The sequence below is a fragment of the Acomys russatus genome, chromosome 13, assembly GCF_903995435.1.
Source record: "Acomys russatus chromosome 13, mAcoRus1.1, whole genome shotgun sequence".
Lineage (NCBI taxonomy): Eukaryota > Metazoa > Chordata > Mammalia > Rodentia > Muridae > Acomys > Acomys russatus.
In genome coordinates this window covers 760,573-984,178 of record NC_067149.1, presented here as the reverse complement: position 1 = coordinate 984,178, position 223,606 = coordinate 760,573, and the positions used below count along the sequence as shown (strand labels likewise).

The window sequence follows — 223,606 nt, the reverse complement described above, 5'->3', positions numbered from 1 at the left end:
AGCTGAGTGTGACACCAGAGGCACGGAGGTCTGAGTGGGATAGACGAAGGGACCCACCCCTCCTTAAACAGCGGGCAGGTGTTGCATCGTCAAAACATCGTTAAAACTGACAGTCTCTTCCACAGTTGCAGCCGATGCGGTTTCACAGGTCTGCCTGTGACTTGGCAACCTTTCTATTCCTGTGACAAAACACCATAACAAAGGCAACTTTGTCAAAGGAAGTGTTTCATCGGACTTACATGCTGGAGGAATACAGCCCATTATGGCAGAGCAAAGTCATGGTGGCCGGACAACTGAGGCCTCATATGTGAAAGCAGGATGCAGAAAGCACACTGGCAATGGCACACGTCTTTTGAAACTTCACAGCTTGCTTCCACCCCTGCAACACACCTCCTCCAACAGCATCACACCTAATCCTTCCTGAACAGTTCTACCACCTGAGGACCAAGTTCGCTGCTGTGAAGCATCCATTGATACAGAGACTGCCAAAGACCAGAGGGCTTCTTCCTTACTGTGATTTCTCTTGATGGGTGTGGCTGGGAATATGGAACAGGGTCTCATGTACAGCAGGCTGGTCTAGAAGTTGCTACATAGCTGAACTTGTTCGTGAGCTCCAGATTTTCCTGCCTCCACTTCCCAAGTGCTAGTTAGTATTAGAGGAAGGTGCCACTCACTGGCCTTAACCACAATTTCTACCCTGCAGAGGGAAAAAAATGTTTATAATACTGTCATATTCAATTTGGTTTAAACTTGCTAGGAATCCTTACATGCATGATACTAGTATGTAATTTTATTGCCTGCGTCAGGTTACTAAATTGATGCTTACCATATAGTCTGCGTTTCAACATATTCCTCCTGCTTTCTGGAAGCCATTACAGACAGTTAGCACAGTTCCCCCCCCCCCCCCCCTTAAACATTTGGTATACTTCACTAGTCAGATTTTCTGTTGCTGTGATAAATACCATGACCAAAAGCAACCTGGGGAGCAAGGGATTTATCTCAACTTAAAGGCTCATTGAGGGGAGCCAAGGTAAGCATTCTAGGCAGGAACCCAGAGGCAGGAATGGAAGCAAGGATGGAGGGCCACCGCTCACCAGCTCAGGCTCAGCTACCTTTCTTATACAGAGCTGCAGCTCAGTCAAAAATCCCTCCCACCCCAGCTTTAGGACTCATTAAGAGCTCCATCAGCCATGCAGCCCTTCACCCTTGCCTTCTGCCTTTACCTACTACCAGGTTATAACCATTGGTCCTCTGGCCATCGCTGACACTGTCCTCTGTTCATCCTCACTGGCCTCCCACAGCCCTCACAAACAAACCGGGCATGAGATTACCTGTCCGTTTTTTGTTGTTGTTGTTTTTTGTTTTTTGGTATTCTACCCCTAAGCAGAGAGACCGCCTGCCTCCTCACAGATGAGCCCCCAGAAGATGGTCTTGATCGCCCCCTTTGATCCGTGTCTTGATTCTAGACATCGTGGAGAATGTTCCAAGAAATGGATATTGTGACTAGCTGGCCTCAGGACCAGCCACCAGGCCACCAGGAGGCAGCATGGCACAAAGGAGCCTGGGTGTGGGTTTGGATTCTGCATCTAAATACCAGGTAATCTCTAGCTTTGCCTCTCTAACCCCCTCGTCTGTGAAGTTTGGATAACAGCATCTATGCTATTGGATTTTGTAGGAAGCAAAGGAGAGAGACTGTAATACAAAGCTTGGCTTGTAGAGGAAGGCAGCAGCCTTTCTACCTGGTGCTGTGTCTGCTGAGCCTGACTATACTCCCCAGGGACTCGAGCTGGGGCAATTTGACCTTTGAAGACTTTCTGTGTTCCCAGAAGAAAGTATTTGATTATGTGTGTGGATATAATTGGTCACACACGTATTCACACTCTCCCGGCCCGCTAAAGGAAGAAAGTCAAAGCAGATGTGCACGTGTGTGTGCACCGTATGCCTATGTACAGACGCATGGCTATATTAAAGATTTTTAGGGTAATCAATCACTTAAATTTGATGCAGATAGTTATCTTCTATTGGTTTTTTCACCCATTCTCAGGTTTTAAACAAACCCTCACTTTTACCACTGTAGCTATGATTACCTCAAATCAACATATGTCTTACAGGGCTTTACCCGGCAAGGCTCTTCAACATCGGGGAGGCACATACAGAAATGCACTGAGGAGGAGGAGGAGGAGGAGGAGGAGGAGGAGGAGGAAGAAGGAAGAGGCTAGGCTCAGCTTCAACTGCCTATGGGGTTTATATTCGGCTGTAATTATTCCTGTAACTGTTTCTTAAAAGATTGTCCAGTGCAGAGCAGTTATCCCTGAAACTATTTACACACAAATAACACAAATGGAAATAAAATGGACTCAACAGGTTGTATTTGCACGCACACATACATATACGTGTATTTCATGCATACATACTGTGTGTATGTGTGTGTGTGTAACAATACTAATCAAAGCAAAAGGAGCCATCAACTTGGAAATGGGGGGACATGGAACGGGCTTCAAGGAGGGTAGCTGGGAGGGGCTGAATGGAGGAAAGGGAGGGGGAAATTGATGCAGTTCTGTTTCCATTTTTTAAGTGAAAGAATGTTTTTAAGAGTGGGCGGGGGAGGGCTGGAGAGACAGCTCAGTGGTTAAGAGCGCTGCTTGCTCTTCCAAAGGTCCTGAGTTCAATTCCCAGCAACCACATGGTGGCTCACAACCATCTGTAATGTGATATGGCGCCCGCTTCTGGCTTGCAGGAGTACATGCAAGCAGAGCACTGTATACATAATAATAAATAAATCTTTTTTTAAAAAGTGTGTGTATGTGTTTGTGTACATGAGTGCAGTGTCTGCAGAGGCCATAAAAGGACCAAATTTCCTTGTGGGACCTGCTTTCCTGTTGGGATGGGAGGGTATCCTGGGACTCCGGAGCCCTGGAACTGCACAGCTCTGAGATTGGAAGGTATCCCAAGGGCACCCTGAGACGCAGGAGCCCGGGAGCCACACAGCTCTGAGCAGCGGCCTCCTCAGAAGAGGTGTTGCTGTTCCCGGGGGAGGGTGTGCCCAGCTCAGCTCAGGAGCCTCAGTCCCACCCCGCTTTTGTTCTTTCCTTTCTTGGTTGCTTCTTGCCTTCTTCTGATGAGAGAGTCACAGCAGCAGTAGAGGTTTATTGGAGGGACAAATCCAGGAGAGGGGGCATGAACCCAGGTGTGGCTGCCTGGCTCCCAGGAGAAGACAGCAGAGAACTGAGCAGACTCAGCCTTTGTATAGGATGTTTTAGGGGGTGGAGCTTTCTAGGACAGAGATTTCCCAAGTGAGATTTGGTGGGAGTTCAAGTCCTGAGCTTGGGGAGCTTAGGAATTAGTAGTTTTCTGTTCAGACTTTTCACCTAAAATTAGCATAAGTTGAGAGCGGTGACACTGAGGGGCTGGAGATGATGGCCTTTGTGGCAGTTGGGGCTGAAACTGGCGTTATGGCAGTTGGAGCAATGTGGGGGGAGGGGCCTCAAGGAGTTTACACCGACTTGAATTCTAAGCTAAACAAAATAACTTTCCTAAGCTAAATTATGAACTTATACTAAGGGGTCAGATTCCTGGTCCTGGTTTCTGGTCTCTGATTGACAACGCCAAATCGTGTACAGCGCCCTGCTTTGGGGCACTGGCTAGTGTATGTATGCATTGTTGTTGTCTCTGAGCTCACAGGCTAGTTCCAGACGGACACGCCTCCCTCCTGCTGAGTGCCCAGTCAGCAGCAGCCTTAGCTGAGGCCTCTGATCTCTGATCCCCAGGCTGTGGAGATTCAGCCTCAGCGGCTCTGGAGTCCTGAGGTGTTGCTGTCCGGAGCGGTAGAAAGACCAGCAGCACAGTCTGAGGATAGGAAGGAGTACCCCTCTCACGGGCGTGGCACTCGGGGGAAGCTAAAGAACTGAAGAGGGGGCACCCAGGGCAAGACGTAGGGGGAGTCTAGTGGCCCAACCTTGCTGCTGGAGATCCCCGGGCCGGAGGCCTGGACACTTGGTTGCAAAGGGGGTCCCAAAAGAATACAGAGTTTACAAAGGGACTGCACTGCGGTTCGGGAGGCTTTCCCTGCGGCTTGAGTGTACAGCCAGCACCCCTGGAGCTGGAGTTGCAGGGGCTGCAAGCTATTAGATTTGGATGCTGGGAGGGAACCTACCTATCATTCTCTGCAAGAGCAGAACGCTCTCTCAGCCCCTAAGCCATCTCTCCATCTCATTCCTGAACTTTTGCCTTTGCTAGGGTCTACTGTCTAGTCCCGCTCAACTACACCTGATCTCATCTGTCTTCTTGCTAGCTTCGTTTTCACAGACTGGCTTCCTCCTGGGGGGAGAGGACCTGCTAACGGAAAGTTCCAGCTTTACATCGATAAGATGTACAACCAGAGAGACAGAGTGCTCTTTTCCAAGTTCTGATGAAGAAGATCCCACAGAAAAGTTCTAGCCAGTGTTGTGGAACTCTGTCCTCTGGGCATTACGTGGTTGTCCAGAGCAGCTGTGCTTGCCCCACAGGAGACCCTCCCAAGATTGGGCCAAGGATATTGATGGCTCATAAGGTGATACATGAGGTCTAACCCCTCACTCAGGCTATATAAGAGGGAGGCTCTTCTTTGGTGGTATGGCTATCTGCAAGTTACCCACACCCCTGCACGTGACTTCTCACCCGTGCTCCCATAACCCCAGTTACACTTACTCATTAAGCTACGCTTGGTTGGTATGATTTCTTGGCTCTACTGTTGGTGCTCTATCTGCATTAATAGTGGCTGTCAGATCCTGGCTCCTCGGGAAAACTAATGCAACAGCCACACCTTGCTCCTGTATCCATCCCTGGCTGGAAGGGCATGCTCTGGGAGCTGATGTCCCACTGGGGTATCACAGAAGCAAGTGAAGAGATTGAGAATACAAATAATGACCATGTAGAACCATATTAAACTTTACTGTAAAGGAAATATGTAAGTCAGCAAAAATAACTAGTGAGTAAGTCAGTGGTTTTATAAAAATCTGTTTATACGATACCAGGAATATGTTGTTTTTCCCTAATAAGAACAATCTGCTTGCATTTTCCTTGTTTTCTTTTGGAGTGTGACCCTGTCTGGCAATGCCTTTTGATAATATAAACAAACTGGATCCAGTTATTTTCCAGAAAATTGCTGTGGTTTTACAGCTTAATGCATGTTTATGATGTGAACAATTATAGGACACCCAGAATTTAGGTCACCTCTCTTGTCTGCTTGATAGTACACAGCGATTCCTTCATTAAATGACCACAAGTGCCTATAATTGCTGATGCTGATATCTGTTGGCATGGACACATAGCTCACTGGCACAGTGTTTGTCTACAATGCATTCAAGCCCGAGCACAGAGTTGACTAGACTTAAAACTGATAGAACAGTCAGGAAATTTACTAGTGACACTTTTGGGTTTTGTTTTTGTTTTTGGTATTTCAAGACAGAGTTTCTCTGTGTAGGCTTGGCTATCTTGGACTCGATTTGTAGACCAGGCTGGCCTTGAACTCACAGAGATCTGCCTTCCTCTGCCCCCCTGAGTGCTGGGATTAAAGGCGTGTGCCACCACCACCCAGTCTTAGTGACACTTTCAAGGGGAGAAGTCTGATATCCTAGGATCTGTCTTGACTTTTATAATTTCTTGGGATAAGATCAAGACCCAAGACCAAGCAGAGGTAGGGTGGGTACTCAGTTCACTCACGTGGTGGTAGGGTGGGAAAAGAAGTGCAAATGTGTCCAAAACTGTGGGTGTAAATGCTTTGAAAGAGAGGACACAGTAGACTGAGGCTCCTGAAGGACAGAGGAGCTATTCACAGAGCTGGGAGACAACAGGTGAAAAACCCTGGGACAAAGAGTTTCAATCCAGACACAGGATAAATGCTGAAATTTGTTGTACTATTGAGGTAAGCAAGCATAGGAAATAGTTTAGCAATCTGAGACTCTACTTTGGGCTATAAGTGCATTCTCTCTTCTAAAAATAATGTCCTCGGCAACCTGAGCCCCTTACCTGTGTGTCCTACACACACACACACACACACACACATACACACACAGAGGCAGGCACGCACACTACTCTGAAAATGTTCCTAGGATCCTGTTAGCAGCATAGAGCTCATATCTACATCAAGGTGAACATGAATACCACTTTGAACAATGAAATGGTTTCTCCTACCCCTTAATGACCATCACACTTTAACAGTTTCTACTCAGTCACACCCTGATAATGTCCAGGTGGAAGAATGGCAAGATTGATCTGGCCTGAATTGGGTTTTGGTACATGCTCAGTAAGGCAAATTGTGTCCTTAAAGTGACACAATTTAGAGACAATTGTTTTGTTTGGTTTTGTTTCTTGAGACAGGATCTCTCTGTGTAATTGCTGTGTAATGTAATGTATAATTTCGGCATATGTGTGATTAAATTTGGATGCATTGTAGGAAGGGACATACGTAGTACAGAAATGATTAAATTTGGATGCATTGTAGGAAGGGACATACGTAGTACAGAAATGATTTTATAACTAAATTAAACGAAAATACTTCAAACTTGGTTACAATCACCTCATGCCCCCACCACCCACCTTGCTGTGGGATTACAGGCATGTGCCACTGTGTCCCTTTATGAAAGGAGTATTTGGGGGCTGGAGAGATGGCTCAGCAGTTAAAAGCACTGACTGCTTTTCCAGAGGCCCTGAGTTCAATTCCCAGCAACCACATAGAGGCTCACAACCATCTATAACGTGACCTAATTAATGTGTACTGTATACATAATAAATAAATAAATCTTCTTTAAAAAGGAGTACTTGATAACAACCAACACTGAACACAGGTGTGGGGAGGAGGAAGGTCCCACACTCTAAAAGCTGTCTCAAGACAGCGACACTCCTGGCCAGTTGGTAACCTGGCTCCTGGCTGTACTCACCTGTGCTGCTGGCCTGTCCATGCTCTTTGCCTTGTAGAGGGTTGCCAGGACAAACAGCAAGAGAGCAGGTGCTGCCTGGAGCCCATCAGAGGCACCATAAGACTGAAGGGAGAAGCTGCCCCTGGGGAAGCTGGTTAACCAGGATCACTCAAACCCCTAAAAGGGCGGCAGGCAAGTGAGGTATGATTCTGCCAAATGCCAGGGAGGCGAGCCCCAGGTTAATCTTGTATTCTGGGATTCTCCAGAATAAAAGAACCAAGACTGTGTGTATTTACATGTGTACAGTGTATATTACTCTAGTCATGTATAATTGAATATACATTATATACACATACAAACACTCATATTATGGTTCATGTAGTTTCTTATTTATTGATTGATTGATTTATTATGTATAGTGTTCTGCTTGCACACCAGAAGAGGGCACCAGATCTCATTATAGACGGTTGTGGGCCACCATGTGGTTGCTGGGGATTGAACTCAGGACTTCTGGAAGAGCAGGCAGTGCTATTAACCACTGAGCCATCTCTCCAGCCTCCATGTAATTTGTTTTAAGCCAAGAAATGACACTTTTGCTGTCTACAAGCTGAAGAACCAGGAAATCTGTGGTATATGATTCAGTACAAGACCAAAAGCATGAGAGCCAAGTAACTCACAGTGTAAGTCCAACTGACTAAGAACTCAGGGTAGGAAAGAGCAGAGCTTAGTGTGGGTCCTGTGGTCCTGAGACCCAGGAGAAGATAAACATCCCAGATTAAGAAGACAAGTCACATGTGGTGGCGCATGCTCTTAGTCCCAGCACTTGGGAGGCAGAGGCAGTGATCATTGTGAGTTAGAGGCCAGGATGGTCTACAAAGTGAGTCCAGGACAGTCACAGAGAAATCCTGTCTCAAAAAGAAAAAAGACAACCCACTCATTTGAGCATTCAATAGATTTCCCACCCATGTGGGTGACACAGATCTTTTTGACTTAGTCTACTGATTAAGATGCTAAGCTTTCTCAGAAATCCCAGACATGCCTCAAGAGTATATTTTATTTGCTACCCAGGGATACATGAGTCCATCCACTTGACACATAAACATAGGTATCCGAAGACTCAAGATTGGGCTAAACGCTTCAAGAAGTAGGGACACAGAGCAAGCACTTCTGGCCACTCAGGGAATTCCACCTCTCCTTCCCACGCAGGCTGACACAACTGTGAACGCAGACTCCAGCCCCACCCTCTGCACAGTCACAGCCAAACTGTACATGCTCTCGAGAAGCGTCTCTCTCAAACTAGCACATGTGGATCTACAAGCGGACTGCACTCAACAGTTTGCAATGTTGAGTCACTGGGATAGGTGGAGGTTTTTCCTTCTTTTTAAATCCTTTTCTTCTTTATTTCTTCTTAAATATTTTCAAAAGACTTTTTTATGCTTTTATTTTATTTATTTTGTGGGTGGGTATGTAAACGCCACGGCACACATATGGAAGTCATAAAACAACTTGTGGGAGTTGGTTCTCTCCTTCCACCATGAGGATTGAACTTGGGTCATCAGCCTTAGGAGCTGGCATCTTTACCTAGAGAGCTATCTTACTGAGTTATTAATATTGTATTTTAAATTTCATTTTTAGTATATAAGCTGATGGGTTTCATTATGACATTTTCATACATGCATGTCATTGTATTTTGCTCATATTTGCTTCCCCCGCTATTATTTCTCATCCCACCTCTCCTCCACCAGTCCTTTTTGGAAAGTATACCTCGTGTCCTGCCTTGAGACCTGGCACTCTAGGCCCCAGAGAAAGTTTTTTGACCACAAAGTGGCCAGAGGCTTCTTGGGAGACTCCCCTGACTTGCCATGACCTTTCCTTATAAGAGTTTACAGGCTGGGGTGGCCTGAGCCTCTTTTTAAAATCCTGTCATTGCTGGATTTTTAGGCTCTTTTCCAACTTGGTAAAACTTGTGATGGCTGAGCGTGTTGGTGCACGCCTTTAATCCCAGCACTCAGGAGGCAGAGGCAAGTGGATCTATGTGAGTTTGAGGCCAGCCTGGTCTACAAAGTGAGTCTAGGACAGCCAAGGCTACACAGAGAAACCCTGTCTTGAAAAACAAAAAACAAAAACAAACAAACAAACAAACAAAAAACAAAAAGAAGAAGAAGAAGAAGAAGAAGAAGAAGAAGAAGAAGAAGAAAGAAGTAAAGCAGGGCAGGGTCATTCATGCCTTTAATCCCAGCACTCAGGAGGCAGAGGCAGGTGGATCATTCAAGGCCAGCCTTGTCTACAAAGCAAGTCCAGGACAGCCAAGGCTAACACAGAGAGACCCTATCTCAAAGAAGAAGAAGGAGGAGGAGGAGGAGAGGAGGAGGAGAAGGAGAAGGAGAAGAAGAGAAGAAGAAGAGAAGAAGGAGAAGAAGAAGAAGAAGAAGAAGAAGAAGAAGAAGAAGAAGAAGAAGAAGAAGAAGAAGAAGAAGAAGAGGGAGGAGAAGGAGAAGAAGAAGGAGAAGAAGAAAGAGGTAGCAATTTATTTGGGCTTATGGTTCGGAAAGTGGGGAGGCATGGCAGCCAGTATTAGGCAAAGCACACATAACAGGAAGCTGAGAGCTCACATCCTCAACTGCAAGGGCAAAACAGATAGAAGAAGCAGAGGGCAGGTGCCCTGAAAGTGGCTTTTAATCACAAAGCTGTCTCCTCTGCTGTCCCTTGTGACGTAACATTTTCTAACAAGGATGCCACCAACTGATGACCAAATATTCAAAGGCCAGAGCCTATGAGGGACATTTCTGTTTTGTTTTTCTTTCTTGTTTTGTTTTTTGAAACAGGATTCAAACTCACAGAGAGCTGTCTCTATCTCCCTGAGTGCTGGGATTACAGGTATGCACTACTGCACCCAATTGAGGGACATTTTTCAATGAAGCCACAACACGATGAGACTGATGAGTTCAAGGTCATCTGGAGGGCCAACATTTGGCTTGAATCAGTTTGTATGGATCCACACCTTCTTGACTGGCATGGATGCAATGTGTGTGTGACACGTTGACCTTCTAGGTAGGGTCTCTCTCATGTACCTCAGTCTGGCCTCAAACTTGCTATGCATGTGAGGATAAACTTGAGCTTCCAATCCTCCTGCCTGTGCCTGCTAAGTGCCGGGGTTACAGGTGGGAATTCCATCATACCCAGTTGATGAGGGATGAGGACCAAGCTCAGGGTCTTTGCATGCTAGGCTTGGACTTTGCTAGCCAAGCTATGCCCCAGCCCTCTGTGATAATCTGATGGCCAGCAGCTGGGGGCATGTGGCTGTCAGCAGCCAGTCTTTACTTTGCAAGCAAGCACTAAAGACAATAGGCAAATCAGCACTTCTGGGGTTAGGGCTGGTTACCTCGCAGCGGTGTCTAGCTGCGGTTTAGAGCAAGAGGTGGTGACAAGAGAGAAGGGACAACTAGTTAGTTTGCTGCTAAAACGAGGTCAAAGCTAGACAGTTACAGCCAATACCAGGAGAGCAACAAGAGACAGGCAATTCCTCCTTCCTGTCTCCCAAGTGTCCAGCTGCGCGGCAGCAGGTGTTTTATGGTCTAGGGACAAACGAGGCTTGGAGGAGGCACTGGGAAGGAAAGCTGTCCTGCTCTAAGAGCAACATTTAATGCGTGGACCTCATGAAACTGAAAAGCTTATTATGAAAGTGTGGCTGATGGCACCATTATTTGTACAAAGTGGCAGGCTGCAGAATGAGGAAAGATTTTTTTTAAAACCAAGTATATATCTAAAAAGCTAAAAACAAAACAAAACCCTGGACATCAGGAAAGCAAATAACCCAATTTAAAAATGGGATACAGGCCAGGTGTCGTGGTACATGCCTGTAACCCCAGCATTCAGAGAGGCAGAGACAGGCAGATTGCTGTGAGTTTGAGGTCAGCTTGGTCTACAAAGTGAGCTCCAACATGGCCAAGGTCCAGGCTGAGGGGATGGAGGAGGAGATGGAGGTGGAGGAGGAGGTGGGGGAGGTGGAGGAGGTGGAGGGGGAGAAGGGGCTGCAGGGGGAGGAGGGGGAGGGGAAGGTGGAAGAGGAGGTGGAGGCTTCCAGTCTGGGGGCAGCTAGGGTTGAGGTGGTGGCTGGGGAGGCAAAAGAGGAAACCAGTCAGGGAAGAATGTGATGGTGAAACTACATTGGCATGAAGACGTCTTTAACTGTCTCAGAAAGGATGCTCTTGTCACAAAGAATCTGGTCCCTGGAGAATCTGTGTATGGAGAGGAGAGAGTCTCTATTTCAGAGGGAGATGACAAAATTGAATACCGAGCCTGGAACCCCTTCCGCTCCAAGCTGGCAGCAGCAATCCTTGGTGGAGTGGACAGGACCCACATCAAGCCGGGGCCCAAGGTGCTCTCAACCTTGGTGCAGCCTCAGGCATCACCGTCTGCCATGTCTCTGCTATTGTCAGCCCTTATGATCCGGTCTATGCAGATGAGTTCACCCACCGCTCTGGCCGTGACCTCATCAACTTGGCCAAGAAGAGGACCAACATTATTCCTGTGATGGAAGATGCTCGGCACCCACACGAGTACTGCATGCTTATCGCAATGGTGGATGCGATCTTTGCCGATGCAGGCCAGCTAGACCAAACCCGGACTGTGTCCCTGAACGCTCACACCTTCCTGCTGCATGGAGGACACTTTGTGATTTTCATTAAGGCCAACTGCACTGACTCCTCAGCCTCCGCAGAAGCTGTGTTTGCATCTGACAAGGAGAAGATGCAGCAGGAGAATGTGACGCCCAGGAACAGTTGGCATTAGAACACTATGAGGGCGACCACGCTGTAGTTGTGGGTGGGTACAGGCCACCTCCCAGGGCGAAGAACTGAAACTTGGAGCTGTCTAGAATTGAAGAAAAAATGTGTGTTGCTACTGTTACACATGTGGTTCTTATTTTTCTATTAAAAGACACATCTGTGTCCCAGGGGGTGGGGTGGGGAGGAGAACTGTTCAATGTCCTTAGTCATCAGGGAAATGCAAATCAAAAGTAGTCTTATATTTGATCTTACCCAATCAGAATGGCCATGATCAATAAAACAAATGATAGTTCACACTGGCAAGGATGTGGAGTAAAAGAAACATTCATCTATTGCTGGTGGGAGCATGAAGTTGTACAGCCACTAAGGAAATTAGTATAGCAGATTTTCAGGAAGGTGAAAATAGATCTACCTCAAGACTGGGAGTTCGAGGCCAGCCTGGTCTACATAGTTAGTCCAGGACCGCCAAGATAACATAGAGAAACCCTGTCTCAAAAAAAGCAAAAAATAAAATAAAAAATATTTATGATTATTTTAAATTTGAGGTCTTACTACGTTGTCCAAGCTGGCTTCAAATGCACAATAGACCTTCCTGTCTTACTCAGCCTTTAATCCCAGCACTCGGGAGGCAGAGGCAGGCAGATCGCTGTGAGTTTGGAATACTGGAATTACAGGCATGAGCCTTATGCTCAGCAGTCTCCAACTTTGTCTGCACAGTATGTCTGTGGGTGCACCTGTTGTGGAGCTGAGGGTGCGTGTGTGTTCATATGGAGGCCTGAGTGTCTTCCTTGATCACTCTCCACCTAGTCATCAGGGCAGGGTCCCTGGAGCACACCGACATAGCTTTCAGTCCCTGAATCCACCCTTCAAAATCTGGGATGGCAGGCAGGCCTCCATGGCCACCCAGCATTTACATGGGCATCCACACTTAGGTCCTCACACTTGCACAGCAAGATATAGTGTAAGAATTATCTTGAGAGAGATCTGGAGAAGACTCAGCTGCCCTGCCCCCCTTGGCGTACAGCCACACATTTGTCACAGTACAGGGGCTCTAAAGTCAAAGTGTTGTAGAGCTATGTTTCCTCTGGAGGCTTCAGGAGAGATTGTCTTCTTTTTCTCCTACCTTCTAGAGGCTGCCTAAATTCCTTCAACCTGTCTCTCTGTCTGTCTCTGTCCACTGTGTGTGTGTGTGTGTGTGCGTGTGTGTGTGTGTTTGATGTGTGCCTCTCTTTAACCTCATATCTTCTGAATTTCTTCCGCTTCTGAATAAGGACCTTGTAATTATATCAGAATAATCTTATCTCAAAATCCTTAAAACCATGCCCACAAAGCCCCTTTATGTATGATGATATATGTCCACAGGTTCTGTAGAGATCTCTGGTTTTTTTTCTGTCTTCCACAGCCTCTATATAGATTAGCCTGATACTCATTATAATGTGTTTAGGTTTAACATATAACACTTAATAAAGACCAATTATTCTGATGAGATATAGTTCTTTTTTTTTTAACTTTTTAAAAGATTTATTTACTTATTATGTATACAGTGCTCTGTTTGCATGTACTCCTGCAAGCCAGAAGAGGGCGCCATATCACATTACAGATGGTTATGAGCCACCCTGTGGTTGCTGGGAATTGAACTCAGGACCTTTGGAAGAGCAGGCGGCACCCTTAACCACTGAGCCATCTCTCCAGCCCCTGATGAGATATATTTCAAAGGACCATTTAGTAAGTTAGACTGCTGCAGTAAAGCAGGTTTCCCAAGGGTTGTGGATATAGCTCAGTGGTAGAGTACCTCCTGGCATGCTCAAGTCCCTGAACTTGATTCTTAATGGTGCAAAGAAAGAAAGAAAGGAAGGAAGAAAGGAAGGAAGGAAGCAAAGAAGAAAAAAAGAAAGAAAGAAAGAGAATTGCCCAGATGTCTAGCATTCAAAATTGAGCCAACACTCAATCCAATGATAAATAGATCCCTCAAAAAAGTCAGTGTTTTAGTTTTGTTTTGTTATGGGGTCTGCTCAGATCCAATATAACTCAAACACTAAGTCAATACAGATAACAAAAGTTTGCTTTAATCAAGCCACTACTGACCAATCAGGGCTGCAGAACAAACTCAGGAGCTGAACTTTGACCTCGAGCCAGAATGTTTCAGAGCTTTTAAGCTTGAAAACCACAAACATATCTGCCAAGTTACAGTTACATTTTGTTTTCCCACCAATCAGGATTTAGGGATAAGGGCTTTCCTTATATGGTTCATCTATGTCAATAGATAAAATGTTACAGGCCAACCAATCAAATCCATTTGTTCTTTCCTGGTCAGTAATAGTCATTATGTTTGGGGAACAAAAGATGAATAAAAGATGAATAAAGGCGCAGGCCTTTAATCCCAGCACTTGGGAGGCAGAATAACAGAAGTTTGTTAGCTATTGGGGAGTCCCTCAGCTCCTGTAGGGCCTGGGAACTTGAACTTAGTTTCACCCTTTGATTAAAAGGTAATCTGAAAACAAAATGGCAGTACTTAGGACAAGTTTCTTTCACTTGTTCCAAATAGTTTGTGTTGTTATGATAAAAATACCCCAAGAAAAGCAAATTTATTTGGCTTATTCCAGGCTATGGCAATTTTGAGGTACACACAAAATGTATACCCTTAAGTAGATCACTCTGTCCCCTGAGATTTTCCCACACATCATTGGGCCTCATTCTATTTACTCCCTGCATATGGTGGTTTGTTTTGATTGTCAGCTTGAGGAAATATAGGATCAATTGAAAATGGAGTCACAGCAAGGAACTGTCTAAAAAGTTATCTGGTTATACCTGTGAAGGATTCCAGGTCCATCCTTGTGGTGAGAGTCAAGGCAAGAACCCGAAGCAGCTAGTCACGCACACAGTCAGAAGCAAAGAAAGAATTAATGAATACCTGCCACTATTGCTCACCTTACTTTATCCATTCTTTTTTGTTTGTTTGTTTGTTTTGTTTGTTTTTTGAGACAGGGTCTCTCTGTGTAGCCTTGGCTGTCCTAGACTCACTTTGTAGACCAGGTTAGCCTCAAACTCACAGAGATCTGCCTGCTTCTGCCTCCCAAGTGCTAGGATTCAAGGAGTGTGCCACCACGCCTGGCACTTTTCCATGTTTTTACAGCCTAAGAGTCAAACCTAAGGAATGGAGTCACACACAATATCACAGGTCTTATTCTACCTCAATTAATGTAATCAAGACAATCCTGCACAAGGAATTATGCTATTATTTACCTAAAATACATGTAATTTAACGTATAAACATGCATGTATAATTTTAATAATTTTAATGAGCTTTTCTCATCTAGGTTGATGATGTTCCCTCTGAGAGCCAAAGATCACCTAACGAAACCCCAATACCAGACAGGAGAAGCTCTCCTTTGAGTTGTTGGCCAGGGCTGTCTAAGAGACTCACAACACATATAGCCTATTGTTGTGGCCCTTGGTTGCCGCCCCCCCCCAGGTGGAAGGTAGGTTCTTCTTGATGAAGACACCATACACTTAAGAAACAGGTGCAGAGACCCCTGAACTGGAACTGACCTGAATGCTCCCTCCCTGAGGACTAGCTTTCGTGGTACCAGAAGGACCATATAAGGTTCCAAAGGAGGAAGGCAACCAACAATCCTACCCAGTTATGATACCTATGAACCATGTCAACCACCAGCAGGGCATGATCACCCTAAGGGTGCAGTAGTTGCATGTATACCATTGCAGTAACCACAGTCCTCCTAACTGGACTTAAGATCTGCTCACGAGAGGAAAACTATGTCTGGTATTGGAAACCTAGCTAACTCTTTAGGGCTAGCAAATTCATGGCAGAATATCTACAGCCACTAATTTACTAAACCAGCATAATACCTAACAATAATCTACAAACAGTTCTCTTTGTAACCAAAGATAAGTATAATATTCACCACTTGTCAAGAAAATTTATCAGCCGGGCGTGGTGGTGCACACCTTTAATCCCAGCACTCGGGAGGCAGAGGCAGGTTGATCACTGTGAGTTCGAGGCCAGCCTAGTCTACAGAGAGAGTCCAGGACAGCCAAGATAACGTAGAGAAACCCTGTCTTGAAAAGAAAGAAAGAAAGAAAGAAAGAAAGAAAGAAAGAAAGAAAGAAAATTTATCTTTGTAACAGACAGAAACTACTACAGAAAACTAGAACCAATCAAAATGGAAAGTTGTGGAGCACAGTCCCAATGGATACACCTACAAAATACTTCCACACCTAAGGCTCAGGGAATATTGTGGAAAGATTGTGAGAGCTAGAGGATCATGGAATTTGCTGTGAGATTGTTTATCTAGTAACATCGGAATCAGCTGGGCGTGGTGGCACACACCTTTAATCCCAGCACTCGGGAGGCAGAGGCAGAGGCAGGTGGATCTCTGTGAGTTTAAGGCCAGCCTGGTTTATAAGGTAAGTCTAGGTCAGCCAAGGCTACACAGAGAAACCCTGTCTCAGAAAAAAAAAAAAAAACCAAAAACAAACAAATAAGTAACATCAGAATCTATCCTCATAAAGTGTCGGAACATGAACGGAACAAGGGTGACACTAATTGTCCTACCAAAATGGAAAAGTCCATGAGGCCTCAACCCTATACAAAGAACTACAGACAGCGGAGAAGATTTGGGAGCAGGAGAGGTGGTCTTCCCCAGGGAAGAGCACAACAATTGGTTCTTGAGTACCAAACAGTCAGCTCCGAAAACATATATGCAAGTAACATTACATAGACCCAACAGATTATATTAATACATATGCATATACATACATGTGATAACAATTAGTCAAAAAAAGAGGCCAGGAATTTGAAAGAGAGTGAAGAGTGGTATATGGGAAGGTTTGGTGGGAGAAAAGAGGGGGTAAATAAAATAAATGTTATTATATTGTAATCTCAAAAATAAATGTTAAAAATTGCCTACAGAAGAAACAAAAGAAATCATCAAAGGGAAAAAAAAATCAATAGATAAAAATAAAAAAGAGGTTGAGCATGGTAGCATAGGCCTTAACTGAGCTATAATCCCAGCTTCTTTATTTTTTGAACATCTCATTCCCTCAAGCACTAGAAATAGAAAGTTAGGTGGATCTGAAGATTGACCTTTCTACATAGAAAGTTCCAGGCTAGTCAGGGCTACATAGTGTGACCCTGTCCCATAAGCAAATAAACAAAATGTTACTGGGCAGATGGCACAAAGGTTAAAAGCACTGGTTGGCATTTCAGAGGCTCTGGGTTCAATTCCCAGCACCCATATGGTGGCTAAGAACTATCTACAAACTCGGTTCTAAGGGATTCGGTGTCTCTTCTGTCCTTCTCTGACAAAGTATACATGCAATGCATAGATATATATTCAGACAAAGCACTCATAGTATTAAATAAAAGTAAATCGTCAAAGGAAGAAGCAGCTGGGGTTATAGCTCAGTTAGGAGGAATGCTTGTCCAGCATGTGAGAGGCCCTGGGTTAATGCATTGACTAGGCATGGTGTTGTATGCCTGAATTTCCAGCATGTGGAAGGTGGAGTAAGGTCATCCTCAGCTGCAGAAAGTCTGAGACCAGCCTGTGCTACATGAGACCCCATCTTTAAAAAAAAAAAAAAAAAAAAAGGAAAGAGAAATGAAAAGAAAAAGAAGTATCTTTCCTTAGCAGGTATGCAATAAAACATGTGGCCGGCTGTGGTGGCGCACGACTTTAACCCCAGCACTTGGGAGGCAGAGGCAGGCGGATCGCTGTGAGTTCAAGGCCAGTGACAGCCAGGGCTACACAGAGAAATCCTGTCTCAAAAAACCAAAACCAAAACCAAAAAACCAAACCAAACAAACCAACCAACCAAACAAACAAAAAAACATGCGACCGAAAATATAAACTACTTTTGTATATGTATTATTAAGTAATGATGTCAAATATAGTACTTTTTCTCAAAGTGCTTTGGTAATCTGTTGGTACATCCTTTTATGTATTTTTCCATTTTTTGTTGTTAACTTTTTAGACAGATCACAAGTAATTCTTACCAAATCTGAGCTCCTATACACACGAGGCTAGTCTTGCATTCCTGATTCTTCTGCATCCATTTTCCAAGTGCTAAGAGTACTATGTAAAAGAAACATCATACCTAATTCCTTTTATTTATCTTATTTACTCATTTTCCAATTGAAATACACTTACATTATTTCCACTTTTCTTTCCACATCCACTGAATGTGACTTCTACAATGCTGACGACTAAAATGAAAGATATCGCCATTTTTTCCAGTTCATATCTGTTAGATGTTTTCCCAGGATACACACACACACACACACACACACACACACACACACACACACACACACACACCTTGGTTTCTAGGATGCTCATAAAAGTTCAGCTCATGAACATTCAATTTACTTTTCATATTTCTAGTTTTCTAAGCAGTTCTCTCAAGCAGGAATGATACGGAAAATAAGAGAAGGTAATACGGGAAAGACTATTATCAAAATGAATTACATATGAAAATATCCAAATTAAGTCCAATATTTTATTGTTGTTGTTATTGTTGCTTTTTTGTCTTGTTTTGTTTTTTTGAGAAAGGATTTCTCTGTATAACAGTCCTGGTTGTCCTGGACTTGCTTTGTAAACCAGGCTGGCCTCGAAATTACAGAGATCCACCTGCCTCTGCCTCCCCAGTACTGGGATTAAAGGCATGTGCCACCATGCCTGGCTTACAATGATTATTTTAATAGCAACAAACATGATTGTTTTCAAATAACTCTACTAAATAAAATAATTCTCAATCTGTGATGGCTATTCTCAGTTGTCAACTTGACTGTATCTGGAATGAAATACAATGCAGAACTGGAGGGCACACCTGTGACAGAACTGGAGGGCGCACCTGTGAATTAGAGCTCGAGAAAGGAAGACAGTATGCCTTTGATCTGTATCTTGCGGCTGGAAGACGCAGGTGTTTGATCCAGATCTCAAGGCACACCTTTAACCTGGGCCATACCTTCTGCTGGAGACCTATGTGAGGACAAAGGAAGGAGGAAGGGGTTGTTCTTTCTTTCTCTGCTTCCACTCCTATCCATTGGAGCCTACTTCTTTGGGATTCCAGCTTATTCAGAAAAACAAGCTAAAATACCCAGCCTTGTGGGATTGAGCAACAACTAGATTCTTAAGACTTTCCATTCATAGCTGGCCATTGTTGGATTAGTTGGGCTGTATCCTGTAAGTCATTCCAACAAACACACACACACACATATGTGTGTGTGTATGTATATATATATATATATATACATTCCATTATTTCTCTAGATAACCCTAACACATCATCTATGTTTGTAAGTATAGCTGTGTCACAGTTTCTTCTGCTACTGTTATTTTTTTGTTCAGATTTGGTAATAGGACTTTTTAAGTTCATAAAGTACACTGGATATCTTTCCAAATATTTTAAGTTCTGGAGACATGAATAAAATTAAAATGTTTCTTGTGTTTTAGTAGAATTTATTCCTCAGCAATTACCTTTCAAAGTAAGAGTTAGTAATGTGACTGAAATCCTCCACATCCTTTCTTTTTTAAAATTTAAGGTGCCTATTTCTGAGATAGATTTATAGTATTCACTGTGATTAAAGTTGTCAAATTTTTCTTGTAGTTTAGTACTATTAACTTAGTTCATATTTTGTTAGAATAGTTCAATAATAATTATTTTACATATAGACCCAATCCTTTGTTAATATAACATTCTCTTTTTATGCTTTTACTTTCAATTAGTCATACACAAATAACAATTTGGCAAATGACATACTATATATACAAGTGATCCCCTAAGTTTTTCCTCAGTGATATGGTGGTCATGATAGTTTCTGTAAGCATACTATGTTATCACTGTGATGAAATCATCTAACAATATTTTCTCAGAATATATTTCTCTTGTTAAATCATACTGTATAGCTGGGCAGTGCTGGCACACGCCTTTAATCCCAGCACTTGTGAGGCAGAGGCAGGTGGATCACTGTGATTTCAAGGCCAGCCTGGTCTACAAAGTGAGTCTAGGACAGCCAAGGCTACACAGAGAAACCCTGTCTCGGAAAAAAAAAAGCCATACACAAATAATATTGTACAGAGATGCTAACGTAGTCTTATATTACAGTATTGTAGAAATTTTACCCAATATTTTCAAGCTGCTTATGCTGCAATTTTCTTGTGTAAAAATTTATTTTTTAATACTAAATAACTTTTCATGTTTATGAATAAATTTAAGCCATTCATATTTATTGTAAATACAAATGGATTTATTCCTGTCATTTTATTTTTACCATACTTTCTTCTTTCTTTTGTTTTTTCTTGTTCCCATTTTTGCTTTTTGTTGAGGTGGACATGTTTCTTCATTCCATTTCCCACCTCTTAATGGTCCGAATATCATAAATCCAACTGTTAATTCTTCAGCATTAAGTTTTAACATTCTAATCTCATGTATTCAGACCAAATACATTTCAAAATGAGCATCTGGCACTGATTTTATTGCACATTCATTCCCTAATACATTAAAAAAAAAAAACTTTTCCTGATTTCTCATTTTTGCATTTGTAAAACGGTAAACTTCCACTCAGTTTATATTATGGATTAAATGTGATGATAGGTCAAGCACCAGGCTTCATAAAGAAGTCTTCAGTTATTCATTCCGTTTCTTCATTCAATCAAGGATACTTTGGTCCAAACCACGTAATCATCTTTTTTCTCCTTTGTCCTTCAAAGTCTCCTCCTCTTCCACTATCACTTTGATCATCATCAACTCCATCTACTTTAATCTCTTTGTTGGTCTCAGAACATCTTCTATCTACTTTACGTTAAAAAGAAAAACACATCCCAGATAATACTCAGTAGACTGTTGGCCTCTAGATCTAATGAACTTCATTTTCCAGTAGACCCATGCCTTTCTTCACGGATCCTTCAAAATGGCGGACCTAGACATTCATGCTCAGCACCACGTGCGCCTGCGCCTCCAGCGGCCATTTCACCCATGAGCCAATGCTCCCGAGCCCGCCCCTCCCGGCGCATGCGCAGCAGCTCCCCGAGCCTAGTCGCTCCTCCCCCTAGCTGCGTACGCCTGAAACCGCACGTCCCAGTGCCGTCCCTCCCCCGCAGGCTGTGTACCGCCCCCGCCCCTCTCCCGTGAGATTCCTCCGCCGAGTGGAAGGCCGGTCTTCGGTCGACAACCTGCGCGCGTGGAGCGCGACCCAATGGGCGCTCTTGGCCCTGGGTCTCCCCATCCGGTCTTAGCTGTGAGCCCACGCGATTTTTCTGCCTGGCCTCCAGGTCGATGACCGATTCGGCGGGACTTTTTTGCGTAGCGCGAGGCAACAAATAGAAGAATGGCGCTGCGGCGGAGGGATCCTCGGGCTGCGATCTGCGCGCTCTGAAGGGGGTCGGCTTCGAGTCGGTGGGTGGGGGGGGCGGGGTGGGAGGAGGCAGCCGAGGAATTGTTTTTTTTTTCCTCGCCCCGCCCTTCTCCGCTTTACCAATAGAAACGGACAGTTTCCTCGGCTGCCCCGCCCAGCCCCCGCTGTTCGTCCAATGGGCGGTGGCAGCGGCTCCGAGGGGGCGGGCCCGGGAGGCTGTGCGTGTCTTGTGAGAGAGAGCTCTTGAAACCAAGTCAGAGCTGGAGTCGGCTGGGCGGCCGGCCTCTCTCGCGGCCGTCGCGGGTGACTCAGGGAGGCGGGAGGCGGGGTAAGCGCGCCACGGGCCTCGGCTCGGGGAGACCGCGGGAGAGAGAAGGGTGCGTGCGGGCAGCCGCCGAGGCGCCCCGGTTCGCGGCGCAGGCCGGGCGGCGGGGGGGGGGGTGCGCCCGAGCCGGGGGGCCCGGAAGCGGGAGGCGGGGGCGCGGCAAGTGGCGAGTCCGCGGCGGCTCCGAGGCCGCCCGGGCCGGGGGCCGGCCGCCGGGACGGGCCTTCGCCACCCGGGGAGTCCTTTCTTTGCCGGGGTGAAGGGACGGACACTTAGGAGGGAGCGCTGGCGCTGCCGCGCAGTCCTCCCTTCCCTCCTTTGGCGTCCAGGTTTGAAAGGTTTGGAAAAAGCGAAAGTTGTTGGGGCGACGGGGTCACGCGGCGCTCGAGCCGGTGTTTGCGGCGGCGGAGGGAGGGGGGGGGGGGAGGCGCGGGTGGCAGCTCGGGGTGCGGGGTCTACCTGCGGGGGTGTCATTCCACCGGTCCCAGTCGGCGCTTCGTCTCTTCGGGCCGCCTCCGACCTCGGCCGCCCCCCATCGCATTTTTTTGTTTTTGTGCTTTTTGAAGGGAGGAGCCCTTCCTGCTGGCGTGGAAACCATGGTGCTCACGCTCGGAGAAAGTTGGCCAGTACTGGTGGGGAAGCGATTCCTCAGTCTGTCCGCAGCCGAAGGCAGCGACGGCGGCCACGACAGCTGGGACTTGGAGCGCGTTGCAGAGTGGCCCTGGCTGTCGGGGACCATTCGAGCTGTTTCTCACACTGACGTTACCAAGAAAGATCTGAAGGTAAGAAGAAAAAAAATAATCCAAAAACAAAACACAAAAAAACCGTCTCCTGGGGCTGGGCAATCAGAGGGTTTTCTGTTACCTTGGTAACACAACAGTCAATCTCCCCTCCCTCCCTTTTCTGAAATGGGCCACTAGAAAGTTGGTATGTGATCTGAAGGTGCAAGAAATCTAGACCTTGAAAGTCTTTGAAATGATGTGTAGTGTCAAGGTGTGTTTGGCTCCAGGAGCCTAAGATTAATAATGGGTTTAGGATTGTTCAGACATGCTTCATTAATGCAGGCTGTGGGTCCCACTGGGACTGTCTGATTATGCCCCCAATGAGAAGAGTATTGTTTATTAGTAATAGGTTAGAGAAGTGGATGATGTTTGGAATCATTATCAAGGGCTAGCTTGAAAATGCTATCAAGATGATTTGAGGTGTGGGTGTTCCTCTTTATTTCTTCACTCAACTTTCTAAACTTTACAACATGAAAATGTATGAATGTAGGGGGAGGAGCTTAGTTGCGTTTGGTTTGTTAGGGGTGGTGAGTGTGGTTAGTGAGGCAGGAGTGGGTTCCTGTTTGTCAGCTGGCCTGAGTTGGTGTGGCTATGACCATATATGGAGGCCTTGGGTGGAGCTGTCCCATACAAGGTGTTTGGGAGCTGGTGTGGCCAGTGAATGTATGTGTTATGAATGACACTGAAACCTTTTCAGTTAGATCTTTTGAAAGGAATGAATTTTCTTTCATACAAGTCTTCGTGTGAAAAGATAGTCTGGAAACAACCAGTGAGGAAGCCATTGTGCCAACAAAGACTCCTTGTGCAAAAACATCTGGGGGCCAAAAAAAAAAAAAAGATTTGTAACAAAGGCTCCAAAGTGGCAATAACTTAGAGGAAGTCTGTTAGGACAGAAACTGTTTCTACCCTGAGCAATGCACATGCTCTGGAGTCTTTACTTCATTATGCTTTTTGCCCTTTTCTTGAAAACTACTCAAAGAAGGCAAGGTTTAGCCACTGTCAGTTAAACGTTGAAGCGCTTCCTTGAGCCCTGGCTTGACAGTGTATGCCTACACCATCGTGAGTCTTCAAAGCATCATTGCAAAAGCATATTTAAGTGGTTATGTGTCTCAGAGGTCCACCATGTACCTTGTGCTCATGTTGCCAAGGAAGTGTGACCGTTTACGCTGCAAGCATCATGATGGTCACGAATGCACTCTTTTTGGTCCTTAGAGCAGGGCTTAGACTGTTCAGTCCTGTTTGGTCCCATGTTGCAGATGAAGATGCCGTGCCTAGGGAAGAAAGAGTTGTACCAGCCATCGGCACCATCCTCAGGAGTGGCAACCAGAGCGTTATCCTGCAGAGGCTTCTCCCTTGGCTGTCGTGCAGCCTGCTCAGGGTGGTGCCACAGTGTTGCTGCTGCTGCTGTGTAGTGTGTGAAGTGTCACTTTTCTCCTCTACTCTGCCAAGTCAGGTTTTAGAGATAGTGATTGTGTGTGTGTTTGCTTTAGGCTAATAACCTACATAAAACAAGCTTTGTGTACCAGATTTGATTCATCGTTGCTGTGTTTTTTCCACCTGCCAACTTAAAAAAAAGTATAGTACTTTATCTGATGGGAGCAGTACTAAACTTTCTAGCACTTAGTTCTTGGGAAGTTGATAGGAGACTACGTACTAACTTCCCTATGGCTCAGGTCCTGCTGGATGAGGCGTGCAGTGTAGAAGGCCCTTAACATGTATTATTTTCACACACACACCCAGCCTTTGAAAGGAGCTTCACTTTCATACAAGGCTGTGGTCCAGGCTGCCATAATTAGCTACTAACTGATGATGGGTGGACGTGAATCCGTGTTGGCAGTATGTCTTCTGGGACTTGAGTTCAAGAAAATTGTTAGGATTGACTTTGCCGTACTGAGAAACTTTTTACAATCCAGTCCTTCTGGAAGGTGCACATTTTCTAGTTGAGTAGCAAAAGTAGTTAAGTTTATAGGGCATGTTGTATTTAACAAAAATGTGTCTTAAAACTCTAGAACAAGTTAGGCATGGTGGCGCATGCCTTTAATCCCAGCACTCAGGAGGCAGAGGCAGGCAGATCGCTGTGAGTTCGAGGCCAGCCTGGTCTACAAAGTGAGTCAAGGACAGCCAAGGCTACACAGAGAAACCCTGTCTTGAAAAACAAACAAATAAAAAAACAAAAACAAAACAACAACCAAAAAAAAACCCAAAAAACTAAAACAAAACTCTAGAACAAGGTTGTACTTAATGATACTAAAGCAAGAACCAAATACTTTAGATCATGATTACATCTGGGCTTAGGGATAATGAGAGTTTGAGGAAGTGTCTCTTGGCGATGGGTAACTGGGCTAAATACAAGTGAGTTTCAATTTGTATGCAACTGTCCATTTACTGTTAGTGCAAATACTAGCCTTTCTAGACTTGCAGTTGGAAGAAGGATAATAAGAAGACAGCTCAACATCATTTCATCTAGAAAAAGACTTTGTGGCAAAGAGATTGTAAAGGTTAGAAGAGCAATATATGTAGTAGTAGATTGTGAAGAAGTTAAGGTGAAGACATTGGTAAAGTAGGTAGGAGGACATTGTTAAATGGTTATTATGTGGCAAGTGCCATTTTGAACCCTTCTGAGATTTAAACAAGTTCAATCACTTGCTCACTCTTCTCCCCAGACCTCAGTGGGCTGTAATATTGAGGTAGAACAGGGATAAGGTACTTTATCTCTCCTGCTTCTTTATATCTAACACCTGGGGACTTTGCTTGGCTGTTAGTGTGTTCAAATACTTGGATCAGTAAATGAAGGACTTAGGAGATCATTCCTTTCTTATGGGGAAGCAGAAATAACTTACTGATGAAGCTGTAGCCATTTCCTAGTTTTAAGGACTTGTTTTACCCTGCTGTTTGTAGTCAAGGGCATGTTGGGAATGCCCTCTGCCCTCACATAGCCTTTGCAGGTCTTTTTGTTTTGTTTTGTTTTCTTCAAGATAGTTTCTCTGTATAGCCTTGGCTGTCCTGGACTCACTTTGTAGACTAGGTGGCCTCAAATTTACAGAGATCTGCCTGCCTCTGTTTCCCAAGTGCTAGGATTACAGGCATGTGCCACCATGCCCAACTTCCTTTGTAGGTCTTTAGCTTCCTTTACATACACTTTCTTGAGTTTTCTGCTCCTTTCTTTGGCTATCTTTAGCAATTAAGTAGTGTATACCATTTCTTATTGTCAGCATTTGGGTGCTCTCTGTCCGTTCATACCACTAGAACTGGAAGATTTTGAATTCCACTGCCAGTGAAGCTATGTAAAATTAGAAACTCATGGCACAGAGCAATAAACTGGTCACCTCTTACAATTGAATATTAAGTTGTAGGATCTCTGAGTAGCCTTCCACACACACATATATGCACACACACTGCATTAAATTTGTGGAGTGGTGAAACTGCTAGCGCTTTGTGCATTGTAGAGCTACACATGGAGTCTCTGTATCATCAAAACTACACTAACCATGCCATTCTCTGTGTTCCTGCTCTGAACACGGAAACATTTTCTTGGCATTTCCAATGGTTTTATAATTAAATACTCAGGTGAGATGAGGTTAAATCAAAATTGATAGGTTTGTAGAATAGCTTGATTAGATATAACATAGCTCCATGTAGCATAAAGATTTCTCTGTTGGGAGAAAATTAGCTTGAAATATTTGGAACTATGCAAAATCTGATCAAGATAGCTTATAAATACTCTTAGTAAAAGAAAAGCAAATTTGGGTAGTACAGGCCGTGAGCCATAGTTAAGCATAAATAGCATCTCTTTGTATGCCCATGGAAAGAACACAATAGAAACAAGGTGGATTGATGAGCTCATACGCTGTGTGAGTTACTTTAGTCATCTTTGAATATGAATACCTTCTAATAGAAATATTGGCAGCACATCTTGAGAGGAGCACCCTTAACTTGAGACAGGACTCAACGTACTAAACTTGCGACTGAGGGAGGTGTTGAGCTCCTGATCCCCTTGCTTTTCTAGCACTGTGCTTGGTCTAACTGGGACCCTCAGGCGTGCTGTGCACACGCCCACCACTGAGCTGAAACCCTAGCTTCTAAAAGACAAACGTGGTTTTGATAGGAAACTAAAAAATGTTGAGAGAAAGCCCCAGGATAGCTATAAATGCAGCCCAACAAAAAATTATAAAATATTAGAGGGTATTTTTGTTGTTGTTGCTTTTTTTTTTTTTTTTAAATCACGACTGTGTGCTTTGGGTAGTAGAAGCTCCTAGACGGTGTCACTCTGCAGCAGCAAATGTTGGACAGTTTTCAGTAGCTAAGTTTTTTTTTCTTACTCTTTTTTTTTTTCCTAAGTACCTCAAATTTGAGAGAGTTGTTGTCTGATTTGAATTAGGTTATCTAAAGCTTCACATAGTAAATGGATAATAACTGTGGTTATTAGTTAAGGATCTTAAAGGAAACCCTTCGCCTGTTTCTTGTGAGTATAGATAGATGCTATAGTCATGTGGAAGACACAGTCTAACAATGAGACTTAGCATGGAGCCTTAAACTGGGCTCGGTGGAATATAACTTTAATTCCAATATTTGGGAGGCAAAGGCAGGCAAGTCTCTTGAGTTTAAGGCTAGCCTGGTGCATACAATTGATTTTTAGGCCAGCTAGGCCTATAGTAAGACCCTGTCCCCCGAAACAAAAATGCTCTGTCAGAAATACTTATATATTATTTTTAAATCTAAATTCAGTGAGATGTATGTTAATATTTTCATTTTGAAGCTAGTAAAATAAGATTCATAGGATTAAATTTAGAATTTATTGAATTTTTAACCAGTGTATTTCTTTTTCTTTTGAGTATATGATATGTTATATACATATGTGGTAGATACCAGGGGTGGATGTTGAGTGCCTTGCTTATCACTTTCCCCCTTACTTCTCTCCGAGCCTGGAACTTGCTGACTAAAGACTGTCTGCCAGCAAACCTCCAGATCCTCCTGTCTCTTCCCCCAGCACTGGAATGACAGGCACATGCTGCTGTGCTCAGCTTTTTGTGGATGCTGGGAATATAAAATCAGGTCCTCATGCTGTACATCAGATTCCTGAGTCCTCTGTTATTATACATGGTACAAAATAATGGGGTCGTTAACTAGGGTTCAGGTTAGTTGGTTTCCTTTCATTCTTACATTGATTTTGTTCATGTAAAATCATCTAAGAAAGCTTTATCAGAGCTAGGAGTCAAGCCTAGATCTTTACTTCTGTACTTTATGGTTATCTCTGCTGTTCCATATTTCTGATACATAGAAAAAACAAAAACAAAAAAACCTGTCACTGAAAGTTGGCTTAACCGTAAGACTGATGTGAACAGAGTCTTCAGCTAGGAGACTAGAGAACATGGCAGTCGTTGAACATGAAGTTGGTGTTAAAAGTTGTGTGCCACTGTTTGGGTGCTGGGAACTGCATCCAAGCCCTCTAAGAACAGCAAGTCCTCTTAGTGTTGAATAGACTAGCAAAGCCTTAGGATTGGAGTTAGCAGTATGAGTTGGAAATTCAATTGCCTTCTATCTAGTAGACATGAGAAACAAGATAGCCCAATTCAGAGAGAAATTGTTGATTTATTCATTTTAATAATTTGGTTAGTGATTAGAAATTGTGTTCCAGTGATACATGATGGTAAGCAAAAGCAGACACAGACTTCGACCTGCTAATTTATATCTTAGTCTTCCACAAATAGCCAACTGTGCATGAGTTAGGAACAGAAGGTGCACATGCTCTCATTCTCTCCGCCACAGCAGGTGCTGACTTTGGTAAGGAAAGCTTCTTCAAAGACAATATTCTCCAGCTTCTAGCACATCAGTGGAAGCAAATCAACTAGTAATCTCACCTTTGAGGAGTAAGAGTCATGAGTAGATTCCATAGATAAAGATTAATTAATCCTTGAAATTCAAGAGACTGGTTTGTAGGAGGAAGAATTTTAAATAGAAATAATTGCTGGGTATCATGGCAAACAGCTTTAATCCCAGTACTCAGGAGGCAGAGGCAGGGGGATCTCTGTAAGTTCGATGCCAGCCTGGTCTAGAAAAGGGAGTCCAGGACGGCCAAGACTACACAGAGAAGCCCTGTCCTGAAAAACAAACAACAACAACAACAAAAAATTGATCTTCTCCATTGCATATTACATTATTTTATTGAGATCTGTTAAAGAAGATTAAAGATCTAAATGAAATAAATGCCTTGGAGAAATAAAGGGTGTTGTTAACACATTTTTAATAACCTTTTAAGATTTTATGAACAATTCACGACTCAAGGGTTACCAGTAGACCTACTTTGGGACTGTAGGATTTGTTTTTGGTTTGCTTGTATGTTTTTGTTTTGTCTTAATATCTTTTGATATTTTGAGACAGGGTTTCTCTGTGTAGCTTTGGCTGTCCTGGAGTTACTTTGTAGACCAGGCTGGCCTTGAATTTACAAGCCAGTCTCTGCCTCCCAGTGCTGGGATTAAAGGCACACTCCACCACACCTGGTCATGTCTTAATATCACAAATTGTAGTAGTAGTTTCAGCCTTAAGAATCTCAGATGTGAGCCGGGTGAAACTGATGGGCTGTAGATGTAGCTCATAAATAGAACACTTGCCTAAGTTCTTCCTTAGCACTGGAAAACACACAGGACAACAACAAACCTTTAGAGATACTTATTTCTCTATGAGTAAATGAAATAGTTTTCGGCTTCTAACTCTCAGGCTAGTTTCTGGGTTGATTGAAAGGGATGTTGACTAGTTCTGATCCTGGGAACTAGAGGTGGTAGTGGAAGAATCCTCTTAACCCACTTCTAACACTGACCGAATTACAATGCAGTGTGGTAAGTGTTGCTTTTGGGTTTCAAATTCCTTCTAGCTTCCCAAGATCACAGTCTAATTAGCATATGTAAAACCCTTCTAGTTGGGGTTTCTTTGAGTTCTGGCCTTTTCAGAGGTCATTTTGAGGGCACTGACCCTAAGTGCTCTGGACTTCTGAATCCCATAGTAGTTCTGGAGTCAAAGTTTGGACCTTGTATGATTATCTTTAATATATTAGGCCATGGAGAGAGCAGACCTGGTATTCAAGTAGGACAATAAAAAGCCTAGAACTTAAGTTTGCTCTGTTGTGTTTAGGTGTGTGTGGAGTTTGATGGGGAGTCTTGGAGGAAGAGAAGATGGATCGATGTCTACAGCCTTCTGAGAAGAGCATTCTTAGTAGAGCATAACCTGGTTCTGGCAGAACGAAAATCGTCTGACCTTCCTGAGCGAGTTACTCAGTGGCCTGCAATAGTAAGTAACATTTGCTTTTCATTGAGCTGACAAGTAGAGAGGATTTACTCCATTTTGGATGAAACAAGGGAACTGTAAGGTTCCTTTGATACAATAGTGTCGCGTGTGTGATAAGTTAGAGCCCTCAGGATTGTCTGCCTACCCTGGGAGGAGCGCGGTGGCTCTGGCAGGCCCCATGGCTTTGCAGGGCCTTATTTTCTTCAGTTAGAAATCTAGATGGAGGTAATGTCAGGGTCACAAGTTAGAAAGTAACAGACTGACATGCACACAGAACTATGCTTTGTTCAGATGGTCAGCGTTTGAAGAAAGTTGGGAGTTGACTGCGTGTGGCAAGGACGTTCTAACGGGCAGAACTGGCTGGACTCAGTGGACGTGAGGTGGAAGTGGAGTGGAAAGAGGGAACTCAGAATATTTTGGAGGTTTTTGTTTTGTTTTGTTTTTCGAGGCAGGGTTTTTTCTGTTTTAGCCCTGGCTATTCAGGAACTCACTCTGTAAGACCAGGTTGGCCTCGAACTCACAGAGATATGCCTGTCTCTGTCTCCCATGTGCTAGGAATAAAAGCGTGCACCACCATCACCCGGTAATATGTTGGAGCTTTAAAGATTTTGTAAACCCCTATAGGATTGTGCTTTACCCACATTGTAATTATAGAGCAGAAGTCATCTGTGAATGTAGACAGGACAGGACAGACTTTATGGGACACAAGCTTTTCAAAGGAACCTTACAGTTCCCTTGTTTCATCCAAAATGGAGTAAATCCTCTCTACTTGTCAGCTCAATGAAAAGCAAGCTTGAAGGAGGAAGAGTCAGGTGTGGAGTAGTTCGAGAAGCTGGGAGACAGATGGAAAACTGCCAAATGTGTAGGGTGCTAGCAAAAGTTCAGATTTTGTCTCTAAGTGAAAAGTCACTGGATGTTTGAGCAATATAGGGCTGTGATTGTATTTTACCCTTTAGATATTTTTTCCAGCTGTTAAGAATTTTCTAAAAACATACTTTGTCTCAGAAAAACACGTATACGTTTTTTTCCACATAAATTTTTGGGAAATCATGGATCTGTAGACCCGTGAGTTAATAACTTCCAAATGTATATCTGGTTTAAATTACTGGGTTTAAATATTGTAATCTGGTGGTAGCACAAATATTAGGAAATCCTTGCAGTAAATAAAAACTTAATGCTTTGCCACTTTCTTCATGTGTGGAAAATTGCCAGTTCTGATGTTGATAGCAGTTACAATGACTGAACAGTTTTTTTGTTTTGTTTGTCTTTAGATGTACAAATCTCTGCTAGACAAAGCAGGCTTGGGATCTATAACTTCTGTTCGCTTCCTTGGAGACCAACAAAGTGTATTTGTTTCTAAAGAGCTCTTGAAGCCTATACAGGTAATCCACAGGGGCAGCATTTAACATACATGTACAAGTTATCTCACTGTGAGACATAAAGGACTCATAGTCATTGCCCTTGTGCAGATGCCTAATAGGGAAAAAACTTAACAAAAGGTCGTTCATTCATTCTTTCTTTCTTTCTTTCTTTTTTTTTTTTTTTTTTGTGTGTGTGTGTGTGTGTGGATTTTTCGAGACAGGCCTTGGCTGGACTCCTTTGTAGACCAGGCTGTCCTCAAACTCACAGAGATCCACCTGTCTCTGCCTCCCGAGTGCTGGGATTAAAGGAGTGCACCACCACCGCCTGGCTCCAAAGTTTCTTGTATACATTTCTTAATGTTAGCCTGTGGCTTTGTATGCTTTTGGAATTAAAAAGACAAAGTATTACATTGATATGTTGTGTGGTATGGAAAAAGGAAGGTGATATGAATGATTTTTCAAAAGTTACTGTTTATATAGGTATACATATTGTAATCCTTACTCATGAGTCTTACTTCTGAGTTTGCCTGCTTGCTCACATAGTTGCTCCTTGTTGTTCGTGGCCCTGTGCAGTCCTGCACAGAGCAGCAGTTTCTTATGCCAGTTCTAGCTGAAGTCACACAGGGTACAGGGCAATGTCTTCTGCATTCATTGTGTAGCTTAGTGATGCTTTCCCCCTGCTCCATTTTCCCCTTCTTTGCTTCTTTTCTTTGTTTCTTCCTCCTTTTCTTTTTTTTTTTTAAATTTCATTATCTTAACATTTAAGCCCCTAAATGTTACAGTGCTGCCTGGTGCAAGAAAGTGTTGAAGAGTACAGTAGATACTAAGGTTGTTTAGCCATGAGGTTCAAGATCATTGGATCAGCAATATATACTAAATACGACATATGTCTTTTTTTTGTTTTGTTTTACGAGGCAGGCTTTCTCTGTGTAGCCTTAGCTGTCCTGGACTCGCTTTGTAGACCAGGCTGTCCTCAAACTCACAGCGATCTGCCTGCCTCTGCCTCCAGAGTGCTGGGATTGAAGGTGTGCGCCACCACGCCCGGTAAGACCTATGTCTTGACAGACAGACATATGAGATAAAATTGTTGCATGTTGATGAGTTCATGAAAATGTGACTTTAGAGGTTCATAAAGCCCCTGCATTTCTCTTCATAGCAGTTGTTCATGTTCCCTAGTTCAGTGTTCTTAGCAATTTGGCAGTCAGTTCTCATTATCAACAGCAGTCACAGTGCGTGTCCAATCAGTTTGGAAAACTCTTCAGATCTTTTTTTTACAATGATTAAGCTCTTGGATCTTGCCCATAGGTGATTGTTAAGAATTTGTTAGAACGCAGGGACCACTACTTTAGGAATAAATAGTCCTGGCTTCATAATAACATTCACCTTTTAGATAGCATTTTACTAAGCTTTACTAATTTCTCTTTTCCACTTCTGCTTTGTGCTTCAGGGTCTCTTTGTTTCTGTGAATTCATTAAATGTACTTGCCAACAGGCAGTTTGGCATCAGTGGTCAACAGGATTTCTAGGCCTGTATCAGAAAGCCTAGAGCACTGGTTTTCTCTCTACTTGCATCTCACCTTCCATGTCCTGGAAAGCGAGACTGAAAATGAATATACTGTGTAGTGTTTTAAGTATTGGAACAGGAGCATGCTTGTTCCTGAGTTGGTTTCAGATGCAGATGCCTGTGTATGCTAGGGAGGATCAAGGACTCTTTCCTGCTATAAATGAAGAGTGACTTGCCCGTGAGTAAGGATCGGGATTTTCAGTGATACGGATGTTTTTCTTTCTAAGTCATAAGAGTAGTCTTTACTGGGTGTTGCTTTCAGAATTTACATCTTTCATATATATGTCCTGGCTTTTCATTGGAAGTAGAATTCTTAGTTCTGTTTCTTAAGACTGAAAAATCCAGACTGAAGTTTTTATTGTTCTTAGGAAAAATGCACTGTGGGTTGTTATCAATGTGCATGTAACTACGTGTTACTATCAACATATAATTAATTGAAGGGGCTATTACGTGTATTTGTTACTTTTTGTTGAAAAGTGCTCAAAGTTTATTTCTTTAGGGCATCATCTTGTAGCTAGGCATTTCTCTGTAAAATGACATGTTGGAGGATGTGATCACACAGAAATTGGATGAAACTCTTGGTCTGCCTTGACGTGGAATGTGATTGTCTGTGAGTAAGAAAAGGATATAGAACCAGCTGACAGGTTTGTTGGGCCCTAAAGCCCTCCTAGGTGGACTAGAGTTAGTCAGCCTGGTTGGAGAGCCCTATGCAGCTATCTTTGTTAATACATTGTTTCACTTTGTAGTAAAAAATGGAGAATCATCTTAATTATAATAGCAATAAATACATAAGTAAAAACAACCGTATCTGAGTATTTAGGGATTGACTTTGAGTATATATGGAGCTTCTAGGTTTTATCTGCTACTTGGCCAAAGAAATGCATTTTTTTCTAGCATGGCCCGTTACTCTGAGACCAGTTGTTTTTAGTGGGAGAAATGAACGAGCTGTTCTTGCCTACCAAGTCACAGAGAAAAGCCTGAAGGCCTGCTTCTGGAGGGCTCTGAGTTTAGCACTTTTTTCTTCACCCTGTTAGAAGTTAGGTTTGGCAAGTTACTCCTATTGACAGTTTCTATATAAATTTATCATGACTGGGTATGCACATAAAACCAGGGAACTATGGAATAGTGCCAAGAATGGAGCTACTGCCAAGAACGGAGTGTCTCAAAAGAAGCTTCCCCTGGAGTCCTAGGCTATTCATCGAGAATTTCTGTTTATTCCTCTACCTTTTATAACAAGAAAAGTGCATTTTGAATACTAGTTAGGTTAAATGAGTTTATGTGAATTAAGTTTAAAAACAATTATTTTGATGAACTGACAGTGTGCATCTGTCTCATATTTTCTGGGTTTTCCCCATCCACAGAGTTTGGGATATAGAACATTTTTTATTTGGGTTGGTCAGTTTGATTTGTATATTATTCTCATAACTAAATTATGTCATGTTGACTTCTAGTATATCTTTTAAAAATGGATTATTTTTATCTGTGTATGCCATGTGCATGGGTGTCCTTGGAGACCTGTAGAGGGCATTGGATCTCCCTGGAGCTGGAGCTAACTTGGGTGCTCTGGATGAGCAGCAAGTGCTTTTAACCCCTGAGCCACCTCTACAGTCAAGCCATAGGTCATCTAATGCTCCTAACTTGGGTGGTGTAACTTTAGTTTGCTGAGGACTTATGACTGTTTAGTGGTTTGTGACTTTCTGACCTCTTCAGTTCACTGGATTTGGCAGTGGTTTAGTAAAGTCAAATGGTTAGTAAATGCTCTATAACTAATCTGATTAAACCACTCTTAACTGTAATAAACAACTCTTCCGGTCTTTGACTTTACAGGACGTAAACAGTCTTCGCCTTTCTCTTACTGATAATCAAACAGTCAGTAAAGAATTCCAAGCCTTGATTGTAAAACATCTGGATGAAAGCCATCTTTTACAAGGTGTGTAGATGACCTGCTGGGTCAGTTCATGAGTTAGCCAGTGATGGGCCTATAAGAAGTTAGGGTTTACATTTTTCACTTACTCTTTATTGAAAGAAACTTTTGGGTTTTTTTTTTGTTTTTTGTTTTTTTTTTTTTGTGTGTGTGTGTGTGTGTGTGTGTGGGTGGGTGGGTGGTTTGTTTTTTTTTTATGTTGTAGATTGGAAATTTCTTTTTATTTTAAAAATTATTGGTTTGTTGCTTGCTTGCTTTTTTTTTTTTTTTTTTTTGGTTTTTCGGTTTTTTGAGACAGGGTTTCTCTGGGTAGCGTTGGCTGTCCTAGACTGGCTTTGTAGACCAGTCTGGCCTCGAACTCCCAGCAATCCGCCTGCCTCTGCCTCCTGAGTGCTGGGATTAAAGGTGTGAGTCACCATGCTTGGCCTTTTTTGGTTTTTCAAGACAGGGTTTCTCTGGGTAGCTTTGGCTGTCCTAGACTGGCTTTGTAGACCAAGTTGGCCTCGAACACAGTGATCCACCTGCCTCTGCCTCCCGAGTGCTGGGATTAAAGGCCAACAGATTTATTATGCTAAATTTCCTGGAACTGTGAGAGCTCAGAGGTGGTACTTAAAAAACCCGGCTATATTTTGAGATAAAGATTTGTTGTGTTTGGAATTTTTGCTATATGAAGTTGGTAAGACTTTATTTGAGAGCCAGGCAGTGCATGCTTTTGAGCACTTGGGAGGCAAGGCAGGCAGAGCACTGAGTTTGTGAGGTCTGCATAGGGAGTTCCAGGACAGCCAGGGCTACATAGAGAAATCTTTTCTCAAAACTGCTTAAAAATTTTGGGGGGGGGGGTTTAGTTTTTTGAGACAGGGTTTCTCTGTGTAGTCTTGGCTGTCTTGGACTCATTTTGTAGATTAGGCTGGCTTCGAACTCACAAAGATCTGCCTGCCTTTGCCTCCCTGAGTGCTGCGATTATAGGCGGGTATTACTGCATCTGGCCAGCTTCAAAACCATTTTTTTTTTAAAAAGCCATTATTTGGGAATCTTTTCCTTTCTATTTGCTGTTAATCTAGTTTCTCAGTCAGCTTCATAGCCAAACACTTTTGCTTTAGTTGTTGTTTGTTTGTTTGTTTTGTTTTTTGGAGCCTTAGCAGTTCTCTCAGTGGTTCCTGTATTAGGTTATTCTAAAACTACAGAGGATAGAGAGTTCAGTTTTGATGAATTGTTTGGTACTTCTTGGTCCCATAGAATATGGTAGGGTAAATATATTGCTAAGAGAGAATCAATTTCTTTCTTTCTTTTTTAAGGTGACAAGAACCTTGTTGGTTCAGAAGTAAAAATTTATAGTTTGGATCCATCTACTCAGTGGTTTTCAGCAACTGTTGTAAATGGAAACCCAACATCAAAAACTCTTCAAGTCAACTGTGAGGAGGTAAAAACAATAATAACTGATGCCATCTTACAGGGCAGGATACTGTATAGAGCAGCTATGATCTTGATGCCAAGCCCTTTTTAAATAAAATGTTAGAATTAGAAATAAAAGGCATTGCAATTGTGAAAAGTTATTTGTATGGTGTCCAGTTGCTTTGTTAGTTGGTTTTAATTTTCAGGTATTATTCTCAACATTAAAAAAATTCCCAGTATCATTTGTTTTATTTTTAAGATTCCAGCGCTGAAAATTGTTGACCCAGCACTGATTCATGTGGAAGTTATACATGATAACTTTGTGACATGTGGTAAGACACATTTATTAAACCTTTCTTCTCCTTCATCTCTTTCTTCTCACATTAAGGGAAAGAAGGAAGCCTATTTACCTGCTATTCTGTATTGTAGGCAATTCTACAAGAATCGGAGCTGCAAAACGCAAGTCTTCTGAAAATAACGGAAGTTTGGTTTCTAAGCAAGCAAAATCTTGCTCTGAGGTAACTGTTTTATTTTTGTCACTGTGAGAGTTTAACATTGCGTGACTGGTCTCTAATAGTGACATAGCAATTGGTTCAATTCTTCTCTCCTGTCTTGTCTGCTGTTGTTTAAGTTCCAGATCTTGGCCATAATTTCTATACTCGAGCAGATGGAGATAATATAAGTTCTGGTTCACTAATTTGGGGCTTTAAAAGGTTTTTTTCTTTCTTTCTTTCTTTTTTTTTTTTTTTTTTTTTTTTTTTTAGTTATTTGGTTAAAATTCTCAGTATGTGACAATTCTACCATTAGAAGTGATTCTGAAGGAAATTGAACTTTATAGTTAAATTAGAAACCTGCCTGGCTTGAGAGGAAGGGAAGAACCTTAGGATTGTGAGAAGGTTTTGAAATAGGACCCATAGCCTCATGATAATGCTAACTTGCATTGGTTATTTGTGAATAAGTGTATGGATGTATTACCTTTTGGAATAAATGACTGATTAATTTTTGGCTTAGAAAAAAAGGAACTGACTTTTGTGAGTGCTATGTGACTTCAGGTGATAGATTACTTCTCTTCTGAAATACTATTTTGGGCTGTTTATCATTTTGTCATTATGACCTGTTACAGGACGAATACATTTGACAGTTTAGGGATCCATATGCATGTTGTTACATGAGTGATTTCCCATTATGTAGCACATATGCATCTGTGTTGGGATTAGGATGTTCTGGGTTAGAGTTTAGAATTCTAAAATTGATTAGAATGATACCAAGCAGACTGCTTACGGCATTTAAGCAGGTCCCTCGAACATTAGGGGAGTAAGGCAAGGAAAAATAGCACGGAGTGAGTTAGTGGATGGTCTAGCTAGCCTTGTGGATCAAGGGCAGAGTAGACAACAGGATCAGTAGAACCAAAGCAAGTATTGTGCTACAGAAGCTCAAGAGACTGTGGTCGGGAGTTTGATGGCATTTCCTGCACCCTTTGCCTATGTTTACACAAGAACTTTTGACACTTCACCTAAGGGTTTCTGAATCAAGATGATGAAAACCTTTCTCTTCCTTGCAAATGTCTATCTAGGCTTAAACCTTCCTAGTGGGGGCTCAGATTATTCAGGAAAGAATGAAGAGGTCATTGTAGAAATCAGTTAGGAATTAATATTATTTCTCTTCATTTAATTTTAAAAATACCCATCCAGGAAACCAGAAAGATGGTGCCCTAGCTTTCTGGAGGACAAGAGAAAGGAAACACCTTCAGAGGCAGAAGGGATGCTTTCGTTTAGTGTTGACTATGTGGTGTGATTTGGGAGGAAGTGGCAGTGGAAACACAGCACTGGTTAGGTTGATGGCGTTAGCTACTGTAAATGGTCGTGAAGTGAGGCAGTAGCCTTAGAAGATAGCATTATTTGGCTTGGTGGAAGACTAGGTGTTCGGGCTGAGGAAGTAGAATAGTTGATACAGTGAGTGAACTGAGTAATTTGAATGTTGCACCATGGAACTCAGCAGTTCGAGTTTACCAAGCTCAAGTGGCTGGGCCTGGTGGCGCACGCCTTTAATCCCAGCACTTCGGAGGCAGAGGCTGGTGGATCCCTCTGAGTTGGAGGCCAGCCTGGTCTACAAAGTGAGTCTACAAAGTGAGTCCAGGGCAACCAAGGCTACACAGAGAAACTCTGTCTCGAAAAACAAACAAACAGAAGAAAAACCAAAGCTTAAGTGATGTGGTCAGGTGGTAATGTGTAGTAATGTGTAGTTTCTTAGTATAGGCTGTGTCTTAGCTGGTTAGAGATCCTTATTCTAGAAGGAAATGGATAATAAGTCTTTCAGGAAGAAGTACTAAGGGATGATACAGAAAAAAATGATTGCAGTGCATCTTAGGATTAAGCGCAGAGAGGACCTTGCCAAGTAATTCAGTGTTAGAAGCTACGTAACAGTGGGTAGAATTATAACCGGTCAGATTCTGATTTTGGGAGGAATTGTTAACAGTTTGTTATGGAAGTATATAAAGGCCATAGAGAATGCATAGGGAGTGCATCAGCTTAAATAGTTAGAAGTGTGATGAAAATGAGAATTGCAGTTGGGGAAGGGGTCAGGGAATGGTATACCTTGTTTGGACACTGGAAAACATCCTGATAGGCTGACAGAATTGGCATCGTGGAGACCTCCTGGGGGTGTCAGTTCTTCAGAGTATGGAAAAAATAGTTAAACCTGGTACACAGATATGTCTAAGAGGCACACGTAAGATGTGCTGATACATAGTGATCCTCTGCCCCACTCCCTCTGGTAGGGAAAGAAGCAAGACTTAATGTCTGTACCGTCTCTTCATTCTTAGTAAGTTTGTGTGCTCTTGAACTGATGGTTGGGCACAGTAGAAACTTTAAAATTTAAGCCCTAACTCTGGTCTGGAGATAGTTTATTAACCTCTACATGGAAAAATGAGAAATGACATTCCATAAATAAAGTATTAGTTTTCACCAGGCACTTTTGTAGTCCCAGTTACTTAGAAGTCTGAGGCAGGGAGATCACTTGAGCTTGGATTGTAGAATGATATGCTCATTGGATGTCTGCATTAGGTTTGTCATCAATATGGGTGACCTAATGGGAGCAGGAGACTAATAGAAAAATAAAGGACATTGAAAATACAGATTTTTAGCTGGGCGTGGTGGTGCACGCCTTTAATCAATCCCAGCACTCGAGAGGCAGAGGCTGGTGGATTGCTGTGAGTTCCAGGCCAGCCTGGTCTACAAAGTGACTACAGGACAGCCAAGGCTACACAGAGAAACCCTGTCTCGAAAAGAGAGAAAGAGAAAGAAAGAAAGTATAGATTTTTACCTGAGTATTAGAAGCTTTAGGAGTCTGACGCCATTACTTTTAATGTTTATGATTAGTCAAGAAAAGTATAGTGAAGCAAAGAGAGAAAGCCATTCATCTGGCTTTTATGGTATCACTGAGGCCTGGTGTAGAATGTCTCTTTTGAAACTAAAAGATCACTCTCTCGTATCCTCCTTGATTCCTGGAGAATATTTTCCCATATCAGTATTCTTTTATATTCTGGATGATTTTATGATTGAGAAAGTTTTGGAAACCCTGGCCTGACCTAGATTTTAGGAGAACTGAAGAAGGAAGGCAGGTACTATAAATGTAAGTGACAGGTGAGTACAGTAACACACTTGGCACCATTCCCCCATACTTGCACTTCCCAAATGCACTGCACTGGCACAGGTTTACTTTCAGGGTAGTCTTTGGAGGACAGGAGTTTGGGTAGGTGAGACATTTGGCTGTAGTGTGGTTAAGAGAAACATGTTTGCCAGTGACATCTGGCTCCTTGAAGGTCTTCTCTGCCTAGCAGACTATTCCTCAGAGTTATGACACTGCTTGGTTAACTTGGAACAGTCTGCTGAGGAGTGTGAGCCAGCAGTGACCTTTTTAGAGTACTGCCGTACACTCAATTATATTATCTCCGTCTGCTGGCAGGGAGGAACTATTGCCATGACTGGTATAGAAGACCTTCAGGGAAAACTCTTCAGGTAAGAAGAAACTTTGACCTTTGTCAAGTCAGAGGCCAGTGCAGAAGTGTGTGCGTGAAGATGGGTTTGGGATCAGGAGTCCTGCTCCTGTTGAGTTGAGTCTTAGGCAGGGTATGGAGAGGTATTCTTCAGTTTCTTAAAGAAAAAGCACTGTCGGTTACTGCTGACTCTGATACAGGGTGACATAAGTGAGAACACTTGCACAAGATTTTATTGTTGTAAGAGAGTTTCTCTATCAGATTGATTTGCCTGTGTGCCAAGCACTGTAGTAAATGCTACCTTCACTGTATAAATAGGGACAGTAGCTAAGAGGTGCCAAAAACTTGATTACAAACCAAGGCTGGACATCAGAATCCAGTGATTTTAATCCACTGTGCTACTGTTGTTACTCTTCCCCCAAATCTTTTCCTTTTTGTGCTGAATCATCGTTATAAAAACAGCAGATTCCTTCTTTTTTCCCTCACTCTGTTTCTCCTTCCAATGAATACTACCTTAATACTATGTGGCAGATGCTGATCTACTGTGGTGAGCATTACTACTACCTGTCTTTAAAGTCACTTCTAACACTTAGCGATCGCTACTTAAGACTACGAACTGCTACTGTGCCTGTCATGTGCACACCATTCCACCGGTGTAACTGATCCTTGCTTTCTGTCTGGCCTGATGAGTTCAGATGGGATCAAGGAGTGGACCTATGCCCCAAGTGTACATTGTGAGGATGCTGGCGGCAGCTAAGTGAAAGAGCCGGGCACACGCCTTTAATCCCAGCACTCGCTAGGCAGAGGCAGGCAGATCTCTGTGAGTTCGAGGCCAGCCTGGTCTACAAAGAGAGTCCAGGACAGCCAGGGCTACACAGAGAAACCCTGTCTCAAAAAAACAAAACAAAACAAAACGAGACTTTACAGGTGCTGTGGGAATGGAAGAAAATGGGGTTGTAATAGAACTAAGGAATGACTGCTAGGACACTTATTTTGCAGTGAGTAATCTGAAGTTCTGAGGAATAGCACTTTAGCCAGTTTATAGGTAAGAAAATAGAACCAGCCAGCTACCAACAACTTAAGGCAGAAGAGATACAAGTACAAAGCCCAGACTAGAAAAGGCTTAGGATGAAGAGCAGCCAGTCCAGTTGAAATACTGTGGGCAGGCAGCAGAGTTGAGTGAGATGGGGGTGATAGTTGGCAGAAGACTGGACTGTACGTTGTTCTTGTGGGCAGTGTGGAGGTAGTCGTCCTTAATGTCTCAGAACTCTGGGTCTGTGGTGGGTACAGGCATCAGGATTACACTTAGCAAGAATGGAGGGCAGTCAGGCTAACCTGGGAGAAATGCGGTAGTGTATCACGGAAATGGAAACATTCAGTGGATACTTTGAAAATGGAGGCATGATTAATTGATTTATTGATTGGCTGTGGGAAATGGGGATGATAGAGGGTTTCTTGAATTAAGATTGATGGATATTGTACAGAGTAAAACTATCAAACTGTCCTATAGTTTACAACCTGAAGTTTGAAGTACGTTGGTTTTGGAGTATAATTTAAGGAGAAGTATTTGTACATCAGCTCTAGATGTATCAAAAAAAAATGAACCTTGAATAAGCATTTGTAATGAATTGATAATCAGCTTTTGGAGACTGCTGATTTAATGAGGGATTATCAAAGAACTGTATTACACCTTTTAGAAATAAACCCAACTTATTTCTTCATTTGAGAGAGTAGGAGACAAACCCGAGATACAAAGTTGAGTTGACAAAAAGAATGTCAGAAATAATCAGATAGTTTAGTACTTAAACATTATTTGAAACAATGTCAGAACTTTGATAATTAAAATTTTCTTAATTTGGTTTCTTAAGTTTTTATTCTGTGTTAGAAAGTGTTTTCAAGGCTGCCAGAGTCAATGAGGAAATGATTTGTCAGTAGACAGCATGGTTATTAGATGACCCTTTTTAGGTTTGGATTTGGTAAAATACAGAGGTTGTGGTAATATGACATAATTGGGAAAGGCACAGGACTGATGGACAGATGAAGAGTCTAGTAAAAATGGGTGGACTGACTGTGTAGCCATACAAAAGTTGTTTGGATTTTATGTTTTTTTTTTCCTCATGGTAGGAAATTTTATTTCTGTGGCTAATATAAATATGTGGATCCAGTATTTTTATTTTTGCAAAAGTAAAATTATGTGGAAAGGGAAGGGGGAGAGATGTCCCAGATTTTTCCCATAGGCCAGTCATGATTTAATATTTTTTCCAGCTTGGGGTGACCTTTGTGACTTGATGAGCCACATAAGAACAAGAACTGTGTCCTCAATCTTTATTGCATTGCCAAGTCTTATCGTGGTACCCAGTAGGTTCCATTGCCTACAAGAGTCCTATGTGGTCTGGTCTCCTGCCAATCTACGCAGTAAGTGCGTGGCGGGCACTCAAGTCATGTCCCGATGATTGCATGTGAAGCAGCTACCATTGAAGCTGTCACTTAAAAGTTCACCTCTATCCATTGCATTACTAAAGCAATTGCCACATCTCTCTTCCTCATACAGCGCCAGAGTTCTGGAAAAGATCAGCTTGTAATCTTACAGGATCACTTAAATTTTGTGAAAAATGAAGTGATTTATTTACAGCTATCAGATAGAGTCCTTGGTGTTTGATTTATCTCTTGTTTATTCTGCTGGTCTTTATTTTGCAATGGTATCGTGCTTGCTTACTTGCTTAGTATTAAAGGAAATTACCTTTAATTTCATTAACATATCATCATTTCCCACTAGGGACTTTTTATTTAATGTCTCTTGGTTTGGTATCTTTTAGGCCTCCCCCAGTGTGGGTCCTGTACAGTCTGTGCCCACCGCAGTGTTTAAGGAGATCCTGCTTGGTTGTACTGCAGCCACTCCATCTAGCAAGGACCCAAGACAGCAAAACACTCCCCAGGCAGCCAACTCTCCACCTAACATTGGAGCAAAACTTCCTCAAGGGTGAGTAGTGTTTTGTTCGGGGTATTCAGTCACAGAAGTAAATTATTTTATTCATGTTTAACATTTCTGTCTCTGGTTTTCCAGTGGTGTTTTCATACAGGCTCCTCAGGAGAGATTGATAAGGGCCTTCAGAGGTGGAAGTATTAAAGGCACCCAGAACAGACATAGGGTTGGTTAAAATAGGTGTCTACTTCAGAGAAAAAGGGAGCAAGTTGGTTGTATGTGAGAGACTCAGGTCAGTGGGGGTGTGGAGAGGGTGGCATGGCTGCAGTGAGGTTTAGCCTAACATGCACTGGACCCCAGTTATAGGTCAAAACACGGCTGTGGAGGAGAGTCTGAGAGTACATACCTGGAAGCAGTAGCTGTGCCTGTCAGCTCACAGGTGAAGGTAACAGTGTGACATTTAGATTTTGAAAGTCGATGGAGGGAAGGGTCTCTGGTGAGGGAGTGCTGGCTTGTATGTGCAGGTGATACAGACTTGAAGATATAGGTCAGAGAGACTTTAATGTAGAAAAGTAAGTTTGGAAGACAACTCTAAAAACTGAAGAGACTGGCAGAACACATTGGTTCACTAGGAGAAAAGTGGGTGGCGGCCTGGGATGGAGCTTGGGGAATAGTGACTGTAGCTATCAAATGCAGCAGTGTTGGCATGTGGACAGGTGGACAAGTGTACACGCACACAAAGATTCACATATATGTGCTAACATGCATGCAGATGCATGGAGGGTGGCACAGTAGGAAGTTTAGTGCTATCTAAACAAAGATTTCTAATGTAAATGAGAACTACTTCTCCAGGATTTCATCCTGGATTAGAAACAACAAAAATAAAATAAAATAAAAGTAAAAGTAAAATTAAAAAAATAAAAGCTTTGTGGTTGGCAAGCAAAGAACTCTAGTATGAGTTCCCTAGTAAGAAAGAAGTAGTGGGAGAGGCCAGGAGAGGTGGCACAGCCATTAGGAGCACTTGTTCTTGTAGAAGTCCTGGGCTCAATTCCCAGCACCCACATGGTGGTTCAGAACCATCCATAACTCCAGTGCCAAGGGATTCATTGCCCTCCAGCCTTCAAAAGCACCAAGAACACAGATGGTGCACACACATACATTCAGGCAGCACACACATAAAATCAATAAATCTAGCAAAAACAATAACATTGAATAAATGAATGGAAATTCAAGGAATTAGCTTGTCCTATTTGCTTTGTGTCCTGGCCACTCATGGTGGCTTGTTGCTCATGGCACAGCAAGTGTTTCATGCTGCTGGTGGTTTGTAGTATTAAATTTATGTTTCATATTTGAAGGGACTTCTAATGTTTCTGATATACATATAAACTTTAAAGCTTTTATTTTGGTACACCTGCCTGCCGTGAGATTGAGTTTTCAGGTTTGGTAAGCAAGAATTCTTTTTTCTCCTTAAAATTTAAATAAAATTTGTTTTGTTATGTAAGAGTCTTTAACACAGGATTTTCTGAGATAGAAAAGAGATTAGGTAATTGGCCTTGTGTAGACTTCTAATTTGACACGTTAAAAACTGCTTTATGAATTTCCTGGTTCCGCATGATACTGTTTGTTTTGAGGGAAAGCTAAGGTTCATTATGCTGTAAGAAGTGGGTTGAGCACGCAAGGAGTGTGTAGATGGGCTTTTTCCTGAGTGTGTAAGGTACTTCTTCAGAGCCATGAATGCATGGGTCTCAATTCACAGAAACCTTTCAAAATTTTCTATTTTAACAATTTCCCTTTTTCTTTCATGCTGGTTGCCATAGCAGCAAACTGAATTGTTGTAGTGTGATAAGAGATAAGAGAGGCTTGGTGCTACTTTTCCCTACTGTGTTTTTCAGATGTCATAAGCAGAGTTTACCAGAAGAACATTCTTCCTGTCTAAACACAGAACCCGACGTCCTGAGAACAAAATCGGATGTCTGCAAAGCAGGATTGCTCTCCTCACAGTCTGCTCAGGTTGGAGCTGGAGACTTGAAAACCCTGAGGGAGCCCAGAGGCAGCTGTGTCCAGCCTAAAACACACACTGACCAGGACAGCAGGCTGCAGTCTGCTCCACAGCCGGTCGCTGGCCTGCCAAAGGAGTGCTTGCCTGCAAAGAATTCTTCTAAGGCAGAACTGGACACTGCCACTACTCCTGAACTGCAGAAGCATCTAGAACACGCAGTTTCCACATCTGATGATCTTTCAGATAAGCCAGAAGTGAAAGCAGGTGTCAGTAGCCTTAATAGTTGTGCAGAAAAGAAGGTCGAACCTTCAAATTTAGGTTGCCAGTCACAGAAATTAAAGGAAACTTCAGTAAAAGTAGATAATGAAACCTGTTGTACAAGAAGCAGTAATAAAACCCAGACTCGTAAGTGTTTCAAAATCTTAATTGGTAAATGATATTTTTCTTCCCTTTTGATAAAAATATGAGAATGACTGTAGAAACGAGTTCATAGAAGCCATGTTGTACAAATGAATTCTTTTCACCCTGTGGGTTAGTATACATTTCTATTAACATTTTAATGCATGTAAGGATTCTATACATGCATTTACCTTGTGACTTAAAGTGGGTCAGATGATTCCTAATTTTTGATTTTTTTTTTTTTAAAGCAAAAAGGATTACTTTTGTCCTCAGACTGTTGCTGACTTTGTAGCATCCAGGTTGGGTGGTAGCTATGGGGCTTTGTGCTCACACGGGTAGTTCATGTGTGTTGGGGGAGTCTCAGACGGTGATGGAAACACTGAGCACAGTTGTTAAGGGTAGATCTTGATATGCTTAGTTTTCAAACTAAGTGTTCTTGGTGCAGAGAAGATGGTATACCATGGTTCACACTAACAAGTTGAACATTCCTAATCCAGAAGCTCTTAACTATTTGAGCCACCAACAAGATACCACAAGCAGAAAATCCCACTCCTGAGCTCAAGTGATGGCGTTGTAGTCACAGTGCAGGCACACACAACACACGTGAATTGTCTTTGTTTTTCGGTCCCATCCCCAAGGTATCTCAGTTAAGTATGTGCAGTAGTCCAAGTCCCAAACCAGCCGATTGACAGTACTTCTGCTCTCAAACATTGGGGAATGGATTACTCACGTAATGCTGTCACTCCATTCTAATTAGGGCAGTAAGCAGAAGGGCTGTTATCAGGATTACAAGACTGAATAAAATTTTGCATAAAATAAATAAAATAAAAGTTTGCATAAAATTAATTGCATGAAATTCATACTTTTTCTTAGGAGTTATGTAACTCCAAAGAGAAAGTGAATATTCATAACCATATATATGTTCTATTTATTCTTTTTGAGTCATCAGTCCTCACAGCCAGTTTTTGAAGCAAGTCATTTTAGTTTCTGTGAAGAGCCAGTGAAAATCCTAGCTGAGTAAACACATGACAGTACCTGAATGAGCTCTGGAGCCCAGCGTCACCTCACTGCTGTGCGGCTGCCCCTTGTCTGGACTGGCATGTGCTGCCACTCGGATCTCTGGGCTGTGCCCGCTACAGTTGCCGGTGGATACAGAAAGACTCTGGAAAAGGATTGTTTCCTTGCTCCACTTAGGGGCTAAACAAAGCAAAAGCCACCTAGAATCAAGTACCTGCCTTTCTGTTCAGTTTGACACCTCAGAAATGGGCTTTGGCACTTTTCTCTGGGCTGTGGCCTGAGAGATTACTCTCCTTACTGAGCTTCATTTGGACAGATTAATTGCTAATCTGTAGCTACTTCCTCTTTTAAGCCAGCTTATATAAAATCACTTTGGACTTCACCTATCTGTAATATGTGGAAGCCTGGTCCAGATGTCAAACAATGGTGCTTTCAATATCTTGAGTAATTAAAATTATATCACTGTGCTACTATGTTTCCATCACTCTTAATAAAAATGTTCACTGGGTGGAGGGCTGACAGCCTTGTTCAGCATTTTATAGTGTGCTTTTGTTTTGGGTTTATTTTTGTCTTAAGAACCCACCCACTCCAATTCCATTTGAACACCTAGGCAAGATCTGTACTGCGAGATACTCCCTTGGGCTCTTGGTTATGGACAACTCCCTCCTGCACTGTTCGAGTGGACACAGGAATTGAATCTCTTCGCTGTGACATCTCTACTTTCTCTCTCTCCCTCTAGAATCTACATTAATATTTCCTTTATAAATCTCTTACCAATTTACCACTTAAGACATAGAACCTGAGTTAGCGTCTTAGTTTTAGCCAGTGCTCTCAATTCTAAAAGGAGGCAAGTGTAAGGAGTGTCGAGAGAGGTAAATGGTGCCTTTGGAAGGCATTTGAAAAACAGCTCTTATTTTGTAGACCCAACAGGAGAACAATTGGGTTTTTACTTAGAATAGCTTCTGCTAAGGGTGTTTTAAGAAAAATACCTTAAGCCAGTTTCTTTTTGAGCATGAAAACCACCAGGGGTGCCATTTTCAGAGGCAGGCATAGCCCACTCAGGCAACGCCTGTGCTGAGTGTGACTTGGAAGAGCTCTTCTAGCGCTGGGAGGACACAGACACACTCACCTGCATTTTCAAGTCTGACTATTGAATTTGGTGGCTTAGGTTGCCAACTGGGGATTTTCTTTCTTTTTCTTTCTTTCTAAACAAAGGGAGCAAAATTTTACAGGTTGTTGCTTTTTCTTTTCTTGGGCTATTCTGTAGAGATTTTAGCTGAACTGAAAATGGAAAGAAGTGTCCTTTCTTTGGGAATGTTGACTTTCTCTCTCTTTCTCTCTTTTTTTTTTTTTTCTTAAATTAGAATTCAGTCAAATGTTGTAGTTGTATTCAGAAACTTGAGGTTTCATTTCCTTTCTCTTACTTTCCCAGCCCTAGCCCGGAAGTCAGTTTTGACAGACCCAGATAAGCTCAAGAAGCTTCAGCAGAGCGGAGAGCCCTTTGTTCAGGATGACTCCTGCATTAACATCTCCTGCATTAACATTGTGGCGCAGCTGCCCAAGTGTCGAGAGTGTCGCTTAGACAGCCTTCGGAAGGATAAGGAGCCGCAGAAGGACTCGCCGGTCTTTTGCCGCTTCTTTCACTTCAGGAGGTGAGGTATTTGTGAGGAAAGACTGAGGTAATCTGGGCTCTGTTTGCATACTTTTTCTTCTATGGACAGGCCATCTAGAATATACAAACTGTGTTTTTACTATGTGTTTGGCAATCTAGACCTTTCTGTATTTTATTCTTTGTGTGTGTGTGTGTGTGTGTGTGTGTGTGTGTGTGTGTGTGTGTGTGTGTGTTTTCAAGACAGGGTTTCTCTGTATAGTCTTGACTGTCCTGGAGTCACTTCGTAGACCAAGCTGGCTTATGTGGTGCTGGGAATAGAATCCAGTACAAACTAAACAAGCACTCTATGAACTGAGCTAAATCCCCATCCCCAATTATCTCCCCCCACCCTCAAAAAAGAGAAAAAAAACTCAAAACATGTTAAAAGTACAAACTTAGCCGGGCATGGTGACACATTATAACTCCAGGACTGGGAGGCAGAGGCAGGTGGATCTCTTGAGTTGGAGGCCAGCCTGGTCTACAAAGGGAGTCCAGGACAGCCAAGGCTACACAAAGAAACCCTGTCATGAAAAACAAAACAATAACAAAGTACAAACTTGGCCCTGAGTGCGGTGACACATCGAGACATCAGGGAGGTGAGGCAGGTTGATTTCCGAGTTTGAGGTCTACAGAGGCAATCCAGGACAGCCAATGCTACACAGAAAAACCCTGTCTCAAAAAAAGAAAAAAACAACAAACTTTTCAGATAATTATAGAAAAATATTGAAGTTTCTGGAAAATCACAGGTAACTTCTCTTCATAATGCATTTTAAGTGTTTGGTCAGAAAGTTTGACTGGGCACAGCAAGTTGGTGTGTTGCATAGACTGTTTGGAGTAGTCAGCAGAGCGTAAAGAGTGTCCTGGTCATGTCCATCATGTTCTGCAAATACTTCCTGTATTATATGTATTAGAACTATAAGGGCAGTTTGTCTGAGTTTGCCACACGTCTAACTCTACTCTGAAGGGATGTCTAGCAGTGCCATTGCCGGGCCAGGTGTATGTTAAAGCTGTTCTGCCAAAGGGCCCTGCAGGAAGGTGCGCTGGTGCCCATGCCCACTGCAAGGCCAGGCATGCCTCTGTGCTCCTCTGCTGGCCTGCAGAGGCATGCCTATAATTTCTTGTTTTCATTCATTCAGATGTGTTCACATTATGTAATTTGTTGACTTTTCTCCTTGTATGTTACCTCTGTTTTGTTCCACTCCTATTTAAATTTAATTAATTACTAGGTAGTGCTCCAGGGAGATAAAGTAGACACGTTCACTGTTTACTTTGATGAACCTAGAGTGACCAGAAGAAATGAGTCATTAATAAACTGATGTAAAAAGTAAACAAAAAGAAATAAAATTGCTGTTGCTTTTCCTAAGCCAGTATGTTAATGATTAAAAATAGTTCATAGTATTTCACTAGAATGGCACAAGCTTTATTACAGAAATGTCCAAAAATCAATTGCCCTAGAGTATAGATCAGTATCTGTTTATGATTTAAGTCTTAAATGTCTTCTTAGCCTTCACTCTTACTCTACCAGTACTATCTTACCTTTCCCATTATCATTTAGTCACTGTATAAGCATATGAATTTATGGTGACCTTTTCATACATGTGAAATATACTCTGTTTATTTCCTGATTAGTCCTTCAAATCCCCCTTCTTTAGTCCCTCCCACTTCACAAAGAGTCCCTCCTCTTTGATGTCTTTTTCTTTTTCAAATTTAGGGCGAGAAAACTTGGTGATGCAGTTCATTGTGCTATCTCTAATTTATTCAAATCCTTTTGTCCAGAATGAAGCAACTTTGTTTTCTGTTTTGTTGAGACAGGAATGAATGGTGTTGTGGGTATAAATGAAGGTTAGATAGTATAGCCTCTCAGGTACTGTGTGGGTAGCTAGCTTTCATTATAAGCAAGTGGTGCTTTTGTCTCCTCTTATTGTCTTTGGCTTTTGTTTTATTTTGGTTGTTTTTTGAGACAGGGTTTCTCTGTGTAGTCTTGGCTGTACTGGACTTGCTTTGTAGACCAGGCCAGCCTCGAACTCACAGTGATCCACCAGCCTTTATCTCCCGAGTGCTGGGATTAAAGGGGTGCACCACCATGCCCGGCCTGTGTCTTTGTCTTTTAATGTAGTTTAAAATACAATTTTAAATGTAAGTTGAAAATTATTGCTGAGCTGGATTAATATACAGGTCTTTTAGATACTAAAATATTAGGAGTGCATTCTGAGAGCATGTTCAGCCTTCAAGTCTGTTTCTTAGGTTCTGAATTCTATCTTAACATTTCCTTTTGAAAATCTTAGGAGTTCCCACTGTAATGTGCCTCCAGAGTACCTATGGACAGCAGACACCCTCAAATCTGCAAGGTCCTCAAATCTAATCAGATACCTTTTACCTTTCAGTGGTTGTTGGTTAACTTTTTATTTGTTACTGTCTTTGCTATTAAACTCCAATTTTAGTAGGTGGAGATTATCTCTGGAGACTACGTGATAACTTGGTTTGAGTACAGAATAGACATCTCTCTCATATGCCCTAATAGCTAGCTTGCCTTTTTAAGAGAGAAACCGTGATTAATGTTTTGGTTTGTTTTACTTATTTTTTTAAATCTTTCCCAAGTCACTAGCAAGTAATTGGCTGCCATTAGCCATGGGGGAGAATGGAAAACCAGGAAGGACTTTGTTAGTTGAAATAGTATTTAAGTGGTAATTAGAAGTTACAAATCAGTTTTGTGAGCCAGGTGGTGGTGGCCCATGCCTTTAATCCCAGAACTCGGGAGGCAGAGGCAGGCAGATTGCTGTGAGTTTGAGGACAGCCAAGGCTACACCGAGAAACTCTGTCTCAAGAAACAAAAACAAAACAAAAATCAATTTCGTTTGTTTTCCCACTTTTAGGTTACAGTTCAACAAACATGGTGTGTTGCGGGTAGAAGGCTTCTTAACACCAAACAAGTACGACAGTGAAGCAATTGGCTTGTGGCTGCCTTTGACCAAAAATGTTGTGGGGACTGATTTGGACACAGCAAAGTACATCCTGGCCAACATTGGAGACCACTTCTGTCAAATGGTGATTTCTGAGAAGGAAGCTATGTCAACTATTGAGCCACACAGTAAGAGCATCTCTTAGGGGGTAGGATGTTTGAGTCCAACTTGATTTTTGTTTCTCTGTGATACCTAAGTTCCAGTTGAACGGATTTTATTTTCATCAGAAGCCTAGGTGGATGGTATAATGAATTTGCCATCCTCCTTTTATGGCAGGAGTCTTCTGAGCTGTTCTCACTGTGGAGTTTGTTGTGGCACAGTTCAAAGCAGTAGTAGCATTCCTTTTTGTTCTGAAAGGTCAATGTGAGGCGTTAGTGGCATCTGCACAGCTTCACCGGATGTGTTGTCTCACCAGAAGGGGATGAGACCTCAGGTTGGTTACAACAGAAGATTCTTAATTCCCAGTACATTTTAAAGACAGGAAGAGTGGATCAGTATACCCTAAGTCTCCGGAGTCTTACTCTACAGGGCTAGGTCCTAGGCCTGAGAGTAGAGCCAGCTCAGATTGAGTCAGTTCTTCCACATGCTGGTTTGGAGGGACAGCTGCAGCTGTGTAAGGCTGTGCTCCACTCTTGAGGAGCACTCCGTCACTAACAGGAAGCCTAGTAAGCTTAGTGACATAGGAACTGGACCATAACTTTGTCTTGTCTCAAGGTAGGGTGTCTATAAGAATATACTTTTCTCCCTGTCTACATGCTCTGGAGAAATGAGATAATCAAGCCAGAAGCACCATGGGACTCCTGCCATATTTCCTTCAGTCATTTTATTTTCCCCAAGTGACTGAAAGACAGCAGTGATGTCTTTCCATTCTTTTAGTGTCTTTATCATTTTGGATTTTGAATAACCAAATATATTTGGATGGCAGCGTCTGTATCAGTCTTAAGGATTTTGATTGTACTTGCCAAACACTGTTGATAGTTGTGGATCCTGTTATTTTTTTCTCGGGACTTGAAAAGTTTTATTGTATGTCTATGAATGGTTTTTCCTACATACATGCAAGTGTACTACATACATGCAAGTGTACTACATACATGCCTGGTGCTCATGGAGGCCAGAACACATCAGCCCTGGGACTCTATTACAGATGGTTGCAGGCCTTGCCGCTGTGTGCTGCTGGGAACAAGGTTCTCCGCAAAAGCAGAAAGTACTGTTTTGTTTGTTTGTTTGTTTGTTTGTTTGGCTGGAGAGACGGCTGTGGATGCTGGGAACTGAACTCTTATATTTTTGAATGTGAGCCTAGCCGTTAATGGCCAAACCATCGCCCTAGCCTACAGAAAGTACTCTTAACTGAGGAGGATAAGCCATTCTCCAGACCTAGGTCTTAGATTTAAGCAATAGAATCAGATGTGTGTCTGGGATCAAGAGCTCCTGGGGCTGCTGGAGTTACTTTGAAGGGAGGAACAACTTTAGAATTACGCTTTTTTATCTGCATGTTCAAAAGTTGGAGGTCTATTAAACTTTTCCTCTGTGTAGGATAAGTGATGCAGACTTCCCATGTATACTGATGGGTTTCTCTTAACATTCTTACATTGCTGTTACTGCAGTCTACATCTGACTGCAGTGCCTAGATAGACTCCTGTCTGAAATGTATTAGTTGCTTCCCTCCTGATTTATCAAACCCGCTTTAGATTCTGAGTAAGTGATAATGTTTTGTTTGATTTTTTTGTTTGTTTTTGCTTGTTGCTTTTTGTGTTTTGTTTTCCTGGAAAGAAAAAAAAATATATATATAGGGAGTTGTCTTTTCAAGTGTATAATTAAGGAATTCTCTTGTGAACACCTACATGTAGTAGACCTTTCTTTCTTGGTTTTGTGATTATCTTTACTCCTGTTTCTCATGTAACAACCTGGCTGCATTGGAGAAGGAAATGAAGTACCATGAGTGATAATGGAAGCCCCACCCTACAGGAAGGCGTAGCCAGCCCCTAACCCCAGTTCTCACAGACCTCCTTCTCTAGTAAATAGCGGCTAGGAGGTCTAAATATTTTCTCACAAAATAGTCAATCCAAACAAACCAGGACAAAGCTCACAAGACCTTATAAAATGTCTCAAGCTCTTGGTACTGTGCCTGGCTTGCTTCTTTCTCAGTAGTTGGAATGGGTCAATGTAAACTGAAATGTCATTTCGGATGTGTTCAGGTTAAAGAATTAATTCACCACAGACTGAGTTACGAAAAATACATGTCTCTGTAGAAAATTCAAGAATGCAGCTGAATTTGGTTCAGCAACATTGGGCCCCCTGCCATTCAGACCAATGTTCGCCCTTGTTCCTACCCCTGGAAGCTTTCTGATATTTGATGTGGCCACCTTATTAGATACTCGCTCTTTGGTGGTGGAGGTGGGAGTTGTTCCAGTTGGTGTGTGCTCCTGAAACCCCTTCCTCCAGTCAATCTGGTCTTGGCTCCTGGAATGGAAAATGTGGCTTTGTAGAGTCCTGGGTTGTTTCTTTTCTGCTGGGTATTTGGGTAGTGTGGGTTAGTCCTGTGTACCATTTTTGGCCCTGGCACCATCAAGTTTCTAACTGACAAGTGAAGGAAATGGCCTTGGTATACTGTGCCTCACAGTAACTTCATATGCTGCTCCCTTCCGGATTTTTCAGTGGGTTTTCAGTCTTTGTGAATTGAGGGCGTCTGTGAATAATGCTGATTATTGGTTTGTAATTTGATACATTTTCTCCTCTTGGAGAAAGCATAGCCATACAGCCATGAGATTCTAAAAGAATTTGTGAGGTTGGAACTGTGGAATACCTGTGGCTGAGTTCCAGCTCTATACCTGCTGCTTAAGCACAATGTAGCTTCTTCTAACAGGAAGAGCAATGTCTGAATATGTCCAAGTGCAAATAGGCCTGAGTGGGTGACGCCAGCATACTTGGACAGGCATGCTGGCGAATTCAGGAGAGCTTTATGGGGCAGGAGCATCTGTGGTGAAGTTGAACAGACCAGTTGGGAACTCTAGACACAGGGAGGTCTTATACCCCCACCTATGTTTGGTTTCAGAAACCTTCTACCTCAGGACTAAATGGCTTATTGATTTTTGCAGGGCAGGTTGCTTGGAAGCGAGCTGTCAAGGGAGTTAGAGAAATGTGTGATGTGTGTGACACAACCATTTTCAACCTTCACTGGGTGTGCCCTCGGTGTGGGTTTGGAGTGTGTGTGGATTGCTACCGGATGAAGAGGAAGAATTGCCAACAGGGTGAGTGAGAACTGATTTGAGTCTCCTCCAGCCCCTGATACACTGGATTTAAGTCTTTGGTTGGTTTGTGGTTGATGGTTTCTAGAGCACTGGGGCTTTGACGTTCATGGAAAGCAGTCACCATAAGTCCATTGTTTGCAGGTGCTGCCTACAAGACTTTCTCTTGGATAAGGTGTGTGAAGAGTCAGATACATGAACCTGAGAACCTGATGCCCACACAGATTATCCCTGGCAAAGGTATTGCCTGTGGGGCTGGGACCTCCCCCTCCTCCTCCCACAACATGTCTTGGTTAACTCACAAGGGCTCTAGTTTGGTTTTACTTTATGTATTCTGATTACCTGGTGACTCTTAGTATTGTCCTAAAAACACTCAAGAGACGTGTTAAATAATGTCCCTGTACTTTTTAAGCTCCCTGGGACAGCTTTGTAGAAGGAAATAAAGTGTGCATTTGGAAGGTGGGACAAAAAGGGATGAGATATGAAACATGACGCTGAGAAAAGCGTTGCTGTGGGAAAGTCGCCGTCTGCTCTGTTGAGAAGGTGACTGGTGCCTGTCTTCAGCACTTCTCTGTCCTCTGTTTCAGCCCTCTACGATGTTGGAGACATTGTGCATTCTGTTAGAGCAAAATGGGGTATAAAGGCCAATTGTCCCTGCTCCAACAGGCAGTTCAAGCTCTTCTCAAAGCCAGCCTTAAAGGAAGACCTGAAACAGGTATTGCTGCTAATGCTCACTTCAGCAACCCCTTTTCACTCTTCACGTTACTTTGTGTACTTTATCTGTGACTTCTTACGTTTTACAGTTTTGTTTCTTAAAAGCAAAAACAGAAAGCTTAAATTCTTAAATTTCTGTATTTTACCTATAAAATATCAGAGGAGTTCAAGGAATTCTTGAAAATGAGCCCTTCTGAGCTGGGTGTGGTGGCGCACGCCTTTAATCCCAGCAAAGGCAGGCGGATCATTGTGGTCCGCAAAGCTAGTCCAGGTAAGCCAGGGCTTCACAGAGAAACCCTGTCTCGAAAAACAAAACAAGAGAGGGGGAGGGAGGGAGAGAGAAACATGAAAATAAATGAGCCCTTCTATGCCCAATACTTGGTTCCCACACACCTCTTCCTGGTGGGTTCCTTCCCATCACACCCATTCCTAACCTCCTGTCCGCCTCGTCCAGTAGCCATTAGCCTACATTGTGTGCAGGAATCCAACTCTTGGGGGTTTTGTTTTTTAGTTTTTCAAGACAGGGTTTCTCTATATAGCTTTGGCTGTCTTGGACTGCCTTTGTAAACCAGGCTGGCCTCGAACCCACAGGAGATACTTCTGCTTCTGTCTCCCCAAGTGCTGGGATTATAGGCGTGAGCCCCAAACCCGGCCTCTTGTGAATTTTCTAAAGCTGTAGCATGGGCTTAGGCAAGTTGTGGTAAACTGGGCTGGCTTCAAACTCAGAGATCACTTGACCTGCCTCTCTAGTGCCAGGATGAAAGGCCTGGTGAACTTGAATCAATCATTTTAAAGCCACTTGGTAGATGGGGCCATAGGGCTATATGCAAGCCTGGCTGGTGAGTGAGGACAATACCAAAGTATTTGTTACCATATCTTGTGTTTTCACTAGTAATACTTGAAAGCTAAAAATGAAAATCTCTGTCTTGTTCTTGTTGTTGTGTGTATTACCAGAGGACTATTGCAGTTATGGTAGCTGGGTCAGCTAGGTATTTCCTACTGGCAGGCTGTGAGGGAAGAAGGTTTAAGAAAAGGAAAATGTCAGTCTTCAGCTTATACCTAATTCTCCTTTTACACTTGTAGACATCCTTATCTGGAGAAAAAACAACTCTCGGGACCATGCTGCAGCAGAGTTCCCCCGGGTTGGAGCCAGCAGCTGTGGGTGGGGAGGTAGCCTGCAAGCCAGCCAGCAGTGTGAGGCCTGCCTGTCCAGCTAACACATCACCATTAAACTGGCTGGCCGACCTTACCAGTGGGAATGTCAACAAGGAAAATAAGGGTAAGTGTTCCCACCTTCGTGAGTACTTGAGCCATTTCCAGAAAGACTTAGCAGCTAAAATTGCTGTGTGAGTAGGACTAGGAATGCGGCAAGATGGGGAAGTGTCCCCTGCTGCCATCCAAGTACTTGGCACCAGTAAGCCTGCTGAAGTGCAGCTCCCAAGACGGGAGCTTGGCCTCCTCATAGAGCTTAGGCGGAGCTGAAACCATGTTTAGCAGAACGGTGTGGTGCTGAGACTTCATTAGTACTGTTTACAGCGCACATGCATAGTAGATCCCTTCCTGCCCTACCAGTCCTGTTTCTACTTTCTTTAAATGACTTTTTGTTCTGTGTCCTACAGAGTTTAACTAGGATCATCTATATAATCGTTGGTTTGGAACTAGTTGTTAGAAATCTGCGGGCTCTCCGGTGGGTGCTCCACTGAGTACTGTGCCTCACTCTCTTGCAGAATCTTTTAGTTCACCAGTGAGTGCCAGTGCCCTTTGAACCCATAGCTAATTGTTGTGTGGGCTGTACCAGTACTAGTAGCAGGCATAGGCTGTGTGGTGCTTAGACTGCATTTCGTAGGCCTCTTTGGTATTTTCTGGTTCTATATTCCTTGTGCTCCCTCTTCCTTATGTGTTCCTGAGCCTGGAGTCAGGCTTACTGCAGTGTCGTTCACTTCCTGCTGTCCTGCCTGTCCTCAGTGTGTGCTCTCTCTTCTTGCGTCCTGTGTTAGAACAGCTGGACTTTGGGATCAGATAAAGTTAGACAAGAATTTAGGTCATTTTGCTTTCTTAAAAGAGAAAAATTGCAAGTTAATTCTTTCATGCAGACATCTTAGGTTTTGTTTTGAATCACTTAATCTGTTCGTGGGAGGCAGACTTAGGTGGATCTCTGTGAGTTTGAAGCCAGCCTGGTCTGCAGAGTTGAGTTCTAGGATAGTCAGGGCTACACGGAGAAACCTTGTCTGGAAAAAACAAACTAAGTCAGGTGTGGTGGTGCACGCCTGTAGTCCCAGCACCTGGGAGGCAGAGGCAGGTGGATCTCTCTGAGTTTGAGGTCAGCCAGGTCTACAGAGTAAGTCCAGGACATCTAAGGCTACAGAAACCCTGCCTTGAAAATCCAAAATAGTTGATCCTTTATCAGCCTCCTAAGTAGCAAGGACACAGGTGGACATCACTAACTACACTTGGTTTGATTTTTTTTTTTTTTTTTTCTTTGTTTCTTTTTGATTTTTCGAGACAGGGTTTCTCTGTGTAGCCTTGTGTGACCTGGACTCGCTTTGTAGACCAGGCTGGCCTGGAACTCATAGCGATGTGATCTGCCTGCCTCTGCCTCCCGAGTGCTGGGATTTAAAGGCGTGTGCCACCATGCCCGACCAAGGTGAAATTGTTTTAAGAGATTCCTTCTGACCCAACCTGCAGGGTTCGACTAAAACTCGGGAGGAAGGTCACCTGTTGAGAAATGCAAGACACAAAGAAGGAGAGCAAGTCTGATTGATGAAACTCTCAAACTTCATTAGTCAGGCAGCAGCTTTTATAATTCAGAAGGCAGGGAAGCATATTGCTATAGCAATCCACCTGCAGGCTTTTCTCAAAACACAGGGAATTCCAGGCAGGGTCATAATGTCCTGCCACACAGGGTATCTGGCTCCCTCTTTGTCTAGTCTAACTGCTAAACCATAACAAGGTCCATCTCTGTCTGTCTTTAGTCTAACTGCTGACCCACAGCAGGGTCAGCTAGTTTCTGGTGAAAGGCAAGCTCTGGGAAAGACAGAGACTTAAAGGTGCAGACTTGGACAAGATGGCTGAACATTGGCCATATGGCCTTTTGTCCCCAACATCTTCTGTACTTGGGAGTAAGATGATGGTTCTTATTTGTTTTAAGCATTCTAGAAGAGGCCTGACCAGTGTGAAAGGCCATACACAATAAAAAGTAAAACAAAACAAAACAAACCATTTTTGGTGTTACAGAGATGTCTCAGGGGTTCAGAGTGATTGCTGCTTTTCCAGAGGACCTGGGTTCCATTCCTCCCATTCATGTGGCAATTCACAACTCTTGTAATTTTAGTTTTAGTGGGTCTTACACCCTCTTCGGCCCTCCATGGACAGGCAGAACACCCATATCCATAAAATTTAAAATAAAAGAACCGCCATACCATTTTCTGGTTTCACCTGAGTATTTGATACTGAGAATTCTTAATCTAACACACTGTTAGTGGTTTTTCTTGTAGATTTTGTTGATTTTAGGAGAGGAAAGCCATACCATGAAGTCATTCTGCTCGTAGAAACTAACAAGGCATTTGCCTCGAATGTACATCTGAATGTTTTGATTTTGATTTAGAGAAACAGCCGACTATGCCAACTTTAAAGAATGAAATCAAATGCCTTCCACCACTGCCCCCTCTGAGCAAGTCCAGCACGGCCCTCCACACTTTCAATAGCACAATTTTGACACCTGTAAGCAACAATAATTCTGGTTTCCTTCGAAATCTCTTGAATTCCTCCACAGGAAAGGTATGTGCTTGTTTTATTGTTTGTTCTTTATGAAGTAGAGAGGATGACATGAACCATGTGTGCTCATGTGTGTTCATAGGGATGGGCACTTTACTTTGTTTTTCCGGTTTCCACTTTCTGAAACCCAGGTGGGTGACTTGAGGACTTTGCTTTGGTTCTCTGGTTTGGTCTCTTGTAGATAGGTGATGTGTGCTTATTGTACCACAATAGAGAGTTTTTAAAAACAGTAGAGAATGACATATTTAAGATTTGTGTTCTTTATCAAATTCAGACAGAAAGTGGACTGAAAAACACACCCAAAATCCTTGATGACATCTTTGCCTCTTTGGTGCAAAGCAAGACTTCTTCTGATTTATCCAAGAGGCCTCAAGGACTGACAATCAAGCCCAGTATTCTTGGCTTTGACACTCCTCATTACTGGTTGTGTGATAACCGCCTACTGTGTTTGCAAGATCCCAACAATAAGAGCAATTGGAATGTGTTTCGGGAGTGTTGGAAACAAGGGCAGGTAATACAGGCTCTGCTCCTCTCTGCTCTTTGGCAGACTTCTGGCAGTCCCATTTCTTTTTTTTTCACTTTCCCTCCTTGCTGGTGGCTATTTTCTATCTTCCTCCCTGTTTTTGTATTTGTTTGGGGTGGATGTAATTAGGACTGGGTGTGGCTGTGTCTTAATTGGTATAAACTGACTCAACTGCTTTCTTTCCCATACAGAATTTGAGTGCTTTGAGGCAGCTATGTCTTGGGGTTTGATGAGAGAGATAGGCCTGAGTTATCCTGTGTGATCAGCCTCAACAGAGCAAGTGAATGTGACTAAGACACTGGGATTTGAGGGATTTGACAAAATGCAGTTTTAAAAAAAAATCACATCCCACTTTCATGGATTAAAACCTGTGCTGGGGGCTGGTGAGATGACTAGTGGCTAAGAACACTTGCTGCTCTTGGCAGAGGACCTGTGTTGGTCCCCATGTTTGGCTTGCAACTGTCTGTATCTCCATTTCTAGTATATCTGACACTATCTTCTAGCCTCCAAGTGCACCTGAACACAAATGGCAAGACATGAACATAGGCACACAGGTATACACATAAATAAAAACAAATATTATTTTTAAAAAGACAGAAAAACCCCTGTGCTCTGAGGGCAGTTCTGCATGGGTCACAGCCATATGGTGTCTTCTTGAAGTCTGTGTCATCCCCTATGGTACCTGCTGTTGGAGGCAGCACTGTTGGCCCTTCAGTTGTGCTTGGTCATTCACAGTGTTCATGTCCTTACGAGTAACACTTGTTAGCATCTGTGTCATTTTTATAAATCACTAGCCTGGTGCTGTGCCTTGGAGGGCATCAGCAGATGAGTAAGGAGGGTATAGCCACTGTGGAGGCTCAGGGAAACTGTCATGTCGTGAGCTGGGAGTGAGGGCCAGCTGCTTGAAGAAGGACCAGTCTGCTAGTGGTCAGTCTTATATCTCCTCCTCCTTTCTTTAGCCAGTGATGGTGTCGGGAGTGCATCATAAATTAAACACTGAACTCTGGAAACCCGAATCCTTCAGGAAAGAGTTTGGTGAGCAGGAAGTGGATTTAGTCAATTGTAGGACCAATGAAATCATCACAGGAGCCACAGTAGGAGACTTCTGGGATGGATTTGAAGATGTTCCAAGTATGTATTACAGATTACTCAAGGGTTTGAGGCTGTGTAAAGAGGGGAGCAGGAGCCTAACAATTTAAGACTTCAAAATTAGCTGTGCCCTTTCTCTCTCTCTCTCTCTCTCTCTCTCTCTCTCTCTCTCTCTCTCTCTCTCTCTCTCTCTCTCTCTCCTCTCTCTCTCTCTCTCTCTCTCTCTCCCTCCCTCCCTCCCTCCCTCCCCCTCCCTCCCTCCCTCCCTCTCCCTCTCTCAGCAACGTTTCTGATTTGAGCTGACATACTGGGCTGCTGCTGGTATTGCTCCTATTATGAGAGGGTAGTTGTCACAACCCTTGACATGCGTAGTCCAGAAGACAGGGCATAGAGAAGGGGCCACTGATGCTTCTTCTTTTGAAGAAGAACCTGGGCAGAGCGGGAGGTGGTCTCAGCTTCTTTCTGAACAAAGCAAGTCGTTTGTTTCATACTAACCTTAGAAGATTGGGTTTGAGCCCCTGAACGATTGATGCTGAGAGGAAGGGTGTAGTTGGGGTAGCGCCGGACTTTAACAACACTGTGAAAAAGGCAAAGTCTTGGGGACAAGTTTTATATGTTTAAAGACAGGAACCAAATAGATCATAACTAACAGTCTTTATCTTTTGTCTCCAAGGTACAGCTTTATTTCTTGATGCCATAAAAATAAGAGCTGGCAAGCCAAGCAGAGTGGCATATGCCTGTAATACCAGTACTTGGGGAGGCAGAGGCAGGTGGATCTCTTTGAGTTCGAGGCCAGCCTGGTCTGCAGAGTGAGCCCAGGACAGCCAAGGCTACACAGAGAAACCTGTCTTGGGGGTGGGGGGTGGAGCTGGCAACTGGAAGCAAAGAGATTGCAAAGTTGTGTTTCTATGCCAAGTGGATTTATTTAATTATGAAAACTTTTAGAAAAAATACTTCATTTGTATTATGGTATTAGCTAACTTTTGTATGTGTGTGAATTATGAATAACAATTCTTTCATTCTGGTTAATCTCCAGACCGTTTGAAAAATGAAAAAGAGAAAGAACCAATGGTGTTGAAACTTAAGGACTGGCCACCAGGAGAGGACTTTAGAGATATGATGCCTTCAAGGTACGCTTTCAGGAGAGGACTTTAGAGATATGATGCCTTCAAGGTACGCTTTCAGGTGTGGGTTGAGCTAATTCTGCCCTTCACTTGGACAGTACAAAGTCTCTCAGGTAACTAGAAAGTTTTTAAGGAAGGAAAAGACAGCTTCATGGTTTTATTGGTTCTGATGTTTTTACATTATGTCTGTACCCTTAGGAGATGTGTATATTTCTTAATGTAATGGACAAGGTCTGGCTAATGAATGGTCTGCACATTGAATGTGGAAGTGCCCTGCCCTGGAGATGTGCAGACTGGTTTTCAGGCAGTTCTGGGATCAGACACACCAGAGTGAAGTGTCATCCCTGAGTCTAGTTGCCCTCAGCAAGTATGTCTCAGCGCTGTCGCCTGACACATTCCAGATCATTTGGACACAGCTGTGTGGCACAGGGCACAGCTTGAGATACGAAGGCTAGCCATCTGTGTCTCTGAGTCTCAGATTTGCTCTTTTATGCATAGAAGGAACAAAAGAAATCCTAGAGTTACTAGAGTAGAAAAGCAAGCTTGCTTTGCAAAAATTGTTTTCTTGTTGTAGATTTGATGATCTGATGGCCAACATTCCACTGCCAGAGTACACCAGGCGAGATGGCAAACTGAACCTGGCCTCTAGACTGCCAAACTATTTTGTCCGACCAGACCTGGGCCCCAAGATGTACAATGCTTATGGTAAGGAAATGTCTGATTGATAAAACAAAGGGGGCCTGCCTTTGTTCTTGCACAGTTCTCTGTTTCTTGTTGATATGTGTAGGTATTTTCTTTCCATAGCAGTTTTAAGGCAGATTGCAGTTTTATGTTTTGTCTTGTAAACCTAACTATAATTGCAGAAGCTTTACATTGTGTGGTCATTTCAGTTTGGGTGGATATCTAGGTCAGTTTTGTTAGCATTTTCAATATTTGTATTTAAGATTTACTACTTGCCAGGCATGGTGGCTTACACCTTTAATCCTAGCACTCGGGGAGGTAGAAGCAGGTGAACCTTTTTGAGTTTGAGGCCAGCCTGATATATAGAGTTTCCAGAACAGCCAGGGCTATTACACAGAGAAACCCTGTCTCAGGGGGGAAAAAAAAGCATAAATGCAATGTTTCCCACTGACATTACACAGTATGTGTGTGCTCTGCAGAAGCTGTGACACTATAGAAAAAAAGAAATGAGTTTCTGAGGTTCAGGATCAGTTTCTGGCTTGTTAGTAGCAGATAGGGCTGTTCCTCCTAAACACCAAGAGGTGGCAGCATCTGCAAATGTTTTTCTTGGGAAAAAAAGTTGTCCTTAATCCCAGCACTTGGGAGGCAGTGGCAGGCAGATCAGGCCAGCCTGGTCCACAGAATGAGTTTCAGGATAGCCAAGGCCACACAGAGAAAACCCTCCTTGAAAAACACGGAAAAAACTTCTGGGATCCTGATGAGTTGATGATTTTGGGGTGGGGGTTGTTGTGTGACCCTGCTTCCATCTGAATTGAGGTTTCCTCAATTTAGAGTCTGTTGTTTCAGCATAGTAACGTATGGCTGGAATTGGGTGGCTGGAGTAGGGATCAGTTTGCCTTGTTTTGTTGCAGTGTGCTAGTTACAATAGCCCACAGTCCCAGCTACTGTTTTCTCTGGGTGCTCTTCTTCCCAGCTTCACCCCTACCCCAGTCTCTTGTCCTTAACCATAATTTTTGGGGTCTATGTTTATCATTATCTTACAATTTTATTAATACATTTTTGGAGGGCTAGAGAGATGGCTCAGTGGTTAGGAGTGGTGTCGCTCTTCCAGAGGACATGGACTAGTTCCCAGCACCTCTGTCAGCAGCTCTAGAGGATCTCATAACCCCTGACCTCTTTGGGTACATGCACACAAACCCAAAACATAAAATATTTCTTATATAGTATTTTTTTGTTTATAGCCTTCTCTTAAACTTCATGTTAATCAGAATCTGACTTTTAAAATACCCTTTCATGTGGTCATACTTAACTCTTTCATTCATCTTATTTTTGGCATGTTAATTGCGTTTTAAACCCACATTTTATACTTTCTACTGGAGAAATACCTGTTAACCTCATGGAAACTTAAGTGCAGAGGCTCATATGCTCACCATCCAGTGTAAACTTGTTAGCTGTTTATTATGATTGCTTCATTGTATCTTCCCCTTTTAAAGCACATCTTAAATTCCATGATTTGAACCAAATATCCAGGGCTTTACCTTGGGCTGGTATTTCAGCAAGGTGAGAACAAAGTAAAGTGTAGCTGAGTTCTAGTGTCCTAGGTTGGCACATAAAACTACCATCCCTCAGGGTTAGCCTCCCTCAGATAGCAGCCACCAGCAAGCCAGAGACAAAATCTGTCTCCAGACAGTACTGCCCCTTTTCAGAGGCTGCCAGGCCTGTGCCTGCTATGCTTAGTCTCCTGCCTAGTACAAGAGACTGCTGGTGTCAGTAGTGGCAGGTTGGCCACTGAACAAGGGGAGCCTTCTCCTGTGGATAAACTGTACATTGGAAGGGACTCCATGCACTGGACAGTGTTCCCTCCTGCTGAGTGGAGCTGCCTGGGGTTATAGTGTGTGGAAGCACCTACCAGTGGACTCCTTGAGTGACCTTGGCTGATGTCTTTTATCCCTAAGCCTTCATTGGTTATGAAGCCAAAGCTTGAACCATAGCTGCTTCTGAAAACATCCTTTGGTACACATAGGCATCTTATTTTTGCAGGATTGATTACTCCAGAAGATCGGAAATACGGGACCACAAATCTTCACTTAGACGTATCTGACGCAGCTAATGTCATGGTTTATGTGGGAATTCCCAAAGGACAGTGTGAGCAGGAAGAAGGTAGGGCCTGAAACATGGAAGCTGGGCTCACTGTCTGAGCCAGGGTCTGCACTTCACACTCACTTCCTCTTTTTCTAGAAGTCCTTAGAACCATCCAAGATGGAGATTCTGATGAACTTACAATCAAGCGATTTATTGAAGGAAAAGAGAAACCAGGAGCCCTCTGGCATATATATGCTGCTAAAGACACAGAGAAGATAAGAGAATTCCTTAAAAAGGTGTGCTGCTTACCCTGTGCCATGTGAGGAGAACATAAGAATAGCAGTACTATAAATCACCACATGGCGCAAACCCTCTATCAGTTCAGTGGTTGCTAAGAAACAAAGATTCTAAAAAGGGAGGCCTTGTCTTCAGTTTTGTTTTTATTATAATGCACTTGGAGATTTTGCCTTCAGTTGAGTTTGATCATCATTTTTGCACTTTTTAAAATACTGCCTTGAAAACGTGAGCATTTCATTAGTTCATGTATCAGTCCTTGGCCCTAAGTTCTCATGTTCTGAGTAACAAGTTTGTTCTCACGTGGTGAGAGACCCCGCTTGTCATTTAGGGGAGCAGGAGCTGGAAGGACTCCCTTTTCTCTGTAGTTGCAGGACATTATGTGGAGGTTCTCACTACGGGCAAGATAGAGCTGCAGTCTCTTTAAACTTGCTCAGTGTTAAGGCCGCTGGTTACAACCCAGGCAGGTTTGACTGACATTCTTTAGTCATACCTGAGTCACAGGATTCCTAGCCCATTTGTTGTTGAATTTGACCTAAAATCTTGTCCCAGAAAGCATACAGAGTATAGGAAATGCTAGCAGGCAGGCCAGGTTTTGTGATTCCCTCGAACCTTTCTGGCTAATGTGCCTGAGTGCTATTTCTGTCAGTGGGAACATAACTTGAAGCGGGTCTGATGTTTACTGGCTGATTGTGTTTTGAGAAGGGAAATTGGTTTTGGCATTTGCTAAGTCACATGCTATTTTTAATGTATTGTAGGTATCAGAAGAACAGGGTCAAGAAAACCCTGCAGACCACGATCCTATTCATGATCAGAGTTGGTATTTAGACCGATCACTAAGAAAGCGCCTTTATCAAGAGTATGGAGTTCAAGGCTGGGCTATTGTACAATTTCTTGGGGATGTGGTATTTATCCCAGCAGGAGCTCCACATCAGGTCAGAACCAGTTACTAATTCCTGTTGATTGCCTTTCTGCTGTGGCCTTGTTACAGAGGTGGCTTGTTTTCCAGGTTCATAACTTATACAGCTGTATCAAAGTGGCTGAAGACTTTGTGTCTCCAGAGCATGTTAAACATTGCTTCTGGCTTACTCAGGAGTTCCGTCATCTGTCACAGACTCATACCAACCATGAAGACAAATTGCAGGTAAAAATAGCACCAGTTCCTGGCATTTACTGCCTATGGTTTCATGACCCAGTAGTGACCTTATAAAGAGGGCTAATGTATTTGGCCATGTCACAGTTGGAATAGTGAACTAGCTTTTTTTTCTAGTCCTGCCGTGCACTTGAGTGGCAAAGCTACAAACCCAGAGAAAGCCTCACACCCTGTTCTTATTGCTTAGGCATGAAAGTCTTTAGTGCAGAAATGGATAGATTTTTGGTCCCTGGCTTTCTTAGCTTGCAGCCAGGGGCCTGGAACACAGTGCCTGGCCGTTAGTGCTGCAGCGCTTTTGTCATGTGATGGAGCAGGACCGAGTGAACTGAACATTGGGATCAGAGGGAGTGTTGTTTCCAGAGACTTCGGGTATATGTTCACACTGCAGCCCCAGCTTCTCTAGTCCAGAGAAGTGCTACACACAAAGATCAGAACGCAAACCAAACTAGCAGTGAGCCAAGGCATGCTGCTCCAAGTTTGAAAATTACAGTAGTTGTTAAAGTCTGACAGAACACCGTGTACTCACCTTGGCTAGAACCAGTAAGGGAAGTGCTTTGTAAGTTCTCCAGAGAAGGCGTGTGTGTGACACACTGGTCTCCAGGAGCTAGAGGCCGTTGCATTAACATGTTGAGTATTGACGTAAATTCTGAGAGAAAGTTGATGTGTGTGGTTAAGTTGTTACTGAGGGATTTAATGACGCAGTCATGTCTTCCTTTACTTTAGGTGAAGAATGTTATCTACCATGCAGTGAAAGATGCAGTAGCTATGCTGAAAGCCAGCGAGTGCAGTTTGGGCAAACCGTGACTCCTCTCTGCACACTGGAGACGAATTATTGGCAGCTGATCAAACTCTTCAGGCAGGATTCCTGTGGACTTTGAGATTTCATGTTACCTCATCTTCTTTTTTAAAGTACACCCGACTTGTGAGGGTACTGTCTCTAATGTATATTTCTAGTGTTGATAGACACTGAGTGTGTATATGTAGTAATTATTTACAGACCACGCATCCTTATACTGTGACTTCACCTAGTGCAGATCTTCTACCAAACTGAAGACCTGTTGGCTCTGAAACAATACTTGCAGTTATTCCCCAGCTGTTGGTTTGGACAGCTCATTCAAATGGGTTTTTAACTACTAGGGATCACTGCAAAGTTGAATTGGATTTTATTTTATTTTAAGTCCGTCGGAGCACCCTCCCCCACCCACTAGGGTCCAGAAGAGCAGTGGAGGAAGTGACAGCTAATGGTGCAGTTCTAAATGTACTTCCTAGGACTGGCATTATATAGCAGAATTAACTACTGTATAATTCTTGGGGTTAACCATCTTTAGCTAATGGAATTTTAATTTAAATGAAGCTTTGCTAATTTTAAGTGGTAAGCATTTTGCATTAAAATATTCATAAAATATTTTGGCTTGGTTCACAGGCTTTCATTCTTTTAGAAAACGTAAGCTAAAAATACTGGTACAAGAACCTTTCTTAAAAGCAAAGAAACTAGATAGTCGTTCATTTCATTTTGACCAACCGAAACCCAAATGGTGACTGGTAACTGCTTCTGAACAGTAAGAGGCTAAAATACATTCTGTCTTCATGGTCCTGTGTGTACACTGTCGGAAGGGTTCGGGCAATCGCACCTAAAGTCCTCATCTCAGAAGGGGCAGCACTGGTAAGGAAGGTCCCTTTCTGTGGTCCTCCCCTGGGCTGCTGTACTGTAGAAGGAATGTGTTCATTCATGCTCGGCAGACAAGGCTGTGTTAACCTGTGGGCTGAGTGGAAGGTGAGTGATGAATTTCTAAGCCTATAGGCAACGTTTTCTGAGGATTCTTAAAAGCTCCTGTATAGATGTGGGTCTAGAATGTCCGCTGTTGCCCGAGTAGTCGTGTGGGGACGCCACCTTCAAGACCATTACTCAGAGCTGACTATTTTTAATAACAAAGAGCTACGAAAGGCAAGAACTTTCATATCCTCATACACACCTGAATAGTTGTAAGAGATTATCAGAATGACCAAGTTTGGGAAAAGGCTGCATATAACTTTAAAGTGAAGCAGTGTGGTTGCAGTTAGAAATTCTATGTGAGAGGCATGGAGACAGCATGGTGGTTACATAAAGGTGCTTCTCAGAACCCATGTTAGAGTAGGAGGGAAGCCAGCTCCACACACGCTGTATAAATTAAAACAGTAACAACAAACTTCTGTGAGCCAGATCACTGGGGAAAGATAACTAATACGGAAGACACAGAAGAATGTGTAGTGACAGAACCTGTTGATGTTGGCAAAAACCTGGACATGGCAGTCTGTATCTGTGGCCCCAAGTTCACTGACATACTCATGACAAAAAGTAATTGTACAAACTAGATATATGAAATTCTCCAAATAGACGAACAGAAAGCACTTGTGCTCGCAGAAGACCCACAGAGCTGCTGGCAGCTGCGCAGCAACACATTTCTTTCAGCCCCCACAGGCGTCTGCGTGCACACACAGAGAAAACACTCAGCACATAAAATAATTTTTAAAAACTTTTTAAGCAAAGTTTTTAAATTTAAAAACAAAGAGGTAAGAGACTGATTGAAGAAGATACTCAATAATTACGTGGCTCTCACACATAAAGGAACATGTACTTTACACAAAATAAATGTAACCTAAAAATCTTAACGGTTCCCAATGATGCCCCAAAGTTACAAAAGTAGTAGCCATTCTGTAGAAACCATGTCTCAAATGCTATTAACATATGACAGAAGGCATCTTAAAAAAATAAAAACAGTGAAAGGTATCTTCAACTGATACATAAAAGTGCAACTCACGAAGAATACGATTCAGTTAAAATAGTATTTAGAATTTATAACATAAATTAGCCAGGTTCTCCACAGAAATAGAACAGAATGTATCAACTAAAGGGAGATTTATCATCAACAATGGCTGTTTTGAATTGTGACAGAAAGACTGGGAATCTAGTATATTTTCATCCACAAGGCTGGGTGCCTCTGTAGTCACGAGCTGGAACTGGAGTCTAGAGAATTCCTGGAGAATTGCTGGTCTCCAGTTTCCATTGAGATCCCAAAGAAGTTGGATGTAATACTGACCTCAGCAAGAGTGACGCCACATACTCAAAGAGCAAAGCCACTTTCTATATCCTTTTCATTTGGGCTGCCACCAGAAGGTATGACTCAGATTTAGGGGTGAGCCTTCCTGTTTCAAGTAATCTTAATTAAGGAAATCCCTCACAGGCCAGTCCAGCAACTTAGGTTTTAGTTGACATCAGCTGTAGCAAGATTATCTATCACAGACGTATGAGAAGGCTAATTTTGTCAAACTTACAATAATAATAATAATAATAATAATAATAATAATAATAATAATAATAATAATAATACAATAATGAGTATTTAAAATAATGAGAGGATAATGCTGGGTGCAATGGGGCACGCTTTTGATCCCAGCACGTTGAGGAGGCAGGTGGATCTCTGTAAATTCAAGGGCAGCCTGGCCTACATAGTTCCAGGACAGCCAGAGCTACACCGTGAGACCCTGCCTTGGAAAATTAAAAAAATAAACTAAAATAAATGTGTTCTTTGCAAAGATGAAAATCGTTTTAAATCTCTGAAGACTTTAAACCATGAGGCTGAGAGATGCTGGGGACAGTCTGGTAGTCAAGCTTGCCCTGGGAGAGGCCCTGGGCTCCCCAGTTCAGGAGCCTGCAGTACAGTTGCTGTGTGTGGGTTTTCCTTCTGGCCAACCCATTACAGTGGCTCAGGACAGGGACTTGCTGGTGTGGATGAAAATGGAGCCACTGATGCAGAAATCTAAAGACTCAGAAGCCACAGAACTGTGGCAGACTAAGGTCTCTGAACTGAGACTGCTTGTAGAACACAGCTGAAAATTAGAATCCATACAGGCCTAAACCCTTTTACTTAGTTTTGTAGAAATGTTTACAGAAATCACCCAGAAAGATAAAGTCATCCTATCCCCCCACCATCCAAGTGCTGGGATTAAATGTGAGCCATCATACCTATTCATCTTCTATTGGCAGATGCTGTATTCTCCAAGTGGGTACTTTATAAAGGAAACGATTATTTAGCTCAGTTTTGAGGACTGATGCCATGGATGCCTGGTAAAGGTTTCAATGGGAGATGGCAGCCATGACAGTAGTGTGTGGAAGAAGGGGAGAATAGTGAGAAAGACATTAACAAAGCAGACAGACTTCTCAAAAGCTCCACGGATTTGATCTCAAGTCTCACACAAAAAGTATAAAAAGGAAATAAGTTAATACTACTGAGTACGCGCGCGCCCACCCACACAGACACAAACGCACACACGTCCTAGGTGAGAATATAGACAAGTTCAAATGCAACAAGATGTTAAAAATGGGACAAAAGGAGCCACGTGCAGTGGCGCACGCCTGTAATCCGAGCACTCACAAGGTAGAGGCAGGCAGATCTCTGAGTTCGAGACAGGTTAGTGGGGAGAGGGGGGCCCTGAGATCTTTTTAAACTTTCCTGCTGATTAGGGTTGTTGGGTTTGGGTTCCTTGGGACAAGTCCAATTTTCCTAGTCAGGATATCTTCTACTTCTCATCAAACCGTAAAAGCAACCAGCCGCTGCCACTGCTGCCTTGGGAACAGGCCTCCCGTCTCTGGGTTCTGGCACTTACTCCCTTGCTGCTATCTGTAGCTGGCAAAAATCATGCCTCTGCTAGTGCACAAGACAATCATAGTTAATGGCGATGGACAAACTGAAACAGCCCCAGATCCCACACCTGGGTTTAAAACAAAAAAGGTGTGGTGGCGCACGCCTTTAATCCCAGCACTCGGGAGGCAGAGGCAAGTGGATCACTGTGAGTTTGAGGCCAGCCTGGTCTACAAAGTGAGTCCAGGACAGCCAGGACTACACAGAGAAACTGTGTCTCAAAAAAACCAACCAAACAAAACATAACTGGGTTGGTTCTTTTTGTCTTTTGTTGTTGTTGTTGTTGTTTTTAAACAAAGCTCTCACTACAAGTGGGTAAAGGTACTTGCACCAAACGTGACAACCTCAATTCAATTCTTGGCACCCATTGGTGGGGTGGAGAGAGCCAAGTCCTGCAAGCTATCCACTGACTTTCATACATACCCACACATACACAAAATAAATGTTAAACTCCAAAATCAGAACCGTGTAACAGTGTTTGCTGCTTTGAACAAAAGTATACAAGTAAGTGGCAATACATGTAGTATTGTGCAGTGAACACTATTTCTTTTTCATCACTCCATACAGAAGCTCTGTACCCCAGTCTTGAGACATAGTCTCTCCATGTACCTCTGGCTGTCATGGAACTTGCTAGGCAGATTGCAGTGGCCTTGGACTGAGGTGCACCTCTGGAGTGCTGCGGCTAAAAGTGTGTGCGTCTGGCCCAGTCCTGTACAGGCTGGTACTTTCCTCCCTTTCCTTCCCCTCTGCTCAAGTTACTTGTCATTTCAGCCCGAGAACCAGACATTTCTTACACAGGACATGCAGAAGCACAAACCTATAGCTTTTTTCCAGGAAATGTTTAGCTTCTCCTTTATTCTGAAAGGACTTACTGAACAGGTTTTTTTTCACTCCTCTTTTTTTTTTTTTTTTTTAAATTTTAAACACCCCAAAAATGTTACCCTACTGTCTCCTGGCCTCAGTGGTCTGATCAGAAAATATGTGTAAATCTTACTGAACATCCCTTATCCTAAGTCATTTCTCTTTGGGTTTAAAGATTCTTTTTTCTTCGGCGGCTTCTGCCACATGCCCCAGTGTTAGTCCCTCAGAGTTTGGCCTGCTGTTGTGGGAGCTTTTGGAATAGCACCCCAACACCAGTGAAGAGCAGATGACATGTCACCAGTGGACCGATGCAGGGACAGCTACTGAAAGGCCACAGTGCCAAATCCTCTTTAAATCACCAGCTTTTGCTCTAAAACCACAAGGTGGGGTGGGCAAGCAAGCAAGAGTTGTCAGGTTGTTAAGGGCAATGACCCATTGGGCTATTTCTCCAGGTCAGTTTGCTCTAGGTAGCAAGAGAAGCCATGCTTGGCAAGAAGCAGAACAAGCTGTGCTGTAAGCAAATCGCTAAATATACCAGCATGTCAGTATCTGATAATTGGTCTTTTCTACCCTACTCTTTCAACACCGTGACTCTGCTTCCGGAATGAGCTTTTTCTCACTTGGGAAGGTTTCTGGCATTCTCTCCAAATACTGTCTCTGTTGAAGCTGCCATCCGTAATGCTGAGCTCAACAGGCTCACACTCTTAAGACTTGTCTTCATTGTCTTTTATGCAAATACGTGCGAACAGAAAACAAGATAGTAAGTTTTTGAAGTCTTTTTCATCTGCCTGTGTGACAGATAGAGGAGGCACCTCTGGCATGAGACACAGGCTGGGGCAGAGGTCAGGGAAGGTCATGACTACCTGCTTAGGGTGAACAGCACTTTGGGCTGGAGAGCGGATGCTTCGCAGTATACGTTAGAAAGTGAGTGGGCTGGGGGTATACAGTGGTAACTCAAGTGCCCTTGGATGAAATAATTTTATCAGACACCAGTGGGTCCTGATGGGATGGCAGAAAAGCCATCTACTTTAAGCTATACCTAGTTTAAGCACCTGGGATAGAGGGACAGGTTGCAGATATGAACTCTTTCTGGCAATGCCACCTAAGCATATGAGAGAAAAAGGAATGGATGGCAGACAGCTAAAAGTGCTCTGCATAGTGTGGAAACAGGGATGTGCAAACATGACCTGTTCACTGAGTGCTTGAGAGAGTCTGTCAATGTCCTCTACCTGGCTAAAGTTTGATTGTGAGCATACATACCAAAGTGGCCACGGATATGGGCAGGCTACCGCTAGTGTCTCTGTAACAAACTCACTACAAAGCATTGTGGCATCACTGCAACACGTCAGTTCTTCCCAATAGAATCTGTAGATTCAATCCAATCCTAGTAAAAACTAGCAAATTGATTTTTGAATCTCAGTAAATTAATTCTAAAGTTTATATGAGGAGGCAAGAAACCCAGAATGACCAGCACAACTTAAAAGAATACCAGGCATTGTGGTGCATACCTTTAATCCCAGCATTCTAGAAGCCTAGAAGAAAATGGGCTTCTTTCAATTTGGGCCAGCCTGGTTTACACAAATTGTAGGCCAGAGGGCTACATGGTGAGACCCTATCTCAAACAAGTCAAAGGGTGATGTGACCTAGAATTACTGTAATGCTGCTTTTGTCATCAAGACACTTGTTTTCTTTTGTGGCGCTGGGAACTAGATCCATGCTCCACTGCTCCACTGAGCCACACCACCAGAATTTGGTTAGCTGACTGGCTTGTTTGAGTCAAGGTCAATTATGTAGCCCAGGCTATCCTTCTGTCTTTGCCTCCCAAGTGCCAGGGTGGTCTGTGTCTGATCTTACAGTGGAAGAACACACCACAGAACAGGGAGCCCAGAAGTAGATCCACTCAATACAGTTGATTGGTTTGGGCAACAAACAACTACAGCATGTGTTATGTATATCATTTGAGACCACACACAAGACAAAACCAATCCAAAGGAGGAAGGACACTTCTCAGCCCGCTCTGAGCGTGGGGCTGGGGCTGCCTTTCCCTTTCATTCCTCCTATGCTCCCAACAACAGCAGGCAGATCTTCCACCGTGGTACTTCTCTCTAGAAACGGCCAGTGGTGTCTCTCAATCCAAGTAGATAGGATAACCATCATATATGTGTGTATGTACACACACACACACACACACATATATAAAGAGAAAACAAAACTTGCAATGCAGACTTTAACATCCTTCATAAAAATTAACTCATACTGGATTATAGACTTCAATATAAAACACAACATAGGGCCAGTAAGTTGGTGCAATGAAAACCAGGCTTACCTCCAAGCCTGACCACCTGAGTCCAATACCTGGACCCCACATGGTGGAAAGAGATCCAACTCCTGCAGGCCGTCTCTGACCTCCAAGTGCACACATCCCAGAACAATAAACCCATGGAACTAAAACAGGACACATTACCAGGTAACTTAATTTTAAATGACCCTAGATTGGTGCCATCACGAGTGTGTGTGTGTGTGTGTGTGTGTGTGTGTGTGTGTGTGTGTGTGTGTGTGTTTTCATATACATGTGTGTATTTGTGTGTGTTGGTGTTTGAGCACTGAACCAAGCACCTGTGCATTCCAAGCCAGTACTCTACAACTGAGCTACATTTATAGGAGTGATTTTCTTTTTAAACACCAAAGGCATAATATACAAAATAATTGAGAAGCAGGGTTTTATTAACAGTAAAAAACTTCAGCTTTGAGAAACTGAACAATGAGAGAACAGACCAGAGAATAGGATAAAATCTGATAGATGACTGGTCCAAAATACGTAAGAGGACCTTAAAATTGAATAATCAGAAAACAAACAATCCAGTTGATAAAATGAAGAGACACCAACAATGAAGAAATACAGGTGGCAAGCTGGGCGGGGTGGTAGAGCAGAGGTCATGAGTTCAAGGCCACTATTTCAACATTTTCAAACAAGATACAGAGAAAGGCAAGTATAAAAACAGATGCCCAGCACACTTCACAGGGATTACAGATTGGGACAAGGTACCAACACAACAGAAATCCCTCATCACAAATGCTGCCCAGGACACGCAACGGCAGAAATCTCCCTCCTGGGAAGTGGACAGGATGTGCTCTGCAGGGCTGGCTTAGCCTCTTTCAGTACAGATGTGTGCTGACCACATGATCCCGTGGCTGTGCTCCCTGGTATCCGTAGGCACAGCTAGAAAATAGAATGCTGCTCAAGAGCCGAAAAGTCACGTCATGAGCCCACAGAGGAAACGGAAATGCCTGTCACTACATGAGGGAAGACACACTGAGAGGCTGGAAAAGCAAAGCCCACTGAGACAGGAAGCAGGCCAGCAGGCCAGCGATGCCAAGGGATTAGAGAGGAAGGGATGAACAGCACACAGGGTTGTTTGGGGTAGCAAAGCCATTCTTTACCACAATGACGGTGGGCACAGGCCACTGTACAGCGAATCTCATCTGTGGACTGTGGGACCATGCATAGCCTTTCAAACTGTCACACCCAGGGCTAGGTGGGTTATTTCTCAATGCATCTAAAGCACGCCCCAGTGCGCATGTTTCAGTGTATAACCCTAACCTCTCATGGGTCAGCTCCTGGTGTTCACGGTTAGCGCTGTGTCCCTGTCTTCAAGACACTTAGCTCCACGCAGCGATGACGTGTGAAGAGTCCTGATCCCAGAGCTGTCTGCTCTGCATGACGCTTACAGTGAGGAAGGAGGACTGACAGCTGAAGAGCTACCCATGTACACACCAGTGCGCGATACAGTCGCCCAGCCAACACGTGCATTACAACACCTGCTGGGTAAACAGATGGCAAAACGCACAGGAGCGGCCCCCACACCCCGTTTGTGCCGACCAGGAGCAGCAGCAGCTCCTGCGCAGAAGGCACTTCTGCTGAGCTCCCACGTCCGGATGCTCAGAGATGGTACTTCCTCTTTCCAGGGCCAATACTGAGTCGATCTGGGAGATCAAAACCTCGAGTTCATTGCATGTCACATTTACAATGAGATCAAGAGCTAAAGCAGAAGTTTATTGACATCCACTTATATAGTATTTTATACATACACACCAGCACAGAGTCCTCAGCAGTCCATCTGCTCTTCTCAGATTGTTTCATGAGAGAATGGGTTTCTTTGCCCTCCCCCGTGGAAGACACTTCTGCTACTTACGCTCTTAAAAATAATGCATTGGATCACCCCACCTTCATAAAAACAATCCTTAAATCCTCTGCAGACAGTGAAGATATCCTAGCATAGACCCCTCTCCAAAATGTAATGCTTCACAACAGAGGTGTAGTGCAAGAGATACAGGAAACGGTGACTCCCCAGAGGCTGTGCCCATACCTAAGGGAGGACACCAGAGAGCTGAGACCCCCCCACTGGGTGGCCCTAGCTTCGGAGTGTGGCCAGCCGGGACTGCATGGCCTCCAGGTCTTCTTCATCCTCATCTTCCTCTCCCTCTTCTGAGGCAGCCATCGCTCCTGCAGGTTCAGGCTCAGGAAGGGCGTCGGTTACTTTACTGGGCGCTTTGCCCAAGGCTCCTGAAGGGAGAGCGAACAGCTTAAAACCCGCTATGTGGCCCCTGCTTTTCCAGCCTCTTGTCACTGCTGCACCAAGGCAGTGTAGCTGTGGTCCAGGGAGACCGGCTTAATCAACACGACACATCTCAGCTGAGAGAGAGAACAGCGGGTGACCCTCCTCCTGCCTCAGACTTCCAAGTAGCTAGTACCTCAGAAGTAATACCAATTCTATGCCCCAAAATCATAAAAGTTTTAATTTCTAGAATATTGGGCATAGTGGTGCATACTTGAGTCCACATGCTTGGGGGCAGAAGTGTCATTCTAACTCAGGATTTTGGGGCCATCTAGGGCAAAATAGACCCCCATCTCAAAAAAAATTTTTTTTAAAGTCATAATTTTGAAGTTCCTAAGTACTACTGGAAATCTAGTATTTATTTTCTCTGAATAAAGTTTAAATGTTGAACCCAGACTAGGTGGCACAGGCCTATAATCTCAGCTAACTGGGAAGCTGAGACAGGAGGACAGAAATCAAGGTTTATCCAGGCTAGAGAGAGTTCAAGGCCAGCATGAGCAACTTAATGTACCCCTTCCTCAAAATAAAGGCCAGGCATATAGCTCAGCAGTAGAGCGTTTGTTTCATATGTTTGAGGCCCCAGGCTCAATCCCCGGTGCCACAGAAAACAAAGCCAAACAACCACATTGTTAGCCAGGAGTGGGGGTGCACACCTGCGGTGCAGTACTAGCCAGCCTGTGAGGACTGCCTCCAAAGGAAGCAAGAAGAATATTTCAGGTCACTGCGGACTATAAAGCTAGATACTTCAAACACCAAAAGGTTGCAAATAAGTAAATAAACAGGAAAACCTAAACTACTTCCAAATTTTCATAAAATATTTTCTCAAATACCTTTTCTCCCAACAATTTAAAACAAATAATAATTAAATTCCACCTTTTTATAAGCAAAAAAACTCAGAAAACTCCAAAATTAAAAATAAAAGTTATAAAGTGCTCAGAAATATCTATTCTTATTAATACCTACATTTAATAAAGACATGTTTTACACTGCAGTCAGGTCTATATTAACTCAAATTCCTAACAGCTGTTTTCTTTTTTCTTCTTTTTTTAAAAAAATATTTTATTTAGTTTTTAATCTATGTACATTGGTATAAAAGTGTCAGATCTTGGAGTTACAGACAGTTGTGAGCTGCCAGGTGGGTGCTGGGAATTGAACCCGGGTCCTTTGGAAGAGCAGGCAGTGCTCTTAACCACTGAGCCATCTCTCCAGCCCCCTAACAGCTGTTTTCATTGTAAAAATTTCATTGTAAAAATCCTTCGTTTCTTGAAAACTGGTTATACAGCATTACTGTACTTTTTCCTCAAGAAATATTTTGCACACTCCAAATGCAGACATAGCCATTGCTGGCTGACTGTGGGAGGAAAAGGGGTAGGGTGAGGTGGGGTGGGGTGGAGGGCTCTCCTGGTCATACCTGCTGTGATTTCAAAGAGGATTCTGTCGATCTCCATTTCTGCTGCTTCTTCCATTTCTTCCTGATCATCCATGCTTTCAAATGTGTCCTCCAACATCTCCTCTATGATTCCAGCCTAACCAGAGAACAGAATGTCACCTCCCTCAATGGCACATTCGTTCCCACCAACACCCCTAGACAACACCCAGACAAAGTTCTAGTATCTCTGAGCTTAGTCCATCTTTCCCAGGTGACAAATGAGGCAGGTAGCTGGATGATAGCCTCTTTGCAGTCAAGATCCAAAAGGAAAGAGCGCTCTAAATCCGCAGGAGGATTGGAGAGTGCAGCCGCTGTGGCAGCTCCTGCACAACGCTGACTACACAGCAGTTCCCGGGGACCCCTAACCAGGGCAAGCAACTGCCCTAAGACTGCAAATACGACCTGAAATACAGGATGAAACCTGGCTGGAGCCATGAGCAGGGACGGAATCCAGCTACTGCTCAAAACCATCCCTGCATGTCAGGTCACAGCTGCAGGAGTAAGGTTAATCTGGGGTGGGTGGGTGGGTATTGAGTGTCAAATCAATCACCAACCCTTGATGGCCTCCGCTTAAGGGAAGCCCAGGGTTTCTGACCTACAAAGCAAAGCCAGTCACTTTACTGGCAGCCTGGCAGTAAGCTCTCTTTTTTAGAAAGTGCAAGGAGCTAGGGTGATGGCTCAGTTGTAAAATGACACAGAACTTGAGGACCTTTTCAAATCCCTAGAGACAGGATTGACAGCCCACATCTGTACCCAGCACCTGGGGAGGGAGGGTGCTGCAGCAGCAGCAGGGTGACCTCTGAAGCTAACTGGCTAACCAACCTTACCAGACTGACAAGCTTCAAGTTCAGTGAGATTCTGTCTCAAAAAAGGAAGACACCCGACCTCAACCTCCGCTTCCACACACACATCCATACAAATGTGTGTGTGTCACCATGCAACAGTGCTCATCCATGCACACACACAACTTTTAAAAAGAAAATAGCAAGGGACCATTATGAGGCACAAACAAATGGCTCTCCGATGCCCTGCAATTGTACTGTTTACCAGTGTCCCTAACTCTGGGTGAGGCCATTCGGTGTCTGTTAGCACAGCAAGGTCAGAAAAGCACCCTCTCCTATCAGAAAGGGGCCCCAAACAAGCAACCAGAGAAGGAAACCCTAGTAGCCTTGCAAAACAGAGAGGCACAGCTCCTTCTCTGCACAGCCCGAACAGGGAGCTGTGATGGCTCTGGCCCCTACTGCTGTCCCAGCAAAACACCCACTTCCCAGTCTTTGTGCTTCTGGTCCCCTGAGATGACTCTCCATGACATGGATCTGGCTAGTACCCAGCCCAGTTTTAGCTGGCTGGAGGAGGTGACTTCGATGCTGGAGTCTACTGTGCGATAAACAGCAATTCGGAAGCTGCAGCTTGAGGACTGAGTGTAGCCTGGGCTGCACAGCAAGTTTTAGGACAGCCTCAGCAACTACAGTCAAATTCTGACTAAAACAAAACAAAACCCCACAGACTAAGCAAAACCAAAACTCAACCAAAAAAGAGGATCAGAAAATAGTTGTTAATTGGTTAAGAGAACTTAGCAGAATCCAAACTGTAAGAGCCCTTCTCATTGTGGAGAGAGAAGTTAGCAGTCAGCAGCCATTCGTCACATTCCTGGCCTCAGCCAGGGGACAAAGGCAATGCCTAAGTCCCTGCTCTGCCAGAGCTGGGTCACCATGGGCAGCCTCAATATGCACCTAGCATGTATCACTACTAGCATTAGTCCCTAGGACCACAATGTACAAGCTTCCTCCAAACCAAACTTTCAGTGCTCACAAACCATCGTGGAAAAGAGTTCAGAGGTTCGTTTTGTTTTAATAAACTCATTGCCTCCTATCTTGGTGGCCTAACTTCAGATCACTCCATCACTGCCCCCTGCACGCACAGCGACCTCTAGCCTGGGAGCTGAGGACACACCCTCCTGACCTAGTCCCTGCTAACTGCTACGGCTCAGACATCTTCTTTCTACAGGCCAGGCCCTGAGCTTTTATTTTTTCCTGTCTGTTCTTCAGTTCCTCCATGGCCCTCTGCCTGCCCGCAGTGGCCACAATGTTCACAGAAACATCCCAGGTGGTATGAAGAGACCCACACTCAGGAATTTGAGTTGTATACTCTTGGTTGTCAAAGCACAGGTCTCAAGTACGAAACAGCACTCCTACAAGATGCCAGCTCAGATGATGAGGGCAGACACACCTGGGCTCCAGTTCCAGACTTGCTTATATGGTAAAAGACCCTGCCTGGGTTGCCTGGCAGCTTCAAGACTCAATGCCCTGTGTAAAACAGCTACTCCAACAGAGCACCTGGAGGTCAATATAGGCCAGAATGTCTATTACTTGTGGCTCAGTAACAATGCCCTCCACTCATCCCCGCCCTGTCTGGAGGCCCGTAGTCTAGTTCCCGCCACACCCTTCTCCTGAGCATGGCAGGCAGCTACTACTTTCCGTTTGGTTCTCAGATTCTCCCTTTTGTACTTAAAAAAAAAAAAAAAAAAAAAAGCCATCAGCCTGCAAGCCAGATGTGGGGCTCCCAAACAAAGAATCTGGCCCATTGTTGCCTGTCTCAATGCTGTCTAGGGCTGCGTTCACACTGACAGTGGGGAGTGGCTACAAGAATGAACACAAAGCATAACACAACGTGTTAGCCAACACTGTAGAAAATGTAATCACCTTCCTTGCCAGCTCCACCAATACCCTCGTGACAGACCGTGAAGTTAATGTTTCTGTGTCTTCCCTCCGGCTGGAACCCACAGAACCCAACACTGGATGTTCCCAGTCTGGAGATCTAGGCGTGTTTGTGCTTCCTCTCAACACTTACAGTCCCACCAGCCTCTGCTGTGCTGTGCACAAAAGTGGTTTCAATCAGATAACATCTGCTCCTCTTCTCAAACACTTCTCTACACACACACACACACACACACACACTCACTGAGGGCCTCACTGGTCTGGAAAGAAAGCAGAACCAGCCCAGTCACCTTCATCATCTCTTTGGACAGCTCCCGCATGGTGGCCTGGATTTCTGGGATCTTCACAAGACTCTGCATAGCCTTCATCACTTCTGTGCTCTTCTGCAGGGAACCAGCTACTCTTAGGACCGCTGAAAAGGAAAGGTCGCGTCACCAGGACTGTCCAGACGCAGAGTGTAGAATGAGAGCGTCCGGCTCAGGGCTCTCGCAGGGAGGTGGCCTGTCAAACTTACTACCTTTACGATATATTACTGTCTTAGACGTCATGTTTTGAAACTGGACAGTTTTATGTCATCTTGATACAAGCTAGTCACCTGAGAGGAGGGAATCTCAGTTAAGAAAATGCCTCAGCTGGGTGGTGGTGGCGTACACCTTTGATCCCAGAACTCAGGAGGCAGAGGCAGGCAGATCTCTTGTGAATTCAAGGCCAGTCTCGTCTATAAAGCCAGTTCCAGGACAGCCAGGGCTACACAGAGAAATCCTGTCTCGGGTGAGGGGCTATATGAAAGCCTGAAGGACACTTTCTTCATTAGTGATTGATGAGAGAGAGCCCAGCCCATTGTGGGTGATGCCATCCGTAGGCTGGTGGCCCTAGGTTCTATAAGAAAACAGGCTAAGCAAGCCAAGCTGGGAAGCGAGCTAGTAAGCAGCACCCCTCCACAGCTTCTCCACTAGCTGCTGCCTCCAGGTTCCTGCCCTGCTTGAATTCCTGTCCTGACTTCCTTATATGGTGAACTATGATGTGGAATCCTAAGCCGAATAAATCCCCCCCCCCCCCCCCCGACTTGCTTTTGGCCGTAGCAACAGAACCCCAACAGCAACAGAAACCCAACGTGAGACACTGGCTATTACGGGGTGAACTCTGAGCATCCACACCAATGGGCCACTGTGGAGAGTGGCCTGAAGGGCCGCAGCTGACCATCAGGGAGGGAGACTTAGTATGACACTGGGAACAAGTCACAAATGAAAGGCAGGACCACCCTGGGAAACAGAAGGTTCCAGCTGCCCAAGCACAGTCTCCCAGCCACCGGAAGGTGGACTGTGTCTGCTCTGTGAGGAGCCTATTGCTGCTGGTCCTCGGAAAAGTGAGGTGAACAGAGGTAGAGTAAGTTATGTGGGTCAACACTGGGCGACAGCTCCTTGCTAGGGAAAAGCCTTCTGTGATCTAACACTGTGCACATCTTCTTTCCAAGAAACTGTCATAGAAACAAATGACCATTTCCCTCTCTGTGTCCATTGTTAACACATCAAGTAGCAAGTGAGCATCCCTGCCAGTGTGTTATGGAATCTCATGGAATTTAAAGTTCCTAGAACCACTCACTTACTAGATAGAAAGCAAGCTGTTCACCGACACTGACACACTTCCTGTACTGCAGTATCTCGTTAAGCCAGGAGGCACTGAAAATTTAACTTTGGCAGAATCCAGACCCTAGGAAGCTTTCTTATCTAACAGAAAATAGGAGTGAGCAGGAAGACGCGTGTCTGACACACCCTGGGCAGCGGGTGACTTTCCTAGATAGGGACACGTGCTAGTGCAGGGCACTTCATGTCTCCCCCGCTGGGAGAGAAACGGCTAATGCTCATCTACGACAAGCAGCATAGGACGGATGCGGGTGGCTGACACAAGGCACAGAGCACCTGTGCAGTAACAGGCTATGAAAAGACAGGTATCAGGGACACTGAAGCCGCTGTGCAGACGGTGCAGCAGGTGAGAGCACTGCTACACAAGCCCGAGCATCTGAATTCAAATTCCCAGATCCCGCGTAGGAGTGGAGCACACCTGTAACTCGTGCTGTTGGGTGGAGACAGAGGACACCTGGGCTTGGTGGCCACCAGCCTAGCTCCAGGGTCAGAGAGCATACCGGCTAGTTTGTGTCAATGTAACACAAACTAGAGTCAACTGACAGGAAGAAGCCCTCAGTTGAGGAAATGCTTTCATGGACTCCAGCCGTAGGCATTTTCTCAATTACTGACCAGTGGGGTAGGGCACAGCCCATTGTGGGTGGAGCCATGCCTGGGCTGGTGGTCCTGGCTTCTATAAGAAAGTAGGCTGACAGAAGTCAGGGGAAGCAGGCCAGTAAGCAGCACCCCTCCATGGCTTCTCCAGGACAGTGCTATTTGAGTTCCTGGCCTGACTTCCTTCACTGAGCATTGTAGGAGTGTGGAAGTGTAAGCTAACTAAACCCTTTCCTCCCCAGCTTGCTTTTGGTCACAGTGTTTTGTTGCAGCAATAGAAACTCCAAGACAAGAGACCCTGTTTCAAAGGAATAGGTGAGATGTGACAGAGCAGGACACCCAACCTCCTCCTCTGGCCACTGCTCACCCACAGGTGTGCGCACCTGTACACATGTGCACATACACTCACATATATACCCAAATACACACCCGCAAGTGTGCGCACCTGTACACATGTGCACGTACGCTCACATATATACCCAAATACACAACCACAGGTGTGCGCACTTGTACACATACGCTCACATATATACCCAAATACACACCCACAGGTGTGCGCACCTGTACACATGTGCACGCACGCTCACATATATACCCAAATACACACCCACAGGTGTGCGCACCTGTACACATGTGCACGTACGCTCACATATATATCCAAATACACAAAAATAAAGAAAATGCCAAAGTTATCATTGATTATTGTTCAAATGCACACAAAGGGAAAAAGTAAAAGGTGAACCGTGTGGCTCTGTGAGTTATAAAACATGGTGTCTTTATGGCTGCAATTTACTTTGCAGCGTGGAGTTCAGCAGCACTTACACCCATGACTGTTGGTGTTGAAATGTAAGGAAGTAGAAGATGTCGCTGAGCTGGTTCAGGCAATGGGGGCTGGGTGAGGTGATGGGACCTCAGTGAGTGTCATGGGCTGCACAGGCGGGCACTGCTGGCCTCACAATGCACATTAGTTCTCAGGGTCAGTTAGTGTAACAGGAGCAGGCCTGGCCCCTGAGCCTCTCCATGGAACTTTCCTGACATGTGCTGCTTTTAGGAAGCCACTCACCATGAGGCCTTCCCAGAGGCCAAAATGATGGAAGTTTCCAAACACCTCACCTGCAAGCAACATGAACCACTTTATGAAGTGCCCACCTCAGATATTTTGTTACAGAAATAGAAAATGGACTAAGACATGTATAAAAATAATGTGACTAAGGCCACAGAACCTGAGGCTACATGGGTTTGCCATCAAGCCTTAATGGCCTGAGACTCACACATGATCAAGGGAAAGCACTAAGTCCTATGAGTTCTCCTCTGACCTCCACATGTGTGCAATGACACATGCGTACGCATGTATATACAAACTATTTTTTAAATTAGAATGAATAGAAACACTGAATAATTTTTTTGAGAAAGTTGTAATTACGTGGTTATAAGGAAAAGAAGAAAGTTAATGTAGCAGGGAGGGAAAAAATAAGAGATGAGCTTAGAAATAAAACCTAAAAGGGCAACTTCAAAACCACAGTAGACTGGAAAAGGTGCTTTCTTCATTTGTGTTTAATTATGTTGATGTGTGTGTGCGTGCATGTGAGTGATGGTGTCTGGCATCTGTGGAGGCCGGAAGAGAGTATCAGATCTCCTGCCACTTGCCACCTTGGAGAACACTCAGTTTCATTTTTATTTAGAGCAGACTCTGGCTTGTTCTTGATGTGCACACTGCACAGCATGCAGCAGCTAGCAGTCCATGTTCCAAACCCAGCACTCTGGAGCACAGGCAGAGCACGCGGGAGTCTGAGGCAAGCCTGGCTTATACAACAAGTTCCAGGCCACTACCTGCCATGTCTCTCAGGGGAGCTGGGGTTTTGTTGTAGTGCTAGGATGGAACTGAGAGCCTTGACTGTGCCAGACAGGCAGCAATAATGATTTACATCTCCAGTCCAGAGCACTTGTGTAGAAGGAGGCAGGTCTCTCCTTCCAGTGGCTCTGAGGATGAGCTCAGGGCACCAAGCTTGTGCAGCACGCACTGTTGGCTCGTGAACAGCTGGGAGCACTGAGACACAAGCTATTGGAAGTTCATACCAGCACCTCTGCATGGTCTTGAAACCCAGGAGACAGTAGGTTCCTAGACACATTTATGACCTACCAAGAAGATTCAATCAGTAATGAAGTGTCTTTCACTACAGAAACCCAAGGACTAGGCAGTTTAACTCCTAAATTCTACTAAAGAGTTAGGTGAGTGAACTGTTTAAAGTTCCATAAAATTAAAGTGACTAAGTCCGAACACATTTTATAAGGCTAGCATTATCCAGATAACACAGTCAGGCTAGGGCACTACACAAAAATGGTAAGCTTATCTCACTAGTGAGCAGAAATACAAGATTTCTCAACAAATACTGTAAATCAAAGTCAAGCATACATGAGCTAGAGGAGAAGAGAGGAAAAAGTAAGGCGAGGTGATTATTAATGAAGTCCCTCACCCTGATCAAGTGGAATTTGTCCTTGGGACGCAAAGATAGTTCAATATATACAAAATAATATGACACCATCGTAGTAAAACAGATGGTAAAAGCAGACTTACGTCAGTGGATGAAGAAGAGCACACCCTTCCACAGTAAGAAACAAAGCAAACAAAAACATGGAAGAGATTCAGTAGAGGGGACACATCTCTAATAAAGGTCCTGTATGGCAAACCTGGTGGAAAAGGAGAGGGCAGGCAGGGAGGTAAGTCAACACTAGAGCTTCGCGATGCCAGGCAAGGGCTCTGCTCCTGAGCTATAGCTCCAGCACAGTAAGTACTTCCTTTGAGGGGTTTTGGTTTTGCTTTGTTTTTACTCATAGACTGGGTCTTACTATATAGCTCACACTGGCCCAGAACTCACTCTCCACGGAGGGTAATCCTCCTGTCTTAGCCCCCAGGCGCTAGGGCTATAAGCATGAGCCCCACGCCCGTTTACTACTCTTCAGCACAGTACTGAGATCCTAGCCATGCATCTACTCAAGGGAGAAAAAGAAATGCATCCCAACAGGAAACGAAGAAATGAAATTTCTGTACACCGATGTCATCATCTTAAAAAAAAAAAAAAGATTTATTATTTATACAGCATTCTGCCTGCATGTACGCCTACAGGTCTAAGAGGGCACCAGACCTCATTATAGACAATCGTGAGTCACCATGTGCTTGCTGGGAATTGAACTCAGGACCTTTGGAAGAACAGCCAGTGCTCTCAACCTCTGAGCCATCTCTCCAGCCCCCTGATGTCATGACCTTATGCTGAGAAATTATTAACTTAAAAAAAAAAAAACTATTAGAATTAATGAATTCAGTAAACTTGCTGGATAAAAGAAAAATCATATAAAAATCAGTAGCAGCTCTTTGTCTTTGCTTCCTGTCTTTCAGCCAGTATTTTATTTCACCTAACGCTCATAGCAACAGGGCCAAGTATCCAAGGATGAAAACCTCCAGAATTGTGACTTAACATATACATCTTAGTAAAACAATGTTGTTTCTACATAAATAATGAACCACCCAGAACAGAGCCAGGCTACAAAGGAAGACTGTCTTGTTAGGGCTACTGTTGCTGTGATGAAACACCATGACCAGAGGCGACCTGCTGAGGAGAAGGTTTGCTTGGGTTACATATCCTGAGTCACAGTCCGCTTAGGGAAGCCAACACAGGAGCTCAGGCAGGGCAGGAACCTGAGGGAGAAGCTGGCAGACAAGCTGTGGAGGAATAGTGTTTACTGGCTGATCCTCATGGCTCGGGATGCTTTCTCATGGAGCACAGGAGCACCAGTCCAGGGACAGAACCGACCGTGGCCTGGGCCCTTCTCCATTAATCACTAATTAAGAAAATGCCTCACAGGCTTGCCCAGTCTTATGAAGGCATTTTCTTAATTGAGATTCCCTCCTCTTAGATGACATTACCTTGAGTCAAGTTTGCCAGGAGCTATGCAGGGTTGGCAAAAGCAGGCAGGCGAGCTTCCCGGAGGCAGCTACCGTGTCTTTGCATGACCTACACTGGGTGTATCCTGAGTAAAGGCAAGGCGCTTGGAAACTTGCCCCAGAACAGCGTCCTGCTGCTGCTGTGCTTCTTTCTGTGCTGTCTCTCTCAAATCTCTGACATGGCGTGGAGAGGCCGCACTACCTACGCATGACATGATCACAGATACTACCTGCTCTGGCTGAGCAAGCCTCCTGCAGAGTTAATACAAGGATGTGTCTTCTTGAAACGATATTGTTTAGACAAATTAATGGTTCCACAATTCCTGATAATGATTTTGTAGGACTTCTGATTTGATTCAAGAATTCCAAGCACCCCTCTGCAGCACAAGGAAGCTGTGAACCTCCAGATGCCAAGTACATAAATCACACTAGAGAGAGGGACAGACAGGCCTGTGATAGATTTATGGTTTAACATTAGCAATTCACCCTGAGTTAAATCCACAGGTGGTACCACAAGTCCTGGTATGCACCATAAAGATAATTATTAATTAGTGCTTTAAACTCTTAATGAACCCAGGCATAATGGGCAGCTATGAAATATCTAATTAAATACAAATCTTGATGGCAGAATATATAAATTGTTTCATTTTAACTCTCTATACCTTGTAAACCTTTGTCATTGTGAACTTACTCTGAACCTATGTAGGAGACACATAGGTAAGAAATGTTTAGTTTTAACAGAAAAACATGTAATCTATAATCCTGCTTTGTAACAAATTTTATGATAATTGCTTTTATGGCTATGAAAGTAATTCTGCTTCTGACGTAAAAACTTTATCTCAAGATGGTATAAATAAAGGCTAAAAACAAAAATAAATGCTGGATGTTAGAGGTTGAAGCTGTTCAGCTTTTCCATCCAGCCAGTTGTATATATGTCTGCATGTTTGTCTGACTGTCTGTACGTATGTAGGGTGGATCTACTCCATCCAGATGTGTATATATGTATACATCTGTATTCTAACTGTTAAGTTGCCCATATGTATGTATGTATTCATATCTGCAGGTCTGCATGGATGCGCATGTGTGATGGGGATCCCTCGTCTTGTTTGTTGAATGAATGTACACATGTGAATGGACGAGGATCTTCTTTTTCCTTTCTCCTTCCCACTGGCGTAAAGGAGTTAATAACCCGGAGCCCAAGCCAGCCAACTTCTTTGAAGTAAAAGAGCTAAGGACTTTTCCTTTGGCCTGACCTGCTCTTGTAGCTGTCCAGTGAGAGATTAGCTCGAGAAAGCAGCCCTGGCCCAGGGAGCAAGTGACCATAAATGCTTAGTTCAAGGTTCAAGCCCTGCTCTCTCTTTCCCATCGCTTAACAGAGGTTACGAGACTTGTTTCAGAATTTCTCACCAGTTGCAAAGTACTGGTCTCTAAAGAGTTAAACTGCCTGCTTGCTACTTGCTCTCACCTAAGTCCACCCACCTCAGTTTCTCCCCTGGACCTGTCTGTCAAAGCTGGACTTTGATACAAATTGACTCAAACAATAAGAAAAACACGATAAAATGGTATAAAGGTTCTTAAAAAAAAACCCTAAGAGCATGTGACCTGGTAACCCACTCCCAGGTATATATTAAAATAAGTGAAATGAGAATGTCAAAACAAACAAACAAACAAAAAACAAAATAAAAAAAACCAACCCTGAAATTCCCATGTTCACTGCAGCCTTACAATAATCAAGACACAGAAACCAATTTACATGCTCATCAAAAAATGAATGTATAAAGAAATTACAAACTTGTCTGGTTTGAATCTGAACCCCCACTGCCAGCACCTATCTGCTTGGCTCAGTCTGAAATGCTCGATGCCCAGTAGCGGCACCATTTGCAGTTACCTGGAAACTGTGAGAAGTGAGGCCTGCCTGATGGGAGTGGTGACTAAGAGAGGTCCTCTGCAGGCCAGGTCCAGCCCTGGCTTCTGTCTCGCGCTCTGAAACCTTTCTATTTTGATGTGCTTTGCTTTGTCCTCCCTGCCTTCATGAACTGAAGTCTCATAGAGTCAACATAAACCTGCCACCCAAAGAGCGGGCATCCTGGTGGGAGTGGCACCAAGCTAACCACAGCACAGCCGAACACTACACACACTCAGCCTCAGGGAGAACACGGATGGAGAACACAACACCCAGTGCAATACAGCGGACACCGGAAACATGACACACACGCCATCTACATGTACATGCTGATAAGGTGGAAGCACAGAAGTAGAGAACAGTGGTTCCATCTAAAGGTTTACAGAAGACGCCAGGGAGGAGGGACTTTGAAGGGGATAAATGGAGAGCTGCTGACCAAGGGTAGCAAGTGTCACAGTCAGGAGGAATCACTTTTGAAATGTACTGCACAGTAGGGTAACAATAATAAATAATAACATGTATTTCAAAGTAACATAGAGTGGGGCTAGAGGCCCAGCTCAGTGGCAGAGGGCCTGCTCAGCACAGCATGGGATTCAATCTTCAAAGCTGTAACAATGTTAAAAAGCCAGGCAAGAGGGATGAAGAAGATGCTAACTGGCCTAGCAGATCAAAACTACACTCTATCCTGGAAATATGTGTAACTATGGTCTGCAATCAGAAAATAAATAAATGCATGCCAAGTACATGGGAAAGTATTTTGTTTGAGGCTCTGGACTCACACACATATGCGTGTGTGTGTGTGTGTGTGTATGTGTGTATGTGTGTATGTGTAAAATAAAATAATGTTAGACTAAAATCAAAATCCTGCAGCATGGTGTTCTAAAAGGAATGATGGTGAAGAAGGGGCTGTGGCCCCCACAGGTAAGATTCTGCCAGGAATGTAGAAGCATGCTGCATTTCAGAGAAGACAAAGAACTACACTGCAAAATGTGCTGACAGAACTGTGACTACCACAGGAAACAGACAACAGCTGCATCTATTTCAAAACCACACAGGAGATAGAGAAGCTCAGCTCCCAGGACAGCCCATGCCAGAAGTGCAGGCGCAATGACACAGCCATCTTCCACTCAGTCCTCTCCCCAAGGCCAAGGAGACCATGAGCATGTAGCATATATGTTTTATCCTATGATGTCACGCCAGTTGAACAGAGAGTCCCCATCCTCCTCTCCTGTAACAACTGCCAGGTTCTGTATACAGAAAATGTGGGGAGTCAGCTCTGGTGCCCTCTTCTGGCATGCAGGCACACATACAGGCAGAACCCTGTATAAATAATAAATATTTTTTTTAAAAGGGAGAGAATGTGGGGCTGATGGCAAAACAAGGTATGAACCTTTCACTTTATATATTTGTTATATTTTTAAATAATAAAGCCATACTCTAGGTACCTAGATATGTGCAACTGTCCTCTAACCTTTGTTAGGAGGTACATTTAAAACTCATGCATTATAACCTATGTCAGAGCTTTCTCCATTTTAAAAGATGAACATTATTTTGAATGCCCGTGGTATATGTCTTCAAGTATGTGCACTGTTTATGCCCTGAATACAGGAAGAAGTCAGAAGACACTGGGTTTTGTCTCAATTGCTATTCACTGTATTTTTTTGACACAAGGTCTCTCACTGAGCATGAATCTTGCTGTTTTGGTCAGGTTGGCTGGCCAGAGAGCTCCTGGGATCTCTCTAACACCTTCCACCCTATGCTAGGGTGACAGGAATGAGTGGCCGTGGTCAGCTATTTGATGGGTGCTGGGAATTCAAGCTCGTGTCCTCTTGTTTGTACAGCAAGCACTTTTACCCACTGAGCCATCTCCCCAGCCCCAAGGCTGAATAATATTTTAACATGTGCATAAAACATTATTTATCTCTCCATCTACCAATGGGCACTTACACTGCCTCCACCCCTTGGCTATTAGGAATCACTAGTGCACGATCTGTTTGTGCCCCTGCTTCCAATTCTCCAGGATACACCAGAAGCAGGATTGCCAGATCATATGCTAATTCCACTCCTGCCCCACCTTTGAACCTCTTCCTTAACTCTTGCCTCTAATCAAAACATGCTCATCACCGTCTTTTTCTGCAAGCAGCTGCTGTCAGAAAGCTGTTGCTTGCCACGTATCTGATCATGACAATATATTAATAGCTGGCAAGGTTTAGCATCCCCCACCTGGGGACAGCTACATGTAACAGGAGACCATCTTACGGTCAGTCACATCTTCAGAGCAGTCACAGGCTGGGGCCACAGCTGCCTGACAGTGCTGGGGAGCCCTGACAGTGCTGGGGAACCCTGGTTACACTCCTTCCTTGTTTCTACTCCTAGAATGGAGACTCCCCGCTGCTCCCTCCTTGGGCTTGATCTTGTTAACTTCAGCTGTATCAAATCTCCAACATACAACACTCCAGCACAGTCACTGATGTCAAGGAGCTAGGCTGGTCAGTTCCAAGGGGTACCTTTCTGTCATGGAGGCATGGTTTTCTCCTGAGCTCTGTGTCCCTCATTAGCGGCTCTGTGGGGCTCCAAAGCCCCCTCCCGCTGGTGTACCCCTCACTAAGGCTTTTCACTCTGCATCAGCATTCATTCTTCCACTTGCACACTGATTCAGATCCTTCCATTTAATTTCCTCAAAGGCCCTAAGGCCTCTATCTTTGGCATCACCCTCCTACGGTCTGTGCATTCTCCATACCTGCAAAATAAGAACTGACTTCAACCTTCCTTTCCAGCCCTACTTTCCAACTTTCTCCCTAGTGCACTCCTGTCAAACTGTCTTCCTGAACCCAGCCTGAACTACTGCAGCTGTCTGCGCAGTTACTCCTTCCACTCATACACCCCACCTCTTACCTCCCACGGCCCTTTATCTGCTCTGTCACCACAGCACGCTTCACTCTGAGCTGGTCTTTAACACCTGGTCTCCTAACAGCTGCAAGAACAATATTCTGCATTCACTGCCCATCCTTTCCAGACACCTCTGCTTCGTATCCCTAACCCCTGGGTCCTCCTTCAGTGTTGCAAGCATCCTGCTCTCTCACCCAGGCCTTACACATACAGTCTTCTCAGTTTGGAGGCACCCACTACAACATGATAACCTGATTCCATCCCTGGGATCCGCATGACAGAACTGACTCCCAAAAGTTGTCTTCTGACCTTCACCTGTGTGTTGTGGCACGTATGTTTCCCCAATACATGCACAGTAAGTAAATACATAAAAAAGTAAATGTAGTACTACTTTTTGCTGTTGTTTAAGGAAAGAGGACTGAACAGAGGCTCAGCAGTTAAGAGCACTTGCTGCTCTTGAAGAGGACATAGATTTGGTCCCTTCAGCTACACAGCAGCTCACAAATGTCTTAACTCTAGTTCCAGTGCATCAGATACCCTCCTCTGGCCTCCATGGCATGAGGCATGTGGTGCACACACAACACACAGGCAGGCAAAACACTCATGCATATAATAAATCTTTCTTTCAAAAAAAGGAAAGGAAAGGAAGGAATATAGGAAGAAAGAATGAATTTTGCTTTCCAGTCCATCTGCATGGAAAGACCAGGTAGGGACACTCATGAAGCCGACCCTTAACCAGCCCAAGCCACTCTCCTGCTCTGCTGTCCACTTGTTTGTTTGTTTGTTTGTGACAGGGTCTCTCTATGTAGTCCTGTCTGTCCTGGGACTCTATGAAACCAGGCTGACCTCAAATTCACAGAGATCTTCCTGCCTCTGCTTCCTAAGTGCTGGGATTAAAGGGCTGCACCACCACAGATCTGAATATAATTATCTTCAAAAATAAAAATAAAAAGATGAAAGAAAATTAAAAGATCAGTCTGAAAATTCCAATAACTAAAATCACTTGCTTTCAGAAGCAAAGACAATAAAAAGGAAACATACAAAAAAAATTGAAAGGTTCAAGTTCCCAAATGGAAATAAGCACCCAGGAACAGCTACGGAACTCCTCCCCTGAGAACCCGTGGAGAACAGACGCAATGGTGTCTTAGGTTGCCAGAGGGAATGCAGGAACTAGGCAAGGACACGGTCAAGCAAACCAGCAGGAACGACATATACCTAGTAATCTGTCAGGCTATTTACAACATCTAATTTTGCAGAACCTTACATTTTACCATAATAGAGAACTGAAAAGTACACAATTCAGAAAGACTCAACACACTGTACTCTTTAGAGCAAGTGAAACTCCTCTGTCCAGCCCCTCAGCTGGAGCACCTTTTCTGATATTCTGACCCACTTATACTTCTTTACACACTTGCACAAGCACATACTTGATTTACGCTCAGAGTACACTGCACACCCACTGCCCACAGCCTTGCTTTCTTGTGAAAATGGCACCCCTAGCGTCCTCCTGTTGGCCGAGTGCCACATCAAGGTGGAACATGCCATAATTTATCACTTCAATTCCTCACTGAAGAAAAACAAAATGCTTTCTGTTCCCTGTTAGCAACGTCTTTCCAGTGCTGGCTTTAAATATATGCATTTTACTGAGTAAATTTTTCTGTTTACAAATATGTATAATTACAAAATGAATGCAAAACAAATGAAACATCAAAAAAGTTAAAAACCAAACAAGTTTACATTAATGACAAAAACTTTACATAATGCTCACTGAAACTGTTACTTAAAATGTGGTGATACTGTGGACAAACATTTAAGAGTCATGTGTCTACACAAGGTGTTGTATGTCAGACAACACTTTTTCTCTATTAACACTAATGATATCTCAATTTGGATCCCTTATCTAACAGATGTCTGGGAAACTATATTCTGCCTTTGAATCTCCTTTAGGAATCTATACTTTATCTACAGATTCTTGCACTCAATGGGTCTACTTGGCAAAGCCATCTACACAGTGTCTCAGCCTTATTTTTTCTTTCTAATTGTTGCTGTTTTAAAAGAGGATCTTACTATGTAGCCCTAGCTGTCCTGGAACTGGCTATGTAGACCAGGTAGCCTCCAACTCACTGGCATCCACCTGCCTCTGCCTCTGAAGTGCGGAAACTAAAGGTCTGCATCATCATGCCTGGCCTGGACGTTACTCTTTCCACATTACACTGCCATGGTTAAATTTGGTACCAAGTCAGAAATGCAAATAAGGAAGTTAAAAATCTCATGAAAGTAAATGATTGTAAAATGACCCATGGACACATATGTCATGTTTATAAGCAATAATGAAAGATGACTTAAAATTTTGTTAATTCTTAAGGAAAAATCCAAGAAAAAGAATATATTCTTTTACTCCTTTGGAAAATTTACCAGAATGTAAACGGCTGGCCTTGCTGGGAGTGGTAGCGCAGACCTTTGATCCCAGCACTGGAAAGCAGAGGCAGGTGGAGCTCTGTGAGTGCAAGGCCAGCCTGGTCTACACAGTGAGTTCTGGAATAGCCAGAGCTACATTTTGAAACTCAAAAGCAGCAACAAAAGAATGAAAGAAAGAAAACAAAATGGTTGACCGTGAATTCACTAACGTCTTTACCTCCCAACTTCTGAGATTTACAGGCACTGTGCCAACATGCCAACTAACAATTCCTATAAACAAATACTTTGGTGCTTGAGAATATGCTTCAATATTAAAAGAAATATTCAAATTCTGATATGGTCAAAATGACTTTCAAATTTTTTGAATCAATTATTAATTACACAGAAATGAGTAAACACAAATTTCAAGTGATCTTTTGTCAGTTTTGATTTGGCAAGTCATGTTCCATATGAGTCTACTTTAGGGTTGCTATACCTTTAAAAAATGTATTTATTTTGTGTAGGGAAATGTGGGGGAGGCAAGCATGCCTGGTGTGTGTTGGATGATGGAGGAGTGTGGGCCCTTGTCTGTAGGCGAAGGAGATAGGTGAGTGTACCCACCCTCCCTACACCCTTACTCCCCCACCCCCCACTGGCAACAACCCTCAGGCCCCAAATGTGTTAAAAGGCTAGTTCCTTGCAGGGACACTTCCAAAGCAGACCCTAAACCACACAAAAGGTGTCTCATTGAAGAAATAAGTATCAAAGCTGCCCTGGAGACAAACCCTGGGAGGTGTCCTGGTCCTGTGTCACAGACATATATGCAGGCAAAACACTCATACACATAAAGAAAACCCAAATAAATAAATATTTTGAAACTATATAAAGAAGTCTGTAAAAAGTGAACTAATAAAGGATTCTGCTACATGTTTAATATTAACTACATACTACAGAGAAATAGTCACTAGCATCTGAACCTGCTTGTGCGTGTGCTCTTCACAGATGTTACATGACCAGGCACTCTTTTATAACCCATGGGTTAGATAGGCAAGGTATCCAGTTCTATTGGAGGACACAATGTGTGCATTAGAAATACACGTATGAGGGCTACAGAGATGGCTCAGTGGTTAAGAGCACTGTCTGTTCTTCCAGAGGATCTGGGTTCAATTCCCAGCAACCACATGGCAGCTTACAACCATCTGTAACTCCAGTTCCAGGGAATACCACACCCTCATACAGACATGCATGCAGGCAATACAGCAATGCAGATGAAATAAAAACTAAAAAAACAAAACAAAACATGAATGTTGGGTATGGTGTCCCATGCTTTTAATTCCAGCATTCAGGAAACAGAGGCAAATGGATCTTTGTGAGTTCTAGGCCAATAGTGCTACATATTGAGACTCAAAAATGTTAAGCAAACAAACAAGCAAGGAATAGGGATATAGCTCACTGGTATAGCACTTGCCTAACCAGTATAAGGTTCAATGTTCAATTCCTAGCACTGTTTAAAAAATTAAAAATAACCAAACAAGTTAATTTCATTAGAAATTACTTAGAAGAGTTATAAGGAAACTGGGCTTGGCAGCACAAACTTTTAATCCCAGCACTTGACAGGCAGATCTCTGTGAGTTTGAAGCCAGTTTGGTCTATAAAGAGAGTTCTAGGACAGCCAGGGGGTGCGCATAGAAACCCTGTCTTGAGGGAAAAAGAGAAGAAGAGTTGTAAGAAAAAAATTTTTTTGTTTTGTTTTGTTTTTTGAGACAGGGTTTCTCTGTATAGCCTTGGCTGTCCTGGACTCACTTTGTAGACCAGGTTGGCCTCGAACTCACAGTGATCCACCTGCTTCTGCCTCCCGAGTGCTGGGATTAACTGTGCGCTGCCACGCCCAGCTAGTAATAAGGAAATTTATGGCATGGTCATGTGTTGTTGAGAGAAGCTTTAGAAAAGGCTTTAAAACCAGCCTCAGTGGCGCACACCTGTAATCCCAGAACTTGGGAGGCACAGGCAGGAGGATCGCTGTGAGTTCGAGGCCAGCCTGGTCTACAAAGCGAGTCCAGCACAGCCAAGGCTACACAGAGAAACCCTGTCTCAAAAATCCAAACAAAAACAAACAAACAAAAAAAAGAAAGGAAGGAAGGAAGGAAGGAAGGAAAGGCTTTACTATGTGCCTCACTGAGACCTGTAGGACAAGGACCAATCCCTTCAAGAGAAGGGCACTTAGATAAGAGAAGGGCACTTAGGTAAGAACAAGCTAGTCCCGTCCCAGGGACAGAAAGAGCAGGTACAGATGGATGCAGAGAAGAACGGAGATGAGGGAAGAGTATACAGGTCTCCAAGATCAAACAAAACCTGAACTTTAAAGCCATAGTATTTAAATAGAATACTCAAGCAAATGAAGAACATTTAAGCGTCAGTTGGAGTATGGACTACAGCTGAACATACACATTCAATTGTTCTAACTTCTAAAAGAAGATTCCTAGCCAGGCGGTGGTGGTGCATGCCTTTAATCCCAGCACTTGGCACACAGAGGTAGGTGGATCTCTGTGAGTTCAAGTCCAGCCTGGTCTACAACAGTCCAGGACAGGCAAGGCTACACACAGAGAAACCCTGTCTTGAAAAACAAAACAAAGCAAAACAAAGCAAAACAAAAACAAAACAAACAAACAAAAAAACCAACAAGATTTTTATGTAGATTCATTATTTCAAGACCCTTGCCAAAAACGTAAGAAAATAATAGTAACAATTATATTTTACATTTATAGAGTACCCTAGTTAGGACAATGTAAGGAAACCAGTGTTGACAGTAACAATGACAGCAGCATTACTGGGGTACATAAGGTACCTGGGCCTTACCCAGCTGGTTCTTCATGCCCATGAGCACAGAGTTCATGTGTGCTTTGGATGCATAGAGCTTGCTCACAGCCTTCCTTGACCTGATCATCTCCTTGGCCAGAACCACACAGACTTCCTTTTGGCCCTTCTTGGCTGCATCTTTCACAGACCGTTTTACTTTCTCTTCTTCTCTTTGGATATCTAAATTTAGAACAGAATATCAATACTTGCTGCTCAATCTTGAGACCACAGTTCAGAACCCAGGATCCACAGCAGGGGGCTCACATTGCCTCTAACTCCAGCTGCAAGGAATCTGAAACCTTCTGGCTGCTTTGGCCACCCACATACATGTATGCAAACACACACACACACACACACACACACACACACACACACATGGGAAAATTAGGTTTGGTAGCACTCAAACTATTTTTATTATATTCTAAATGTATCTGTAAGTAGAAAATTATCAGAGGATATAAATTAAGTAAAAATACTATAAGGTATCTATTATTTCCTGAAAGGAGACTAACACAGTTTGACAATAAACAGAAATATAATCCTATTGTACTTGAGAATCTTTAAGAACCTTCTGTGAGCCTACTCTGACACTGCTTGGTACCCATTTACACTAAGGAGCTTAACATCCCAGGGCTTATTCTGACAGTCAGTATGCAGCTTTCTTACAAGTATGAGAGTACAATCTCTGAACAGTTGTTGAAAACCTACAAGTTAAGGGAAAACCTGAGCACGTTAACGCATCGTATCAACATCAACTAGAGTTTAGACATGTCTATTATTATAAGCTTTATAACCAGTAAAAACTTTTGGATTTGAAAAGCTGTGGCAAAATATGCAAAACACAATTTATCATCTTAGCCATTCATAATTCTACAACTAAACAGTGCTCTGGCCCAGCAGGGTGTTCTCCCACGACAGGGTCTTGAGAGGGAGGATCAGGAGGTCAGAATACAAAGACAGAAGATCAGGAAGTACTGCACAAGCTATGTCTTACGCCAACCAAGCTTATTAAAAGTATAGCATCTTATATACTATTTTAAGGGGAGAAATGAAAAAGAATCAGCAGAAATTATAATACAATGGACTAAGTCGGTAAGAAGCTAATCAAACAGTGTTGCATAGAGGGAACATGGGTATCTCAAGAACACTAAAAACTGAGCACACAATGGCTTGGAAAAGATAACCACAGCCGCTTGATGTGGGAAGAGTTGGTTTCTTAGGATCTGAAACCAAAGCTCCCTCAAGTGCCCCCACACTGTGGGTGTTCTCCCTCCAGCAGGCCTCCTCTGACAGACTGGCTCAACAAACTTAAGGCTGGGTGAGGACATGTTATACAGGTGCGGGCCAATCAACCACCCTCCTTCTTCAAAGTAACCAACTCTAAATTAGGGGAGGGAAACTCTTGAGAGACTTCAAAAACTCCAACCCTTGAGAAGAAACGGGATTTTTTGGCTTCCTAAATGCCACCTCAGCTTTGCAGAAGGTCTTTCTCCGTGTGTCTGTCTGCTGCTCTCTGCAGTGTTTGTAATTCCTCCACTGCTACCTGTCACACTCCAGATTTCTTCTGCATTTTAATTCTTTAACTGGCAGAGAAAATGAACATGATTGAGATCCCTAGATTGTAAGGATACTCGACTTCATTTTGGGAGAGGAAGTACCACAAGAATACCTAGTTTTGTATTGGGAAAAGGTTGGAAAAAGAGATTTCTACACTGGGCACCACACAGTGGCAACTTACTGTCATAACACTATGAAGACTTGAAGGACATTCAAGTCATTTTCAGGGTTTAAGTATAGTGGTACACACCTGTAATCCCAGCACTCACAAGCCAGAGGTAGAAGAATCATGATTCTTAATCAGCTTGGGCTAACTTACCCCCAAAAAAGTTGTCTGGAAAAATCCAGGTGTAGTTGTTTTGTATGTTGTGAAAATTAGAAAGGGTGTGTGAAGGACCCCTACATTCTCCATCTTCAGACTGTCCTGAAACCCTGGGGTCAAGAAGCACCATTTTCATTTCTGTTTCCTAAGATTGTTAACAAACACAAAGAGAGAAACAGGAAATCTTATATTCTAAGGTAAGTCTCACATGGCCAGTAGGTAGTCATTTCAAGATGGTATTGAATTTGACCTCTTAGTATTGTATTAAGTACTTTTACATACTGTTTACAAGGTTTAATGAGAGAATACTTTGTGTATAATATGAATGTATTTCCTGTCAATTAAAAAACCTATGGCCAATGGAATAGGTAGAATAGGTGAGACATCAGCAGGCACAAAGGATGCTGGGATAGAGTCAGGTGCAGAAGATTAGTGAGGAGGACAAACATGGTACCCGAGCACAGGTAACCAGCCACATGGCAGAATGTGGATTAGTATAAATGGGTTGTTTTAAGTTATGAGCTAGTCAAAGAAATATGGCCTAGGTATGTGTAAATAATATTTTGAGTCTCACGAGTCTTTGTTCTGGGAGTTTGGGGCTGGGAGGAAAAAAAAACACTACAACAATCTTTGGCTTTGAGTTAAAGATATGATGGCTTACCAAATGAGTCAGAAAGTCTTCTACACATTTTTGTAAGTTCAAGAACTAGTATTAGCACTTCCTTGAATATTTAGTAGAATTCATCAGTGAAGCCATTAGATTATTTTCTGGTTGAAAGATTCTTTGATCACTGATTCAATGATCAAAGTTGACTGAGACTTGATTTAGGGGAACATGTAGTCTATCTGGAGAATGTTCCATGCACACCTGAAGAAAATGAACATTCTGCTGTTGCTGGCAATTCTGTATATGTCTAAATAAATATAACTGGTCTCTTCCAAACACTGAAGTCTCCAATTATTATTGAAATCCTACTAATTCCTTCTATTCTTTTTTCCTTTTATACTTTAAGGATATATAGTTAGATGGAAAATGTATATGATGAGGTAGAAATTATATTAGAACTTTTATTAACATAATATGCTCTTTGTCTGAGGAAGCTTTTGTTTTAAAGTTTGGTTTACCTGACACTGGTACAGTTACATCCATTCTCTTGGTTAACACTGTGATGCAGTATATTTTTCTATTCTTTCACTCTCCATCTATTTGTGTATTTGGATTTAAAGTGAGTTTCCTATAGGCAACATACAGTTAAAGTGTGATCTTTAACACATTCTGACAATCTCTTTTGATTAGAGTTTAGCCCAGTTATATTTAAAGATAAATTAAATTCAACACCCAGCCTACCTCAAAGAGGATGATGAGCATCAAAGAACCTCCTTATGGAGATGGCTTCAAATGTGACAAACCAGCCACTGGGCAAAATGTCCTCATTTCTACCACAGACAGAATTCTGCCTAAAAATGGGCAAGCTTGGATGCAAGCAGAGTCGATGGCCAAACTCTGCCAAGACAGGGTAAGCAAGTCCTCAATAGCTCCTGCCTCACAAATATGTCTGTCAGATATATTGGGCTAGAAGGCTGAAGAAGATGCTTCAACATAATAGAGAGTTTTGAGTGATTATTCAGGTAGAAAACTGTCTCTGTCATCATTCCATTTGGAAAGCTACTAACCTGCACTCCCGGCATACTCAGGTAATCAAATTTATTCCTTCCCAAGTCTCTGATGGAGTTGAAGACCAGGTAGCTTAGTTTTACAATGAAGCTTAGTTGTTTAGGGGTTAAGATGTTTTTAGGCCTAGATAGATGGTTTAAGTTGATAATGACAAGATGTGATGGAGATTAATTTACATTCAGAATTTTAAATGCACCAAGATAGGAAAGATGTTCTCTTCAAGGCTGTCAAATACAAATAGCCAAAACACTAAGAATGCAACATTTATATAATTCCTGATTGTGTCATGGTTCTTCTTGCTATAGGTAGTTTATTGTATATATGTTTTTAATAATATAAATGTATATGTAAAAATAAAAGTGTTTAATTAAAAAATAAAAATTAATTAATTAAATCAAGGCATTGGATTCATGCCTATAATACCAACCCTCTGGAGGCAGAAGTCAGATAGGCAAGCATACAGAAAATTTAGCAAGCTGAGTCTCTACTTTGCTTGGGCTATGCACATACACATCCCTCTCCTAACAAAGCACCTAGCAACCTAGGACCCTTATCTGCATCAAGCTGCACAAACACCTGGTTCCAAACAGTGGCGTCTCACCTCCTTAGCAAGCTTTAGTAACTCTGCTTCTGTGAACAGCTTCCATTCAAATATGTTCCAGAATCTCGCTGGCACTGAAGGCATGGTCCAGAACTAGTTTTGGGTGCAAGAATAGTAAGACAAACTGCCTACTAAGTGAACTTTTAGGATAAAATTTCATGCCTATGTATGTTCGGTATGAATATAATTAAAGATCAGCTGCATCACAGGCTAAATATGATACCATTGAACTATTTGTGCTAATATCATATATTTCTGCATGTTACATGCCACAATGCATTATTATAAACAGTTTTAACAGAAATAATGAAAGGAAAAAAGCATTGATTATTTGTATAATACTATATTAAAAATGCTTTATTCTTTGTGTATATCTAGGTTTGTATTTAGCATGATATTCCTTTTGTCCACAATTTTTTTCTTTTCTTTTTTTTTTTTTTTTAAGATTTATGTATTTATTATGCAATGTTCTGCCTGCATATATGTCTGCGCACCAAAAGAAGGAACCAGATCTCATTACAGATGTTTGTGAGCCACCATGTGGCTGCTAGGAATTGAACTCAGGACCTCTAGAAGAACAGCCAGTGCTCTTAACCTCTGGGCCACTTCTCCAAGTCTGACCCACACTTTCTAAGGATTTATTTATATTTACATATATGTGTGCTTGCCTACTGAGTTTATGTGCATGTGCAGGTACTTGTGGAGGAGAGAACAGCACATCAGATCCTGGAGTTAGTGTTATTGCCCAATGTAGATGCTGAGACCCTGTCTCGGGTCCTGTGGGAGCAGTAAGTGCTGTTAGTCTCGGAGCCATTTCTCTAGCCCCAGCCTAGTTTCTTTAGCATTTCTTACTCTGGCAAGAGGGTCAGCTTTTACTCAAAAATATTTAACTTCCTTTTTATCTTTATTTTTGCATGCTATTCTCTCTGGATAGAGATTGATTGATTGATTGATTGATTGGTTGGTTGATTTTGTATTTTCAAAACAGGGGCTTCTTTGTGCAACCCCCACTGTGCTGAAACATGTGCTGTGACCTGGCTGGCCTTGAACTCAGAAACCTGCCTGCTCTGCCTTCCAAGTGCTGGGATTAAGATGGTCCTTCACAACCACCATCCAGCTTAAATATAGAAATTCAGGATAAAACTTTCTCTTCTACCATAATAAACATGTTCTGATTTACATTATTTCTGGTAACGTTTAATCATTCTTATTGTCTTCTATGTTTATTTATGTAACGCTGTTACAGACTGAACCCAGAGCCTCACACACTTCAGGCAGGTGCTCTACCACTGTTTCCTATAACCAATGTGCCTCTTTTTAGGCTGTCTCTCCTATGCCTCAGTAAACTAAACATGCTGTGGCTCAAGGATGTTTTCTCTAATTGATTCAGCTTTGGGTTATTTATTTATAACCTTACTGAAAATAGTGAGCTACAATTTCACCTGATCTCTTGACTCTTCTGATACTCAAAATTATACATATCAGACCACTTAACATCACTTAACACCACTTAACAGTAGCTCTGTTGGTTTTGTTGTCTTTTTTTATTTTTCTAGTAATATAGTTTGTGCTATTATCTTCAATTTCTTCAATCTTACTTTTTATAGTGTCTAATCTGTTGTTGTATCCATTTTGTGAAGTTTTGCTTTATCATAGGGAGTTTTATTTTCTTTTTGCTTATGGCTTTAAAAACATTTTTTAAAGTTTTTCTCTTGGAATACTCTATTTTTATTTTTATTTTTACATCAGAGTAGGAGCTTTCCCTCCCTCTTCTCCACCTAGTAGTCCCTCTTTCTCTTCCCCAATGCCCCCTCGCTTTCTTCTCAGAGGAGAGACATCCCGTGGATGCCAATCTTCCTTGGCATATCAAGTACGACTGGGTACAACTTCTTCTATTAAGGTAGCCAGTTAGGGGAAGTCCAGTTAGGGTAAAGGAATCCAAAGGCAGGCAACAAAATCAGAGACAGGTGCTGCTCCGGCTGTTAGAGGTCCCACAAGAGGACCAAGCTCTACATGTGTGAGAGGCCTAGATCCATCCCATAAGTGCTGATTGGTGGTTCAGTCTCTATGAGCCCCTATGGGTCCAGGCTTGTAGGTTTTCTTGTAGTGTCCTTGACCTCTCTGGCTCTTTCAATCCTTCCTCTCCCTCTTCCATAAGATAACCCTGAGTGCCACCTAATATTTAGATGCGGTCTCTGGGTGTTTTCATGAGCTGCTGGGTGAAGCCACTCAGATGACTCATGTTAATCTCCTGTCTGTAAGTATAGTGGAATATTATTAATAGTACTCAGAAGTGGGCTCTCTCTGATGGCATGTGACTCAAGGTGGGCCAGTCATTGGTTGGCTGGGTTGAAGGTTTTGTGTGTGGGTTAGTGTCCTCCTCTCCCCACTGAAAGTCCCAACTGGATACAAGAGCCACTTCAGGCTCCATATCCCCTGCTGCTAGTAGTCTCAGCAAGGGTCACTGTTGGGGGCCATGCAGGAGGAACAGGAAAACCCTAGAACTCGAATACAGACCGCTAGTTAGCAAACCCATGATGAGTGTGTCTTGGCGAGGCATAACCCTGAGAACTGCGTGTCCTGAGGACTTCATGCTGTTATGGAGCATAGATGCTTGTTACCCTTGCAGTCCTTATAATCCCAGCCCCTCACTGGGCAGTATCACTGGCATACTCAATAACAATGCTTGATCTCTTTCAGGCATTGCTGCTGGAGCAAATTAATGATTCAATCACCACCCTTGAAAAGCATCTGCAGAAGTAGATCCCTAACAATGACCCTTAGAAATAATTTGGAAAAACAGATTGTTCAAGGTTACGTAAAGATGTTTTTGCTACTGGTTCTGAAGCAGAAAATCTTAGGGAACAATCTGAAGTTAAGAAAAAGTACACTCAGGCTGGAGAGATGGCTCGGAGGTTAAAAACACTGTCTGCTCTTCCAGAGGTCCTGAGTTCAATTCCCAGCAACCAGATGGTGGCTCACAACCATCTATAATGAGATCTGGTGCCCTCTTCTGGCAGGCAAGCACACATGCAGGCAGAAGAGTGTATATATAATAAATTAATAAATCTTAAAAAAAGGAAAAAAGAAAAAAGAAAAGAAAAAGTACACTTAATAGTAAAGCTTGGGACCTTTTGAGGTTGGTGACCAAAGACAATACATCACAACTAGCTGACGTGACTCTCTCACTGAAGCTGAACTTCAAAGTGACAATTTGTTATACTTATTTTTGCCTTCAGCTTCCTGATGATTTAATAGAAATTATTAATAAGTAGATGAACACTTTTAGGATTTAAAGTAAAAATGGATGATTATTTTATATAGAAATTTAGATTTGTGCTTCTTTTAAGATCTTTATTAGATTACTTTTTAAGATCATTGATTATTTCTTTGGAACTGCAAATTGTGGCCTGCCAGTTATGAAAAGCTGGCTTATACTCTGTTAATATATAAATAGTTGCTTAGTTACAAATGTGTGTGGGTTCTTGGAAATAACTTGTTTTTCACATTTGTTTCTCACCCATAATATGTAAAACATTTGATCATGTGAAAGTATTGAGGAACATGTTTTTTTTTTTACTTATACTTATTGTAATTATTCACTTAAAAAAAATAGAATGTAACCATATAGTGATTTTTGTACTGCTTGAAAGATCTTGGGGGGGTATATAAGCTGTGAGAGAAATAAGAAAGTTGTTAGAACTCTCTCTTCAGAGTTTGTTCCATCCACCAAAGTATGTATAATAGCTGGTTGGGTTGGAACTCACACTTTGGATTCCATCCACCAAGGGGTGGGTGGGTGGGTGGGTGGGTGGGTGTGTGTGTGTGTGTGTGTGTGTGTGTGTGTGTGTGTGTGTGTGTTGTGTGTGTGTGTGTGTGTGTGTAAAGTAAGAGAAACCTGAAAGAAGAAGCTTGTTGGAAGATACCTGCTGGAATCTGTCTTACTTCATCAAGTGGGGTGTGTGTGTGTGCACGCGTGCGCATGTGTGTGTCTCTGGTTTTTGTCTCTCCTTCTTTCTCTTTCTTTTTTAGGTGCTTAGCTACTCTCAATGGAAGCCCCTGCTAGGAGCCATCAGCCCTAGTCCCAGCTTGCCACACCAGTGGAAGCCATATCAGTTCCAGCTTGGAAGGTGCCCTCAGAGAAAGTCTGCAGGGTCACCAGCAGCCACAGGACCCATGCCTTGCCTTAGTTTCCCCAGTTGATGTTGAAGCTGGACTTAATTATTCCTCAATATTCTGGTGCCCGAACAGCAGGTCCTTGATATTCTGGCACCTGAACAGCAGTTCCTCAATAGGTCACCACCATAGACTCAGGGAACCCCCCAACTTCCATTCTCACTCCCACCCCTCCTGCTCCCCCTTTCCCCACCCCACTCTCGTTACCCTCCCCCACCTCCTCTCCCATGCTGTTCCCTTCCTCCGTCTACTTTAGATGTCTACTTTCTGAGTAGGATTCTAGTAGTCTCCCTTGGGCCTCCTTGCTACTTAGATTCTTTGAGTCTGTGTATTGTAGTGTGGTTATCCCGTATTATGTGGCTAATATCCACTTACAAGTGAGGACATATGTTGTCTTAATGGGTTTGGGTTACCTCATTCATGATGTTATTTTCTAGTTCCATCCAAATTTATCTAGCCTGCAAATTTCAAGATTTCCTTGTTTTTAATAGCTGAGTACCACAATTTCTTTATCCAGTCTTCAGTTGAGGGGCATCTAGGTTGTTTCCAGATTCTAGCTATTATGAATAAAACTGCTATGAACATAGTTGAGCAAGAGTCCTTCTGGCACCATAAAACATCTTTTGGATATCTGCCCAGCAGTGGTATAGCTGGGTCTTTAGGTACACTATCCCTAATTTTCTGAGAACCGGCCAGGTTGATTTACAAAGTGATTGTACAAGTCTGCACTCCCACCAGCAATGGAGGAGTGTTCCCCTTGCTCTACATCTTCACCAGCATGTGTTGTCACTTGAGTTTTTGATGTTAGCCATTCTGACAGGTATAAAATGGAAATTCAGATTATTTTGATTTGCATTTCCCTGATGACTAAGGATGTTAAACATTTCTTTAAGTGCTTCTCGGCTTAGAGATTTCTCAGTTTGAGAATTCTCGCTTTAGCTCTGTATCCCACTTTTTAATTGGGATATTTGGTTTGTTGGTGCTTAATTTCTTTTGTTGTTGTTGTTTTGTTTTGTTTTGTTTTTCAAAACAGGGTTTCTCTGTATAGTAGCTCTGGCTGTCCTGGACTGGCTTTGTAGGCCAGGAAGGTCTCCAACTCACAGAGATCTGCCTACCTCTGCCTCCCAAGTGCTGGGATTAAAGGCGAGCACCACTACACCTGGCAAAGTGTTTAATTTCTTGAGTCCTTTATATATTTTGGTTATTACCCTCTGTCAGATGTAGGGCTGGTGAGGATCTTTTCCCATTCTGTAGGCTACCATTTTGTCCTACTGACAGTGTCCTTTGCCTTACAGAGGCTTTTCAGTTTCCTAAGGTCCCACTTATTGGTTGTTGATGTTACTGCCTGAGCTACTGGTGTTCTGTTCAGGAAGCTGTCTCCTGTGTCAATGTCCATTTGCTCTTCTATTAGATTTAATGTATCTGGTTTTAAATTGGCATCTTTGATCCACGTGGATTTTAGTTTTGTGCAGGTTAATAAATATGGATCTATTTGCATTCTTCTACATGTAGACCAGCTTAGACCAGTTAGACCAGCACCATTTGTTGAAGATGCTCTCTTTTCCCCATTGTATGGTTTTGGCTTCTTTGTAAAAAAAAAAAAAAAAAAAAATCAGGTGTCCGTAGGTGTGTGGATTTATTTCTGGGTCTTTGATTTGATTCCACTGATCAACCTGTATATTTTGATGTCAATGCCATGCAGTTTTTATTACTATTGCTTTACTATGCAGCTTTAAAATCAGGGATGATGATAACTCTAAAAGTTCTTTTATTGTACAGGGGATTGTTTTAGATATCCTGAGTTTTTTCCCCCATAGGAAGTTGAGAATTGCTTTTTCCGGGTCTATTAAGAATTATGTTAATATTCTGATGTGACTTGCACTAAATCTGTAGATTGGTTTGGGAAGATGGCCATTTTTACTATGTTAATTCTAGTGATCCATGAGCATGGGAAATCTTTTCGTCTTCTGGTATCTTCTTCGGTTTCTTTATTTATAAACTTGAAGTTCTTACCATACATGTCTTTCACTTGCTTGGTTAGAATTAAACCAAGATATTTTCTATTATTTGTAGCTATTGTGAAGGGTGTTGTTTCCCTAATTTTCTTCTCAGACCATTTATTGTTTGCATAAAGAAGAGCTACTGATTTTTTTAAAGTTAATTTTGTATCTAGTCACTTACTTACCTGAAGATGTTTATCAGCCATACGAGGCATGGTGGAATTTTAGGGGTCACTTCTGTATACCATCATATCATCTGCAAATAGTGATACTTTGACTTCTTCCTTGATCTCTTTGTCTTTTGCTCTCGCCAGAACTTCAAGTACCATACTGAAGAGATAAGGAGACAGTGGGCAGCCTTGTCTTTGTTTTGATTTCAGTGGAATTGCTTTAAGTTTCTCCCATTTAATTTGATGTTGGCTATAGGCTTGCTGTATATTGCCTTTATTGTATTTAGGTATGTGCTTTATATCCCCAATCTCTCCAAAACTTTTAATATGAAGGGGCATTGGATTTTGTTAAAAGCTTTTTCAGCATCTAATGAGATGATCATGTGATTTTTTTTCCCCTTCAGTTTGTTTATATGGTGGATTACATGGATGGATTTTTGTATGCTGAAACATCCCTGCATCCCTGGGATGAAGCATATTTGATCATGGTGGATGCTTTTGATGTCTTCTTAGATTGGATTTTTGAGTATTTTATTGAGTATTTTTGCACCAATGTTCATAAAGGAAATTGGTCTGTAATTCTTTCTTTGTTGAGTCTTTGTGTGGTCTAGGTATCAGGGTGACTGTGGCCTCAAAGAATGAGTTTGGCAATGTTCTTTCTGTTTCTATATTGTAGAATAGTTTGAGTACTATTGGTATTAGCTCTTTGTTGAAAGGCAGGTAGAATTCTGTTCTAAAACCATCTGACCCTGGGCTTATATTTGTTGTTGTTGTGGCTGCTGTTGGCAGCCTTTTAATGACTGCTTCTATTTCATTAGAGTTTATACAAACTATTTAAATTGTTTACCTGATCTTGATTTAACTTTGGTAAGTGGTATCTATCAAGAAAATCAGCCGTTTCCTTTAGATTTCTCCAATTTTGTGGAATATAGGCTTTTGAAGTAAGACCTAATGACTCTTTGGATTTCCTCAGTTTCTGAAGTTATGTCCCCCTTTTTATTTCTGATTTTGTTAATTTGGATATTCTTGCTCTTCCTTTTAGTTAATTTGACTAAGGGTTTGTCTATCTTGTTAATTTTCTCAAAGAACTAGCTCTTGGTTTCATAGATTCTTTGTATTGTTTTCTTTGTTTCTAATTCATTGATTTCAGCTTTGACTACTGACTTTCAGTTTGACTATTTCCTGCCATCTACTCCTCTTGTGTATGTTTGCTTCTTTTTGCTCTAGAGTGTCAGGTATGCTCTTAAATTGCTAGTATAACAACTCTCCAGTTTCTTTTTCAAAGCACTTAGTGCTATGAACTTTCCTCTTAGCTCTGCCTTCATTGTGTCCCATAAGTTTGGGCATATTGTGCATTCATTTTCCTTGAATTCTAAAAAGTCTTTAATTTATTTCTTCCTTGAGGATAGAGTTGTTCAGCTCCCGTGAGTTTGTAGGATTCCTGTTGTCTCTGTTGTTGTTGAAGTGCAGCTTTAATCTATGATGGTCTGATTAAGATATAGGGAGTTATTTCATTTTTCATGTATCTGTTGAGATTTGCTTTGAGTCTGAGTATATGGTCAGTTTTGGAGAAGGTCCCCTGAGGTGCTGAGAAGAAGGTATATTCTTTTGTGTTTGGGTGAAATGTTCTGTAAATATGTTAGGTCCATCTGCACATGATCCCCTTTTTTTGATTTTACTGGTGTGAAGTTATTTATTTCCTGTGTTTTCTTGGGTGTAGATGTAATCTCTTTATGTTAAGAGTTTTCCTTCTAGTATCCTCTATAGGACTGGATGTGGAAAGATAATGCTTAAATTCGGTTTTGTCATGGAATATCTTTTCTTCATCTATGTTGATTGACAGTTTTGCAGGATATAGTAGTCTAGGCTGGCATCTGTGGTCTCTTAGAGAGAGACATTTGCCCAGGCTCTTCTGGCTTTTAAAGTCACTGTGAGAAGTCTAGCCTAATAGGTCTGCCTTTATATGTTATTTGGACTTCTCTTGAAGCTTTTATTCCTTCTTTGTTCTACACATTTAATGTTTTGATTATTTTTTGGTCTAATCATTTGGCGTTTTGTAAGCTTTCTGTACATTTATAATCATCTCTTTCTATAGAGTAGGGAAATTTTTCTTGATATTTTCTGGGCCTTTGAGTTAGGAATCTCCTTCCTCTATTCCTATTAATCTTATGTTCTAAATTCTTCAACATATTTTTTATCCCTCTTTTTGCTTAACTGCTCTTTTGGTTGTTTTGTTTTGGGGTTTTGTTGTTGTTTTTATTGTTGCTGTTGTTGGGGGCATTGTTTTTTGTTTGGATTTTTAAAAAAATTTCTACTGTCCAATTTATTTTACACTTGTGGGCCATTTTCCTACTTCCCTGCAGTGGCCTTTTCACTTACCACTAAGAATGCCTCCTTGTTAGGTGTCATAACTTTGTAGTTTTTTAAAGAGCATTAAGCTTTATTTTGACTAGCAGCTAAGTCACTTGAGGATCAACTTTAAAACCTGTTCATAAGCTTTCCCCATAAATATCCCTTTATTCTACCCTTAGTACTAAATGTGGCCCTTCTCCAGTCTGTATTGAGTGTCCAAGATTTTAACAAAATGTCTTTACTGTGCTTGCAAAATTAAACCATCTCCAAACCCTTTTTAGCTTTGGGAACTGTTGAGCTGAAAATTTCCTGGTACTTGTTCTGTTCCCATTAATTATTCTTTGTCAGTCTCAGCAGATATCACTCTAAGTAAGCACATATCAGTATTCAGCCACAGACTCAGGCCCTGTGGAGATATCTGGAGTTCCTTCCCCAGTACATTCCTCTTCTCTTCCTCATCCTGATCTCCAAGTCTTCAATTCAGTAAGACCATCATGGTTTTTTTTTTTTTTTTCTTCTTTCTGGAATCCTTTCAATGTGCCACATTCAATAAAGTATCTCAAGCAGAAAAAGAGGGCTATGAGGGTTCTCTTTGCTTCTTCTGTCAGTGCAGTGTGGAAAGCAGTTGTTTCATATTGACTTGTCCAAACTTTCATTTACAATTAAGTAGAAGTGTAAGAACAAAATCAGCTATCACAGCTGGGAGTAGATTCTCATCTCTAGTGCTCTTTTTAAAGTTGTGGTACTGTAATCCTGGGATACTTTCCTGGTATTAATATTTTCTACTTGTGAAGGTGTTTTTTAAAAAATATCCTTGCTAGGTGTGGTGGCACATGCCTTTAATCCCAGCACTTGGGAGGCAGAGGCATGTGGAGCTCAAGTTCGAGGCCAGCTTGGTCTACAAAGAGAGTTCCAGGACAGCCAGGGCTATTATACAGAGAAACCCTGTCATAAAAAGTAAAACAGACCAAAAAAAAAAAAAAAAAAAAAAAAATCCTTCAAGGAGGAAGAGGATGGTTGAACCCCTATCATGTAATAGTAGAGATAAAGGACTATTAGAGGCTAAAGGTGTAAGGAAGGATAGGGAAGGACAGGAAAGAAGCAGAGTGCAGGTGATTAGCCAAAACTAAGGCTACAAAAACCCTTGTGGAAGCTCACTGCTTTGTAAGCTAACTAAATATTAATTCTTAAGGAGTTTAAATTCAGATAGCCCGCATGGATGGACAATACTTCTCCCAGAAGATATGGGATTAGTAAATAAAAATCTCAGTGCCTGGCTTGCTTGTAGCAACAGGGATACCTCAGAAGCACTATAACTAACACGGGCTATTGCCATTGCCTTTTCGCTGTCCAGCAGAACTAAATAGTAAGTCTCTACTGCTGAGGCAGGACGTATTTTTGCTACAAGACATAGAAGAATCAGGCTAGCAGTGACCTGAAAACGTCTTCTCCTTTGGCTAGTTTCACAGTTCTGGAAAGTGCTATACAAGCCCCAATAGGGTAGGAAGGAAGCCATCAATATTACTATTCAGCAGTAAATCCTGCATACTACAATACTGACCTGCCAAGCAAGACATATTCATTCACTAGTTTAATAATGGCACAGATACTGGAGTAACTAATAGCTTTTTGGTTGGATTTGACATCTGCATAAGAAGGAATTCATCTCTGATACTTTAAACCTGGGCAAATAACTATAGCTTAGGATGTCTAGGCTCTACAGGGTAACCTACTACTGACGGCTTGCTAAATAGCTATGTTAATAGATTACTGCTGCCCTCTACCTTGTAATTGGGACTCAAAACTGGTCAAAGTGCTAAGAATAAATGACTCTTAAGTGCTCAGCCCTAAATGGGACAGCTATAGCAACATCCTAGCCAAAGCTTAGGGAGCATCTGAGAAAAAGGGGTGGGAAGAGGGTAAGCATGTGGAGGAGTGCCGTGACATGGTCTCTTCTGGACGTGACACAGCACTGCACACATGAACTCACTACAGCTATGATACCCACACAACACCAGACCAACAAACCAACCAACGTTTCAACAAACAGCACTAACTGGACTCCACGGATTACAGGGGAGAGGGTTGTGGGTATGAATATGAAGTGGGAGAAGAGACCATGGATTGCCTGAGGGGAATGGGAGTGTAACCTGGGCTTGGATGTAATCAAGATGCATTGCTTATATGTATAAAATTGACAAAAATGAATAATTATATACTAAAAAACTTAGTTTCAGCACTACCATTTCTTGGCCACTCACCTTAATTTCAAATGAAACAAACAAAAAAAATAGTAACTTTTATTTAGAAATACATTGTTCCCGATTAAAATTATATTAAAGCATGCAGACAGTAGTAATAAAGGGATTGCATTGTTTTCTTATGCACAACTTATTTAATTAAAACTCCATAAAAGCTGGGCGTGGTCGCACACACCTTTAATCCCAACACTTGAGAGGCAGAGGCAGGCGGATCACTGTGAGTTCGAGGCCAGCCTGGTCTACAGAGTGAGTCCAGGACAGCCAAGGCTACACAGAGAAACCCTGTCTCGAAAAACAAACAAGCAAAAAAACCCAACTCCATAAAAGAGTTTTGTTTGCAAGCACCAAGAGCTTTTGCTCTTACAATTTAGTCTGTTTTAACTATTATCCTTTTTGTGCTGAGTATAAAATTAGAAAACAAAATAATATAAACATCTATACATAATTATTATGGGAATAAACTGTCTTTTAAAGTATAGGTAAGTTTACTTTGATGCACTGAAATGAAATATAGCATTAGAGTATAGAATAGAAAACATAAAGTAGCAATTTACCTCTTATTTGCCTGTCAACAACTCTCATTTCCTTCCTGATCTTCAATGACCATTCATTGACCTATGGACAATTTTAAATAGGGAATTATCAGAGAAGCAAGCACTCCCAGTCAATTTTGTACATTCTTACAAATTCTATTAATTCTGCATTGAATTTAGACACATTTTTTTTTTTTTAATTTTTAAGAAAGACCTTTAGAGACTTGGTTTGTTTGGTTGGTTTGGTTTTTCAAGACAGGGTTTCTCTGTGTCACCCTGGCTGTCCTAGAACTCACTCTGTAGTCTAGGCTGGCCTCAAAGTCACAGAGATTCACCTGCCTGTGCCTCCCTAATGTTGGGATTAAAGGTGTGCACCACCACGGCCCGGAACTAGGGCCACTTTTTTTTTGAACCAACTCTTTTATTCATAGTACACAGGAACTCCAAACTGTTTAAAACAGGGAGGAAAAACATTTCATAGAAGGCTCTTTGCATATACTAGTGCTTTTCACATGGTGTGTGGGCAAAGACAAAGAACATCAGAAGATTTTCATCTATTACACATAATTATTTTAAAAACTACTCTGCCTGTGGTGAGAACTTATCTTTATATGTGTTACTTTTCTTCCTATCTGGTTAAAATCTCCGAGGCACTCAATATAGCCAACTGGAGACACCGGTGTAGATAACTCTTCTAGCACATTCTCATGCAAGTGAACTCTTTTCCTATTTTTTTTTCCCAAAAGTACTGAAGAAACACCTGAAGTGACATCTGATGGGTCATTAAAAGTAAAATTTATATTAAATTTCTGTATGATTTTTGGCACATGAGTCAGAAACACTGACATTCCTACTTCAATTCCCTCCCATTACCAACTACTTAATGAAAAGTTTTTCAGGACTTAGGTCTAATTTTAAAATTCTATTTTAATTCTACAGGAATAGGATACTAAACCCTATAATGTTCATCCACAGGTACACGAACTAAACTGCATTTAAAATTCCTATCATTAGAAGGTGTAGTTCCATTACATTTCAAGTTTAACATTTACCAAAATCTGCAAAGTATTTACAAAAACAATCCCACTGAAAAAAAGTTCCAATATTAAAGGCCAGACATGACTTATAACCCCAAAGCAGGGGTACAGAATCTCCGATGTTCACTGGCCAAGCCAACCTAGCCAAAATGTGAGCTTCATGTTTAATGATTTTTCAGGTTTAGTCTCAAGAGAATAAGGCACAAAGTGGTAGTACAGGATCCCTGATATCTTCTTCCCGCAAATGTACAGGCACGGCATCTACTTACTCACACATACAAACAAAAAACACAAAACTATAAGGTAATACAAATTTTAAATAATCAGGCTGGATTTATGTGCACGCTAAATAAAATTCATATAATATACAACTAATTATGTTAAAATATATAATTGATCGTGAAATTTGTTGTCAATCCTTAAAACCTTTTCATCACCTTGGAAAACAGTACACATCTTAAATAATCCTGTAGCTCCCCATCCACCAATAATTTGCTTTCTGTCTTTACAGAACTTGTTAATTTTAAATATTTACTATAATGTGTGACCTCTGGTTCCAGATTCTTTCATTTCATAGCATGTATTCAAGGTTCACCGGTGCAGTGGCATGTATGAGTATGCCATCTTTTTTATGTCTTTCTTTCATCCTATCATGCATATACCACAGATTTGTTTCTCTCTTTATCTGTTGATGGCCACTTGAGTTTGCCACTACCTTCGGCTATTGCTAATATTTATGTGTAAATTTTAAAAAGACCTATTTAAGTCATATGGTGGTGGCACATGCCTTTAATCCCATCACTTGGGAGGCAGAGTCAGGTGGATCTCTGTGAGTTTAGAGGCTAGCCTGGTCTACAGAGGGAGTTCCAGGACAGCCAGGGCTACACAGAGAAACTCAGCCTTTTGGGGGGTGGGGGGAATTCAGTCTTAAAAAAAGAAAACAGCGCCAGGTGTGGTGGCACTCGCCTTTAATCCTAGCACTGGGGAGGCAGAGGCAGGCGGGCTGCTGTGAGTTCAAGGCCAGTCTGGTCTACAAAACGAGTCTAGGACAGCCAAGCCTACACAGAGAAACCTTGTCTCGAAAAACCAAACCAAACCAAACAATTCAACAGCACTGGGGCAGCTCAAGTGACACTTAGCATATTCCTTTAGGGTTAAGAGACACAATCCAAGATCAGGAGCTCAATAGAATGCATCAAACAAGTTTCATAACTGTAATGAATGATACAGTAGAGAAAATTCAAAACATAAAAAGAAATTTCAACAAGTATTTACTTAAGTTGCAACAGTATTTTAAAAACACGTCAAGCACACATACAGGCAGAACATTGTATACATAATAAAGAAATCTTTTTTAAAAACCAAATCAAAGGTGAAATCAATAAGTGAAAGAGAATGTAAGGAATTCAGTAATAAAGTCTTAAAATCAATTTGTAAGTTAGACTATGCTGTGAAAACCATAAGGGACCTACAGAAAGTTTCCGACCAATAAGATAAGTGCTTTATTCAAATTTATTCACTAAGTCTATTATATGCCGGACACAAATGAAGTGAAGGGAACTGAAACCAGCAAGGCATCACCTACAACCAGTGCTGAGACAAATGACATGCAGAAACCAACTGTTCAAATCCCTGTCCCACCAATCCCTGGAGCTAACTCCTGGTGGACTGAAAACACAAGTGTGAAATGAAACCTTGTTACACCAGTGATAACTGTTAGACTAGAGATGCAGCTCAGGGGTAGAAGGCTTGCCTGGCTACGGGGGGGGGGGGGTGTCTCGCTAGCATCACCCCCCATTCCTCCCAGGAGCCTATCCTGTTGTAGGTCTCCAGCTTGTCTCAGATGCCCTGCCCATGGTTTCTCTTCTCTCAGCAAGCCCCCCAGAACACACCTTCTTGATCAAGAATAAAGTTTGCCTTGTCCAGACACAGCAAGCTGCAGCTAGAGTGGTAGTCTGTTGTTTCCACTGAGAACATATTCTTTTTTTTTTTAAGAACATATTCTTAACATCGTGATCCAGTACGAAGTTCACACTTTCCTTGTGAGACACTCTGACTAAAATTGTTTAACTTGGATTTCATCAAGCTTACATCCAACTTCCACTTCGCAGAAAATGACACAGAGGAAAAAGTAAGCACAAGACGTGGTCAGACCATGCAGAACGCTGAGCAGCCAACTCTAAAGTCTTTACTTTTACAACTTTTATTCTTTAAGGCAGGAATTAAAATTTTAAAACGAATGTATGATCATGTCTCAGAAACTCTACAACATCCAGACTACTTCTTAAAATCTTTGTTTTCTGAGTCGCTGTCCAATCTGGCCTCTAACTCTTGCCTTCAGGAATATTCCTTCCCAAGCCACCCAAATAGTTGGACTACGAGCACACCCCGCTGCACCTCTTAAAACTTTTCTTTTTTTTTTTTTTAATATATTTATTTATTATTATGCATACAGTGCTGAAAAGGGCATCAGATCACATTATAGATGGTTGTGAGCCACCATGCGGTTGCTGGGAATTGAACTCATAACCTCTGGAAGAGCAGTCAGTGCTCTTAACCACTGAGCCATCTCTCCAGCCCCCTAAAACTTTTCTTATAAAGGGCATTCATCGATTTTACTTGGCATCATAGATACCCATTTTGTGATATATTATACTCCCCCCCCCCTTTTTTTTCGAGGCAGGGTTTCTTTGTATAGCCTTGGCTATCCTGGAGTCACTTTGCAGACCAGGCTGGTCTCGAACTCTGGAGATCCACCTGCCTCTGCACCCGCCCAAGTGCTGGGATTAAAGGTGTGTTCCACCAGGCCCGACTTGTATAATCTTCTTGATGATAAAACAAAACAACAACAACAACAACAAAAAACTATTGCTGGGGTATGGATTTAGCTTTGTCATCTATAAATTGAGATATACAGAAAAGGGTCTGGTGAGTATTTAAATTTATGCCTGGTATATGCATTAGTTGTATAACACTTTCATTATTTTAAATGATAAATGTGATTGCTAAGCATGCAATATCAATTACTCTTCTAGTAGAGTAACCACCCAAGAAACAGAACAGCAGAAAATGGCACTGCTAACGAGTGAGACTGGCCTGACAGCTACACTTCGGTGACTGAACTAAAGGAGTTGAGGGATAAGTCTGAGTGCTGTAGAAACAGAGCTTCTCAAACATTAGGGAACATACTAACCACTGGGGATAGTCGTAATTTAGAATCTGATTCAGTAGGTACAGAACGGGACCCCACAAGTCAACATGTTTGGATGCTTGCACTGCTATTGGGCTGCTGGCAGTCTGTGCAACAAGGCTGCTGCGTAGAGAGCGCACCTCCACCACCACTATTAGCTCAAACTTTACAACTTTTTATTTGTTTCTTTGTCTGACACAGGGTTTCTCTGTGTAGCCTTGGCTGAGACTTTACATCTTTTAATGGTCAATTTTCTGCAGTAGCACTCTTCTTACGCGACAGGTGAGAAGGCGGCTCGGACAAGTCTGGAGGTCACAGAGCCGACATATATTAAAGTAATACTCAAGTTATTCCCAGAATAACACAATGTATAGGCAGATCTAGGAATGCGGAGCAGGATCAGAACTACTGTCGGTAGCAATCAGCTTCTGGAATAAACAGAAGTCGGGCTTCCCTGCACTGAGCGGTGACCGAGAAAGGTACCTGCCTGGCAGGTGCCTGTACCTTCTGGGGTTCCTGACCCCGCTCAACGCGCACACCCTTCCGGTCTGGGGCAAGTCCCCTGGGTGGTCTGCAGACCGGCGTAGGGGCGGGGACTGCGTGAGAGAAAGGTTCCGGGCGGCCGGTACCACCGCGCACAGGGGAGAGTGGCTTCTCCAGGCCGGCTGTGTCGCGCCTCAGAGCCTTGGGGACGAGGCCGAGGCGCCCTTACCCGGGCCTACGCACCCTGGCCGGGCGCCAAGCGAGGGTGCGCTCGTCCCCACAGCCCGATCCTAAACTCTTCCCTCGGCCCCTCCGCAAGTGGAAGGCCCCGGAAATGGGGACCAGCCCGAGAGCGCAGGCAAGCCGTCCCCACCTCCGCTGCCCAGCGCGTAGCTTCCCCGGTTGCTGACCTACCAGCTCTTTGGGAGGTTTCTCCTGGGTTTTTCCGAACAGCCCCATCATGGACCGAACTCCTCTTACCCCTTCCGACTTTCCCGTTCCCTGCGCCCAGGCAGGTCGCGGGCAGCCGCCTGGGCGGGGCTGAGAGGAAGGGAATCTAGACGCCCTGAATAGGGCGCGGCGGCAGCAGAGGTTGTACGCATGCGCGCTGCGCAGGCGCAGAGTTGAGCAGGGTGGGGTTCTACAGTCCCGGTGACACCATTGCGCATGTTAGGTACGGTTATGTGAAGTGTAGCAGTGACTATATTTATTGACGATACCTGAAACCTGTCAGTTATCCCAGAAATGTGTGTCTCCACGTTGTCACGTTTATTTACAACCACTTCCCAGATGTTGGTGGGTGGCTTCCTCTTTGTGTCCTGGAGGCACCTCACAGACTGCAAACCTACCCTCTTAGCACCTACTCAGAAAGTTGACCTTCGTCTTCTTTCCCCTTTTTAGGAAGTCTTAAAAGTTCTAGCAGAGATCCTATGCGGAAGTCTTAAGAGAAGAGTGCATAGACATCACAGATTATAACACTCGTTTCACTTCTAAGATTAACGTTAAGCAGACCTGCAGGACTCAGAGTTGAAGCTAACTTCTAAAGCGAAGGTAACAAAAGACCTCCATTCTGCCCCTATCAAATTAATGGACTCAGACAAGGAACTGTGCAATGGAACTTGGGCCCCCTGGAAGAGCAGGAAGCGCTCCTAACTGATGAGCCACTTGCCTAAAAAAAAAAAAAAAACATTGTTCTCTAAGAGAACAGAGGCAACTTGGGGCCAAGATCTATTTCCTTTGTGAAGGGACCAGTTAGTGTATCTTATAGTTAAATCTACATACTTTCTAACTTTCGTATCATAGCTTTCTATAAATTGTAATATGACCACTGCCAACGTGGGAAGGAAAACAGACACTTCCCATTTTGCCAAACTATTGATATGTCCACTTTTTCTTTACCATTAAAAAATTTTTTTTATTTTTTATTTTTTTATTTTTTTGGTTTGAGGATTTCTTTCCCCCTCAACCCCCCAGGCAGGGTCTCTCTGTGTAGCCTTGGCTGTCCATGACTTGCTTTGTAGAGCAGGCTGGCCTCGAACTCACAGCGATCTACCTGCCTCTGCCTCCCAAGTGTTGGGATTAAAGGCGTGCGCCACCACACACGGCTTCTTTGAGGATTTCTTACATGAATATAATGCTTTGTTCAAACTTATTCCTCCAGCTCCTTCCTTGGCCTTTACTGATTTTTGTCTCCCAATTTCTTTTAAAATACAAAAGAACTAAGCTGTCAGGTTTATGGGCCCAACTGCAATCCACTTTCTCCATTTTAATTTTCACTTCCACAGTGATGGACATCAGATACCAACACAAAGTCTTTTGTGCCCAGCTGTGCTACCCCTTCAGGTAGATGTGGAGTTCTTTCTGGGCCTTGGCCTTGCTTGTGTTGTGTCAGTGGTCCCTTGGTTTGTTCTGAACTACTTGGATACTCTGCCATTCTGGTTTCAGAGCACTTGTTGTTTTGTTTGTTTGTTTGTTTTGTTTTTGTTTTTTTCGTGACAGGGTTCCTCTGTGTAGCCTTGGCTGTCCTGGACTCACTTCATAGACCAAGCTGGCCTCGAACTCACAGCGATCCACCTGCCTCTGCCTCCCGAGTGCTGGGATTAAAGACGTGTGCCACCACGCCTGGCAGAGCACTTGTTTATTTGCTAGCGATTTGGCCTTTTCCTCCTGCCACTCCTCCAACAACTAATTCTACTTGCTTATAGCAAACCTGCCTCTTTTAATATACAAAGTCTATCAGTGCTGCTCACAAAGTCACTGAAGAAAGAGGTACTTGTTCCCTCTAGCCAACAAGGGGATGGGCCAGATGCATCTCCCCAGCACATGCAGTAGCCTCAAAGAGAAGCCTAGAACAACGAGTTCCAACTCTGATTAAAGGGACCATATCAGCTCATCTGAGAGGACACACGCAGGGATGACTACAGTGTCTACAGCCCCTCGTGTTCCAATAAATCTACAGAGAAATCTGAGGCACGATGAAAAGAACTGACCTTGGGGTGAGACCCACCTGAGCTATTCTCACAATCTGTACAGAAATCTCATAAAAAAAAATTCAGGCCAGTCCAATTAGCATAAAGGATTATAATTTTCAGAAAAGAAAAAATATACTAAAATGAGAAGTGGAAATTCAAAGAAAGGAACTATTTGGGTAAAAGCTGACATTTGGTACTCTGGTGGGGGGGTTGTTTACATTCGATTGTTACATTAATTTAAAGCAATTGTTTTAAAAGTTGAATGAGAGAACATATGATAGTCTCTCCTGATTTCTTTTCACTCTAAGCTGGAAGTCCTAGGCAATAGAACTAAATACAGGCAGACAGGCTACACTAAGGAAAATCTAAAAGCATCCACAAAAGGAAATGATGAGATGCTAAATGTAAGAGATTCATAGCAGAAGTCTGGGAAACTGTCAAAATTGTAGCGCTAGTAAAGGACAAGAAATTAATGAGAAAAAAATTATACAATGTGTCAAACCTTAAAACTGCTTTCACAATTTTCTCATTATTCGGTATAATTGAAATGTTTAAGTCTGGTTTCTAAACTGGAAAAAAAGTACTTTAAATCTTATCCCCAAAATTTTTATTTTTAGTCCATTAAATTTTTTATGTTTATTTAGTGTGGTGGTGGTGGTGGTGTGTGTGTGTGTGTGTGTGTGTGTGTGTGTGTGTGTGTGTGTGTGTGTGTGAGCGCGCACTCGCGCGCATACTCATGGGCTAGCTCTTCACTTTGTTGTTTCCTTTATTGTGAAGAATCTCTTTCCATTGTATGCAAGTCATTTGCCAACAGTTACACTGTTCTGTGTCTCCTTTAGTTCTTTACATGTTTTCATCAATGTCAATATTTATAACTCTATGATTCTATAGAAAAATAAATAATAACTTAATTATTTCCCTGCTGTATGCCATTATTTCCATTTTTACATGACTAAATACTGTTAAAAATGTAGAGACTGCTGAAATTTAAAAATGTACTACATTTTCTTTGAGGGCTTCAATATGGGATCACCATTACAGGTTTTTTTTTGGGAATAGAGGTAGCCTGAACATGTGCATTGCACTATTTTGAACTTCTATAACTAGTGCTTGGGATGCCTTCTTCCCTGAATTCTTGCTAACAATGAATAGAATCAATGTTTTTTAATCTGGGGCTGGAGGGATGGCTCAGCAGTTCAGAGCACTGGCTGCTCTTCTAGAGGACCCAGGTTTTATTCCCAGCACCCCCATGGTGGTCCCAGGGGATCTGATGCCCTCTCCTGGCCTCCGGGATACCAAGCATGTATGTGTGCACAGAATAGATACAAGCAAAACACCCATTCAATAAAATAAAAATAAATAAAGCCTCAAAAAGCATTTCAAGATTTGCTGATCCATGAACATAACTATTATCTTGTCTCTTTATATTTTTAAATCAGTATATGTGCATTTTACAGAACAATGAGCTTCAGTGTGATTTTCTCATGTGAATAGACCACAAGAGTTGTTCCTGTTCTCCCGCCCCCCCCCCCACCACCTTGTCCTTTCTTGTCTTCTCTGCCTCAAATGCTTCCTTTCCAACTGAAAGGACTCTGGCTGATCAAAAAGCTGGACAGCCTGTAGGTAGGTGAGACTTCTGTTCCCAGTCCTGGGGTCTTAGGTAGGGACCACAAGAGGGAAGGAGAGAAGAGAGAGAGAGGAGGTCACCATGAGGAACTGACCTGATGGAGCAGAAACGGCGCAGACAGGATAAACACGGCTGGGAGACAGTAAGACCAGCGTAGATAGAGAACTAGTGAAAATGCACACCTGCCCAGTTATTGAGCTTGGAATTTATTAATAAATGTAATAAGTCAATGGAAAGATATAAATGAGGGGATAACAAGTGAGATGTAATCTGAATAAATTATTTTTAAAAATTTTAATTAATAAGTCTCTGTCATTTATTTGGGAGCTACAGCATGTGATTAGAAAGGACACCCCCCCAAATATAAATTTTTACCATGAAGGCAAGTTCCTTTACCTACTGAGAGATCTCATTAGCCCAGAAAGTCTTGTTCTTTTGAAACAGGGTGTCTCTTTGTAACCCTGGCTGACCTGGCACTTGTTATGTACACCAGGCTGACCTGGCACTTGTTATGTACACCAGGCTGACCTGGCACTTGTTATGTGTACCAGGCTGACCTGGCACCTGTTATGTACACCAGGCTGACCTGGCACCTGTTATGTACACCAGGCTGGCCTGGCACTTGTTATGTACACCAGGCTGGCCTCCAACTCACAGAGTTCTGCCTGCCTCTCCCTCCCTAGTGCTTGAATTAAAGATGTGCACCACCACACCTATTTAAAGAAAAAATATAGCACTTTCTTCTTTTTTTCAAGAATAAGCCATTTTCTAAAATAAATAAATAAATAACCATAAGTCAATAATGTTCCAAGCAGGATATCAACTCATATGCACCAGGCATTCCTATGGGTTTCAGGAAAATGACAATGAACTCCCTGCAAATCCTCATATAACCTAGTGAGAAAAAGTAGTAAACAGCCACAACAAACAGAATGTATGACATTCTAGACTTAAAAACAAAAAACAACAACAACAACAACAAAAACCAATAAGAACCATAAGGACGTGGAAAGTGGGGCCACCAAGATGATGCAGTGGGCACTTGCTGCCAAGTCTCATGACCTGAGTTCAATCCCCAGGATCCATATGCCGGGAGAAACCCTATTACTGCAAGTTGTCCTCTGACCTCCACACCTACATTATAATGCATGTGCGTGTGAGAGTATACACACACTAAATGTAAATAAAGAGGAAACAAAGGAAATCAGTGACTGTCTCCTGAGCAATTGGTATACAGGCTGAGACCTACTGCCTACGCTAGCTGAGAGATGAAGGGTGTCCCAGCCAGAGGAACAGCCTTGCAACTTTCTGACATTTCAGATGCTAAAGCCATGTTTCTGTTGGTCATCAAGAGCAGAGAGGGCAGAAGAAGGCTGAATTTAGTACTTGGCTCTCTATGGAATGGAGAGACCGCAAGACCAGTGGAGCCAGGAGCACAGCAGCACAGATGCTCACTGACAACTGGAAGGAGACCTCGCAGCTTCCTTCTTGGGGTCTTGGGGTCCCCCCCTTGATAATGCATACTCTCCTCTCAGTCCCTGCTATTGGCTCCATTCCTAGCTATGGCTGTGGCTGTAGTCTGTCCAGCTTACATGCACTTCCGGAAGCATGCCAGGTGTCCTTCCTACTAAGGCTCAGCCATCTAAGGGGGCAGGAAGAACTTAAGTGAGCAGACATCCGAGCTCTTTCCTCCCGCCAAACACAGCACGAGCTCAGCGGGCTCTCACTCCTCCGCCATATGCTCCTGCAGACACTCAGTCACAGGCCTTTGCAAAGGCTTTCTATGCACTTCCCTCTTGTTCCCTGTAAATATTATAAATATATAAGTACCTCGGGTTCAAGGCATACATCTAGGCTTATGCTTTTCACCCTTCTCTGAGTTTGACATGAAAATGGAGAAAATACAAAGTAACAAGAATCATTTTCCCTTCGCTTTCTCAGCTTGGCTTTACTCCTTTTGTAAGACATTCATCTTAGGAGCCTCTTGGCCACGGTCTCCCTGTTTATGACGTAGACTGTTAAACGAAATGTTTGGACAAGAAACCTCAGTCCGCTGGGCGTGGTGGCGCACACCTTTAATCCCAGCACTCGGGAGGCAGAGGCAGGTGGATTGCTGTGAGTTTGAGCCCAGCCTGGTCTACAAAGTGAGTCTAGGGCAGCCAACGCTACACAGAGAAACCCTGTCTCAAAAAACCAAAAAGAAGAAGAAGAAGAAAACAAAAACAAAAACAAAAACAAAACAAAAAAACCCACAGTCCAACTGCTAGTAGGAATTTTTGGGTAATAAAAACCAAAATATACCTTGGATTTCCTTCTAATGTATGTTAAATATAACCCAATTTCAGGAAATAGAATTTTCTTAGATGACATATAATAATGTTGAAGTGGATTTATTTTTGTTCATTTTTTTACATTTACGTGTGTGTGTGTGTGTGTGTGTGTGTGTGTGTGTGTGTGTGTGCACATAGGACGCAGGGAGCCTGTACCATGGCATGTATGTACAGGTCAGATACCAACTCTCAGGAGTCAGTTCTTCCACATGTAGATGCTGGGGATGAGCATAGTCTTGGCAGAAGCATCTTTATTCCTGAGCATCTTGCCGGGTCCAGGATTATCTTGATTTCTGACCAGTTTTCAGGTCTAAAGGCTGTGTCTCAAGAGACCTGGACTCATTTCCTGAGCATTTTCAGCCTCCTACCACCAATATCATAAGGACCATTTAGATAATTATTTTTAATGTCCTTTTTATTAGTGTAAAAAGAAATAGATGTTAATACAGCATTTTCAAACTCAATTTGTTTTTGTTGTTTTTCTTTTCCATTTCCGTCCTTCCCTTATGCCCTCAGCAGCCCGGCGTCATTATCTATTTTATTGATGGACATACTTGACTGAGTGCATTTCCTCGCTAATGTGAATAAAGCAGTAATAACTATGGGTGTGCAAGTTGAGTCTTTTGGGCATATTCCCAGGAGGGCTTAGCTAGGTCATATGCTACTTCTATTTTTAATTTTTTTGAGGAAAACTCTATACTGATTTTCACAGTGACTGACCTAGCTTGGATTCCCACTAGCAGAGAATAAGAAAGGCTTCTCTTTCCCCAAATTCTGTTCTCACTTTCTTTTTTCTTTTCTTTTCTTTTTTTGGCTTTTTTGAAAGAGGGTCTCACTGTGTAGCCCTTGCTATCCTCTAATTCACTTTGTAGACCAGGCTGTGTTAGGATACACTGTGTGAAGCTGTGTCTCTGTGTGTTCGATCGTTGATTGCTAAACCAGCAGAGAGCTGAGTACTAGCAGGATCTTGGTGGATCTTGGTATCGGCCCATCACTGGTCTTACATTTTGTAATTATTCATCCTTCCTCGGTTGTCTATTGGACGTAATAAAGAACTGGTGGTCAGTATCTGGGCAGGAAATGGAGGACAGAACACACACACACACACACACACACACACAGAGAGACAGAGAGAGAGAGAGAGAGAGAGAGAGAGAGAGAGAGACTGAGTGAGACTCTGGGAGAAGAAAGCAAGAGGGCTGATTGACCAGAGAACAGGGAAGAGAATGGATAACCATCAAGAGGAAGTAGAAGGTAGCACGTGGTAGGATGGGCTAGCCACATGGTGGGACGTGGGGACAGTCCAGTTAAGCTAGATAGTTGGCTGCGAAGCTGCCTTAAACTTTAAAATGTTAAAAAAAAAAAAAACAAAAACAAAAAACAAACAAACAAAAAAAAAACCTCTGTGTTGGGGTTTGGTCTGGTTGTTGCCCAAATGAGCAGACTCATGTATCCCAAACTGTTTGTAAACAGCTAAGCTAAGCTAAGGTTTCCAGGCTGGCCGACAGAGACGTTCTTGGGAAAGGAAGAGGTGGGAGACCGGATGAGGATCGGAGACAGCGGAGAAAGAGGAAGGAAGGAAGGAAGGAGGCTGGTGCCATGGGTTAGGTGGAGGAGAAGCACATGACCAGTGTGGATGGAGAATTCAGCTCAGATGAAGAATATTAGCAAGTATTTGGGATTATGGATGGAAGGTATCTCAGTAGAAAATGGAATATCAGCTCCAACATGGTAGGTAGTTTAGAGGATTAATATCTGCCCTGCCCCAGGTGAACCAAGGCTATTTTAAAAAACAACAGGTATCTGTATCTTCATTGACGGCTAGCAAATTAGAAAATACTGTCGTAATAATAAATAGCCTAATAATAAACATCTATTAGACCCTACTTTAAATTAACCACAATACTTCTGTGTCATTATTTATACTGCTGGTGGGTCCGAAAGTTCCTCAAACTCACAGAGATCCGCCTGCCTCTGCCTCCTGAGTGCTGGGATTAAAGGCGTGCACCACCAGGACCAACTCACTAGCCCATTTTTAATTGTTGGTTTTGTTCTTGGTGTTTAACTTTTACAATTCTGTATATAGTCTACATATCAGCCCCTTATCTGAGGAAGAGACTGTTTTCTCCTTCCATAAGCAACTTGCCCTGCTGACGATTCCCTTCACCACACAGGGACCTTTCATCTCACGCAGCCCACTTGTTGGTTCTCCGGACTATCCCAGGGTTAGCTCTGGCCAGTCTCTATAACAGGAAGTGTGTTCCCTGTCTTTCTCTAGCAGGTTACAGAGTCTTGTGGGAGTTTGCTTGTTTGCTTGTTTGTTTGTTTGTTTGTTTGGAGGGTTTTATCATTTTGCTTTTGTTTTGTTTTATTTTGTTTTGTTTTGTTTGAGAGAGGGTTTCTCTTTATAGCCCTGGCTGTCCTGGAACTCCTTCTGTAGACCAGGCTAGCCCTGAACTCACAGAGATCTACAGGCCTCTGCCTTCCGAGTGGTGGGATTAAAGAGTTTCCTGTTTTAAGTTAAAGTGCTGGATCAGTTTTGAATTGGTTTTTGTGCAAAGTGAGAGATGTGGAAGTGATTTCATTCTCCTTCATTTAGACATCTAGTTCTGGCACTATCTGCTGAATAATCTGTGTTTCTATTCAGTATAGGGTTTTGATGCCTTTCTCAAAATTAAGGTGGCCTTAGTTGTGTGGGTTTACTTATGGGTCAGCTGTCCTACTGGTCTACCTGTCTGTTTCTGAGCTAATGCTGTCTTAGTTAGGGTTATTGTTGCTGTGATGAAACATCATGACCAAAGCAAATTGGGGAGGAAAGGGTTTATTCCATACCATTGCTCATCATTAAAGGAGGTCAGGAGAGGCTCTAACACATGGCTGGAAGCTGGAGGCAGGAGCCCCATGCAGGGGCCACAGAGGGAGGGTGCTGCTTACTGGCTTGCTCCCCATGGCTTGCTCAGACTGTTTTCTTAGAGAACTCAGGACCATCAGCCTATGGATGGCACCACCCACAATAGGCCCTCCCTGGTCAATAACTAATTAAGAAAATGTCTTTTTTTTTTTTTTTTTTTTTTTTACAGGCTTAACCACTCGGGCCAACTCAACTGTGTTGCCCAGGCAAGGCACAAGACCCAACTCAACTGTGTTGCCCAGGCAAGGCACAAGACCCACTCTTGAGTGCTACAGCTGGTGAGAGGCAGGGTCACTCTCTGGCTCTCATATTTTTGGAGCCAGCTCCCCCGCCCACTCACACCCACACACACACACACACTGCTACAGGTGGTGAGGAGCAAGGTGGGGAAGGGCATCATTCCTGTGGCCTTGCGACCTCATGGCAGACAAGTGGCTGGGCCAGCTCCTGCTTCCTGTCATCCAGGGGGATGTCTCTGATACTGATACACCAGTCAATTGCTTTCAGTGAAATCCCAGACCTGTCTGCTTTTCTTCAGTCTTAACACCCTGGGCTGGGTCTGACTCACTGGAATTGAGTCATTCAGGAAAACTCTCTCCAAATGAATGATGATGAAAATAAAGATAGGCTTGAGAAAACCTAACAAGATACCAAAAGAATCCCGCAAAACACAGATCCATACTGAAAGAACATACTATAAAAATAGTAACCCTGATCTCAAAGCGGGCTCCGTGCTTACGCTCTTGACTAATTTCACCACCCCACTAGAAACCTCTTCTCCAGATAGAGTTCTACTAGTGGCTAGGGCATCAGCATCTGAATTTGGGGGGATAAAACTCAGTCTATAATCTCCACTAACACAGATGGAAAAGCTAAGAGTTGACTTTTGATAGTTGCTAGATTAGGAAGACACTTATTTGATAAAGCATAAAACACCTACTTGATCTGTCCTATCTTGTACACTGCAAACAGGAAGTTACCACAGATGAAACTCAGCACAGCATATGACCACAGCTCCATAGGCTTAGAAATCAGCAACCCGCGTGGTGGCTCACACCTTTAATCCCAGCACTAGGGAGGCAGAGGCAGGGAGGTCGCTGTGAGTTCGAGGCCAGCCTGGTCTACAAAGTGAGTCCAGGACAGCCAAGGCTACACAGAGAGACCCTGTCTTGAAAAAACAAACAAAAACAAAAACCAAAAAGAAATCAGCAACCCAGGCTAACAGTGTACACCTAATCTGAAGATTCGAAATTCCAGGTTACCCTTTGTTACATAGTGACTTAGAGACCACCCTGTTTCAAAAAAAAAAAAAAAAAAGTCAGAAAGAGAAACCAATGAAGACCCAGGCATTGTGGCACATGCCTGCGATCTTAGCTCTGGGGAGGCTGAGGCAGGAGACTCCTGATATGAGGTCAGCTTAGCTACCTGTTTAAACAAAACCAGACAAAAAGAACACCCCTCCTCCACTCAAAGAAGTCAGTGATTAAAAAGAGAAAACAAAATGGAAATGTAAGAACCTGTTTCCAAACTACTGCAGCCCCACCGCTTATCCACAGGGGGTGGGTGCCAACACCCCTGAACGGGCGTAAAGTGGACGGAGAAAACACTACATATTCTGTTTTTTAACCTATCCACTCATTTGTGGTTTCTCTTCCTACACTATTTTCAGTCATCTGTGGCCAATGGCAATCTGAAAATGTCACATGGAATATTCTAGAAGCAAACAGTTCAATGTTTTAAGTTTCACACTATTCAGAGTACAGTGATGAGGCCGCGCACCATCCGCCTGGAATGGGAATTGTCCTTTTGCCCAGTCTCTCCACGTGGCAAATGTCACATATCGTCTTGGTGGCCAGCTTGTCATAGGTGAGGTTAATCTCAAGCAACATTTATTTACGGAGGAATGGCCACCAGGATAAGAGCCTTGATGCTATGGGTTGGTGCTGTCCTAAGCCTAGGACAGAAGGGTCTCTCTGCAGCAGTCAACAGCTAATGCAAAGACTCGTAACTGGTACAAGTAGTGAGAATAGGTGTCCGTTGAGTGACTGTGGGGAGGCGCAGGCGATGCCCTAAATGGGACATGTGCTACAGCCCCTCCAGCAAGGCTCAAAAGCAGCGGAGTCCAGGGGAAAGTATGTTAAGAGCCAGAGGATGGAGAAGAGCGCTGTGAAATGCTGTCTTCTGGACATCACGTGGCCATTGTACCCAGGAGCTCACTGTAGCTGCTCAAAATCCAGTCACCGTTCAGCAGTCAGCATTCTAGCAGACAGAGCTAGTTAGACCCAATGAGTTGTTAGCCAAAAAGGGAGGATGCAAACTGGGGAGGGGAATGTGTCGGAGGTGTGAAAGGAGGACGTTTGGGGTGCTTATGGTCATGTGGTATTGCTTACGTATGTGGAATTGACAAAGAACAAATAAAAGATGTTTAATTTTTTTAAAATAGTGGAGATAAGCCGGGCGTGGTGGCACACGCCTTTAATCCCAGTACTCGGGAGGCAGAGGCAGGCGGATCGCTGTGAGTTCGAGGCCAGCCTGGTCTACAAAGTGATTCCAGGACAGCCAAGGCTACACAGAGAAACCCTGTCTCGAAAAACCAAAAAAAAAAAAAAAAAAAAAAAAAAAAAATAGTGGAGATGCCAAAAATGTTTCCTACAAATAATTATTGTTAATCACTTCCTGTACCTGATTTATAAATTAAAATGTATCATAAATATGTTTGGAAAAATCAGTGAGTACTGGGTTTGGTATTTTCTGAGGCTTCAAGTATCTGATGGGTCTCGTAATAATGAGTTAAGAAAAAAAAAATCAGCGTTTACCAAAATTGGGCATAGGAAAATGCCATAATGCAGAAATCTGACTCTAAGCAAATATAAACATAGAAACCAAAGTCATATACAAGAATATTCATAGAAGCATCGTGTGTCACCACCAAGCACTAGGAAGAAGCTATATGTCACTCATGGTGGAAAACATAACTAAATTGTGGCACAAATACAGTCACGTGACAAGTAATGACATGTCAGCCAATGACAGATCACATGAATAATGATATTCCTATGAAATGATACTGCCTAGTAATCTTGCAGCCATGTTAGTTTGTACACAGTGTGAAATTACCTAATGGTATTTATCAAAATGTTTCCTCCCCTTCCTTTAAAAAAAAATGCTTTGAGGATTCCATTATGCAGTGCTGGCTGGCCTGGAATACACTATGTAGACCATGCTGTCCTTAAACTCACAGGCACCCACCTGTCTCTGCCTCCTAAGTGCTGAGATTAAAGACATGGGCCACTATGCTCAGTAAAGTGTGTGTGTGTGTGTGTGCATGTTTATGTGTGCACATGTGTGTATGCACGCCCATGCATGTATTAACTTTTATTAGTTTTTACATGTATGGGTATTTTGCTTGCATACAATTCTGTGTACAACATGCATGCCTGTTGTTTTCTGTGCTCACAGAGGCTAGAAAAGGATGTCAGATCTCCTGGGAGTGGATTTACAGACAATAGTTAGCCACCATGTGGGTGCTGAGAATCGAACTCAGGTCCTCTGGAAGAGTAACCAGTACTCTTAACCCCTGTACCATCTCTCAAGTCCCAATACATATATTTTTAATCTGAGCATGGTTTACTAGTTATTGTTTTTAATGATCTTGTTTGTGACTCTGCTCTAGGAAGGGAGTATAATGTCTGTGTATAATTGTTATGTGAGGCAGTCACTAGTTATCTATGCTGAAATTCTTCATTTAGTCAACAAGAGACATGTCAAATCTAGGTAGCAATCTAGTTATATGAATGGTTTGACTTTGTAATAAATTAAAAATTTAGCCGGGTGTGGTGGCACACACCTTTAATCCCAGCATTTGGGAGGCAGTGACAAGCAGATCTCTGTGAATTCGAGGCCAGCCTGGTCTGCAAAGGGAGTTCAGGACAGCCAAAGCTACACAGAGAAATCCTGTCTCAAAACAACAACAACAAAAGAAAACAAAAACAAAAAACAACAAATTTAAATTTGCACATTTGATATTTATATTTTTAAATTTTATTTTTAGTTGTGTGTATGTATGTGTCTATACGTGGGTTCGTACATGTGAGTGCAGGTGCCTACAGATGCCAGAAGAGGGTGTTGATCTCCTGGAGCTGAATTTAGAGGCTTGACATGAATGCTGGGAATGGAACTTGGGTCTTCTGACAGAGCAGTATATACTTGTAAGCGCTGAGCCACTGCCATCTCTCCAGCTTCCTATTGCTATTTTTATGGAAACACATTGTCTTTCAAAGGAATTGCTAAAGAAAGAAAATGACCATATGCTCCTTTGCTTCTTTGCGGAGGTGGGGCAATGGTGTGGGGTGTGGCTTTGACATTTGTGGGTGTCTGTACAGGTGGTTTGAATGAGAATGATCCACGTAAGCCCATACATTTTGTCTGGTTTCCAGCTGGTAGGCTGTTCGGGAAGGATTAGGAGATATAGCCCTGTTGCAGGAGCTCTGTCGGGGCGGGGGCGAGGGATGGGGGTGGGGGTGGGCTATGAGGTTTCAGAAGCCCATGCGAGACTCAGACTTGCTATCTTTCTGCCTGCGCTTTTGTGGATAAGATGTAAGTTCTCAGCAACGGTCCTAGTGCCATTCCTGCCTGCCTGTCACCATACTCTCCGCCTGTTGGTCACGGACTGCTTGCCTTTTCCGGAACGGCGCTGTGTATTCTATCTAGTCCAGCTGACCCATGAGCTTCTGGACTATAGGGATGCTGAGATTACAAATGTGTGTGCGCCACTGCATCTGGCTTTTATGTTTTTATCCACCAAGTCTAGTGGCCTCCTAGCCTAGTATTTCCCTTTGATATCTGGAAATGGTTAAGTAAAGAGGGGAAGAATACTGTCTATTTGTTCCAGCCCTCTTTTTTTTTAATATTTTATTAATTTATTCATATTACATCTCAATTGTTATCCCATCCCTTGTATCCTCCCATTCCTCCCTCCCTCCTGTTTTCCTCCTACTCCCCTCCCCTATGACTGTGACTGATGGGGACCTCCTCCCCCTGTATATGCTCATAGGGTATCAAGTCTCTTCTTGGTAGCCTGCTATCTTTCCTCTGAGTGCCACCAGGCCTCCATATCCAGGGGACGTGGTCAAATATGGGGCATCAGAGTTCATGTGAATGTCAGTCCCCACTCTCCACTCAACTGTGGAGAATGTCCTGTCCATTGACTAGATCTGGGTAGGGGTTCGAAGTTTACTGCCCGTATTGTCCTTGGCTGGTGCCATAGTTTGAGCAGGACCCCTGGACCCTAATCTGCCTATCATAGTGTTCTTCTTGTAGATTTCTAGGACCTTTTGGATCCTTCTATTTCCCTATTCTCCCATGCTTCTCTCATCTAAAGTCCTAATAGGATGTCCTCCCCTCTGTCCCACTTTCTTGGTAAGTGAAGGCTTTCATGGGACATGCCCCTTGTGAGTATACACCATTTGACTCTTTCTGCTTCTGGATGAACTCACTCATTATGAGCATTTCTAGTTCAATCCATTTGTCCACAAATTTTGGGAATTCCTTGTTTTTAATAGCTGAGTAATATTCCATAGTGTAAATGTACCAGTTTCTTTATCCATTCTTCAACTGAGGGACAGGCTGTTTCCATGTTCTGGCTATTATGAATAATGCCACTATGAACATGGTTGAGCATATGTCCTTGTTGTGTAGTGGAACATTTTTCCAGCCCTCTTTTTAGCTGATGAATATATAGGACAGAGCATCTAAAGCCCTTCCCACTTCCCACCTGTAGTTCTGCCTCTGGGAATATTCCTTTAGGAAACACTACGGCTGCACTCAGATTGTACAGTCATTCTCAGATGAAGAATGTAATCTATACTTAACACGACCTCTGGGGCGAATTGAACAGATACTGTCTGGATGGGTTTATTTGCTCTATCCTCATTTACGGTAAAGGAATACAAGTCAATGGGTTTCTGTGCGCTTTTCTAGTCCTTAGAAAACCAATATATCTTTTCTCTGTATAACTCCATCTGGTATTGTGCTAAAAATTGCTTTTGCTTTGGCATATTACCCTTCTTCCTCTGCACAGCCAGGAAAACACAGCAGGGACCGTAAATCCACCCTCACCCAGTGTCAGCCAGAACCTGCAGCCTGGAGTGAGAAGCTGCTCTCTCGGCTCCCACTCCCTCTCCTGGAGGTAGACGTTCAGGGGGAGGGGATGGCTTTGAGGCTGAACACACAGGAATGAAGGTCCCCGTGACATAGCTGCTGGTTTAGGATGTGATGGAAATGTATTTCCAAGAGAGATTACAGACGGACTGGGTTTTCCAAAGATGAACGGAGTTATCTTCCTTCTCAAACACAGTGGCAGGACAAGTGCCTTCAGCAGCGAGGCTGCTCTGGTACCGGCTAACTCCGTGCTTCTCCTGTGAGTCCTGGCGGGAGAATGTTTATAAATGTTGTAAGGGTACGGGTGCCAGGTTTAACAAGGCCATCAGTAACCTAAATTAAGGCAGAAAGCTGGACTGAGTGACCACCACATGATTCTGATTTTAAATAGGAAAACAGTTAAGAATCACACACCCCTTTTTTAACCCCTTTTTAACCACTATTAGGTGGAGTCTAAATAAAGCAGTATCCACTGAGATGGGTCACAGTGCACCACATTCAGTACTAAGAAATGATTTGAGCTGGGCATGGTGGTGCATGCCTGTAATCCCAGCACTTAGGAGGCAGAGGTAGGTGGATTGTGTGAGTTCAAGTTCAAGGCCAGCCTGGTCTACAAAGTGAGTCCAGGCTACACAGAGAACCCCTGTCTCAAAAAACTAAAAAACTAAATAAGATTTGAACAACACAGTTTTAAAAGCCCAGGATATGACTGTTCGGTATTTTAAGAGGTTTCTCCTACCCAAGAATCTGTCAACAAAGACAGGAATCAGCTTGGTGGGTTTTTTTCCCCAGAAACCTACTGTTTGGCCACTTGGCTCAGGAGTTAAGTAAAAACAAACCAGAGTGTGTGGAAGACAAATACCAGCCTCCTCTACATACCATGTTCTGGGTGTTCTTTACTGTAGAACACCCTACCAGTTGGTCTTTCTGGAAAAAAAAAAAAAAAAAAAAAAAAAAAAAAACCAGAAAACTCCAAGTAAGCTACCCATGCAAAAATGTCACCAGTCCCTGAATTGTCAACTAAGAAAAAACATTCTGAAAATATGCCTCCAAATCAAAGAGCTTGCAGAATGTTGTAATAGCTACAATGCTGATACCCTGTAGACACTGTGAGGAAAGTCAATTTTGGTGCCTGTAGGAATTAACCCAGGCCCTTGTTCGTATCAGCAAACGAGCTTTGTACCTCTGAGCTAAATCTCTAGCCCAAGTTCTCATTGCTTTTTCTGCAATGAGTTTACTTCTGAGAGAGTGAACATGACAGAAGAATCCACAAACAAGCTAGAAAGGTACAATTCTACCTAGACGCCACCCGTGTTTATAGGTGCAGAGTGGGTTGAGACATTCTTTTGACCATAAAGGGAGAACACGCATGCAAACCATAGCCGCACCATCCTGGACTTGAGCCCCGAGGACATGTAGATCTGAAAGCTGTGTCCTAGACTCATTATTTCAACTGTCCTGAATTCGTGGCTGTTGCACATCAGAATTTTGTCTACTCCAATCCTGCAGAGGATACTATGAAGGGAAATGTTCCCCACTCCAGCTGGAACCCAGGGCCTGGTGCGTTCTGTCACCGAGTTACAGTCCCAGCCTGAAATGATCTGACACATAGGAAATATAAACTTAGGTCAGAAGAGAGGAAGACTTTTGAAAAGATTGCCTGTGCCAACATACAGTCATTGACAACCAAGAACAGAAACAGAGTAATTACAACCCACACGATGGGCTGCTGAGGTGGCTCAGCACGTGAAGACGCCTGCCATGAGGCCTGAATATGAGCTGGAATCCCAAGGACCCACATGCTGGGAGAAGAGACCCGAATCCTGTGCGTTGTCCTTAGACTCCAGGAGTGCCATGGCAAGCATCCTACCCCTCCCCAGGGAATATATAGATACAGTTTTTACAATAAAAAAACCACAAATGATTTTTAAAATATCAATTTTACAACTGATCTTCAGCATTTGTCTTAATTTTAAATCAAACCAATAGCAAACAGGGTCCAACATTTTACCTTCTTTTTTAAAAAGATTTATTTATTTAATGTATATGAGTGCTTTATCCATGTACATGCCTGCCATCAGTTCTCAGTATAGATGGTTGTGAGTCACCCATATGGTTGCTGGGAGTTGAACTCAGGACCTCCAGTGCTCTTAACCACTGGGCCATCTCTCCAAGCCCCGTTTTTCCCAGTATTTTTTGTTTTTTTGAGACAGGGTTTCTCTGTGTAGCCTTGGCTGTCCTAGACTCACTTTGTACACCAGGCTGGCCTTGAGCTCATGAGGATCCACCTGCCCCTGCCTCCAGAGTGCTGGGATTAAAGGCGTGCAGCACCATACCCAGCTATTTTTCTAGCTTTTATGTCCTTTTGGCAGAGTATTTTTGTTTTTTGTTGGGTTTTTTCTTTCCTTTTGTTTTGAATGTGCATGGGGTGTTCTGCCTGCATGTATGTCTGCATACCACATGCAGGCCTGGTCCCCAAGGAGGCCAGAGAACAAAATCGGCTCCCCTGAAATCGAACTACAGATGTTTGTGAGCTTCCATGTGAGGCCAGGCACTGAAACCGGGTCCTCTGTACCAGCAGCTGCACCATCTCTCCACCCTCCTCCTTAGGCAGAGTTTTAAAGAATAATAAAATAGAAAAACATAGGTGAGCACAGAGAAAGATTACAAGAACAACTCACCAGGCTCCCAAGTAATCTGTAAAGTAAATAGAATCTTTTACCTTTCCTACCTACAGTAGATGGGTAAAGGGTAAAACTAAAATGCATCCTTATAATTCAAGCCATCAACTATTTACTGTGTATATAGATATGGATATATTGGATCTTACCCCTTCAAGGAGGTGAGGATATCATAACATTATTCCATCCCTTGGGGAGGTTATCAACTTTACAGAATGAAAAGATTTATACACAAAATAATCTAGATGGAAAAAAAATCTCCTAAACAGAACATTTTATGTGCCGTATTGCTACCATTAGTCAGGGATTCCTGCAACTACAAAGAGCATGTGCCTGAGACTCCTTACATACAAGGTTCAATTTTCCTTTAAAATAAGTTGAAGTAAAGTCTATTAACCTTCAATATTTCCTTCAGTTTCCCACATCGGAGAAAAGCTGCTAAATGCAGTGTTACTCTGTTTAACAATTAAGGGATGAGTCAGGTTTACCAAGACCTGAAGCCCTGACAGTTCCCCTAATCTCATTGTAATATTTTTGTCTGCTTTTCATTGTGGCTTGTTTGTTTTTGTTTTTGTAGACAAGGTTTCTCTGTGTAGCCTTAGCTGTCCTGGACTCACTTTGTAGACCAGGCTGGCCTTGAACTCACAGCGATCTGCCTGCCTCTGTCTCTGGAGTGCTGGGATTAAAGGCGTGCACCACCATGACCGACCATTGTGGCATTTTCTCCCCTCTTCTTTCTTTTCTTCTTTCCTTTCTTTCTTTTCTGTTTTTCAAGACAGGGTTTCTCTGTGTAACAGCCCTGGCTGTCCTGGACTCTCTTTGTAGACCAGGCTGTCCTGGAACTCACAGTGATGCGCCTGCCTCTGCCTCCCGAGTGCTGGGGTTACAGGTGTGAGCCACCGAGCCCCGCTCATTGTGGCATTTTTATTGCACACATAACACTCAAAAAAAATCGTGTCCATTTTGTGCCACGTACTGTGGGCAGATGAGTAACGCATGGGCCTCATGCATTTTGCTTCAATGCAGCTGCTGGGAACGTCCAAGGTACCTGGGACAGAGAACACACAGCTGTCCACTCTGCTGTTGACACACTAAGTGGATCACTTGAGTAAGGTGTCCTTCAACCTGATTGTGTCTGTTGATATCTTTGCCGCCCATCCCTCCCCCCCCAAACCCCAATTTAAGCCTAGTAAGCAGAAGATGGGATGGTGCAGAATTTAGGGAGAAAATATCAAGACAACCAAAGAGTAGTGGAAGGAACAATGCAATTAGGTAGAGGGATGACAAAGCACTCACTGGAGAAGAAATAATAGCATGGGTGCTAATAATATGGAATATGACGAACCCAAGTATTAAACCAGGGATGTGCAGCAAGGGCCTGTGGTGGCCAATGCTAAGGCTTCTTTGTTGTCTAGCCCTCAACTTCTCAAGCTGTGAGTTGTGACCTCATATGGGGTCCAGTAACTGAATTTGGGGGTCTGGATAAATTTGGTAACAGCAAAAGGCTGCTGAATTTTCAAAAGGTCAAAAGGTAATAGAAAAATCAGATGATAAATCTAAGGTGTCTCTGGTAACATCCACCTGTGCGGCACAGCGTGCCTTCACTAGTCTTGTTTCTGAACACAGATGTGCGCTGCACCACATGTGCAGGGAGGCTACACAAACTGCCTCAAACACCGCGGCTCACACTCAAGGCCGTTATACGTGATGAACCGCAGTGTTTTTAGTATATATAGCTTTCTGCTCTTACAGAAATACAATGGCTTAATCACAGAAAACAAATATTTTAAATATTTTCCTGTTATTTCTCAGCATGTAACTACCGTATCAGTGTACCACTAAAATTGGTAAATGTTTGGATTGTATCACATTGTTTTATTTTAAGAAGTCTAGTTGCTAGCTCAGTTTCATTTAAAGTTGTTAGATAAATTATGATATGGGATTAGGCAGAATTTCTGATACTTTCTGCTCTTTTCGTTTTATAGTACATATTTATGCAAAGTGGCATCTTCTGCACTGACAACCATAAAAATAAAAATGTTGGTGAGTTATACATCATGTCAAAAGTGTGCTGGGCTTTTAGGTTAACATAAAATATTCAGCCAAAACTTAATTCTTTATGTTAAAGTAAGCACAGCTATCCCACTAGTATTTTTGCTTTGCTCTTTGGCGACCAGCAAAGCTGCATGTGTAACAGAGGCGTTAAAATGAACTTATGTTATCACCAGTAAATGTCTTCTGATTTGTATAGCTATTTTATATACCTATACACCCAGGGTCACTTTCTTGGATGAAAAGATTTAAATGACTGTTCTACGATAATGGTATCCAATGTGTGGTGTGCTCTGGAAAGCTGGAGAAATTTGTCTAAACATTTCTACACTTTCATGTACATTTTGTAACTGGTTACACACACACACATACACACACACACACACACACACACACACACACACACACACACACACACACACACACACTTCCATTAAATGAAATTGGGACTTTAAGAGAATGATGGGTTATGAAGAGAGACAATATAGCACTGCAGTTAATTTAAAGAATCCAGAGCTGAATCCAGGATAAATATGAGTTCAAGTCCTACCCAAGCTACATGAGACCCTTCCCTACCAAAATCAAAGGCTGAGGATGGTAGGGTGCTGGCCTAGCATGCCCTGAAAGACCTGGGCTTGAGTCTAAGTACTCAGTGAATAAACGATAGCAGATAGCTGCACATTAAACCAATGATGGGCCAGGCTCCTAGCACTGCAGCATAGAGGCTGGAGGATCACTGTGAGTTCGAGGCCAGCCTGGTCTCCAAAGTGAGTCCAAGACTACACAGAGAAACTCTGCCTCAAAACAAACAACTGATATGTGCAAAGGGCCTTTGAAGAACAGGTAGATTTGAGAACCATCTGCTGAAAGCATGAACAAAACAAAAGTGAGAAACAGAGGTGAGAAATGGTGGAGCCCCATCTACGAGAAAAGGATTTCAGCTTTGGTTCAGCAGCATATGCAGCACTGGCTGCTGCTCATTTAAATTCTCAAATGTATGAAATACAGCGACCACGGCTGTTAGGCCTTACTACTAGGAAGCTTCCTGATCCATTATTTTAGAGACACAGTCTCATATTGCTCAAGTTAGTCTTGAACTTGCTATGTAGCTAAGGATGACAGCACACTGGTGCTCCTCTACCTCTGAGTGCTGGGACTATAGGTACGTACTACCATGCCCAGCTCACATGGTGCTGGGGGTCAATTCAGGGCTTTGTGAATTCTATCTAGGCAAGCACTCTACTGACTCAGCTGTGTTGCAGACTCCTACTTATGATGTTTGGTGATTTTTCAATATTTATGATGATGATAAGGAAGTCAGTTGAAATTCTGAGCACTTCTCATAGCAGAAAAGTACAGTTTTCCTTATAGGGGCTGCAAGGCAGAACTGCCAGTCTGAGGATCTTGAGGGAAACAGCCGGCACTCTTCTACAGTGTACTCTGTGGTAGTTCAGTTTTGTAAATGCATTTACTTGTGGCACTTCCAATTTATGATGGATTTATCACGACACAATTCCACTAAAAGTGGGAAAGCACCTGTTTTCTACTAGTATCTAAAAGTAAGACAATAACCATGTAAGAAAAAAGTGTTAGTGCCCTATAAGCAATTGAGAAAGGGGTCTTCCCCCAATACCATTTTGAAGTGCAGTTAACTAAGGATTTTAGAAGTGCCCATCATGAAACTTGGAATTGGAAGAAATGAATGATAAAAAGGCCACATAAAAAGGCAGAGCTTCAAGGATAACAGCATTAGTAAGACATAAGGGAGAGTGTAGAGAAGGTTCTACTAGCTAAAGGGGGCATTGTTTGAACACCGAAAACAAGCATTTTTTAAAGATTTAATACTTTTTATTATATATGGGTGGGTGTTTTGCCTTGGTACCATGTGCATTCATTGCCTGCTGAGGCAAGAAAGTGTGACACTTCCTGAAACGGCAGTTATAGATAGATAGGTGGTTATTTAGCTGGCTAGCTGTCACATGGATGCTAGGAATCAAGCCCAGGTCTCCTATAAGGGCAGCCAGCGTTCTTAACCAATAAGCATTCTCAAGTTTTAATACAAATACAAATAATAATGATAATAATAAAAAACTAAGTACAGTGATATTCAAAACAGGGAAGAAAAGTGGAAAGTCACTGTCTCTTCTCCCCACACATACATACAGGGCCAGCTAATAAATGTAGAATTAAGCTGAAATTAGAAAAAGCCCATATAGCAACTGTTGATAACTGATTCAAAGATGCGTCACTGGCTATTAAACAAGTGAGATGAGGAAAAGGATGGTATCTCACGGAGGAGAGACTCGATAGATAACCGCTTCACACACATTTAGCATCACCACCAACAGAACTGACACTACATGCATCCTGACACTATGTAAATAGGCAACACTAAATCTGATCATGAAAGAAATTTATTTGTATTGTTAAAAAAGATTAGTACCAGAAGGGTGCCAGGCCTGTGGTACAGGCCTGCAATCTTAGCTACTCCAGAGGCTGAGGCAGGCAGATTAAGAATTCAAGATCAGCCAGGCAACTTAGTAAGACCCTATCTCAAAATTAAAAAAAATAAAGAGAGGGCTGAAGTGTGGCTCATAGTACTTGCCGACCATGCTAAGGTCTTGAGTTCAGGCCTTAGCAACACACACACACACACACACACACACACACACCAACTAGAGGACAGGATGGAAGGAAAGGGGACTAAACCCAACGGATGAGTCTTTTCTATATTCAAAAATATATAACAAAGACATAAAATGTAAGGACATTTAGGGAACAAGGATCATACATCAGGTGTTACTGAATCAATGCTGCATTGCAGGGTGTAATAATGGTGTGATGACTATGTAAGAGAAAGCTCTCACTCACAGGAAACGTGGTGACTCATGATGATCCAAGTTTACTTTCAACAGTCTCAAGGGGGTCAAAAGGGGAAATTTTGTTTTGTTTTGTTTTTGAGACAGGGTTTCTCTGTGTAGCCTTGGCTGTCTTGGACAGGCTTTTGTAGAGCAAGCTGGCCTTGAACTCACAGCAATCCACCTGCCTCTGTCTCTTTGAGTGCTGGCTGGGATTAAAGGCATGTGCCACCATGCATGGCTAAAAAGGGAAAATATTAAAATTGTAATTAGAAGGTTATAAACACAATAAAATACAAATATGGTACATTAAAGAAAAATGGATATTTATTCTATTATCTATATTCTCAGCTTTCCTCTAGCACTGAAAAAATTTCAAAATAAAAAGTCAGACATACAAGGTAAACCTTGTATGGCTAATATACTATAGTTGTTTTTATTTAGATAAATATGTTAAATACTAGTAATCTATAACACTCATTTTAAAAACACCCCCCAAACTCTTTTCTGTCAAAGCTAACATGTGGACCACCATGACTCATGGCCAAGATTAGCACTAGGATTCCTATCCTTTTTCTTCCATCTCAAAATCATGTTGTAATTACCTGTGAAATTAACAAACCAGCAAAACACCTACAAAAAGTAGTCACGTTATCACAGCTTAACATCAGAAAACCTATAACTTTCTGGTTTTAAAATAATTTATTCATAGATCTGTTTTAATTTCATGTCTCAAAGCATACATTATTTAACCAAGAAGTGCTGGACAGAGATTGTAAAAAGAGAGAAAACATTTAGGATAAGAAACCAGCTCAGTCCCACTAGGATTTGATCCTGCCTCATAAAGTCTTATAGGATAAATTTCTACCATACGTCTTTTGTGCTTACAGAAAAACATTAACTTCTGAATTTCCAATGCTGTAAATAAATTTTTTTACAGTTTAGTATGCATTCAATTGACACACAAGGCAACCAAATAAATTCTGTCATCAACATCAGCATAATGTGTAATTCCTGTCACTGCACTAACATTAAACTAAACTTCAAACCACAGAAACATTGTGACTAACATTAAAAAGGCAAGCTGTAAGATACTCAAAGCTTATTAAGGACAAATTGCACATGGTTAAGATGAGACATCATTTGACAACGGCTGTTGTTGTACATATGGCTGCTTTTTCTTATAGGAAGGCCAACGGCAAACAGGGCAACAGTGTCGCCCCCCAGCCAACCACATAACAATGCAATTCTGGTGAAACACATGACCACAAGGCAACCCCATGAGCAAGCATCCATTTTCAAAATTCTCGAGGCAAACAACACATTCAGTACAGTGCAGCGTACCAGCAGGCCAAGTCAACCAGTCCGGTTCCATATCTTCATTAATGTTATGTGATCCATATGACCTCCCCTTCCTTTCACATGGGCTGGTCTGACAATATTTATTGGCACATGAGCAAGCCTCAGCATCACACTGACTTACTCTTCCTGGAGAACTGTGAACTATACTTTGCTTATCTTCAAATGCATCCTTACTACTAAAAGTGTCCATGTTGTCACTATCTGAGTCATTTTCCGTGTCTTGAGAACTCTCCGACATTTCTTCTTCAGACTGCACCCCAAGACATTTAAACCGCCACATTGGTAAGTTTTTAATATAATCAGTTGGTATCAGAGGGTGAAGCCAAAGGTCAGGGAAAGCTAACCGTTCCAAGAATAAGTCAGGGTCTTCATCCCAATCAGAGTCTATAGGAAAGTTCTGAAAAGAAGCAATCGGGTGGAAGAGGTAGCTGGTGTACCAGTCCCACAGACTTGATAACCATTCTAAATTATTTGCATTAACTTCATCATTGTTGCTGCGCCGTCTCTTCTTCTCAAAGTAATCAATTAGCAAACCATGTCCAAGGTATGTACTGAGAAACAGGGCCGGGTGTGAAGAGTAAAACATCCAGTCTGCTCTTACCCACGACGCCAATGTGGTTGTATTAGAATAGCGCAGCAATCTTAAGCTATATTCATAAAAGCTATCTAAGTAAGGGAGCTGGAGAAAGCCCAACACGGGTAACCAGGAAATAATTAATAGGGAATTGTATGTCCCTAAGGTGCTTATAAGAACCACAAATCGCTTGATGGTTGCTCCTTGTGTAATAAATAAGTCCATCCAAGCCATTAGATTAACTAGAACCAAACTCAAAACAAACAGATCATTTACTTCAGGTTGTAATGAGCGCAGAAATGAATCCATGGCCTGAAGGGATATAAATTCACCTGTGTGGTTTCCATATCTGTAAATTCCTTCAGGAGTTCTAAGTATGTATGATGGCATGTTATGAATACCAATATCTGTCATATAACTCTTGTTGTCCCAATTTTCCACATTAACAAAAATAAACTCCACTCTTCCAGTAAATTTTATACTTAATGCGGAGAAGAAAGCTGGCGGTTGGTCAAGGTTTGCAAATAGGTATATTTTTACCCAGTATTGATCACTTTTATTCCATTCTTCTTTTAAATGCTCAACATTATATATAGTTTTGATCCGAGAAGCTGCATGGGCAGTTATCCATTTAAAAATGTGCTCTACTTCAATCTTGCGTCCACTATACTCTTTGAGCATGACTTTTCCTTTAGATGTACTTGTCTGTGGGACAGACATAATGAGTGTGGAACGCACCCAGCCTCTTCTCCTGCAGTACCTGTAAGAGAGTAAACTGAGTAAACAGCTAGGCTGTTGCACAACTTACATTCTAACAGTTTTCTTTAGGGCCTGAAAGGCACCACCGGATAACCTCCAAATAACCAAAGAGAAACCAATACTTGGCAACTGTGACAGAGCAAGCTTACTGTAGTCTGCTTTGAATTTCTGTTCTAGGAAAAGAAACAAGTTTGTAGAATGTCTATCTAAAGGCACTCCTCTGAGCCAAGGACTCAGCAAGCACTTTAGTACCTCCTATGTGCTTAGCATTACGTGCTAAGATCCAAAGATAATGGGAAACAACTTCTGCTCATATGGAATTTAAAAATCCTGTTATGGATGCAAAACCAGTATCAAAGAAAGATTAAAGAAAGGGAGTATCATGGGAGTCTGAGGAGGTGAAGAGCTCAAGAAAGAATTGGGAATGAACTAGGTCTTGAAAGATGGTTAGAAATTAGAAACAGAGACATGCTCCTACGTGCTGAGTTGCTGAGGTGGGACAGAGTGCCTGACAGGCATCCTGCCTTTCCACTTCTCAGCTAAGCACACACACAAGGCCTGACACCACAGGACAACAGGCCTACTACACAGTGACCTTTACATAAGCCAGTCAGAAAGAGAGCTACTTCAAGTTCCTGTTAGCTTTCTTTTCTCTTTAATGGAATACTGTGAAAAAATAGGATTTAACACAGGAAACACAGAAAGAAAGTATAGAGACAAAGAGTTTCAGTCCAATTCAGCTTACCAGTGGAGTGAATGAGAAGGGCTTAATTATAATTGCCACCTGTTTGAGCTATGGAAGAGGTCAGTAATATGACATTTGTCCTCTCTGAAAAACTAGGTGATGAGAAAAATAAAAAAACAAAACCAGGTGTTGCATTACTATGAATAGATGATAACTGAAGAATAGTCCTTTGTTTTATTTGTTAAGCTATCCCAAACCTGCCATGTGGACTTTTATAATATACAAAATTTATATTTATTGATAAACGGTTTTTTAAAAATCTACCCTGTGTATGTGCTATGTTTTGTGACAGACCTGAAAATGGTACCACATGATTTCTTATGTTGCTACTCAGAATACTGACATAAGTCATGGATGTTGTATTTACTAAGCACATTCATATTTTATTATGGCTAGCTGAGTATGTTACACACTCACAGGATCCCGAGAGAGAGGTCTAGTGATGTGGCCTATGCTTTATAATGGCAGCATGAAGAATTTCTCTCAGGAATACTGTGGTATAATCTCAGCTCAATGAAGGTGCTGTATTGTCTCTCACAGAGCAGGCTGTTGAGGACTCTGTGAGGCTCTCAGTGACTTTGAATCACAGCTCCTGACTCTCACTCAGAATCTTGCTGTGTTGATTCACTCCCTTAAATACACAAATTCCATTACATGAAATGGTTTATAAAGGGATATGTCTTTAAAATTAAGTATTTCTGTCCCTTAACAATATATTTATCCAATGAAAAATAATTCAATGCTATGAATCCTGTTTTTACTGTTGCCAGAACCGAAGAGTAGACAAAATGTATGTAAATGACAACCTTCTCTAAGGAGCTTTAATGGCACAATTGCAAGAGACTTGTGATGACGCATTTCTACTCATTAAAATTTGTATTTATTTCTATGTGTAGTGTGTATGTTTATGTGACTTTATATGCATCACATGTGTGCAGGTGCCCTCGGAGCAGAGTATGTCAGATCCCTGGAGCTGGAGCTGGACAGCTGAAAGCCATCCAGGTCCCGGGAACCGAACCCAGGTCCTTTGTAAAGAGCAGAAAACGTTCTCAATTGCTGAAACAACTGCCCAGCTGCATGTCGCTACTCTTGGTCAGTCTTTGATCTTCTCTCCTATAACTACTCTGGCTTCTCACTTGTATCATATATCAAACGATAATCTTTATGACAAAAAATAATCTAACTTTGCAAAACAGGCAGTTTTAATACATTCATTTCCTCCTTTTATATTTTCTTTTCAATTCAGAAATTTTTTTAGTTTTGTGGTTCTAAAAAGAACTTGAGACTACCCAACAAAAGAAAATTTCTTGTTATAACTTTCAAATTAAATCATGTTTTCCAAGTTTGGAAAAAATCCTAATGCTTACAAACACTGGGTTAACTAATATATTTCTTTAAATACTAATCTAAAGATATCCTCACAAAGACAACACTACATGCATACATTGTTTTTAATAATTGCATATTATCATGCATGCATCAGCATAAAACCTTTTATCATCAATTCAAAAAGAACATTTTAAAGGTCAGAGTAAATTCACTGATACTATCAAGAAAACATTCCTTAGGGTTTTGTTTTGTACCAGTCACTACACAGGGTGGCTTAGAACCTGAGATCCTTCGACTGGGAACACAGGCATACACCACTTCGCTCAACTCATCTGTCAGTTCTTTTGTCTATATAAAAATGTTGGTTTTGGGCCAGGCGTGGTGGTGCAAGCCTTTAATCCCAGCACTCGGGATCACTGTGAGTTGGAGGCCAGCCTGGTCTACAAAGTGAGTCCAAGACATCCAAGACTATACAGAGAAACCCTGTCTCAAAAAACCAAAAACTAAAACCAAACAAACAAACAAAAGTTGGTTTTGCACAATACATAGACCTAAAGAAGCTAAGTAACAAGGAGGACACTACAGACCCTACAGAGGATGCTTAATTCCCATTCAGAAGGGCAAACAGAAGAGACACTGGAAGCTGCTGAAGAGAAGGAACAGGAAGGGAGCCTACCGCAGAGGTCTTCTGAAAGACTCCACCCAGCAGGGGACACAAGCAGATGCTGAGACACACAGCCAAACTTTGGGGTGGAGTGCAGGGAGTCTCAAAGAGTTGGGGGATAGAAGGGACTGGAGGGGACAGGAGCTCTACAAGGGACCAATGGAGCCAACAAATCTGGGCCAGCAGGGGGGTGCAGCAGAGACTGATGCACCAACCATGGACCATGCATGGTGAGGACCTAGACCCTCTGCTCAGATGTAGTAGATAGGCAGCACAGCCTCCTTATGGGTGCCCTAATATGGGGTATAGGGGCTACCTCTGATATGGACTCTGATACCCACTCATTGACCACTTCGCCCTGGTGGGGCGGCATTGCCAGGCCACAGAGGGGGATGCAGGCAGTCCAGATGAGACTTGATAGGCTGGGGTCAGATGTTAAGGGAGGAGGGCTCCCCATTTCTGAGGACTAGGGGAGGGAGGGAAAGGGGGATGAGGAAGGGAGGATGGGACCAGAAGGAGACAAGGGAAGGGGCTACAATCAGGATGTAAAGTAAATAAATTAAAAATTTAAAACAAAACAAAAACTTGTTGTTTTTTTCCCTCCAACATGGTTCACAGCTGCCTATGACTCCAGACCCAAGGGATGATCCTACATCATCTGCTGAACTCCAAAGCCATCTTTACTCACACATGCACATATACTCCTCTATACACATATGACCTAAATTTTTTAATTAAAAAAATGAAATAACCAGGCAAGAATTAATGTGATAATAGACTGCATACTGAAGACAATAACACACCAAACCACCTCATCTAAAAAAAATGTGAAGAAAAAGAACAGTGACTGGTAGAAAAGGTAGAAAGGATATGTTTGATTAAATAAATTGATAAATATGACTTTGACATTAGGAGAAGGACATGGCTACAGATAGTTGTGAAACAAATTGAAAGTGACTAAGCAAATGCAAACTGAAGGTCAGAAAAGTATGAGAGTGGTAGTGTGTGCCTGTAGCCCTAGCCCTTGACTGAGGGAGGGCTATAATGAGTTCAAAGCCAGTCTGAGCTGTAGATGGCAACAGTGATGTCATCTTTAGCCATCTGGAAGAGAATACTGAAAGAAAAGGATGACAGACAATTGTAAGGGATCTCTCTCAGAAAGTCAACAAACACCAGTTTACATAAAACTACACTAAACATAATTAATTTACAGTTAGGGCAGGCTTCTGGTAGTATTGTCTTTATTAAGCAAAAAAGATTATGGTCAGGGTTCAAACTCAAGAGTTTCCTAGTCTACTTACCTGGGATCACTGGAACAGTTGAAAGTGCCTGTCCGTATTCCAAATCTTGACACTTTTTTAACCATTTTCTCCCAGTGGATTTTACCCACCAAAGGGCTTCTGTCATTTGCTATGACCTGTTTCCCCAAAAGAGAGGAGGGAGGATGAAACTTTAATTACCTAAATCCAACAACTCATATCTATAGCACAAATCATTTTTTTATATAAAGACATTCTGCTTCCAGTTCTGGTTTAACTGAATCACCTCATAATTACTATATTCTTTTTAAAGTTTAATTTATTAATATTAAGTGTATATGTACATGAGTGCTATTGCACCCTTGTGGAGATCAGAGGACAACTCCTGGCAGCTAGTCCTCTCCTTCTCCTGGGTCCTGGGATTGAAGTCAAGTCAGCAGGCGTGTGTAGTATGTGCCTTACCTGCTGGGCCGCCATACTAGCCCTCACTGCTATGCCTACAGAAGTCACAACTGTGCAACTAGAACAGAATCACAAAGTGCTGCATGCTAAACCCAGTGCTCTAGCAGTAGCACAGAACAGGAATCAAAAGCCTATGAAAAAGCTAGCCACATTCTTTATGTGACCTATTCTCCATCATTACATTATACAGATAGAAAATGGCTCTAAAGTCAATTTCTCTTTGAAAACAAAAATTTAAAAACCCAAATAAAGCTTATAAAAATTATCACATGTGGACTTAACAAGTTCAAATTTCATGTTTTCAATGTTCAGTTTCACAGCTAAGAGACAAACACATGTTTTCTATTACACCATGCTTTAACTAAATCAATGCTACACACAGGACTTTTCCCTCAGCAACTTTGAAAGGCTCTAGGAAAGGGAACAGTCATAATGAACTTGATAACCTTAAGTATCTACTTCAAGTATATATATACAATTAGGTGTGAGAGAAACAGATTATTTTTAAAAGAAAGAAAAATATTCTAAATTGACTTTTAAAATGTTAATAACTTCTGTTTATGTCAGTCAGTAGTTAAATATCTCTGACTAAATGGAAGCAGAGTTTCATTGAAGATACCAGTAAAAGTTTTAAAAATAATAAAATACAATTCAATGGAAGCCAAAAAATGTCAAGGTTTTCATGACGTCATCTAATAATTAAGTCCAGCGTACATAGGCCTAAGCTATTTTCATAAATGCCATCGTTACCAACATTATTCAACTTTGTAACACTCTGTGACCTCTAATCTTTCTAGCCGGAAGAACCATTTTTATATTCAAAGAACCTCCAGGAAGTGAAGCTCCAGGCATGTGTGTGAGCTGAGTGCCAGCTGTCACCTCCTTGGGCAAGGCAAATGGTGGTTCAGCTCCCTTATCTATGGCCTTTCTTCTGGGAAGCCTAACAAATGTCAGGGGCATCACAGGCTGGGGACACACGGTCCTGAAACAGGAAGTTTACTTTCTGTGCTACCAGATCACTCTAGTACCTCCTACAATGTGTGACCAATACTGCTGGTCTAACACTTATGGGGCCATACATGTATATGTAACACTATATAACACATCCGATACTCAAAACATGCATACACATAGAGAATTAAATGAATGGATTTTAGTGCTTTTAATGAAGATATATGGTCTCACTAAGGGAGACATGGTTCACATTTACATTCTCAGATGACTGAGGACACGGTGTTAGGGAGGGAAAGCTGATCACATCACCTAAAATGCTATTTACCCCTTTCTCTGGTCCGAAAGTATATTGTACAGGTTTACCTGGGGAACCAAGCAGTCGTGCATGTTCGGCTCCCTGCGTCCTGGTCCTTTCTAAGCCCTAACTTTTGTGGTGGTGGTTCAGGATAGGGAACCCAGGACACAAAGGGCACACTTGGCAAGTGCTCCACCACTCAGTTACATACCCAGCCATAAGCAAGGTTTCTTTTCCTTTCTGTTACTTCCCAAAAGTCAATAGTACTTCTCTTGATTACAGAGCCAAGGAACCTGAATGTAATTTTTAGATTTCTCAGGATATTAGTCTCTGTGTAATTACATAATCTACTTTCTTGTTCTTTGTGCTCTTTCTCAGTTCCTGCTCTCTGCACTCTCTTTTTTCTGTCTCTTCTTTTCTCTTTCTTTAAAAGTAACTCAAAAGGTTGGGCATAGTGGCGCACGCCTTTAATCCCAGTACTTGGGAGGCAGAGGCAGGCAGATCACTCTGAGTTCAAGGCCAGCCTGGTCTACAAAGTGAGTCCAGGACAGCCAAGGCTACACAGAGAGACCCTGTCTCAGAAACAAAACAAAACAAAACAAAAAAACCCAAAAAAACATATATATGTAACTCTTTCCCAACATTTTGACTGAAACTATAAAATAACCCAGACACTTGAGGCCTATGTTGGCAAATACCATTGCTTCAAGGAGCCACCCTGTGTGCCTCTGTAGATGTGCACATAGCCCTAAGTCTCAGGGCATCCCTGAGAGAAGACCTAACTGTTGATTGTGCAAGTATTCCTGTGTTAGGAATGAGAGAGGGCTGTCGTCAGGCACATCCAGGTTGGCAGGGAAAGCAGAGGTGGGTGAGGAGAGTTGCGAGCATGGTTGACGAGCTACAAGACAATTTCACCCCTGGGGCCTTATTTACTCGGCAATCTGTTGTAGCATCTGCTCTAGAAGAGTTTAAGGATCCCCGACTGAGAGAGCTGCACAAGAGTGAGAAATAATCTAAGTATTTCATGGAATCATTTATGACTCTGTCACTATAGCTACACAACTAGAAATTGCTGTGTTAAAATCCCATGCAGTTATGTTAGTCAGCTAAAGGTCTTGCATACATCTAACTTTGAAGGAGGCTGAATTAAATGGCCATCATAAAAACGGTAGTGTTTTCACAGAGTAACTCATCTGGCTCAGTTAATGGCAAAACAAAATCTTCTAAGCCATTACTACTGTGGCATATTAGCAGGAACCTTTCTGACTTACAGTTTATGGCTCCCAGAGTATACCTGATCTGGAGTGGCATCCACACTACTGGTCTCATTACATGGGAAAGAGATATTTCTCAGAAACTCAAGAAAGAGACTGCATTCTCTGTGGAGAATATCTTCAGCTACAAGAAAATCTGGACCAAAGTACAGCTTGAATTTCAAGCTTGAAAGAGACCTGCCATCACAGGCTAAATGTGAGGCAATCTTCCCGTTCACCGTAGTGCCTAGGTGATCTGAGTGCTGCTAATTAAACATCTGAGCTGAGCTGAACTAAGCTATTTCAGCTTTTTGCCCCTCTCTCTTTCTTTGTGCAGCCTTGGCTGCCCTGGGGCTCATCCCGTAACCCAGCCTTCCTGGCAGGGCTAAAGGTGTCTGTCATACGCCGCCAGCACCCAGCTTCTGCTTCTTACTATAAAGCGTCCCTAGAGCTATTTGTTTTTTTGTTTGTTTTGTTTCTTGTTTTTGTTTCTTTATTTTTTAGCTTTTGTGAAGCCTTGGCTGTCTTAGACTCACTCTGTAGACCAGGCTGGCCTTGAACTCACAGAGATAGTCTGTCTCTGCCTCCCTGGGTGCGGGGATTAAAGGCCTGCGCTATCATGCCTGGCTTAAAGCTATTTCTTTTATAACCAAAAGTTCCTTCTCCAGCAACCTGTCATCCTGAATGTTTTCTGACTGATAATACAAATGGCATCTTGCTATGCAACCACATACCAATAGCAAGTGTTTTAACTAACTAATTGTGAGTGTTCGCCCTGTTACTGCCTCTCTAGCATCTGGCTAAATCAAGTATGCCATTCTCACTGGCTGGCTTTTATGGGTAAGCTCAAAAAGGTTTTCATCAATATAAAACACAAGGGGCTTATCATATATTTTGCCCTGTAGCTGACCACTAAAGGAATAAAAAATTAGAAATGACCTAAACAAAACTCTTGTCTTAAGAACAAAGATAAACCAGTTTAAAAGCAGCTGTTAATGCTTCCAGCCAAGCAGGAAGTAAATTAGCATAACACTTTGGTAAATAGTGACCAACGCTTTCTAGTACTTTAAATCATAAAGTGTTTTTTCACTCCTGTGCAACTCCAGTGACTTTAAAATCACTAAATGGCACTGCTACTAGGGAACAAACAGCTGTATCTCCTTTTGAAATACGACAATAGACAAAACAAATAAAAATATTAGAGGACAAATCCATAAAAGCCATTCACTATGCAACTTTTCCATTTCAAAAGCCATTTGCCTCTCTGACCAGCATTCTTTAGAGACAAAATAATCATTTTCTATTTTTGGTGCCAAAGACACTGGGTGGGCAGAGTCAAGGAACCCACAAATTTTAGAAATAAATGGCTAATGAGAGACAAGAGCTTGGGTTAGGGAGGAAGCAGGAAATTGTAGCTTTGTGTTATAATTGTACCACAAAGAAAGGTCTTGGTTCTGTGTATATCACTGGTAAAGGGGTCATATGGATTTTGCTACCTTTAATGATGAAAATTAGTTCTTGCAATAGTTGGTGGAGAACCAACTTCTGTAAGTTGTCCTCTGATCTACACAAGCACTTCTCACTCTACAAAGTAGATTAAGTTTTAAAAGTGAAGGGAGGCAGGGGATAGAGATGGCTTAGTGGGTAAGAGCACTTGTCTGGCCTGGTGGCCAGAGTTTGATCCCCATAACACACATAGAGGTAGGAGAACCAATTGCACAAAGCTGTCCTCTGGCCGTCACACATGCACTGTGTCACCTCTCTGCTTCCTGACGTGAAGCTGGATGTAATTAGCTGCCCACACCACGGCAGCCATGCTTTCGCCTCCACTATGGACTAGACCCTCAAACTGGGAAGCAGAATAAACCCTTCCTACCTTAAGCTGCGATCATCAGGTCATAGCAATGCAACAGGAAAGGGAGCTAACACAGTTCTATTCACCACAGCTTGCTCAAGTACACAGGAAACACATGGACTCAAGCTTGACAAGCTGAAGACAGAAATGGCTAGAATCAACGCAGTGCCGTCTATGAAAATATTCCTCATGGACATTTTCCATTAAAAGATGAAAAAGAGCATACAAAGTAGTCAGCTTCTTTCAAAATACATACAACAGAAGGCTAGCATGATGGCTGACACTTGTTACCCAGGCACTCAGAAAGATGAGCATGAAGAATGCTAATAATTCTAGACAAACAACAGGAAACAAAAACAGAAATAGAAAAGAACCATAATTCAAACTGTAGAAAACTGTGTTCCTGAAAAGACTGGACTAATATGACCTAGCTGAGAAATGACAAACATCCAAGAAACATCTGTTTCTAGCAGATATTTAAAAATTTTTAAGTATAATTTTAAAAACCAACTGAACAAACTAAAAGCCCAAACTAACTATGAAACTTAAAGGAAGTGCCGGCCAGTGTTTAGCTGGTTAGCTCACAGTGCCAAAGGCAGGGTCTCAGGCTTACGTTTCTCAAATCTCTTACAGACACTGTTCTTGCAGACCAGCCTAGCCGTTTGTGAGATGCCAGTCACTGGACACAAAGAATACAAGCAGACAATCAGTGCAAACCAAGTGTGTCCGACTGTGCTCTTTCCTTATGAAGAAACCCATATAAACACATTCCATTTTTCTTAGGAGGTACTTTCAACTTTAACATTTGGCTTTTAAAACACATTGGGAGGTGACAATGCAGAGACTAGAGCTATAATGGCTTTAATGTTAACACATCATTACTTATTACTAACTTTGTTCAATGGCTACCTTGTTCAAAAATTGTTGTCCTATCTCTTTAGTCTGTTTATTTTTTTCCCTCAGAACTTTCAACTTACTGGTATTATTTTAAATATTGATTAATTTGGTGTCTGATTCTCACAAGTGGAATGTGAGCTGGCTGGACACAGTGCTGGATATCTTTCTGCTCTATTGTGAAGTCCAAGAACAGGGCCCGTTGTAGCCATTTATGCTGAATAAATGGGTTAATTTTATCATATAATAAGTAAGACATCAAAAACCTACAACAACTGGGGCTGGAAAAATGGCTCAGTGGTTAAGAGTACTGGCTGCTCTTCCTGAGAACCAAGTTTTGATGCCTAACACCAGCACAGGAACCAACAACCACCCATAACCCCAGCTCCAGAGGATCTGATGTCCTCTGCTGGCCGCGGTGGGCACCAGACATGCACACAGTGCACAGGCATGCATGGGGCAAAAAGTCAATCAGATACACATGTCATTTGCAGTAGGATTCTAGATTTCAAAGCAGTTCCCAGCCTTTGGCATGGCTCTTCTGTGTTTCAGAGGTGCCTATTTCCTGTTTCACCATTCATCTGCAGAAAACCATGTGGGTGATAAGCATTAGGCCATGAATACACAGCAATGGGACTGTCTATTCAATTCTATCTTGTTAATAAATCTAAAATTATCAAAACCAATAATTCTTCCTTGGCTGGACTATTAGAAACAAGTATTGGAGGAAAATAGAACTAACCATTTCTTAAAGCTTTAAAGAGATGACTGATTTTTATTCCTTTTAATACTGGGCATCACATCCAGGGTTTCATGCATGCTAGGCAAATGCTCTACCACTGAACTACATTCTCAACCCTTACGGCTTATTTCAAATCAATGAACTAAGACAGAAGTAAACTAGAACTTGAAGGATAGTATATAGACTGAACCCTCTCAGGCTCCACCTTTGCTATTAACTAGAAAAAGGCAAATGCAGTAGGAATGGCGCTATACAGAGGCCCAGGGTTTCCAGTGCAATCTCCCAAGAGTTACCAAAGCTCATCCTTTCAGCACAGTAGATGACAGCATCATTCCGTCTCTTTAAATGCACATATGTTTGAGGCCAGGTACAAGAGAACACCCACCTATTCTCAATCATACTGCAAGCCAATGACAGCATTAGGCCTCCAATTAAGGTTTCTGAATTCAAAATTTATCTTAAAACCAAACCTTGCAGTGTTTGTTCTCAGAAAGTGATATGAAGCAGCTATTTTAATTTTCATACCCTAAATCAAAAATTTTCAACAGCAAAGTCAAAAGTCAAAAGCACAGAGAAAATGAGAGGATATATGTATGAATTGTCGATGGTTAAATAAAAGTTAGTCTGAAGAAAAAAACACCCCAAAGGGCCTGGAGTTTGATTCTAGTTCAATAGTGCTGAGTAGTCCCAGAACCTTGAACTCACTCCTTCTCGGTGCTTCTGAAAGGGTTGGTCTGATATGACCGGGTTGCAGCCGTTCACACACTACATTCTTATTTTTGGCCACATTCAGGCTTCAAGTTTACTTGCTATGTTACTCCAAGTGAATATAGACTTTAAAAACTAAACTTTGTTTTCTCCTAAGCAATATTTAGGATGACATTACACACTTACTATCACATATTTATTCTAATTAATATGGTTAAATTAATGTTAATGTGTATCCACTTACCATAAACTACAACATGAGCCAAGAAAGAAAACTTTTAATGCCCTTTTCAGCTTGAAATTTCTAATATACTAATTAAATCTCACAGTTTTGATATCATAAAAACTGTTGCCATAAACAAAATAATGTTCCACAGCTCTCCAGTGCAGCTACTAAGCTGGCAACTCTACTTAGCTGTTGATTGCTGCCATTCAAAGCTGGCTACTTCACTAATGCACATTCTTTTACTCTTACTTTAGTGTTCTTGCCTTACACACTAAAACTATGTGGACTAGTGAACTAAAAACTAGAGTTAAAAAACAAACAACAAAAAAAGTAAGTGCAGAGTGGTGGCTCACGCTTTTAATCTGGAAGGCAGAGGCAGGCTGCTTTGAGTTTGAGGCTAGCCTGATCTACAAAGTGAGTCCCAGGACAGCCAAGGCTACACTGAGAAACCCATTCTCAAAAAACAAACAAACAGCCCCAAACCCCATAAAAATAGCACACATTGATAAATAAAAAGAAACATGGGGTTCTAGACATTTCTTTTTGCTGATTCTCCAATCAACTCCCCTTTGCCAATCCTCTTCCACTCTTTACTTTTCACTTACTTTTCAAAGATAGGGTCTCATGCATCCTAGGCTGGCTTTGAACTCGCTATGCAGCTGAGGAAGACACTTTGAACTTCTCGGAGTTCATGTGTACCACACCTGGGTTGGGGCTTCATGTGTGGGAGTAGTCTACACACTGAGCTGCATCTCCTGCCCTGACTCTCATTATTACTGGAAAAACCAATGAGAACTGAGTTCTACTCAGTGGCAAATACTATTGTGGTATAAAAAGGTTCTCAAAGATTATCATCTTTTCTACCTGAACAAGCCAGATGCCATCTTTTGTGTCTTCCACAAGCTCATAGAAGTGCATTTCACCACTGAAATTGGTACTAGAAACTGACTCAGATGCCTCTTCTTCCTTGAGAGCAGAATAGAGTTCACCTTCCATCAAGTCACCTGAAGAAAAAAAAAAAAAAAAAAACCCTTGTAAGATTTCAAAGAGCCCATGTTCCCAACTTCAGTGATGACTAATTCAATCTTATATCATGAATAAGCACACTATTATATTTTCATCCTATGAAAAAGAAGAGCACCTGAATATAAGGGTCCTACTTCAGCAAAAGTAAACAAAATAGACAACAATTCATCTCTTACAGCAGAACTTATACTCTAATGGGGTCAACATATAGCTTGTTAGTAAGTTCCTGAATTATACCAGTCAAAAGAAACAAAAAATTCCATCAAACTAGTAACCATTTAACTTTACATCAAGCGTGTGCAGGCTTCACGTGGTTTTTTTTAACAGCCTGCTTAATATGTTCTGACTTTAGAAGTGGGTGCACAGACACGCCATCAGCCTGCTTGCTTTATGTGAATGGGAAAGACAGAAAGTCACCTCTCAGAACAAACCCCACATTCACACACAAGTTTACAATAATATAAACTTGGATCTTGTATCATCAAATATAAAAACTAAACCATTTATTTCATATTGTTTAATTTTTGCTTTCAATATTACATAGTGAGTCAATAACACAGTTTGATTCCAAACAGCAAAACCATCTACAACAAACATGTAGGTTTTACAGTTTAATTTCCAAACCAAGGCCGTTTGTTATTGTTATTGTTGTTATGTTGTACAATGTGTGACTGAATCATACTTTGGTTGTATATTCTTTAGGCTATACACGGATTCCTTGGACACTCCATATGACAATTTTAGGCTCAAAAGGCAGCAAAATACATAAAGCTCGAAGGGAAAAAGTGTGTGATCAAATAACTATGATATAATAACTTTTACTTTAGCTAATCCACTTCCTTCACCCAGCAACCAATGGCTGCGTAAACCATGCAGCAGACAAGAGCTGAAAATGCATCCCTTATGCAAAGAAGTCCTTCCTTTTACCCGATGGCTGAGATGAGTTCTGTAACCCTTATGCTATAAGCACACAAGTGTTGAACTGCTCTGGTTTATAATCTTGCCTATCACACTGTATGTCTAGATAGTGCTACGTAAGGAAAAAACATTATCTTGTAAAAGGCCTAGCTGACATACTTAAACCGACAAAAGAAGATAATCATCCGTTTCAAATGCTTCCTGCAGCAACTCAGATGCCTTGCTCAATTTACATTCGTCTTTCAGGAAGACAGTCTAAGCAGAGACACTTTAAAAGTCTACCGTACATCCTCACCCAGTCCTACCCCAAATCAGTGACTACTGGAAATACATTATTTAAGGCATTAAATATTCTTTCAGCACTATTTCAAGTTTCTTCTTCATCGCATTAAATGAGGCAGGGATGCCTGTGACACATGATATGAAAGGTATACATTCAAGATTCAAAAATAGAAATTGTAATTCTGCAAGAAAGCATGAACTCCAAACAAGGCCGACCATGACACAGAGTGTTTACTGAATTTAAAGTATAAAAAGCCAACATTGCACAGTGCATACCTGACCCATACTTAAATACATAATTTACATGTAAATCTTAGGTCCACGTGTCTCTTTGTTATTATTTTAATGATGTTTTACCCTCCAGGTGGCTTGTTTTGACTATAGAGGCAGAGACTGCTACTTACAGGCTACATTTTGAAATTTTTCCTCTTCCTACATTTGATCAATTTCAACCGATGCTCTTGAATTCTGGGACAAATGATTCGAATATATATATATATATATATATATATATATATATATATATATATATAATTTTTTAAAGCTACACTTTCAAACTGTCATTTTCAAAGAACCTTAAGAACACACCAATACATCTAACAATACACCTAACAGCCCCCTTTTCAAAACCAGGATTTACATATTCATAGAAAACGTGGACAAAGAAGACCTGGGCATCCCTCTGGAGCAGTCTTCTTAACCATTCCAGGGACCGCCTCATTCCTGTGGGGGTAAGAGGCAGGACAGTGGAGGCGACCCTCCGCGAGCCTGGCACTTGCCTGACTTCTCCACCAGCTCCCGAACATCCTTCTTCTCAGGCAGCCCGGAGTAGCCCAGCCCTCGACACTCCAGAATGGTCTTCAGCTTCTTGAAGCTCAAAGCCACGGGATCCACCAGCTGAGTCGCAAAGATGCCCGTCTCATACCACACGATGGCCTCGAAAAACCTGGCCAGGACGAACAGGACCAGGAAATACAGGAGCAAGAAAAACAGCTTCAGCCACATCTTCGTCCTCTCGGCGTCGCCGGCAGCCGGGACGCCGTGGACGAGGGGAGGAGGGGTGGAACGCGGGCCGACACCGCGCAGCCAGGAGAGGCGAGGGCAGCTCGGGCGCGCGGCGGCGGCGGTCACCGGCGGGCCATGCCTGCGGGGAGGCACGGTGGCTCCGGGGATGCGTGCGTGGGTGCGTGCGTGCGTGCGGCTGGGGGACCCGAGGGGCACCGGCTCTGGCCTTGCGGTCACCGGCTGGGAAAGGGAGGAGGAGGAGGGGGGACGCTCACAGGCACCGCACCCATGGAGCAGCGGACGGCTGGGAGCGGCCGGGAGCCAGCCGGGAGTGCCCGGGGCCGCGGGGCCCGAGCCGGCGGCGGCTGCGACAAGCTGCGGGTCGGCCGAGGGTGGCTGGGGCGGGACGGCGTGGCCGGGGTCGGGAGGGTCCGGCGCGCCCAGCGCGGGGAGGAGCGGCCGCCGCAGCGTCCAGGCTTTAGGCCCCGGCGGCCGCCCAGGCCCGGAGGCGGCTCCAGGTTCCCGCGGGCGGCGCCGCTCAGGCCCGCGGCCCGCGAGGGGGCGTCGCGGCGGCTCCTGCAGAGGAGGCTCCGGAGCGCGAGGCCGGGGAGGGGTGGGGGAAGGAAAAAAAACCAGCGAATAACGCTAGGCCCTGCCGCGGCTCCTCTCCCGGGCGGCTTCCTGCCAGCTGCGGCCCCGCGGACGCGCCGAGCCAGCCGCGGTCACCGTCCCCGCTGCCCCCAACAGGCCGCGGCCGTCGCCCCCGGAGCAGTGGACCCGTTGCAGCCGCGGCCTCAGTCAAGACATAACAACTGACGTCGGCATCGGGGCGGGGCCTCCGGGGAGGCGGGGCCAGAAGCTGCCGGGAGCCTCCCGGAGAGGGGCTGCCCGCGAGGCTAGGCAAGCAGAACGCTGGCGTTCCCACCCCTCCTGTCCGCAGATGGTTTAGTCACCGATCTCAGTCCTGGGACTGGACGTTGGACCCTGCGACATTGTGCATGATTGTGCTGTGCGTGAAAAGAAAGGCTGCTAAGGATCATCGGTTGTTTTTGTTTGTTTGTGGTTTTCGTTTTGTTGTGAGACGGAGTCCCCTTGCGACTGGCCTGGAACCACTTTGTGGACCAAGCTAGCACGGAGATTGTGCCTGCCTTGGCAATCTGGGATTGAAGCCGTGCACCACCACGCCCACCCCGAGTCATCAAGATCTGTGAAAAATCCGAGCCTGTGAACTGGGGATTTTTTAAATATTTTTTTTCTTTCCACAGCTGGCTTGAGTTGAAACGGATCCGAAACATCCGAAAACGGACGTTTTTCTACCTTTGCTTCAGAATGCGGTTTTCACACTCTGTTGGAGGAGGTTTGGCCAGAAAGAATGTTAGTGTAGGATCCAGTTGTGGCTAGCTGGTACAGTGTCCTCAGGGTGTTAAAAAAAAAGTAGACAAAGAGGCCCTGAGTTCTCAGGACAAAAGTTGTTAGGTGCGGATAGGTCCGGGTGCAAAGGTTTGTGTGTTTTAGCCAGCCAGAGGAGCTTATATAAAGTGAGTTTGACAGACAAGCACCTGGCTTCCTGTTTGTTGAACCCTAGCAGACCCATGCTCTTTGTTCAGATTTCTGTGTCAGTCTTGAGGGAGAGAGAGCACAGTTGAATTCATGAGCTGAACCAGGCTTCCATGAACCCCTCGATCAGAAAAACAAGCAGGAATTCCAGGAGATGTGTTATCCAGCTTACAAAAGCAAGAACGACCCTAAACCAGAGGTGAAAAGGTTAGAGAGTCAGTGTGACCTTCAATCCAGGAACAAATGAGCCATGGAGAGCGAGGAATGGACCGCGAGAATGCGGGCAAAGAACAGCACCCCTTTAAAAGGCAGCTCACAAAGGCGTGGCTCTGTAATTTCAGCAACCGTGATTTCATGGCAGCACTGTTATATGGTGGCATTGCTATTCAAGTCTAAACACACAAATGATATCCCTTGCCTCAAAGGAAGGACAGGTCGGGAACGCTGGGAGGATTGAGCTGAGGTTAAAAACGGAAAAATAAATCATGTGAGAGGGTCTAGGAAAAAAAAGAGAGAGAGAAATTAAAAAAAATTTTTTTTGACTTTGTTTGTTTCCACTGCCTCAATTCCCAACCCTTCGTCTTGTTCCCTCAATGGGCCGGGCGTGGTGGTGCACGCCTTTAATCCCAGCATTCGAGAGGCAGAGGCAGGTGGATCTCTGAATTTGAGGCCAGCCTGGTCTACAGAGTGACTTCCAGAAAGCCAGGGCTACACAGAGAAACCCCTGTCTTAAAAAAAAAAAGCCAAAAAGAAAAAAGAAAATAAAAGAGTAAGTGAGATAGTTTTTAAAAAATTGTTCAGAGAAAGATATTACTCATTTTTCTAACACATTATTTATATCAATTTAACTAAGTTTTAGGGAGAAAAGTGTCCACGGTCGCCAGGTGTGCTGACCCGCGTCTGTGGCCCCGGCACTGGGGAAGCTAAGGCAGGAGGACCCTGAGTGAGAGGCCACCTGGCCTGTGGAATGAGATTGTGTCTCAAAAAGAGAGGCGTGGGGAGATTGTGGGGGGAAAGAGAGGAAGAAAAAAAAAAATCAGGCTGAGCTCCATGAAACGGGGCAATTCTATTTACAGTCCAAAGATTTTTGTACTTTACTTTCATAGAGGTGACACAGAGTTAACAAAGGCAGGGAGCTTGTCAACATTTCATTCAAACTGGGACAATCTGAGAGTGAAGATAAGGCTGATAGAGTTGCCCAGACAGTCGACTACCACTCCCTTCAGTCCAGCCAGCCAGCTTGCCTACCTGCCTTCTTTCCTCCTGTGTTTGCTTCCTTCTCTCTCTCTATCTCCCTCCCTCCCCCCCCCCCCTGTGTGTGTGTACACTTGTTTGTGTGTGGATGTAGAAGTCAGAGGTTGACACTGGTGTTTCTCAATCACTCACCATTTTATTTGTTGAGACTGAGTCTCTCGCTCTACCAGACAGGGCTAAACTGTGTAACAAGCCCCAGGGATCTTGTGTCTGGGATTACTGGTGCTACATGAGTTTTTGACATGGGTACTGGGAAGTGAACTCAAGTCTTCTTTCTTGAAAAACAAACACTTTATTGTCTGAGTCGTCTTCCACATTCCTATTTTTAGCATTTCTTTTTTATATCTATATTTTTTCAAGCAATCATTTTCTATTGATTTTCTTGATTTTTTTCCATTTTGTAAATTATGTAGTAATTTTTTTATTGTAGAATGATCTCTTTCATATCTTCCATTCTTACCGTTTCCCTTTCTTTATTCCCAATATTACATTATATATTCATTTTTTATAATCATATAAATCTTATTCATGGTTGAATCACAAAATTTATATTTCCTTTCTAGTGTAATTATTTATTTCCCCTGGAGTTAATAATTAATTTATAGGTTGGCCTCGTGGCGCACCCCTTTAATCCCAGCGCTCTCGAGGCAGAAGCAGGTGGATTTCTGTGAGGTCCAGGCCTGATAATCCACAGGGCAAGTTCCAGGACAGCTAGGCTGCACAGAGAAATACTGTCTCACAAAACAAAAACAAAATTATTAACTCATACTTTGGTTTGTTATATATATTTTTGTGGCCACCCACTAACTCATCCCTAACTTTCAATACTATAAAAGTGTTTGAATAGCTACAGGTCCCACGTTGTACTGGAAATAACTTCCTTAGTCTTCTTGTTCCGGCTGGGCCAGGCTGTGTCTCAGAGCCTCTCCACACCTGTTGCTGTTATCTACGTCCCCTGTGCTCTGTTGCTTCTTTGTCTCCATCCCTGTTTTGAAGAATCCCTTTTCCCCTCTATCCTGTAGATGTATTTTGTTCTTTCACTTGCTGGTGAACAGGGACCACGTCTCGTTCCACAGAGGCTAGTCGGGAAACTAGCGCAGAGGCAAACTCTGGAGCAGCTGCAGACCTAAACCATTTCTTTTCTCAACGGGGTAATGGTGGGACACACCTTTTTCTAGATTATATACACATACTTTTATTTTTTCTTGAACCATTTGAGAGTTAGCTGAAGTTCCTCTCATGTTTAATTATATTGTTACTACTAAGTATAGAATCCTCAATTGACAATAATTTTCCCAAAAAACAAAACAAAACAAAACATTGATCTGCTATTACTTCTGTTAGAAGGTGGCATCGTTTTGATTGCTGCCCATGTAGCCCAGGCTGGTCTCTGATTTACTATATGGATGACCTTAAACTTCGGATCCTTCTGTTTCTATCTTCCATGTGCCAGGACACCTAGGATGTGCCCTTTCTCCTGTCCCTTTTGTATGATCACTCTGAAAATGCTAATTATAGCAGTTTCCCCTCTCAAATGTCTTTTACCTTCGTACTCTCTTGGACCCAGCTTCGTTTCCATTTGGGCTTGTGTGTGTGCTTCCTTTTGTTTTTGTGAGACAGAGTCTCGCTCCTGGCTGACCCGGAGCTTACTATATATCCTGGAATGTGCTATGTGACCTTGGATTTGTGGGGATTGTCCTGTCAAGAGTCCTGACTCCCAAGTGTTGGGACCACAGTTTGTGCCACTTGTTATCGTTTTCTATTTGTTTATTTTGGGGATTTGTCTCTCTGTTTTAATGACGTTAAAGGGTCTTGGGTCTCTGTTCATAGGTTCATAAATGTGAGATGCCAAACAACTCAGTGGCAGTTAAGTCCCCTGCAGGACCTGAGCCTCTTCATTTTTTCCAATCGGCTTGCTTTCTCCAAAGAAGAATCCTGCCTAGGGTGTTCAGATCTGGTCACCAGCAGTCTGGAAATGAGAGGAAGAGGAGGACTCAGCAACTCTCAGCTATTTGGCTTGTACTTAGTACTCTGAAATTTTTTTTTTTTTAAGCTTTTGGACTCATTTTGTAGACCAGGGTGGCCTCGAACTCACATCGATCCACCTGCCTCTGCCTCCCGAGTAGTACTTTGAATTCTTTTTTTTTTTTTAAAGATTTTTATTTATTTATTTATTATGTATACAGAGCTCTGCCTGCATGTACCCCTGCAGGCCAGAGGAGGATATCAGATCACATTATAGATGGTTGTGAGCCACCATGTGGTTGCTGGGAATTGAACTCATGACCTTTGGAAGAGCAGTCAGTGCTCTTAACCACTGAGCCATCTCTCCAGCCCCCGTACTTTGAATTCTTATATGGTGTGTCTTGGTTAAGGTTTCTGTTGTTTGGCCTTTGCCCAAGTGATGTGGCAGATGGCCCGCTATGCCACTGTCTCTTCTTTGGAGCCTAGACAGACCATAGTTTGTGCCCTTTCTTGCTATTAGGTTGGGTTAGTGACTGAATTGTGGTCAGTGGGAGACTAGTAGAAGTGATGTGCACTCCATTCAAGCCTGTCCTTCATTAGCAGTTTCCATCCCTCTCCAGACTGGGTGGATGGGAGGGAGTGGACTCACAGCAGCCCTGAGCTTTGCACTGTCCAAGCACTAGTGGTGAAGAGATGAGGTTCTGAGAGCCTGAGGTTTGTTCTCACCTTCTGTGGCTATATTTTAAAGTCATTAAAAATTGTTACATTTTTAATTAATTATTGTATGTAGGTGTGTGTCCGATGGTGCCCGCATGGAAGCCAGAGGTCACCATTCAAGATCAAACTCAGGTCATCAGGCTTGGAAGAAAGCGTCTTTACCTGCTGACCCAACTTAACAGCCCATGCAGCCATTTGTGTGTGTGTGTGTGTAATACTTGTTTTCTACTATTATAACTCACTTTGTATTTAAGACACAATCAATTCGAAAGAGTAAATGATGCAGGAGTGGGGTTTGTAGCAACCGGAAAATGGTAGACAGCAAATAGAAGAGAGAGAATCACAACTGTCCCTGTTAGCGCAGAGATAGAATTCCAGCACTGGAACAGACAGGATGCTTTTGGGAATTTGTGGCCAATTGGTTACATGGTGAGAATGTGTCTCAAAACATAAGATAAAATAAAATAATCCCCAAGTGATGGTGCCTTCTGGGGGCGATAAGCAAAGTGGCAGATGGAGATCTGAGTTCTACTTGTATTGTCTGGATGGTACGAGTTCACGCCTGGCAGCAGAGACTTGACATGGCAAAGGAACTGTTCTAGGTCTGTATCTAGCATATAGTCCAGAAGACTAGTGTGTGTGTGTGTGTGTGTGTGTGTGTGTGTGTGTGTGTGTGTGCACATGCGCGTGTGTGTGCGCGTGTGTGCATGCATTGCTGAGTATACAACCCATAGAGTCACCGTGTGTCAAGCAAGTGCTCTTCCACTAAGCTACATTCCCTTCTGGGTTCCTTTCCTGGTTTGTTTTTGTCAGCTCAACAGAAACTCAAGTTTCTTGAGAAGAGGAGACCTCAGCTGAGCAACTGCCTCCATCAGGTTAGCCTGTGAACATGTCTAGGGTAATTTTCTTGATAATAATTGATGTGGCTCACTCTGGGTGATGTCACCCTGAGCAGGTGGTCCTACATTGTGCAAGAAAGCAAACTGAGGTACCAGAATGGCCAAGTGGTTAAGGCGTTGGAGTTAAGAAAGCAAACTGAGCAAGGCAGTAAGCAGCATTCCTCCAAGGTCCCTGCCTCACTTCCTGCCTCCGGGTTCCTCTTTGGGCTCTCTGGGTAACGACTGTAAGTCCTGTCTTCCCCCAGTCACTTTTTGCCATGGTGTTACTTTTTGTCCTAGCAATGGGGGTTGGGGGTTGGTAGTTGGGGTAAGAGCAACTAAAATAGTCATAAATGTTAATTTAATTAGTAACAAATACAAAAAATAACAGATTGGGAGCCCTTCATGTAGAGAAACTCCCTCTCAACAGGTTGCCCTGAGAGAGCTTTGTCAAAGAAATCTCTGCCATGAAATGGTCCCAGGCAAAGGCTACACATGAACCCTGGAACCCACCTACCTGGATTCTTCCACCAGCCCACTTCAGAGGGAAGCGCTCCACCAGTGAAGCCAATTACAGTGTTGACAGGAAGTGTAAATGTGTGGCCCTAAACTACCTGCCTCTGACGTGACAGTCTTCTTGCCTCTACCTCCCATGTGCTGAGGTTTCAGACATGTGCCACCCTAACTAGCTGATTTATATTTGAAAGCTTACCATTAGACAGTATATACCATAAATATATGTACAGTTGATTTCAATGCAATATTTATAGTCACTGAAAAAGGAGTTTAGCTTGAGCCTATTACTGTTTATTGTTACTGTGAGAAAACAACCCAGCTGCCTCAGCATGCCTCCTCCAGGCACATGTTCTGCTGTGACCGTGAGAAGGGCCCTGTCCTGTGTTTGTCATGTAGCAGTGACCACGGTACAGGCACCTAATTACTTCCTAGTCCACCGAAGCCAGTCTCTGGAGGAACAAACATAGGTAACTGAGGGAGTCCCGAGCGAGTGTGGAAAGAACAGAAGGCCTGAGTGGATTCCTCAGACCCGTGCAAGTGGCAGAGCCTTCCTTTGGGAAAGGTGCAGAGTGATGGCAAAACTTTCCCTCTTGTCCCAGTGCAAATGCTGGCAGTGTGTGCAAGTACTAGTGTTTACCAAGGACTTACCAGTTTGTGCAAAAACTGGCCACTGCAGCTTCCTCCTCCAGGATGATTACAACCTGAAACTGCTTTGCCCCAGAGGCCTCCTACCTAGACAGCCAACCCTCCCTACCCAACCCCATTCCAACCCCCTCTCCCCTCATGCCCCCCCCCCCCCCCCCCCCCCCCGCCACAGCAAGAATGCAGTGAAGTTCAGGCTGGATGTTTGGTTGGTGCACTCCATCAAAGGCAGCAAGCCTGTGGGAGTGGCAATGACTTCCTCTGGCTGAGGCGTAGAGACACCTCTCCTTTGCTCGCCTCAAGTGTCAATCTGGCTAACAGATGTTTCAGGGCAGTGGCTCTCAACCTTCCTAATGCTTGGACCCTTTAATACAGTTCCTCATCTTGTGGTGACACGCCTCCCGCCCCCCAACCATAAAATTATTTTTGTTGCTATTTCATAACTAATTTTGATACTGTTGTGACTCATAATTTAAATATCTGTGTTTTCCAGTGGTCTTCGGTGATCGCGGTGAAATGGTCAGTCCACCCCAAAGGGGTCGAGACCCACAGATTGAGAACCAATGTTTTAGGTGAAATGCAAATGTTGTTGAAAGAGAAACAATGGAAGCCTTAAAAAAACAAAAACTCTTGGGCCGGGCATCATGACACACGCCTTTAATCCCAGCACTCAGGGGCCAGAGACAGGTGGATCACTGTGAGTTTGAGGCCAGCCTGGTCTACAAAGTGAGTCCAGGACAGCCAAGGCTACACAGAGAAACTCTGTCTCAAAAAACCAAAACCAAAACAAACAAACAAACAACAAAACTCTCTTAAATATGTTAATCTGAAGAATTTAGAAAGTACCTTCATTTTAATTAAGCACATGGAAAAGATTTAGAAAGATGCAGAAAAACTGATGTGTACAATTTCAGGGAGAAAATTAAACCTTGTAGGGAAAGATCAGAGAAATTAAGAGTTGGCTAACATGAAAAGGAGAAAGAGAAGAGAGAAGTGAAACAGTTTTCATTTGTGGATGATCTGACCATGTACATATCAGGGTTGAGAGGAAAGCTTTTCTTCTTCTTCTCCTCCTCCTCCTCCTCTTTTTCTTCTTCTTCTTCTTCTTCTTCTTCTTCTTCTTCTTCTTCTTCTTCTTCTTCTTCTTCTTCTTCTTCTTTTTTAGATAGTCTTGCTGTGTAGCCTTGGCCAGCCTGAAACTCATTGTGTAGCCTAGACTATCCCTCCTGCCTCTGCTTCCCAAGTGATGGAATTACAGACAGCTTAGAACTGATCATTTAAATTATAAAATCCCAGAACTTTGGAAGACACAAATCTATAAAACCTTTAAAAGGCAGCACAGGCAAAACAAAAAACAACAAAAACAAAAAAACTGGTATTCCTTTGGCAAATATCTCTTAGATGTCACCAAAGCACAATCTTTTAAAGAATAAGTCAATTAATTTTAATTTTATCAACATTAAAAACTAATATTCAGTCGGTGAGGTTCTCTCTGTAAAAGATTGGAACAAATCAAACAATGCAGACACAATTTGTCTCTTGAAAGATTGCGCCCTATGTCTTAAAATGCTCTTTGTTTAGAGTAGTAGTGAAAATAGAAAAAGAAAAAGTAAGGCATGATGAAAAAACAGACTCAGAAAACACTTTGGACTTTTCTGAGCAGTTTAATCAGCTTGAATTGTTGGATGTCCCCGGACACCTGGTTCCCACTGGTACTCAGAGTCTCTGGGTAGGCGATTCTGAGAAGGAGGAGCAAGAGGGGAAAAAACAATGTTATCAATTGCAAGAAAAAGAAATGGAAAAAAATACAAGCAAATTGCTTCTTTGGGCTGCTGGGGGGTGGGGGTGGGGGAAGACGGTTTGCTATAGTGCAGAGGCTGCTTTCTGAGAGGGTGGCTGAGGTGAGCACTAGGCATGAGGAGTACACCTGCCTCCACCAAGCAGCCTACAGTGGACATTTAGATGCTGTTCGCAGGCTGGTGGCTCGGGGCAGATGTTCATGCAGTGACTGTGGACGGCTGGACACCACTGCACAGCGCCTGTGAGTGGAACACCTCCAGGGTGGCTTCGTTCTTATTTCCGCACTACACAGACATCAACGCCCAAACACAAGGCCTCTTGACCCCTCTGTGCCTTGCTGCTGGGAACAGAGAGAGCAGAGACACCCTGGCGCTCCTCCTGATGAGGAGCTACATTGGTCCGGGGCTGAAGAACAAACAAATCACAAGAAACCGCTTCCGACATCGCCAGGAGGACAAGAGTCCACTGCCCTCTCTTTGAAATTGTGGAAGGCTGTACAAACTTCCCCTCTCTCTTAATGACTTTAGTAATTTTCTTATGCTTCAAAGTACCAGTGCCTCCCATGTGTGAGATTGTAAAATATTCCCATGTATAGAAAACAGATGTCTTGCTACAGAAATTCTGTTGTCTGCATCACAGTTTTCTTCCAAGTGACCTGCCCAACCTTGATGTCAAAATGTATTTGGGACATATTGGATGCATCTGTGGTGATTGCAGCAGTTTGTGAGTTTAATCAGATGTAATTTTAACTGGACACGGGTAATCCAGAAAGTAAGGATATTTTCTGGCGTGGATCTAAGAGAAAAGTATTTTTAAATATCCCTGGGCCTTTGTTCAGTGTTTAGCATATTGACTTGTATTTTTATAAGCTAACTCCAAATTTTCATCTTCAGCACACTGGTGCAGTTCGGCTGTCCTCTCTGCATCACCAGTTGCCTTCATTTAAACAAGAAACACTAACAAATTAGTGACTTACATCTTTTAAGTTTAAGAAAAATCATGATACGTTTAGATGTTTTGTGTTTTATGATGTAGACCATTCTGAGGAAAGGGTTAGGGCAATGTTTAATCCTTGAATGTTTTACACTGCCTCCCTCACCACGCTCATGATCCTGTGGGCAGTCCTACCTCACCTTGGTCAACCCTGTGATCCTTGTTGCTATGGCCAGCCAGTGTCTCCGCTCAGACATGCGCAAAACCGTGCCTTGGCCCAGAAGATTAAAACTGCCCTCCGAAGGGCCACCCATCTCTCCATGCTGGACTGGGCACTACTTATCTAGACTCCTGAGCCCCAGGAAATGTACACACACACGCACACACCCCACACACACTCCACAATGGCCCTCATTTTGTATAAGTCATGACAAAAGGGACAAGGAATTCTAACAGTGAGAAATGATAGTCATATGGGACGTACAAACAAAACACACAGTACGGCTAGGGACACAGAGTGTAAAAACAAATAGAGTGTAAGTTTTGGCAGTGAAAAAAACAGCTTGCATAGAACTTCACCAGACCTATGGCAGGTTTGTTCAAAGTCCACCAACTTTTATCCTCTTGGTGCCTGCTACAAAACTTTTGGTGGACTCCCCAGGCCCTCTGTTACTAGGGGATTTCTCAGCACGAGAATCTGAGTCCTAGGGAAAGGACCCGGGGCTCATCCTCACTGTCAACTTAGCATCACCTAGGAGATTCACCTCTAGCATGCCAAGGGGAGTTTCTAGACTTCTAACTGAAGAGACGGTCCATATCCAGATGTAGGTGGCACCATGCCATGGGCCCAAGTCCCAGATTAAATGAAAAGGAGAAAGCAAGCTAAGAACCAGCCTCTGTTTCTGCTTTCTCACTGCGCAGTGTGATCAGCTACCTGACAGTCACTGCTGTGCTGTCCCCATCATGATGACTGTCTCTTAGGCCATAATATATGTTGGTCTTTAAGGTAATTTGTTTTGTTGTTTGGTCGAGCTGGGCTTGGTGGCACACACCTTTTCTCCCAGCACTCGGGAGGCAGAGGCAAGCAGATCACTGAGTTCAAGGCCAGCCTGGTCTACAAAGTGAGTCCTGGACAGCCAATGCTACACAGAGAAACCCTGTCTGAAGAAAAAAAAAGTTTGGTCATAGCAAGAGAAAAAAGGAACTAAAACAGTTGTTCTTTTCAGTATTCTTAAATGTCTACCTAATTTTGTCTTTTGGGCCATCCCATATAACTCAGCTACCTTAGATTAAATAATGGTTGCTTAACCAAATGTTTATGGAGCTAAAGGGCAGAGCATCACCAACTGTTCTTCCAGAGTATCCATATTCGATTTCCAGCACACACGGAGGCTCACCAGTTCCATGTTCAATTTCCAGCACACACGGAGGCTCACCAGTTCCATATTCAATTTCCAGCACACACGGAGGCTCACCAGTTCCATATTCAATTTCCAGCACACATGGAGGCTCACCAGGGGATTCCAAGCTCGGTTCTGGTTTTCATAGGCATTTTATGTACCATGTGATGCACAGACCTGGAGACAAAATCCACATATGTAAAATAATTATCTTGAAATGTATGTGACAATTTTTATCAGAACCATATTGGTTTGTCTCTTGAAAGCTATAAATGAATTGGATTGCATGGCAGCCTCAGAAATAGGATAACTTCAAAAGATCTGGGGCTTGAGCTGCCTCTCTTCCTAAGTACAGGGGCTTTGGCAGGAAGTGGGAGGCAGAGGAAGTGATAGAAATGACTGCACACATTTCAGGAGACTGCTCAGCAAGGCTCCATAGCTACCTGACAGTCAAGGAGCCTTTGGCTCTGCTCTGTTTGGAAACAGGCTGTGTCCCTGCCCTTATGTTACCTCTCTGTACTTAAAATGTTTAATTTTGGCTTGTTAAGATAGAGTTCTGGGGCTGGAGAGATGGCTTCGCGGTTAAGAGCACCGACCTCTCTTCCGGTGGTCATGAGTTCGATTCCCAGCAACCATATGGTGGCTCACAACCATCTATAGTGTCATCTGATGTCCTCCTGTGGCCTGCAGATGTACATGCAAGCAGGGCACTGTATACATAATAATAAATAAATAAGTCTTTTTTAAAAAAAAAGAAAGAAAAGAAAAGAAAGAAAAAGGAACAAAGATAGAATTCATGTAACCCAACCGGCTGTCTAGCCAAGGGTGATGAACTGGTCCTACATCTACACTCCCTTGTTCCTAATAGGGAGCTGAGCTGACTGCTCTTCAGAGAATGATGGGCATATAGAAGTCCATTTTCCTACAAGTCCGTTTTGCCTTGTTTGCTTCCTTCAATTTTAACATTTATGAGACTCCTGTCCACAAAAGGCCCTTGCTTGGGGTTGTTAACATACCTGTACTTTCCACTTTGCTCAGGTTAAGTGGCTCAGTTTATAAGCAAAGTTCTCTTTAATCTTGGGGACTATTTTAAAGAAGTTTTAACTAAAGGCTTAGCCTTGATTTACATGCTCAAAGAAAAAGTGACTTTTGTTATTCTCAAAGAAACGAATCCAAAGGCGCACAGTAAGCCTAGTCTATGGCATTGCCTTTTCAAAGTCTGACACGTTTCTCCAGGGAGCCTTCTGGCCCACAGCCTGGCACAGTGATGTGATTGGTGGAGTCTTTATTCTAGAGAACTGAGAGCATCATTTCTACTTGGTAGTATCCCATTGCCATGGTAACGATAGGACCAGAAGAAGCCCGGATCGACTATCACACACACACACACACACACACACACATGCATGCATGCGTGCGCGCACGTGCGCGCACACACACACAGGTTATTACAGGTCATCTTCACCTAGCTGAAGTGGCTCTGGGGACAACGGAGCTGGCTCTTCTGTAATATGACCCCCCAACCGACTCGTGTGCCTTTTTCTCTAAGGAGGCAACGGTATAATCCTGTGGATTCCTAGATGCATGTGTGAGAGAGAGCGCTTTCCCTAAGTCAGCTTGAGCTCTGTTAAGTCCAGAAAACAGAAAGGGTCCAGTGCAGACAATTGATGGTTTTAATTCTGGAAACTTTGCTTTAACATCTCAAATTTTTACTTCTGAGAACCTAAGTAGAATTGGTCAGTGCTATTTGTATAGAAACATAAGACACATAAGTAATTTTATGTATTTTTCCCTAACAGCCACAATAAGGCAATGTGACATTAATAAAAAAATATATATGTATGTATATATATAAATCAATATATCTGAAATGCTCACTTGAACATGAGATGCATATTTTAAAATTGAGGGCTGGGGAGATGGCTCAGGTGATTAGGGGCTTGCCAGCAAGCCCGAGAACCTAAGTTTCCCCAGGCTGTCCTCTGCCCTCCCTCACAGGCACATAGCAGGCACACACACAAGTGAATGAATAAATATTATTTTAAATTTGAAATTAAGGAATAAGAAAAATTAAAGACTAAGCAAAAAAATTAATAATGACGAAGTAAGTACACAGACTGTAGAGAAATGAGACTCTGAGAGGGGCTATCCCTCTGGGGAAAGACTGGGTTGTGAAGTGGTACAGTTCATCCTGTGTGCATCGTCCTGAAGCCCCAGAATTAATTACGTCATTTCCCCCTTTCTGCAAGATGGATTCTTGTTAATACTGAGCAAATGAGAAAAAAAACTAATATTCATTACAAATTAAAATGAATGTAAAGTTCATTAACTCTTTTAAAAACTTGTTATTATTTTAAGTGGTTGTGCCCACAGTGTCTGTGCCACTGTACACACGTGGAAGTCAGGGGACAACTTTATGCAACTATTCCTCCCTCTCCACCATCACACAGGGTCTTGAGATTAAACCCAGGTCATCGGCTTGCCCAGAGAATACTTTCACCCACTGAGCCTACCTCACTGGCACTAAAAGACACTCTTAAGCTCATGAGAAACAAAATATAGCAGAGTAGGAAGTATTTGCCAAACATATAATCCAGAATATATGCCCTCAAAGCTCTACATTCGGCTAACAAATAAAGCAATACAAAACTAGTCAAAAGGTTTAACCGAGCTCAGTGGCTAAAACCAAGATCCAGAGGATCTGAGTTCAACTCCCAGCACCTGTTCCAGTAAGCTCACACCTACCTGTAAACTAGCTCCAGAGTGATCCAACCTTTCTAATAACCTCCGTGGGCACTTGCACAGTCATGTGCACACACCTACACACAGACAGCCATACATAATTTCAAGTAATACAAAAAAATTTTAAAGGATTTAAACTAGTTAATACAAGGTTGGCAAGTAAACATTCCAAAACTGCTCACTACCATGAGTCACACCTTTGACCCTTGATGAGAGGATACAGCATAGCTGCTGGAACAAATGGGACCGGAAAGATTGGCCACACGAAGTGTTGGTAAAGCTATGGAGGAAGCAGGATGCCAAATGCCTGTGACCCTCTCTGACAAAGTCTACCAACCTGGAAAACAGCTTGGCAGTTTAAATGTGCAATGACCTCATGAGACACCAATCCACTTCTAACTGTTTAATGTTTACTCACATTAATTTATAACTACGTGAAGACTTATGTACAAATGTTCTCCCAAACTTTAACTAGCTGGAAAGTATAAACAATTTCGTTACCCATTAACAGATGAGCGACTGAACTATAGCATATTCAAAAACGAAATACTATCTTGTAATATAGAAGATATATATACATTCATAATTATATTTATCTGTGAATATAGAATAAGGCGTGATATTGTTTTCTGGCTAATTAATAAGTTCCTTGTGGGGAGATACCTAAAATTGTAAACAGATGTCTTGTTTCCTTCCTAACTTATTTTAGCACTCTTTGGTGTTTCTTGCCTCCAGTAGTTTTTTGGAGTTTGACAAATAACATCTTTCCTAGCTATATTTAGTAACTAGAATTCTACTTTCAAACAAGAGTTGTCCGTTTTCTCTACTTACTTATTCAGCTACTAGAATAGCATGTACCTAAATTTTATTCTATGTAACTCAGGGCTACTCTTATTTTTGTTAGCCAAGTAGTCTCAGATTTGACTTTGGGAACATATTCACATTGGCTCTTACTTTTTCTTTTTCATCATGTCTTTGTCTTTTTTTGTTTTGTTTTCATTTTTGTTTTTCAAGACAGATTTCTCTGTGTTAACCTTGGCTGTCCTGGACGTGCTTTGTACACCAGGCTGGCCTCAAACTCACAGCAATCCACCTGCCTCTGCCTCCCTAGTGCTGGGATTAAAGGCATGTACCATGGCTCCTGGCCTGTCTTTGTCATTTTTGATCAATTCTTTACTTTCTTTCCTTCTTTTTAAAGATTTATTTATTATTTATACAATATTCTACTCAAATGTGTGCCTGCATGCCAGAAGAGGGCACCAGATCTCATTATAGATAGTTGTGAGCCACCATGGGGTTGCTGGGAATTGAACTCAGGACCTTTGGAAGAGCAGGTGGTGCTCTTAACCTCTGAGCCATCTGTCCATCCCAATTACTTACTTTCTGATACCAGATGATCTTCTAGACCTTCATACTTTCACTGCTCAAGCTCTGGGGATGACTGTTTCTTGAGTTTTTGGTTTTTTGTTTGTTTGTTTTGTTTTTTACTTAAATGGAAAAGAGGCTAACAGGCTGCAGGAACTAAGTTCTGAGTGCTTGTTGCTTCTAAACTCTTTTAATAAATGGAACTAGACATATATGTACATTTGAGTACATATGCAGTATGTAAATTTATTTCTATATTTATTTGTTTGTATGCCTGTTGAAAAAATAGAAAACCAAAGGTCCATTCTGAAGCCTCCAATGCCAACCCAACATTGTTAATTCTGGGCTCCCATTCCCTCTCCTGACAGAGAGAAACTTGGCTGCCATTATCCATAATATGTTTAGTTTTTTAACTTTATACCTAGAATACTCATAAAGTTGTTTTGGAATTAACGACTCAGGCCTGCCTATGAAAGCAAAGTCATTATTTATAATGCTATACAGTTAGGCACTGCTTGAAGATGGACATATGTTCTAAGAAGTGCATCAGTAGGCAATTTCCTTGCAAGCCTGTGCTCACATGACCTAAAACAGCTATGATGTCACTGTGATATAATTTTTTATTTTTACTTTTATTTTTATTTTGGTTTTTTGAGACAGGGTTTCTCTGTGTGACCTTGGCTGTCCTGAACTCACTTTGTAGACCAGGCTGGCCTCGAACTCACAGCGATCTGCCTGCCTCTGCCTCCCGAGTGCTGGGATTAAAGGCGTGTGCCACCACAGCCCGGCCTGATACAATCTCATGTGATTCACGTGAACTAAAACACTACCAGGAAGCACATGGCAGTGTTTGTGTACAACTCTTTGCTGTTAGCCTTACAAAAGTCAATCAACTCTCGCTTCCCTGAGGTTACTTGGTTTCCTTCCCTCCTGTCTCCTTCAATGCCATGGAGGTATTAGGCTGGTTTGTTGACATTTGCATCCATTTTATGTTTTCAAAGTTGAGATAGATTTCCTACATCACACGATTTACAATCTTAATGCTTTCTGACTCTGCTAGAGTCCCTTTGGCACCCAGGGTATCTTTTTTTCTTGCCAAGTTTTCACACAAGGAAGCAAATAATCAAAAGATACTTATTTTTTTCTATGTCTAGGGGTTTTAGCTTAATGCAGTTATGCCCAAATCCACTCATCTTCCTGTAAATGATAAGACTTCATTTTTCTTTATGGCTGAACAATTCTTCATCTTGTTTGTGAAAATATGGATGTTTCTTTCCCCCTGCCTCCACTAATACAGACCGAGGCTGACTCTATAACCTGGCTATTGTGAACAATGCTGCAGATGTGTAAAGGCATGCGCTGCCACCACCCAGCTCTAGGCCACTTTCTAATACATGTACCAATTTATTTTTTCTGCAGAACTTATCAACTTTAATTAAAATTTATTTCCTGGCTGGGCACATGCCTGTAATCCTAGCACTCGGAAGGCAGAAGCAGGTAGATCTCTGTGAGTTTGAGGCCAATCTGGTCTACAAAGGGAGTCCGGGATAGCTAAGTCTACACAGAGAAACCCTGTCTTGAATCCCTCTTCCCCAATTCACTTACTGTGTGTGAATTGTCTGAAAGCTCATAACTAGAACGGCAACTTCTAACAAGTAGGGCTGTCACCTGACCACTTTGCTGATCTACATCTAGAATAGTACCTGGCCCGAAAGCTTATTGACAAAAGCAAAGGGAGCAATGGTTCTGAATTGTCGTCCCCCCCCCCCCCCCCCAAACATCCTGGTGCCCAGCGAAACCACTCCCTCAAACCTCAAACCAAGAATAATCTGTGCTTTGATGGGCACTGTGAGAGCCAAAATGTCCTGGGGCTGTTTGTAAACTGGAGGACAATGCCTTCCCTCACGCAATGGATCCGGCAAGAAACCTGCCAGAGACCCAGAGCTGTACGTGGTAGAAAGAAGAGGGAGTCACGGGATGTCTGTCTGTGTTCAACACTTGCGTTGTCAGAAGCAATACAAATGCTAAAACAACGTATTAGGCAAGAGACACCCAGCAGGGAGCTGGGGAAAGAAAGAGAAAAATGGTGACCCAGTCTGTAGAAGAGGAAGGTGCTATAGGCCCTTGGGTTGCTTAGAGAGGACCAAAATGGTGGCAGAAAGCTGAGAGCGAGGTGGAGAGGGCCCAGTCAATAGGCTGAGAGCGCTGACGTAGAAGGAAGAGAAGAAAGAAGCCGGCAGCCAGCTCGCCCAGGCTTCACCTTTCCCGAGCAGTTTAATCGATTACCATCTACTGCGGGGCACTAGACACCGCTGGGGCTATTGCAAAGGCTTCCCTAGAAAACACGGAGTTCTGAGTGTGCAGTCCCTGGCTCTCCAGTCTCCTCCAAGGCCATAGCAAACGCAGCCCCGAGTTCCACGGACCCTTCCCTGGCAATGCCTCCCACGTGACCTCCCCCTTTCGTTCATCTCTCTCTTTTCTGTAATATTTATTTTTGTGTGTGCACACGTGGCATGTGGAGGAGCCGGTGGTGCCCACCTTCCCTCATGTGGGTCCAGGGGATCAAACTGCGATCCATCATCAGGCTTGGCAGCTGTGTCTTTACCCCAATGGCCTTTGGTCGCCTTTTATTTTGTCATTCTTTAGCGCACCCTCACATTATCTTCTTAATCACCTCTCCTCTGCTCCCCTTCCCTCTAGTTCAGAGCCATCCTTTCATTTCAGTCCCCCCACCTCTCTCCACCCGCTTCGCCCCCCTTGTCCCCGCTTCCCCCACCCCTCATCCCCCTTCCCCCACCCCTCGTCCCCCCTCGCCCCCCGTCCCCCCTTCGACCCCCCTCTTCCCTTCCAACCCCCGTCCCCCCTCCGACCCCCCTCATCGCCCCCCTTCCTCCCTCCCCTCTCTCGCCCTCCCCCGTCCCCCCTCACCCCGTTCCTGAAGCGATCTTAGTTCCTTGTCCAGCTGCTTCTCCTCTCGCCTTTTGCATCACAGCTCAGAACATACCAGGATGACCTCTCCGGGAAGCTGCTTGATGGCTTGGGCAGTGCCCTCGTTCCTTCTCCAGGACTAACACACAAGCAGCTGCCTCAGCCTGCGACTCCCATTTCTGTAGCTCCCATCTTGTTTCAATCCATACCTAAAAGTCTTAACCATGTAGTTGTACAATCCTGGCTATATGGGCTGTTGGTATTATTATTGTCCCAACTGTGTGTGTCTGGAGAAAGTTTGGATGCCGTAACGCAGGAAAGGGGAGCCCAGACAGGGCCAGGAAAGTTTACCGGATGGGGTACCAGAGAGGGTTTTTTATTCTATCTATTTATCTGTCTGTCTGCCTATCTACCTATCATCTAAGTCTCTATATCTATCAATCTATCTATCTGTCTCTCCATCTATTAGGCTTTTTGTTTGTTTGTTTGTTTTGTTTTGTTTTTTGAGACAGCATTTCTCTGTGTAGCTTTGGCTGTCCTGGACCTGCTTTGTAGACCAGGCTGGCCTCAAACTCACAGAGATCCATCTGCCTCTGCCTCCTGAGTGCTGGGATTAAAGGTGTGTGCCACCATGCCCGGCTTATTTGGTTTTTCAAGACAGGGTTTCTCTGTGTAGCCATGGCTGTCCTGAAACTTACTCTATAGACCAGACTGTCCTGAAACTCACAGATCTACCTGCCTCTTTCTCTTGAGTGCTGAGATTAAAGGTGTGCACCACCACTTCCCCACTGAAGAGAGGCCTTTAAAAAATCTCTCTCTCTCTCTCTCTCTCTCTCTCTCTCTCTCTCTCTCTCTCTCTCTCTCTCTCCTCTCCCTCTCTCTCTCTCTCTCTCTCTCTCTCTGTGTGTGTGTGTGTGTGTGTGTGTGAAAATGTTCATGGAAACCACGGGGGCACTGAAGTTCCCGGAGGTGGAGTTGTGAGGCTCCTGGCATGGGTGCTGAGAACTGAACAGGTCCTCTGGAAGAGCAGCAAGTGCTCTGTAACTGCTGAGCCATTTCTCCATCCCCCACAGGAGAAAGCATTACAGAGACGCTATTCCAGAGATGTTCAGAGGGTCTCCCTTGAGTACTTGGCCCAATATTGATCAATGTATGCACGAGAAAGAATGTCCTAAGGCCAGGTGAAGAGCCACTAAAAAGAATACAGATGTCAGTAGCTGGAATCCATGCAGAACTGAGAATAAGGCTAGCGTGAAAAGGTATATTATTTATAAGACCTTGACTAACATACAAGGTGTCACCTCACTGGTGGACTAACTATCCCCGAAGTCCTCCCTGGTCTGCTCTCACCTGACAGATCATAAGAGCAAGGTCCAAAGTATCACACTGTTTCCAAGTAAGACTTATACACCAGAGTAGAACTTGCTAGCAAGTTTATTACCCTTTTATCGCTGTAACAGACATCTGAAATAATCTTACAAAGAGAAAAAAGTGTTTGGCTCAAGGATTTGGAGGAGTTCAGCAATGACAAGGTAGTTTATCAACAGCAGCGTGTGGCAGGAGAAAACTCATGGCTGAAAAGAAAAAAGGAGGTCAGAGAGGTCATGGTTGGTGTCTTCCTCTGTCCCTCTCCACCTTATTAGTATTTGCTTGAACCATATGTCTTTTGAGGGCACACCCTGAATGACCTAAGTCCCCAGACCTCACATGATGGTCAGTGCAATGGCGAGGGCCTGTCCTCCTGAGACAGGATGGGCGGCTGGAATAGGAGAATCCCCAGAATCTGTGGTCTACATAGTCGCAAAGACACCTGTATCAAAGGATGGAGAAGGAAAGGACCAACAGCCAAGGTTGTTGTCTAACCTCCACACACGCACTGTTGTGTGGCCATTCTGTGGCACGCATGCGTCCAACCACACACGTGAAAATACACTTAGATGTGCACAGACATTAAGTTGGTAAATGAGTATATAAACATGAAAAAATAAACAGAAACAAATATGGGACAACGACACACATGCCAACAGCTTTATAAATGTATTCTACTTTTTCATTTCTGTAACACCACTCATCTGTGTATAGCTGCACTGTAATTTATGTAACCAAATCTCTAATCCTTTAGATGGACATTTTCAGTATTTATAATTCCAATGGCATTGCCAACCATTTTTTATTCTACTACATGATCTCACAAGTTATCATTGTCTGATAATTTTCTTAGGAGAAATTGTAGCCAGACTTTTGGCTACTTTAGTGGGGTCTTTTTCCTACCTCCCTACACCACCTCTACTCTTCCAAACCGCCAACACTAGGTAGGAGAGAAAGAAGGCTAGAGGGGGGAGGGGCGTCAGACTGCTTCCTACTGATTAGGGCAGCTGAGTTCTTTGGGGGCAACTTTGGTCTTCACTGTCAGTACATCTCCGATCAGCAACCAGAAAATTCAGCAAAGAGAAACAAACAGCAACCAGCAACAGCAGCAGGGGGAGCAGCAACCAGCCCACCTCTCAGGGCTCTGGTATTTATACCCTTTAAGGAGTCCCCAGAATTCCAAACATAAATTATCCTCAGCTGGCAAAGTCACAGTCCTGCCAGAGCATGACACAAATCACAGTGAGCCACTGCGGTCACTCCGAAGCAGCCCCGTACCCCACACCTGGGACTGAAACAGAAGTATACTTACATAACCTTTCTGTGTTTTTAAAGAAACCAAAATTCTCACTATAAGAAATTCTCTAAAAAGATATTTTTAACCAAAGGGCAGGAACATTTTAAATATTTTTGATGTATCTCCCTATTATTTGTCAAAGAAGTTAGACAGCCCTCACTCACCATCAGCGCACATTCTTTTCCTTCAAAGTTTACTCCGCAAGGGTAGAAGGGGAGGAGCATGTATACTCTGTGCCCCTCTTTTAATCTGTGAGTAGCCAATGGAATGCAATTGAGATTGCTTTGTACATCTAAACCGGAGTTAGAGTACACAGCTCAGGGTAGTCAGGGTGAAGCAGGTGGATTTCCACAGAACTTGGGATCAGAAGGCATTCACCTTTGTATAAAAATAGAAGAAACAAAAGGCCTTCTCAAGGAAACAGGAGGCAATCGATAGTATACCCATTTTTGTTAGTCCTGTAAAACTGCTTTTCTCTATACATTTTTTTTCCAGACAGAGCAAAGGGTCATTCCAAAGCTGGAAGGTGACAGTCCCAGGAGGAGGCTTGAATAGGCAAAGTCTGTGGAAAAGAAGGCCCTGGAGGTCTGGCTGGAATGTCTAAGGATAAAAAGTGGACGATTTTTCTTCTTTTTTTCTTTTCTTTTTTCTTTTTTTTGGTTTTTGGTTTTTCGAGACAGGGTTTCTCTGTGTAGCCTTGGCCATCCTGGACTCACTTTGTAGACCAGGCTGGCCTCAAACTCACAGCGATCCGCCTGCCTCTGCCTCCCGAGTGCTGGGTGGACGACTTTTCTGTGAGGTCCAAGAATGATGGGTGATAGCTGTATCTTTTTATTTCAAGTGAGCGAGTTTATATTAAGCATATAGTAAAAATAAATAGTGAACACGGATAGAGAGAGGCAGCAGACAGACAGTAAATGCCATCTGTCCAGGTGCTCACAACATCCAGCAGTGACCCCGGAGAAGCCTGGCTGAGAATGTGGACAAAGACCACCAATAAATCAGTCGGGGCCACAGACATCCAGCTGGAACTGACTGTGGAAGCCGAGGTAGTCAGCGGGCATTTCCTGATTTGAGAGACATTTGGGCAAAGAATCCTTTCTGTCCTCTTCACGGCCGAGTTTTCCAAGCTGAGCTTTTGGCTTTATGACCTACTGCAGGTATTTTTTACAGTAACCTTGGTTAGAAACTGTGCACTTCCTAGCTGTTCTCATGGCCTGATGCTTTTAGTACCCACACTTGCCTATTTTCCTGTCTCTTGCTGTGGATTACCGTCCAGTCTGCCTCAGGGCAAGGAGTTTTGGAGCTGAGGAAGGGCCTTCTCCCAGAATTTGCTTTCAACTAATAAAAGCAACATAGGAAAATTTACCAGTATAATGCACATTACTGCAGCTCCTGACTATATAGCCCTTTACAATTTACCTGATACGTTTTATGGTCTGAAGGAACATAGTAGGAACCTCTGGTGGAAGGTGGTATGGGGGCTTCCATTTTACCATCGTACTAACCACCCCTGACTTCCTATGACTAAGAACTCTCTGCTTTTATTTGTTTGTTTGTTTGTTTGTTTGTTTAAACAGGGCCTCACTCTGTAGCCCTGGCTGGCCTGGCAATTGCTTTGTAGATCAGGCTGGCCCTGAACTCACAGAGATCCACCTGCCTCCTGGACTCACCAGTTTTGTTGTTGTTGGTGGTGGTGGTGGGTTTTTTGTTTTTGGGTTTTAGAGACAGGGTTTCTCTGTGCAACAGCCCTAGCTATCCGAAAACTCTGTAGACCAGGCTGGCCTTGAACTCACAAAGATCTGCCTCTGCCTCTGCCTTGGGAGTGCTGGGTTTAAAGGTCTGCACCACTACTCGGTTGCACTCACCATTTTAAAGCAGTATAATGAGTTGTCTTTTATAATAATGTATGGATGGGCCTAATTATACAAAGTATGGAAGTGTTTCAAGATTCCTGAGAGAGCCGGGCAGGGGTGGTGCATGCCTTTAGTACCAGCACTTGGGAGGCAGAGGCAGGTGAATCTCTGTGAGTTCGAGGCCAGCCTGGATTACAGAGCGAGTTCCAGGACAGCCAGAACTGTTACTCAGAGAAACCCTATCTCAAACCCCACCACCCAAAAAAAGATTCCCGGTAGAAGGGCATTGTTGAATTTTATGCATCTAGAACGGGTCAGTCCTCTCAGAAAAAGCACAGAATTCGAAAGAACAGGAACATTGACATATGAGTGATAGAGCCGTGGGCTGTGGGAATCGCCCTAGGAGAATCTAAATAGCAAGGAAGAGAAAAGAGCTTGGGCAAAAACCCAGGAATAGGGGAGAGAGAAAGGAGGAAGAGGGAGGGAGGGAGGGAGGGAGGGAGGGAGGAAGGGAGGGATTTTCTCTAGTGTTGGGATTACAGGTATGTGCCATCACTGCCCAGCTGGTTTTTAAGATTTATTTTGAGAAGCTTGGGAGAAAGCTCATTGGGTAATCTGTTTTCTCCTCAAGCATGAGGACAGTTGGGATCCCAACCCCAGTGGTATAAAAAGGTCATGGCTGTGGTTATGGCTGTGGCCGTGGCCGTGGCCATGGCTGTGGCTGTGGCTGTAATCTAGGTGCTGAGAGGCAGACAGAAGGATCCCAGGAGCTGTCTGATGAGCCAGACTAGTCACCTGGTGAGCTCCAGTTTCACTGAGCAGACTGTCTCTCAAAAGGGGCATTGTGTGATGTTGCGGGCATACCACCAGCACACACCTTTTTCCTTAGCATGCAGGAGGCAGAGGCAGTTGGATTTTTGTGAGTTAGAGTCCAACCTGGGTCTACACGGCGGGTTTTTCAGGCCAGTCAGGGCTACATTTTGAGACCTTGTCTCAGAAAAAAAGAGTTGAGAGTGATAGACAAAGATATCCAACATCAACTTTTAGTGTCTATAGGCATGCATGCATGTCTACACATACATACATACAATGCACACAAGTATTTATTCTAATTGATATAATTAAACATATTTTATGTGATGCAATGTTATGTTTGACTCATGTAATTAGTCAGTGTTCTTGACTCTCAGGATGTCTCCACAGATCCTTCCATTGATACGCTGGTTTTGGCTTAGAAGATGAGCCAAACCTGGATTTAGTTAATCATGTTATTCCATCTCTTTGGCCACATATGCTGGGTGGATGTATAATACCAGCCCAAACAATCAGGCTTCCTCCCTGAACCTTCCTCACTGGACTGGTCTTCCCTGTTGGCCACTGGGTGTTTGGACTGTGGGTCCACAAGTTTAAAGGGCATGTTCCCGCTGGATGGAGAGTGTCCACAGCAGAGGCTGGTAGCATGAGTTTTTATCATGTGAACTGGCGATGGGGAATTGATTAATTAGGGAATCTGATCTGAAGCACACCCTGAACCAGTTAATGAGCAGGAAACAGAGACAGACGAGCAGCCCCAGCTGCACTGGGTGACTTCATGGTTTGTTTGCTAAAGCACTGAGTTACGAGGCTGATAGGCATGTGTACACAGTGTACCTATGCCAAAGGTGGCACAGCCGTCCCTCACGAGGCACTTGTAATACAGAGATGAAAGATAATTAAAAATCTATGAGGACTTGGGCTTAGTCTGTGTCAATATAAAATGATAGAAAATGTTGGAAAATACAAAATTCAGCTTACTAAGCGTTATACTTCTGGTAAGAAAAAGAAACATCTTAAAGACTGTAGGTCAGGGAAGGCCTTTAATCATTCCAAGCTGTCCATGCAGGTACTCCTCCTCTCTGCTTCCTGGATACCAGAAGTGAGCTGCTCTGCTCCCTCACTCTTTCCTGCCACTGTGGTCACATAGGCCAGAAACATGGGCCCAGCCTACCCTCTGCTGGAAATTGTAAGCCAAAATAAATCCTCCTCTTAAATTTTTTTAGTCTATTATCCATACAAACCTATCATTTGTGTGTGTTTGTGTGTGTATGTGTGTGTGTGTGTGTGTGTGTGTGTGTGTGATGTATGTGTGAGTGGTGCATACATGTGAGTGTGAGGTGATTGTGTCCATTCTTCTGCATCAAGAGGCCAGAGAAAGATGTCAAATGTCTTTCCCACTCTCCACCTTATTGCCTTGAGATGGAGTCTCACACTGAAGTGGAAGCTTACCATTTTGGCTAGGCTGGCTGACCAGTGGGTTCTCAGAATCTGTCTGTCTCCATCCTCCAATGCTGGGATTACAGGCATCTTCAGCCACGCCTTGCTTTTTATGTAGGTGCTGGGGATTTGAACTTAGGTCCTCATACTTGCTTAGGAAAATACTCTGAACCACTGAGCTGTCTCCCTGCCTCCAACTCCAAACATGTACTTTGTTTGTTATATTGCTTAATTGTGTTGCTGTTACCAAGTAACAGCTTTTTTTTTTTTTTTTTTTTTTTTTTTTGCTCCTGCCTTCTAAAAAAAAAGCCTTTCAATGGCTAATTACAAGGCACTCTTTGACTACACTAAGGACATGCTCCAGTGAGAGGTATTTGCAATGAGTGTAGAAGACAGAGCTACTGGTGGGAGGAATTTGTGATAAGGATAGAAAATGATCCATGTCAAGGGCAGTCAGAGGATGGAAATCCCAGAGAATGAGCACAGGGCGTGGCTCTTCCCAGGAGGAAGAGGAACGGATGGCATGCCATGCGTTTCCCAACACAAGCCTAGACATACATGGGAGGAGGCTATCTCAACTGAGAAAATGTCTCCTTCAGGTCAGCCTGTAGGACCAACTCTCTTGGTTAATGATTGATGGGGGAGGGCTTAGCACACTCTGGTTGGTGCCATCCCTGGCCAGGTAGCCATGGGTTGTATAAGAAAGCAGGCTGAGCAAGCCAAGAGGAGCAAGCCAGTCAGCACTGTTCCTCCCTGGCCTCTGCTTTAGTTACTGCCTCAAGGTTCCTGGCTTTAGCGCCTGCCCTGACTTCTCTCCACAGTGAACTAAAACTACAAGCTGAAACGAGCCCTTTCCTCCCTAAGATGCTTTTGGTCATGGTGTCTCTCTCAGCAATAGAAAGCAAACTAAGACACACATACACTTCAGAAAGTTCTGGATGCTTGGAGTAAATTAATATCCACACTTAACCATTTGGGGTGGTATGGGATTGTCCCAGTTTGCTTTCTACTGCTGTGACAAAACATCATAACCAGAAGCCATCTGAGGAGGAGCGGGTTTACCTCAGTTTCATCACTGAGGGCAGTCAGGGCAGGAGCTCAAGGATTCAGTGGTCGGCAGGACTGCGGTGGCATGGGGACAGGGGAGCCTTGCGTTGTGTGCTCTCAGTAGCAGAAAGCCACTGTGGAATGTAAACATCAGACTGATGTAAAACCTTCAGGGAAAGCAGAAGAATTTTCTCCACAACACTGAAGTGAAAAAGAAAATCACATTTGCTTGAATTCCAAAATAGGCCACATGCACCTCAGCCTCCATTTACCAGAACTGCCAAGACACTTGGCTTCACTGGATGAAGTGCTGGCAGGGAGACAAAGGAAAGAGAAAGCAGAGCGGCAAGGGAGGGAAAGGGGACTGAGACCACGTGTAACTGTGTAAGAGCCATGGCCAATGCTGACAGCTGCTGCAAGCCACTCTTGCTAGAGTGTGAGGTGACACATAAGACAGAAGCGCATAGGGCACGAGCATATCCTTTCCGGGTCACATAAGGAAAGACACGAGGACGTTGCTGTGTGTGAACCCTGACTCTGGAGCTCTGTCCACACTCTGCACAGCAGGGCATCCCACCAGACCCCCGGCTGCAGCGGACCTCAACCTGAGCTTCTCCTGCCTTCCAAAATGGTACCAACTTTGCAGCGCATGGAGCCCTGGATGTTGTCAAGGAAGGAAGATGAGAGAGAGGCACCTCTGTCTACAACCAAGAGGGGGAAATGGAGCTGTTTTCCCATCAGGTAATCTGCCAGGTTTGTCTCACAAAGGACACGTATGGCAGCATGAGGCGGGAAGAAAGACTAGAGTGACAAGAATGCCCATCACCAGACACGTTGTCTGGGGCCTCCTGAGGTTAGAAGGTGCGTGGAAGAGACTTTTAGGAGGCAACTCAGCTGGCTGAGGAAGCCAGCACAATGCTGTCGGGAAAGAAGGAACGAACAGGGGCTCGCTGTATAGCTCAGGCTAGCCCTAAACTTAAAATCCTTTTGACTCTGCTTTTTTCTTTTTCTTTTTTTGTTTTGTTTTGTTTTGTTTTGTTTTTTCAAGACAGGGTTTCTCTGTGTAGCCTTGGTTGTCCTGGACTCGCTTTGTAGACCAGGCTGGCCTCGAACTCACAGAGATCCGCCTGCCTCTGCCTCCCGAGTGCTGGGATTAAAGGCGTGCGCCACCACACCTGGCGGTGCCTCTGCTTCTTGAATGATAGAGTTAGAGGTATGTGACATCATACCTAGATGACTTCCAAGTTTTAGCACTGGTATACCTAGAATGACGCGGGGGTTGGTAACCAAGGGAGTCAGAGCAGGGCAGTTTATGAGGGTCAGTGAATTCCACTTAAGTCAGGGCAGGTTTCAAGAATAGGCTTAGCTCTAGGAGGAGTCAAAAACAAACAAGCAAACAAACCTCAAAACGAAACACCAAAAGAAGTACGCTTGATGGGAATCCAGTGAGTACTGGGGCAGTGAGGTTATTAGAAAGAATACAAGGATGGATGTCAGCCGAGTGGGAGAGACCTAAAGTGATGGGTGTGGAGAGACCTGAAGTTCTAGATGAAATAAATATTGTTTGCTCAGAAGTAGATACACACATTTGCTTCTGTAACAAAACTCAGAGAATCTTCAGGATGCATGTCTAGAAAGCCAGGCTGCGTCTTGAGAAAGGTCTCCGTGTTCTGCCTCACCTCCGGAGACCTGAGATGCTTTGCTGAATCCTCTGCCTCAGATGCTGAAGATGATGTATTGTGACCAGCTCATTCAAGCTTCTCTGCCATGACGGACTGTACCCTGTGAGATAAACAAAGCTTTCTTCTTTAAAAAAAAAAAAAAAGCCACCTAGTACACACACACACACACACACACACACACACACACACACACACACACACACACACACGCATATTTGGTTTTTTTCTGTGTAGCCCTCAGAACTCACTCTGTAGACCAGGCTGGCCTTGAACCCAGAGATCTGCCTCCTGAATGTTGGGATTAAGGGTGCTACCATTGCTCAGTTCACCTATCGTAGTTTATTTTTTAAAAAATTTAAAGCCCATCTTATTCTTGTTGTCACTACGATGTAGTTAAATATAGGGTCTAGTGCAAGAGCCATTCATCTGGTGTGTTTTCTGACCTGGGCCCGATCATCCCTTGGGCAATCAGGTGGTCCTTTGCTCCTAGTTGGTCACCACATTGATGCTGACCTTCATTTGGATGTCTGATGAGGATAGCACGCTGCAGCCCATAACTCCTGGGCTCAAGCAATCCTCCTGCCTCACAAGCATCTGAGACTATAGGGATGCACCACTGTGCTGGGTACAGCTGGTATGTTTATGAGCAATACTTGTCGATGATACCGTTTTCTGTGTTTCCCTGTAATGTGGCCAAATAATGTATTTTTCTTCCGTTTTGAACATTTCACATAATTTTATGGGAAACTTTATATACAAAACGACTTGCTACAGTTGTGTGGCTGTTTTGCCAATTTTTACCAGTGTACAGATTCACCTTACATGTTAATTTTGAGGCTGTGTGATCATGGCCATGTGTTCCTCCCTTTCCTGTTCGCTTTCCTCTTTGCAATGTGGCTTAGATGTGTCTTCCATCCAAAAGTGGAATCCACTGCCTCTCCTCTTGCCTCTGTTGGCCTGCGACTGGCTTTGGGCAGCAGCAGTTTCTGTGTTTACACTGTTTCAATGCCACCAGCGTCATGTCAAGAAGCTTGGGTTTTGGCTGGCTTGGCTGGCAGAGTGTTTTCCTAGCGTTCGTGAAGCTCTGGTTCCATCCCGGTGTTGCTCAGGCGAGGTGCAGTGGGGCATGTTTAATCATCTCTGCACTCCCACCCGACCACCTAGAGAACTTGAGGTCAGCTTGGGAAAAAAGAGACACTTTTGCAAAAAAGGAGGAAGCCAACAGCAGTTGTATCAGCAGCTCGGACTACCTTTCTCTCTGTGATGGACTTGTTTAGAAGGAAACAGGCTGGTCCTCCAATCTCCAGCACAGACGTTCAAGCACAGCTTTCTCATGCTATTCTGGGGCCATCTTCCATGCACTGCTCAACACTAGCAGAGATTATGCCATCCGATCTGAATCAGTCACTGGCCACCAAATAGATGAATATAGTCTAGTGAGCAGGCTTGGGCCAGATGAGTTAAAAATCACCATTGAGTACCAGAACAGATCGATGACGCACAGAACCGTGATTTAATAAAGTGGTGGTCATTTCAGGTTGCCAGGTTTTAAGCAGTTTCTATGTAATATAGATTAACTGACAGAATTCTGTTTTGGAGATTAACCTCTTTTTGGCAACACATTTCAGCACTTGGCAAGCTGAAGGATAATTTTAAAGGACTATGCTACTTACTATAGTTTACTTAAACTTTTTCCAATAATAGTACACTAGGCTTGCATATAGTTTTTATATTTATGAACAATATTGTTTTAAACTTCTTTCTATAACTGCTTTATAAACCTTTGCTTCTTGTTGTTGTTGTTTTTAATATGTATGGGGGCTGGAGAGGTGACTCAGCAGTTAAGAGCACTGGCTGCTCTTCCAGAGGACCCAGGTTCAATTCCCAACACCCACATGGCTGCTTTCAACCATCTGTAGTTCCAGTTCCAGGGGATCTGACATCCTCACACAAACATACATGTAGGAAAAACACCAATGCACATAAAATAAAAATAGATCATTATAAAAATAAAAAAATTAAAAAGAAAGTTATGTATATACATTTATTGCTGTGCTGGGCACTGAACCTGGAGACTTGCACATATAAGCCCTGATCTATCTCCACAGACCTTTCTTTGGAATTTTTTCCTGTGAGTGGAATCACTGTTGGAAGGCTTTCCAAAGCTTGTTATCAATCCAGTCAACTTATGCCAACCTCACACCCACCCAGCAACCTGTTTATGTTTAGTGGCTGCTATGTCGGGTGTTCTGTGATCAGGACCTTTGTTTGTTTGTTTGTTTGGTTTGGTTTGGTTTTTCGAGACAGGGTTTCTCTGTGTAGCCTTGGCTGTCCTGGACTCCCTTTGTAGACAAGGCTGGCCTCGAACTCATAGTGATCCACCTGCCTCTGCCTCCCGAGTGCTGGGATTAAAGGCGTGCGCCACCACGCTCGGCTGACCAGGACCTTTGTGCCTTCCGATCTGTATGCTGAAAATCTTGACCCTTACAGTAATGGTGTCAGGGCAGTGGTTTTCAGTCTGTGGGTTTAACCCTTTTGGGAGTCGAACACCCGTTCACAGAGGTCTCATGTCAGATCTCCTGCATATCAGGTGTTTACATTACGACTTATAACACTATCAAAATGACAGTTATGAAGTAGCAACAAACATGATTTTATGGTTGGGGGGGGGGGCGTGTTGCCACAACATGTGGAACTGTATTTAAGGGTCATGAGGAAGGTTGAGAACCACTTCTTTAGGACATGGGCCTTTGGGAAGTGATAGGCGGGAGCTGTGTCGATGGGATGTAAAGGTGCTCACAGAGGACACACACACACACACACACACACACACACACACACACACACACACAGAAAACAGAGTGTTTCTTGCTCCTCAAAAGTTTCTCTGATATCTTTTGCAGGCAACACCACGCTACCCTATGCAGCCAGCCTCTATTTACTATCCAACAGTTTTGCCTGCCCCTGGTTGCTATGGAACTGAACACATTAGCCTGCTTTCTCCTGCTCACCAGTACATCTGTGAAATCCGCCTGTTTTTCTTTCTTTTTTTAATCACTAAGTATCGTTCCACTAACTGAATGGGCCATTGTTCAGTTACATCCACGGTGGGAATTTGGGTGCTTTGCTTTTGACGCTATTAAACAATGTTTTAAAAACTCCTTCCAGGAGCTGAGCAATGTGCTGCTGGGACCTCAGGCACGTTTCAATGTTTTCAAGTACTGCTGAGGAAGAGGGGAGGGGAGGATGAGTGATGGGCAGGGCTCAGAGGTGAAAGGCATTATGGGTCATGCTGAAGATGTTCAAGTTTACGGCCTGGATCGGGGAGGAGTCACTGAGGGTTTTGAGCAAGAGGAGAGACCTGTATGAGTCAGTTGGCCCAGGGTTCTATTGCTGTTCTAGTCAGATAGATAAAGTCATAAATAGGCAAAGGGGGACTTCCTCGTGTTAGCTGTTCTGAGCTTTGAGTGTCAGAGGCTTACAGCTCTGGGCCTTTATAATTTTTCAAAGCTAGAAGAGGAAATATACCTTGAAAGCACGGGGGGGCATTTCTGCATTTAAGCAAGGAGACAAGTGGCTGTCTTGCAAAATAAAATTTTAAAAAATGGCATGAAGTTTTTCATTCAAATTTATGATGTAAGGGCTAGAAAGATGGCTCAGAGGTTAAGAGCACTGGCTGTTCTTCCAAAGGTCCTGAGTTCAATTCCCAGCAACCACATGGTGGCTCACAACCATCTATAATGAGATCTGATGCCCTCTTCTGGCCTGCAGTTGTCCATGCAGACACAACACTATACATAATAAATCTTTTTTTAAAAATGTATGAATTTAAAAAACCCATTAACACAGCTAACACAGAGAAACCCTGTCTCGAAAAACAAACAAACAAACAGAAAACCCATTAAGTTGTGTGTTGCTGTCTTCAGAAAGGGAGGGGGCACAATATGGGGGGAGGGAAAGAAGTCAACTCAGAAGTCACATGAGAAGATGTGCTGGCCTGTAAGAATAGAAATGTGTTCAATTTGATAATCTGTGGCTTCAGTATGGTGTCTGTACTTAAAATAGCCTGATGCCACTGACTTATCTATCTCGAATTGGTCAGTTTAAAGAGAAAATGGGATTAAATCATGGAATTACTTGTTCTTACACAGAGCTCATGCTAATTACCTCTGCCTTGGTTTACCTTCTTTATTTTATAACGATGGGGGGTGTGTGTGTGAGCATACCTGTATGAGTTTAAATGTATGTTTGTGCAATGGCCCATACGTCCCAGAAGAGGGTGTTGAATTCCCTGGAACTTGAGTCACAGGAGATTGTGGACTGCCTGGAATAGATGCTGGAAACCGAACCTGGGCCCCATGCAAGAGCAATAAGTTCTTAAAGGCTGGGCCATCTTTCTAGCCACTTGGCCTAGTTTTAACAGGAAGACTCCTGAAGTGAACACCATCACTTTGAATTTTTAAGCCAGAGGCTTAAAGTTCTAGGCCTTGAGTGGAGTGCCAACAGCCCATCAGCTCTTCGCAGCTGTGTTAATGGACCTTGGCCAAGTCAGAGTGAAACCCTGGAGCTTCTCTGGCAGCTAGGGATTCTGTTGTGTAGTTCACCACAGCCCTTCACCTTGGCCATCTCTGCTCTACTCAGTTTCCCAATTTCCGCTCTTGGCTGCTCTGACAGGCAGTGAAGTTTTGGTTTCTTTGTAAACTCAGCAGTGTTATGTAAATATGTCTTTATTCTAATCCCAAGTGTGGAATTTTAGTTTGTCCACACCTGTTAATTGAGGGGCATGGCTTTTGCCATTGGTGACAGCCTTCTGAGTGCTGGAGTGAAGCACAGAGAGGGGCGTGGTCTAGGGCCTGAGGATATAAATGGGAGCTCAGGGGGCAAGCATGGCTGGGAGTATTGTGTTGGCCAGTGACGTGTAGCGTGTAGCAAGTAGCAATTTAAAGAGACAAGAGACTGAGAAAGAAATGCCTTGAACAGCAGCTTGGAGTAGACTGCTGGCTGCGTTGGCTGTTGACGAGACAGGTACAGGCCCAAAGACACATCAACCCTAAACTGCGGGGAGAAGTAAAGGGGCCCACCCTCCCCACTATCCTTCTCTCTCGTACATAGGGTTGGGAGGTTGGAAGGGAGGTGGAGGCCTAAGCATCCCAAATAAAGTGGAGGTTAAAAAAAAAGAGTGCTACAGTGCAGTCTGCTTTACCTATATGTCTTAGTTTCATTTCGGTTACTGTGATTAAATAGCCCAACAAAAAGCATTTTCCATTTAAGTACCGAGTGCTAACCAATTGCGCCACTGGGGCTGGAAAGATGGCTCAGCTGTTAAAGGCTAGGCTCACAACCAAAAATATAAGAGTTCGGCTCACAAAAGGCACCTTACTTACGAGACAAATGGTTTCTTTGGCTTGCAATGCAACATTACAGTTCATCATTGTGGTGACATCACAGTTTCAGGAACTTGAGACAACTGGTCACATGACATCCATAGTCAAGGACAGAGAAATACATGCGCACCATCTCACTTGCTACCTTGCATGGACTCAGCTTAGTTTCTCCACCCGCATGCGGTTTGGACTCCCCATGTAGGGAGCAGCTCTGCCCATTTGCTGTTGTCTGGCTGAAGAGCACAGTCCCATTGGGCATGGGAACTAGGAAGATGACAGTGGCAGTCCTGAGGGGGCCTCCAGCCCTCCACAGCTCAGGACAGCAGCCACTGAGTCAGGCCACAGGGGATGGGTTTGACAGCCGCAATTCAACTGGCCAAACTGCCATGGCTGACAGCTTTCACCATCCACTCCGGGTTCCTGGAACTGAACTCAGGTTCTCTGCAAAAGCAGTCTGTGCTCTTGACAGCTGAGACATTTCCAGCCTTTAAGAGCGTGGACTGCTTTTGCAGAGAACCTGAGTTCAGTTCCTAGAACCCAGAATATCCTTAGTCTATGGTGGGTTTGGTGGATGCTTTGGTTTGCCCTAGAAGCTTCTACAACCAGATGTATGTGCGTTGTTAAATTCTCTTTCAGTTGATCAGAAGGATAATCTCTAGTTTCCCAGCATTTTAAGCAATAGCAAACATTTTATCCTTTTTATAAAACCCTCAGCAATACAGTTGAACGCTGGACTCCACTGCCTTCCCGTCTCTTTTATTACACCGAGGTAGCAGTTGTTCATCATTTAGGAAACGAGATGGCACACAGTGATGAGAGCCGAAGGATGTCAGCTTTTAAAATCTGCACGAGGAGCTAGTGAAATGGCTCAGTGAGTGAGGGCACCTGCCTGCTAGCCAAACAACCCAAGTTCCATCTCCAGGAGCAAGGGGCAAGGTTCTTGAGTTTGTATGAAATAGAAATTTACCACAAATAATATTGCCAAAAGAAAGGGTTTTTGTTTGGTTGGTTAGTTTGTTTATGAGACAAGGTTTCTCTCTGTAGCCTTGGCTTGTCTGGAACTCACCATATAGACCAGGCTGGTCTCGGACTCACAGAGCTCCAACTGCCTCTTCCTCCCGAGTGCTGGGATGAAAGACATGGGCCACCACGCCTGTTCATGCCAAAGGCCATCTTGATGTATGTCTGGATTTGAAGGTCAGGAGAGGTCCTGCATGACTCTGTGTGCAGAGAAACCACAAGAGAAGGGTTGTGGAAAGACTGAAGGCGTGACAGAGAGAGGAAGACAGTGTTGTGACCTAATGTCTGACCTTACACCTAAACTGAGGTTTACTGCTCTGCCTTTCTTATAAGTTCCATAATTTTATGGAAAAAAAAGGTGCTATTTGTGGGAAAGAGATGGACATTTTGCTGGCGATTTTAGTTTCTTAAATGTATAAATTAAAATAATAATTTTTTAATAATTTAAAGATTAATTTTGTTTAATAATTTCTATAATCTAATAATCTAATTGTTTAAAATTTCGGGTATAGTGGCACACTCCTTTAGAATCTTCACTCAGGAGGCAGAGGCAGGTGGGTCTCTGTGAATTCCAGGCCAGCCTGGTCTACATAGTGAGTTCCAGGACAACCAGGGTTATGTAGAGAGACTATCTCAAAAATACAAAAATGAAAATAAAAAGAAATTGCCTTAGTTAAAAATAAGATTTGTGTTGGTCTAGCAAAAACATAACGACAGGTTTCAATTAAGAGATTTTTCTTTCTTTCTTTCTTTCAAGTTTAGTTCCAAAATGACAGTTTTGGGGCCTAAAGAGATGACTCAGAAGTTAAGAGCACTTGCTGCTCTTACAGAGATCCTGAGTTCAGTTCTCAGCACTTGCATGGTCTTTCACAACGAGCTATAGCTCTGGCTCTAGGGGATCTGATGCCCTTTTTTACTTCTGTGGGCACCAGGCACACATGTAGTACATATACATATATGCATATATGTGTGTGTATATATATATATACACACACAAAACACTCACACATAAAATAATCTAAGTAAACCACAAAATGGTAGTTTTAATTATATTTTTGTCCACCTTATTATTTTGTTTATAATTTTAATAGCTTTCCTTCTAACAAAAATGTTAACAAATTTCCCCTTTGTAAATAACATTAATGAAAGTCAATTGATAAGCTAGATAATCAGCCTACTTCCTCCACTTTTAGGAAAGTAAAGTTTCATTTTGTCTTAAGCAAGTAATTTAACAAAAATGTGGGTTTTTTTTTTTTTTTTTCTCCAGAGTTTTCACATTTGATGAAAAGGCATTAAGGACATTCATTTCAAGAAAGGTAAGCTAATTTTAACTAAGTAGCAGATGGCTCAGACACATTTGAATTTTAAATGAGAAAGAGCGCTACAGCTGCACACACACAGTGTGCATCCAGCTCATCAGAAGCTCGTTGGTGTGTATTTGTGACGTTTGGATCTGTATGCATAAGGTTAAAAATCCAAGCACGGCAGGGAGGAGGAGCTGCACCCGAACTGTGGCTAAGAAATTAGCCAAAATGAAAGATCCCCAGAAAAATATCGCATCACCTATTCAGTTATTGTCAGATTGTCATAGCTATGCCTTAATGATTCCCAAGACTTGGAAATTATTTCAGGGGTTCTCCAGTGGATGACTACGCTTGTGAACCTCTTTGTGGGGCTAAAAGTTGCATGGTTGTCACCTGACCTCAAGTGAGGTCACCTGACCTCAAGTATTGTATAAGATCTGTCACTGTAAGTTCAATTTTGAAGATATGGTTGTAATGATTTAAAAAAAATAAGAAAATAAGATGGTAAGATAATAAGATGCCAGGCAACAGATATTATATTATATGGGATTTATTAAGTGAGCATGGGGAGAGAAGGAAAGGGGGGAGGGGTACCCCAGAGAGACAGAGAGAGAGAGACAGAGAGAGAGAGACAGAGAGAGAGAATGTACATGACATTATCAGTCTGGAAACATTACTAAACTTAGTTTCTTTTTATCTTAAGGATGGATGTGTACATATGCTATTGTAGTAAATTATATATGCTATCTAGTCAGTAGGTAGCTGCATACCTTCAGGGATATATGTACCCACTTTGGAAGCTACAATTTTAGTAAGAGAATTCCACAGCTGACACAACAGTCAATTAACCTCATTTATTTAAAAATATCTCTATCTAACAATATCAGATTATACATTCTCTTTAAGTGTTCATGGTAATAGTTATCAAAATATAATATATCCTGGTCCATAGGGCAAGTGTCAACAAAGTAAAATGAACTCAGATTATACAAAGTATGTCTTGTACTGATGACTGACAAAAATTTGCTGGAAAGACCCAAAATACTCAGGAACAAAATGAGTCGAGAAGAACTCAAAATGGAAATTGCAACGTACTTTTAAACTAAAAGAAAACAAAAACATAATCATCAAAACATCTGGGGCATGCTCCCAGCGGCACCTCAGGGTGATCTAAGAACACAAACACCCAGGTCAGCGCAGAACAAGAGCTCTAAAGTCAGTGATGTCAGCTTCTATCTCAAAACACTAGAAAAAAAAACTTAAACTTTTGGCAAAAAAAGGATATAATAAAAATCAAAGCAAAGATGCATTAATTAAAAAAAATCAGAAAACCAACTGAGAAAAAGTTAAGTCCAAAAGATTTTTCTGTGATGAAAAATTAATAGATCAACCTCCAGCTAGGGTGATACTGCTAAAATGATGCTGTCTTGGAGAGTGAGTGTGAGGTGACTCATGAAATCACACACACACACACACACACCCCTGATATGCCAGGAAGAACTAGCGAGGGAGATGTTACATTAGTAACACAGCTCTAACGGTGCCTTGAGTGAGAAATGAAGGTCACAGACTCACGTTTGAGGCTTGGTCCCCAGTTAGCGGAAATGTTTGGGAAGGATTGGGAGGAGGTGTCTCACTTGTTTGAAGAGCCCACAGCAGGCCCAGCTGATTCCTCACCCTGCCTGTAACTTGAAAGTTAGAATGTGAGTGCTCAGCTACTACTCCAGCACCATGCCTGCCTGTCACCGTGCTCCCCACCATGACGATCATACACTAACCTTTTAAAACTGTGAGCAAACCCTCGATGAAATGTTTTTCTCTGTAAGTTGCCCTGATTGTGGTGTTTCTTCACATCAAAGAAATCCCTAAAAGAGTGGAGAGGAATGTGAATTCAGACCATGGCTGCTCTGGCAAGAGACACATCCAAAAGACCTTCTAAATCTATGCGATCCAGCTCACAAGAGATCACATCCAAAGACCTTCTAGGTCTGTGTGATCCCGCTGGAATACAAACATGCCTTTAATCCAGAAGACAGAGGCAAACAGATCTGAGTTCAAGAACAGCCTAGTATAGAGCAAGTATCAGGTAAAGAGAAGCTTAGGTCCAGGCATGGTGACACACGCCTTTAATCATAAATGAAGGTAAAGTTTGTAGAAGGAAGCACCCATGTTTGAAAGATTTGACAGAATAGGATACTTCCAACTCTTACGAAAAGAGAGAGGGAAGGGAAGCTACTTAAGAGGCAGTTTTATAGAGAGAGCAGGCTTTTTTTTTTTTTTTTTTAAGTCAGGACATTAATAGAGAAATGGGTTGCAGAGAGAGAACTCAGGTGAAGACAGAACGAGCCAGAAGATGAGAAGAAGCCAGAAGATCAGAGCAGACGGCTGAGTTAGTTTGAGGCCAATCAGAGCAATTCTGGGCCAAGAGAGAAGCCAGCTTAAATCAGTCAGCTGAGAGAGGAGTTTGAGCCAGACAGCTGAGTTGAACCAGCCGCTCAGAGCTCAGAAAGAACAAGTAAGTGTGAGCTCATGAAGAGGTAAGTCTCAGAGGCTGAAGACATTCTAGGCCTAGGTTAGATTGTATGGAGGCTAGAAGGTTCCAGGACTAGACTCGCAGATAGAGATAGTAAGCCTCCCAGACAACACTTGATCCAGGAGAATAAAAGTTACTTTTACAAGAGAATCAGCAAGTGAAAATAGCTGAACTGGCTCCTAGCATAAATAGCCATGAGAGACTAAATTTAAGTTGAATTTTCCCAAGTAGTTGAATATAATCTTCTATTTGGTGGGGGAAAAAAAATCTATGAGAAGCTCTGGTTCCTGCTTATAGAGATTTGTATATTTTGTATGAAGAAATGACTGAAGGGCAAAGCTGTCAGGAAGTGTGTAGATAGTTTCCTTCTGGGCCTCAGGACTGTCACATAAAACAGGCGCGCCAGCACAGGCTAGCGATGGCTCAGCAGTTAGCACTCTCTACTCTTTCAGAGGTCCTAAGTTTACTTCCCAGCACCCATGTCTGTGGCTCAAACCCGCCTGTAACTCAACTCCCAAGGATCTTATGCCCTTTTCTTGCTTTCCTAGGCAGCTGCGCCCACATGTGCATCCCCTACACAGACAGACATGCACACACATAATTAAAAATAAATAAGTGGTACTAGGAAAGGTAGGTAACTTCAGAAATTTCCCACCAAATGACCCAGCTTAAGTAAAAATTCAGGACCTTAAAAAAACAAATCAGAAATAAAATAAAGATGAAATAAATCCATACATGTCATGGAAAGCATACGTATATGCATGCTCACATACATAATACTTGATACACATGATATTTCTGGTAAGATACTGTGAAACATCCATTGTAGGTGACTGTTGAGTTGCATGTGAACCAAATATCTCTAAATTGTATTCTGGAATTTTAATTTTGCTATAAGGCAGGCAGAAACCCTCTGTTTAGTGGAGTAAGGGTATTCTCCTGCTCACATCCTTAAATCTCAAGGATGTGCAGCACTGCTTACCTACCATGTGATGACACTGGACAGGACTAATTCCCACTCTGGAACCTGCTTCATCTCAAAGGTCTAAACGTGAGAAACCAATATACTGAGGACATGGAAAGGTTATAACTGTAACTGGCTAGAACCTTTAGGTTCTAGCCTATAAGTTACTAATCCTAACAAGGGGCTGGAGAGATGGCTCAGGGGTTAAGAGCACTGGCTGCTCTTGAAAATACCCAGGTCCCATTCCCAGTACCCATGTGGAAGCTCATAGGTGCCTTTTACTCCTGTTCCAAGGTATCTGATGCACTCATTGCCTCTGTGGGCACCTGCACACACATGTCGCACATATGTGCATGCAGCTAAAACATATACAAACACACACAAAATAAAAACATATCTTTTTTAAAGGAAAAAAATTGGCAACAATCTACAAGAGGTTCGTGTGAAATTGGGCTTGAGTGCAAGTGTTGTTTATATAAACATGCTTTTGCCTTGATCCCAAGTGTAGGATGTGACACTGTTTTGTGAGAGGGTGAGTGATACTTGTCAGCTGAAAACAGATGAGAAAGGGCGCTGATCTTTGTCTGTCTCATACTGGGGTCGGGGGTGGATTTTGGGAGGGTATAAATAGGAACCCAACGAGAGAAAGAGAGAGAGAGAGAGAGAGAGAGAGAGAGAGAGAGAAAGAGAGAGAGAGAGAGAGAGAGAGAGAGAGAGAGAGAGAGAGAGAGAGAGAGAGAGCGCAGAGGGAGAGGGTTGGGGGCGCAGAAAGAGAAGGTGGAGAGAGAGAGAGGGAGAGAGGAGAGATTGCTTCCCATTGCTTAGCTTTGCTTCATTTCAAAACTCTCCTAGAGAAATGCTCTGGAGAAAACTTCCCTGGTGTTGTTTCCCACCCCCCCATTGTTCACCCTGCTGTTGTTCCCCTGCTGTTGTTCCCTGCTGTTGTCCCCCTGCTGTTGTTCCCTGCTGTTGTTCCCTGCTGTTGTTCCCTGCTGTTGTTCCCTGCTGTTGTTCTCTTTCTGTTGTTCCCTGCTGTTGTTCCTCCTGCTGTTGTTTCCCCTGCTGTTGTTCCCTGCTGTTGTTCCCCTGCTGTTGTTCCCTGCTGTTGTTCTCCTTCTGTTGTTCCCTGCTGTTGTCCCCCTGCTGTTGTTCCCTGCTGTTGTTCCCTGCTGTTGTCCCCCTGCTGTTGTTCCCCTGCTGTTGTTCCCTGCTGTTGTTCTCCTTCTGTTGGTCCCCTGCTGTTGTTCCTCCTGCTGTTGTTTCCCCTGCTGTTGTTCCCTGCTGTTGTCCCCCTGCTGTTGTCCTCCTTCTCTTGGTCCCCTGCTGTTGTTTCTCTGTGTTGTTCCTGCTGTTGTTCCCCTGCTGTTGTTCCCCTGCTGTTGTTCCCCTTGCTGTTGTCCCCCTGCTGTTGTTCCCCTGCTGTTGTCCCCCTGCTGTTGCTTCCCTGCTATTGCTCCCCTGCTGTTGTTCCCCTGCTGTTGTTCCTCCTGCTGTTGTTTCCCCTGCTGTTGTTCCCCGTGCTGTTGTTCCCACTGCTGTTGTTCCTCCTGCTGTTGTTTCCCCTGCTGTTGTTCTCCTTCTGTTGTTCCTCCTGCTGTTGTTCCCGCTGCTGTGGTTCCCACTGCGGTTGTTCCCCCTGCGGTTGTTCCCCTGCTGTTGTTCCTCTGCTGTTGTTCCCCTGCTATTGTTCCCCCTGCTGTGGTTCTCCTGCTGTTGTTCCTCCTGCTGTTGTTCCCTCTGATGTTGTTCCCCTAATGTTGTTCCCCCTGCTGTTGTTCCCACTGCTGTTGTTCTCCTGCTGTTGTTTCCCCTGCTGATATTCCCCTGCTGTTGTTCCCCCTGCTGTTGTCCCTCCTGCTGTTGTTCCCCCTGCTGTTGTTCCCCTGCTGTTGTTCCCCCTGCTGTTGTTCCCACTGCTGTTGTTCTCCTGCTGTTGTTCCCCTGTTGTTGTTCCCCCTGCTGTTGTTCCCCCTGCTGTTGTTCCCACTGCTGTTGTTCTCCTGCTGTTGTTCCCCTGTTGTTGTTCCCCCTGCTGTTGTTCCCCCACTGTTATTCCCACTGTTGTTGTTCTCCTGCTGTTGTTCCTCTGCTGTTGTTCCTCCTGCTGTTGTTCCCCTGCTGTTGCTCCCCCTGCTGTTTCTCCCCATGCTGTTGTTCCCACTGCTGTTGCTCCCCGTGCTGTTGTTCCCCCTGCTGCTGGTGCCTGTTGTTTGCCCTGCTGTTCTTCCTGTTGCTGTTGTTCCTGCTGCAGTTGTTCCCCCTGCTGTTGTTCCCCCTACTGTGCTTGCTATTGCTTTGCTGGACTGCTGATATCCTGATGACAAAGAATGAAATTGCGCCAAGGAACTGAGTCTAAAAAGGTCTACATCCTCTGTTCCTACTAACCTTCTTTCTCTCCTACCTAGGCTTTGTGTGTTGGAAAGTAGATAGAGGCATTAAGGAACCCCAAGTAAAGTGGATTTAAAAAAATCAAAGCCTACATTTGTCTTCTCTTGGACAAAGCAGGATTTAAGAGGATTTCAAAGCGGCAGGAAAGAGAGCAGGATCAGGAAGATTGTGAGCAAAGAACATGATGTGGTAGATTTAAATTAGAGCAGGAACCTTAAGCTGAGAAGTCCTTCCCAGAACAGTGGGCCAGTGATGAGGGGGGCAGGACGGTTACTGACTTTAATGAGTGGGCAGTGCACAGTGAGTTCTAAAAGTCATATTTTAGGAGATGGCTACTTATTATTTATAATACACCTTTACCTTTTGTTAATTGTTTCCTTCATAGTTTCTTGTGAAAAAAACAAAAACATGAGGACCTAAGCTCAAATTCCCAGCACCTACATAAAATCAGAGTATGGCTGTGCATATTTGTAAGCCCAGAATTGTGGAGGTGAGGCAGAAGGATCCTGAGAGCTCACTGGCCAGCCAGTCTTAAATGGCAAGCTTCTAGTTCACTGAGAGACTGTCTCAAGGCAACAAGGCAGAGAATGACAGAGGAAGATGCCCACGGTCCTGCTGGCTCACACACGAATATACAAGACTGCACACACCTGTAAATTCACATGCATGCATAACTCATTACACACACACACACACACACACACACACACAATTAAAAAATTATTTTATTTATTTTATGTATGAGTGCTCCGTCTGCATATACACCTGTGTGCCAGAAGAGGGCATCAGAATCCAGTATAGATGGTTGTGAGCCACCATGTGGTTGCTGGGGATTGAACTCAGGATGTCTGGAAGAGCAGACAGTGCTCTTATCTGCTGAGCTATCTCTCCAGTCCCTAGACACACGTTTTTTAAATAAACAGCACTCACCTCAGAGATGCCTACTAGGTCCCACTGAAGGATTTTCTTTTTTCCCCCTAAAAGTAAAATAAATCTTTCTCTCTAATAAACGAGATAACTTAGGGTCTTTCCCTCATTTTGATAGTGTAAGCCTCAAAAAAATGTAAGCCTCTGTTTCTTTTAAAGCCCTCAAAGTTTTGACACAGAAGAAACTCTCTGATCCTCTGGGAGGGGAACAAGAAAGGTAGATTTTGAGGATTCTATCATCAAAAATACAGTCATTCCTCCGTAACGGTGGGTTCCATACATGAACTCAAGTGTGGACAACGTTTGAGGAAAGCATCTGTCCTGAACAGATACAGACATGTCTCCCTGTCACTCTTCCCTAAACAGTACAGTCCAACAACATAGTATCAACATTACATTGGTAGCCTTGAGAGTCAATATAAAGTATGAGAGAGGATTCTGAGGTCATATGCAAATACTCACACGTTGTATATAAAGGACTTGAGTATCACGGGTCTGTCCTTGGGAGTTCTGAGTCAATGCCCCAAGGATGCTGTGCAACCTGTTGGCTTAGGTTCAGATCCTCTGGTTTGTGTCCCGGTGCTCTACTTCCCATGGAAACGGCTGTTGAAGGGTCTATGGGATGGCTTAACAATCTGTTAAGAGACGTACTGCTCTTGCAGAGGACAGGGTTCAGTTCCCAGCACCCATATCAGGCAGTTCACAACGACCTGAGCCCTCTTCTGGCTTCTCTGGATACTTGAACTCATGGGCATGCAAGAGCATGTATGTGGACATATGTGCACACACACACACACACACTTTTTAAATGAGATTTTTTTTTCCGAGACAGGGTTTCTCTGAGGAGCCTTGGCTGTCCTAGACTTGCTTTGTAGACCAGGTTGGCCACAAACTCACAATGATCTGCCTGCCTTTCCCTCTCAAGTGCCGGGATTAAAGGCATGTGCCACCATGCCCAGCCAGACCATTGCCTTTTTCTTCTTGTTCAAATCAGGAAGAAAAGATGGGTACAATTCCAACTATGAGTTGCGTTCAGTTATTCACCTACAACCAGGCAAAACTTTGAGAGACTTTGGAAGGCTGTGTGATGCCTCAGGGTCAGAATGCGGACTGCCTTGAGGAAGATCTCATACTTGCTCTTGTCCAATTCTCTCACCTACACTGAGGCCTGGGCCTAGCACTGCCATTTAACCACTGGCGTTTCAGCAGGTGAGTCATTTCTGACAGCTAGTAAAGCAAGGTTGTTGTCTGTCTTGCTCATGACTTCCTGTTTGCTCATGCAGAGCTCCCATCCCAAGTGCCCTACAGAGAAGATGATGTGGTCCAGAAAAAGGGGTGGCCCCTGGAGGAACTGAGGTTGGCTGAGCTTAACCCATTCCAGTGACCTCAGTGACCTCAGCAATAGACGCTTGCCCAGTTGATTGACTGCCCAGTGAGCAGTGACTAATTATAGCCTGTGAGTGTCCCAGTCAAGTGCTTCCGGATTCCTAAGCCACAGATAATGAGAAGATGTTTGTTAAGGCATCAAATTGTGCAACGACTTTGGAATGACTTAATGTGACAAATAATTTACACTACCAAGCTGGTAAGATGATGCTGTTTGGGGAGATGGTGCAGCCTTGTTGGGGGAAATATGTCACTGGGGGCAGGCAATTCTAATTCATTTGCTCTGCTTCATGCTTGCTGTTAAAGACATGATCTGCCAGCTTCCGGCTCCTGCTGCCGTTCCTGCTGCTTGCTTCCAAGCCCCTCAACCGTGATGGACCATGAACTCTTATCCCTCAGGAATCCTGAGCCAAAATAAACCCGCTCTTCCTTAAGTTGCCTTTGGCTATGGTGTCTTATCACAGCGATGGAAAAGTAGCCCGTGCATTGTCCTCTTGACAAAGGGCAAGATCAGTCGTGGGCTAAGAACAACAATCAAATGTTTGTTCTTAAATACTCTTGCACCAAATATCCTATTGATTATTTGATAGGAAAATTAGGGAAATAGAAAAAAAAAAAAAGAGGATGAAGGAATTAAATGTAACACAGATTCAATCTCTGGAAAAATTAAACCTGACAACACTAAAAACTGGTCAGAGGCTTTGGACAAAACGGTTAGGGACATAAAGAGTGGCCGCTCCTTCTCTTCCTTGGGCTCACTCTCACAAGCCCATCTAAATAGCAGCCCGGGGACTGGAGAGCTGTCTCAGCAGCCCAGAGTGCACACTTCTGTTACAGAGGACCTGAATTTAGTTCCCAGTACTCATATCACCAACCACTTATAACTCCAACTCCAGGGAATCTGGTGCCCTCTTCTGGCTTTTGGGGGTACCTGCACTCATGTACACACACACACACACACACACACACACACACACACACACACACACACACACGTACAATTTAAAGTAAAAATAAATCTAAAAACTGGTTGGAAATATTTGTATATTTTCATGCATTTAAATTTAAAAAATTATTTTGAGCAGTGTGTGCACATGCGGGTCATTGGACAAGTTGAGGGACTTGATTCTCTCCTTTTACTTTGTGGGTCCAGAGTTGTCATGAGGCTCAGAGACAGGTCCAGACCGAACTGTCCTGTCAGCCCTGTGTTCATACATTTTATTTTATTTTATTTTATAATTTTATTTTAAGATTTATTTATTTATTTATTATGTGTACAATGTTCTGCCTGCATGTAATGCCTGCCCACCAGAAGAGGGCACTAGATCCCATCATAGATGGTTGTGAGCTGTCATGTGGTTGCTGGCATTTGAACTCATGACCTTTGGAAGGGAAGGCAGTGCTCCTCACATCTGAGCCATCTCTCCAGCCCATTTTCATACATTTTAGAGAAATGACTCAGACAGCTGGGCGTGGTGGCTCATACTTTTAATCCCAGCACTCAGGAGGCAGAGGCAGGCAGATTGCTGTGAGTTTGAGGCCAGCCTGGTCTACAAAGTGAGTCCAAGACAGCCAAGGCGTGTGTGTAGGGGCTAGAAACCACTGTTGAATATCTTTCCTTAATTTTTCTCCACATTTGCTTATTTTATATTTACCTATTTTTAATATTATATGTGAAAGTGTTTGGCCTCATGTATGCCTGTGTGCCACATGCACGCCAGGTACCAGTGGAAATCAGATCCTCTGGGACTAGAGTGATGGGTAGTCGTGAGTCACCATGTGGCTGCTGGAAATTGAACCCAGGACCGCTTGCAGGGCAATATGTGCTCACAACCATTGAACCATCTTTTCAGCTCCTCAACCTCCTCCTCGCAGCTAACCTGGAGCTCATCGATTAGGCTAGGTTCCAGGGTGCCTGGCTCCAAACCTCACAGTATACTATCATTCCTAGCTTCTTACCCGGATCCTGGGGGTGCTAACTCAGGCTCTGGCTTAGGTAGCAGGCACTTTCCCCAGCATCTCCTTGACCATGATTTTGACCTCTACATCCTTACTAGTTTTCTATCTAATATTTCTATAAATTCCTGACAGATTGGGAACTACAAATGTAATTTGCTTTTCTCCCTAGTTCTATCAGTGTTTTGTTTAGATCTTACCTATTTTGAATTGCTATGCTTCTCAGTAGATCGATCTTGTTCTAATATAAAGCCTGCCCGTGTCTCTAATACTTTTCTTTGCTCTGAAGTTTCTTCATGTAGGATTAGCACAGCGGTTGTTGTTTTCTTTTGATTTGTGTTTGTGTAATATATCCTTTCACATCCTTCGTGTCTACTATGTCCTTATCATGTCTACAGTGAGCACACTGTAGAGCCTCATGTAGCTGGACTGTGATTTTAAATCCACTCTGCTAATTCAATCTTCTCACTGCAGTATTTATAGTGTACATTTACATTTAATGTAATTACTGATGCAGTTCCCTTAAGTATGCAATGTTATGTTTTGTTTTCTGGGTTCTATTTTTTTATCATTTAGTTTCTTTTTGTACTATCCTGTGGGTTACTTACGCAACTGTAACCAGGCTCTGCTTCTAGAACCTGTAAGTCATCCAAATAGCAACTTTGTACCCATTATAATTAACCCTCCCCTTCTCCCTCCACAGTATTTACTAAAGTATGTCTTTGTGTTGTTGTTGTGTAGTGTGATTTCTCCCGTTGATATTATGCGAATCTATCATGGGCTGCTGACATCATTTTTACCAGCTCAAGATAAATATAGAAACCTCACCTTCCATAGTAATTGTTTGTTTGTTTGTTTCTACATCCAAACACCTGACAAGAAGCAACTTAAAGGAGGAAGTGCCTAGGGTTAGAAAAATGGTTCAGTAGTTAAGAGCATTTCTGCCTTTTCAGGAGACTGGGGTTTGTGTCCACATCGGATGGCTCACAGTTGCCTGTAATTCTAGCTCCAGGAGAACCTGACACTCTCTCTTGGCCTCTGGTGGCACCAACATACATGCACAATCAAAATGATTACCACACTTCCCTTTGAACAATCGTTCACTCTGTTTACAACATAACTGTTTTGATCATTTCTTCTACATAACTTAGAATAGCATCAGTGTTTTAAAAATTATTAACAATTTAGAAGCGTTAAGGCACACGCCTCTAATCCCAGCACTCTGGAGGCAGAAGCAGGTGAATCTCTGAGTTCCAGGCTAGCCTGGTCTACAGAGTGAGTTCCAGGACAGTCAGGGATACACAGAGAGAAACCATGTCTTGAGAAAAAACAAAACAAAACAAAAACTCAAAGAGTCCTTTCTCTTTCTCCTCCGTCCCTCCCTCCCTCCCTTCCTTCCTTGGAGCATGGTCTCATGTACCCTAGACTGGCCTTGAAACCTTTATGTGGCCAAGGACAACCTTGAATGTCCTGTCCTACCCCCACTGTGCATCAACACTCCAGGTTTATTCAGTGCTGGGGGTTGAATCCAGGGCTTTCTGCACACTAGGCAGGTGATCTATCAGCCAGGCCACACCCCTGGCCCTGTCCCACGAGGCAGTTCCTTCCTCATGTCCCTTCTGTTCTCACTTCCTTTCTGCTTGGGGCTATTCTTAGCCATTTCCTGGGTAGGTTTTCTGGGGATAAGCTCCCTTAGCTGAGATGTCTTGGTTTCCCTTTCATCATTGAAAGAAACTTTATCTGGGCGTAACCCTTTGGTGATTTTTTTATTTTGGTGATCTTTTATTTCAATACTTAAAAATGTTATGAGAGCTGGACCTGGTAGTGCACAGCTGTGATCCCAGTGCTCTGGAGGCTGAGGCAAGAGGGCTGCCGCAAGTCTGAGGCCTTGTTTGGAGAAAAAAGAAAATGTACACCACTTCCTCTAGCCCCACAGTTTCAGGAGAGAAAAAAAAAGCTGCTGTCATTCACAGTGGCATTTTCTATAAGCAACATCCACTTCTGTTTCCTTTCAATATTTTTTCCTCAGCTTTAGCTTTCAGAAATGAATGTGTGTCTTGGCGCAGATTTCTTTGTGTGTGCTTTATTTGATTCGGCTTCTTGAATTTGTAGGTTCATGTCATTTGCCAAATGAGGAGAAATTTGAGGTTGTTTTCTGAATGCTTCAAGCATCCCATGGATCTCTGGGACTCTGTTTTCTCCGTGTTTGGATTGTTTTCTACAGGTTTGTCGCTGATTCCAGCCTCTGTTGTTTCCTCTTATTGCTGAGTCTATATGGCACACTGTGAATTGTATTTTCTGTGCTTTTCAGTTCTATTGTCTTCATTTAGTTCATTTGGTGATTGCTGTTTCTTTACTGAGGTTTAACATTTTATTATATTTATTTAATATTAATTCATTTATTTATTCTATTAATGTGCGAGAGAGGAAGGCAGAGAGAGAGAGAGAGAGAGAGAGAGAAAGAAAAGAAGAAGAAGAAGAGGAAGAGGAAGAAGAAGAGGAAGAAGAAGAAGAGCAGGGAGACGGAGAGAGAGAGGGAGGGGGGAGAGACAGAGAGACAAAGAGGGGGGGGCATGAGCACGTGGAGGCCAGAGGATGATTCAGACGTAATTCCTTCTTTCCATCAGGTGGGTCCCAGACAGTGAACTCAGGGCATCAGGCACACTGGCAAATGCCTTTACCTGCTGAGCCGTCCCACCAGCCCTCGGGTGAATTTTAAACTTTTGATTCAGGAGAATTTTCAGATTATTACTGAGGCCTTTTATGCCATGCATTTTGGCATCACTTTTAGATAATTCACATTCAGTTCACCTCACAATGTAACATGCTGATTTATCCGTCTCATACGTGTTTTCCTGGTTCTTGGATGCTTTCCTTACATATCCCTGAACACTTTGGGTAGCGTATTGTGACCCTGTCTCCTCCTCGCTCTGCTCCCTTCTATCCCGTTTCCCTCTCCTTTTTATTTTTAACTCACAGTGGCCCTCTCTGACAAAACAGGAGAGCTCCCACGCCATGTAACAGTTCAGCTTGACCCTGGCTAGACTGACAAACTCCCAGCTGAGTCCAGCACCAACTCCTACTACCTGGCTGCCTCTGACTGGGGTGTGTGTCAGTTTCAACAGCTGACTCGGCTACTAGAACTCCCAAGCACTTCCTGTTTCTTCTAGGCAGGGGATGAGAGGTCAGCTCTGAGGCAGGCACGCCGCCAAAGCTACCCACAAAGCACTTGCAGCCCTGCCTCCCACTGCCGTGACTGAAGGCCTCAGGAGGCACTGGACATCCACTTGTGCCACCAGTATCTGGTTAGCCCTGGGCGGACACTGCCGACATGGCTTTCTTCTGTTGGGCCACACTTGTCCATTCTTTGGTGATTAACATGGGCTATTTTTGGACTTTGTCTTGTCGCATCCATTTGTGGTACTTGCATGGAGGTGGCCTGTTAGGATGTGGGAGGACTAAAGAAACTGGGGGAATTTGCCACCACACTTCTCCTTAAGTCCTGTGATGCCTAGAATATCCAATTTTTTCTCATCTTTAAAAAATTATTTATTGAGCTGGGCGTGGTGGCGCATGCCTTTAATCCCAGCACTCAGGAGGCAGAGGCAGGCAGATCGCTGTGAGTTTGAGGCCAGCCTGGTCTACAAAGTGAGTCCAAGACAGCCAAGGCTACACAGAGAAACCCTGTCTCGAAAAACCAAAAAACAGTATTTATTTTTACGTAAGGGTTTTTCCTGCATGCATGTCTGTACGCCATGTAAATGTCTGGTGCTCTCAGACACCAGAACAGAGTTTGGGATCCCATGGAACTGGAGTTACAAACAGTTAAGAACAGCCTTGTGGGTGCTAAAAATCTAACCTGGGTTCTCTGGAAGAGCAGCCAGTGCTTACAATCAACCACTGAGCCACCTCCCCAGCCCCTTGTCTCACTTTGTAAAGTTTTGCTACTCTTGTTTTATGGTGTGTGTGTGTGTGTGTGGGTGTGTGGGTGTGTGTGTGTGGTGTGCCATTTGTTTGTTGGTTTATTCATCTGGTTCTGGCTGGTCTGGAACTTTCTATGAATTTCAGGCTGACCCTGAACTTTGGGTAACCCTTGGCCTCTGCCTCTTGAGTGTCAAGATTGTGTATCACCATAAGGAGCCATAAAAGCCATTATAAAGTACTCATTCTACTACTGAAGTGCTATAGTGCTATTTGAAAGTGAACTTGGGGGCTGGAGAGACGGCTCAGCAGCTAAGAGCACTGACTGCTCTTTCAGAGGTCCTGAGTTCAATTCCCAGCAACCACATGGAGGCTCACAATCATCCATAATGTGATCTGATGCCCTCTTCTGGCCTGCAGGTGTACATGCAGGCAGAGCATTGTATACTTAATAATAAATAAATCTTTAAAAGAAAAAAAAAGAAAGTGAACTTGGGTTGGATATATATATATATATCACCAGGGCCATTGGCATTAAGAACGAAGAGTATGTGGAGCCATGAGGAGAAACAGCAGCTTGTTCTATGGGTGTGAGGCAATGCAAGGCATTCTGACAGGGAGAGACAGGAACTAACAGGGGGAGACTGAAATTATAAACTAACTGCTGTAGGGGCTTGGGGTGTTTGTTCTAGTTAAGGCTTAATTTGCTTATTGTTCTTACCTAAGGTTCAAAACTGGAGTTGTAATTGTTGTGAATTTTAGCTCTGTGTTATTATCACAAGACCATACAACTTTGGGTAAAGTATCTTCTATTTACTGGAGAGCACATGTTTTACAAATACATACAAACATTTGCTTTCTTGAGGTAGCCAGCAGTGTAATCTCTCTCTCTCTCTCTCTCTCTCTCTCTCTCTCTCTCTCTCTCTCTCTCTCTCTCTGTGTGTGTGTGTGTGTGTGTATGTGTGTGTGTGTGTGAATATGTGTGTGTGTGTGTGAATACGTGTGTGTGCAGGTTCACATGCATTTGTGTATTCATAAAGGAAAAAGTTGACACAGGGCATATTCTTCAATTACTTCCTAGTTTTTGAAACATGATCCCTCACAAAACCTGGAGATGACCAATTTGGTTACACTACGTGGCCAATGAGCGCCAGGAATCTATCTGTATCCATCCAGTGCCTGAATTACAGATGCACTTGACTACCCTACACTTTTTATTTTTGAAAAAAATATCATACAAAATATTTTGACAATGTTTTCCTCTTCCCCAATTTCCCTAAGATCCTCCCCTGATCTCTACCCGACAAATTCATGTTCCTCTTCTCTCTTTCAAAAAAAAGGGAACAAAAAAGAAACAATACTCCTCCACACATGAAAGCATAAAAAATTAAAACAAAGACTAATAAGATTAAAAAAAAAAAAAAAAAGCAAAATGAAACAAAAAGTCCACAAAATTACCACTGAGCTCCTTTTGTATGGGCCAGCTATTCCAGACATGGGACCTGCCCTGACCCGTGGTTAATGGCTACACTGGACAAGACACTTTTCCCTTTGCCAGTAGCTATCAATCACTGAGAACTCCTCAGTTAGAGATAGGATTCTATGTCCACTTCTGTCTTAGTTAGGGTTTTATTGCTGTGACTGGACACCATGACCAAGGCAGTTCTTATAAAGGAAAATGTTTAATTAAGGATGGCTTACAGTTCCCAAGGTCTAATCCACTATCATCATGGCGGGAAGCATGGCAGCATCCAGGCAGACATGGTGCTGGAGAGGAACTGAGAGTTCTGCATCTGGATCTGCAGACAGCAAGGAGGAGACTGGATGTGTTTCACACGAAGTGTAGCTTGATTATTTAAGGCCTCAAAGCCCTTGGTCTGGAGAGATGGCTCAGAGGCTAAGAACACTGTCTCCTTCTTCTCCAGAGGTCCTGAGTTCAATTCCCAGCAAACACATGGTGGCTCACAACCATCTATAATGTGATCTAATGCCCTCTTCTGGCCTGCAGACAGAACATTGTATACATAATAAATAAATAAATCTTAAAAATAAAAAAACCTCAAAGCCCCTATTCCACATCATCTCGGTGCAGAAACCCTGTGTGGTTTGAGTCTGTGCAGATCTTACACGTGCTTCTACAGTCTCTGTGAGTTAATATGTGCATCAGCCTTGTTGTGTCTGAGAGACTTTCCTTGGAGTCATCCACCTCCTCTGGCTTTTACGATCTTTCCGCCTCCCCTCCTCTTCATCCTTTAAAGGGGAGGGGCTTTATGGAAACATCCCACTTAAGACTGAGTGTTCTATCTCACTGTCTTCACACTGTCCAGTTGTGGGTTTTTATGTTAATGTATCACCTATTTCAAGGGGCTTCTTTGATGTGGGTTGAGTGAGGCATTGATCTACAGGAATAGCACTATGTCATTAGGAGTCATTTTAAAGTTATGTTCCAGCTGGACATGGTGGCCCACGCCTGTAATCCCAGCACTCTGGGAGGCAGAAGCAGGAGGATCGCTGTGAGTTCAAGACCAGCCTGGTCTACAGAACGAGTTCCAGATCAGCCATGGCTACACAGAGAAACCCTGTCTGCTCCCCCCCCCCATGATAAAGTTATGTTTCTTTAGCAGAATAATAGAGGTAGATTTTTCCCATAGACACCTTGCCTCTGTTTCTTACCCATTTAGCAGTGTCATGTATGGGTTTTGTTTCATGGAGTGGGCCTTAAGTCCATGGGCTATCTGGAAAAATGTGGTTGGTAGCTCCCTATAACGTTTGTGCCATTGTTGCACCAGTATACCTCACAAGCTTGCCATTGTTGTAAGTTGCAGGGTTTGTAGCCACATGATTACATTTCTCCTCGGGTAATAGAGTACCTTCTGATACCATGGCCACTAGTCAGTAGGATGAAGCTTCTAGCAAGGCACCGGCTGAACTTCTCCATGTTGAAGGACATAAGTTATGTGTTGTCAAAGCTGAGCAGTAGTGGCACACGCCTTTAAGCCCAGCACATGGGAGGCAGAGGCAGGCGGATCTCCATGAGTTCGAGGCCAGCCTGGTCTACAGAGTGAGTTCCAGGACAGCCAAGGCTACACAGAGAAACTCTGTCTCGAGAAAAAAAAAAGTGTACCTTCAGCAGTTAGGCATTACCATCAGGTTGTGGAAAGTAATCGCTAGCTTCGGCAATGTCCTGTGATATTTGGGAGTTTCCATGGTAGCGTCTGACCAATGACTCATTCCTAGCACTGCAGGTTTTACTTGGTTGTTTAAGATGGGTCTCCTCTGCTGTTTGGTGGCTCCATTTAGATTCCTTTCACATATGTATGTATTTTAGGAAGCTGCTACAATAGTAAGTTTATATGTAGTTTTTCAAGTGGGCTTTGGTGTTGGTTGTCCTACCCATATTCTCCCTTTCACCCTTTTCTCCCACTTTCCTTCCTGTTTAATGTCCGTATTCTAGTCCCCCCCCCCCTATCTTTCCAAAACACTGTATTCTGCTACCCTTTCCATGGGAGATCGTCTCTGGTTCCTTACTAGGTACCCAATCTCTGGTGTTTTTGGATTATAGCACACAAATCACAAGCTCAAAAGCTAACAACCAGAATAAGAAAAAAATGTACACTTGTCTTCTGGCTTCCTATTTCTTGACATTTTGTGTAGTGCATTGATGGACATGGTTGAACATGTCTCCAGTAGGAGACAACGTCCTTTTGGTCCATACCCAAGATTCCCAGATTCCTAAGGAATGCCACACTGATTTCCAAAGTGGCTGTTCTAAGTCTGCACCCCACCAGCCATGGATGAGTGTTTTCCTTATCCTGCATTCTCTTTAGCATGAGCTTTTGTTTTATTGACTGGTGTAAGATGACAAGAAATCTCAGAGTAGCTTTAATTTACATTTCCATGATGGCTAAGGATGTTGAACATTTCTTTAAGTGTTTCTCAGACATTTGTGCTTCTTCTTTTGATTAACTATCTGCTTAGTTTAGTATCATTTAGGTTAATGTTGTCTATGAGCTTGAGCTTGCAGGGAGTTGCCTTTACTGTGCTGAGGTATGACCTTGTACTAGTGGTCTCTCCAGGATTCCCCTCTCATTCCCGAAAGACAGCATTTTTCTGTGTGACAGTCCTGGCTGTCCTGTACTCACTTTGTAGACCAGGCTGGCCTCAAGCTACCAGAGATCAGCCTGACTTTGCCTTCCAGTGCTGGGATTAAAGGCATGTGGCACCATGTCCTGGTCTCCCCAGGAGTTTTATCCTGAAGAGATGCTGGGTTTTGTCAAAGGCCTTTTCTGCATCTAATGAGCTGATCAAGTTGGTGGAGAACAGATTTTTGGAGTATGTCCTTATAAGTCTCTGTATTTCCTTAATGTCTGTGGTAATGTCCCTATAGTCAGATATCTGAGACCTGCCAGTAGTACAAATAATGACATGGAGGCTTTTTAAGATTTAAAAGCTTAGGCCTTTTTCTGGACAGCCCCTCAGCTAATCCATCTAACTTATCCCACGTAGCTAGTTCTTTCCCTCTCTGCTCTTGTTCATTTCAGTCCACCTCTGTATCCTGCTGGCAAACCTCCCACCTTTGCTTTCTTCCTCCCAAAGTCCTTCTCCCAGAAATTCTGTCCCCTACTTCCCAGCTATAGGCTGTCAGGCCTTTATTACACCCAATAGGCCTATGAGGAAGGAGTATTTACAAAATATGAGACTATGATGGGCCATAGAAATAATAATACCAAGATCCGGCTTGTAGGCTAGTACTTAACTCTCTGCCATCTGAGCAATCAATAATCAAATATACGGAGACACACCTTCACACAATGCATTCCAACATGTCCCTCTTTTCATCTCTAATTTTATTAATTTGGATCTTCTCTCTCTGTCTTTTGGTTAATTTGGCTAAGACTTTGTCACTCTAGTTGATTTTCTCAAAGAAGCAACTTTCTTTCCTTGATTGTTTTTAAGTTATGTTTGTTTATCTGTTTCTATTTCATTGATTTCAGCCCTGAGTTTGATTATTTCTTGCCATTTCCTCTTCTTGGGTACTATTTCATCTTGTTCTAGAGCTCTCAAGTGTGTCAGTAAGTTATTCATAAAATTTTTTGATATTCAAACTTAAGAGTTATGAACACTACACTCACAGTGCCTTCAGTTCTAAAACATGTAATTTCCTTTTTGATTTTTGTCTTGGTCTGTTTTTCATTAAGTGCTGATTTGTTCGGTTTCCATTGAGTTTTTAAGCTTTCCTTTGTTTCCATAGAACGAGAAACACACACACACACACACACATACACACACACACACACACACACACACATACACTACTACTACCACCACTAACATCAAAATAACAGAAATTAACAATCATTGGTCATTAATATCTCTCAACATCAGTGGACTTAATTCTCCTATAAAAAGACAGAGACTAACAGAATGTCTGAAAACAGGAGCCATCATTCTGCTGCATACAAGAAACACCACAACCAAAGATAGATATTTCCTCAGAGTAAAGGGCTGAAAAAAGTTTTTCCAAGCCAATGGACCCAAGAAGCCAGCTGTAGTAGCGATTCTAATATATAATAAATAAACTTTCAACTAAAATTAATCAAAAGAGATGGAAAAGGACACTTCATACTCATCAAGGAAAAAATCTACCATGATGACATCTCAATTCTGAATACATATGCCTCAAATGCAAGGGTACACACATTTGTAAAAGAAACATTACCAAAGCTTAAATCACACATAGAACTCCACACACTAATAGTGGGAAATTTCAATGCCCCACTCTCACCAATGCCCAGGTCAACAAAACAGAATATAAACAAACAAACAAAGAATGAAACTAACAGACATTATGAATTAATTAGATCTAACTAATATCTAAAGAACATTTTACCCAAACAAAAAAGAACATACCTTCTTCTCTGCACCTCATGAAACCTTCTCCAAAATTGACCATATCCTCATGCCCAAAGCAAGCCTCAACATATACAAGAAAATTGAAATAACCCCTTGTATCTTATATTACCATGGATTAAAACTGGATTTCAACAACAACAGAAAGTCAACAAGCTCGTGGAAACTGACCAACTCTCTACTCAATGACTACTGGGTCAGGGAAGATGTACAGGGAAGAAATAAATAAACTAAAGACTTTCTAGAATTCAATGAGAGTGAAGGCACAACATGCCCAAACACAATGAAAGCAGTGCTAAGAGGAAAGTTCATAGCACTAAGTGCCTTCATAAGAAAATTAGAGAGCTCTCATACTATCAACTTAACAGTGCACCTGAATGCTCTAGAACAAAAAGAAGCAAACACACCCACGAGGAGTAGATGGCAAGAAATAATCAAATTCCAGACTGAAATCAATTAATTAGAAACAAAAAGAACAATACAAAGAATCAATGAAACTAAAGCGGTTTCTTTGAGAAACTCAACAAGATAGGAAAATCCTTAGCCAAACTAATTAAGAGGCAGAGAGAATATCCAATTTAACAAAATCAGAAATAAAAATGGGATATAGGGCTGGAGAGATGGCTCAAAGGTTAAGAGCACTGTCTTAAGGTGTTGAGTTCATTTCCCAGCAACCACATGGTGGCTCACAGTCATCTACAATGAGATCTTTTGTCCTCTTCTGGTATGCAGTCACACATGGGGAAGAATACTGTATAATAATAATAATAGATAAATAAAACTTTTTGTAAAAGAGGGTGGGGGACATAACCACATATACTGAGGAAATCCAAAGAATCATTAAGTATTACATCAAAAACCCATACTCCACATATTTAGAAAATCTAAATGAAATGGATAATTTTCCTGATAGATACCACTTACTAAAGTTAATTTAAGATCAGGAAAACAACTTAAATAGACCCAGAAGCCCTAAATAACTAGAGCAGTTATTAAAAGTCTCCCAACCAAAAAAGCCCAGGGCCAGGTGGTTTTAACACAGAATTCTACCGGACTTTCAAAGAAGAACTAATACCAATACTCCTCAAACTATTTCACAAAATAGAAACTGTTGCAGGATGTTTGATCCCATTGTGATCCCTGAGATTGTGATCTATAAACATCTGTCTCTTGTTTGGTTTGGTTAAGCCCTAACACACACTTTTAATTCAAGAACTTTCTGTTTCTTGTAAACAGATAATTAAGGTGTGATTCAGTCAGCCCTAGCACACTTCTTTAATCAAAGTGCTTTCTGTACACAGGATTTAATAAAGGGTTTTTGTTTTTTGTTTGTTTGTTTTAGTTTTAGTTTTTGGAGACAGGGTTTCTCTGTGTAGCTTTGAACTCACTTTGTAGACCAGGCCTGCCTCGAACTCACATCCATCCGCCTTCCTCTGCCTCCCAAGTGCTGGGATTAAAGGCGTGCACCACCACATCCAGCTAGCAGAAGGTGTTTTTAGTTTTTAGCTCTTGAGCTCTTCAGCTCCTTGGCCTTTTAGCTTCTTGGGTTTTTTGACCTTTGAGCTAGCAAGTCTTTGCCCTTGGGTTTTTTAGCCTTTCCTCTTGGGCTGTCAGCTGGGATTTTGGGCCTTTTCCATTGGGTTGTGAGCTGAATAGGAAGGCCAGCTGGCTGCTTTCTCGGCCTCTTTGAGCTAGCAGGTTTCCACCCCAGCATCTAGCTCCTGTGTCTTTACTGGTAAAATAGAATGATTGAAATTTTCATTTAAAACAAGTAGAAAGAGAAGAAACATTGCCAAACTCATTCTATGATATCACAGTCACCTTGATACCTAAATCAAACAAAGACTGAACAAAGAAAAAGAATTTCAGACCAATTTCCATTATGAACCTTGCAAAAATACTCAATAATGTATGCACAAACTGAATCCAAAAACACATCAAAAGCCTCATCCATTATGATAAAGTAGGCTTCATCCCGGGGTTGCAGGGATGACTCAACATATGAAAACCCATCAATGTAATCCACCATATAAGCAAATTAAAAGAAAAAAACCACAGGATCATCTCATTAGATGCTGAAAGAACCTTTGACAAAACCCAACAACTTTCATGTTAAAAGTCTTGGAGAGATCTGGGATACAAGGCACATACCTAAACACAGTAAAGGCAGTATACAGCAAGGCAGTAGCCAATGTCAAATTAAATGGAGAGAAACTTAAATACATCCCATTGAAATCAGGGACAGGACAAGGCCTGTCTCTCCACATCACTTCAATATAGTACTTGAAGTTCTAGCTAGAGCAATAAGCCAACTAACGGAAATCAAGGGGACACAAATTAGAAAGGAAGAAGTCAAAGTACGGATATTCACAGATGATATGATAGTGTACATAAGTGACCCACAAAATTCTACCAGAGAACTCCTACAGCTGATAAACACCTTGAGCAAAGTGGCTGGATATAAAATTAACTAAAAGAAGATTAGTAGCCCTTCCTTTTTTTTATTTTTATTTTTTGGTTTTTTCGAGATAGGGTTTCCCTGTGTAGCCTTGGCTGTCCTGGATTCATTCTGTAGACCAGGCTGGCCTCGAACTCATAGCAATCCGCCTGCCTCTGCTTCCCGAGTGCTGGGATTAAAGGCATGCACCACCGCGGCCTGGCTAGTAGCCCTTCTTTATGTGAACAATAAATGGGCTGAGAAATAAATCAGGAAAACAACACCCTTCACAATAGCCACAAATAATATAAAATATCTTGATGTAACTCTGACTAAGCAAATGGAAGACCTGAATGGCAAGAATTTCAAGCCTCTGAAGAAGATATCAGAAAATGGAAAGATCTTCTATGCTCATGGATCAGTAGAATTAACATTGTAAAAATGGCCATCTTACCAAAAGCAATCTACATATTCTATGCAATTCCCATCAAAATCCCAACACAAATCTTCATGATCTTGAAAGAGCAATTCTTTTTGTTTTGTTTTGTTTGTTTGTTTGTTTGTTTTTTGAGACAGGGTCTTTCTGTGTAGCCTTGGCTGTCCTGGACTCGCTTTGTAGACCAGGCTGGCTTCGAACTCACAGCGATCTGCCTGCCTCTGCCTCTGCCTCCTGAGTGCTGGGATTAAAGGTGTGTGCCACCACACCCAGCAAAAGAGCAATTCTTAACTTCATATGGAAAAATAAGAAACCCAAGATAGCTAAAGCAATCCTATACAATAAAAGAACCTCTGGAGTTAACACCATCCCTGATTTCAATCTGTACTATAGAACAATAGTAATACAAACTCCATGGTATTGGCATAAAAACAAATAGGTCAGTCAATGGAATAGAATTAAACACTCAGAAATAAACCCACACACCTATGGATACTTGATTTTTGACAAAGAAGCCAAAATCACACAATGGGAAAAAGAAAGTAACTTCAACAAATGGTTCTGGTCTAACTGCATGTCTGCATATAGAAGAATACAAATTGATTCATATTCATCATCCTGCACAAAACTCAAGTTCAAGTGGTTCAGAGATCTCGACATAAAACCGGATACACTAAATCTAACATAGGAGAAAGTGTAGTGTAACCTTGAACTCATTGGCACAGGAGACAACTTCCTGAACAGAATACCAGCATCTCAGGCTCTAAGATCATGAAATAGAAAAGCATCTGTATGGCAAATGACACCATCAATAGGACAAAATGGCAGCTTATAGAATGGTTAAAAAAAAGTTGTCACTAAGCAGGGCGTGGTGGAGCACGCCTTTAATCCCAGCACTCAGGAGGCAGAGGCAGGTGGATTGCTGTGAGTTCGAGGCCAGCCTGGTCTACAAAGCAAGCCCAGGACAGCCAGGGCTACACAGAGAAACTCTGTCTCAAAAAAAAAAAAAAAAAAAAAAAAAAAGTCACTAACCCTACATCTAACAGAGGGTTAATATCTAAAATATATAAAGAACTCAAGAAATTAAACACCAACAAACCAAATAACCCAATTTAAAAATGGGTTTCTCAGAGCTAAACTGAGAAATCTCAACAGAGCAATCTAGAATGGCTGAGAAGCACTTAAAAGAAATGCTCATTGTTCTTAGGCATCAGGAAAATGCAAATCATATGACTGCGTTTCCATCTTACACCTGTCAGGTGGCTAAGACCAAAAACTCAAGTCATAGCACATGCTGGCGAGTATGTGGAGCACAGGGAACACTCCTTCATTGCTAGTTGGAATGCAAACGTGTACAGCCACTTTGGAAACCAGTTTGGTGATTTCTCAGAAAATAGGGAATACCTCTACCTCAAGACTCAACTTTATCACTCCTGGGCATATACCAAGAGATGCCCAATCATACAACAAGGATATTTGCTCAACCAAGTTCATAGCAGCTTTATTTGTAATACCCAGAAACTGGAAACAACCTAGAAATCCAACAACTGGAGATAATGGATAAAGAAAATGTGGTTCATTTACAAAATGGAATATTTCTTAGCTATTGAAAACAAGAACATCATGCAATTTGCAGGCAAATAGATGGAACTAGAAAATATCATCCTGAGTGAGGTAACCCAGACCTAGAAAGACACACATGGTATGTACTTACTTATAAGAGGGTATTAGCCTTAAAGTACAGAATAACCATACTACAATCGACAGACCCAAAGAAGCAAAGTAGCCAAAAGGGCTCAAGGGAGGATGCTTGAATCTCACTAAGAAAGGAAATAAAATTATCATGAGGAGGGGCACAAAGGGAAGGAACAGGGTGGAAGAGGAGGTGGGGGAAGGAACAGGGTGGGAGAGGAGGTGGGGGAAGGAAGGAGCAGGGTGGGAGAGAAGGTGGGGGAAGGAAGGAGCAGGGTGGGAGAGGAGGTGGGGGAAGGAGCAGGGTGGGAGAGGAGGTGGGGGAAGGAGCAGGGTAGGAGAGGAGGTGGGGGAAGGAAGGAGCAGGGTGGGAGAGGAGGTGGGGGAAGGAGCAGGGTGGGAGAGGAGGTGGGGGAAGGAACAGGGTGGGAGAGAAGGTGGGGGAAGGAAGGAACAGGGTGGGAGGGGAGGTGGGGGAAGGAGCAGGGTGGGAGAGGAGGTGGGGGAAGGAGCAGGGTGGGAGAGGAGGTGGGGGAAGGAGCAGGGTGGGAGAGGAGGTGGGGGAAGGAACAGGGTGGGAGAGGAGGGGGGGGAAGGAACAGGGTGGGAGAGGAGATGGGGGAAGGAACAGGGTGGGAGAGAAGGTGGGGGAAGGAAGGAACAGGGTAGGAGAGGAGGTGGGGGAAGGAGCCAGGTGGGAGGGGAGGTGGTGGAAGGAACAGGAAGGATTAAGGTTGGGGAGGACAGTAGGAGAGAGAAAGGAACCAACAGGGAGGTGGGCCATCTCTGAGAGGAGCTAGAAAACTGGGACAAGGGAAACTCCCAGGATTCAATGCCAGTGGGTCTAGCTAAAACTCCTAACAATAGGAGATATGGAACCTGAACCAGCCATCACCTGTAACCAGGCAAGACCTGAACCAGCCATCACCTGTAACCAGGCAAGACCTTCAATACAGGGGTGGTGACACCAACGCACCCACAAAAACTTCCACCCACAACTTGCCATGCCTACGAGATACACAGGGATAAAGATGGAGGAGAGATTGAGGGATTGGCCGGCTAGTGACTTGCCCAACTTGAGACCCATGCCATGAGAACAAGCCCACCCCTGCCTAGCATAACTGTCCTCTGAGAGGCCTCACCCAGCAGATGACGGAAAGAGATGCAGAGATCCACAGCCAAACATCAGGCAGAGCTCAGGAGATCTTGTGGAAGAGGGGGAGGAAGGATTGAAGGAGCCAGAGAAGTCAAGGACGCCACAAGAAAACCTACAGAACCAACTAACCCGGCCCATGGAGCTCACAGAGACTGAGCCACCAACCAGAAGGCATGTTTGGGACAGTACTAAGCCCCCTAGGAGTGCAGCAGGAGTATGTAACAGCGGGAGCAGAGGCTGGGTCTGACTGTTGCCTGTCTTTGGATCCCTTTCCTCTAACTGGGCTGCTTTGTCTAGCCTCAGTAGGATATGATGTATCTAGTCCTACTCCATCTTGATCTGCCGAGGAGGTCGGTACCCCTGGGAGGCCTCCCATCTCAGAGGAAAAAGGGAGGGGGAGATGAGGAGAGGGGATGTGAGGGGGAGGGACTGGGAGAGAGGAGGGAGGGAAAGGAGCTATGATTGGGATGTAAAGTACATAAGTAAAATAATTTTAAAAAACACCAAATAAATAAAATTAATGATGAAACATTAAACTTTCTGTTGTTTCTGTTGTTGATATCCTGCTCTGACCAGTCAGTGGTGGTCAGAGAGAAGACAGGGTATTACTTCACTTTTTTTTTTTTTTTTTCATCTGTTGAGATTTGCTTTGTGTCCTAGTATGCAGACAATTTTGGAGAAAGTTTCATGAGCTACTGAGAAGAAGGTATATTCTTTTTTATTATTGATTTTAGTTAGTTAGTTTGCTTATTTTGAGACAGGGTTTCTCTGTGTAGCCTTGGCTATCCTGGAACTCTCTCTGTAGACCAGGCTGGCCTTGAACTCACAGAGATAGAAGTTATATTTTATAGTGTTTGGTTGGAATGCTCTATAGATGTCTGCTAGGTCTATTTGATTTATGACATTATTTAACTCCAGTGTTTCTCTGTTTAGTTTTTGTCTGGATGACCTGTTTATTGGCAATAATGAGGTATTGAAATTACCCACTACCACTATGTGAGGGTCCGTATATGGTGTTAGATGCTGTAGGTTTTTTAAAAAGGATTTGGGTGCCCTTGTGTTTGCTGCATAGATGTTTAGAATTGCAATATCCTCTTGGTGTATTTTTCTTTTAGTAAGTATATAGTGTCCTTTCTTATATCTTCAGATTAATTTTGGTTTGAAGTCTATTTTGTCAGATATTAAAATGGATACCGGGTTGCTCCTTGGGTCTATTTGCTTGGTGTGCCTTTGTATCCTTATACCCTGAGGTGACGCTATCCTTGACAGTGAGGTATTTTTCTGTTCTCCAATCCCATATGTTGGTCTGAGTCTTTTTATTGCGATACTGAGACCATTGATGTTGAGAGTTATCGATGAGAAGTGTTTATTGACTCCTGTTGTTTGTTGTTATGTTGTGGGTTTTTGTCCTGCCCTTGCCTTTTGATTTACTCTTATGGGATTATTTATTCCTTGTATCTTCTTGAATGTAGTTAACCTCTGCAGACTGAGGTTTTCCTTCTAGTGCCTTCTGTAGATCTGGATTGGTAGATAGAAATTGCTTAAATTTAGTTTTATTACGCAATGTTTTTCTTTCTCTGTTAATTGTTAGTGATAAGTTTGCTATGTGTAGTAACCTGGGCTGGCACCTGTGGTCTCTCAGAGTTTGTAGAATATCTGTCCAGGCCCTCCTGGTTTTCAGAATCTCCACTGAATAGTCAGGTGTTATTCTAATGGGCCTGCCTTTATATGTGACTTTGTCTTTTTCCTTTGCAGCTTTATTTTTTTTTCCAAGACAGGGTCTCTCTGGGTAGCCCGGGCTATCTTGAACTAGCTTTGTAGACCGGGCTGACCTCGAACTCAGAAAGATCCTCCTGCCTCTGCCCTCTAAGTGCTGGGATTAAAGGTGTGCCTACCACACCTGTGCCTGCCTCCCCATCACCCCCTTTTGCAGCTCTTCCCCCCCTAAATACTTTGTCTTTAAGAGTTTATTTATTTCAGTTTTTGAGACAGAGTTTCTCTGTGTGTCCTGGACTCACACCTGCCTCTGCCTCTGCCTCCCCAACTGCCACCTCATGTGGCTCTCTTTAGCAGCTTTTAATATCTTTTTTTGTTGTTCTGTATGTTTAATGTTTTGATTGTTATGTGTTATAGGGAATTTCTTTTCTAGTCCAGTCTATTTGGTGTTTTGTATGCTTCTTGTAGCATCTCTTGCCCTATACTGGCATCTCTTTGATTGGGAAAATTTTCTACTAGTAGTCTGTTGAAAACATTTTCTGTTCCTTTGACCTGGGCTTCTTCTCCTGTCTCTATTCTTATATTAATAGATTTGGTGTGATCTATTGGTGAGGCTTTCCCCTGAGGTATTTGTTAGACCTCCTGTGAGGTCAGATGCCTCCATTGAGACATTTATTCATAACTCCCTTGATGTTCCTTTAACATACTAACAACTGATATTTTAAAGACCTTGTGTGTGTCAGCTAAAGTGCATTTCTCAGAACTTACAGCGATAGGGTTGCTTGTTTCTGGAGGGGACATGTTGTCTTGGCTGTTCATGTTTGTGTTTGTTGGGTCTCTGATCTGGGTCTATGGACTTATATGTTTGAGGTGCGGCTTGGTGTAGATGTCCGGTCTTGTGTTTGGGGAGCTGTGTTCCAGTGTCTGGTTGCCGTTGCCCTCTCTGGATCCTAGGAAAGTGTGGTGGCTGTGGGGTCCCTGGGAGAGAGTGCGTCTGTGGGTGGTGGCTGTGGGGTTCCTTAGTGTGTGTGTATGTATATGTGTGTAAGTTTCTTGTTATGGGTGGGGAAAAAAGCAAAAATTTTATAAAAATAATTTGTGGCTTCTCTGGAGTGTAGCAGGGGTGGATGGTAGTGGTGGTAGTGGTGCTTTTGTGGACCCACCAGCAGTATGAATAAGACATCATTAAAGCTTAGGCTTTTAGCTGGGCAGATTTCCAGCTACCATCTAGACTTGACCCAACTATTCTACCCACAATCTGCCTGCCACATGGCTAGCTTTTTTGGTTTTTTGAGACAGGGTTTCTCTGTGTGGAGCCGGCTGTCCTGGACTTTGTAGATCAGGCTAGCCTTGAACTCACAGCAATCCACCTGCCTTTGCCTCCCCAGTGCTGGGACTAATAGCATGTGCCACCATGCCTGGCTTCACACGGCTAGCTCTTTTACCTCTCTCTCTCTTGTTCACATGATGCCCATCGGGTCCCTCTTGAGTAGGCCTTGGAAACTCCTGCGTTGGTTTCTTTCTCCCAGCTTCCCTCTTTCCACCCTCCACCTTCTGCTGGCCTTCAGCTCTTTGTTACAACCAACCAGTGAGAAGTTGCCTGACGTTCTAGGATCTGAACAGGTGTGGAAAGACAAACACACACACACACAAAAATCAGTGATGGGACATAGAAACGACAAAATATCAATTTAGCTCTGTGCTAAAATGATTGAAAATACAGAGACATTCCTTTACACAGTGTGAAGGAAATTACTCCCTCCCTATCCACCCTCCCCTCTCCTCTCTCCAGTATTAGTTACTTTCATCATCATGATGACAACTTAAAAGGGAAGCGATTGGCCCTGGTGGTGGTTTCAGAATGCTCCATCCGGGTTTGCTGTGCCACCTGTACCTAGAAAGAACACTACTGTGGCAGAAGCGTGTAATGTAGAAGGTTCTTCACTTCATATGGGTGAAAATCCAAAACCAAGGAAGGGATTGGGAAACAATGTGACTTTCAAAGCCTCGCCTTCGGGACCTTCTTCCTCCAATGAAGCGACGTATCCTACCATTTCCAGAAACTTCCAAAATCCTGAGACTAGATAGGGGTCAAGCCATCAATACATGAACAATACATGAGGTACGTTTTAAGTCAAACCTATAATCCTCTTTTCTTTTAAAGTTTCACTTTATTTTTCATTGAATGCACTCAGCCCTGTAAGTTCAGTACCTGCAGAGGCCTGAAGAGGCAATCAGATGCCGTGGAGCTGAAGTTGGCTTGGAGCTGCCGGGGACGGAACCAGGTCCTTCTCCAGAGAAGCAAGTGCTCTTACCCACCAGGCCACCTCTTTAGCTCCCACGGTACTTCATGCTTCTAAAGTTCCTTCTTTGAGAATTCAGTATTTAAGCTTAACACAGTTATAAGCTGGGTGAGAAGATCCATGCAGAAAGGGAACATCAAAGTCTCTGGTCCTCTCCCCTCAGGCTTGAAGCTGCCTCTCGCCTAACTTCCTGCTTCCCTTTAACAAACACCTGAGCGAGCCTTTTCTCTTTAACTGGAAGAGAAAGTAAAGCAGTCAGCTCGGATGCAGGGCCTACTAATGCCCTAAGGAAAGGCCTTAGGGCATTAGTAGCTACCTGGGGAAAAAAGGGTTTGTAAGGGTCCAGAGTTGCTGAATGAAGACCCCAGACACAAAAGCAAAGGGCAGAAACAGCCAAGCATGCAGGGGTCGAACCGCATACAAAATGGCGACCGTAGGGGAGCTCATAGGCTCCTTTTAAAGCCAATTAGGGAATTTCTAGCCATGGTCATTCCACCTTTGTTAGGATTGGTTGGGTTCATGGTCAGGGGTACTTGCATGTGTCTCATTGGTTCAGACCTTAGGGAATTAATGGTTACCTCTTATCTATTTTAGCCCCAGGCCAGATGTTGGGGCAGTTGCTGATTGGTTGCCCTTTTTCCAGCAGCTTTTCCTGGCAAGTCTAATAAGCCCTCTGGAAAACCGAGAGCTAAGCCTCAACATGGTGGCTTGATTCAAACTGGAGTATGTTTGGACAGGACTACGGGAATAAAAAGTAAGCCAGAAGCAACTTTATTCACCAAGGGAGTGTTGCTAGCCAGCTAGGGTCTCAGCTCAGGCTGGGAAGCCTGACAGGGAGGGATTAGGCTCCCTTTAAAGCAGTCCAACCAGAAGTCCAGGAGATGATTAAGAAAGAATTTAGTCCAGGATGTGGCAGCTGCAGGTTATCTGTTTAAGCTCAGGCAGGGTTAACTAACATTTTCTGTAACTAAGGTGAATCAATGGCAAATGGCATTCAGCAAAATGAGTTACACATCTACGAATGGGATCTCTCGGCCCTTCAGGTTTACGTCCGCATGAGCTCAAGGCAGGAACTGAAACAGAGGCCATGGACGAATGCTGCTCACTGGCTTGCTCCACTTACTTTCTTAGACACCTTAGGACTAACCTGCCCACTCTTTGTGGGCTGGTTTTTCCCACGTCAATCATTAATCGACAAAATAAAACAAAAGTCCACCAGGCTTGTTTATAGGCATCTGATGGACGATTTTGATTTTTTTCCACTTGAGGGTCCTGTTTATGAATAACTAATCTTGTCAGGTTGACAATTAGCTGGGCCAGTACAAAAGGTGTAGTCAGCTAGAAACGTGGGTAGAGTGTGCGTGGTGTTGGGTGAAATTCTAGTGATT

The 223,606-nt window shown here is 43.1% G+C and overlaps 2 protein-coding genes and 2 pseudogenes across 7 annotated transcripts; 3 read left to right on the top strand and 1 right to left on the bottom strand.

The window, feature by feature from the left end:
* Nucleotides 1–11,755, top strand: part of LOC127196932 (rRNA 2'-O-methyltransferase fibrillarin-like) — a 39,516-nt pseudogene extending 27,761 nt beyond the window's left edge.
* A 9,060-nt stretch (nucleotides 11,756–20,815) lies between these two features.
* Kdm3a (lysine demethylase 3A) lies at nucleotides 20,816–66,750 on the top strand. Of its 3 annotated transcripts, none has more exons than XM_051154700.1 (26): nucleotides 20,816–21,097; nucleotides 21,948–22,163; nucleotides 29,289–29,444; nucleotides 30,713–30,823; nucleotides 34,193–34,295; nucleotides 35,585–35,709; nucleotides 35,941–36,013; nucleotides 36,111–36,199; nucleotides 42,492–42,655; nucleotides 44,491–45,002; nucleotides 47,446–47,665; nucleotides 50,538–50,752; nucleotides 53,720–53,872; nucleotides 54,014–54,109; nucleotides 54,457–54,584; nucleotides 55,667–55,862; nucleotides 58,188–58,360; nucleotides 58,632–58,868; nucleotides 59,840–60,011; nucleotides 61,006–61,099; nucleotides 61,668–61,798; nucleotides 63,815–63,934; nucleotides 64,013–64,152; nucleotides 64,909–65,085; nucleotides 65,160–65,294; nucleotides 66,027–66,749. In XM_051154700.1, exons 2-26 carry the CDS (start codon nucleotides 21,978–21,980, stop codon nucleotides 66,105–66,107), a joined length of 3,987 nt encoding a protein of 1,328 aa, XP_051010657.1. In that variant the 5' UTR covers nucleotides 20,816–21,097; nucleotides 21,948–21,977; the 3' UTR covers nucleotides 66,108–66,749. The 3 variants fall into 3 exon arrangements, with proteins under 3 accessions (XP_051010657.1, XP_051010656.1, XP_051010658.1); XM_051154699.1 differs by lacking the exon at nucleotides 20,816–21,097 and adding an exon at nucleotides 21,160–21,384; XM_051154701.1 differs by lacking the exons at nucleotides 20,816–21,097; nucleotides 21,948–22,163; nucleotides 29,289–29,444; ... (3 more) ...; nucleotides 35,941–36,013; nucleotides 36,111–36,199 and adding an exon at nucleotides 41,804–42,090 and having other exon boundaries at nucleotides 66,027–66,750.
* A 7,743-nt stretch (nucleotides 66,751–74,493) lies between these two features.
* LOC127197012 (charged multivesicular body protein 3) lies at nucleotides 74,494–156,691 on the bottom strand. Of its 4 annotated transcripts, XM_051154698.1 has the most exons (7): nucleotides 156,360–156,664; nucleotides 154,219–154,358; nucleotides 111,496–111,556; nucleotides 95,828–96,007; nucleotides 79,896–80,017; nucleotides 76,871–76,985; nucleotides 74,494–75,407 (listed from the first exon to the last, which is right to left on the bottom strand). In XM_051154698.1, the coding sequence occupies exons 1-7, from the start codon at nucleotides 156,583–156,585 to the stop codon at nucleotides 75,256–75,258; spliced, it is 996 nt and encodes a 331-aa protein (XP_051010655.1). In that variant the 5' UTR covers nucleotides 156,586–156,664; the 3' UTR covers nucleotides 74,494–75,255. The 4 variants fall into 4 exon arrangements, with proteins under 4 accessions (XP_051010655.1, XP_051010653.1, XP_051010654.1 ...); XM_051154696.1 differs by lacking the exons at nucleotides 154,219–154,358; nucleotides 156,360–156,664 and adding an exon at nucleotides 116,599–116,783; XM_051154697.1 differs by lacking the exons at nucleotides 111,496–111,556; nucleotides 154,219–154,358; nucleotides 156,360–156,664 and adding an exon at nucleotides 116,599–116,748.
* Nucleotides 156,692–163,818: 7,127 nt separating this feature from the next.
* On the top strand, nucleotides 163,819–166,594 carry LOC127196931 (ankyrin repeat domain-containing protein 49-like; annotated as a pseudogene).
* The last annotated feature ends 57,012 nt before the right edge of the window (nucleotides 166,595–223,606 follow it).

What these genes read in the sequence shown, in the direction of transcription:
- Kdm3a (XM_051154700.1), top strand. Translation starts at nt 21,978, where the DNA reads ATGGTGCTCACGCTCGGAGAAAGTTGGCCAGTACTGGTGGGGAAGCGA. An exon ending in CGCTTCTTTCACTTCAGGAG is followed by an intron (nt 47,666 to 50,537) that starts GTGAGGTATTTG and finishes TCCCACTTTTAG; the next exon opens with GTTACAGTTCAACAAACATG. An exon ending in ACCATGAAGACAAATTGCAG is followed by an intron (nt 65,295 to 66,026) that starts GTAAAAATAGCA and finishes CCTTTACTTTAG; the next exon opens with GTGAAGAATGTTATCTACCA.
- LOC127197012 (XM_051154695.1), bottom strand. Translation starts at nt 156,585, where the DNA reads ATGTGGCTGAAGCTGTTTTTCTTGCTCCTGTATTTCCTGGTCCTGTTC. An exon ending in ATGGCATCTGGCTTGTTCAG is followed by an intron (nt 146,124 to 154,218) that starts GTAGAAAAGATG and finishes TTGGGGAAACAG; the next exon opens with GTCATAGCAAATGACAGAAG. An exon ending in AACTGTTCCAGTGATCCCAG is followed by an intron (nt 141,970 to 146,007) that starts GTAAGTAGACTA and finishes ACTCTCTTACAG; the next exon opens with GTACTGCAGGAGAAGAGGCT.